We start from the raw sequence: 288,358 nt of genomic DNA, 5'->3' as shown, positions 1-288,358 counted from the left end.
AAAGCATTTAATCGTGTTAGATGAGACATCCTTTTCAACTTTATCCCTTGGTGATTTGAAACTGAGACAAGAAGGTATTCTTTTCGTTTATAATTCCTTGCTTTGTGCAGCTTTAAGTGACAAAGGGAAGGTATGGCTGGGGTGTAACAGGGTCAAAGTCATCAACATGTGTCATAGAACTGTGACATTTGGAATCCACTCAACTGCAACCACAAAGGAAACAGAGAACAGCGTAAAAACACACGGCGGTTTGCCTCTTGGGGGTTTCTGCTTCCTGTGCCATGTCTCCTGCTCACCTTGGACACTGGGTCAGTGTCAGCTGTCAGTGTCAGGTTGAGAGGAGGAATGCTAATGGACCCTTACCACATCGCATTCCTGTCCCTCTCCTCTTCTCCGTCCTTCTCTCTCTTTTCGTCTTCGCCCTGCTATTTGTCTGAGGGAGGCCAAGCTATTAACTTTCCTTTAGTAGTTGAGCTCTGCATCTGACTGTGGTAGCCTGCAGTCTCTGTCTCTACAAAAGATAGGCAGGCTCCCTTTGAGAACCGGAGACTAGCTTCAACTCTGTCTGTCAGAGCCACAGTTACTCCATGTGCAGTCCCTCCCTCCTGCTTCTCCCTCTTCCTTGTGCTTGCATAAATGCTTTCAGATACTGCCGACATCTCCACTTCTAAACCTCAGAAGAGTGCAGCTGTCGGTGAGTTAAAATGTAAAAGAACCTGCGGTCACTGCAGTGCCTCTTTATTGCACCACAAAAAGTGTTCATAAAACAGTTCAGTCTTAAGAACTGGGATTCTGCCAGAGTGGTGAGAAAGTTCTGCGTCTTTCCACTGTAGTTTCACTTACATCGGGAATTAATAGCAACTGCTGTGCCTGAAGGCAAGCATAAAGGATAGCAATTGATAGTTTGGGTCATTAATTCTCATTACAGTAAAATGCAAGCAGTCAGACAGTCAGATTGGATGTAAACAAGACAGATATGGTTTAGAAATCAGTGACGAACGATGTTCTTTTATTAATGTACTGAAAAACAGAAAAAAAGACCAATAATTAAAATACATAGCTCCAGAAATGTGCCGAACTACATCTGTAAAAGTCCTTCTACCATGCCGTCGTAAAAATATTCGTCCCTGAACTAAAAAGATGAGGATGAATCGACGCTGAATTGAGTAGTTTATCTGTAAATGATGACGCATGCTGATCATTGTTTTTATTTCTCGTGAAAATTTGCAAAACTTTGGAAACCTGTGTGATCATCTGACTGCTTTTGGTTTTCTGTCTCCTGGAACTAGTTTTAGATATTGTTTTATCAAGAAAACAGAATCAAACTGATAAAAAAAGAGACCAAAAATACAAATATGGGATTTCTTTCCACTCCATTAGTTCCAAAGAGAAACAAATTTGCCTCAGAAACACATTGATTCATATTCATATTTCAGAACAGTAGTTTTTAAACAGTATTTTTAGGACCAAAGGGGAAAGGAAAAATGTAACCCTTTAAAACCTGAAGCATGAAGTAACTGCCAGAAATCTTAAATTTTTTGATAATGACGTGTTTGTTGAACCTTTAGACAAAATGTATATAAAAATATAGAAAATTTAATCTGCATATATGAGTTTTAATTATTATCACATTTGCTGCACCATATTTTTGCAATTTAGTCATTAAAAATGTGTCATGCAATTTATATATTTTGAAGGTAAATAAAAGTCACGCTGATAATGTAAAAGTCTCAAAAACTCACAACAACACATGTATTAAATACAATACGTTTGGCTTTAAAGGGTTGACACATCATGGCCTCTATCTCATCTAACATGTAGTCAGTGGACTTGACTTTATCTTACACAAAACATACAGATGTAATTTAATATAGGTCATGTGGATCTGCTCAAAAACAAAGTCATAAAATCCAGTTTTTATAAACATGTGAAAATATATGTAAACTCATGGGCTGCTGCATTGTATTCAAAATCAAAACCATTACCTGCTTGGAAAAACCCCCCGAAAAAACAAAAAACAACAACAGAGCAGCACGGTTTAGAAAACACTTTGCTTGTATGTGCACAAAAAGGGTTAAAATCAGCAAAATAATGGGCCTTTTGCTCAACGAACAGTATGACTTACTATAGCAAGAAAAGCGCACGATCTGATATCGTCGTGTTGGTGTTGTTCCCAGATCATCATACTAAATGTTGATCCAGGATCAACATTGCAAGTGACCAATCAGAATGTTGTGACGTCATACTTTTGCGACTTCGGGAAAAACCGCCGTAAAACAAAAAACTGTACTTAAGCTGCGAGAAACCGCCTCTGTCCGCCGATCAACGGACCCTGACCCTAATCCTAACCCTAACCCTTTAATAAACGCTAAGCAGAATTGATATTGTCCTTGCAACACTGGAATTTCATAAATGCACGAATGGCTTGGCGCGCAAAAGAATAACGTCACAACAATGTGATTGGTCACTTGCAATGCTGAACCTGGAACAACATTTTGATAATGATCTGGGAACAACACCAACACCACGATATCAGATCATCCAAGAAAAGCACAGGTGTTACTAATGGCACAAAATGGCTCAGTTTATTGAAATGTCCCACTGAGCCACTACAGTATGGTAGTGAGTCAGCATCAGAATCAGGACCCTGAAACCAAAGCAGCTAAATCACATATCATTGATTTGATGGTGGTGTTGTTCTTTCTGTGGTACCATTTCTTTTTCAGGGCTCTAAATCCTTTACCTCTTTTTATGTAATTATTTTTTGGATCATGAATAACGCATTACTTTCCCAATACACGAAGACATCAGTGCAGTGTGGAATAAGAAAATGCAATAAATCCATGCATGCAGAATTATGCATCACCTATGTAAAGAATAAGTTCAATGTTATGATTACATCTTGCTATAGAAAGTTCTACCTGTGCAACATGTGATGGTTTCCAGAGACCAGCTACCACCAAGCATCTACCATTAATAGTTAGCCCCAAAGAGGAGCTGTAGCTTGGAAATGGCAATAATAATGAATAATACATTTTAAAATAAAGTGAATTTATGAACAGCCATAAAGGAAAAGAGAACTTTTGAGTGTTTCTGTTGGAGGGAAAAGGCAGGTTCAAAAGCCTTGCTACAACATTTTGATGAACCTCAAAGTATAATTATTAAAAATGACATTTCATGAAGATTCCAAGTGCGGTCTTTCATTAAAATCTGAAATGAAGGGATATGTTTACAACCAATCACTCTAAGACATCTCATTGAACTATAATCTGACAACAACAACAGCACGCTCCTTTTTTTTTCCACCATCGCCATTAATCAAAAAGCAATTACATTAGCATGCTCGGGAGATGGATTAAATGATTTTGACAATTTCTGTGGCTGCCTTGGCTTGCTCGGGCCTCATCCTGCTGTCTGTCGAGCGCTAAAATCATGAAGACGAGAACATTGGGATAATTAGTCCAGAAGATGAGCAGGGGCTGTTCATGTCTGTGGCACATATCCAGAACCAGCCCCCACGTACTGCTCCAGCCACCATGTATTAAAGCAAACGTCTGTTTAATCACAGTGCACCACATACCCTCCATGCTTTATTAGACTATAAATGTGCTGAGTGAAGGCCCAGTGCCTAATTAGGAAAGACTTCAGTTCACTTTCTATCGCATACAGTTTTCACCCACCTTCCATCCCCTCTCCCTCTGTCTCTTTCTCTAGTGCTCTCACATCAACTCTCTCCACAGTGGGAGGCAACGCAGAATCCCTCCAGTCTTAAGAAGTCAACTTGCCTCCAACTTAGATGTGGAGGGGTTGTGCTGGAGGCAAATCTCACTACAGCCATTTTCTGTCTGTGCAGTGCAGGTGGCCTTGGTGAGAGTGCCGAAGGGGGGGAAGCTAGTCATGCAGCGAGGACTCTTCAGTCTCAGCAGATGGACTATCGGTGGTGGGAGTGTAGCATCGAAGCTCAAAGAATCGACTTGAGAGGCATCGCTTCTAAAAGAGTTGCAAAAGGGTCAGGAGATATTCGCACACATGAGGCTTTGGAGTAAATGACGGGGAACTGACTGGAGAACTAAGGCTTACTGACCCCAAATTTTAAAAAAAAAAATTAAATACCGCCACCATGCAGCACATGAGTGCACTGGTTAATAGCCTCAGCAGTTGAAAATAATAGGTGTGGCCCGTGAGCCAGAGAACCTGAGATCCAGTCAAGGTCCCAATGGTGGAATTAAGGTGAAGGACAGCGTTAGCGATATGAGGGTGCTGCTGCAAAACTGCCATGCCCAGCTCACCGGTCATTTATTTATATAAGCCTCCTGGTTCACAGAAAAGGTTGGTAATTACCATTAGCAATTACCACTGAGCAAGTGCAGGCACCTCCATAGCTCTGGCTGGAGGTGCCAGATGTGATCTGGAGGTGAGAAAGGGTTCTTTGAAACACACCCAAGGGCACAGTTCCAGATCCCTGATGCAGCATGAGTAGTTCAAAGCACATCTTCCCAAACAGCTCTGATTCAACTGTCGCACCGTGCAACCTAAGCTGCGGCAGACACTTGTCTTCCAGAGCCAGTCTACTCTAAAAAAAAAATATCTCCCTCAGACTGGTCTTATTATCATGTACTAGAGGTAACGACTCCCCTTTACCAAGTCAAAAAAAACAAGTAAAAGGCAAAAGGAGAGAGGGAGAGGCAGAGAAAACAATGCACAGTGAGAGAGAGAGAATTATAGGCAATGGGAATAATAGGGCTGGCCAAGTGAATGCATCACTCTCTGTATCCAAGGTAAAATAGGGCCTTATTTGCAGGTAGGGGCTGCGATTTAGCAGCAAGATAGCAGCAGGTTCTCGGGTACAGTTGTGGCAGGAGCTTAGGAGGGGGTGTACAAGAGACAACTGGACACCTCTGGGTCCGTGTCCTTAACTCAAGGGGCTGGAAGGCAGGAGACATCATGCTGTTCAGTGAAAGCGTGGACACCCAACGACGATGGTAATGAGACAAGACCACCGCCACTGCGACAGAGGCGATAATTACACACAGATATAGCCTCACACAGCCAAACACAAAGGACAGACTCACAGTGAGCCACCTTCCCTATTTCTTTTCAGCTGAACCTGAAAAGAAAATGAAGTGCTACTGTAACTTAGTTAATGTGTAAAGGTGAAGGAGAGGGGTTTTTGTATGTAGTCACAGTTTGTTGGAGTAGATCCTCGCAGTTATGATGCCAGGTAAAGGTTAATTAAATGAAGGTTTCTCAGACAGTTTGGAAAGTGTAGAATTTAAGGACTAACCAAAACAGAATACAATGAAGTGCAAATCATTAAGTTATCAGAGTTTGTATAGAAAGGACATTTAACAAAGTTGATTGAAAAGTAAAAATGCCAAGGGGTCACTCCCATCTTGTGGTGGTAGTTCACTTATTTAAAGAGACAATAGGTAGCATATTTGCTTATAAATGCATATGATGAAACCTGTTGCGTTTGTGTATTCTAATAGTTAAACAGAAATGAAGCCATCAGCATTAATCAATCAATGTTTATTTCTATAGCACATTTAAAAAGGACCAGTATCCATCAAAGTGCTTCACACAAGTGCGGTTACAACAAAAGACAACAAAAAACAGTTATAGTTAAAGTAACTATAACAGTTATGTAGCACAAATGCAGACCGGGTGGAAGTCTGAACTAATTTGCTTCAAAGGTTATATTAAACAAGTGAGTTTTTAAGCGCGATTTAAACGATTGTATAGATTCTTCCAGAGTTTGGGTGCAGCAATTGCAAAAGCTCGGTCCCCTCTATTCTTTCGTCGGGGCCTTGGTTGCACTAAGAGCAGTTGGTTAGAGGATCTAAGTGCTCTCTTGGGCTATACATGTCGATGAGGTTGGTTAGGTAACTCGTAGCCAAGTTATTAAAATTGTATAAGTATACAAAAGGATTTTAAAAACGATACCGTATTTGACGAGGAGCCAGTGTAGATTGGCTAGGACAGGGGTGATGTGATCATGCCTTCTGGTGCCAGTTAAGAGGCTTGCTGCAGCATTTTGAATTGCAAGCACTGGAGGAGAGAGAATTGGAGGCCGAAATATTAACTTGATGCTTCTAATGTTTTCTTATATAGCTTCCACCAGCCTCTCACCATTCATATATATATATATACACACACATCACCAGTCAGTCCCCTGAGTTCTCAAACACTGACATTGTAGTATCAGCTCTAAATTGGCCAATAACATTTCTCATTTTCAACATCTGATGTTTCTTTGAATTATTTCCCCCAAAAATATTGGGTTTCAATTATTTGCAAATGATTGCACTTGTTTTATTTAATAATCAAGCCAATGTTTTTGTAAATAGCGTCATATGCTATCATAAAATGATTCTTGTAATGCTGCTTGGCATGAAATGGCAGCTGTGTGTTGTTTGAAGTTAATTTCTGACAGACCTGAAGTTTAAGATAAATTGCTCTAATTTGTAAGGTCATAGCCAAGGTGAACAAATGCTCTGGAGCCTGTGAGCAGTTGCTCAATGGTCAACAAACTGCACATTCACAACCAGCCAGGTTTTGATTTGAGTAGCCTTAAGCAGCAGGCAGGACTTAATGACGATAAACCCAGTTCAGATTTTAGAAAAAAAGAAATACTGCAGAACTATCCAAAAGAAAACAATGTGCAAAGCATTCCTAGTTATGAGTGGCTCAGTTGAATATAAATTTAGAAACTCATTTGCACCAACTCTGTGGCAAAATCACCAATGTGGACCCAGTAGTAATGCTGAGGTCAGAGCCAGACACTTGTTTCACCCTCTCCTCCCAGAGTTGTTGTCGAGGTGGCCGATAACCGTTAGCGTTCCTCTTTGCAGTGCAGCCACACGCTGTGTAATTATCTTCAGCCAGGATAATCAGTGGTGCTAAAATGTGATGGATGGTGAGGGAATGCGCTGCAATAAACTGAGCAGGCAGTCCACTGATAAGCTAACCCATTCAACGAGGCAGTCTAAATTTGTGATATATCTGATTGATTTCAAATAAAAACACAGTGCAATTAGATCGCTTACAGAGCGCTCTAATTGTAAAACATCTGAGTGTAAAAAAAAACAAAAAACAAGATTTATTTAATTGGAATAGATAATTAAGATCATTCGCTAATTTACTAAATGCTGTTTTCATGGAAATTCGAGTGTTTCAGAGCAGGAAAATAAAATGAATCTGTTCAGGTTCCAAACACAGAAATAATAGGCTCTAAAATATTACTACCACGAGGTACAATTTCATCATTTCTGCTGTATCTGATTTGAGTGAAAAATAGCATGCATTTGCATTTGAGGCATTTAGCTGATGTTCATATTCAGAGTGGCTCGCAGTGAGTGAGCAGGCAGGGGTTCGGAGGCTTATTCAAGGACACTTTGAAGGATACAAGGCTGTTTGCTGAGCATATTGTCTGTTGGAATGATGAAAATCTGTGACCTTTCAGGTTGAGGACAGTTTCTGATACTGACTTTTAAAAGTCACAAAGAGCAACACGGAGAATAAGTTTCTATTTCTTTATCCTTTCGGGTGTCAGCACAGCCACACAGGGCTGCGCCTATTAAAAATTTGCAAGAGCAAAATGTAAAAATCACAAAACCTTTCACAATAATTCAATATTTTTCAGCTGCTGTTTCGCACAGCTGACACTACAGAAGCTTTTTCATTTCTCTGTAAAAAAAAAAATTTAAGTTTGCTGGAAGGGCGGTCTCTATATGACAGCTGAATTTTCATCACTGTGTCTGTTTGAGATACTAGAGCTTTGAAATCTAAATATTTCAGGCATTATTGCATTTTAAATGCTTTTTAATAACCAACACTGGAAACAAATGTTTGGCGTCATATTTCTCCTTTTCTGTTTTATTTATTTTTGCAATTCATTTTGCAAAAAAATCATTGCTTTAATGGAGACAACTTATCCTTAACACTGCGTAATGCTCTATGAAGTCAAATTCTTAAAAATACCATCATTAAATGTTGCTTTGCTGAAAAATAGGCTGCCACAGTGTCAAACTACGGTTATGCTTGTTCTTAATTGCAGTACTGAAATAAAAGCCTTTTGTTGCTGTCCTGTGCTGCCGTGCAGCATGCGTGGAGTCCTCTGGAGCAGTAAATGCACGTGTTTGTGTTCTTTTGTTGCAATTAAAGCTATCAAATAAAAAATGGCCATGTGTTCATTTTTAAAGGTCACTGATGGCAGTGACATCCTAAAGAATGCTGCATATTCATGCAAGGCAAATGTGAAGGCTGTGTGCCAGTAGATACATCTGCTTGTACAGTTGTTTGCGGGGCACTTTTTGTGCAGCCAGTTTTTCTCATTAGAGAAATAAAAGGTTTGTGGATTTTGCAGCATATTGTATTGCAACTTGGGTTAAGGTCCTCTGCAACACATCAGCACTTACACTGGGTGTGCTATTTAGTTTCAACTAACTGTGTGTTTTTTTTAACATTTGAGTTGGAGACAGATGTCAAATCTTTTGCTGTAAAATCTGATTAACTATACAAATTGTTTTTTTTCTGGTACAGTTAAAGGTTATTTATAAAAGCGATTTTCTATTTAACAAGAAAATTGTTCCTTATGCTGTCTTCATTTGCAGATAAAGTGACTCCATTATGGTTCTCCCATGAGATTGGAAGTTGCATGAAGCTGCAGTGTTAACTGCAGGAGTGAGATCCTAAAGTTGCTGAATGTGGAAATAGTTGAGCAAAGCAGAGGTACTTAAATATTTATCTGAGTACAGTGACTTGAGTAAATGTACTTAGTTAAGCTCTACAGCTGCCTCTGCCATGCAGACCCATATGGTCCCTTAAGGTAATGATTTCTGCAACGGTTACTAAAGTTAATTGTTTGTATGTTTCCCTGCAGCGCATGGACAACATGCTACACATTTTTTTTTCCAGGAGCTATTTTTACAGATCGTCAGGAACAGCGTTCACCAGCTTGATGTAAAAGGGAAAAAACTCCCTGCAGGAAGAAAGCAATTCATATATCAACCTGTAATGTCCTCACAGTGTGTCACATTCTTTTATTAACTCTAAAAAAAATAAATAAATTATGTTGTTAGTAATAATTAAATTTTTCACTTTTCCAAATCCTGAAGAGCTTTTTTCTTTGTACCCTCCCTGTGACTCTGTTCTGAAAGTGCAGCGAACAACAAGTCAACATGTTCTATAGAGCTGAGAGACCGGGGACCTCTGGCTGACATGTGGACAGTCAACAAGCTTGTTGGCTGAGAAGAGTTGGCCGTAGCTGAACTTTTCTCACTAAGCAGACGACAACAGCTTGCTAAATTCCTGTGTTTTCTATTTCTGTGCAGAGGCAATTTTGTTTCACGACTACAACTCTCCCTGGCAAGAGCAACAAGGATGAGAAGTTGATAACAGCTTTAAAAGCTTCTCAGGTCTCTTCAACTTTTGTCAAAACAAGCATGCAATCTGTGAAAGCCAACAAAGGATGGCTGGCAAAAATAAGCCATGCATCACTGGTAACATATGGGATAGACAAGACTGACTAATGCAAGCGAAATGGTGGGTTACAGCCATCTAAACAAGAATAGACTTTATGTTTTTGGCCAATAGTACAGGGCTGATGTTTGCAGTATTTGTCAGTTAAAAGAAGCAACAAGAGCACAACAGCAAGGGAAATTACTGTGAAAGTTTGAATGTTGCTAGGAAACCAATCGTTTCTCTTAAAAACAGCCTAGAAGATCTCTTGTCCTTTGGTGAGCAGGTCTTAAAAAGGTTCCTAGTTGTTAGAGAATGTTTAAAATATTTTTCTTTCCCTTAAAAACATCAAAGAGACATACCGATTCCTGCTGGTTTGAAGACATTTTAAAGCCATTTCACATTTCACACAAACTTAGAGTCATGTTGAAGTATTTGGACAATTACTTTTTTTCATAGCTTTACCCTCTATGCACTACCACAACACTGAAATCTTAAAGATGTGCCATTTTTATACATAAATATCAAATGCTAGTTCAACACTTACATTTTTCTGCTTAAATTGTCACAAAATACAAAGGCAACACGCCTCACTATGAAACTGCTTTCAGTTCTCCAATTACTTTTGAGCCTCTGAAAACTGGGTACTGTGCATAAAAGATACTTGTAATTCCTAAATATAATACTTTTGCAAACTCCTTGATTTATAAACTCCTGTCAGAATATTATTAAAACTGCCTTATGTGCCATAAAAAGTGCATCTAAGCAACACATTAGGCTAATGGATTAAAACGTTGTAATTAGAGTTACAACTGCTCTGGCCTTAACGATAAGCCAGTGATACTCAAAGGTCAATTAACTTACAAAATCTCAATTTTTCATTATTCATATAAAGAGCACTTTTCTAGCCACTCAAAAGGCTTTACTCTGCAGCCACTGTGTTTCATAACCTCTTTGCATTTTTGTGACGCGGCTACCTGCCCAATAGACCTGTTTACAGTTGAGACTGGTCATGTATTACCCACTCATAGCTAGACTGGGAAAGCATGGGTTGATTAATCAAGCTGATTAGTGCTTTCTTGGAACCTGATTGCCGATGTTGGAGTAATTGAAGCCAGATAAGGAAAAGCTATCCTTGGTTCAAGTTGTGTTGCAGTATAGGCCCCAGGTGTTCAACAGCCTACAGTTCAGCATTGTCACCCAGTGAAAACATTTGGAAATGAAAAATACGTGAACGGAGGCCTTGAACTGCAGCTGCAGTCGTAGTGTTATTTCGAGCGAGAATGGGAAAACATTTCTCTTTCAAAACTACAGCAGTTCTTATGCTCAGTTCAAACAGTGTAAACAGCCCTCGCCCAACTTACTGGAAATGTGATGTTGGCATTACATTCAAAATGAAAGTAAACTTTCCAAAAATATGGTTGTACCAGTTTGAATGAAATATTGTCTAATTGATTAGAAGATCATTGGTTTTATTGGATTGAAAATTGCACGTTTGATAAGCATTCTCTGACCAACACAATACGCAAAGTGTTACTGAGAAGGCTTTGCATAGTGACATAACAAAATCAAACTTTGTTGTGACAGTTTGGTTGAGAAGGCGTTTGTGTATCTTGTGCCTGAATATGATAATGCAACTGTGTTGAGAAAGAGACTTACTGGCAGTGGTCTACAATACAGGACATGTGTACTGCGGATCTTTTACTGAGCAAAATGTGCACACACCATCCTATCACACACAATTCTGATGAGATGCTGCTTGGATTTGACACTTGCAGCTGCATCAATTCCAAGAAAAATCAAATCGAGGGAAAGCGGCTGGTCTGGCAGCCCAAAACATGACATTACAAACAAAAGCGTCATTTATTCAGAGTTAGCGCCAGAGATAAACTGTATTGGGGTTAAATTAGGATACATTTCAAGGATGTCTTGAAGCAGTATTTTTATTGCTTTGTTTTCTTTATTAGATTTCGAGCTAGCTTGGAAACACTTTGTACTTTTGAATTTGGCCTTAGTTAAGCCTAATGAAGGCTATACAATTACACATAAACTCAAAGTGCTTTAAAGCCAATGTAAAATGAAGCATAATGAAAGAGTATAGGACATAACAATGCTTCAATACAAATCAACCTTTTAGACACTAATGTGGCCCCGCAGTGTTAGAAAAGGGCCTCTTTTAAGACATGTTTCTCCTGGTTTTGTGTCAAGGAGCTTGACTCAACTGCACAAAACCCTGACCTCAACCCCATCCATCACATTAGCGTTAAATGGAGCCCCAAGTGCCACAAAGCCTCATTGTCCAAAATAGTGACTAACCTAACTGATGGTCTTACGAATGAAAGAGAGCAAATACTGCAGGAAGCTTTTTATATCCTGATACAAATCTTTAAAGAAAAGAGTAGCAGCTCTTTGAGTTTCAGATATTTGTCCCACACTGATGTAAGAATGTGAACACATTTAGCTGAAAAATCTAGCAGGAAATATCAGCACTAAAACTCCTCGAGATGCAGAATCCATTTAACCAGCAGTAACTGTACTGTAGAATACATTCACCAAATCTACTAACTGGCGTCTGAAGTAAGGGTGTCGAGCATATGACTTGCAAATGGGACCAATCCAGTCTGTCGGAGGGCTTTGCAGAAGAAAAGGGTATAACTTTGGGGGTTTTCCCATTTTATTTGCACCAGAAATGACTGTGCTGGAACTCATTAAAAAGGCCTGAATCATCATCATCATCAGTTTTACAGCCTACTTACTCACAAACACATTACCCATGGCGATGGTTTGCCACACCACACTAAAGCAACCATGCTGACGTGATTCTTTGATTTACGACAATATCTCCTCTTTGCAGTAGTAGTACATTTACTGAAACTGTGTGTGTCATCAGTCATCCAGACCATGGTAGTCTTAATAAGCATTTGCTGAAGGCAACTGGACTGCTGAAAGGTTTCTTTTGTTCTAATGGGGAGTCCCAGGTATTGCCCCATTAGGTTGAGAATTTCCAGGACCAACCACAAGGTGACAACCCCATGTTGGACTGATCAGTGCAGGCTGACTTCGATTGATTGCAACATTCCTGTCTGTTTATAAATTAAATAGCATTATTTTGTCTGAGAAAGATTGCAGTCAGTCTGAATCAGACCACAATTGTTTGGAGACAGGCTGCCTCCCACCAGTCGACCTGTGCAGTGGTCACCCCGAGGTTGAGGAGGGTGTTGCATGCTCAGTGACCAGTTAGGCTACGTTCACACTGCAGGCGAAAGCGCATCAAATCCGATTTTTTTGACCCTATGCGACCCATATCCGATCATGGTATGACAGTGTGAATGGCACAAATCCGATATTTTCAAATCCGATCTGGGTCACTTTCGTATGTGGTGCAGTGTGAACGTAGCCTAAGTCACTACAACTTCTTGCAGTTGCTAAAAATTCTGTGCAATCACAGAGCAACTGCCAAGTTCTACAAGTCACATGGAGGATCCTATTTTTACTCTTGTGTGATTGAGCAATAAGACTGCACTTACTGTATATTGAAAAACTGCGATATACCATTGAAACTGCATTTATTTTTCATCAATAATGTGCAAATGGATGGTTCAGTAGGTGTGAATATTTGCTTTTTGGTCAATAAAAGACTAAATAATATTTTTTTTGTTGTTTTGCAGTATTTTATGGTCTCATCTACTTGAGATCAAATTGGGCTCTTTATAACCCATGAGCCAAAATGAGTTTGACACCCCTTGTATAGAGGCACCTTCCAGAGTGCTTTCATATCACTCAAACAAACCATAACTCACAGTCACTGTCATCATTTTCAGCGACTAATCTGATAGTAAATCAGCATGTCAACACGTGTTGTGCAGGGGTAGGTGACAGAGCTCTTTATTTTTGCTTCATTCTTTCTGATTCGTGATTTACGTCTGTTTGGCAAAAGTGCAAAACTTGAAACTTGCGTGTTTGCTGGGTTTGTGATGGAGCCACTCGCATTACACAAAAAAAATCCATTAGGACACAGAAACCATTCAACCAAGGTTCTGTCAGCGGTGTGAAAAGCAAACAAAGACTCGCAGAAAAATCTCTAGTTATATGTGCTGAACTAAAAACACAGTGTTTGCGCAATCATACGGGGTGTACTTTTCAGATGGTTAATCGGGTAATATTGCAACAACTTGGGAAGTGGCAAAGAACACGAGGCTTTATGAAAAAAAAATGTGTGCTGCACTACACTTGGCTCTGTTTCTGATGAAACTGTCTATCTTTGTTGTGCTATGCCATGTGTTCAGCATCCCACTCTGTTCTGCACACACGGCCTACAGCAAATTTGTGTTTACGGGTGTTTGTGGGGTGGTTGATACAGCCAAAAAACTGAGCGAGAGAGAGGCACACATTAAAGATGGAGAAAAAGACAGAGCAAGATAGAAAAAGGGACAAAGAGAGACAGAGGAGGGCAGTTACCTCTGATGCAGTTTGCCCACATCTCATTAGTGCCTGCTTTCAGCCCAGCTGATGTTCACCACCTACTGAATTATACATCCACCACTAATTTGGGAAGGATTTAATATTGTATCTGCTTTATCTCTATCAAAAAAACTGCAGGCATTTCATAATTTATTTGTTAGAGCCCTCTAGTTATACCTTCTAAGCTTTAGAGACAGGGGAAAGAATCTCATATTAGCCTAATTTTGAGTGTTATGACCCACATGAATTTTCATGTATCTTGAGTGGTTTATCAAGATCATGCTTTAAAAAATAAAAATATATTTGGACTTTTGGAAGGAATAAAATCTAAAAAACAGAAACTAAAATAAGTTATAATAAAAGAACATAGCAGCTCCATCTTCATTACCAATAGTCTGATATTACATTAAATTACTGTGAGGTAACTGTGGCTGTATGCTGTGTAAACTGGGCGCCCTCGCTAGTACGAGACATGTCTGATTCTTGTGTGCAGTCCATCCCCAATAAGTCATGAATATTTAATACGGTAAATGATCTTTCACCTCCAATTTCATGTATACACTATGAAATATTACATGGTTGTATTTTTAGTTAGGTTAACAGAGCTTACACACCACACAGAGGCCACATGGGCTGATTATGTTGCAGTGATAAAAATAATTCTGGCCATCCATCACGGGGTTCGAGGAAAAGTCTGTCACTCCGAGGCTGCAGGGGTGGATTTTATCTTTGCCGGTGAATTGCAGTAAAGCAATCATGCCAATGATGTATTCAAACTCCAATGAGTCTACTTTCAAATTACAGGAAGGAGCTCAGAAAGGCACCTCGTCCTTAGATTAAGATATGGAGACCAAATCTGTTCCAGTTAAACACCTGCTTTTGCTTGTAACCAGGAAATGTATATAAAATTATATTAGTGTTATTCAGCCTCCAGGTTTCTTTCAATAATTAATCTTACAAACAACAAGCAACGGAAATTAATTATCTTTTGTTCGTGCTGCAGTTCCTTCTTTTTTATTTAATTATTATTTCTGGTAATGCCCCATTATTCCACCATTGTTTTGTTTATACTGAAAAGGTGATGCTCCAGTCAATTTCTTTTCCAATTTCTCTTTTAATTTTCGGGGATCTGAATTGAAATATAAAAAAGCATCTCTCTCTAACTGTTCCCTCAATATCCGTTTGACTTGCAAAAAACATTTTTAAACTATCATACTAATTTATTTTATGGCTGTTGGCACTATTTTCTACCCTCGAGTAAAAGGAATAAAAACAGAAAAACACCAAAGTGAATCAAATGTACTTTCTCGTAAAAAGGATCTATTGTGGATGCAATTATTTCGTCTCATATTCTGTATATATAGTACTGTTACAGTGATAGGTGCTCATACTGGATGCTCTCTGGCTCTCTTCCACACCATGTCTTCATCTTGTCTTCCTCCCCTCACCCCAGTCGGTTTCACCCATCCCTGAGCATGGTTCTGCCGGAGCTTTCTTCCTGTTAAAAGGGAGTTTTTCCTTCCCGCTGTTGCCAAAACGTTAGCTCAGAGGAGGTCCTGTAATTGTCCTCTTTTTTGCATCATTGCAGGGTCTTTACCTTACAATATAAAGCGCTTTGAGCCAACTGTTGTTGTGATTTGGTGCTACATAAATAAAATGGAATTGAACATTAAACACAGCGCCAGTGTCAAATAATAAGGTCAGTGTATTTTCAAGTGATCCTGACGAACCAAAAGTTTAAGCTTCAGACCTAAACACTCAGTTTCTGACCTTTTTTTAACATCTTGCATCTTTATGATTTCACTGAGAGCAGATATGACTTCAAGTTCAAGCCCACTTGAGTTCTGCAGCAACACAATGATCCAAAACGCACAAGCAAGTCCACCTTTGAATGGGTTAAGAAAAACAAGACGAAGACTTTGGAGTGGCCTTTGGAGTGGCCTAGGCAAAGTCCTGACCTCAATCCGATTGAGATGCTGTGTCATAACCTTAAAAAGGTTATGACACAGCAGCCACAGCATTATGAAACACAGTGGCTGCAAAGATGAGTGGGCCAAAATTCCTCCAGAGTGCTGTAAAAGATTAGCCAGTTATTGCAAACACTCAAATGCAGTTGTGGGTGGCACAACCAGTTATTAGGTTTAGGGGGCAATCAATTTTTCACACAGGGCATGTATGTTTGGATTTTTTTTTCACCTTATTAATAAAAGTCTTCATTTAGAAACTGCATTTTGTGTTTGCTTTAAATTTGTTTGACGATCTGAAACATTTAAATGTGACAAAGGTACAGAAAAAAAAAGGAAATCAGGAAGGGGGCAAACACTGTTTCACACCACTATAAATAATATAAACATTTTTAAGTAAATAATAAAATATTAAAAATAAATGCACACAAAAGGAATCTACGTTAACTACCTGCAGGTATACAAATAGAATATAACTGGAAATTAAGAAATATGTAAGATTATCTAAGCCTAAGCAAACTGTCTTTAGTGATACTTTATAGTTTATTTTAAAAACAAAGTGGACTCTGCAGCCTCTAAATGTACTTTTTTTACCCTTTAAAATCAGGAAATGCTGATTTTTTTTTATACATGAACAAAGAAAAATACATATTCAAGAAAACACACACAAAAAAAATTAATTGTGTTCTAAAACATGGGTCAATAGAAAAAGCCATGATGATATATAGGGTTTATTTTAAACTGTGAAGCACGCAAAGTTCCTCCAATAGAGTCTAAGAATAAATAGTATTTTATAGCATAATTGGCTCACTGTAAGATTAATTGACTTGTTGAATGGTGCTATATAAAAAACCTGCCTTGCCTTTCATTGTCTTGCCTACATTATGAGTACCTATAAGTGCTAACACTCCACAATTTGAAGTCATCCCTGAAGAAAAATCATGGCATTGCCAATTCTATTCAATAGATAATTGAGTCTAGAGATTCAAGGCAGCATTTCAATCTCCGTACTTCTGATAGAATATTATACTGATGTGTCCTTGTTTTAGTACAATTGCCGGTGAAACCTCTTATCTCTCCTCAAACTTGTCATTGAAGAACAGAGGACAAATGAGTCTCAAGATTGCATCAGGACAGACAAATAATGTCGAATTGCAAAGTTTTCCAGGAATACTGCAAAAACAATGTCTTCAACAAAACAATCCCACAAAAAAACCCTCACAAATTCTTGTGAGATTACTGATTCTGGTGCTAAACACACACACAAGGAAATGACACTGTAGGAATCAGCAGAGTTAATCTCAGGCAGAATCACCTGGGGAATAACGGTCCCTCAGCTCATCAGAGTCCAAAGCAAAGTTGAGGAAGACACCTCTAGCAAACACCACCACAACACATCCAATATCCCTGACATGTTTAGCTGTCTGCCCATGTGTCCTCTGCCAGAGGAGGAAAACTGGGAGATTAGATCATATTAGATAACGGGTCAGATGACCCGCTAGGTGGGATTTGGTGGCGTGTTTTGAACCTTTTCCATCATGGCCAGCGATTCTTTCGAAAGGCTAAAACTGACAGGGAGGCATAGCTTATCAAAGCTGCTTCCTAGACTAGATAGATCACAAAATTCATGGACACACACACAAAAAACAACAAAAAAATCCTCCTTGCTGACAATAGATTCCCAGGATGCACTGCTGGTTAATTATCATTCCTTTATAACTTTCAAAAACAGCTGAGCCCCCCATTTGAAAGTCCATAGACAATATTCCCGATGACTATACGCACAGCCAAGATAACATGCCGTAAAGCAAGCCAGCAGCAGCCCCACCAGACCTGCCGCTATTTTAAAAACAAATGTGACTGTTTAAATAGGTCCTTTTGATGAACTTCTTGGATTTGTTTTTTGAAAACAAAAGGGGATAATTACATAAACATCATCGAACTACCCGCAGCATATAATTAACAGCATCTTAGGTTCTGTGGACAGATAAGAAGGAGCAGGCATAGAGTTTTGTGTGCGTATGTGTGGGAGGTGTTTAGTTTCAGATAACTGCATGGTACTATTTGGTACACAGCGGCACCAGTGGTTCAGCGAGCATGTCTCAGGAATATGCCGAAAACCTCCACATAACGATAGACCTGTTAGTCTTTGGTATTCCGATAAACTGATCAGCTCCCTCCCACCTCCGCACGGCTGCCTTCTGCAACCCCTCTTCAGAAATAATAAAGGAGCGAGCTGTGTTTGTGAATTCCTACCGTGGAGAGATTCAAGGAGGAGCACTGAATTATGGGCACGCCGGTGCAGAATGAAAGAAATATTTCTAAAATTTCCTGCAGAGCAGCTGAGCTCTCCGCGCCCAGTGAACAGAATTTGATTTATCTTTAATTTCACTATTTTTCTTGTTCTTGCACCTGACTCCTGGACAATGACAAGGGCCTTGTGCTGTCTGCTGCAGCTGCAGGACAAGAACTGCGTCTATATTGGCTAATAAGAATCACTCGTCTGGTATTCATTTGCAAGGCATTCTCTGGATTGGCAACAAATTTTTGCATACTGAAAATCCATCTTCTGCATATTTAGGTTCATTGTATTCATGCAAAACAATGTGTGTGGAGAAAAATATCGAGCTGATGCTTTTTAATAGAATTGTTTGGTGTGATTTAGACTCTATAACCCACATGCACATGGCCTCCATATGGAGAAGTTTCCACCAACGCCTCTCTGTGGTCCACCACTCTGTTCTGCGGATTGCAGAAAGACTTTCATCATCCAAGCTATAATTGACAAGCTTGTTTTAACTGCGTCTGCACGCAGCCACGGGAATGCTATTTGACATCTGTTGCGGAAGCTGCTGGTGTTCCATTACATTTGATGGTGATAATACTTTTTTTTAAGCAGTACAGTAATTCAGCTACACCCTTTTTCTTCATGTTTTATTTCAGTTTTTCTCCTCTCTCCCTCCTTCTCCTCTCTCTCTCTCTCTTTCTCCCTTCCTCTCCCCGCCTACAGTATATTCTGGTACTTTGATAAAACAGTGAAATTAGAGGTCATTTTGGTGAGCTCCAAAAATAGAAGGCAATCCGAGTTTTCCAGCCACCAGGTCTCTGTGGAGTCTGGTAAAATCAGAATTGTTAGAATGTAATACTAAAACAATGTTAAGAGGGGACCCATGGCTCCCTGCCAGTAACACACAAAGAGTGCACCTCAGAGAGACGCATCCCTTTGGAAAACATTGCTTCATTAGATTCGCATGGCTGCACAAACATTAAGTGTTTTGTTCAGAAATCTCCAGTTTAAATGTGCTCTGTGCAACTTTTCCATGTGTTAGATATTTTTTTGCAGTGTGGGAAAGGATTTAATATAAGTGAAAATACGACAGGAGAGACTTTTATGTTACTGTGGGCTAATTTTCCGTGAAAATCCAAAGGATGTGGTGCTGATGTTCACTCCCAAATGGCTTTCTTATACTCCCAGTGTCAACAGTGACGAATACTAGCTATGAAGAATGGAAACGGAGACCACTCATAGACGCTATAAAAGATGGACATAACTTCTGGGTCTGATAGGTCAAGCCAACACTAAAACTAACGAGTGACTTAAACCTGTACTCTGTTATCAAAGGTCGCCGGGGGGCAATTTGCCAAGATGTCTGTAAACACTTTCCTCATGATCTCAATTGGCTGCTTTGCATCACAATGAACAAAATATCAAGTCAATTTTGTAAATTTTGGTTATGCTACGTTCAGGGGTTTATCCAGGTTCCGCCATCACGCACCACATCAGGTTTCTAAACACTGTGTCATTTTTTTATCCTGCCTATGATACCACCAATCTATAAGGTCTATTTTAAACATAAACAACACAAAACTTTGAATTTATGGAAACAAACTACATATATATATATCTATATATATATATATATAGATAGATAGATAGATAGATAGATAGATAGATAGATAGATATGCTAACCGTATGCTAATGTTTGTTTTATTCTGTTGCTCCTGTGACAGACTTTATTGAAAAGTGGTATATAATTGTAATTTATAAGAGTTAATTATTATTTGTATTTACTATCTGGCTTGCTTAAATTATCACAAGACATATCATATCTGAGTGGAAATGCCTGATGGCTACCTTGCCTGATAACTTCACTAGCTAAACATCTAACTAACTAACACATACTGTAGCTGTGTTAGTATCTTGCAGTGACTTATGGAAATGTAAGCAGAGACAATGTTTCTAGTTTGGTAGCTCAGAATAACAAACCTATACTTCCTTTTATAATAATATTTAGAAGAAGAAGTATTTTTTAGAACTCTGAATTGTAAATGTTTGAGCACTCTGTGACATGATCATCTGTGATTATCTACAGGGGTATTAAAAATAACTGTGTGTTGGTAAAGACAGCCAGTTAAACTCAATGAATTTAACTTTTTTGTTACACCAGACATGGTGGGAGTTAACATCCTTTCTTCATCAAAACGACTCTCTTATTAACCGACTGTAAGTTGGTTACTAAGAGAAAACTTAAGTCGTGATGATAAATCAGAGCAGGCTAATTTACTTGCTAATGTTAGCTCTGTTTCAACACAACACACAGATGGTAACTGATCTCAGAGCAGTGAAAGCAAAGCCAGTAACAGATTTTCTAGAATGCCAGTTTCCGGGCAGTTTTAAACACAATGTTCAGGCAACCAGGAAAAGCTGCTGGTCTCACAACTTGACAAGCTCAGGAAATTGGTAACGTGACGCTACAGAGTCCAATCAAGACGAGTCAATGATGCTCTAAGAGACAATAATGTAATGGCACAAATAATTTACATTTTATTTCAGCCACAGAAGTGGCTAACAAAGGCATTGTTAGTCAGCTAGCTACAACTCACTATACAGCCTGCATCCATTATTGCTTACATTCAAATCAATTTTGACATCATACTGACACTCAGGTATGATAAGATACAGGATAAAGCTGAGTGCAACAAGCTGCTGACTACAGCTTACATAAAAAATCATTATTAACAATGTTTATCTGAAAGTTAACTACTGAAGTGACCTCAGATGTAAAATGTAGCTGTATGACTGATAAAAATATGGTCTTTTCTTCCTATTTAATTCAAATCTATCCACAACTATCTATGTGGTGTCTGACAGACAAAGCCTGAAAATGGTAGAGGACAAAGGGTGAAGGGGTCAGCAGTAATTTCCTCCTCTTCAGTGACCCGGTAAGCAGAGACTCTGATGGCAGTGTAATAGAAGTTGACAGTCACAACAATATTGAGGAGACATGAACGCACAGAAATGGGAGCGAAGCACGAGAAAGGCTGTGACCTGATGACTTTGTGAGTTGTTGGGGATACAAGAGGGCAGAATTTGGTGTTTCTCCACTAAGCTTGTGTGTGTGAGAGCCCATACCACAACTGACCAGAGTTAACAGGAAGCCGGAGTTTAGTCCTCATGTTACAGTCAGCTGGAAAACTTGTATTAGCGAGTCAAAGCAAAAAGCCAGCAACGTGACAATTTAGACTCTCATTTATTTACCGTTGCTGCTGGGTAATTTTCTCTTATTATTTTTGGACTACGGTACGTGAGAAGGAAGAGTGGTGGTCTGCACGCTTCTGTTATTTTTATCTTAGGCGCAGAGCACGTTATACTCAATGTTGTGATGTTTCTGTACTGAACTTTGCACAGATCACCTGTCAATCTCACAATGCTACCGTACTGTGGTGCTTTTACTTCAGGTTGTTTTTAAGAGTTAAATTTGGATTTGTGTAAGCAGCAATCTCTGTTAGTGCAGCTATGTTATCCGCACAGTTCTGGTCATTTTTTTAAAATAACTTCTCATCCTGCTTACAAAATTTAAATGAAACAACAGCCAAGTTGTGTGCACTAGAGGTTCTCTTACTGTACTAACGACTGTAAAGCAGCAGCTATACAAACTATGTGGAAGCACAAACTTGTGTGTTAAATTCAACCCACTCAATAAACAGATCATCATGAATAAAAGATGGTTTTGCAAAATCCCAGATTACATCCACTGCAATAGTTATTTACTATAATTATCCGTGAATAAAGTATACAATATACAGCTACAGTGAAACTACATGGTCACAGTCAGACCCCAAACAACAGTATGTGCCTGTTGTCCAACTTTTAAATCTCTGTTCGCACAAAAGTTTGAACATTTCGTCTCTTTGTGTGAATTTAGACGTGTAAATGAAAGTTATGCAAACAACACTGATTAATGGACCATTGTTAATTGCTTGTTAACTGCAAATGAGACACAAGCATCATGGTCCGGTGAGTGTCTGGTGTTTGATGTATTTTTCCACCACGACTCCTGTGTCTTGTTCCCACCCTGGGAAGAGCAGATCAAGGAGGCCAACAAGTGGAAACGCGCAAAGTACCAGGAACTAGTGCAGGGGAAGGGGCTGGAAGACTTTCTATAAGCCCATAGAAGTGGGTTGAAGGGCCTTTGCAGGACGATCACTCTGCAAAGTCCTGGGCTGGCTGGGTGTGGCTGGGGCAGCCAAGAAGAGGGCCATCCAGCGAAGCGGCAGAGAAAGCCACAAGGTGGCTGTGGATTAAGAGGGCTGATCCGTAGGTAGCTACTGATACGCAAGTCGGGGCCTGATCACCCCCGGCTGGGTCGCCTGGGCTAGGGTGTATGATGTTGCGAGACCCGAAACACCTGATGACTCCAGGATACATCCCTGAAGAAGTTTCTTGCATAGGTAAAGAAAATTGTTACTTATGTTAATTACTTTTTAAAAAATTAACTTTACTTTGCAGAATTATGAATTGCTTAAGGGAAATAATTTCACAAGATTCAAAATGTTTTGCTCTATTTTATAATTGAGACATTTTCTGTTGATCCAAGCCCAGTTTCATCAAAATGTTGCTATCTGAAAAATGGCATTTGACATTTGGGTAATATTTGTCAAAATTCAGGGGTCAAAAATGATTGTAGTCATTTCTGAATTTGATTTAGAACATTTGGTCTTAGAACTATCCTGGCAGCATATGAATAAAATTAGAGCCAGATGAGATTTTTTAGCACTATCATCCCCAGTTATTTAATTTTTTTAATTTTTTTTAAAACGTGTTTTGGCTTCATAAAACTGTACACCAACTTTACAAAGCTAAACGCAGTTAGGTGTGACCAAATCATGTCTACATTTGAAAGCCTATTCCAGAGATTTAAAAAGCAAAGGCTTTACTGGTAAACCATGTTTATTAAGTATATGAATGTTAAAATAACCATAATGGAGACACAAGCTGCAATGAGTTAACACACTGAATATTCTGTAGGGCATTTGGCAGCCGTAATTTTGGAAACATTTCCCGTCACTTCTAGAAGTTACAAAAAAAGCTTTTTGGTGTCCAGATGTAATAAAAGTAGTGTATCTTGGCAATGTTATTGTGCCTCAAAAATAATAAAAAGTAAAAAGCGATTACTGTTCCTGAATGGTTCTTACCGTTTTTGGCTTAGAACCCCTGGAAACATAAGGTCACTAGGGGAAAATGCTCATTCCTTAAGTTAATGGCACATAGTTGCTGCCAGTCATTAGGTGCAACTTGTTGCAAAGAGGTACACAGTGACACACTGAAAAAATCATGGCTATTGCTATTGCTTTGGTTGCTAGGAATCAGCTGTGATCACCTTTTGGTTGCATGGTAAACACTGAGTTGTCTGCAAATAGTCTGCAACTGGTTACAAAGCAGTAGTGAAAATGTAAAAATGTGAGGCCTTTTTCTAGCGTTGTCTAGACAGTCCTCTGAGCTATATACAGAAATCTTCCACACATCTCTTTTTACATTAGACCAAGGAAGTCATTTCCCTGTACCACTGCAAAGTAAAATGGCAAAACGTGGTGAGAGCGATGGAGCTGTGTAGCTGCTTTAAAAAAAACATCAACTAAGAAGCAAATATTTTTTCACCCCATTGAGCATGTGGACATTTCAGTCACTTCTGAGTGCTTTGGATGTTATGGCACCATGGGAAGTTAGCAACTAAAAAAATGTTTAAATCCTAAAAAATCTGCAAAATTTTTATATTTTAGAGCCAACGTGGCATGTTCCAGCGCCTAAGAAGGCAGTCTTACCCTGCCGTTTTGGCATGCTGTCTAAAGGTCACTATTGCACTGGCACTTTATGTTGACATTATACTGCATGCCCCCCACATAATCACCCACTGTGATCTCATATTTCTTGGAGGACTATGGTTGTTTGTGTCAGAAAGCAGCAGTAAGGAGAAAATTGCTGCAGATATTATAGAAGAAAACTTTCAAGTGCTATTTGATTAAACGATACTTTACTGTAGTAAAAGACAGGAAGACAAAAGAGGAGGAATGGTTTGACTGTACTGTTCAAGCATGTGCAATTAGACTGAAGATGATGCCTTTTTCCACCCGTATCCTAATGACAGACTGTGGAAAACATAGAATAACTGCAAAGGACCCAGGAAATGGCAAAGAAGAGAAAAAGACAGCACTGGAGAAAATCTGAGAGGCTTGTTGAGAAAAGAGGCTTGAAGACAACATTTTGAGGCACTGACACTGGCACTCTGAAGCAAAGGAGGGAAGGAGTGATATAAACTCGATGTGCTGTGGCAGAGAAGATCGAAAATATCAGGGCAAAGAAATCGAAGGGAGAAATTAGAATAGGTTATTGTGAGATTATGTGTAATCAAGTTAACATTTGGTCTCAATGAAAACAAATAGATAATTGGTGTAGAAATGTTTTCAGCAATATACGCCTGCTTTCAGTGTAGCCTTTATAATGCTGCAAGGACAGGCCAGGCCAGTCAGTTCCAGTGGCATTCATGCAAATGAAAACTGCTGCAGCTTATTAAATTTCAAGGCCTTGTTTTGCCCTACATTCTCAAATGTCGCAGTCAATCTGAAGCCTGAGAGAAATTTTAAACTTGTATCAGAAAACTCTTGGGTAGTCTGTGGTGAAATATATTTCTATATGTAGCAGGAGACTCTCTGGTAAACAGTGTGGGTTTATGCGGGCAGCGCTCTGGGTTTATCATGATCTATTAATCAATATTCTGTGCCGCCATGAACAAAAAACGTCAGATTTTCATTGTACAGAGATGACACACTCAATAGGAATGGTGCTTTATAAATGTAAAGTGGAATATATCTATTTCAGTGCTGTGTTTTAGGCAGGATAATGAATCAAGTGACATAGCATCTCTTACCCGCCACCTGTCAGCGATTTATTGCCAAACCAAACCAATGGTTTCTGTCATCTCTTTTATTATCTTGTCTGCCAGCGAAGTCGCTGCATTGTTAAAATATATTCTAATCTTCCTGCAATGTGGCTTATTGTCGAAGTAAAGTTTCCCCAGCGAGGATGACAGCGACGGCATCAACGCTGAGCGCTGACCCTGCTCCAATTTCCTCTTCATCTAATTTCTACATGGCTGCACTCAACCACCGAAAGGAGGAGGAGAAGAAGAAGAGGGGAGTCATCCTCAGAATGGAAATAGCCACTTTGAAAGAGGCCCTAGAAAATGGGCCGCCCCCCAGTGCAGTTTCACTGGAGACAGGGGCATCAAAAGTGCTACAGCAATGGATGCTAATGATCCCATGACACTTGGAAAGGGGGTGCCAGAGCGTTAACCTCGCTCTAGACGACCCATCCTATGTAGGTCAAAATGAATAGGTTCTGCATCAACACCCCGCTACCTGAAAATGACAGATTCTGTCCTCCTTTTTTTTCTCTCTGCTTTACCTCAAAATGACAAAGAAGGGCCTTTTGTGACACATCTCTGCTGCAGCTGATGCCACATTGCAAAAGCCTTTCCATCTGAAAGCATTATATTTTTTGCTTTGATTTAAAACAGACATCTTCAAATTAGCTAAAGCAATTTGACTTGCTTCAAGATAATTTGGCAATTTTCACTTGCAATTTCAAATCCAGAAACAAAATGAAAATTAGATTTGTTGCCACAACCTGCTGCTGAAGAATTATGTTCATATACAAGTACTTTTGTCCTGAAGCAAGTGAAACACTACTATGGTTAACAGAATTTAAAGGTGGAAAGATAGCAGCAATTCTTCATGCTCATCAACTTGGGAAGGGTTATAAGGCCATTACTCTACAGTGATAAAGATTGTGGGACACATTCAAGACAGCTGCCAACCTTCCTAGGAGTTGATGTCCCAGCAAATTCATCCCAAGGTCAGAGAAACTTCAAAAAGCCCATATCTACATCTCAGACTCTACAGGCCTTAATTAGCATGTTAAAAGACTATTTTGGTATTGATATTTGGGCATAATACACAGCGCCACATTTAATGAAAACCACAGCATATCAGAACAAAGACCTGATGACAGCTGAGATAGGCTTCAGGCCCCCCATCAAGCATGGTGGAAGAGGTGTGATGATTTGGGCTTGTTTTACAGCCCTAGAACGTGGGCACCTTGTAGTCACTGAGTTGACTCTTCTGTATATCAAACAATTCTTGAGTCAAATGTGAGGTCATCTGTCCAACAGCTAAAGCTTGGCCTAACTTGGGTCATACAACAGGACAATGATGTTGGAACCTTATAAGAGCTATGTCTAAATTAATGTTCGCAAACCTCAATTAACTGAAGCAACGTTGTTAAGAAGAATGGTTCTAACCTCTTATATCTGCATTTTCACTCTGGACCACAGTCGTGGAAATGTCAGCCTCTATGTCAAACTGACCTAACCTCGTGTCAAGAATTATCACTGGTGATGACAGCTGGGTCTCACAGCCCCCGGAAACCAAACAGTAGTCCTCAGTGGTAGAACCCACGGTGCCCAAGCATGAGAGCAGCACACATGAGGTCATCAGCGCAACCTTGAACATGCTTTTTCAGTCACAGGGTTTTGCACACTAAATTCATCCCCCAGGATTCAACTTTTAATGAGGAGTTTGACTGTAGCGTTCTAAGGCACAAAAGACCTCAGCTGTGATGCCAGGCAGCATGCTAATATGCTCAAACTCTCCGTTGAAAAGCTTTTTGGCCACCAACACAATCTTTGCTTAATACCTGCAGTGCTCGCATTTTATTTAGCTGCAACTTCCTTAAATGAAATTCAAGTTGAAGGATGGAAGAGACAACGCACACGCATGCACTAGAAGTCGAAGTAGGGCTTTCACTAACAATTGCAGCAGTGCTGAAATTGGTCAAGAGGGGCACAAGACAACAAGGACCTTGAAGGAAAAACTTTATTAGGTATATCTGTTGATGGGGAAAAGCTTGGATCGTCTAACTGTGCTCAAATAGCCTCCACAGTCACCAAATCTCAATCCAAAAGAGCAGCTTTGAAATGTGGTAGAACCGGAGCTTCGTATCATGATGTGCAGTCGATAATTCTGCAGCAACTTTGTGATGTTAAAATGGAGCAAAATGTCTGAGGAATGTTTTCAGCACCTTGTTGAATCTATGCCACAAAAAATGAAGGCAGTTCTGAAGTGAAAATAGGGACTCAAACCAAGGTGTACCTAATAAAGTTGGCAGTGAGGATAAATTTGGTTAGGGTTTTTGAGGAGATGTATTAGTAGTAATTAGCAGTACAAAAAAAACCTGTATTTAATGGTCATCAGTTAAAAAAAACTCACATGAGGAATGCAACTGATGACTGAACCAAAAAAACAAATCATAAGAAATAATTAAAGCTTTAACGCAAGGCAAAATGACTCATTAACATTTCTTGTTAGTGGATCATGTTTTATTCATTTGACATACATTTTAAGGCCTTGTGTGCCACGATGATTTCATGTGAATAGCAACACATAATGCAAGCATGGATGTGCTATTGATTCAGTCACACATGTTCCCTTGCAACAGCAGAATAAAAGACATTTGTGAGAATTAATGAGCTGATTGGATTATGATGCAGTGTAAATTCCCTCATTCAGTTCCCTTATGAGGTAATAATGACAGAATTTATTCATACAGACATGTTGCCAGATTAATTTTCCACCAATTTTGAACAATTATGATTATTGGGGTGGTGGTGGAGAGGGGTGGGAGCGGGGGGGGTATTCAGGATAAATGAGGTGAAGAAAAGTTTTGTTGGCCTCAGTCCTGATGAATACACAGAAAGAGCTTCCATATTAAGCACCACTTCTAATTCAAAAAGCTCTCTCATTCATCATTCATAAACATTTGTTTTGTGATGCTATTCTATTTGAGGTTTTTGTTGTTTTGTTTTGTTTCAGCTTTGCTTTCTCGAGCCCATGGCTTCTTTTCACGCAGAAAGGCTGGAGAGCTGCGTCTCTCCCTTTAAGACTCTTTAAGGGTGTTTAAAATGCATTTGAAACGTACGTGAACGTACGTACTTGTGCTAATGCCCCTGGATGTACTACGCAGTCAGAAGGAATCAGACTCCTCATCTCTCTTTATGCTGTATACGCATTTACATAATGCACACATGACCACACGTTCAGCCCAATGCGACAAGAACACAATTCAATTTGTCAAAGAAGCATCCCGTCCATGCTGATATCTCCCGTTAAGCATGGCTTCTGCTGCTTTATTGGTTACCATGCTAACTCTCGTGTTAACTAGGAAGCTAATTAGCAGTGTGTCTTGTTTCCTACTAGCTGTTATTCTCGTGAGTTTCACATAAATTGGTACACTGCCTGTCAAAGGTTCTTAGTTTTGCCTTGTTTTTCCTTTTTTGCATTCTTATGCGAATGCTTTGTGTTGTTGCTAATTTTGAACATAGAGTATGAATAAGGAGTAATTTGATTATTTTAGCAAACGGGGTAAACACAAGAAGAAATCATATTGGATTCAAAATGATAAATCAGTCCACAATAACTTTCTCCGCCCTTCAGCAGTCCACTGTTTATATATCTTAGCCCAACCGAGGCTCTTAACCCTGTTTTGATGGCTTAATAAAGGTTTCTGAGCTGTGACACGACCCAGCAGCCCTGCTTCTTAAGTCTTCGCAGCCCCGTTGATTTTCTCGCGCTGACTCTCATTGAGCTGTGCCTTGATGTCGGCTGCAGCCGGCTTTGTGTTACGCCAGCTAGAGCAACTTATGAACTTGTTTGATTTTGTTGTCGATCTAGGTCTTCCAGCCCTTTTCATTTATTTATTTATTTATTTTTTATCGCAGTCCTTCATTTCTTGATGCTTTTGAAATCAAAGAAAGACACATCGCTCAGAGATACTTTAAGATTTTTGTGGGGCTATGTCTCTTCAAGACAGTCTTTCATTCCTCAGAGTAATAACAGCTTGCCTTTCCTGCCGTGAGCTGTCATTTTGCTCCCATGATGACTGCTGAGTGCCTCAGAGTGTTCTACCAGAGACGTCAATCGTTGTATTTAAGAACCTACTAATTGGCAACCTCTCAGATCCTAATGGATCTCTAAAAGTCATATTTTTCTATTCACGTTTACTTACTTCGCTTTTGTATTTTATAATTTTAGAGTGTTTACTACACTTCTTGAAATTTAACTAAGAGAGTAAAATATTGGGCTTTTAAAATTAGATGAACAAACTACAACGTGCCGTTCTCTGTGCAGAGGAAAAAGATATAAAATTAGATATAGTGTCCAAGTATCTTGTGTACCCAAAGATTTTTCTGCACAGAACTGTTGTGTATCTTGTGCATCTTGTTCTCTGTTGTGTACAGCCCAATAGCTGTGTCTGTGATTGTATCTCTGTGCTGTATGCAGGAATTCCTATACACTGCACATTGGCTCCAGAAGCAATTCTGTGATGCACCAGGCTATAGAGTGGAGAGATGTCTGCACTCCAACTCCTTTTCTACTGCACTACAAGACATTTCCTATCAGTGCAGATAATTCCCAGCCAGGCCTATAGCTTTCATGTAAATGTCAGTGGCAAAGGCGTGTCAGAGAGATAAAAGCTCAGATAGCAGACCCACGTCAAGACACATTCAACAATGCAGGGGTAAAGGATTGTATATGTGTCAGTGGAAGGTATTGATGGATGCTGTGCAATGAGTGCTCCAGCCTCTCTTTGTGCGATTGCTATGCCTTTTTCACCCCAATCTGAAGTTTATCTGATTTCAGTTGTCTTCAGATTTAAAAGTACGGGGAAGTTTTGATGACTTCCTCGTCATCAATGAATGAAAACCTGCTATCATGATGCACCTTAGTCTCATCCCCTTGAGCATTACAGTATGGCTAATGAAGAAGGAATCGTGGTAACTAGGTAACTGTCCTACACAGTGCAAACAAATACAGATTAAACAAGCTCGCTTTGGGAAGTGAAAAACTCTTATTTGTGTTTTCCTCTGCGGCACGCACCTCCCACTTGATCAAATTAAAGCCACGTGCTGCCTCAGTGCCACGGGCGCCTGAGAGCTCCCCCAAGTATTCCAGTTTCGTTTGACCCAGACAATCCTTTTACCAGTGATGCACATGATGCGGTCCTCAGTGGGGGCGCCACACTGGCAAGATTCCCTTTCACTCTGAACTCTGGGATGGGGTCGTAACCTCGCTCTCCAAGGGGGTCAGGACCACAGATGGGGCCTGGCGTCCACTGCTGTGTTTGATTTCAGCGCTGCAGTCCCAGGGAGGCAGGCGTGCGGCTGAATCGGAATCTTTAAAAACGGCTCTGTGTTTACGTTAACTCACAATGATTGGTTTCACTGAGTGCCAAGGATAATTACCAAGGGTTTTCCTTTATTGAATGGTAATTACAAAAGACAAATAGACTTCAAGCAACTGACTTCCTGAGTAAAACAGCTCTCTCCCAGTGCAGCTGTGGGTGGTGATGCCGCCAAGAGTCAGCGTGTTTGTTGGTGTTGCTAACCACTCAGAACAGTGAAATAAATAGACAAAAGGTGGCTGATTAAAAAATGAATGTATGAGTGAATAATTATACACTTTGCGGTGTTATTTGACTAGCTTTCTTTATTTTTACAGATTGTTCTCAGCTTAAGTGAGGGTAATAAATCAAAAACCTTTAGCACCGAGTGTTCTTGCCTTTTGCTGTGCTCTACAGTCTCATAATGTGACCAGAGAATCCACTCTTGCACACTTGATTTCAAACTTTTCCTTCCGCCTGACCTTCATATTATTATTATAATGACCTTTGACAATCTGCCATTTCAAAACTCAGCCCATTCAAAAGGTATACAGCCAGATATGGAGATAGCACATCATCACTGTAATTGACTTCTGTCCAGGTCTTGACTGAAGGTCACGCAGGCAGCCAGACAGATGAGTAATTAAAATCTCTTCTGCTCTTTAAGACACTCATTGAAGTCCACCCTTCATTTGGAACATCATTAGTCATGCTACAACTGACTCAAGCTTTATATCATGGAACTTCTTGGCACGCATTTGCATTCACACACAATGTATAATCATTAGGAATATCCCAAGTAATTGAAGGTGGCACTTGGGAAATGGTTACCTGACACTGACAAGTGGAGGATGGAGGGTGCTGTCAAGGAGGTGCCAGACTTGTTACCGTTTTTGGTTCATCAGTCAGAATCTGTCAAAGTGTGATGAACTGGAGGTTAAACTGTTCCTTTCAACTTGGACTGGACTCTTGTGTCTTTGCTCCGAAAAAGGATTAGAACAAACTCGTAGCACAAACGTAAATATCTAATCATCCTCAGTTAAACAGAATGGGGCTGTGCAAACTCGGCTCAGCGTGCTTGCTGTAGGTAAGCCCACAGTTAATAAAGTTTAATGCTTTGATTGGTTTGAAAAAAAGAAAAGTTTCTGTCTACCGTTTCTACACGATAAGAGGACAAATATCTCCAGTCGTCCGTTGGAATATAAGCCATGGAAAAGTCAACAGTTTAACAACTAGAAGAGCTGAGATCTGAGCTCTAATAATAATCAGAGTTTACACAGGATCATCACAAACTGCTAAACGAGTAGACGAGAAGAGATATAAATTAGTTGATGTCTGTTTATCCCTAAATATGCCCAGGCACCTCTAGCATTTGAGTTATAGGGGTGCCCAATATGTAATTTTTCTATACATATTTTACCTGACAGTGTCCACTTTTATACAGATTGTATACATGCTTTCTCAGTAAATATGTATCATGTACAAAGCAGATGTCTAACTGGATTTAATATGCCATCCATCCATCCATCCTTTGCCACTTATTCAGGTCCGGATCATGGGGGAAGCAGCACTCTCAGAAGAGATGCCTGGACCGTCCTCTACCTAAACACCTTCTCTGGCTCTTTCAAGAGCACACTCAGGGGTTCTCAATCCAGCTGTGAGATGCGATGTCTCCAGGGTGTCCTGGGTCTGCCCTGGGGCCTCTTTTCAGTTGGACATGCACAAAATACCTCACCTGGAGGCACTTAAGAAGCATCCTGTACAGATGCCTGAATCATCTTAACTGGCTCTTTTCAGTGTAGAGAAGTAGCAACTTAACTCTTAGTCCACCTCCTTAGCTTATCTCTAAGGAAGAGCCTAGACACCTTTAGGAGGAAATTCATTCCACTGTTTGTATTCGTGATCTTATTTTTTCGGTCACTAAGTAGAGCTTGTAATTATAGGCGAGGGTAGGGATGTAGACCGAACAGGAAACTGACAGCTTCACCTTTACACTCTTCTCTATTTTCACCACAGCAAATAGGTGCAGCATTCATATCCCTGCTACTCCCCACCAGTCCATCTGTCTTTCTCCCACTCCGCTCTCCCCAAAAATTGAGATGGTAAAATTCCTCCAGTTGGGGCAGTAACTCATTCCCAACTTGAAGTGTGCAATCCACCCTTTTCCAGGGTGGAAAAGGGTGGATTATGCCTTAGGACCCTTTTCCAGCAAACATGGCTTCCAACTAATTCTCATTCCAGTTGATTCACACTTGGCTGCAAACCACCCTGCGAGGTAGAGGTTACCATCTGATGAAGCCAAAAGAACCACACAATCCAAATAAGTAGAGAGATGATCCTGAGGCACCAAAGTGGAAATCCCCACCACTACTTGGCTACTTACAAATTTTATGCATAAAAGCTGTGAACAGAATTGGTGACAAAGGGAAGGCCTGGTGGAGTCCAATGTCCAATGGCAATGATCATATAAAATAAGGATTCCAACAGCATCAAAACTGCAGTGGATATATTTAGATTCCTCACTGTTTTGGGCAGCCCTGAAAAACTTCAGGCCCAGTGGAGCACACTGGCCTGTCTTGACTGTCTTCTGTTTGTCGCTGTTTGTTTTGCCTCGATGAAAGGCCTCAAGGACAGCCTAGCTGTTAGTGTAGAAGCTTGCTGTGTTCTCTTATCCCCACGAGGGTATAAGAAAACACTCTGAGGAAGAATATACTTCAAAACACATCTGCTCATTTCTCTTTTCCTTAATATCAAGTATTTCCCAGGCGGCAACCTCTGGGGCCAACGCAGAAGTGCCAAAAAATTGCAGTTCCTCGAGTGGTCACTTGAGGCTAGTTCCAAAACCAAGTCAATCCCCACAGACTCCCATAATAAAATACACAACTTTACAGCATTATCATGCATGATATGAAAATTGTTTAATCTTTTTTGTATGTTTTGGGGAAATTATTTTATATATTTTATTTTATTATGTTGATGCTTAAAGAGCTGGAAGCTCTCTGCTGGACATCGCGCTGTTACCTTGAGTCACTGACCCAGACCTCATATCTATATTTGTGGTGCTTTGCTTTTTGGAGCTCTTTAAATTTAATTATGTAACAAATAACATGGCTACTCTAAGGTACAGACCATCACAAAATGTGCCCAAGAGTTGCTGTGTGAAGTTCTAGTATTTTATTAGTCTGTTACTGAGCAGTAATTAAAAGTTTTGTGTGGTTGTGCGCGGCTTCCATACAGCTTATGAATGCAGCTTGCTAGCATTAGCTGAAAGCTTGATGCTCTACCCTCCAATCGATATATGCCTACTCCTGGTTCCAAAACTAGCAGCCAAAACACTTACATTGAGGTTTTAATGCAGACTTCCAGTGAGTGGTTTATATATGGTTATTATATTTGCATAATATATTTTATACTTTATATCCGTGTCTCCTGAAACATTGCTGCTGCATGAAGCTAAACCTGATCTCATCATAAATTCTATAATAAAAACAGTACCAGGTAAATCCATTATCATTCAGCTAATTCCGGGAATAATTCAGTTATTTAAGGTACAGATTCAGTGATTCTCCTTTCTTTAAGCAAACTATTCCACAGTCCAGGAGCTTTTGTTGTGACTAATTGTTAGGCCTTTCTATTATCTTGTTCAAGCCCCGAATGTGAATGTGCAAGCATTTGTAAACAGAAACTGTATGCAGACAGTTGTACACAAATGTGGGCTGAAATAACCCTGAACAGCTACCAACAGAAACACACATGGACACACGCACGCACACGCACGCACACGCACGCACGGTGATGAACACTCACACAACCAGCTGCTGTGTCCCTGTGATCTCGTTTCCAGTGTTAGCTGTCGACGCGGTTCTGCAACAGCAAAGCCAAGACAAACTTCTACCTTTATTGTACTTGGCAAATAAAGTGATTGTGGTTCTGATTTTGAAACAACACACCCATAACTGGGAAAGAGACAACAAAACACAGCCTCCCATACATGCAATCACAGAGACAGCTTTGGTCTAGTCGGCCGTGGTGAGTGATGGGAGAATGGACACATCACAGCAGCCTGCGGTGCTGATGGAGCCTGGCCCATCCGTGGCCTTGCCAATCTGTCATCCACTGTGTGTCCTGCAGGGCACAGACACATGCGCACACACATAGGCGCACATGTCCACACTCAGCCTGCTAGGCAAGGCAACCCATGAATCAGTCATCTCTTGCTCTTCCACGACCGCCACTCACCACCGTTCGTTGCCTGACTGACAAAAGCAGCAGGCCGGCGTGCCACAGCTCGGCTCCCCCTTCCTCTCTGCAGGAACCTGCTTCGAAAAGCCACTCTTTGGATCCTGTGTGACCTACAGGTGCGTTTAAGCCTTCAGGTCTGCTGGCAGAGTCACCGCCAGGTCTAAGTAGTTGCAGGAGGACTTTTTTAGTTGCATTCTCAATCAGTTTACTTGAGCAGGTGTGCACAAGGTTATTTAAACTTGGGTGGCATGAAATAACTGCCCTGGAAAATGCAGGTTGCAGTCTCCTTTTAAAGGAACAGTGGCAGGGCTTTTTGGGAGAAAAATGATATCCAGGCAGCAAAAACAACCTCAAACACAAGGCTGTCACTAAAAAGAGGTAGATATTTGCATGTGTTGGAACACTAAGGGTGAAATTCACATTCAGCTCCTTCTTTATGTGACGTTAGCCGGTATTAACACCCAAACAGGCAACACGCTAAGCAACACGTTCGGTAAAGAATTTAATAATGATCAGCGACAGGGGTTCCACGTGGAGTCAAATCAGAGTTATTTGCCCGACCACCCACCTCTACCCCCCGCTGCACCCACCAAATCTCAAACCTGGCAGAATGACAGGTTACCAAAACTTTGTCCAATTAACCAGCCACATGTGAGTCCATGTGACTTTTGTTTACAAGCCCTGGTAGGCTTATAATTGGGCTTTGCCGACTTAAATGAGCCAAATGCAAAAATGCACCACGGTAAACTACTGCTGCGGTTGACAGAGAAGGAAAACAAACTGCCGCGCACCGTTGCTTAAAATACTGATGGAGCATTCGATTAAATACTGCACGGCAAATCGGCAGCCATTTGTGAAACTTTGATCAACAATGTAATATGAAGAAACAGGAAGGAAGGGGGTGTGATTCAGAAGGGACTGATTACAAACAGAGTATTTTATCCAAAAGTTTCCAAATTGACGGTGATGACTGAGCGAATGTTTGTGCAGAAGCGGTAGCAGTAAATTTAACCATCCTCCTGCCTCTTTTTAAACCTGAAATGACGCCAGTTGCTGTGGTGTAACAGTTGCTACTCACTCTGTATTATGTTGTCTGACAGACTTGTTTTGCCAGCAAATCAGAACCAGAGGTAAGCAGCATCCAAACCCCGTCCGATGAATAAAACATTTCCAAAAGACAATCAAACTCGCTTTGACATATACAGTCAAATCACACGGCTGGCTCTCTGATGGCTGTCGGCTAGAAATCGCCGGCCCTGTCTTTGTTGAGAGTGTCAGGGGGGAAGTGAGGGAGAAGGAGGGAGAGAAGCTCCAAGTCCATTATCTGTTCTCTCTCACTTAAACAACGTGGCTTCCCCTCGTTCTCCCCACCATCACCTATGGACTTTCTCCCATGGTTCAGCAGCAGGGAAGTCTGATAATTGGTTAGACTGCTGCACAGTCAGAGAAACACTGTTCTTTTTTACCTCATTAGAGACACCCATACAGCTGCATTGAAATTTCAATAAGCTGTTTGATTCAAGCCGCTTTGACATTTGCAGATATCTTATTGACTGAATACATTCTATTTTACACTCAGGGACATGGCAGTATTTATATTTGATTTGCATGGCTCCTATGACAATGAGCAAATACACACACGCACACCTGAAAGAAAAGATCAAGCATGTCGAGAATCTTTAGTTGAGATAAATCCACACGCCTGCATGAAAGACATTCCGATAATGTCTGATCTGAACGTTATATATTTTTAATGTTTTCTTTCTTTATTTTCTTTATTTGGAGACTTTGATTGTGTTAACCGTATTGGACTGAGTACTTTTATCAACCTACGCCTTGTTTTCGCCAGCCAGTCTTGATCGAAACTGCTGTTAATAGGTCCGTAAGGCATTATATCCTCCATACTTCCTTTGCACTTTAACAGTTGTTTCTTGCTACAGAAAGTCACAGTGCTTTTCACACAGAGCCTGACAATGCGGCAGCTAAATGTTATGTTTGTTTAAAGGCTGAAGAGATTTGCATCCTACTGTTTTAATGAAAGCGGAGCTCCATTATCTTTGCAGGATTATCACTGGAGAAGAGTGTAGCAAAAATTAAGGCAGTGACAAAATACAAGCTTGATTGTCCAACAGAAAGGTGGAGGAAGTGTTAGTGTCTTTTATGTGAAGCAAAAGAAATCAATGTTTAATGAGAGTGTTTCAAATGATGATGTGAAAACAATACAAGAGGTGTAGCTGGTGGAGATAAATTCGCAGAAAACTTACACTTCAATCTGCAGCTTAACTCAGCTTTACAGGGCTGTATAATTAATTCCAAACCTCTCTTTTATTTTTTATCATTGTTATCTGTGAAGGGAAATTCCAACAGTATATCGGTACCATTTTAATTATAGATTGTTCTCATTGATTCCTGAACAGTTTTCTGTGTAGAGGGAAAAAGTAAGCCTTCCTTGGCTCATCATTTTCCTTCTTGGTGCAACAAGCGTGAAACGGTTTTGCAGGCTGGGAGATGATGAGCTACCTGTAGCAACACGAGGTCTGTCATCTAAAATAGATGGAAGTTAAACAATGTGAGCACGGTGTTCATTTTCATTTAGGTTGTTTTAGTCAAATCAAAACTCGGCTCACCCTTACTCCTGTGTAGCACTATTGTTGTTAGGACGTTGAATATTTACTGTATTTTGTGCACTTTAAGGCGCACTTAAAGTCCTTTAATTTTCACAAAAATCGACAGTGCGCCTTATAATCTGGTGCGCCATATGTATGAATTCTGGTTGTGCTTACTGACCTCGAACCGGTTTTATGTGATACATGGCGCTCAAAAATCTATCAAAAAATGTTTTAGTACGACTTTAAGCCACACCGCTTGATGGATTGTCAGCGATTTACGGCTACCGTAGTCAGGAGCCCAGTGTTGCCAACTTAGCGACTTTTTTTCTAAAAAGCGACTAGCGACAAATCTGGCAACTTTTTCTGGTGTTATTGGAGACTTATTTATGACAACTTTTTGACGTGAAAACGCGTATCTCTCAGCGGTGCTGCCATGGGCACCTCACCCGTGCCAAAGCGCTCACAAGCAGAGGATAGTCTTCCCCCAGCTGCTATCAGGGCAGGAGATGTTCACACCTATGTGTCCAAACTGCAAATGAATAAGCGAAGCCGCTGCTCCCATCCTGACTGTAACGCAGTCACTTCTTCTTTTACTGTTATGCTGTTTTGTGGATCACAAGGTTTAAAACTACTAATAAACACACACACACACACACAAAGTAACTCCACCAGAGTGCCTATTTCGGGTCACTTTTGCCGGTCCAAGCCCGGATAAAGGAGCAGGGTTGGAATTGTGACATTAAAAAACAATAATTGCTAAAAGAAATTTAATGTGTTGTTCTAAATAAATTCTAAATGCATTTAGGACATTTTTTACTCACTTTATGTCTCTTCCACGATGTTATTTCTCTCTCCAACAACGTAGGTTACAATTACATTAGCATGACCTATTATGCAAATTAGGCGATAACATCATTTAGCGACTTCTAGCGACTTTTAGGACAGCCAATAGCGATTTTCCTTACTGAGGAGTTGGCAACACTGCAGGAGCCTCATGTAGTAATCTGGGTCCAAAACTCCGTCAACTTCAGGTCCCAAAGTCAAACAAACACTGCAGCATCACTGAGAGCTGAAAACTGTCTAAATTCTTTCATCTTTAATAAAATGATCAGTGTTGCTGTTTTACCAGGTGTAACAATTAAGTTTAACGTCCAGGCATCCATGAAAACCGAATTTATTAAAATTAACAGAGTTAGAAGTTAGCAGGAAGTTAGCTCGCTAATTCGCATCTAAACATGATATAGCATGTTCTGACTGAGAGACTTCTGAAAAAGTTAAAACGTACAGCTCTGCTATCACTTCAGCATAAATGAAGAGAGAAAACTAAACAGCAGTGACTTTTGTAGGGTTACTGAAGTTCGGCTAGCTGGTATATAATGATGTCCTACGTAATCGCTAGCAACACAGCTATGTTAGCATAACATGAACACAGAGAAGCTGGAGGATGAACGCTAACTGTTTTCCACTCGATAAAAGTTAACGTGAGGGTTCCCGATGGTCATGGACAAATGCAATCACATGGCAGGATGCTGTAAACAGACCAAACTTCAGTCAGGAGAATGACTGAGATAATCCATCCACAACAACACGGGAATAGAGCAGCTGCGAGAGAATTCAACATTAATGAATTAATGGTACAGAGGTGGAGGAAGCAAGAAGAATGAGAAGAGTAAAGTTTGACGTATCTGACTGTTTTGTTTCGCTTAATGCGCCTTATGTATGAAAACAGACCCGTTCATCGACAGTGCGCCTTGTGGTCCAAAAAATACAGTACCTTCTGTAGTGAATGTGTGACAGTTGCACCTGTGCACAGAGTATCAAATCCATGGCATTCATGTTCAGCATATTGCTGGTGTCTCCACCTTTATTTGAAATTGTGTTCTTGCAGTCATTACAACAGCCAATGCCATCATCTTTCTTTGAGCCTTACTGCACCATGACTCCTTGTTGTTGTAAGTTTCCATCAGTGTAGAGGCACGAGTTTGACATCAAACTCCAGACCAAATTTTTTTTTCTCATGGCGCCCACAATTCGTCTGTTTTGGATTCCCCTCGTTGCTCTTAAAGTATTGTTTTTAGTCCCCCTCCCCCCAAAGAAGATAAGAAATTTTAAAACCTCATGTACAAAGCAGGCAACAAACAAGCTGGTAAACACAGTGAAGCAGTTAGCCACTGAAGAGCTAAACATTTCCTCCAGTAGCTGGTAAGAGACCAAAACAGCTTAAAGAGAAGGGAATATTGGTCTTTCATTGCCAGGTTGCCAGAAGCACAGCTCCCAATGAATAATAATGTTGCTCCGCAGCTACTGGATGTGCACTAAATGAGCAATCTGCTAAGAAGTTAGCCATATTGACTTTTAAGGCAAAGATATGTCAGTGCTGTGCTCACCATTTTACAGCTCCCCTCAAATGGCAAAAAATAATCTTATTAGTTAACTGCATTAAATCTTTAATTTTTAGACTTTAAACTTTTTCTTGCTTTGCAGAAAGTGACTGATACTATCCAATCAATGCCAGGATATTCTTTAAAGTAACAAATAGGGATTGCACCCCTTACCATACAGGATCTTACCTGTTAAATAGGATAAAAATCTTTTTTTAAACTCATCCCTACTGCAAAGCTCATTCAAGTGAAATGAACAAGCTACATGTTCCTATGTGTTAACCAGTCATATGGGACAGTCTTCAACAGTTGTGCTGCATGTGCTCTGAATGTTTCTACATGTGATGTCTTCCTGTTTTGCATTGAATTCTCATAGATAGACAGATAGATGTGAAATGGCTCCAATAAACTGCAAAGTGCATTTCCCATAATGAATTCACATACATACTTTTTCAGTCTTATTTCTCTGGAGCTGTAATTTGTGCAAAGGTACATTGGATATAATTAGGAAAGAAGTTGTTACCTCCATCCAAGCAGCACCTGTCCATTTTACACCGAGGACCTGATTCAGCAGCACTTCCCTTCTGTTTTTTCACTAGATCTGCATTATGTTTAGATGCTTCCCGCTGACTAAAGGTACCGTGTTTTAGTAGGTGTATATGTACTTTGTGAAAATTGACCTCAAGGGGAAATGGAATATATATATATATTTATATATATATATAAATATGTGCCAACTAATAGTGGTAAAGAAAAATTATCCCACTTGTTCTGTATCTACATCGTATCATACACAGCTTCTCATTATGATCCAAGCTAATAGACAGATTTTGCCTGTGTGCCGGTGATTATATGGGCAAAATGAGCCCCCAGCATGCCCCTGTTTTTGTCCTGCCATTTGCAAAGCCTTGTGGGATATGACTAATGGAGTGTTGTGCTTAAAGGATTGTGGTGTCTGGTGCGAGTGTTCCCTGGGTCGTGGTGAAGTTAATTACCTGGGATTGAACAGTTACTTTGTCCCTCTCGGGGGAGGCAGTCAGCAGGCAGGAGAGGAAAGCGATGCGTCTTGAACTGGCTGCATATCCAGGTCACCGAGGGAAAAAAACAACACCTTTTTTAATATTTTTCCTCCCCTGCTTTAACCCTCCTGTGTGTCTCTGTGATCTCAGCGTATGGCTCAGGAGCCAGACTCATTCCATCAGAGCCAAAGGACACCAATATCACCCCATGTGGAGATATTGGGAAAGTAATGGCTATTCTTTTCCTCCTCTGTTTACCATGTACAGGAGAGAAAAATAATATGGCAAAGCTATATACCCAAAAATACTTTAGAAAGACAATTTACCACATTCTTCACTATGTGCTGCTTTCAGTCCATTCATAGTGTCCTTATAAAAAAGTTATTAATAACTTTTAGATTTTATTGTACACATTGAGCATATAATAATAAGAGAAGTGTCCTTTGTTTCTATTGAATCAGTGAAGTGTGTACAAAAAAGTAGTCCGCAATGATCTCCAGCCCACTCATGTCTGGGGCATTAGTTAGTACTGATTTTTTAAAGCCACTGGTGAAGCTAGTTCACACACAAAGTGTCCTTTGGCATGTGTGCTAGGATGCCCTGGATTATGGCATTAGTAGGAGTGATTGGTCGCTGATTGTCAGTTAGCAGGGCGTGTTTTATTCCAAACGATTAACCTTCAAGTAGTTTGCATTACCTTAAAATTATCAAGTAAATTGTACAATCGAACGTTAACCAACAAGTGGACAGTAAAGTGACAAAGTAAAATCCAAGGGAAGGGGGTAAGTGCAAAATGTGAAAAGGGTCTTAAGGTTGTTTACCTTGGAAAGTGCACTACTGCGACCCAACCAACCCTGAGGACTTTGTACTTTTGTTAAACAGCGCTGTTACCTCTCACTGGCCAATTTAGCTGTGACCAGAGCTCCATAGCATTGATGCTAATGGGGGACATGCATAAGACATCTAGCACCTTTAGGCGGTGTAGCCTAAAGCTAGGCACCAGCAAACAATGTTTAGCAAGCAGGAGACAGAAACGTCATTAACCCTATTTTTATGCTAATGTTAGCTAGCCAGATTACAGCAGAAGATATTTTCCAGACATTTCAGGTAAAAGTACATATTAGATACACACATTATGGCATTATTCAGTGTTTTTACTTGTTAAACTGGCCTCTTCAGTGTAGAAGAATTTAGCACTAAATATGAGATGCAGATATTATAAGTGCTCACAAACTGTCATAGTTAGCAACAAAGTTGTGGCGAGTGTAAAACCCAACTGTGGAAAAAACAAAGTGTAGAAAGACTGTAAAAATACAAGTACGCACTCTAAAAAATGTACTACTTGAAAATGAAGAAAGTATTGTATTTTGACAATTAAGGTAACCTAGCTACATGAGTTTCTTGCAAAAACTGGTTAGAGTATCTTTTAATACTCCCAACTGACTTTGTAATAATTAGAATATCAAATGATGGATGCCAACCTATCAGCACCTACATGAATAAAACAACAGCATTGTTCTTGAGTTACACCTGTAACAAACATAACCCATTTAGGACACCCTGTTTTCTTTTCCAAACTTGTCTCACATTATCATACAAGACACAACCAAAACTTTACTGAGTTAAAACAACCTATGTTCACATATGTGAACAAGTGCACAGAGAAAATTGCTACATTTTCTGCAGCAGAACTCATCACCCTGGGAACTCAGGTAATGGAGGAAAAGCTTGCTGATTTACCTGATGCCAGCCCATAATTTAAAGACATTATATAGTGTTGCAAAAACAGTCTGCTTATTTCTGTCCACACTTAAGTAACACCTCTGAAAGATACCGCACATTACAGTAGTCTCAGGCTAATTAGTCCACATGCGATTTAACAGGCATACCGACAATTATCTTACCAACAGTTATATCTATGTGTTTGTCCATCCTTTGCTTGTGAAGATTACCACTTAGACTCTGGGTATCAAAACTGGAAGCCACACGTTCTCATTCCAACCCATCAGTATCTAGTGACATGACTTAGCCGAGACAGCTGGAAATGATGCAACAGATGACCAGCAGTGTCTTGATTGTGCTTCATAGCACTTTGCTGGAGCTGCCTATTTTCCCACCATCATTCCTCGATTTGTGTAGTCCACTAGAGTCAAGGTTTTGCATGCACAGAAAAACAAACCCAAGCTCACTGAATGTTTTAGACCCATCAGCTAACCTCCACCTGCTCAAAACAACCTATTACAGCTATTGTCAGGGATGTGGCCACTGCTGCATGCATAAAGCTACAAAAGCCACAAGTTAAAGCAGGGAAGCAGGTGCGGACCAAAGAAAAGAAACTAGTCTGGAGGGTAGAAGAGGTACTACAACCTGTATATATTACAGTTTTTTAAATGTAGGCTTGTTTGCAACCTGTTTCACAATATTCCAAATTCTTTGTTAAGCACAGTGTTTGCAAAAAGATAAGAATAATAGAGATGATGGTTAAAATTCAAGTTGCCAAAACTTAGAATTGCATTGTAATTTCTGCGAACACCTGAGAGGACTTTAACGTGACTGCAGAAAAAAAGAACTTATTAAATTTTCTTCTGGAGTCACCTGGATAAAGCATTAAATGACTTCTGTGCTGCCTCGGATAGCAAAGTAGCATCAGAAAGGTTGAAAAACATCAAAAAAGGAGCCCCTCAGCCTTCCTTCCAAAAATTGCCAGGTCTTCAACACACAACCTTTTCCATTACAAGCCCTGAAAAACAACCCGCACATCCCGTACGCTGCAAAAATATAAAAGCCAGTCTGAAAAAATATTTTTAAAATAGTCGAATGCAGAGGGTGAAGAAATAAAAAATAAAATTAAAAAAAGATGAAGAAATCCCTATGAGCGTTGGAGCGTTTATCAGGGGATATATATCCCCGACTAGTTGGCAAGTGTGCAATGAAGCCTGCCACAGTGTCACGCCGCACTGTGGCTTTTAATAGGAACACGGCTTAAGAGGCCCTTACATCTTTCGTTTCACTTGAAGTTGTCACTCAGTAATCCCTCGGTAAAGTGTAATGCCGCTGGATTAGCGCCGCAACCCCAGATTTCCAAATTATCATCTGAAAAAACCCACTGAATGATGTTGCTAATAGGAACCAAATTATGCAAAAGAAGAAGAAGGCCATTTTTTCGTCTCTCTCTCTACCCTCTTTCAATTTGTCACGTCATTTTTTTCTCTCCTTTTCTCCGTAACTTTTATAACAGGCAGATTAGCATGCCGCTGTGCTCATGTCCACTAGCTACTTGGAATGCCGGGAAGAAAAAAATGTCCAGATGAATATACAGCATCACAGGAGGATTTATTAATAGGGGGCAGTCTAAGTCCATGTGTAGTTGAGCTCAGGACTAATCCTTTCCCCCAACTGAATGAGACTGTACAAATTCCCCATGATGGCCCACGTCAACAGCTGCTGGAGTGGGTGGGGAGAATGAGAAGTGAAAGGAAGAGGAAAGCAAAGCATCCAAGGCCTCCTCCCACTGTCCACACTCCCTGGAGTCATCTTAACCAAAGCCGAAACCCAAGCTGGCCGTGTTTGTTGTGATCACTAAGCCCGGAGACTTCCACTTTCAGGATAAAGATGATTTTGACCAGCCCTTCTCCAAACCCACACACCAAGGCTGACTTAGATTCTTTTTTTGGCAAACTCTCACTGTCTGCCTTTTCTTTCCTCTGCCTCTCTCTCACTCTTACAGCACTTACATGTTCCGTTTCTCTCTAAGTTAAAACACTGGGAAGACTTCCTCCCAGAGTGCATTTCAGTGCATTTCAACCATGCTAAATCACACGCACTCGGGGATCATGTGCTGTTTTTGCTCAGACTTTGTAAATTCTGTATCAAACTGCCGCAGAGTCACAGTGTTGTGACTGCACCGTGACTGTCGCCGCTCACCCCGCCCACTGAGATATCAATGCTGATAGAAAAAGGAGACGGAGAGAGCAGACATGTTTTCGCCGTTCCACTTCTTTCTTCAGACACAGCCAGGGGACTTGGGAGGAGGGATGATGGTAGCTTCAACCTGCCCTCACAGCACAATTGGGCTGCCTGCCATGAGCCCCATGATTTATGATGCCGTCAAAATGTACACAGTTTTTTCTGTTGCTTCACCAAGGGTCACCGTGTTGTCTTAGATGCCTCTATCTCCCGGTGTGCTGCTATGCTCTCACTTCCAAAAAAGAACAACTAATCTCCAGCAGTCAGTGTCCATTTATCTGCTGTCTCTGAATATAATGTTAAAATGCTAATGCTGCATTTTAATATTCTTTTTCATTCCCCGATGCTGTGATAGAATTTATTCTCTGCCGTTGTTGCAGTAAAGGAGGTGTATCTTCGACGCTATATGCCTACATAGTCTTCAGATGTTAGCACCAATTACTGGGGAAACCTGCAGAGCTGCATATATACATAGTAGAGACTATTAAGCTTTGAATATCACCTTAAATTGTGAACTGCAAAATTTATGCCTCTACATATGCATGAAGCTATGCTACTCTGTAGAGAGGAGAAAGGACTTCCACACACCTTGCAAAATTCTGGGAGCAGCCGAATTATCATCATTTGAGGGGAAACTTGTTCCTGCCAATTCTGAAAGAATGATTGTGACACAACAAATGCTGATCCATAACTCCAACCCCCTCTGGAGTCACAGCACCACAAGTTCATCTGCAGCAGCGCTCCAACAGGAAGCAGGATTTCTCTCCGTCAAAGGACATGGCTCAGCTTGGCTGATTAGCTACGCTCGCTGAGCGTGCCCGAACGGCGAGGCCCGCCGTCAAAGTGGTGGAAAGGATTCAGTTCCAGGAGGGAGGGGTGGGGTAAGGGGTGTGCGGGGCGGTGGGCTGGGGGTGGAGGGGTTGCCGATGCAAAAATGCAAAAGCTGAGGTTGCATGCTAATAAACAAGAGCGCCACAGTGTCATGCAAATGTGAACTCCCCTTGGCAATTTCACTGCATGTTTGATACAGTCCCTGTGTGCCACTTTCCCTCACTATTGTTAAGGTGGCCTGAAGTACGGTTTCAAATTCTGCTTTTTAGTTTCCGCGGAGCATGAGGTCCTCAAATCCAGGTCCAAATGCCATTCAAAATCCTTTTCAAATGCTTCACTGTGATTTATTTAACGGCATAACTGAATTGCCTCAAAGTGCCAGCCCCCTTTAAGACTGGCACTCCTGGTGTGCTTTAGTTGCAGAGAGACTGTGAAAACTTCTAAGAAGCAGAGTCAAGCATTTTTGATGCTTTTATATTAGCTTTTCAGTAAACACAACAATTGGGACCAGATGATTTGCCTCAGTGAATGACTCATCTCACAAGAAAAGTCACATCTTTGCAATACTTCTTTGTTAGAATATAAATATATGGCAGTAAAGAGTTCATGATCTGGGATAAATTAGTATTTTGGCCCTCTGAGCTGCAGAGAAGCCTTTAAAATATTCCTATTGACTAATCTGCTGATCAGCATTAGGTGTGGCTGCTTTTCTGTCAGCAAAGAATTATGTTGATTATTGCACAATGTCAGAAAATCTTCACCGAGTTGGAGGGGGTAGTTGCAGAAACAGTTATTGCTCTGCTTTCCTCTGCATAACACCAATCTCTACTCAGTGGAGAGTAATCAGAATATTTTGGTGTGGGAATTGAAAAGAGATGGCTAAAGACAGATCATAATCCCCCGCTTTGTGAGTTTTTCTCTTAGGGAAAAATTGCAACACTAATAATTTCCTGCCAAAGCTGAAAAGGGTATTTTGGAAACTGGAAAAGGTCATCTCATTATTGGGAATTACCAGAGGAAGCTATGTCGTCATGTTCAGTATGTACACATAGAGGCCAAACACCAGAGCAAAGACCTTATCAGTTTTCCAAATTAGTAATATGTGCAAAGAGGAAACAGCACTAAGTCTGTCTCTGTGTTAGCATTCAGGTTCACACTTTAATTGGCTTCAGTGTATGCTTAGGTGCCCATGCCAGTGTCCTATTAAAACATGTTAACCACTTTATATATGGAGGCACTGTACCATACTATAAGTTAAATGAAACACTAACAACTCCTCGGTCATTAGAAAAAGTGGATAATTTGGAAGTTGCTAAACAAAATACCATAATTTAAACTTTGCCTCAGCACTGCTCATCTGTTTGATTTTAGCATGATGTTACACACAACCAGAAACTATGTGCAATGTAAACAATATGAAAGGCGGAGAGGGAGAAATATGTTGTGTTGAAAATATTTTTAATTCTTGTTTATATATTGTAAACAGCAAAGCTTACATTGTCCTTTCATGGTTACTTCTTTGGCTTGTTGAACAACTGAAGGTAATGTAGCATGTTGAATGGGAGGAAGATGGAAGCTGTTGGCCGTATTTGGACAAAAATACAGTCAACAGTTTCATAACTTTACAATATTTTCCCAATAACTTTGGGCTGCTATTCAAATGTATTTTGAATAAAACTGCAGTTCCTCTTGTAGCCACTTCTTGTAGCTACCATATTTTCTGCATTATAAGGCGCACTTAAAATCCTTTAATTTTCTCAAAACTTGACAGTGCGCCTTATAATCTGGTGCACCTTATATATGAATTCTGGTTGTGCTTACTGACCTCGAACCGATTTTATGTGGTACATGGTTCTCAAAAATCTGTCAAAAAATGTTTTTGTACAACTTCGGTAAGCTACGAAGCCGCACCGCTTGATGGATTGTGGGAGCATTACGGCTACCGTAGTCAGGAGCCTCGCAGAGTAATCTGGGTCCAAAACTCCGTCCGCTTCAGGTCCCAAAGTCAAACACTGCAGCATCACTGAGAGTTAAAAACCATCTAAATTCTTTCATCTTTAATAAAATGATCAGTGTTGCTGCTTTACCAGGTGTAACAATTAAGTTTAACATCCAGGCATCCATTAAAACAGAATTTATTAAAATTAACAGAGTTAGAAGTTAGCAGGAAGTTAGCTCGCTAATTCGCATCTAAACATGATATAGCACGTTCTGACTGAAAAATTAAAACGTACAGCTCTGCTATCACTTCCAACATAAATGAAGAGAGAATACTAAACAGCAGTGACGTTTGTAGGGTTACTGAAGTTGGGCTAGCTGGTATATAATGATGTGCTACGTGATCGCTAGCGACACAGCTATGTTAGCATAACATAAACACAGTGAAGCTGGATGAACGCTAACTTTTTTTCACTTGATAAAAGTTAACGTGAGGGTTTCCGATGGTGAAGAGAGAAGAATTCAACAATAATGAATTAATGGTACGGAAGTGGAGGAAGCAAGAAGAATGAGAAGAGTAAAACTTGACCCCTTTTTACTGTTTTGTTTCACTTAATGCACCTCATAATCTGGTGCACCTTATGGTCTGAAAAATACGGTACTTCCAAAATTTAGTACCCACAGACTCCCATGTTAAGAGCTGAATTTAATCTGTTCAAAGTCAGGTACTATTCATCTTTATGGCTAATTTGCCCTTTTAATAGCAACTATATAGGAGTGTTCTATTCATATGTGTATGATCATATCCATATTACTGTAGGATCTTTACCTTGAGGCAACTGTTGTTACGATTTGATGCTATACAAATAAAATTGAATTGAACTGAATATAAAGTTGTTATTAAGGCTTAAAATTGACATTGTTGATGACAATTTTTTTAGATTCGAACAAAAACAACACAACAACATCAACACATCAGGCGATGATGAGCTGGTCTTGATGTTTCTAAACCAGAAAAGGAAAAAACTGTTTTCATACATATTTCAGGATGTCCGTGGGACAGTTTGAGCTCTAATTGGCAGAGTTGGTGCCACATCTGAGGAGGAAGAGAAATCATTTTAGAGAACTGATTGACTTGGAGCAGTGTCTAGCTGTGTGTCTGAGGTAAAATAGTATTATTTTATGAAAAAATTATTGCATCCGGTGTGTAGAAGCCTTTAGGCAATGCAGGTATTGGCCACTTTATCCAACGGCTGTAACTCATTGCTCATATTCAACAAGGTGCGGAAAATGTTCCTCAGACACTTTGGTCCATATTGATATGCTAAAATCACCCAGTTACTGCAGATTTGTCAGCTGCACATTCATGATATGAATCGCCTCTTCCACTGCATACCAAAGGGTGCACTACTGGATTGCAATCTGGTGAAATTTGAGTACAGTGAACTCATCGTCATGTTCAAAAACAGTTTGAGATGATCTGAGCTTTGTGACATGTCACATTATTCTCCTGGAATCAGCTGTCAGATGATGTTACACTGTGGTCCCAAAGACATAGTCAGCAGCAACACTCGGGTACGCTGTGGCATTTAAAAGAGCTTGGCTGGTATTAAAGGGTTCAAATTGTAGACATAGACCCATAATTTCTTATAATACTGACCATCCAAATGCTGCAACAGAATTCGAGACTCATGAAACTGGCAACATCTTTCCAAACTTCTCTTGTCCAGTTCTGGTGAACCAGTGCAAACTGTAGCCAGTGGCCTCAGTATGGAGTGGCATCCAGTGTGGTCTAATGCTGCTGAAGCTCATGTGTGTTCAGAGATAATCATCTGCATATCCTGGCTGCAACGAGTGGTTGCTTGATTGAATGTTCCCCTCCAAGGAGCTTGAAGCTGTCTGGACATTCTCCTCTGACCTCTGACTTCAACAAGACGTTGTCTCCCAGAAAATTCACTGGATATTTTGTCTTTTTCTGACCATTCTCTGTAAACCCTGGAGATGTTTGTGTGGGAAAATCCCAGTAGATTAGGAGATTCTGAAATACTCAGACCAGCGCCAACAAACCCAACAAACAAGTCACATTCACCGGCACTTAAATCACCTTTCTCCACCATTCTGACGCTCAGTTTGATCATCTTGACTATATCTGAACATATGCTGATTCTAACTAGTTAACTAGTCTATAATTCTGACTAACTAATCTACCAAGATCACAGCTTCTGTCGCTCATATCAGCTTTGGTGAAAAAACTCTTTATAACCCTGCATTTAACAGGCATGCACTGGATTGCTCGTGAAATAATTTTTTTTATATGTGAAAGAGTTCTCCTTTCAGAAGTTACATAGTGTTGCTTTAAGCAATATTCAGGGAGTCAAAAGCTTTTAAAAACATCTCTTTATCATTTGGATGTTTTGCTGACCACGGTTTATCTCTGGAAGTTTTTGAAACCTTTAACACTGACTATTTCCCTGCAACCAAATGTTATCAGCAGAGTGTCATTATTGCTATAGTACACTCTGTCCTCTCCCAGATCAGCTCTATTGCAGAATTCGAAATGAAGGGATACACACTATGTATGAGCTCTTAATTGCAGTCTATGGAGAGTTATGCACAGCTCCTCACAGCAGTTCTCCTTATCCTGTCGCATGTACTAAAGATAATGCCCCGTGTTCCACAGTCATTAGAGGAGCAGAGAGACATTCTAAGTGTGAACAGCCCTCTGACATTTAGCTCAGGCCTAATTTTCAGCTCTGCACTGGCTAGAAAAGGTGGGCTGAATGTTTGAAAAAATTCTTTCGGTGGTTTTTGAGAGAGAAAAGAATACTTTGTGACTTCATTTTGAGCCGCTTTGGTTTATCTCGCCTTAATCGACCATTTAGTGCAGCGTTCGCCTTCTCGGTGCTTGCAAAATTAAAGCATTTCCATCTTGCCTGTCCGATTAGCCTACCTCACATTTTTTTCATACTCAGGAGCACTTCCACAGAAAGGCAGCTTGGTCAGCAGTCAAAGTAAATGTGCATCATGAAGGCGTGTCAAACTGATATTAAGGTCAAACCCCTAAGCACTACAGAAAACAATCTGCCATGCAGTGGAAAACTTGTGACCATCAGCTGTTTTAAGTGTGATTCACTCGAAACAATGCACCGATTCAAGAAATGCCCCTAAAGATCATTTTTGCAATGTACTGTATATGAGCTGTAAACAAGCCTGGGACCGAGTTGCTTCCTTGTGTTAAGCGTCTCTTTATCTCAGCTGAAAATGACAGAAGAAATACGGTCGACTTCAGGCCGAGTTCCAGTTTTTTGCAGGAGACGCAGCATTATTTGCGACATAGTGAATATTTATACCACAGAGTCCTTCAAGTTGGAAGATCCAAACATTATGCAGTTTTTTTATTTCTCTCTGGAGTTGGGAAACTGTGTTGATAAAAACTTATCTTAGCCCCACAGAACAACATGGTATCTGATATTCTTTAAAGAAGACTATGATATCTGATACGAGGTGTTTGGGCGCCTGACTCCTCTGTGCTCCCTTGTTCACTTTCCTGTAGCGTATCGATCTTTTTCTGGGATTGTTTATAGGACTGTGTGTCTAAAAGGAGACCTATTGATTTCCTTTTCTAGGGTTCTGCCACAGCAGAGCTCAAAGTCTCACCCTTAAAATAAAAATTAAAAAAGCATAATAAAATTAGTCAGCTTAATCATACATAATGAGTCCCCAAAGTGAATAAAACACATTTATGATAGCAATCTCTAACATGTGTAAAACTCTTCTTTGTTTTCTTGTGAAAGTCATTTGTGGACTGAACTTTTTTCCGCTCTGATAGCCATCACTGTTCATGCTAACTAACTAGGTCCCAGGTCTTCTTTTCTTCTTTTGGTTCAGAGAAACTTTCATTGCTGCTCTGCTAATGTAGATTTCATCACTTAAACACACAAACACAAGGTAGCAAACTCAGTGGGAGGGAAGTGAGAAGCTGAGTCTGTGCTGTAATGTTGGAAATTGTTAATAACTAACCTGTTTTAGCCTCTAAACTACACATCTCTTTAAAAGAGATTACACCAGGATTTGGTTGAATCACATCATATTTTCTAGTTTACTTAACTTACATAAGGTTTGCATCTTTAGTTAAACCTAAAATGTCTTATTCTTGTTTTCACACTGCTTATATTTTTTGAGTCTTAATGTCAGATGAGGAGTTCAAATTTACCTCTTTTGTCGTCATCCTGCCTGGCAGGCGGACTCAGCTCAACAACAAAGCAGCGCAAGAGTTTCAAATGGATATCAAAGGTGTATCGCCTAAAAATCTCAGACATGTCCGAATCACAGTAACCTCAACCTCAAGGTCAAGGTCAGAGGTCAATTTTCCTGAAAAGCTTGTGAATGCGATAACTTGAGAACAAGGCGACATAGGATTTTGAAATTGATACTGTAGGTGTATACTAGGGGGCTGAGGGGTACCACTGCCCGCGCTAGTATTTTCTATCAACATGATAGAAAAATACATTTTGAATTCATTCTGATAAAAACTTGGGATGCAGACTGAGGTCATATTAACAATCCTCCATGGTCAACCTCAAGCTTTATTGGTCACAAACTGACAAAAAAGCCTTATAACTTAGAAACTCCATTTCTTTCATGTGTGGTGGGCACTGTCAGAATATAAAGTACGCTCTAAAGATTTAAAATATCATGTCACATTTGACCTCTGACCTCTTCTTCAAGGTCAATAGACTGATCTGAATGTCAAAGTGATAATAATGCTATATAGAACTATTTAAAACTAGGTTTCTTACTGCTGTTGTTTGTATTGATATCATATAAGCACATAAGGAATGATACTAAATAGCACCTTACTTTTGACCTCTGACCTCTTCTTGAAGGTCAAATAAGGTCAAACTTTCTTAGAATGTCTTGTATCCTTAAAATCCTGCCTTTGTCTGTATTTATAACATTTATTTTGTTATTACTTTGTTATGTACATTACAGTAACAGGTTATAACTGTTTAAATACATAATAGTCTGAATACATTTGTACAATATTCCTGAATGGGGAAAATTTTTCATTTAATTTCTTTTACAAAAATTGAAATAAATAATCTACTATACATCTACTCAAAATGATGTAAAATATATTAAAATGGGTTTGCACTCCAGACATCTTAAAGTGTGTTTACAAAGAACAAAGAAAACACGATAAATACATAGAAATACAATACTATTCTCTTAGAATTAAATAGTGCCCAGAGAGTGAGCTGCCAGTCAGTGCAGTCAGGTTCAAGTAAATTACAAAATTAATAGCTTAATATATTAAGTCCCATTTTTTAACAATTAACAAACAAATGGGTAAGCGGAAGAACATGAATCTATGGATGGATATTTATGATTAACAGGGTCAGTGTTAGTCAATAAACATTTATGTACCAGAGTTAGACACGGGCTAATTTTCAATCGTTGTCCCTGGCCAGAATAAAAACCAACCTAAAAGCAATGTGAGAGTTCTTGCAACATGATTTCTTAGTTGTGTTTACTTGAATGGAAAACCATGCCCTAACCATACAAACCAACTGTCTTAAAAAAACAACACTACATGTTACTCGTATGGTTTGAGTGCTTCAGTGCATAACGATAAATGAAAAACAGGTTTTGTTCTCACACACACGTATAATAAAGGTAAAAACACAGTTCAAAGTAGTTATATGCAGATTTTATTTTCTCCTTTCTAAAATAACTGACGTTGCTCATCTTAAAATGTAATTAACGCTGGTGGAGGCAGAAGAAAGAAGGATAGCAAGTGGGACATCTTTGGCAACATGATTTTTTAGAAGAGACCAACATGGCAGAGAGCAGGTTTAGCCTGCACACGTTGGCACTGTGTCCATGTCAAAAGTCACAAAGCATGATTAATGTTCACGTGTAATAGTTAAAAACCACATGTGCAGATATTTATTTAGTTACATTCAAACTCTAAAAGCTTGCAGGAACTCCCTTGTTTTCTGTCTCAAGCCAAGCATCCATCGTTGATTTGAAGTGTAAAGCATTAACAGTCCAAACAGGAGGCAAAGTACTTGAGGTAACCTCTTGAGACAATCCATGAAAACCTCCCTCAGAAATGACATCACGCTGGATCAAGGTGGAGAGGATGTGGAACGTTAAACGTTAGTGTCAAAAGCCTTTTTAAAAGCAAACAAAACATTATAGCAGATGATCAGTTATTAAACAGCGTCCACAGTAAACATGTTTGTACTTTAAAAAAAACCCAGCTTGAAAGAAACTACAAGAAAGATTTTTAAAAAATGAAAGAGTGATTAAATAATGTTTTTCCTGTTTAGCTGTTATCCATCCACTTGAGTCCAGTAACTGAGGGAGGCTAAATCATTTATTGCTGGAGATGAACAAAGTCAACTGTGATTTGGAGCATTCCCACATCCTCTTCGCGTTGGTAATTGGACAAATCCTCCCTGGTGGCTGCCTCCCGCTCCTCCTGGTGGAAACCCTGAAGTGCTTTACAAAAAATAAAAGATATAAAAGAGGAGTAATTACTATACAGTCGCTGTCTACTTTTGTGTTGAACTCGTGTTTATATTAATCTCTTTGTCTAACTCTTCATAACACACCTGCAAATACAAAGTAAACTTGTATATAACTGAGGCCTTGTAGTACAAGGGTACACATTCCTGTCACATCTGGTTTGTAGAACTGAACAATGAACAAGCAGAGCACAAGTTTATGACACATTCAAAAGCGATGGCAAAAAAAGGCTCGCAAAGACAATAATAACACCACAGTGTGACAGTGACGCTAACAGTTAGTAACTGGAAAATCCCCAGGTTTAATGGTATCAACAACAATTAACCACAACTCCTCAGATTAACAAAAGGAATAAGAAAAAGGAAATATTGTATTTGCCCCATATTTGGAAACTTCAACAGCTGACATGATAATATAAATATCCTAAAGAGTTAGTGCAAATAATAGGAAAGATTTCCTGTATCTGTCCTTGTTCAGTGCTCTGCTGCCTGTCCAGTAAGTACTAAAGAAGAGAGTCCGGACTGGCCAAAGTTTGAGGATAACGTCTCCTCTACCACAGCTTCAAAGATGTCCATTTTGCAGCCAATCACAGAGCCAGCCTTCCTAATCAGTGCATTCTGTCTGTGTCACCGGCTCTGATGTCACTCCCTCAGCAGACCATAGCAAAGTACATTATGTTTGCCACAAGTGAGCAATGGGAAATCTCCATTTTGCTGCAGAATAGGTGAACAGAAATGGAGACAGCACAATGAAAGTCCTGTAGTGCTCATCACCAAATCAGAAAAAGTGCTGAATTTTTTAGATGTTAATCTGCTAAGATGCTTAAATTACACCCACTCTCTCCACTCCCTCCTCCCCAACCAATCGACAAACTGGATACAATATTGAAGCCATATTGGTCCAATGACTGATCCCAGGTTTGATCTTCAGTCCTCAGTCATGCCTACATGAGTGTAATGAAGCAATAGCAAAGTCACAGATACCACAGATAAAATTGCAATTTTGAATAATTATAATAATCAAATTACAAACTAAATTACTTAAGATATAGATTAAAAATACATTAGAGTTATACCTTTTTATTATAGTCTGAAATCCCTTTATCCAGATTTATATTTCTGTTTTTCTATTAAGCAATAGCTAGCTAGATGTGCAATAGCATGTGTAAGGTTTGTTCCAAAAGCCCGGAGGGACTGTTAAACCAAAGCAAGAACAGACGCGGCTATTGGAGACCGCATGGAGAGCTCCAATCTGCCGGCGCAGCTTTGGGCCTCGGTGCCTCAGCTGTCCGTGCTGGACCTGCAGTGGGACTACACTGGCATGCAGTGGTCCAACATGCAGCTGCACTCCACTCAACTGGGACTCCTGGACAGCCAGCGGACTGCAGCAGGGCCTGTTCAGTTCACTACTATTAATACAGTATAATGTGGCAAATGATTTGTACTCATAACAATCCAAACGATATATTTTAAGACAGTTCCACATACGGTATGTCCTCCTTTGGCAATAAATGTCCACCTAATATCTCTGATCTGTCCATAACGAATACGTTTCTCCTACTGTTGTAATAAAAACTACAACTACACTTCTTTACTACAATTCCCAGTTGTTTTTCAAAATCAAACTTCTACTTGCGACTCCTTTTTTAATGATTTGTGTCTGTGTTAGGGGCCACTGGACACACTGTTGATTTCATTCTTTTAATTATCTGGTTTGCCTCTTTATTTTTATAGATCTGAATCCATTGCTAACCCTTCAAGAGCTCAGATGTGTAAATGAATACACAGAAGGCTTAAATCTAACCAACAACCAAACAGCCACAGCCAGCCAAATCGCCAACTGTAATGAGTTTACAAAAACAAGATAAGAACTCATGCTGAAAGGAGGAGGGGGAGCCTGTGCTGGCGTGACGGCCTGGAGGACTGAGGATGGATTGGTTCACTGCTTGTAGATTGGCGGTATAACCATAGCTCACTGTGTCCTCGTTTTTTTCTGTCACTTTCAGACAGACCCTGGCAAAGCCAGACACAGATTAATGAAGTATGGGTGTCTATAAACACAGAAGCAAAGAGTCCTGGCAATTCTTTTTTTTTCTTCTTTTCCTGACCAATCCTAAAGTATCTCTGCTGTCAGGTATAATAGGAGCACAAATTTCTACCGAGGCTGTCCTCCACATGCCTTGTCTAACTCCATGCCCTATAAATGTCATTTTCCTGTAAAATAACACACAAGGATGAATATCTAGGCTTTCTATTCTAATCTATTCTGTCCTTTACAAGGCAGCTGTTGCACACATTTTCACAGCAGTATGTTTCTTATTTTCTCATTTATATTAAATACAAGGAGCACTAACACAAAGCAAATAAGCACATTTCCACATATTAACGTAACAAGTCGAGATTTGTCAGAATTGGTGTTTGCAGACAGCTTCTTGCTGTTGTGATATGTTTATGGAGGCCGGCTGTTAAATAATCTGCACAAAATACAGAGGCAATGGTGCAGTCAAGGGCAGCGGTTATTCATCTCAGGCTGATCTCCTGATAGAACATGATGCCAAATGCAGACATCCCTTTGGCTCACTGCATTTTGCGCTATAGGCAAGAGTTTGATGTTTGGTTGAGAGGACAGGACAGCAGCAAAGTGGATGCTTGGAGCACTTCCAGGGATTAAACTCATGAATCTAGCAGCAGCCAGTGGTCATCGTGACACAAACACTGCATGGGTGGTAACGTGTGCACAGCGTGGGGTCTTTGGCTTGGAAAATAAAAGAGAGAGAGAGAGAGAGGGAGAAATTTGAAACCATAAAACCATAAACGCCTGCAGACTTTTCTCCCATCTCCCACATTTTTATTATAAATGACATATGCTTTGTGGCGCTTGTCTTGCTAAAGCTTCATTAAGTGTTGTGAAAATTATGAGACACAAATGATAAATAAAAGAACAGGCTGTGCATCTCTGGGCTCTCTTCTTGATGTATTTTCACCCCTTGAAGCCTCGTTTGCGAAGTCTTATAAACGTCTTGAATATATCTACTAATTTTTCCTTTACTCCTGTTACCTCATAACTTAATTATCCTGTTATGTCAAAAAATCATACTTTGTTTACTTGTAACTCTGATTTCATTATCTCATCATCACAGCACTGCTTTCATGACTTCGTCGCTTAATTATGGGACTGATTATAGTTGGAGTGTCTGCCTTTGTTGCACCTTTATGACAGTGAAATCTTCCACAAATATTCAAATTCATTATGTTATTTCACTGGAAAGTCTACACTTTAACTGAACTGCATTTATGTTGAAGGTAAATAGCAGCTGAAGGGTTGCACATAGTTACAGCATAATTAGATTGTGATTACATATATTTTATGTTGTTTTTTTTTATTGCAGTCAGTGCACATACCAGCATTTTACATGTACCTCAAAGCCTTTGGAATATAATAACATATTCTTTACAACATCAGCCTTTGCATTGCCGTTTGGTTTGTTCTTATTGATGTATTGCAGACATGTGACCACTAATCACGTGACTTCACCATTTTCAAGGTGTGACAGTCATGCTGTTAATGTAGGATTGCATATATAAACCTTCTTGTGATTGCTTTCATCACTAGCAGAATGCTATAGTTTTAGTTTGAATAGAAGTGATAGACGGACTTGTCAACAAACACTGTCCAGCTACTCTTCAGGTGTAGCAGTTTTACGGCTGGTTGTAGCTCAGGTGGCAGAGCAGGTCAGCCACTAATCAAAAGGTCGGTGGTTCGATCCCAGGCTGCCTCCTGGCTGCATGCCAAATATCCTTGGGCAAGATACTAACCCCGTCTTTGCCTACTGGTGGTGGTCAGAAGGCCCGGTCGCGCCAGTGTCCGGCAGCCTCGCCTCTGTCAGTGCGCCCCAGGCCAGCTGTGGCTACAATGTAGCTTGCCATTGCCAGTGTGTGTGTGAATGGGTGAATGACTGAATGTAGTGTAAAGCACTTTGGGGTCCTTAGGGACTGAGTAAAGCGCTATTTACCAGCTACTCTTCAGGTGCAGTTTTACTACCGGTGGGTAAGTAGTTAGCACATGTTTTGAGGAGAAACATGAAAAACTGCAGCCAACCTTGACACTAGCAACCAAAGCAATCAGCAGCAGCGGCTTCTTTGCAACTGCTTCCATCCAGTGAGAGCCAGAAACCTCCTGGAACCACTGCCAGCCAGTCAGGGAATACAGTTTTTCCATGGCTACCAGTGACTGTAACATGTCCAATATGATAGCGAACTGAGAAGTGTGTGCATGGCGTCACATGAGAAACTTCAGTCGACAGTAAAACAGATGAATGCTTCTGAGTCTGAAAATCTGAGCCTGCAGCGGGCAATATCTGCGGTTACAATAAGGCTTCCAGTCCCATTGAAGTCTATGGGGAAACTGCTCTTTGCTTTTAACTCTGTAAACACCTTCCTGGTGAGTTTTTGGGTTCCATCGCTTGCTTTGGGTCACAGTGTACAAGACAATTATTTTGTTAATTTTAGTGGCTCTAAGGGTCGGAAAGAAGGATTACCTACAGTATGCTTGTGAATTGCTGATGGCCATGTTTTTTTGTTGTTGTGTTTTTTTAGTCAGATGTGCCCCTTGCTCATCACATCCAGTTTCAAAACACTAAGATGGTGAAAATACTACATAGCAGCTTCATAATGGGACTTCCTGTGGGTGACATCATGGTAGCTACATCCATCTTTTACACACTCTATATTAAAAATAAATCACTGAGCGTCTCTGAATCAGCTGATTTAAAATCCTAAATGTAACATTTGGAGAGAGTTAAAAAATTATTGTCTAGAAGTGTTTTTACAAAGAAGAAATTACAGCTAGAAGATGATCCGGGTATTATACAAGGAAATCATTCACTGGCTAGAACAAGGACCTACCTTACACCCATAAAATTTCACCAAAGTGCATTTTTTGAAGTTTTCTCCAATGAAATACTAGAAGCTCATTTCTGCTACTCTATGTCCTAGACACTAAACTGGTGCAATCTTTCCACTGAAGCTTTGATATAGTCCATGACTGTGACTGTTGGAGTGGTTATAAAAAGGATTTGGTTGCATTTTGTAAGAGATCGTTTGTGTTTTTCAACCCTGAAACATTTGCATGCTTGTCTCCTGTATTTAAGAAGTTATGAGAGCTCAAAAACAGTGGATAAATAAAAGCACCCAATTCTTTGATTCACTTTGAGGGTCTGTAACTTGGAAATTTTAAAAGCGTGAAAGTTAAATTTTGCATGGATTCTTCAAGTAGACTAAAGTTATTGTACAAAATAAGCAATAGATTCTGATGGGGTTGCATTGACTGACTTTATATGCCACATATGTTATAACAAGTGTCATTATGTACTATATGTAGTCACAATAGGACAAATAAGTGTACTATAGTCACTAAAAAACAAGGGTCAGCTCATCTGGCTTGTAGATTTGGTTACCCATTTAGATTTTTCATATGTGATTCCCAGATTTGTTGAGAAAATCACTGATAAATGTGTTTTTTGTAGAAACCATTTCTCCACTCACTGGATAGGTACTACAGACAGAACATTTTCTCCTACCTTATAGGAGTTTGTGTTTTTCCTTACTGAGCTGCTTATTGTGTTATATTCAGCTCTGGCGTTCTAATATTTTATTTAGATTTGTATTTATCGAGTTCATTTTAAGCATATTAAATTGTGCCCCTTCTTTGTGTGTCTTTTTAAACCTGTTGAGCCTTTGTGTTTTTTTTTATGGCTCTTCTTTTTTTGCTATTTTGTTATAGGCCGTGCTTAATATTTTGGCTGCTGTCATACAGGATACCCATCACCACCATTACAACCACTTTTTTTGTTTTAGGCATAAAAATATCTCATTTTATCTCTATCGTATCTTACACTAGTCAACCAAAAGAAGTGAAGCTAGCCAATGTTTCAGCTTAGCCAAGCGGGGCGCCATTAATATTTACATCCTGTCACGCTCTCCTGAGCACGAGCCACTCATCACGAGCAGAGGTATGCTCCCTGCTGCGGAGTGATAAAATTGAAGGGTGTTGGTAGAAAGAAAATAGTTCCTAAATGAAACTGCTTACTGCAAGGTTTGTGGATATTTTGGAGTAAAAGGGTCATGATTTTTTAAAATGTATTTTTGTGACGATTTGAGCGCCACAAGGTGAGTGCCATTTACTTCCATTATATTCAAGAGAAGGCCGACATCCCTAGCAGCGGAAATCTTCAAAATTGGGCAACTCACGCCAAAACAGTCTAAATCAATAAATAGCACCGCAGACCAGGGGAAAAATATACACGTGTGATTTGATAAATGTATTTATTTATTTCTGTAATTTATTTTTTGTAGTGAAGTGGCCTTACAAAAAACGCCTTAATGGAAAACTGTACATCCTGCAAAGTTGTTTTGTCAAGCGAAATTTATTTTTTAAAGCATCTATTGAGCTGCAAAAGCTCAGTTTAGCCCATTTTTCTCTTTGCAATAGTGCTCTTATGATTGAGCACTTCCCACTTGATTGTGCTCTTAATTGAGATATATTTAGAAATGCTAAAATCGTGTCTTGGCCTGTGAACACATAAACCTCCCCAAATATAAGTCTGACATGATTAGCAGCAGACAGCGGACCATACAGATCAAGTTTTCTTTTCAAGGTAGGAGAGGCTCTCACAATGTTTGTGCCCACCAGCAAAACAGTTACTCTAAGAAAGTTTAGTTACAGGCTGATATATTTTTTCCCCTCCCAAATATCGCTATAGCTGACATTTTGGGGAGGTCATAGTGTTTTAAACTGGATTACAGACTCTAAAATGACCACTGAGTTGAAGTGTCAAAAAATGAAAATAATAACCTTTATAAAGGTAGGGTTCATAGCAGGGATGCTGTAGGCTATTAGATTGGGGTTTTACTATTAGAAGCCTCGACTAATAATAATAATAATAAGGATAGTCCTGCGGTAGCATTTAATCGTGAGGTATTAGTGGTAGAAACAGCAGGATGTAATAGAAGGAGTAAAGTCAGGCTGCTATTAACAGAAGTGCCTTAATAGTAAGTGCATGGTGATTGTTGCAGCAGCATTATTCAGTTCATAGAGTTGATTCATAGCCATACTTTAAGTACATTTACATTTGCAGCTCTGTTGGACGCACAAAAGAAAATACATGCATATTATTGAATTTATCATAAGCATAGTAGCTGTAGGCTTAATAGGGACATATTAAGACACATGCTAATTTGCCCTGGCATGACACTTGAGTTCACACAGTTACTCACATTTAATTAGCTATTGTAATAAGCCGTGATCTGTGGTTTACACGGTTTTAAAGGAAGCAGCGAGCCTAACTGGATGCTTTCGCAAATATAAAGATTTATTGATTGATTCCCAACCCGCAGTCAACCTATGACTTTGCAGCTGTTAATCACGAGGATTATGCAGATGTACAAATAAAACATCAAGCTTATTAATAAACTTGAACGCGCTCGCCCCACCGGAGCTCCTAATCCCCCCCCCTTTCTGCCATCTTCCTTTTGTTTTGTTTTTTTGTCGGAGTGTGGCACTGTTTTTTTCTTTTTTTCTTTCTTTCGTTCTTTCTTCCTTTCCTCCCCTTCTCCCTTTCTGCTGGGGACTTGTGAATGGCAGCCAATGGGAGGGTTGAGTCCCCTCAGCCTCTCAGCCTCCCTGACATCCACAGCGAGAAGTGATGCAGCGCGACTGAGACGCGCAGTTGAGGTGGAACAACGGGCAACAAAAAAGCTGCAGCGAACGGATACACACTTGGCTCCGACGTGCGCCTTCAACACCCCGGGAACATTTCCTCCCTAGAATAAACTTCATTATCAGGTGAGCTTTGCTTGCAACTTCTCTCCGCCGGTGGGAAAATGTCTCATTTGTGCCCGATTCGTCGCTCGAACAGTTACTTCTTCTCTTTGCGGCGCGCTGTATTGTCCGAGTCAGGGTTAATTTTTTATTCTCGGTTGCTCACCTATTGGAAAATGACCAAAGCGAATTAATCGTGTCGCCTTTATAAGACGGTTTCCTCTTGTATGGATTGCAATGAAATCGCAAGTGGGGCAAAAAAAAGAAAGAAAGAAAGAAAGAAAATCCATATTTGGAGGAGACTAATTAGTGGGGTAACTTCGGGCTTTGAATTGGAAATGAGTTTGAATCGAAGTTATTTGTATGCATGTCCAGAGTCTGCTCATTCAACTTATATCGGGGGTCAATCGGTGGCCAGTGGGTTCTTTAACTTTTCTCTTTCGTGAAAGGGCTCTGTGCGCAATTCTCATTCATTTCTGTGGATGTAGAAAGGAAGCGTGCTCCTCCCGGTACAGAGGTCCTCGGCGACGCATTTTCCCCTTCTTTTTTGCCCTGTGATGCGATCATGCAGGCCTGGGCTCTCAACGCACCTTTGCCTTTTATTCTGTCGCGTATGAAACTTCACCCCCCCACCCCAACCCCCCCCGACGCTCGCGTGAATCTATCTGTGAAGATTCCCTTTTTTTCCGCCCCTCTCCACCGATGATCGCGCTGAAGCCAGTGGCAAATCCACGGGATGCGAATCGATGCAGGTGGGACAGCATGCTCTGATAAAGGCGGATGACTGTCTATCTGTGGCCGCCTGCAGTCGCACTGTGATGCTCTGCTGCCTTTTCTTTTTTTTTTGCTCTGCTGTTAGAGATCAGCTCAAAGGCCTTGCTTTCTTTTCCTCTTTCTGGGGGAGGGCACTCCTGGAGTTGACTCAAGTTTTCTAAAAACAACATGTCCTCCAGCGTTATTGACAACAAGATGATATCAGTGATGTGGCTGTGAATATTTAATGGCTTCGCTGAATAATGCAGGCAGGCTATAAAGGGATTAACTTGGCTGTTTTACTCCAAACTTGCAGGTATCGACAGGGTGATGGGGTAGAGGTGTGGTGAATCCAGCAGCCCCTGCACAATCCTGAAAATTGAATTCTGTGCTTGGAAAAGTTTCGCCGTCCTTTCCTGTTTGCCTGCAGATTGCTCCATGTTAGTTATTGCTCTGGCTTAAAGTAAGCCTGAGGTAATATGCCTGAAGGCAGCCAAGAAGTTGTTTGGGGGAGTTGTCAAACTACCCGGGGAATATTCTGCAATAAGCACGCCTCTTCACACATGCTTTTAAGATTACAAACAAGAGCTCCTCTTATCTGAAGATAAGGGAGAAAAAGAAAGAAAAAAGCTTTACATCTGAAAAGAGTGGGTTAACTTCGCTGCTTGCCTTTTTACAGGAACAACTTCCCACCTGTTTCTATATGGCACAAAGCAGCGTGGTGAAAGGAGATTGTCTTAACCAGAATAGCTTTTGTGGTCCAGGTTTTTCATTCGCTGGTTTGAAGTTTTGAGATGAAAGGGACAGAGTCGAATCTGTGGCTGATCAAAGTCAAACAGAAAACATGGCAGGTACTGAATATTTAAAGGCTCTGCAAACAGAGTCTGTATGTGTGCATGTGTGTGGGGATCATACAGTACAGCATGTATGTGTTTATCGCGCCGGCTGCGCTGGAGCTTCGCATGAAGACATTTTTAAGCGATATTGCTGAACTGGTTTGACAGGCGGAGGGGGGATAGACATATTCCAGCCATCAGCGTTTTCTAAAGCAGAGCTTAGATTACAATAGACAGCCCCTCACATTTCATCTCCCTCTTCTCCCAAATATCTCTCCTCTTTGGGGCATGTGCAGCAGCTCAGGGGCTATTCCAAAAAGCTCCAGTCTCAGTCTGCCGGCCGACTCCTGTCTGTCCCTGTGAGCGCTGACGTCACCGGATGGTGGGTTTACCCGACGGCCAGACGATGATGACCGGTGACCCGAGCTGATTACATTATTTGTGCTCCAGATGGGCAGCATCATTTTGATGTGTCCTGCTCGTAATATTGAACGGTTCTAGCCCTCTCTGCAGTGGCATCTGGAGCTAATAAAATCACATCCCAGCGGTCTGTGCTGAAGCACCCTCCGATCCCCTATGGTGATCTCTGCGGCCCTCTTTTCCTCTCCTGTGAGCGTGTTTGGATACTTGTGGGCATTTGTTGAGCCTGCGCGCACGGCGAGTGGCTCTAATGTGTGTGTGTGTGTCCGTCTGTGTGTGTGTGCCTCGCTTACGAATGTTTGAAGTCAGAGGCAGAGAGCACCCCTGGGCATTGTAGTTCAGTAGATGCACCTTGATTGTTTGAGTGCATTAGTCACGGTCTGTATGATGTGATAATAAATCATGACGTTGTTTGTTCTGCGAGTGCTCCGGGATTCCTCCTAAGATTTTCTTGTGCCAAATATTTATCTGGAGTTGCTTCTTTCAGTGCCAGCCAACTAGGTCTCTCTGTTTTTCTTCTCTTTTTCGCTTCCTTTCAAATCTGAAGTTTCCCCCCCCTTCCACTAAATACGTGACGCTGTCTTTTATTTCTCCAGGCTTCTTGTGACCATTAGAGCAAATTTTCTGCTGCCACAATGGTGACTTCTTAACTTGCTCCTTTACTAATGAGACAGATTCCCTTCAGAGACGCCTATTTATGGAGCCGTCAGATCCGTAATTGCATGGAAACCAAAATAAGGCGAGACGCGTGTTTCTCACCCACAGACTCACAGAGGAGGCAGGAATTTGTGACGTCTACTTCTGGTTATTAGATTACTATTGTCAGGGTCCGCCCTCACCTTGCCTCTGAAGGTCAACCTGAGTCTCAGAGTGAATTTGCTATGACTAAAAAAGACACAAGAATTAGATGGGATACAGTTAAGCCACGGCGAAGGCTGCTTCTCGACAGGTTTCAGCTGAAGGGATTTGCGAGCTGGACGATGGCCAGGAGGGTTGAACATCCCTATAGAGTCTGTATAAATCCCTCCGAAAAAGGCCTATTCTCCACTCTGTGTGCTGAGAAGATAAATCCACACAGATCTGACAATTTATACCTCACTTAACAATGACTAATTATCACTTCCTGCTTCGTGTAGGAGAACACCAATTACACAGAAATATACTCCTAAATCTGTTTTCAAAGTGCTTGGACAGAGATGTGGTATGTGTGTGTGTGTGTGTGTGTAATGTAATGCACATTGCTGGATGAAGCTGATAGTAAAGAGCGCATGAACTGGTGATAAAAGACGAGTGCAGCTTTTTACAGTATGGCACAGGAGGACGGATGTGACTATGAAATCACTTAGATTCGTGTCTTTGGGGTGGGAGACGGAGTAAATCGCTGCCAATGTTGAATAACGCAGTCTGCCAACAGTTTTTTCATTTTTTTTCCTTTTTTTTTGGTCCCTCTTCCCCCTCAAACTGTGGCTTGGCTCCACAGCTTTTCTAATTATGAAGTGGCTGAGAGATAGCTTCACAGCTCCGACACTATGTGGTGGTTGAGCTAACCGAATGGCAATCTAACTGAATTACCAACAAAGCCTGACAGACTTGTGGAGTTTAGCGAACGTATTTGCAAAAGTAACATCCCCACCTTCCTGTTCAGCCACGAAATGTAGACACAGATGCACAGACGCAGGCTCACACACATATGGAAAGAGGTGCACACACACACACACACACAAGCACAAATGCAAGCAAACAAACACAGTACAAAGAGCGAAGGTGTACAGTTCTCCGCACGCTTCTCAGCACAATTTAACAAGATATATTAGTCACCCAGGAGGCAGCAGAAAGCCCGGCATCCACAGTGTGCAGCAGACTGCAGTCTGACAGTGGGAGATAGTGATTTACAACAAAGCCCCGTAGACCATGGCACAATTTCAGAGTTGCGGAAATGACACTGGTAAAGCAGGGGCATGAAAGTCTATCCACCAGCCACGTCTCATTTCTTACACCATTTGCCCTGGGATGGGGAGGGTGGAGAACGACGGGGCAGATGACAAATCCACTATTGTAGGTACCACACAATGAGTCGAGCCCAGGAGTTGAATTCTTTCCTGGATGTTATCGAAAATATGAGCGGAAACTGGATGGAGCCCACCTTCAAGGACACTGAACATTCCTTGGTTCTTAAATTCGAGGTGAAATCGATTTTTTGACCCAGCGAGCATACCGTTAGACTTCGGATTGGATTTGGAATTAAATCTCTATATCCAGTATGTGGGTGGGTGGGGGGTGGAAAACAATAATCATCTAATAGTGGAAATCACAGATCCAGATCACTATCAAAATCTAATCAACCCTTCTCAGGCTTGAGGCTGAGCTCTCTGGCAAATTTCATGGAAATTTGTTCATGGGGGTTTCAGACACCACGCTGACATACAGATTAAGTGACAGAGGTGAAAATGTAGCTTCCTAGAGAGGTGAAAATTCGCCCACACATTTAAACCCCAAAATGAGTGCTATTTTCTCAAAACTATATCTTGAGAGGATCTTGCGTTCTGCAATTAGTAAAAACTATGTCATTTAAGAAAACTTGGTTAAATCGCAAGTAATTGTTCCATCCCTGGATGTATTCTTAGATTCTGTAATCTAGCTCCTTTGCTAGTATTTAATTTAAGAAAAGCCATCGTGGAGGTAACGTCTTGTATGATGTGTGTGTTTCAGCGCTGCCTTTGAGGTACCTGGCTCAGGAGCGAGAGTGCGAGTGAGTGCAGTAGACAGATCGTGTCCGCAGGTCCTGCCTTTCCCTTCTAGTTGGATTCCTGTCTGTGCAAAGCCCAGAGGCTTAACTCTGACTGCAGTAAGAGGACTGAGGAACGCTAAACACTGTCTGGGGGAAGGCTGCTGAACATGACAGCCAGTTAATAAGTGTATGGAAGACGAGCTTGGAGGGGTGGAAGGGGTGGGTGGAGAGGGGCAAAATTGTCTGTCTGACTTTTGAGACTTTTGTGAAAGCAAAGGGAGGAAGAGGGGAGGATTGGTCAGAAGGTGGGTGGGTTTGGGGGGTGGGAGTTGGTAATATTGACTATTGGATGACGAGAGGGTAATAGGAGATCAGAGAGTCCAGCCACAGGACAAGGAGCATTAGTGCCTGACTGGAGTACAATGAAGACAGAGAAGGCAGTGAAGGGAAAGGGTCGAGTGGTGGATGAAATAAGGGAGACTTGTAAAAGAGGGAAGTAGAGAGAGGTATGGTGAGAGAAGGCAATAATGATGCTTACTTTACCCCTGCAAGGCAGCAGCAGCGAGAGCTGTCAGCTTCAGGCAACGCTGGCTGGTGGGACGCTGTTGGGATGCCTTGGTATGTTAACCCCCCAGACACCACTGACAGTACGTGATAGATCGCGGCTGCGTAATTACACGTATGTGTCTGTTTGCGAGAGAGGGCGATGCTGAGGTTGTTTGTGGGCCTTCGTGCGTGCGCGTGCATATTGAGGTGTGTCTTTGTATGACTTTTAGCGTGTCAATTTTTCTTGGCAGCGGCGAAAGCAGAATGATGTGATTTTCCCCTCTAACAGCCTCCAGGAGTAATGATCCAGGTTATTGCAGATGACGTGTAACACCTCAACCCAGCGGGCATTGGCGCAGTAAAACCTGTCCTTATAGGTTAGGCTTCAGGGAGGCTGTTGTCTTGGTGGCAGCACTGAGCGCACAATTCCTCTGTCTCCCAAACCTGTCACCTTCACATGGGCCCCTCCTTCTGTGGATAATGGTCTCCTGTCTATGTTGTGAATGATATCTGGACTCCATTGTGCGCCTGTTTCCTTCGCTGTGCTATTGTCCTGTAGAATGCCTTTGTGAGGTTTGTTTTTTTTCTCTTCTTTTTCTTCCCAGAGAGGTACAATGTGCAGGCTGTATTCTGAGGTGCTGTAAATGAACAGGCAAACACATCAGCAAAGGTCCTATTTACTTTCAGTCTCAGGAGTGAAAAAGAGAGGTTTCTGCCATTGTTCTCCTACCTCTCAAAACATTAGGATGGTTCATTGTGAGCGAGAGAAATAGAAAGACCTCCGCACAAGCTACCTGTCGAATCAAAGTGTGTGCGTCGCCGTGGGACTGTATATTCCTCGGGGAAGGACACAATACGAGCTTTCTGCTGCAACATGGGACACACAGCAATAACAGAACGCTGCTGTTTCAAGCTAAATAATACCCTGGGCGTCCCTCAGACATAAGGGGGAAACCTGTCCCCTTTGAGAAAAGGTCATTGTTTAAGACCCCCAGCAGCTGAACACTGTGCTCTGACATGAATAACTGACAAACGGATGTGTATGGGTCTCACAGGCACCCAATTACTGTTTGACGCTGCTGTCCGTCAAAGACAAATGGGCCAGGACCTGCAGGAGGACTTTCACGTCGCTGGAGCAGGCAGCCTTAGAGTCCAGCCTTGTGCTGGAAGAGCTTTAAGCGCTCTGCAATAATTGAGTTTGATCTAATGAAGGCAATGCCAAACGTGGGTTATTGTTTGCCCGAGGACAATGCAACAGAGTTGAATTCATTGTTGGGAAAGATGCCGGGGGAATTTCTTTGAAATGGAAAAATTGCATTAAACATTCCATTTGTATTAATTATATTGTGCCTCTCATTAACATTGGCGCTGTTAGGAGCAGGAGCAGCAGAACCGCCGGTGGTATTGGGCTTAAAGCGGCACTCCGAGCAATAATATTAGAGGCAACCATCCATGCCTCAGGCGCGCTGAAGCTGGCTGTGATGTCACTGACTGAATGAATATAGCTTTATTCTGAAGCATTGTGTCTGGACCTTTGGTCCTACGAGACATCAGTCACTCAAGTTACTCACCACTAGATTCAATTAATCATAGCCTTAATTCAATCCGATGGTCAGGCCTCCCAGCTGTAAGCCTTTAAGTGGGTTTTAAGAGAGCCAGAGCCTGCTGGTGTACGGTCCTCCGTGCTTGAGTTGATGGGCTGCCTGCCTACCAGGGATATAGTGACACTCCAGAGGTCAGGGGTTAGACTCACAAAGGCAGGTGGAGTGGTTACTTAGGTTTGGCATTCACTAGAGTGAATGTGCAAACAAGAGTACCTAAGCACACATGGTGTGCTTGAGCTAATGTGCAAAAAAGTGGATATGATACCTTGAGGTTCATCAGCCTTTGCACACAAACATGAGGCAGCAGGTGCACACACACACACATACACACACAGAGTACAATGTCAGAACTCGACCTACAGTAGCAGAAGCAGACACTTGTGAAATGCAGTGTGGATCTCCTCAGTCTCATAAATAATGGACGTCGGTGAAGCATCTGTCAACTTTTCTGTCAACTCTGTTCCAGATGGGAGTCAGACAGGCCAGGCCGGAGCAGCGTGTTACATACACAGAACAAACCTCCATCCAGGGTGCCTCCTGCACAGGCGCCCTGTTTACATCAGCGCACTGACACCCGCGCTCACCTACATGCCTCAGCCTATCTGCTGATTATTTAGGTCCCGCACCCGGCTTCCTTCGCCGTCTCTTTCTAGACACACACACACTCACAAATTCAATCACAGCAAGAAAAAGAGCAAGTGTGCTCTGAAGACCTCCCCTTGGTTCAATAAATAAAAGTTTTTTTTAAAAAGCCATACTGCTCTCTATCTAAATACACACATATCCCCCAAAGGCTCTTCGAGTAAACGCATCAGTAGCACCTCCTCACTTGGTGGCGGGGAAGCAGTAAACACACGCCTCCAATGGCCTACATGTTTGTTGACTTAAATATGGCAGCGCTCACGTAACATTAAACACTCGCTGTGAGTTCCTTCCAGACGTAGCCACAGAGCTTTGCGCTCGCTAAGTCACACTTCCTTGGCATCTGGCTCGGAGGTATCGGGGTGTGTTGTCCACGGGCAAGCGGCCAGGAAGGGGACAAGCGAGCAAGCTCGGGATTTGCGCGCTGGAACAAGTTTCGGCAGCGACTCGGGCTCTGCCTCGCTTCCCTTCCCCCTGGCAGCTGGGGCGGGAGGATGAGTGGGTCGGGTGCTGCCGGGTGGCGGTTACTGTACGGTTGCTTTATGGACTAAAGCACTGTCTTCCCGGCCTTGTCGTAATAGAGGATTCAGCTCATAAAGCAGCATCATGATTTGCAATAAGCAGAGTTAGGGGAGAGTAATGAAGGTGTAAATCAACTGAGCCGTGGTTTTTTCTTCTTCTTCTTCTTCTTCTTTTAATCTGACGTCGGCAGTCTCTCTCTCCCTCTCGCTTCATTCCATGCTGCCCGCTCCCTCCTCTGCTTCTTCCTCCTTTTCTCTCTCTCCCGTCGCAGTAATGGAAAGCCTGGCACTCTATAATAAAGCAGAGTGAGCAGCAGTATTAGTAAACAGTCGCCGCACTCATTCAGCCAAGTCCAACTCCTTTATTTTGTGTGTGCGAAGTATTTCATAGCCCCGTATGGTGTTAAGGTTGTGGGCGTGGGGGCTTAATGAATGAGGATGGAATGAAGAGTATTTAATTCCAGTCTGGGAGAAGGAGGGACTATTAAGGCCTTCTCATAAGAAAGCCTTTGTTTTCATTTTTTCACAGAAGTTCTGGCCCAAAAAAAGAAAAGAAAAGCCTTCTTTTTTTTCAGTTGCACTGGGAATGTAGATGCAAATGTGCCGCACAGAAGCTTTGCAAAGAGGAAGAGGACCACACAGCCATCAGCGAGGCACCAGGGCTCGCCTCGCTCGCTGCCCTTTCCCCAAATAAAGACGTCGTCAGAATTTTGAAATGGAAGTCGGATTGGAAGCAATCATCAAAAGAGAGGGTCCAGTACTCCCCAAGTTAAAATGCCTGGCTGGGAATCATGTTAAAATTTCCATTCCTCGCTCCAAATCGATCGTATGGGTCCCTGCTCTCCAATATCCATGGTCACCTTTGCTATAAAGTAGGGTATTACTTCTTTAATGCAGTGGAGTTTTATTCTGTGACCAGTGAGGAGAGGAAGGAAAAGAAATGTATCCACTGACCTCAAACACAAAGAAATGATGGCTGGGGATAATGAAAGAAAGTAGCTTGAGTTTTATATACACCGTACGTGTATATATGTGAGCAATGCTTGAAGTCCACGAGACATTGGCTTGAGTTATTTTCCTCGTCTGCCTGTTTAACGCCGGCTAGCCTCCGCGGACACGTTAATGCAGTATTGATTGTTTATCTGTAATAACACCATGCTGTTGCTGCTTGGGTGACAACAGACGAGGGAAGGGAGGAGGTGCTGCGGGTGGTAAGGTGGTGATAGATAACACACTATACCCTCTTTTGACTGGTGGCTGGTGATTGTGAATCTGGGGTAAAACGAGGTGCCTGAACATATCCTATCTGGCAATAGTCCAGGTGTGAAATGGGAAATAGAAACTGGGGTGAAAACGTCAGTGCAATGTGGCCGCTGCTCGATAAGGCTGTCTCCTGTCTCTGAATAATTCAATCTCCTGCTCCGACCATTCTGGTAACTTCCCGGTGCCAATGCCGGCCGTCCACCCACTCTCTGCCCCTAGGCCCCGGAGCCCATATGGCCAGCTACAGTGTCTCTCTGTGACCTATGGCCGGGCCTGTTGTTGAGCCAACCCCCCCCCCCCCCCCCCCCCCCCCGAGGAGCTCGGTAATTACAAATAAGCTGGAAGTCACACCAGCCACGGAAAAGGTGAGTGTGATTAAAGATGTGTGTACAGCAAAGTTCAAGGGGTGCTCTGCTGGCAGGCCAGCATATTGAAGCGTGGGCCTCGGCGGTGCCGGGGAATCAAACGCTAACTCGGATCAATCGGGCTTCTTTGTTCATTAGAGTCATCCATTCCCGGGAGTGGTAATAAAAACAAAAAACAAAAAAAGCAAGCCATCTCAGCGCTCATTTTAGTGATGAGGCCGCTGTCCCTCAGGGGTAACGAGCAGAGGTAAATAAACATGAGTAACAGTTAAGGTCAGAGGAGATCATGGCCGTCTGTTCTGCATCTGAGACGACGCCTGAATCTTTTCTGACGTGGTCGGATTGAAAGACCCTTATTTACCAGCCGGATCTGTTCAAAAAGGAGAAGGCAGCAAATACCCTCCTTTCATTTCTTAAGGAGCATTGCTACCGAAATATGTATTTATATGCGCCATTTAAATTTAGAAGCCTTCACAAAGTCTGCGGCTTATTCTTGAGTGGTATTCATACAATTTATACTGTTTTCATTTGTGGTGCGTTTTTCTATCCCAAGGCTAGGCTGATATCCTTGCAGGAGTCTTGCCCGTGACAAATGGCTTTCTTGACACTCGGCTGCCTCGCTGGTTTTAGTCGGGTGCGGTTTGAGAGGAATTTTGTCCAATTTACGAAGAGTCAAAAGCCATGCATGTCTCTAGCTTGTGAACATGTGTAAAGCCTCAACTGTTAATAATGTAAAAACAGGTGCTCCTAACTGTCGCTGTGTGATTTTTATGGTGGGCTTCTGTGGGAAGGTCATTACTCTTAGTCAAAGGGGGGAACACATTTTCTCTGTGCAGCCTTTTATTGGGGTCATATTTTAGGTGGGTGATGTCTTTGTTTTAGCTCCATGTATTATTTAGGGTTTTGTGACAATTGTGTTTGTAGCTGCCTTGCTGCTGACCTGCTGTTACAGTCAATATACGCCTGAATGGAAATGTGCTTCCACGTCGCTCCCTTTCGTGTAATTGTCACAACAGGGAGGCTGAGACAAACGTGGGAACACAACTCCTCCACTGATTTTCAGTTCACTGCACCGAGTTTGACCTTTGTGTAGCCCAATCAATGCATCTGCTTCATGAGACGTACCATCATTTAAAAGCAATGGCTCCGTCTTAATCTAATATCCTGGAAGGGTAGTATTATAACGGAGGAAAACAGTGTCATTAATACAGAAATAACAGCCTTTTAATTGCCTGGTTTACTGTGAATATTATCCCGACACCTATGCATGCTCTCTGGCCTTTTGGCCTCCAGACTGTGCAAGGCTAAATGTACAGAAAAGCCAGACTCTTGCGCTTGACTTCACATGAGCCATGCAAACACTTGGGAAGCAAACACTGATTTGCATAGAGACGGAGGCTCCCATAACCACCAGTGTATTACCACAAAGGCCACAGTGGGAAATGCAGGAAGCCGGCAGACCCTCCATTGAGCCTCTTCCCTCCTCCTGTCCCTAACCCCCCTCTGCCATTGTCAGTCCTTCAGAAGAGGGCTGTGTTAGACCACACGGCTGCTGGTGACAAAACATGTGCTCCGGTGAACACATAGGAAAGCAAACAACTCAGGGTGTCTCATCTGCTAACGTGTCACAGGATGAATGCCATTAAGCTATTATTTCTTTGCTCTTTATGCGCGAGGACATCTCGTGCCCATTTGTTCTGCCATCGAGCAGAGGACGACCACATCTGTTTGCCACCAGGGTACTAGACATTATTAATCTTTTCACGAGGACATTTAGCAAAATCAGGCCTCCATTTATTAGCCCCTAGCACAGAACTGAAGAACTGGCGAGGGGAGATAATGATTTTAAGCTCCCATTTAGTCAATTAATTCTCGGATGTGGAATCAGAAGCTGCTTGCTCAAATGTGAGAGTCTCTGTTGTTTATGATGTCATAGTCTGAAATCGTATTTTTTCAGGGCTTAAAGTAATTATTTGGACCTAGATCTGTCACACAGTAATGCAACCTTAATACAGTAATGCTTAACTAGAGTAGTTGTTGGGTCTAAGCAGTAGAGATAAACAAAATAGTCAGGTGTATAGGTAGGTAACAGCCCATAAGTGAAGCTCACTAAAAGTACAGATAAAATCTGAACAGCCAGTAGTATGGAAGTGCTTTGAACTGTTATATAAAAAGGTTATTTATAAAACTATTTCAGAGGTATGCTTGTAATAATAATAATAATAATAATAATAATAATAATGCAAAGAAGAGGAAGCTTTATGACCTTGTTAAAAAAGTGCTATACAAATAAAGTGCTTCACAGAGAGAAATTGCAGAATTATAGAATATAAAAAAAAATCCAAGAACAGTAATTACTATTAAAATACCAAATAAATAAGCCAAAATGTCATTGTCAGCCATTCAACTTTCATGAAAATGTTTCTAAAGTTTCTAAAGTATTAATACACATTGTTTGTGTATTAGCTATGAATCAGTGCAAATATTTTAAAAGTTTGTTAAAAATCTGAATAAAATGTTAAATGATCAAACTAAAAATGTGGATACAAATTAAAACTTTGTAACTGTTAAAAAAATATAAGTAAAGCTGTAAATAAAAAGTTTGAAATGAATAACTAGACATATGGCTTACAGTCAAAAATGGCCATAAACAGCATCGACAGTTAAAAAAGGTTTGCCTTAAACATACATTATTTTTAATGGCCACCAGGGGGCGATAACTGCTGTTATCTTCTATAGAACTGTATGGATTGTTTACCAAACGTCTACATGGTTTTCCAATCATATATAAGTGTTTGGCAAACAAAGTGTTTCTTGATGAGTTTACGAGTTTCAACGACATCAAAGTAGCTACTTTTAGTCTGTTTATCATAAACAGTTGAAGCAAGTGAAATTTCCTAAAAAATAAATTCTTCATCGTTAGCAATAAAAGAACAACTCATGAATAAAATTGCTTGTTAAAAACACACATAATGGGTAAGCGGTTGAAGCTGTTTGCGAACATGTTTGCTAAATGTAAGTAAGCAGTGGACAAATGGCTGAGGTAGTCAGGCAGTATTTATGAGTAAATGTTATGACAGCTTGCTAACTGTAACTGATTAAAGGATAAGCTGAATTTAATCACTCAGCGTAAATACTTAGCTTAGAGTAATCCAGTAAAATGGACTTAAATTAGCTGATTTGAACCTGAGGGGAGTATGAAAAGGTTCATCTGACAGGACTCAGTGGGATAAACGAAAGTTTGGGAATCACTTCATCTCACACTAGGGGAAGTAACTGAGAGGATACTCTTCTGCTGCTCTGTCACTTACCATAAACACTGTTGTAAGTTCAAAGGTGCCCATCTCTGTTTTTGTGAGGACAGGAAGAAGGAATAGGGAGTGAGCTGAAAGACCAAGCAGTGTGTGGAGAGCTGGCAACCCACAATTTAGTCCAGACTGAGGAGACACATAAAATCAAGTGTGCTGGAGGAATGGTTACTTCAGGAGCCCTCTGTGGGTTTTAAACTGGGCCACTCCAGCTTTGGTTGTGAGAGCCTCGGTCTGAGTGATGCGGGCTCTGCTGAATGATGGCACAGTGGAAATAACTAGAAAAACAGGCAAAATAGCTCTCATTGACTTGGCCCAGATTGTATGATTTATATGGGTTATTTGGTATGCATTTGGGCAGCGAGGCAAGGTAATGTGTTTGCAGTGAGCTCTGGAGCGGTGCACTGGGATGAATGTTGTGGTCTCCCCCTGTCTGTGTGTGCATGTGTGTGTGTGTGTGTGTGTGACAGGGATAGTATGAGCTAATTTGTTTGGATTACTGTCGTCCATTCAAAGGCGCAGCCTCACATCCCCGACACGTATGATCTGGAAATTGGTTAATCACATAGTCTACAATTTGTCGGATTCACACGCAGAGCATCCTGTTTCTTTCTAAATATTTCCTCAGATATGTTATTAGTCTGTGGATAAACATCTAATAACATCCTTTCCCTGAGAATATATCGGTAGGGGTAATTGTTGGTAACACATCTTTGCTGAAAACTTAATGTGCTATTTAGAAGCAGATAGGGGACTTAGAGCAACTTTAACTAAATCTTGGTGCTATTCCAGTGTTGCAGGTTGAATCCTAATTTCGACTAGAGGACTCTGGTGTTTTGCAGGCGTTCAGCGAGGAATTTCACTTCAGCTTTGCATTCCAATTTGACTGGGGATTTTCAGCTGTTTATTCTGCAGCGTTTTATGATGATGAATTTGGCCTCCTCAATCTGTGGAGATTTTTTTTAATATATATTTTCTTTTGTGGTAATAACCCCCATCTGTCTGAAATCTCCTTTTAGTGATCAATTTCCTTGCCTTAATCTGTGATGCAGTGGGCACGTCTGTACATCAGATTGGAGTGGGGTGAAGTTATTTTCAAGACAATGTGACAGTGTGTCTAGACAGAGTTTCTCAGCTAAACAAAAGATCAATATATATTGACAGGGTTGTGAAGACATTGCTTTTTTTTCCTCCCTTGGTTTCCATTTTGCTGCAAAAACAGGACAGAAAAGGGAGCAAAAGTTCACCCAGATGCTCAGTTTTTTTTCCATAATTGGCTTCAGGGAAGTCGGTTGTGAACCACTAACCCACATGGGCAATAAGACAAATGGAGACTCCCACATTTGGGTCGAGTGTTTCCCTATTCACGCTTGGAATTTAGGCTGTAGATTTCTCCAGCGAGCGGCATAACATGGATTGTGACATCCAGTCTGAGTTGGACTTAACAAACCGAGTCTGAGATGAAGCAAGGACGAGGAAACGGGGAGGCCAAAGAGAACAACCTGCTGCTGACACCTCCTCACATTAGCAGCCTTATAAGGGCCTCCTCTGTGGATTGTAACATGACCAGGTTACCTGTGGCACCAGTTCCCAACCCTCCTCCTCCTCCTTCCCGTCTCCCTTGCTCAGCCACTCGGCTGACATTCTCCTCTCTCACTTTTAATTGCACCCCCGGGGTTTTTTCTGGGTTGCTGTGCAAGTCTTCGGCTCAACGGGCGCGATAGGGTGCTTTGCCGTGTCGCTCATATCCCTCGTTAGGGAAAAATAAAAAAAACAAGAAGAGAAGGTGGGAGAAGTAGAGGAGGAGTAATCTACTCTAGATTAGGCTAAAATGCCACCCAGGCCCACTGTTTGTAACAGCCCATGTTCACAGAAAAGGCCATTAGCTGGCCAGATCCAATATGTATTGATGAATGCATTTGTGCAGCTCACGTTGTCCCTGTCTCTATCCTCACGGTCCTGTGTTCGATAAACCCGATAGATGCATTTAATAACTAATTGCTCTGATTCAAAATGTTATCCCAGGCAATTCTTTGAGCGTAGAATCATGGGGCATTCTAAAATTGGCAGCAGACACATTAATCTTGCTTACCCAGCACCCACCACAAAGCACAAGTCTTATTGCTCTATGGTGACTCCACACAATCTGTGACAGGCAATTTAAAGCAATTTACTTTTTTCATTTTTTCATCAAGCATTTTTTTTAATGCAATTAAATGGCACATGATATGAAGTGAAGACGGGGCAGGCGAGGCAGCCAGTGTGTGTGTGTGTGTGCAAGGAGGGAGAAAATAAAGGCAGCCTTGTGCTTGTTGTAAACACTGCCTCTTAACTGGGAGAATATAATTATGGTGTCATGTTCTATTACACACCTTCATTATGACGATGGTGCTCCCTGAGAAAGCAAACAGGGAAAGACGAGACCTGTGGCTCTGTTTCAAAATTCACCTACAGCAATGGGCGTTCGAGGAAGATGGCTCGAACAAGAGCAGACTCATTTTTATTCTTCGGTTACACGTTTTTGCTCCGGTTCCTCTTTCTTTAACAGAAAATTAGGGTTAATTACGGCTTGTGTTTAGCCTGTAGTCCCCCACCATAATTTCTCCGTTTTCTCAGTTTTAATTACACTGTACTCACCGTAAGTGTGATCTAGAAACACAGAGGAAGTAGCAGAACCTTTAGATGAACTTTATTTGGAGTTAAAATCCTAAACTGCATAATAATGGTGCAGCATCGCTAATTGGTTTTGTTTATAGCATTCTGGCCACTGCCATGTTGTTTTTCTGTACACATAAGTGACCAAAGTCTATGCATATTGTCTATGTATGCCTTTTATCTGGATGAATGAGTGCATGGTACAAACATAAATACCTGCTATTTAGTTCTAAGTAAAACACAAATAGGATACTTCAATGTGGATTTCTTGAACGTATAGTTATTACTGGTACAAAAAGCTGTATTATTTATCTAATAATTGCATCAAGTATGCTTATTGGAATAGCAGAGGAGCCTGTCCATCAAAGTGGCCACACCACAATAATCCATGAGTTGGTCTCAGTGCAATTAAAAGAGGAAGATTAACCAAAAAGTATTGTCGTTACAAATCGGGAACTTAGCTATAGATACCAAAATCACTTTTGTACCAGAGTTTCAAAGTCTTTCTCTGAGTCAGTGGAGACAGCCTCAAGTGGATATTAGAGGAACTGCAGTTTGTAGCGCTTCATTTGAAAGATCAGCTTTCGAAAATCTGTAAGGGATGACATGACTATTTATGGGACACAACTTAATTACAGGCTGATTTAATCACAACACTCCAGATGTTCAGAGGAGGGATGCAACAAAATTATTATAGCATCAGACTATATTAGCTTGAGAAAGACAAAGAGCTAACCATGCTTGTTGCTTTTATATTTAGCTCTTTGATATTTGATATTTAAGTATATTGACCTGCAACACAAAATATAAAATTTCTGCCCTCCTTTTCGTACTGCTTACAATAATATAAAACAGTTTGTTGTTGTTCATTTTTGGCACCAGTGACCTCAGTTTTCAGCATCAGAGGCTGCTGCTTAAGTCACAAAGGCCTGTGCCCCTCGGCAACCACCGGCTGCTACTGACCTAACTGGCTGGCAAGCCATCGCTGCTAGTTGAAATTGGTTGCAAAGACGTATGCAGCACTGCACCAAAACCCTCCTTGCAATTGCTTTGATCACCAGCAGATTCCCACTGGTGCCCATAGTTTGCACAGAACATGCTGCTCCAAACACTCACCATCTACTCATGCAGTAATAAAAGTGTGAAAAGTGAGTAAAAGTTGCACTCTTTGAAACATGTTGGTTGCAGCGGTGAGAAACAAATTTTACTTTGAAGATGAACGTTCTTCATTTTACATTCGGATCATCCTTTTTTATGTTTCGTTACCACTTGACGAGTAGTTGGCGAGCGGTTGCACGCAAGACACCAACTTGTCTGCAAACTGTCTGTAACCATAACAATCATAAGGCGGTTTTTGATGCAGCACCCAGCAGCGCACAGGAATCACTTTCCAGCCAGTCATGGAATGCACGTTTTTCCATAATCCCGTGGTTCCCATGGGGTCTCCGACTGCTCTCTTGGCCTGTTTGACAGAGGCGTTAGGTAAACAAAACTTGGAGTGCACCCAAGTTTTGTTATCCATAGTATAATACAGTCTGCACACTGTGATGGATGCCTACAGTAGACACTTGAAGTGATATCTTTTTCTCTTTTTCTTTGTTTTTTCTGCCAAATAATTTGACCTCAGTTGGGTTTGGTGTATCCAGTTTAAGTTTTGCGTTCTTTTGATCGCTCACACTTCTCTAAGGAAGGCAAATACAAATGATGTATTTTAGTACTGAAAATAAGATCCAAGTTGAAAGAAACCAGAAATTCCCTTAAATCTCCCTCCTTTCTTTCTTTCAACGTCAGCCTCATAGAGTATAAATGTAAAGAGGCAAGCATTTTTGTCGTAGCCACTGGGCTCCACGTGGCACCACAGCATTCTTAACCAGCCATGACATTTTTTGACGTAGCAAAAATCAAGCTTTAGCTGACTTACTCCTGGTCGTGGTCCCTTGTCAAGAGAATTATCAGGGCAGGGGACTGTACAATATGGCTTCTAGGGTATGACAAATGTGGTCAAGGGGCGAGCGCTCCTTAGGGACAGCGGAGCCCTCTATGTAGTGAAAGCATTAGCTTTCCACAGTGACATTATGAAGAAATCCATTGAAAAGGCCGGCTTCCCAGTGCTGAGGGACTGGAGGTAGAAAGCTTCATGAGTCCACCCCAGAGACTGGCTGGTATTTCCAACCACGCTGAAGCCTACAGCAAATCAATAGCACAAAGTCCCACATGCTCCTCTCCAGCGTCAATTAAGTAAATTCATAAAGTCGAGAGTGCAGGGAGTTGGGGGAGGGAAATGAAAAAGGGAAAAAACTAGAGAGAGAGCAGGGGAAAAATCATCCAGTCATCTTACAAATTTGGATAGGAAACAGAGCGTCTGGCCTGTGAGGTGCAGTTTATAGAAAGCGGAGGGTGGTGGTCTGAGAGACTATTTCTCTACGGGCATTATTAAGAAACCTGACAGTCCATCTCACTTTCACCTGCCTCCATCAGCGCACGCACTGTTGACCTGGAAGTCTCCCCCCACCCACCCTCCCCATCCCGTGCTGAGCCAGGCAGAGGACACATGCAAAGTGACTGGCTTTCAGCGAAAAGCCCAGCGATAATGCATATCAGCTTAGGCCTATGCAAGCAAAGCAGGCATACGCCGGGGGATGGGGATGGAGATGTGAGAGGGGGGAGGAGGGGGGGACTGCTATAAACTGCAACGCATGAGGGAAAAGAGAAAGAGGGGACCTAACCCCCAGTTTCAATTTGCCTCATAAGGGGAAAACAGGGCATGCCTTGGCTGCCTCTAGAAGACAGGTAGCGTAATGGATGGGCCAGTCTCCTAGCCTGACTGCTGACGCTGCTCTGACAGGACGTTTCTACCTCTCCTTCACTCACTCCCCCCCCACCCCTTTTGCCCCTTAGTGTTGTCACAGTAAGTACCTGATATCTAACTTTAGGCATGTGTGTCCTGTATGCAGAAGTTCAGCGTCTCATCTAGGCGACATAAACAAACACTCGGTTTGACATTTGTTTAACAGATCACAGAATCTGGTTTTCTCTGAAGTCGTGCCACAATGCAGTGCACAAGACACGCCATCATTCACTCTTATGAATACAAAGAAAAAAATAAACAGCAGCAGCTCTACTGATATTTTTCTTTTGTCATAAACAACTTAACGCTTGTGAAACTGAAGAGATGGTTAGTTTTTAAGACCAGTCTGATCAGTCCTCTTTTGAAATGTGTACAAAAGGTAACTTATTCCTTAAAAGGACAATGGAAACTCATCAGCATGTCTTTTTAATAGTCATTTATCTGCTTAAGGTTCTAGTATATATCAAGTTAAATATGGGTACTGTTTCTCACATATGGATTCTCATATCCAAGAAACTTGGATACAGGTTTAAACTAAATAACTCCAAGTTTTGGCCTTTAAATTAAATATAATAGTGTGCAAAAGTCCTGAGTCACCCAAATGTCTTTGCAATTTGCCTCGTTTATTAAAGTTGTGTTGACCAGTAGTTCTCTAGGCTTTCTGAAGACATTCACCTCTTCCTTGCAAATCACCATTTACAGTGGTTTTTGTGTTTGTTAAGCGAATGTTGTGTCGACACATAACAGGCAACTTACCAAAGAACCAATTTGAAATTGTATTTTTGTTATTAGCAGCCTGTGGCGAGAACACATAATTTGTTCCTTTTTCTTTAGTTCAATCTATGAAAAATGCCAAAGAAAACACAGTTTGACTGGCATAAAATAGTATTTTTATACCAGCAAGGTGATTTGCAGAACACCAATTAGCTAAAAACTTGGTATATCTCAGCATGGTGTGCAGTGTGTCCTTAAAACTCAGAGGAAACTAAACAAGTGGCGAACAAAAGAAGAAGCGGCGTAAAAAAAAAACTTGAACAATATGAGGAATGCCAAATTACACCAGAGCTAGACTGAAAATCAGCAGCAATAGAACAGTAAGAGTCTGCAGTAAAACATGTTGGAGGCTTTGTTATAGTTTGGGCTTCATTTTGTAAAACTGATGGAACAATGGAGACAAAAAAGTACCAACAGATGTTGATCCACCATGTAATACCATCTGGAAAGCATCTGATTGGCAACAGCTTTATTTTTTAACATGACAGAAATACCAAACAGACCAATCAGTCATGGATTGGCCTCCTCAGAACCCAGACTTCAACATTATTGAAGCAGTGTTGCATCATCTTGATGGAGAATGGAACAAAAGCCAGGCAACATTCAAAGAAGAGCTTTGAAGAAGCCCGTGGAACTATTGTATTATTGTGTATATACCGAATATTCAAGAATTGTACAAATTCTTTTTTCCTTGTATGTTGTTGTTGTTCTATGTTGCCTTATATGTTTCAATAAATTACTACTAATACATCTATTTCCCATTTTCCTAGCAAGATATAATAATGAGGGGTGATTCAAGCCTTTTGCACAATATTGTACTTGTGTAAAAATATTGCACACCTACACATATGTCTGGAAATCCTTACCATATGGTCCTCTGGTTTAAGAAGTGCTACATGTAATATAAAGGTTTGGGCATAACAAAGTTTTAAAGCATTTAAACTATGTATTTCATTAAAAACAACATTTAACTAATTAGCAACAACAGTAAAATAATTGGGTGTAAAATAGTAAAATCACATCTATTTCAGAAGTAAACGGGCTCACCACTGTGAAAGACTTATTAGCATTAATCTGGGGAAATTATCAACTATGCTGCATAACATTAGTGAGAGATTCACAGAATTTCAAAAATCTGAGTTTTGGATGCTTACAACACCAGTCCTAACCCTAACCTAACTGTGACCCATGGTAATCCGAACACATGGTTTTTGTTTTCATTGAAGTCTTCTTCCAAGACACACATCAAAAAAAGTCTGTTTTGCTTTTCAGTAAAACACTGGGTTTGGGTAGTGCTAGGGTCTTAAACCTCTGAAGCTCGAAATGCAGTTGTGCAAAGTAAAAAGAAAAAGATGTATACACACATTTCTATCTGTGATATACAATGAAGTGTATGGTTTAAATCACTTGCCAGTCAGTATCCTGGTTTACATTTTGCACGGCATCTCAACTTTTGTCAAAACAAGGTTGGAGATAAACTTTGTGATGAGCTCCAGCTCACCAGGAGACGCTTTTCTTTTCATTGGGTATGTAAGGAAGGCAAACAAAAGCATGCTGCAGCATTGTTAATAAAAACAGTTCAGTCGACAAGCATCTTTACATGACGTTGGAGTCTGTGCCCTGGCTGATCTCTGGGATCGGCTTGTAGGGGTGAAAGTAAATAAGACATTCAAACTGTCTTCGTGAACCTCTGCCAATGCAGCAGACATTGCCAAATAAGCTGAAAACACACAATTGCATCAAGCTCGCCATTATGTTTTGAACCGAATCTTTTTTCGCCACAAACAGCTTGACAGACGGGCACAGTGGAGAAATATGCAGCCGCTACAAAGACACCCAACCAACATCAAAATCCCTGTACAAAAGTTGCTGCAAAGCTGTCCCAGTCGATGTAGTGCGGCATCTGTTTTGTATGAATCTCAGCGGTTGTTTGATGTGTGTTTTTTCTCTTTATTTCTGCAGCATCAGATTTTAAACTAAACTTAGGCTGTTGTATCTACAACAAAAACTCTGGTATTGTAACAGCACAACACTACCGGCTCTGCTCCCATCAGCCGACACCTTTCCTCTCCCCGCTCTTCTCTCGCTCCATTTCTCTCAGTCCCTTCAGTCTGTCTGGCTGCACTTCTGCATGCAGGTCAGGGTACTTAATTCATGTCCAGAGACATCGTTTCTTTCATTCTCTGATATAGTCGGCGCGGAGAAGCTGACCAAACCTGCCTTACACTGGGGCTACACTGCAATCTCCCCTCTCCCCAGGCCCCTCATCCCTCTGCTCCCACCTTCTGAGAGCACGCGATATGGAGGAACGTTGCAGACGCTCCCCAGCGGACCCTCTGATAACCCTCCTACCAAACCTCAGCTGAGGAACATTGGCGGCCTGGATATCGGCCAGCCGCTGAGGAATAATGAGAACAAAAGCATAATACATGGCCTTCTTTCTCTTTTTACCTTCTGCTCCTCCTCCACCTCCGTCCTGTTGCTGTTCTTCTTGTTCCGTTTCCCTCTTACATTTGCCAGTGTTCACTGGCCTTTGGAGGACAGCGGACAGAAAAAGAGAATGGGTGGGAGAAATGACTGAGCGCAGATATTCTGCCACCCACGTAAGGGCCATTCTGTATGGTTTGCAAACAGTCATTTTGTTCAGTATCTTTACCCTGATCTTTAGGTAATAAACGGGCCTCGACATTGCCCAGGGTCTCCATTGGCATTCTGCTGGGTCAGATAAAGTGTGCAGAAGCAGATTGCTTAAAAAGATAGAACGGGCCGCTCCACATACAGCCGTGTACTCTATTAGATGTTGATTCAGAGGCTTAATTCAGATAAAGCTCTACAAATGCTGTACAAGATGTAAGCCTATACATTGATGTGCAAACATACTAATCTTAAATTTATCATGTTAGGCAGCACTCAGCCTGCCCATCAATCAGATGACTGACATTCAGCATACAGTACGCGTGTCCACATGAATGTACATCAAAGCTCGTGCAGAGGAAATGTGAGCGTGTCTGCCCTTCGCATTCCTGTTATCATTTTGGTCTTGTGCCCAGCTTTTCCTGTATTTGATTTTCACGAAATCTTTTGACTTGAGCATTTTGATTTCAGCGTGTAAGGTTTGATATGGGAATAAAAAAAAGGGTGATGTAGCTTTTTCTGGGTCACCTAGTTGGTTTTTAAATAATCCCAAGGTGATGCATTTTAATTGTTTCACTTCTATTATTCACCGAATATAAAAAAAATGTTGAAATTATAATGATATACAACGTTTCCAGTGCCCGGGGCATTTATTTATCTAAGCTGCACAAGCCAGCGTTGCTATATTTGCAACAGCCTTGTATTAGAGGCCAGCTTTTATTTGCAAGTCCCTCTGTTTGATTAGAATAAGTGATCATGTTAACTCAACAAAGCCTTGCCCTGATATGTTTACATTTGCTCTTAATGGGTCACTGCCTTTAGCAAGCAATGACAAATAGATGATGATTTTCATTATTATTATTATTATTATTATTATTATGTTTTTTATGTAAATTCTTTTCTGCTAAAATGGAGATGCAAACCAGCTACCCACTGCACTCATGTTGTCACAGCTTCACTAATGCAACATGAAAATCAAACACTGCATGGCCAAATTAACTGTGAATATAATGCTGCAGTCACACTAGGGAAAACACTAGTTGGAGACTGCAGCACAACCCAAATGACTGCAGCTCTGTGCAATGAACTTGAAATATCTTTCCTTTGCAGTAGTTGTTTAGTAGGTAGGTTTGCAGCTGCACACGGTCAGTTGCCATCTTCAAAGCTTCAAGACAGAAAGAAAATGGCAGTACAATGGAATCAGTCTGTGACGAGAAAGGGGTCAAGTTGGTAATTACATAGAAACTGTCATAATGCAGCAATTAATTGTGATAGAATTCAGAAAAATGCAAACCAGTTGCTGTCTGCATGCTTGAAGTTATTTATTGTCATGGGTTTGAGCTCTTGATAGCAGTTCTCTTGGAGCTTTGGAGATGCACCTGACTCGGAAAACTTTGTGCAGCCGTTTTAATTATCAAAAAGTCCAAGCATTGGACTGCCTCTAAAAACAAAAACTAATCTTCATCTTTTGGTTTGTCTCTGTGAAACTTTTTCAGCTATTTATTTATTTATTTCTGTCTTGTATTTGTAGTAAAGCTCGTGTTTGTTCATTTCAACCTCGCCCATGCCCATTAACTGTCGAGACTACCAATGTTTATTTTAGGAAATGTGGTAAAGCACAGAGAAACTGCCAATCTTCACATTTGAGAAGCTGAACCTTGCTGAAGGTTTGGCTCATTACAAAATCTACAACTAATTAATTTCAGTTCACCTGCGAAAGCAAGCGAAAGCTTCCAGCAGCAGTAAACCACCTGTAGCACGCAGGTTTTTTCCTGCTGATCAGTTCCATCTGGAGGGAAAGTGAAAGATCACTGAAGCGATTCAGCGGTGAGAAGTGAAGGGAAATGTAAAGGCGAGGATTTGGATGGAAATGTCTTTGTGAAATGATTTTTTTTTTACATTTATAATAGAAATTCTTTTTTTTCCTTATATTTAAGATTGAGGTCTTGTGGCTATAAAATGACTTCATAGATCTTCATATCAGTAGATTCTTAAGAAGTGTTTAAAGATATATGTTTGTTATTGTGCACTGAAGACTAAGCTGGTGTTAACAACAGGTTATGAAACAAAACAAGAGCTTGTGCAGTAACAAATTGCTGCCTCCCCTCCCAGTATTGACACTCTGCTTTGTCTTTCTAAATGTTCTAGATGCTGGTTGCCGCCCAATGTGAGTCTGAGGAGCCTTTCCTGCTTCAGTAGATTACAGCATGAGAACTGATCTGATACTCTGACCGAAAAAAAACAAAAAAAACACTGGACACAGACCACTGAGGAGTGGACAGAAAACAGAAGGCTGTGGTGGCGTGGCCATGGATAGAAGGAAAGTTTGCATATTTATGGTGCTGTGGGCCATGGTCCACCTCAGCTCTCCAGGTCAAGGGCTCAGGGCCTTGAGAAGGACTACAGGGGGGCGGAGGGGGTCAGGACTGACAGGACAGGATGCCAACGGAGTGCCACTGAGACGCTCTAAGCGAGGTTGGATGTGGAACCAGTTCTTTTTGTTGGAGGAGTACACCGGGTCCGATCTGCAGTACGTCGGAAAGGTAGTACAAGGCTCGACTTTCTTTTCTTTTCCTTCATCAGATGCAGCAGATACACTACACTACAAGCAGATGCAAACTACAGCTGCTCTGTTATACCGAAACCTGCTGCTGATGAAACACACCAGCTTCATGTCATGACTAAAGATGAGCCCACATCCAACCATCCACTCACGCACAAGCATTACACACAGGCTAAACAAAACAACATGTGATAAAAAAACAAAACAATGATTAGGTTTTTTTCCTGCTTTGTCTAGGCACCAGTTTTAAGTGCATGCACAGACACCTCAATAAGCCCTGCAGATGAGTTTTCAGAGCTTTTTCAGTGAGTGCACATAAATCAGACACATCAATGGAAATAAAACAAAATGGCCATAATATAGTATGCTAATTAAGGCAGGAAATTGAACCTTAAAACTCTTTTGTGGACACTAAAGCGTATCCATTGCATACAGAAAGCATATCAGGCATAAAAAGCACTAAGTGACAAAAGTAGGTACTGAATGCCTCCTCAGATTTACTATCTCGACTTATAGATAGTTGCTAATTCAAATTCAGATAGTGCTGGTGTTCATCTATTAAAGTAAATCCCTGTAGAAGTGCTGTCGGTACTTAATATTTATGAAGTTAGGATGCTTTAAGTAAAAATCTGAAGGAAAGATTTACAAGAAAAATACCAGAGTGCACTACTCTCGGGGTGCTTTTACTTGGATAAAATAGATGGCAGAGGTCAGGCTAGTGAGAGCTGGGGCTGATTTTCTCACATTTGAAAGATTTAACATGATGCAAAATATAGTATGTTTATAGTGAAACCTGTATAAAAACAGTCAGAATTTTCATTTTATGTAGTATAATTATTTTTATTACTAACAACGAGCAAGTCGTGTTTTCCTAGTTTTATACACATGCACGTATTGCTCTCAATTTGGGCCCAAGTGTCGTTTGGTGCGGCTTAAACTGCACCCATGTCCTCAAAAATACTTTTTTTTTTTTCAATTTCCATCTTCAATTTGTTCACGGGGAATGAAAGGAAGTAGTTGGTGAGAGCAGCCATAACAGCATTATAGTTTGGAAAAGAAAATAGCAGCACATACAGAATCTCCAACATCATTACGAAAACTGTCTGGACTGTAAAATTGATAAGTGACCACCAGAAAGTGCCAACAGCAATGACTGCTGTAGTAATGAAGATGTTTGCAGCAAAGTAGATTCTGGAGATTGGTTGTATATGTCTGCTATCAGGGCGTCTTTGAGAATTCAGATTTGTAAACAGGTTGTCTGCAGGTAAATGAGTTACATTTAAGACCTTTCAGGACCTTTTGCATACTACTTTAAGTCAAATTTAAGATCAAACTTTTACAGCAGAAGTTAAAGTTTACTCTTCCCAGTTGGTGTCAGTTTAAAATGAAGAGAAAGGTTAAATAGAAAGTATTGATGAATGTTCTCCAAATCTTGAACTGAAACCATGGGCGTAATGACACAGATCTGAATGTGTAAAGCAGTGAAATTGTCACAGTGACTGGTCTTGAACTTGTGGCTCCACACCAACATTTGGCTCTTTTTTACCCATCTCCAGTGGTTAAGTGTGACTTTGACAAACAACTAGATGAATGTAATTATGTAAATGATTAATGCCAAGGCTGTCAGTCTCCTCCATCTGCAGCTGGATTTTGTCAAAATTAAACTGAAACTTTTTCTTTTGCTTTGTGTTTTTACTGTTTCCAAAGTAGGCTATTTTTAATTTGATTCAGTTGCACAAACACTGTAGAGCACAGGTACTGTACGACTGCTGTTTTATGTAGGCCTACATATGGTAATGGATACTTTTGGACTGTTCCTTAATTTTGTTCCATAAGCAAAAGCAAATCAAAATATCAGATAAGTACTAGAGTAGTAGTAGATTTTATATTTTCTAAGAAACACTCCAACACTGTTGGCCTAGGACCCAAACAACCTAAATTTGAAATAGTTTTCTACTTTTAATTGTACATTTGTATTCAAGACTAAGTTATCGTTCCAAACTCCAAAACTGACTCTAAACCTGACGCTAAGATATCCAAATAGGCCATTTTTGGTTTTAGTTCATGGGCTTCATGCTGTGATAAGACGTTGCCCCTTTGTCTGTCCACAATTTGCAAAAATCGTTATTCCGCAATTTGATCCAAATTGCACAGAATACTCACCTATTGGATCTTTACCCATATTATGCAGGGTCACACTTGCATCAAGGTCAAGGGCGCATTTGTCATTTTACGTGGAATAACCTGAGACTTACGTTGATGACATACATGAAAAATATTTTATAGTTTTTTTTGGAAAAAGTTCTTTTGCCTTTTTCCAGAATATAGAAAATATATTAATCCTCTGAAATCGTTATCGGGAACGACCCTAACCCCAATCCTATGTTTTTTAAGAAAAGCAGAAAAGACTTGAAGAAAAAATAATCCCTAAAAGGTTATTTTATATTCATTTTCTATACATTGTTTCAACAAGCCTTTCCATAATGGTGTTTGCTGTAAGTAAAATAATGGGACTGCGGCTTTCCCCACGTCGTCAATCATCGTTCCTTCAACGGAAACTGGCCAGATGGGAAACTCAAACGTATCACCCACCAGTGCAAAAGAAGAGAAAGTAATGAACTGCTTCTTGCAAATTAGAACTTGCAGTCCTCAGATTCTCTCCCATGTTTAGTTTCTTTTTTCTTAATGCTTATTAGTTGTTTACCTTTTTTTTCAGTTTGCATGAAGACGCCATCTACGCAGCACAACATGAACTTTCAGTACAGAGGCAGTGCTATTTTTGTTCATCTAAAAATGCCTCATTATGTGCTGTCTTGTCAATACATATTCATGAACATAGCGATCTGTTATTTATCAGTCCAAATTAATGCACATTTCACCAAATATTGCTTCATTTACATGCTACAGTCACACACATAGAAAATTTTGAATTTGTGAAACAGCAATTTTGTTATTCATTTCCTATAATAGCACTTATAGGCAGAACCTAACTACCTGTGGTGCCTAGCCTCGGTAACATAATACATTTCTATATAATTGTCCTCTGCAAACTACACTCAGTGGCAACGATCACCTCTTAATGACATCCTTCACAACAAATAAAGTCCTGTATATGAATGTATCATTCTGTCCCCGTGAATACGAGAATCAACCCGTCATCTATTAGTCGACGTGACGTGATACTCCGATCGGGTAATGCTCACATATCGGACTTCCATCCATCTATCCCCGGGCTTTGTTTGCTGTCGGCTGTCCAATATATTTTGTGCTCACTGTCAGCTCTGTGGCTGCTTGCACAATGTCCATTCCACTCACATCAAACCATCCTAAAGCGGCTGTCTTGCCCTACAGTGAAATATGACTTCCTCCGAAGGTATTATTTGTTCAACAAAATGAAAACACAGTGTCGACCCAGATAACATTGGGAGGGGGTGTACAAGAAGATGGGCCAAATAATGCTTGCTTTACATGCAGCGAAGCGGAAGTCAAGATATCAGTCTCCTCTTCCAACCTACTGTAATTGAGGAGATTGTGAAGCGTTGTGGCAAGGTCAGGATGTCTGAGTCGGAAGAAAGGCTGTTTTGTGCGAGGGGCTGAATGGGGCTAGTGCTTTGCATTCCTATCGTGCGTCCACGGAGGATGGAGTCATCCAACCAAATGAGATTCTGCAACATACGTCCTCCCCGAGTGAGGGTTGACTTTCAGTTCTGGCCTAAAAGGATTACAACATTTGCGGGCGAGCAAATACAAGAAAGAACAGAAAAAAGGTTGAAAAGAAAACCCCAGAATGAATGAAGATCAAAAGTAAATACAGAGCTTGATCAAACCACTTTGTCTTTGGGGAGTGGTGATTGATGTCCCACTTGTCCTTTTAGCTTGTAAAGGGACTAATAGCATAAGAAGAATGGATTATCTGAGTGAGGTATACACTTAGAGAGTAGGAGGCCGCGACCTGAGAGCCCATATCCCGAAGACACCATTAAAGCATCAACCTTCGAGCAGCGCACTTAATCATGACTGTGAGCACTTGTTGTTTCCCCTCCTAAGTACGTGCAGCTGGGTGCTTTTCCTCATTGTCAGCTCACTAGCCAGTTGTCACATAGGATTGCAGTATGTAGATCTTATCTGATTGCAATTACTGTTTGGTAATTGCCAGATAAAGTACAAGTGATGAATGAAGCCCTAAAGGGAATGAATAGCTTTTGAGTTGAACACATGGCTCAACATAGAGCACAAGCATCTGCATCTGTATCCTCAGGTGGAGGCCGTATTTTTTGCCATGTAGAGGCTCCGAATGGGTGAAAAACTACAAGAAACACAAAAGAGAAGGCTTTTGTCACTGCGAATGACATCGTGGCAGCCGGCGAACACAGCGTGGAACAAAACCGCTTTTGTTTGTGATGGAAAAAAAACAACTGGAAATAACACAATGACAGGTTATTATAAACAAGGGAGCAGCGCTTGACACACAGTAAAAGATAGAATGATGAAACTGCACTTGAATTACAACATCCCGTCTGCAGTTATTTGGTAAACTCAATCTCCCTCAGCTTAGTTTTTTTAATTTATTTATTTTTGCTCTTTACAACAGCTTTATCGAGCTGTGAAGTACTAACAAATGAAATTGCAATTTTTCCAGAGCAAGCGTAACAAAAGCAGCTGGAACAGGAAGAAATTAAGAGAAGCGATCGAGATGTGATGGAAAAGACTCTGGCAGTGGCTTGTTGGGGAGCTGGTTGGCTGCTAATCTCGCTGTATTGGCCAATGATTTTCTTTTTCCTGCAGAAAGGGAAGCCTTGCACTGCCTCTCATTAGCAGGCGAGCTGCATACAGGCCTCAGAGGGCCTGGGCTGTCACTGGGGGAAGAGAATGTTTGTTTATTTCATTATTTCTTACTTTACCAAAGGGCACATATCCACTGAAAATGGTTAATGGCCTGTGGTTGAGGAGTGTTTGTGCTGCACTATCATATCTCATAAAGTATTTACAGCCCCTGATAGGCCCCAGTGGTTCTGGGCCTGGTGGGTAGAGTCTTCAACGTAGTGAACAAACACCCCAGCGTACATGCAAACACACACGCACGCACCTGCAAATACTAGCCTCCAGTAATAGGCTAGAACTCACAGAAAAGACAAAAAAGGCTGATGAATACAGACATAATACGCTCCACAGCCCTGTATGACTCAGCGGTTGAGGCATCCTGGGGAAAGGACTCACGAGTCTTATGGCAGTGGAAAGGTGCAGGGATTTGTGTGTTTTGTTTTTGTGTGTGGGGGGGCTGGGGGTGGTGGTGGTGGTTTTTGGTCTCTGTTCATACTCCCCCCCCCATTACCAGCTGCTCACCTTGGCACAGAGGCAAGGAGTTTGCAATATGGCGCAGGCCTGGCTGTACTCTAGACATGGCAGCCCCTGCAGGTCTCCAGTGGCGACCTGGAGCATGCATTGGCAGTGTTTATTGATTGGGCGATAAGTTCCCTGTTGTGTTCTGGGAAGTGTGGGCACGAGGGGGAGGGCGACTTTCAGGCACGCTCTTTTCTTTTGTGCGTGAGCTTCGGAGGAAACGGGCGCAATGAGGTCTTGCGGTGATGACACCCGGTAAACATCTGTCTGACAACGTTGCAGGGGCGAAGTGATGTCTGAGAGAGATACGCCAACATGTCTAGGGCACCTGCAATTATCTCCATGCTATCACCTGCCTACCAGTGTTTAAAACACCCACTGGTTTTGTCAGATTAATTAATCTTCTCTCATCAACATCACAAGTATTTCGTTGGCCCGGCATTATTCGGCTGAGTGAAAGCAGCCCCACCTGCTCGAGAAAATTCGACACAAAGGAAACAAAAATGTCAACTTATTAAAAAATTTAACTGAGCCAAGTGATGGTCTCAATGAGGAATCAAAGCCTTTAGTTTCATTTTAATGTCATTTAATTTTTTTATACTGTAAAAAAGAAAGTCAACGTTGCCAAGTATGTTGATGCCAAAACGGATCCCCTTTTTCCTCAAGATAAACCAAAAATCTTACAGTTTAGAAATATAAAATATGGAATATTGCATCAGTTTATTATTGATTCAGTACACACACACACACACACACACACAGATATTTAAGCTTTTAAACAATGTTGTTTACTGAAGTAGAGCAACAGTTAGACTTAACAGTAGAGCCGCCAACATATTAAAACCTTTGACACATCTGCAGTCAAAAAAGATATAATTTCTTGAAGCAGTTAAAATGTAAATGTTCGTCTATTCAAGTCAACAGACTTGACAAAATGACCATTTAACATTTATTGTATTACACTTCTTAATTATACAGTTGCTTCAGGCTTTTTCTTTACAGATTAAAAGGTAAAGTATGTTTTGGATTCAATTTACTGAGAACGCCACAAACAACGGATTAAAGGGAATTTAAATATTTTTTGTAGAAGAATTGCGTTGTTTTTGCATGGTTGTAACAACTGCAACAAGAGGTTATTAATTTTACACTTCCAGATAGAATAGGTCAAGTAGTGTATCTTTTTAGAATTCAACACTTGACTATAACAAGCCTCTTAATTATTGTAGAGGAACAACAGTAAAAACGTTCTGACTGCTTTTGAACCAGCTGGAGCTGCTACCATTGCTAATCCCAATCTGAGGTTTCCAGTTTAGTTCAGTTTTATTTGTTTGGCAACAATCACAACAGCTGCATCAAGGTAACCTTACAGCATTAAAGAGAAAACTCCCATTAATCACATGAGCCTCTGTAGGCAGGAACTTGGTGAGAGTGGGGAGGAAGAACTCCCTTTTAATAGGAAGTGACCCACAGAGGAACCGGACTCAGGGGCAGACAGAAGAAACACAAACTAGATGCGATAAAAGGTAATCAAAGGCATGGGAGTGCATCATAGGAAGTCTCCCAGCAGCCTGATCCTATGACTAAAGTTTGGTTCATGGTCACCTGATCCAGCCCAGACTGTAAGCTTTATGAAAAAGGAACCTTTGAAGAATAATCTTTAATAGCCTGCAGTCTAAGAGCAAAATACTGCATTTAGGATAACATGGAGCAGTGAAGTCTTTAAGACGTGATGGGCACTGATCATTCGGAACTTTGTAAAGATTTAAATTCTGGGTATAGCTGAGAACCAATGAATAGAAGCTAATATAGGAGCAATGCAGTCTCTCTTTTCAGTCTCTTTCTTTGCTTTCTTTGCCTCGCCTGACAACAGAACTCTTCCCTTAGCTGGTTAGAGTTTCCTGCTCAAATTCTTCCACCATTCCACCCACCTGAGGATGGACCTTTTACCTACTGCTTTGTTTTGGTTGCACTGTAGATTTTGTACCTGGAGGCAGAGACAATTGGATGGTGAAAGCAGGGTTTATAGGCAGCCAAATGCAGATGGTATCAATACTCATTCATTTAATTTCATAAGAATTTTTTTCCTATTTAAATATAACTTAAATTATTTTTATTTTCTTGCAAAGAGGTTGCATTATTCTTTCTGCTCAGGCAACACTTAATTAAAGACAAAAGCAACACTTCTTACTAATGTCATGCAGTGTAAACGTATCTAAATTTGAACCTACTGTGATACCGAGAGCAAAACTGATCCTTTAAAAAAAGCACTAAATGCGTATTTATGACTGTTTAGTAGCTGAAGTGATACAAAAAAGTTAAACTGTTGACAACGGCCTGTAATTAGAATACAACATGCTGGAAATTATGCACAAAACAAGAGATGTCAGATGTCCACAAGTGAGGATTGTAAGTTAAGTGACATTTCACCTTCAAGTCTCAGCCGCTCTCACTGCATATCTCAAGTTTACACATCAACAGACATTTGATAGGCTATTTTTGTACACAGTCTGAGGCTACCATCTGGCTACATAGAAGGCAGCCAGTTCTCGACAGGCCAGGACACAAGGCCTTAAAGGCTAACTGGCTAATTGCCCTAAGCAGCCTGTTTCCAGTGCCATCTTTCTGGCCTAACTCGAGTGAAGCACAAATGGCGACCAGATCGAGTCAGCGCTAACATTTGCTGCTCTTGAAGCTGATTAATTTCACAAACAAAGACAGCTCGCTTATAAGTTATCACGCACAGATGTCTGATGAGTGCCACTTCACCTCTCAGCCCACTTCAAACTGCAAGATGAAGCATGTAGGAGCAGAAATATGTTTGTTTTTCAGTGTTGGGGAAAAATTACAAGCTTTTAGAAATATTATTGTGTCACTTAACAAAGTGGGATAATTGAATGAAGGGTTTTTGAAATATATAGGCCATTATTGATGATATAAGGCTTGAAGCAAAGGCTTTATAGTTTGTTTCACAGACAATTCACAAGGAATTCTTCCTCACGAGTCATTTTTCTCTGTGATTGAGTCCTTGAACTCCAATTTTGTTGAAAAGTGAGAACATTTCAGCCTGTTTCCCATGCAAATCGACTCATTTCAAGTATTCTCTGAAATCAAGTTTCATTTTTTTCTTGATGAGAGTGTGACTACTCTCCACATTCTTTCCATATTCTTTTATCCCTCCAGACACAGACACTAATTTTAGAAACATTATTACAAACTGTTTTGACACAGTTAAATGTGTTAAAGGAGAATTTCGACCAAATCCTGGCCAGTTAATGAGATTTTAATCTCATTTGCAAAGTTCTGTAACTGCATAATGTTTAATGTTTAAGTAAATGTATAATCCAAAATTGACCAAAAGAATCATAACTGTTAGTTTTACATTTCTGATCATTTACTTACTTTCAATTCAAATCTGTATGATGAATAATATGCTTAATTAGCTGGTTAGCACAACATTAAGGTAATATTTCTAAAGGTTACAAAATCTGCACCTCAGTAACTTGACCAAGGCTCTCAAAGTCGCGACCACTTGTGGCCTACGTCATCCTTATTTGCAACCCATATATTGACGTGAATACATATAAAGCAGTTTGGCCCCTTGAAATTACTTTTTTTGTTAGGGAGGATTTGTTTGTTGTTGAGTGCAATGTTAAAATAAGTTATTTGAAAAGCAAAAAATGGTTTAATATGAAGGCAGTATGAGCAGAGAGTACAAACATGCTGAGGGATTGGCTTTGTAAGTTTAGTGAGAGAGTCAAAAACTAATGTGTACACTTACGTCTGCATTTTTATTTTGTTAAATACGAACAAAATTATAGCAGAAGTGCTGCCACAATCTGTTTATTTGGTAGTTCAAAGGAAACTGTGAAAGGATTCAGTTTGTTAAAAGTGAGAAAAAAAATTCACATTTGCAATTTTGTCTTGTATACAATATTTGAAGTTTTTTAAAAACAAACAAAACACTGTATTTTCAGAAATATTTATGTGTGTTTTCTTGTTTGTTTGGTTTTTTTGTACTAGTTAAGTTTGAGACTGAACTAGACTTTTGTGTGTCATTTATTCAAATGAATAGCAACTTCATGCTGTGCTAAGCTAGCCAAGTATGCTACGCTGATAGTTTACTCATAATAGCTAAAAGTTTAAATCTGGAAACCATAAAAGGTTGCCATCTATTCCACCAACAGTATAAACAGTATAAAATTTTGAATAATTAATCAAGTAACTCAGTAAAATAAATGAAAAATATACAGCAAAGTTTTTAGTTTTAGTTTAGTTTCAGTTGTTTTGCCAGTTTTGTCATCACAATCAGGAGACTACATGATAAGTCCTCCTGGCATCTGTGTGTTTAGTGACAGTGTGATGTGTACAATTTAATGAAGCTAATAAAACCTACAATCCAATCAGTTTTATTTATAAATTCAATACAATTTAAATGGACAAAGGGCTTCACAGGCATGAAAGCATTTAAATCAAACTAAAAAAAAACTGATGCTAAATTGAAACCCAGGCAAATCCTCTATAAACCAATTAAAAATATAAAACTACAGTAACTCTATGAGAACAATGTCACACAAGGCAATGCTAGCTCCCTAGCTAAAAGTGGTAGATTGTACCAGGCACATAGACAGTATAAAAGATGGACTTAATGGAGAAAACCTTCAGTTTTAGAATAAAAGTGTAATACTGCTGCAACCAACACGTTTACAAAGACATAGCCTTCAGTTTAAGGGCAAACATTTAAACACAGTTCAGTCAGCATCTTCCATTCAAACTACAGGCAACATATCAACCTGCTAGGTACCAAATTAATGGCAAAGAGATTTTCAGCGCAACTCCGTACTGCTTTGCAACCAATTTCACCTCGTGATAGCCAGCAACCACTCGTCAACTGGCCATGGAGTATAAATTGTTCCCTACCAAATGCTAGTTGCCAAGAAGTTCTGCCAGAGGTTTCTTCCTGTTAAAAGGGAGTTTTTCCTTCCCACTGTCTCCAAAGTGCTTGCTCATAGGGGGTCATATGATTGTTGGGTTATTGTAGGGTCTATCTTACAATGTAAAGCAACTTGAGGCGACTGTTGTTGTGATTTGGCGTTGTATAAATAAAATAAAATTGAATTGAATTGAAGTCTTTCACCAGTCTCTAGAACTTTGTAAAAGTCAGTATTTGCGGTAGTACTTCACCCAAACCATCCAACCCTGCCACACATTTAAAATAGGCAGCGTGGTCGTATGCTAACAGAAAGGAGACAGTGTGATGTGACTGTAGCATTAGTCTTCTAACCCTTCCCTAAATGTTGAACTCTTCCTTTAGGAAAGCAGTGGCTCTGCTGAAGCTTTTTTTTGCAGAGCTTTTTTTCTGTTTTTTTAAAAGACCAGAAGTCCAAGTGTTAATGGATATAGCATCATGCTCCCTGCCTTTTTTTATGATTTGGTGCCATAGGAGGGCAGAGGAGAAAAGGCAAGCTATTGATGTGCCAGGGCTTCTTGGTGACCAAACTGAATGCACATGTGGCTTTCTTTTCTCCCCCTGTGACAGTTTAATTGTATTTTCGATATAAATTGATCAAAGGGCTATTGTGAATGCACGTTGGGCTGCCACATTGATTTCTGAGAGAGTCTTTTTTTTTCTTACCACCCCCCTCCTTAATTTGAGTAGAAGGGCAGCAGTAAATTTTCCTCACCGGCAAGGTGGGCAACTGGGAGGGACGGGGTCGCTGCAGCAAGTGCTGGAGTTCGATACTCCGAGCTTCCTTGTAATATCCTTCAGTGTAGCAAGGAGGAACTCTTCAAAACCACGAGAGCTCTCTGTTTCCATAGAAATGACAGTCGACACAGCATATGTCACACTGTCTATCTCACATCTCAGCCGAAAGAGAGGACTCAACAGTTATTAACTGAATTGTCGTGCCGGCAGAGATAGGCAGCTTGATAGACAATCATAGAGAAGGACATTGCAGCTATAACAGCGGGGGAAAGATAATAATGTTGAAGTGGATTGTTTTCAGCCAACTGAGTCTCTGTTTGGGAGCACGTACTGTAAAGCAGAACAGAAAACAAATACAATTCTGCAGAATATTCTCCTGGCTTGGTTAGGCAGAGCGGAAAACCCCCCAAAACAAAACAGGAAAGTTGTTTTGACCAGAATTCAAAGTGGGTGAATGAAACAGTGCTCCACTCGAGATCCTAATCCGAGGATAGTCAAAATTTTGCAACACACTTGACTGGCTTGGTTAGAGAGACAGAGAAAGGAATGAAAACAGTCATTTTTTTTTACCAGCATTCAAGCAGTCGAACAAAACAGTGTTAAAGATGCTAATCCACAAAGCTGTTCATCTCACATGTGCCAGCTTTGCCCTGATAAAACAGCATGAATTAGTAAAGCTTCCGAGCACCTGCGATGAAAAGCTTTTTAATATATGATGAGAAGGGAGACTTTGCAATGTGTTCCCACGTGACCCAGCTGCGACGCACAATATCCCCCCCTCAGTCTGTCCACCGGCTGAGCCAAGAACCTTTATAGACACAACAGAAACTACCGGCGCAAAAGGGAGAAAAAAAATAAGCATTCAAGCCGGCAAAATCAAACGTGCCGGCTCACTTGAGTTAATGAGGTGTCAATAACGGACCTCGGAATTACATCCCGGCATCCACTTACGCGGGTAAACATTCGGATGGCGTTTGCCTCGGTTTATGCTTGACATGTTTGCCCGTGTCTGCAAACATGTGCCCTCCTTTTTTGCCCTCTACCTCCCCCGCCACCCCACCCTGCAATTATTACCGTGTCCTTGGTTATTAAAAAAGGGGAAAGGGAAGTAGGAAGGGAAGTAGTGGGAGGGGAGAGAAGACTGGACAAGCTTTTGATGAGTTCTCGGAGATAAATATGTTGTGTGTGTGTGTGTGTGTGTGTGTGTGTGTGTGTGGTTGGGGTGGGGGAGATTTGGCTGTGGAATTAAAATGTCAGAGCATGCTAAGCTGCTGTTCATGCAGAAAAAAATTAAACAGGAGATAGGGAGGAACAGAGCAAATAATAATAACGAGGAGCTCCACACACAAGTGGGCTCTCGTGGTCTTCTGGCATGTCGGTCCCGCTGCTGATCCATCAGGGACTGGCAGGCTGCGGGGCGTGTGCTCACTCATGCTGGTAACCCCACAGACGCGCACGCGCGTGTGTGTGTGTGTGTGTGTGTGTGTCCTCCCTCACCCACCCCTTTGGCGAAAAGTAAAAAAGTAACAGTAGCAGTGAATGCAACATTTTACACACTCCGGCTGCTGGCTTTCTTCTTGGCAGGACGCGAGCTTCACAGAGGCGAGGTGAATGTGTATCGTCACAACACGATGACAGTTTACCAAAGATGATATGAATCTGTTAAATAACACCAAACACACTTATCAGAAGCTGTCAGCGTTTATTTGCCAGGGCCCAGATTGGTCAGATCACCGATGTGCGCGCAGTCGATCAGAAATGCCGCCATTCGGCTTTGAAATGTGATTTTTGCTGACATCTTTGCTGCAAAGCGCTCATCGCCGGGATGTGTTTTTGCAGCCGTCAATCAAGCGGTGCAGCTTGGACTGCAGCAGATGAAGATTTTTGTTCACTGTCGCCATTTCTGCTCAGGCTAACAAGGAGATCTTTTTTTCCTTTTTTTTTAAATGTGGAAAAGGGTAGCTGACACTCGCTGTTCATAAGAGGAAATTAAGCAAATGTGAAAGCTTTCATAAAGCCGAGTTTGAATCTCTGTTGTGCTATAACAATTAGCAGTAGAAAGCAGCAAAATGGAAATTCATTAAAGTGAAAATGCCACAAACTGTTGGCTGAAATGGGTGTTTTGTGGTGTAGCAGAGGATCCAAATCATATTTTCTCCTTTTTTTCCCCTTCTTTCTTTCCACGCAGCTTCACTCGGATTCTGACAGAGGAGATGGCAGCGTGAAGTATGTCCTGACAGGGGAAGGAGCCGGGACCCTCTTCAAGATAGATGAAAAGTCAGGGGACATCCATGCCACCAAGAGGCTGGACAGGGAGGAGAAGGCCTTCTACATCCTCCACGCCAAAGCTGTCAACCGCTTCACCAACGAAGCGCTCGAGGGCGAGTCCGAGTTCATCATCAAGATCCACGACATCAATGACAACGAGCCGCGCTTCACCAAGGACCCGTACATGGCCAGAGTCCCTGAAATGTCTGACATTGGTACGTTCCAGCCGTAAACATTAGACTCTTAAAAACAGCTATTTATCAGACAACTCAGACAATTAAATGTTTACACAAATGAAGGTTTGCGCCTGTGCGCGCAAGAGGAGCGAATTAAAAGGATTATGATTCAAACAGGATAGAGATGTTATAAAATGCCAGCCTTACTGGATCAATGGGACTTTATCAATCATAATAATGATGCCGACGCAACAAAGAAGGCCCAACTAATTAAACGAGAAAGACTAGGAGCTGTTTTATGACCGGAGAATAAACAAGGTAAAAGCGTCTCGACAGCGCCGGTGCAGATAATCTTTTAAATACAGTATTGTATCTTGTTAAAACGACATTTAATTTAATTACCGACATTGTCAGCTGTGTCATCGCAGTGAATAATTGTGGATTCTGCACTGCCACTTCCTTAGACGGCGCACGACACCATTCGCTGCTTTTGCGGCGTCCTTTCTGCTTGTTATTCAAACAGCAAATGAAATAATTCACGGTGCACTTTGGCTCCAGCCCAAAAGCACACAGCAGCCTCATGAATATAGATAAACAATAGGGAAAAAAAGTCATCAATACTTGCACGCAAACACGGGGTGAACTATATGTTGTGTTGCTGCTGTCGTGCTTCTGGGACTGAGGGACGTTGGTCTTGCAGCCCAGACATGTGACAGAGTTGTCACTTGGTTCAGCAACCCCAAGAGAGAGGCCGGCACTTATCTAAGGGCAGCACGGGTGCCCATGGCAACAACCGAGGTGTGATGTCACCGCTTGGCAGAGCATGTGTTCACGAGTGACTGCCTTGAGACACTGCCCCTTTAAATGTGACACTTTGAGTTTTATTATAGTCTCACGGCTCTGACATCCTTCGCTCGGACTCTCAAGATTTTGACGCGCTCCTCCCTTTGACAAGTGAATGATTGCAGTTGGGGGTAATTTACTCCCCCTGCACAAAGAACCGTGATTATTCCTGACTTGTTTGTCAGAAAATTCTTGTCTCGAAAGCTTAAAGTTGCCGATGAGATGGCTGATGTGGATCAGTGATATTTTCTAAAAGCCGCCATGTCAGAAAAGCCTCTTTGAGTCTAATTCCCTAGTTAAAGGTATTAGCGATCAAGGTTCGGTGAACTTGCTCAAGAATCCTCCCGAACTGTCACTTACAGCAAATCAGACAGCCGTGGTCTTTCTCTGTCTGCCTTTTTTTATTTTTATTTCTACAACATCCTTCATCCATACAAATCACATGGGTTTTAAAGGAGGGAAACTCTGGTCTCACCCCACACTGATCTCTGCTGACATCAAATTACAGAAGTTTCATAAGGTCGTTATCCCATTGTATTGCACAATTCTATATTTATACCACTTTGCCATTAAATATTTCTACTCAATTAATTTTCTTCTGCATTTAATGAGGCAACACTTGGCCCCGCAAGGCGCCATTTGGGAGGTAGCACTTGGCTAACCGTTTCCCTTTGTTCTACTGAAATAGGGCCTCAGCCTTTCTGGAAGAGAAAATGGATCACAGTCGTTCGCCTGCTATCAGATATTTGGCTTCTCAGACACTCCAGATCTGTGGATACGCTAATAGGCTTCTCAGGGCTTGCAGAGAGCCAGTATAGGTGCTGCTGGCATGCTTAGAGAGATATACTTAGAAAAATACATTAGGAGTTATTGATTACCTGCAAAAATCAATCATGTATAAGGGTATAAGTGGCCGAGGAATAAAGATTGGTTTGGGTAACGCAAAGGGACAGAAATGATCCGTCACATTCTGCATGGGCGTGATTAGAAGAGGATACGACACCTCATCAGAAGGTGCATCAGCTTAACCAATTATCCAGCAGGCAATTTTCAGCAGTATTGAAGAGTTGATCTAAATCATTGTCATGAATCTTCCTACCCGCAGGCACCTCGGTAATTCAGGTGACAGCCATAGACGCCGATGACGCCACGTATGGGAACAGCGCCAAAGTGGTCTACAGCATCCTGGAGGGCCAGCCGTACTTCTCCGTGGATCCAGAAACAGGTCAGTGTTCAGTAAAATGCAAAAAAAAAAGAAACCTCACCTGAAAATAATCCCAGTGCCTCCAGTAGATAGATCTTTGTATCTCTATCTCTCTATCTCTATCTCTTTTAGACAAAGACATTATTACACCCAGTTCACAGCACACAACTCAGGTCATGAGTTGTGTGCTGTGAACTGGGTGTAATAATGCCTAATCAGTCTAAATATTTTCATAGAAGAGAAACATTCTGATATTTTTATCCATTTTCCGCCTACTTATTTTGTTATATTTAGTGACCAGTAGGGGGCGACTCTTAAGGATTCAGAACATCATTCTCACATCATCTCAGTACAGACGCCTGGACACAAATGTTTGATGGGTCTTAGTTGACATGTTATCGGAGAGCCCCGTAAATTTACCATCATGGCACTTTGCTAAAAGCCTTTTATTAAAAAAGTAGGCGGAGCTTTTCCTTATTATGTCTTTCATAAACTTAAATATGTAAAATTTTAGGGGGGGGGAAGTGTTGTGATACCCACTACTACCTCTCTTTGTGACGGTTTATGCCCACAAATCAAGCACCACCATGCACGTATGTTTTCAAACAGCAAACATTTCAATGGCAGAAATGCTCAGCATAAGGTTTAAGGGGCTAAAACTAACTAAAAGTTTACTATATCTGTTTTATATAGAGCTTTTGGACAGAATGAGTCTTTCCTGTGCATTCAAACTGGTTTTTTTTAGATTTATTTTAGACCTCTTTTTAGCCTTTATTTTTCACTGGGCTGTAGAGTAGACAGGAAAGCAGGATGTGGTCCGGGTCAGACTCTAACCCAGGCCCCTCTGCACTAGCCTTTCGGCATGTGGGTCACCTGCTCAATCTAGTAAGCTCTACTGGTGCCACAGCCAGTTATTTTTATCCCAGCTGATGTCAGATAGTTGGTAAATCGACTAGCAACACCACTGTGCTTGTTCATTGCATATTGGATCTTATTTAAACACACTCCTCTAACTACGTCATGGAATGAAAAAGTGGCCAAATTGTAGCAATCTCCTTCTTCCTGTGACTCTGCTTCTTGGTGCTGAGTTCTTTTAAATAACTTTGGAAATAAGTTTTTAATTAGGTTTATGTCATATAACCTTTTCAAAATGTTACTGCCTTGTCACAGCTGACCTAGAAAGCTGACCACGGTGACCCTGAAACTATAGACTGATGGATCAAAATTAGGTAGCTACCAAATATTAGCTAATTAACTCTCACCTTTGCTTTGACAGGGAAGAATTTCTTGTCCTTCATCTCTGAAAATCTAGCCTTTTTATACTTTTACCTGAAATATAAGATTCAACACTGACACTTTCTCACACACAGCAGGGACTGAATTCAAGGATTTTTAACAAATGTGTGGAGTGCTGAGATTTGGGATGTTGCATTATCCTGCAGCAGCTGCAACGGCAGGGATGTAATATTGATTTTAATGCTTCTTGTGATACCAGCCAATTTAATTCAGTTAAATTCAGTTCAGGTTTATTTATGTAGCACCAAATTCACAACAACGAGTCGGAAGAATTTTTTATACTGTAAAACTTACATTATCGTCATATATTATGATATCCACTGCCACAATGTCGTCATTCATTCATTTGATTGTGATCACTGTGTAGTGAAAATCTGATGTTGACAGCCATGTGTTGATGGGAGTCTGGTTAAGATATAGTTTGGTGCCAAAAAAACCCCCAAAAGCAAACAACTAAACAGATAAATACACAAATAAAAACAACAAAAAACAGATTTGTGGCTGTGAAAATGATCCCACTGAGGGCTTCGTGTTCTGACCCTGCAGACTGTCTGTGACTGTCTGTGAAACCAGACTGATGTCACTGTTTGCTTTGACAAGATCTTGAGATTTCGGCCAATGCCATGTTGTTTTTTGTAATCGGATGGTTTTTTTTAACCTTATGCGAAAAGGGCTTCTTCCTGTTCATTCCTTTCACAATAGAAGTCCTGACATATACACTGTTGGTACATACAATGTTTCTTTTAAAAAAGAATATATTCATTGCATAAAGTAACTATTTAAAAATCATAATAATTCTTTTCTTTTTTTCTAAAAAGTTTCATAAACATATAGATTTTTTGTCAGTGTGTATGTACACTTTGCTAGTTCCAAGTTTGCCTTCTACTCCAAATCTTTGTGGCACAGACTCAACAAGTTGCTGGAAACATTCCTCAGAGATTTTGCTCCATATTGACGCGATAGCATCACACAGTTGCTGCAGATTTGTTGAAGCTCTCATTGTATTGAGAGCCGGTTACTGTGGAGGTTATTTGAGTACAGGGAACTCATTGTCATGTTCAAGAAACCAGTTTGAGATGAACTTTGTGACATGGCGTGCACCACAAATCAAGACTCATCTGACCAGGCAGCGTTTTTCTGATCTCCTATTGTCCAGCTTTGGTGAACCCGTGGGAATTGTAGCCTCAATTTCCTGTTTGTAACCGATGGGAGTGGCACAGCGGTGTGGTCTTCTGCAGCTGTAGCCCATCTGCTTCACAGTTCAGTGCGCTATGGATTCTGGTTATTTGAGCTACTTCCTGTCAGCCCAAAGCAGTCTGGTCACTCTCCTTTGACCTCCAGCATCACTCTCACCCCGAGCTGCTCACTGGATATTTTTCTCTTTTTCAGACCTTTCCCTGTAAATCCAAGGGATAGTTGTGCGGGAAAATACCAGTAGAGCTTAAATTAAAGTTTGGCTTTAATTCAAGCTTTCCTTTATAAATTTAAGCGTTAATAAAAAAAAAAAATGCACACAAAGAGAGAAGAGAGTGTAACTTTAATAAAAGAGATCAACTTTAAAAGTTAGATGAAAGAAAACCTTTTCATAGAAATAAGCAAAAAGTATAGTGTAGTCTCTTTTTTTGTTTTAAACAAAAATTTTGTAGAGTTTGAAGGAGAAATCCATCACACAAAAAGCAAATTTCTCCTCAGTGAGAGCAGCTTTAGTAGAGCGGCATGCACAGCAGCCCCGAAGGACGTTGCTTTTTGACTGATGTGCACAGCTCCTCGCTCTTTCTTGAGCAGAAAGCCTCTCATCCTGCTGCTCTAACAATGCTGCAGCCACTGCACTCTCCACCTACGTGTGTAACCCACGGCTCAGCGCAACAAGTTCACACCTTTCTTTCTGGGGGTGGCCATTGTGGGAAAGATAACGAATGGCTAACGAAACAGAAACGGCGCAGGCATGCTGAGGGAACGCTGCTTCAGCGGGAAGGTGAATTAAAAACAATTTATCACAGGATAAATCCTGAAATAAATGCAGTGAATTTCCCTTTAACCAGCAGCCTTCTCCTCGCAGGCTGACGTGTGGCGAGGGATTTGTAGACAGAGAGAATGGCAAATAACCAACCCCTAAAATGTAACCGCTTGCTACTTTTAATCATTAATGTGTGCTTTGGAACTCATCCCGCTCGTGTCCTTTTTTTCCCGCTTAAACAAAAGGAGAATGACAAAAAAAGCCATTTGCAGATTAGCAGAGGGATTAACAGTAATATGGTTTATCCCACATGTGGTATGTAAGCTGACATCCCCTCTTACACAAAGACATGCCTGGACATCACATTATAAGCAGGATTTGTTTCTCCTCTCCTCCTCTTCTGTGTGCATTGTAGTCATTAAACAATAACAAAGGTAGACAGAGGTGCAGAGCGAGCGAGATGCTGCTTTTCTAAAGATGCTATACCTTTGCTTGCTTCCCCGCAACACCGTCTGAACGATCGCTGTTTCCTTGCCTCTGAGATAAATTGTACATTGTTAGAAGTTGGGGAGGGGGGGGAGTTATTGTATGGGAGGAACAAAAGGAGCAAGTTGGAGGGCCTTCTGAACAGCGTAGGCCACTCTGATCTGAGCGTGAGCGATGCGCCACATCAGCTGCTCCTTCTTCCTTATTGTTTGATATGCAGTGAATCATCAGTTCTGCCGAAAAGTGCTGAAGTTTGTCAGAACAGTTTATTTAGGGTGAAATTTATGTTTTCATCTTCATTCTCCCGTTTCGCTATGTCTGTCTGCGTCTCCCCTCGCCGCCTCCCCCCTCCACCTGCTCCTCTTTTATGATGCTTCAAATTCAAACGTGTAATAGCAGACAGGATTTAAGACCGACTCTGATGGGAGATGGAGCACACCTTTTGAATATGCTGCCAATTACCGCTTCACTCGCTCTCTGTCCTGACTCCAAACTAGAGATCTGAGGTGTCAGAGCCGAGAAGTAAGCAACTGCACGGCACTTGAAAGGCTGAACATTAACAGAGTGTTAATTCAGAAAAAAAGAGCAGATAAATGGTGCCGAATGCATTTGGAGGCAAATGCTACACTTAGGAAATTAAAGGAATACGCCGTGGTTTTGGTATGTTGGCTCTTTGGTCCACTTACCAGTTAAATCATGAGAACACAGACACTAAAATGTGCTCCTGGGTGGCCGCTGAGCTCCATGCTGCTGAGCAAGAGCACTGACCTTTGAGTAATAAAATGTTCTTAGTGGTTTAATTATCTGGCCTGTAGATGCATGAATCTAAGAGATGAAATATCATTAATTCAATACAGCTGATTCAGGGTGATATTTTTAGATATGTTTCAGGTGAGAACTGCACTTTTTTTAAAGATATATATTTATAGATATACCCAATTCACCCGTGGAAGCATTATTTTCTGTCATGTGACAGCAAATGTACTCCTTAGAAAGTATTTATTGCTCATGTTCATACTGTATCTATTACTGATGTTGTACATTAACCACATTTAAATCACACTGAGTTATTTGAAAGGCCAAAGGCAGTCAGAAAAAATTAGTTTTTAAGTCTGTTCATCCGGCTTTTTTCAGGATGTGTCTCAAGTGGCCACTTGAGACTGGCTGCAAAAGTGAGCCATTCTCCATAGACTTTTATGTTAAAATTCCCAACTCTGTTAAAAGCATCTTCGTAGAAGCCTGATTTTGGCTTCTGTAGGAAATGTGCACCTTCATAACAGCTGTACAGGGGGGATTTCCTTTATAAGTCACTGGCTGGAACTTTATTGAAGCATAATGTTTGCATATTTCGAGTTGTGGGTGCTTTGACTGCAGTTAGATCTGTAGCTGCTAGCTGTAAGCTAGCATCAATTATTTCAAGTCATAGAACAAGATCTGTAGATCTGTTTTGGAAGTTTATGCTTTCGGTGTATTTTGAACGCAACTGTCTTCACTTCTTGTTATTTTCTTCTTTTGGCTGCTAATTATCATTCACTGTTGATTAAAAAAAAACAAAAAAACAATGTCATAGCTGCTAAAATGCTAACACTCAGGCATTGAGACATTGCCATGTGTTCATTAGTTTGTAAATCCTCACTTTAGCCACTGCTATGTTGTTTTTCAGCCAGAAGTGACCACATCCGAGTTCCAAGTTATCAGCCCACAGTGGCAAGCTTGATTAACAAGGTTAATCAAGACTTAATGGGTTCATTGCACAGACAGAGATATCTTGTAATTTGTGATAGTAGCATACAGCTAAAATACTACAGTTTTACTCATTTACAGACTTCTTGCCATGTGATTTGGCAGATAATTACTCCAATAGGCACCTACACCTCAATTAAAATGAAGAGGTCCAGTTCTGAGACTTGACGGAAAGCTCAAAGCTACGTGAAACATTCCTAACTTAAAGCATTAATCAAATGTAAATGGGAGAAATATTAAAGAAAATCTCACAGTGCACCTGTCACAAAGGGAGGTATTATCTATTGGGATATAAAAACGATTTTGTAGCAGGGTATAGACATAAAGTTGGGCATTTTAACATGGGAGTCTATGGTGATTGACTCAATTTAGAAAGCATCCTCAAGTGGCCTCTAGAGGAACTGCAGTTTTGGGCAATTCAGCATTCTTTAACGATATTTTGTTTAGAGTAGGAAAACTGAACTTTGCAATCACAACTAAGTAACTGCAGCTGGTGGTTTGGGGCTATTTAAACTTTTACCAAATGTAGCTATTGATCAGTTTTGTGACTGATTAATCAATTTACTAACTGCTTATTATTTTGCTTCAGTGTTCATATTCTACACTTTAGAGTCCAGGCATGCTTTTATCTTTTCATACTTGTTTTCTTTTCTCTCTGTGCCAGCGTGTACGATTACCTGGAATACTGCATGAATAGAGCACGTCAATTTATGTATTTTTGCAGATTTTCGCACACAAAAAAACCCTGTTATTAAAAAGAAGCAGGTTTAAATTGCTTTTCGCTCTGATTTTATGTTCCCACTCTGTCAAAAGTTTGCTGTAAAAGCTGTAAAAGTGAGTAGTGACCGGAGTTGAAGGGTGAACGAGGTCACCGGGTCCTCTTGTACCGAGCGCACCTCAGAAAATGCTTTCAGTTATAGACGGTGAAGAGGAAAATGGGCAAACGAGCTGCTGATTATGCAGCAGCGACTCGTTTCTCTCTAAGCAAATAAACATAAGTGGGTAAACTTTTCAGAGTTTGGAGCATTTTTAAAACTCTGATTTTCATCCAGATTTTTGCGTTGTTATTGTCTTCCTGATTCCCCCTAGTTGTTTTAAATCAAAGCTGGACTGATTTTAATGTCATAAAATAACAGATAATCAGAGGAAAACAGAAAATAATGAGTTGGATGAAGCTACAGATTGCCTGCTCTGATCAAATGCACGCTATTCTCTTTGTAAATCTACATTTTTCATTTTTTGGTTGGTTTTTTTTTTGCTCTCCTCAGGCCTGATCAAGACAGCCCTGCCTGGCATGGACAGGGAAGTCAAAGAAAACTACCAGGTTGTGATCCAGGCTAAAGACATGGCCGGACAGATGGGCGGGCTCTCGGGAACCACAACGGTCAGCATCACCCTCTCAGACGTGAACGACAACCCACCACGCTTCACCAAGAGTGAGTACAGCCCTTCTGGTGGACTTGTGCATGCACACACACACACACAGTGACCAATCCTCAGCTCATGAGAACCACTTGTCAGTGTGAGCTGATGCCAGGCAGGCAGCCCCCATCTGGTGTCAGTTTCAAAATGAATTTGGATTATTGCAGGGAGCTCTGGGTTTTGTGCGACTAAGGCGGGCCTCTTAAAGGCAGCGAATAATTAAATATAGAGCCATATGACAGAGCGAAGGGTCCTGCAAAGTGCATCAGATCAGCGCTGTAATCCCTATTAAATGAAGAGAGTACATTCACTGGGTTTTATCTCCCCTGCTCTTCCTCTCTCTTTGTCTATCTCTTGCTATTAAGTCTTTCTTCTGCTGCCTTTTTACTCCATAAAACCACTGTTCTCAATTTAGTGCTCAAACTGTCCTTGGTGCATTTTTCTCCTCTTTTTTGTTACACTCGCGCTCATCAATCACTCACTCCTTTTTACTCCTTACCTACTCTCTTTTCACATACTCTCTCCCGTTCTTCCTCTCCCTCCCCCACTTCCCTCTTTGCTCTCGTTGCATCTGGCAAATAAATGGCGAAGGGAGCCAGATCAGATTGACAGATTACCGATGTTGTCGTGTCCCTCGCTCCCCCCACCCCCCACGCGTTTCACTGTACGGTGGGTGACGCGTGCGCACAGGCGCGAAACGCAAGGCAAACACGCGCCTGCGGAACTCCCACCAGCTCCGGGGGTGGTGGCAGTGGTGGGGTGGCAGATGCTGTCATTTCAAACCCCTCTACCAATGAATGAAGAGCGAGAGGAGGGAGGGAGGGAGACGGATACGACGGGGATGGCGAAGGTGACAGGAGGGGGAAGAAAGGGGAAGAAAGAGGAAGAGTGAAGCGGACGGCAGAAAGACAGCCTGTGATAGAGGCGAGGGGGGTGGAGGGGTGGGGGTCGCGGGTAGATTGAAAGAGGAAGAAAGAGGAAGAGATATTGTAATGGGACACCCAGAGGAGGTAGAGTGTCAGGAAGCGATATCATTGTTGTCTGCCGGAGTGATGCCTCTTCTTTTCCACCCAATGCTAAATACCTGTTAGCCCAGGGAAACCTTCTAGTGGTGCAGTGTGTGTGTGTGAGCGTGCGCGTGTGTGTGTGTGTGTGTGTGTGTGTGTGTGTGTTTGGAGGCAAGTGTCAGCGTCACAGAGACCTGCCGACTCAGGCGTTGCCAAAACACTGTCAGCATGTTTTATTAGTGTGTCACTGCTGTTTGTCTCCGCAGGCTGTGTGTATATCACCCTCGCTCCCCTCCCGCAGTCCAGCTATTTATTTAAGCATACGAGATGCAACCGAGGCCGCCGCGGCCGACAGGCAGCCATCAATTTATCCCCCCTCAAACCCAGAAATCATCTCGGAAAATAAGTGTGGGTGGGGGGAGGGAGAGGAAGAAGAAGCAATTAATTTATGTTGAGCAAATTGGCCCAGAATTTATGTTACATCCTAAACTTGAAGTGGTGAGTCAATAGGGCTTGTAGCAACCTACGTGAAAGGCCAAACGTCTGTTTTGGAGCTGAAATATGTTTCGGCGCATATGAGCAGCTAATCTACAAATGTAGCAGCACTAAATCCAACACTCCTTCTGACACGCTCTCCCTCCTCGGCTGGCTCTTACACTGCCGCTCTCTGATTGGCTCTGACTCACTTTCTCCCTGACCTGCTCTCTTGTATTCCTGCTCTCTGACTCACCCACTTACACTCTTTCTTTTTTCACTAACAAGGCCGTAAAAAATACTCACGTTATGACGCTCGTCGGGCTGTCAGGGGTGGCGCTTGCTTCTTTTGTGTCCGGCGCGTCGTGTGCGACTGTGTGTGTGTGTGTGCGGTTTGCTTTAAATCGATCCCGGGGTGCGTTTTAGGGGTGTTGTAATTGCTTTTCGATTAGACTTGAGGAGATCTTAAAAAAGAGGCGCTAATTCACCACTTATATGAATTGCATCTTTGTGTGGGAAAAAAATTGAAATCTGGCATGAAAAGAAACACCAAGGGCATGGCCTTGGTTTTTGCGGTCCTACTGCCACACACACACACTTTCAAGCTTTTTTTTTTTCTGAACAGCTTCAGTGTTGCCCCGATTAACCAAATCTTCTCCTCTCATAAACTCTCTGCAGCCCTCTATGAGTTCAGGGTACCCGAGTCCATCGAGCTTGGGTCTGCGGTGGGAGTGATCCGAGCCATGGACGTGGATATCGGCCAGAATGCGGAGATGGACTACCGGATTATTGGGAGCGATGGGCCTGGGATGTTTGAGATCACCACCAACAGGAGCACACAGGAGGGTGTCATTTTGCTGAGGAAGGTCAGGCACTCTCTGAGGGAGGTTTTATGGGATCACATGAGCAGTTTTAACACTTTCACTTTGATTTATTCGCCAAAAAAATCCAAATTGTGTCTTCAAAATTATGAAAGCAGCTTGATAGAAATACTCACATGGTTATTACGTTGCAGCTTTTACAGCAGCAAGAATCATAAGCAACAGGCGCTGCTTTGTTATCTTTTTGCCCTGGGTTTCGCCTGTCAGGCTGCAATAACTCTGTGATTGGTGGAGAACTATATGAGCCTCAGGCTTCCTCAGAGGCAGCCCCGCAGACACAAACCAGGAAAAAATTCAGGGAAACATTTCTGTCTTCTGCATATTTTCCACTAGAGAAATGCTTTAAAATACATGTTTATTTACAGTAAAATCTTGTTGACACAAGAGACGTGGAGGCACAGGCTGCACAACGACTTCACTCATGCTATATGCATTACTTCATGTGTGCACAAGACTAGCTATATCTCTGCCAACGTGCAGCTGTGGCTGCATGCGCTGTGCAAACATTGTGTAAATGTTCTCCTAAAAGTGCCCTAAAACTAATAAAAGATGAGATATTAATACAGTTAAACTTATAACCTTTACTTTTTTATCTTTTGTAATACATTACACAAGCACAACAGGCAAATCGAAGATAATATAACAAATAAAACACATTCATAAAATTCAGTTTACGTACTCGACAGCATTATGATTTCTTATGATTGCGAGCTTTCACTGTTATTGTCATCACCTAATTAAAAGCCTTAAGGTGCATGTTGTGGTGAAGCGGTGCTATAGAAGTAAACTGATGTAAAACTGAATTATAATGAATAGAATTATCACCTTAAAATCATAAATTACATTTTTTTTTACACAATTTATAACCTTGACATCTCTAATATAATTTGTTCTTGTTGGAGACTTTTTAAGGAATTTTTTTCTTCTTTTTTTTTTTGCACTGTAGTCAAACAAACTTAGGGTTAATCTTAGGGTATTTTATTCATTTTGTTTAGCAGGAACTTTTTAAAAAAATCTTTGGTTGAAAACTTTTAAAGAATTGGCTAAAAACTTTTCAAATTCAAGAATTTACTTAGAAGTGTTTTGTAGTTTTTCTTTAAAGAACAAAAACGTTGAATTCTAAAGAGAAAAAAATTAGAAAACACTTTGCAAACGTATCTAGCATTCTCTTCGTGCAACATGGTTCACTTTTTTGAGTATTTTTTATAGTTTTCTGAGTGTGGCTAACATTAGAGCCCAACAACAGACTCGTGACCCCTCTATGTCTTGCCTTATGACAGCTGGCATAGGCTCTAGCTCTGAATTGAATAAAGGTTAAGAATAAGCATGGACTAATGCTAGCAGTGCTTGCACCAGTAACCTTCTTTCTTTCAAAGCTAGCATTCTTGCACCTGTACAGAAGGTGATTAGATCTCAATGTCCTCTAACACAGCAAACATGTTGCGTTTCACCTTGTTTATTTATGATTTCCCGTCACAGACGGAGGGATGCTGCTGGCTGGTGACGAGTCGCTACGTAGAACCAGCTGAATAATTAATGTTTCTGACTGGACTCGACTTGACTAGCGAGGACGGCAACATCTGGTTGACTAATCGGACACAGGTTCACAATAAAAGCCAATTAAATGCTTTTACTGTGAAACAGGGAAGAGTTAGGCTGATTGCCATTGAAGCAGGGTTGATGCCTTGTGTGGAATTGCAGGACTCTGCTGAAAAGTGCAATATACTGAATGCAAATAAAGTGGACCTATAACAGTTGTAATATGCTGTTACAATCATGGATGTAGAAGACATATAAGACATTAGTCTCAAGTAATGAGGTCAGTGAATGGCAAGTAACCCTTGTGAAGCTGCTCTAAAGACTCAGTTTCATAGTTTTTAACCTTAGCCATTAAAAGCCGATGGGGTATTGTCATGACTCCATCGGGTCTGCGTGCAGGAGTTGGGCAGCATGAACATCTAACTTTGTGAAAATAATAACTCGAAAAATTAGGTGAAAATTGACACCATCACTGAGTTTGAATCTTGGTGACGTTGACCTCCTTCCTGTGAGTACAGGGTACAGGAAATTCAACTGTCTGGCAGCCAATCAGAAGAAAGTCCAGCTACTGTAACAAGGGAAGGAGTTAAAACAGCTTGTTGCAGACTGAGGATGAATTTAGAGTCTGTGTGTAAGATACTGTTTTGAACTGTGAATGCAAAGCTCCTCTAGTAGTGACCAAGGACAAACTGACGGAGCTAGAAATGATCGAAATAGGTAAGAAACACAGACTTTCAGTTCTTTCACCGCATGCAGGACTCACTCCCTCAGTGTAACCGAAAGGATAGACAGCACAATAAGCAGCGCTCGATAAAGGAAAAAAAACAACTTTATTTCCATACGCAGCTAGGAGACGGACAGCAGAGTTATTAGATATCCACTTCCACTTCCCCACACTTCCACTACATATGTTTTCAGTGAGATTCATTCTTCCCCTCAGCTGAGACCAAAGCAGAAATATTGATGCTGAGTATGGATTGCAGCATTCAGCTTGTGGTGTGTTTGATGTATTCAACAGTATCTGGCAGTTGCCTTATCAAGCACCCTCTCTGCAGCCTTCGATCGATCGCTTCCATCATGCCATCATTAAGTGCTGGATGACATAATTGCCCTTTGTAGTGGATGTGGTGTGCAGGCACACTGTGTGTGGGGACTAAGCATGCCCTAATTTTGAACATACTAATTAAATGGGCTTGTCATCCCATCTCTGATTGTACCGGCCCTTCAAAGGAACATATTCCTCCAGTGGACATGCGGTCCCCCTCCCCGGCTTGGCACCAAACAGTGAAAATCAATGACTCATAATATGTTACTATTCACAGTTTCAGAAAACAGCTCGTTCCATCTGGATTCTTTTTTTCAAGCTTTCACTGGCTGTTTCCAACAATCGCGGACCCGGCGTCCTTTTATATGTACAGTAGGCAGCCGGCGAGGGAGCTCACTCTGATCCAGCTGCTCCAGCTCAGCACTGGGCGCACACTCATTAAAATGCACCGCTCCCCAATTATTTCCATCAATGAGGGGATACCTTTGCTGGCTACAACTTCAAAAATAAAAAGTTCAGACAGGGAACCTAAAAGAGAAAAGCTAACAGCGGAAAAAAAAAAACATTAGAACCGCAAAGGAATCAGGCTCCTAATCATCATGCACAGTCCATAAATTATAGGCTGCAACAGCAGTGTACAGTAGATGCAAGAAGATCAGGGTTCGTGCGTAAAAGCAACTAAGCTGTGTTCTTTTATGTGTACAAATAGATAGAAATGAAAGTATGGCAACAGGAAAAACAGATGTAGTGTGAGTATAGTATATGGAAAAAGTGCAATGGCAAACTGAAGCTCATCATCTGTGTTCTTCAATAGAGTGGCGATCGTGAAAGGACTTTTTGGCCCTGTTTTAGTTGATTTTAATCTTTTTATAATCGTCCCTATTAACCTTTTAACCTTAACACTCCCTCATAAAGTCTGGGATTAAAGCTGGGAGGAGGGGCGTGCTTGAAATTGGAGATAATTTTGACAAACGAGCGATTTTTTGCATCACTTTCTGCTTTTTTCCCTTCATTTTTTGGCCACATATTCCAGCAGTGGTTATTTCCCATTTTGAGATTATCTGCAGTAATGATGCCTTCAGCTGTGTCCCAGAAGCTTTTTTTACCTTAACTTACCTTATTACCTTAACATCACCAAGTGGCTGACAGCTTTCTTGTTGAGACTTTCCAGTAAGTCCTCCTCCTCATCGTCCTTTGTTTCTCTTCTGTTATCAACCTGCCTGCTTGCTCAAGGCTCCAGATAAGAGTAGGAGATGCTACTGCACTAACATTAAGTGAATGGATTGCTTGCGATCCATATTCACATATGGGAGTTGATTAAACAAAAAGACCAGAGGCATTTTTAAAAGGTTATAGCGAGTTTTCAAAATGCATTTTACCTGGGGGAGAAATGCTTGTGTTGTAACTACTGAGACAGGTGCACTTTGCAGGTATACAAGGCTGAAAACATCAAAACATTTAAAGTTTGATCCAAATACACTGAATCTGTCTTCCAAGTGACTCTGTTGGCATCACGATGGTGATAAAATGGCAATAAGACAGTCAGCCTGCGATTGAATGGGGTCAGGTTGCCAATTATGTGCCTACATCTTTTTCTGGTAATACAGCAATTAACTGCGATAAATCACAAATCTGTTGTTGTCTACACACAAAAAATGTACATTAGAAACATTAACTACTTACTGTTCGAGCCACAGATTTGAAACAGAAATTCCTCCACAAAGAACAATGTAGTTTCTGCAGGATGGTGATTTAAGGGTAAAATAACATAGGCGCTTAGCAACTTGCTTTAAGTTTGTAATATAACCAGAATATTACAAATTCAGTATGACTCGACTATGAGTTGCACTCATCAGTGTAGACTGACTTACTATAGATGGATCGCCAGGTGTTGTCAATCTGTCTGCATTTGTCAATTAAACAGCAACCATTTGCAAAGCTTCACCAATCAACAAGACGGACCACAGTTGTTTGGAGACAGGTCTCAAAATCAAAAGTGGTTGCACAGAAGTTTAGCATGCAACACCCTCAGCTAGTCGCAATAAGTACTCCAACAGCAAAAAAAGTTCAGGGTAATAACAGCCATTGATTTTTCTCCTACTTGTAAGGAGGTTGCTGTCTGATTTTTACTCTAGTGTGACTGAGCCGTTATATAGACAGCTAAGTCACTGATAACCAGCTCACCCTGGTTTCACATTGCGTGAAGGCTCGGCTGAAGCAGCCTGGTCAGCTGGCAGGAGCCAGTTTCTCCAGGAAGTCTCTTTGCTTGTGGTTGATCAAACTCCATCCCTGCTGTCTGGGACTTAAGATTGTGACATTAGTTCTTACTGTGCACTGGAGATCAACTCGAAGTTGGAAGATCACATAAATCAGGTGGAAAACTGGTTCATGTGTCACAACAGGATAAAGGATAAAAGTTGCCCGCTGCTTTTGGACTCTACGTTTTGAAGCCTTAACATTGGTCTTTTGGCTGGTATGACTTTTGGAGTTGGAAGTTACCTTATATGGATGATAATGAGAATGCTACATTACAGGCTAATTCTAGCTAGCTTGGTTACCAAACAGCATTCACTTTCATAAACTGTACAGGTGCAATGCCCGGGCACATATATTGCTAGGTATTGTGATTTCACTCGGCAAACTTGAAGCACAGATTCCTGGGATGTGTGGAACCATAGGACAACACATCTGTTAGTCTGTGTAGCCATGCTATGGCCATGGATGAGTTAAAGAAAAAATCAACCCACTTAGGCTCGTTATGAAGGAGTAAATCTTTCGTAACAGGGAAAGAACATCATTTTAAGATGGTTGTGACTGAGCTAACCAACAAGGACAAGGATGTGCATTCAGGAAGGTGAAATTGGACTATCTGTCCTCCCACTGGAGACCCAGTCGTTTATTCGTCTGTTATTTATAGTCACCAAGTATGTCGTATTTAATTTAAGAATGTAGGGGTGATGTACGACCACTACGACCATAAATAAAATCTAATTGTTAGGGAAACTTTGGTTGTCAAGTCTAAGCACGAGTCTCTCAAGAATATCCAGCATGCCTGTCTTTGAAACTTGTAAAACGGCTTTTAAAAGGTTTACACAGCATAATAACATTAACAGTGCCACATTAGTCCAGAAGATCATACTGTATGATACTTCAGAACTGAAGAAGCTTCTCGGATGAGAGGTGAAACGTCTTCAAGCAACTTAAAGAAGTCCAGACAATTTTCTTTCCAAGCTCCTTAGACTATACGACACTATATTAAAACTAACCCTAACCCAATCTTAAACCTATACATTAGAAACTTAGATGTTTCTCTGCATTTTAATTTTTTTTTCACCAAATTCCTACCATTCACTATCACTGTAATAATCTGGTGTGTTGATCTGAGAAACAGCATCAAAATGAACAGATGTCACCCAGCAAAGATCTGTGCACAGCTGTGATTGATTGTTTCATAGAGCCGCGCTGTGCCGAGCATCAGGAAATCAAACTGAAAAGCAAAGCACAAACATGTAAGAAGTTGATAATAAAAAATTAAAAAAAAAAACTTTGTTCTTGTTTGTGTTTAAGGCAGACTGTAATCAGATTTCCAGTCTTAAAACATGAATCCTGTCATTAGCCAGACCGTGTTGTTGTCATGTTTGTTTTCCACCGAAATGCCACATCAGTCATATTATTCAGCAGCGCTTAGGCAGACGTCCACGAGAGCACGGCTGTGATGTGTGCAGCAGCGCGTGTTTGTCCATCAACAATCTTGTTAGTGTCCTTGGATGTGACACTAAGACCCTTTACATGCCCTCATTAGATACTCTGGAAAAGCATGTCTTTTATTCATTAAGCTGGCAGTCTCACCTAAAATAAAATGTGACAAATCACAGAACCTGTTCATGCACACAAATGTAAAGTAAATATTAGCACTTTAAGATGTAATTAGTGGAATTGGTGCTTCTTCTTCTTCTTCATGCCTCTTCTGTCTCTGTTTTGCAGCCTTTGGACTATGAAAGGAAGCGGCAGTACAGTCTCCGTGTCCAGGTGGAAAACGTCCACATCAACCCCCGCTTCTACTCGAAGGGCCCCTTCAGGGACGAGGCCACCATCAAGATCATCGTCGAGGACGTGGATGAGCCGCCCGTGTTTGAGCGCGCCAGCTACGTGATGGAGGTGAAAGAAGACGCGCCCAAGAACACCGCCATCGGCTCCGTCAGTGCTTCCGATCCAGATGACAAAAACAGCCTCGTCAGGTAAATGAACCAAGCTGCATCTCCAGTTTTTTTTTTCTTATTTCACAGCTTAGCTCTTTTTCAAAATTTGCTGCTGTTTGATCTTTCCGAACGCACTTCAAGGCAGCTATTGATTTCTATTCAAAAGCCAATAAAAAGGCTGAGCATGATAGCTCATTCAAGCACCACTTAATTGCTTTTGCTGGAGGTTTCAGTAACATCTGAGCAAGTTGAGGACCACTCATCAGTACAACTACTGGGAGTTGGAGAACTGACAAAATTAGCTTTTAAGATTCGGTTTTGGGGATTGTATTGGCTTTACAAGTCATTTAGATGATTTAATTACAGATTGTAAAGGCAAAACATATTTTAAAATATACAACTAAACAAAGGGTACAAAAACTAACCCATCTAAATAATTTCATTAATAAACAAGAAGAGCATTAGGGAAAAGTTAAAAACAATTTTTGGATAACCAGCAAGCCATCCAGCTCTCCCTAGCTCTCGACAGAGCAGATGTCATATGGAAATGTGCTAATATTTTATATGGATTTGTATGTCATTTTAGGAGATGTGATCAAAGTCTTTTATTTTAAGAGTGCTAAATGATTGAAAAGGTATCAAAAAGCCCTCCCTGAGCCAAGTTTCTTCCTGTTACAAGGGAGTTTTTCCTCGCCGCTCACAGGGGGTCGTTTAACTGATTCTTGGGGTTTTCACCAGAAGGGTCTTTACCTTACAGTGTAAAGCACCTTGAGGAGAACAGAGACTTATATAAATAAACCTGAAGTGAACTGAATAAGTTAATAAATGAAGTGCATAAAATGTCATTTCTGTTTGTGCAAACATGAATGAAAGTTAATGCATCCAGAAAACTGAAACTACGGGATGCGTGGGCTCTAAATGAGCATAATTGCTGCTGAAAGAAGTAAAAATTTGAAGGGTCATTGAAGATGTCATTGAAGTTATTACCTCCTTATCCAGTCTACTCTGCAAAGGATTCTGTTTTATCTCATATACAATGACTAAATGTTAGCAAAACAAGAAAAAAGAAGTCTTATGTCCTTAGATTGGATTTTCAGGTCCCAATTATCTTTAAGACTGTTTGAAAAATCAATAAACACAACTCATTTAACAAAGTTGTATACCCCAGTGGTTAGATCACAGCTTCAATTTGTGGTTTGAATAAACATACATTTACTGTGATATTGACCTGTTCTCGCCCACTTACATCATAAACCATCAGTCACTGTCAACATGCAGTTTAAAATCCACTATAAAAATCTGACTACAGAGGCTCACATGCTAACATAGTCTAAACTCAAGGCTGAGCTTTTAGCTGTTTAAGCAGCTTCACACAATAAGAAAACAAGACAAAACTCAAGTAAAAACCACCATGTGAACCTTGAGTTAAGCATATAATATCTCACTAACCGATTTCTATACCGAGTCAATATTTGTAGCTCCCATTAAGTGAATTATTCATCTTTAATGCGAGATGTTGTTTAATGTTCTGAAGGTTGTAAATGGATCTTTGTGCTCTTGTTTTCTTCACCATTAACATAAACAGCGTTAAAATAATGAGGCCTGCGCAGGAAGACACTTTGTTCTGCTACACATACAAAATGCAGCGAAATAATGAAAAGTGCCAAAAGTTCGCTTACACAACTTAGCTCATGGAGATACAAAATTATGCCAGCGTTGTATTAAATGGGAATAATGGCAGTGGGGTGTGAGGCTGCGCCTCGACTCCGCTTCAGACTTTTTCATTTTTATGATGCACTAAGGGAGTTGGCTCTCAAGGTTGAAGTTCCACCACTTTATTGCAGGTGTCAAATATGATATCATTCTCTTTTATCGCCCATCATCAAGGAGGTAGCTACCCTGTGGCATTTAAAGCCGTGCAGAGGAGGAGGAGGAGGAGGAGGGAGGAGGGTTGGGAAGCCCGGGGGCTGCCTGGCATGAGGAAGTCACTGAGACGGTTATCTTTATTAGCTCGCTGCGACTTGCGGACACGTGCACGTGTGTGGCAGGGATGCATATGCAAATCCTTAAGTAATCCATAAGTGCAGTATATAGACTCATGCAGACACACGGCATGTTTCATCCTACATTTTTCCTTCTGATTGAAGATTTCAGGTCAGCTCTTTACATGAGATTTGATTTACTGCAGTCTGCAGCTTACATGCTTTTAAACAGAACACTTTGGCCTGAACAAATATGAATAAGATGTGATGAACATGTCATGCATTTCCCTCACTGAATGGCTCTTTGGCAAGCGTGTCACTGGCTCTGTGAATGTGGAGAGCTATCGTGTTTTCAGTGCTGTACTGTCCGTGTTAAGAGCTTATATTAAAAACCAGATTCTCTACAGAGTTCTGCTTGGACGTGACATTTCTGGAGCACTGTACTTACATACACACTTATCAGCCATGTTTTTTAGGTATACTTGTTTGACTACTCATCTGGAAGAAACTCATTTAGGCATATAGACATGGTCAAGATGACCTGCTGAAGTTAAAGCTGAGCACCAGAATGGAGAAGAAAGGTGACTAAAGTGACTTTGAATGTGGCATGGTTGTTGGTGCCAGACAGGCTGGTCTGAATGTGTCAGAAAATGCTGATCTACTGAGATTTTCCCACTCGAGCATCTCTAGGGTTTAGAGAATGGTCCAAAAAAGAGAATATATCCAGTGAGCAGCAGTCCACTGGGAGAAAATGCATTGTTGATACCAGAAGTCAGAGGATCAGGTCAAAGTGCTTCAAGTTTATAGGAAAGTAAAAATAATCACCATTATAACCAAAGATAGCAGAACATTTCTGATGCAAAACACACTGAACCTGGAGGCAGGTGTGCTTCAGCAGCAGAAGACAACACTGGGTGCCACGACTGTCAGCTAAGAACAGGAAACTGAGGCTACACTCACTAAAATTGGGCCATAGGAAATCTGACCAGTATTGATTTTTTTGATTCTTGATTTCTACTGCGACATTTCTATAGGGTCAGAATTTCGCGTAAACAACATGATTGCGTGGATCCATGCTTGTGGGAGATATTTTCTTGCACACAGGATCTAATGGAATGGATGCAAAACATGGATGAAATCTGCAGCATGATATGAGGCTGTCATGCCAATATGACCAAAATTCCTAAGGAATATTTTCAGACTTAAGGCAGCTCTGAAGGCAAAATGTGATCCAAGTTAGTACTAACAAGGTGTATAATAGTAAAGTGGCCAGTGAGTGTATGTTAAGATAGAGGACGTGCAATGAACATAATACAGATGGGCTCATGAAAATGTTTATTTCACTCCTCTGAAGCCAGCGTGTTTAATCTGATGTGGGTGTTTATATGGAGCATTTCTATTCTGCTTTATTATTGAAGAACTGCTAGAGAGCCAGTATGTATGTAGCTGGTGGCTGCCCATCCCACTGTGATGGGATCTCTTTAGTGATGTTCAGACCTTTTAAGCATGAACAATATTCAAGGTTATTAGAGAACATTTCATTTAACCGGGGTTCAGATTTGCCATTGTGGAGCTTTCGAACACTTTTTTATTAGCAGTCTATATTGGCCAGCTTGGATGAGAAGCCCTCAAAGACCATCGAGTGCTGTGAAAAGTGGCTATTTGAACATCTAAATGTGAATGTGAACCCTGATGTTCATCTGGGCTAAATATGGTTAAAGAGTGAGTCATTTTTTTAGTCTTTTAGGTGCCATATAACAGCATTTCAGTTACTATTTTTCATAGTGTCGTTAGCACTGCTTTGCATGGACATGTAGCCGAGCTGGTGCTTGATACTAAGGATAGCTAACCTCTCCAATTGAAATGATTTTGAAACAAAGATCATTTTGATACAGATTTTTGACCTAATAAGACCTTGTGTTGAAGAAAACATTCTCAAAATACTGTGTCAAGTCGGTTGGTCACTTCAGAAGGGAGGAAAGAAGCAATAATGTACGTCCCAACCCCCTGATCACTAACATTTCTGTAACCCTCCTCGTCCTTGTGCCTGGCCTTCCAACCAGCCAGCTGCGTGCCTGCTGAAAGCAGCACTTTGGTTGTCCGGTCAGGACGAGGAGCGCCGTTATCTCTGCACCATTAATCAAGGGAAGGGTTAGACCCAGGCAGCTGAATTATTGGGAATATTAGAAAAGCAATTAGTAAAGCCCACGGCTGACGCACATCTAACAAGGTTAGAGTTACTGTCGCGCCGGCGAGGTGGTAGAAAAATAGGTGGGAGTGTTTAGATAAAGACACCAAAATGTTTGTGCGGGGGAAGCAGGAGCAGCAGCAGCAGCAGCAGGGAGGGGCTGAGGAGGTAGGGGTGACACCCGTGGGGAGGGGGAAGATCGGTGGAGGGAGGAGAGGGATGCGGCGATGCATTGAGAGCCGCGGTTCATAGTCTCCCCTCGGGGGTCTCCTTCCTCTTACGCTGGCCCTCCTGATGCCTGCTACTCCATTAATCACACTGATGCATCACAGAGTAGTCTGGGAGGCAGAGAAAAACAACACAACTGGATAACCTGTTGGCTCTAATGTGTGTATCAACACAGGGCAGACTATTCAAGACTGCTAGTGCCAGACAAGACAGTTTATTATTATATGTCACAGGTTCAGTTCCCCCCAAATAACCAAAAATAGATCATTTTATTAAACTCCTGCTGGATGTATCTGGTCCAGCAGATGGGTTTACTTTTACAGTATGTGCTCAGGTTTTTCTCAGGTTCCACGTCTCCCACTGATTTCTCTGTGAATACAGCTCAATTACACCCGCTGCTTGCTCCTCTGTGGTGTTTTAGTTGCAGCAGATGTGTCAAGGTGTAGTCAGACAGCTCTAGGCCTATTAACAATAAAAACCATAGCCGGTGTAAACGTGGGCCACCTTCCCTTCAAGTTTGCTTTTTTGTGCACGTCTGGGCTGCGCCTAGTGCGACTACTATTTGTAGGTCACTCCCTTTGTGACTTCTTGCACGTGCATATTTGCGATACCAGAGACAGCAAACATGTGTGCCAAACTGATCCAACAAAGATGGTTCTTCTCATCAGGAGAATGACCGGCAGCTTTTTGTTGTCTCTGACATTTACAGGCTTGTAATAGTGATTAACATTTTGTGCAGAAATACTATTGGATACTCACTGAGAACTAGACTCATTCATTGTCTGAAGATCACCTGCCAGTGCAAAACGCTTGTTGTAGTTTATTTTTCAAAGAGTTTTAGGATGCTCTTCTTGGATGGCTGCTTGCTACTCCTTTACTTTATCGGGCCCGTTACCTGATAATTGGCTACTGCCATTTTCTGCTGGAAGTACCGTATTTTTCAGACCATAAGGATTACAAGGCGCACTGTCAATGAACGGGTCTGTTTTCATGCATAAGGCGCACCGGATTATAAGGAGCAGTGACGATTTTTGAGAAAATTAAAGGATTTTAAGTGCGCTTTATAGTGTGGAAAATATGGTAGCTTATTTAATATATGTACATAGACACACTACACAACATCCCCCACTCCCCTTAAAAAAGTAAAAACTAAAAATACACTCTAATATTTTGTTGGACCGCCTCTAGCTTTGATGATGGCACCGTTCACCGTGGCGTTGTTTCAATAAGCTTATGCAGTGTCACAACATTTATTTCCAGTCAGATTTCTGATCATTTTTGGCCAAGATCTCCTCGCGTACTGTGGCACATTCCAAAGATTGTGCTGGAAATGACTGCGCTGCTCTTTCACAACTTGAACCCAGTGATTCCTGGCATTGTCATCTCGGAATGTCCCGGTTGCCATTGGGAAAGAAAAAAAAACATCTATTGATGGCAAAACATGGTCATTCAGTATATTCGGCTGACCTCAATGGAAAGCTCTTACTTACACCGTCACCAACTGGTGAATCTTTTTTAGCCGGGCGGTGTATATTTTATGGCAAAAACAGACATGCAGTATTTTTTTTCTTTTTAATGACTTAAGTGCTATTAAAATATTCAAGAGTCATGACCGTCCCTCGTTTTTATGCCACGGATTTGTTCTCCAGGGTCAGACTAACTATGCTACTCTGGCCCTGGCGTGTCTGTAGAAGAAGAATCTAAATGTAGCTTATGCTGTGCTACTGTGTGCGCCCATTTTCCTTGGCCTCACCAACACAGTCTTCACTTGGCATTTCCCAGATTTGGATCACTGCAACTTTAATTTTCTTTTTGTGGAAGAGGATAAAGTAAAAGACTCACTGTCCTGATACAGTGGAGGACATTTAGCCTAATTTGCAGATGGTCAAGTCTTTCAGGAAGTGATTTTAAAAGTAGATGCAGTCCTGGAAGTGATCCAGGGAGCAGCCAAAATTCAATCAGTATGAGTCTGGCTTTTTGATGCTTTTTTTTTCAGATACCATACAAATGAATAGAGAAAAGCTTTGTAAATTCAAATTAACTCATATTTTTTCTTATTTGTGCATATAAAAAATATATATAAAGATAATTGTGTTCCTTTCAGCAAAGTTGGCCTTTTCTTCTTCACTGTCTCCACCACAAAGAATGTCAATTCGACCAAGACACACCTGAGACGCTCTGTGAATGTGACTGTACCCTGTGTCTGTCGCCCTGGGAAAACAACACATTTCCACTCAGCATGAGTGCACAAGTTTACACGCCAATCGTTGTCTGTGTGTTTTGTGCAGGTACACTATTGATCGGCGCACAGACATGGACAGAGTGTTCAACATCCATGCAGGCAACGGGTCAGTGTTCATCCTCAGGGAGCTGGACAGAGAGGAAAACGCTTGGCACAACATCACCGTCATCGCCACCGAGTTCAGTAAGTGCAGCAGCCGGACCAGAAAGAGACATTTCGGTTCACGTACTTCCTCCAATTCTGTCAGCCAAATTGGATTTTTGGGACCCAAGTATTGGCTGGTAGCTGCTGTTTGTTTCCCCAGCCCATAGTTTACATTCTCTAAAAATAGCATGGGTGCCCATTTATCCGTTTTCCCACTAATTTTAAATATAAAAATCAGCGTCTTTGTTTTCTAATCTGCTGCTGTTAGTTCAATGCTGCCGCAAACTGCAATTTCCCTTCATCTTTGCCAGTTGCCTTAAAAAAAAGATCCTAATAATTTCCACATCCAAAGACCTTATTTTACCTTATTATTACTTTCATTTATTTTGTCAGTGAAAACCAGAACTTTGTGCAGACTCTGCGCATAAATATAACTGTGGAAACAAAGAAATCAGCAAAACTCGGAGCATCTGATTTGTTGTTTTTCAGATAAGTGTTTTTAACCAGCTTTTATTTATTTATATGCACAATACTGTAATGAGTTTGCTTGGAAACTAAAGCAGAGCTGCTATTAATGAAATTTAATAATTACTCATGTAAATTCACTGTGTCCACCTTTGTGTTTCCCAGCCAACCCGCGACAGATCAGCCGGGTGCCTGTATACGTCAGAGTCCTGGACGTCAACGACAACCCTCCAACATTCGCCAACAATTATGAGACGTTTGTGTGTGAGAACGCTAAGGCTAATCAGGTTGGTTATTACCCAACACAAAGCCGTAGTCATGGTTTCATCTCGACTTCCCCGTTTAGGATTATGCACCCGCTCCCAGCCCAGCATGTAATTAGTGGGCCTCAGAGAGAATTTATAAATCTGTCACGTGTGTTTTAAGCTACTAGATAGTGGGACCGCTTCTGGGGACCAGACTTTCACATCTCAGGTTGATAAAGAGCAGTTTTCTTCCTCAAAATAGATTAAAGAAGTCGAGAACAGATCCACAGTGAAAAGAGATGTCTAGAGGTTCTGAAAAGACAGAGCTGCATTGTAGACCTTTTAATGTAAGACTCCCACAGCTGGGTTCGGATTTGCAGCTCTTCTAGGGTTGAAAATCCCAAGTCTGTGATACCTCAGAGATAAATGTGGACAGTGAGTCTTCAGTTTTAGGATCACTAGTAAAGTCCGAATAATGCTGTTTTACTAACAAAATGTGGTCCAAGCTGCAGTTTGCAAGACTTCTTTGTAGCTTCACAGATAAAAAGTCTATTCACAGAGTCAGCCTTTGATAATGTAGATTTTTTTCCTCTGGCCCTGTAGTATTGTGCGATTTGTCCTTCTACATCAGGGCTCCTCAATGTTTTTTAGGCTGACTGTCAAATTAGAGCCAGCATATGAAAAAATAACTGATTTTGTAATGTGCCTAATCAGAGGATGTCAGGTGTTTGGTGTGCTTCATAGTTTCTTTTAAGCATGTGGCTGTTACATTTCTTGTCGCAGCACGTCTCCTAGCGCCAGTCCCAAACCCAGATAAACGGGGAGAGTTGCATCAGGAGGGGAATCTGGTGTAAAATCTTTGCCAAATCAAATGTGGATCATCAAAAAGTTTCCACATGATTGGCCGACACCTGGCTTAACGACGACTGCCACCGGTGCTGTTCACCAGCAGGGTGCCTGGGGAAACTGTGCTGCTGTGTATGCTAAGGACAGGGTGAGATGGAGGTAGATGAGCCGCCTTGACAACCCCTAAAGGGAGCAGCCGAAAGACTATGAAAAAGCCTAGGAGCTTCTGTCGGGCTACAGCTGACTGTGTCGAGACACCTGCCAATCAAAGGAGCCGTCACCCCCCCGTACAGTTGTTTTGAAGGCAGAAACTATGATTGTCTCTCATGTTAATGTGGAGGAATTTTAGCCCAAACTTCTTCAAAATGTTGTCCGGCCACAGCATTGCAATCAGGGTTTTGGGTCATTGCAGCAACTTGATTCTTGTTTTTACTTTGTTTTATTTTTTCCGTTCGTTCTGTTGTGGATTTCCTGTGAACATGATCCTGTTGCATGAGCCAAGTTCACATTTGACTCTAAAATACTTATATATATATATATATATATATATATATATATATATATATATATTTATTTCCCCACTTTGGTCTCACCTGTCCAAAGAAGGTTGTTCCAGTCATCGCGCACCTGAATGCTCCAGACCAGCAAGACCAGTCAGAGCTTAATCGGCACTTAGCTGCTGCTAACCCCCTTAATTCTCTGTACTTAGCTTTTTAAAAAAATATCTTCATGAGTGTAGAGCCACTCTTCCTTGTGCATAGTAATTATATTTTCAGGTGTCGTTCACTAGAAAGAACACAGTTATTACTTAGGATAGGACAAGGCAGGCAAGGCAGAGATCCTCACAATTCATCTCTCCAAAACTAAACAATTTACAGTAAAATGATCTACTTGAATACAAACCACTCTAAGCCAGAGGATAAACACCTATTTTTGAATTTGAGGTGAACTGTCCCATTAAGTAAATACAGCATCACTATATTAAACTCATGCTCTGTTTCAAGGGGAACAAAATAATCATTTATGCAGAATCAGCCTGGTGCCTTCATGTTGCATCAGATACAGATGAGGCTGCTTTAAACTAATTTGTATCCTGCTAGGTAGCTTAATTCAATGTGACACTTTGCTGATGATATCCTTGCACACGTTTACCATCAGAAAACCTCTGGAGGTTTACTCCTTGTTTGCGCGCCCTTAACTATTTGTCTTTACGAATTCCCCGAAGAACAAACCATCCCTTTAATCTTAATAAACAGCGAGGTTATTGATCACAGCAGCTGATGTTAACATGCAACTACCAGATGCTAACGAGCATGCAGTGGAGTTATCTTTAATTAGACGCATTACAGCTAGAGAGACAGCATCACAAAAGCATGTATGAATTAGATTTGTTGGTTGTTTTATTCTTTGTTTGAAATTTAACAGCTGTGTTCTTGCTAGAAACTGTTGCTCAGCTTCCTCTTCATAGCTCTACCAACCCATTAGCTAGCTCAAACACTAGCACCCGCACAAACAGCAGTTTACGTGTGGTTAAATGTTCACGGCTGGGGTTGGGTTGCCATGTCACTCACCTGTGTGCTTCTCACTTCAGGTGATACGAACCGTGGGCGCCACAGATCCCGATGCCCCGCTCGGAGGACACCGGTTCTTCTTCAGTCTTGCTCAGGAAGCTGCTGGAAAGGCAAACTTCTCTGTCCGCGACAACAAAAGTAAGACACCCTGTGTGTCCTACATTCATTAACTGTTGTTAATGTGCTGTATGTGTGATTGATTGGTTGACGTTTTACAGTAAATAACCAGATTTTCTCTCATCAGACAACACAGCGTCAATCCTCACAAGGAGAAACAGCTACAGCACCCTGCAAAAGAGCGTCTACCATGTGCCGGTGGTCATTTCTGACGGGGAGTTCCCAATGCAAAGCAGCACCAGCACGCTGACCATCAGAGTCTGCACCTGCGACCGCGAGGGCAACATGAAGGCGTGCAACGCAGAGGCGCTCACAGCGAGGGCGGGGCTCAGCACCGGCGCCCTGGTGGCCATTTTGCTTTGTGTCATCATCCTGCTCAGTGAGTACAGCCTTCCGTTCTTTCTTGCATAAATCTTTTTGTGGCTTTTCACTACAGAGCTTCTCCAGCAAAGCAATCCATAGGAGGTGTTAAACAGTCGGTTTCGTATTTCACTGCTTAATTTGATTCATCACTTCCTGTGGGCGGATAATTCTGGCAGTGACCACAGCTGTCACCTTAATTTGATTTTAACCGCAAAGCAGGAAAGATCTACAGCATCTCGACTGACTTGAACAGGATGTTTTTCTTCATTGCATTAGGATGGTGAGATAGTTGCATTTTTATTTAAAACTACAGCCTGGTGAAGGTTTCAAAAGCCAAGTAATTATTGCTGCTGCCATACCTTGAAGCACCTTTACTTCTCAGTCTTAACTCAGTCTTAACTCAGTAAGTATAAAAACTTCAGCTATAGTATTAATGCCTCTCATACAATATCGCGGGTTTACTGGAAATTCATTTTTACTGGGCATTAATATTGAGTTTCATAAAATAACATGACTTAAAGTAAAAAAGGAGAAAAAAAAGAAAAACTAGAATCCTTTCTTAGGGGTTTCGGCGTGCTTTGAAAAACATAAGAAAACATACATTTAAGAAAAAATACATTTCAGTTTTCTCAGTGAACAGAGTTAGTGTTAACATCTGAGTCCGGAGACATCAGGATAAAAAGTGTGTGGATGCTGTCATTAGATTTGTAAGAATAATACAATGTAGCTGTTCGTGTACTACTACCAAACTGTCCACCGTCACAGGCCTGTGGTCTAAGAAAGAGCTGATGATGTAGCAGCAGCTGACCTTGGGGGCATAGTGTTTCAGACAACAGGACATTTGTACTTACCCCATAGCCCAAACAGGTCATGGTACAGTAGATGGCAATGGCCTCTGTGAACTTGGTTCTGGAACCTGGTCACTTCCTGTTAAAGGGAGTTTATCTTCCCCACCATTGCCAAAAGCTGCTCATTGTCTGACTCTTGGGGTTTTCTTTCTAATATTGTAATGTTTACCTGGAGGCTATTTTTGTGAATTGGAACCTGGAGTATCTTTCATCTTGCAACATCTAGCAGATCGCCTCTATGTCTTTATTTGCAAAGGCAAAGAATTCCTGTTAATTTTAATTCAAAGAACTGAAGTTCCAACACATAAAGGACAGTTTTATTACTGGACCAACATGTTTCGACCTGTTTTTAACTTTCTGGATGACCTGGATGAAAGCCTGCAGATAGTGAAATCAAGATGAAAAAGATATTATTGAATATTGAAGGTCTGGCTGTTCTTGGCTGCATTGCTTTGCTGTTTTTGTGCATAGCTAGAACTTTATTGTAGTCTGATGTAGCTATAGACAGTATAAAAGATGGATGTAGCTTCCAGGTCCAAAAAGCGAAGCAGTCATGCTTTAACACTTAAACAACCCTGAGTTGTTTAACACCAATTGAATACTTAAGGATTAAAAGTCACCCTCACACCATCCCTTGAATGTCATAATGCTTCTTAATGGTACAGAGGTTGCATTTTTTTAGCACGTAATGTATTCTGCTATGTTCTTAAAGGGGGTTCCTTTATGTTCTTAAGCAGCAGCGGCCCTGAGGAACGAGAGATGCATAATGCATCCTTGTGGTAGCAGAGCCTGCTCTACAAAGTCAGACAAAGTCCCTGAACATCAGTGCACACTCACGCAACATCAACAATTCCCCCAGGACAGTCACTGGCCTTCAGAACAAGGAGAGAGAGCACAGAAACAACAGCAAAAGTCACCAAACTCTCATATTTGTTCTCTTTGTTTTTGTTCTCCCCTCAGTGATCGTGGTGCTGTTTGCTGCCCTGAGGAGGCAGAGGAAGAAGGAGCCTCTGATCATCTCCAAAGAGGATGTCAGGGACAACGTCGTCAGCTACAATGACGAAGGGGGCGGAGAGGAGGACACCCAGGCCTTTGATATCGGCACACTGCGCAACCCGGAGGCCATCGAGGACAGCAAACAGAGGAGAGACATCGTCCCCGAGGCCTTCTACCCTCCGATCCGACGGCCTGTGCTGCCCCCAACTCGGGACAATAACGGGGACGTGAGAGACTTCATCAACCAGAGGCTCCAGGACAACGACAGCGACCCGACGGCGCCGCCTTACGATTCCCTGGCCACCTACGCCTACGAGGGGAACGGCTCTGTAGCGGAGTCCCTCAGCTCGCTCGAGTCAGTGACCACTGAGAGTGACCAGGACTACAACTACCTGAGCGAGTGGGGACCCCGGTTTAAGAAACTAGCGGACCTGTATGGGGGCGACGACAGCGACAGGGATTCCTAACGAGAACCTGGCACACAGACAAGGAGAAAAAACAAAAATCCCAAACACATGTTGAAAACATCCGGAGGGTTCTGGTGCACGTGTGGCGAGTGAAAAGTCGAAAGGACGGAGAAACGAGCGCCGTCTGTCCGAGTGCTCTTTCACTGCCTTCGATCACCGTTCAGTTGTCCCCTCCGGTGACCAGACGTAGGCTTTGTGTGTCCAGTCAGTGTTAGTTGCGTTTTTGCGAGGGCACAGTTAAAACAGACTTTGTGTCAAGACTTTTTGGTTTTTTTGTGTGTATATGGGGTGTACATGAGGCCCAAATATATCTATACCGATATTTTTTTGTTTCTTTGTTTCTTATTTTCTCCAAAGCTGCCTGTGACGGACACTTCAACAAGCAGTTTTGTAAACCAACAGATATGCCTATGTATTTTTCAGTGTTTCTGGGACAAAAACATGCTGCATATTGTGAGTTCTATCTTAGCTTGTGTATGTACGGTAATATGATACAATACGCTGTACAGTTGTTTTGTTTTTCTAGGGATTTCTATCTTCCAAACAATCCCCTCTTTCAGCAATGGCTGCCTCACTTTAAACACTTAGCCACAGTTTGAGTTTGAGCCACAAGAAAATGAAAAATATGGTTCCACACAAGGTGGGGGAGATATACAACATCAAATTTTGAGTTAGTTGTGGCAGGTGTTGAAAAGTGGTGGTTGTTCTTTAATGCTTATATAAAGCGGTGGTAAAGGACTGCTACTACAAACACCTGCAAACACACTGGTTTATCATTTTTACAGTATTTGATTTTCATCACCACACGGCTTAAAGCATTTGCTGTGAGGTGGGCTGAAATACCAAATATTTCCTTATTGAGCTGAATGTTGTCAGCAGTCTTTTTTTTTCTCTGTGCAGGGTGAAATATGAAGTGCACAGAATAGTGTTATTTTCTATGCTGCAATGAAAATCCACAAGTCTAACATGTGTCGGGCTCAGTTAAGGGGAAAATACTGGTCTTGTTGGACCTTTTTGCTCACTTCACTTCAGAAACACAGAGTTGGAAGATGCTGAGAGGATGCCACCGAGCCTGAAATTACAGCATTAAATTAGATTAGGTTAAACATCTTGTGGACAGTTACCATTAAAATTCATTATGCAATTTTATTTTCGTCCCTTAAATGGCTCGTTTTATCTGTTCAAGAGATAGGGTGAAAGGAAAGGTAGCACCTGAATCAATGTAAGCAGCAAAAACAATAGGGACATATTGACTGGAACCTAAAGAAATAAGTCTGCATTAATGTGAAGCTTTACATCTTCATGCAAAGAGTCATAGCTCATGAAATGAATCCAGAAAGTTGCCTTAAATTTAAAAAAAAAAAAAGAGCAAAAAACCCCACAAAATAAACACAGACACACAAAAAAACAACAAAATGCTTCCACAGACTTCATTCTCTTCTCACTAAGAAAAAATAAAAGGCTAAATCGGTGGTTTCCATCCTTTTTCATTTGACATATCCTCAGTCTTCTGTCTTTTAGCTAACTGTTGTTAGCTAATAATTTAACTGTTAACTGTACTTAAGCGAAACTGCATTATATTAATACCTAATTTCAGCCAACTATCCTTTAAGCTAACAACTTTCTTTGTACTGTTAGCTAACACTTGATGGTTTTCCAGTCTTTCACGTTGCTATTATGTTAATTCATAGTGCTAGCTGACAACATAACTACTAACTACACTTCAACCAAAAAGAGCCCACTGTGCTTTGTTCATAGTTTCAACTAGCTACTGTTTTCTGTATTTCTGTTATGTTGTGCTGTCAGCTGTTTTGTACTGTTAACAGACAATACAAAAAAAAAATAAAAAATCAGCACTGCTGTATTCATAATTTTAGCTAGCTATTCATCCATTCTGTTTAGCTAATAGCATTTTTTGCTCTATGAACAAACAGTTGCTAGCTCTACTCTTTACTGAGACTTTTAGTAACTATTTAAATGTCACTTTTGATTTTAGCCAGACAATTAATAACTTTTTTCCCGTTAAGTGTTGCTAACAATTGTAAAGAGGTGATTGCAGTCAGGATGAAAAACTTTATCGATAACTAGGCTATACTTCACTACACACACAAAACACAAGCAACAAATATATTCAAAAATGTTATTATACAACACTGTATTAACAAAAACGATTAAATTTGATAATTTTTGTAGTGGTCTTTCCCCCATTTTTATTTATTATAATTCTTTTTTTCTCCAAATCAAATGTTTTTATGTTCATGGTACACTTTACTGGCTGATTGGCTAGGTTCAAGGCTTAAAACTTTTTATCGTGTATTAATTTTATGAAAGATCATTGAAGAAGATGAATGGGAAATATACATCCAGAACCCTTAAAAAAATGGGGCGGTCACTCTTTTGCAGAAGGAAAACTTGTTTGGGAACCACTGATCCAAATGTGTCACACTACCTACCTTAAACACTATTTAGCTAAGATTTTGTGTCCTGAGAAGGGCTCCGTCCTGCACTGTAGAATGTATAATAATGTAACATAGCAGTACAGTAATAGAAATGTGCCAAAAAGCAAAGAACACCAGTATTTTCCTTAAAAAACCCTTCCATTATTTTAGTCTCTTCCTTTGCCCTTCATTACGTGTACTGTATGTAGTGCTGAACATGAAGCTGGTTCAAATGTTCAGGCTTTACCCAACTGATTTCCTGTGGGACTAACAGCCCTTTCCATAAACATGCTTATCAAGGGGCACCTGACCTTTGAGTGGTGTGGAATTAGGTTCTTAAGCCCAGAGGTGTGTCCTCGGCTCAGAGAGAAGGTCAAAACATTATCCTGCAGCAAGATCGCAAAGGTTTAATTTTTCACAAGTAGGAGGAAACTTGTGAAAATGATCTGTACCACAGCAAAATTGGGAAATTACTTTAAGAGCTGCCTAACTACAAACACACAGCTGTGAAACAGAGAAAAATGTCTAAACCATGAGGGCACAATGATATCAACAGGAAAAAAAAAAAAAAGGCCAGCTAAAACAAGCTCTGCCCTCACTTTAGCAAAAGGCCAACCAGTGAAGAGGCTGACATTTATCAGACATTTGAAACAGTAATAACAAAACACAATGGCATAATTGCCATAGTGCTACTTTTTTCCCCTCTATCATGAGCCAGCTGATTGGACAGTGGTTGGAAAATTCTTTATATCATATACACGAGTTCTCTTTTCTATTTCTTGGCCCCCTTGTTTTGTTTATTAGCTTGTTGCTGGAGCTCCTATTGTGTAAGTGGCCATTTCAGACTGTGGTAATGTTGCTATGATAAGCATTTAATGGGTTTAAACACCCTTCACTATAAGAAAACTGCTTTTCCGCCTCAAGGTGCAATGCAAGGTCTCAAATGAAAGTCAACATGACAGCAGCACTCACCAAAACCATTTTTTCCCCTTCAGTCGTCACAATTCTCTGTCTTCATACAGGATGTCAGCATATCGCCATCACGAAGCCGTACTTGTGTTTTCCTACGGCGAGTGTAATTGCCTCCAAGCGTTGGCGCCAGGCTCAGTTAAAGTCGTCGAAGACGTTACACGTCCAAACAAACCATGCTGCCACATAATTTTTTTTCCTTAAAGCTGAGGCAACTAGATGGTGACACTGATGTCCTCTTTCTCCAGATAAAATAGATCCGTGGTTGTTGATGTGTAGACATGGTCGCTCTCGGGGCTCAACTCTACTACGCTATATTATGTTGGTGACAATGTGATTGAGCAGTTCTGTCAATGTAGAAACAATTTGAGAGGTCGTGGTACTTGTAAGGGGCCCTGCATCACTGGCCATTCATCAATCTGCTTTGTAAACCGTGATATTTTGTACTGAATATTTATATGACACAATTAAATATCTTTAAAATCAACCACTTGTTTCTCTTTATGAGGTTTTCTTCGAGAATATTTCACAGATTTGTGTGCCTCAAGGTGCAACGTGAGGCATTTATTTAACCCGAGGCAGCTACTGTAGATGGTGACGCTGATGTCCTCTTTCTCCCGATAGCGAAGACAGGAACAACTGTAATACACTCAAGTAAGAAAAAAGCTACAGTAGGTAGTGGTTGGGGACTGTGGCACAACCGAAGTGTGCAATTAATGCGATCTTTAACAAGGTCACTTCAAAGACGGGGCGAGGTCTGCGACCACTTGTCAGTAAGCTGTTTTCCTCAAAGCAACTTTGGTATATGGAGAAATCGATAAAACACCAATGAGACAAAGTCAATCTGCTATCAGTTTGCGATTAAATGGGTTCAAGTCGTTAATTACATGCAATCTGCTTGTGATAATACAGAGATTAACTCAGACAAATCAGTAAAAATCACAAATCTTTTCCTATTTGTTGCAAATCTGTTGTTGTCTACATACAAACTGACATTAATTGCTTTCAGAGTCTAACCAGAAGACTCACGAGTCTGAGAAAAGAAATTCCTCCACAAATAGTGCTGGAGTTACTACAGGATGGTGATTTAACTGCAAAATGAGAGAGACTTGGGAAACTTTGAAAACTTGCCCACTTGTGAGATTTGAAGATTCACCTATGGCAGGGGTCCCCAACTGCAGGCCTCGAGGGCCGGTGTCCTGCAGGTTTTAGATGTGTCCGTGATCCAACACAGCTGATTCAAATGGCTAAATGACCTCCTCAACATGTCTTGCAGTTCTCCAGAGGCCTGGTAATGAACTAATCATTTGATTCAGGTGTGTTGACCCAGGGTGAGATCTAAAACCTGCAGGACACCGGCCCTCGAGGCCTGGAGTTGGGGACCCCTGACCTATGGTATCAATTTAAAATTGCGCAACATCTCGTCTTCACAGCGTTGGGTGTCAACGCTGACTGCCCGGCAGGGTGACTACAATACCCCATTAATCTTTTACCATTGAGGGGTAAAAAATTAACATTCATGTTAATGTGGCTGTAGGCAGCATAGTGATGTATAATATGTACTGTGTAATCATCAGATCATCATCAACACCCAAGACACCTGACATCTAAACACATTTTAAAGTATGCTCGATAAACATTTTTTAAAATTACATTACTCGACGCTATTACAGAAATTTGATTTCTTTCATTTAAAACACATTGGGTTCATTTTTTTCAGTATTAAAATTTATAGTAACTAACAATCTAGCCTTGTGTCTTAGATACAGCAGACTTTATTAATCCCACACTGGGGAAATTCACCTGTTACAGCAGAACAAGGGTCAGAAAGAAAAAGTGAATTGGAGATTTTTAATAAACAAAAATATTATTTGTATTATTTGTACCTATGTGTTCCTTTTATCAAAAAAACCTCCGTTGTCTGCGAGTTGTGAAGCTCCCGGTCTAACTTAAAATAGATTTGTAGTTGTTGGTCGTTAATGTGTAGCCATGACAACCGACCTCATTCACAAATTTTGCGTATGAACAAATTTAGAACAGCCTTAACCTTTAAGAATGAAAAAAGGATGGTCCCGCTGTCCTGGAAAATGGGTTTAAACATTTTTATACTAAATACTTCTTTTACTACTACTAACTGTAATAATATAGTCATTATTATGATTAGTTGTTTTATGAAATTTTAGTTATTATGTTTTCCATGAACCAAATATGCTCAGTAAGATAATAAATTATTGACAGAAGTTCTTACTGACTATTTACATAAAACATTCAAATCTCTCTAAAAATCAGCTGCTGTGAGGTTTTCTCCTTCAGAATAACATTGTTTGACAGACAGCTGTGTGGCAGCTCTAGTGGACCACTTTCACTTTTTTTCCTCTAGTTATGAAGAAAAATGTAACTTTTATCTGAAATGTGACAGCAGCCACAGGCTAGTAAGCTAGACAGCTACCATCCTCACAGGTATGTATTTATTATCTACAATAAATCTCAGTATAAAAGACCCGATTCTAGACGTCAGATAGTTATTAATATGACGGCTTTTGCTAAATAGCTGGATCCAGAGGCTACTGAGCTGAGGAAATTGTTAATTAGACAATCTATAATTAAGATCTGTTAGACAGCCAATCGGATTTAGAGAGAGGTTAAAAAGAGAGTGAGAGGAGGGGGGGGGAAATCACATTTTGATTATTAGAGGATGAGTGGCAGATGTGAGACAGATGGTGACACTGTAGTGAGGGAGTATAACGGACTCATCCTGTTTTAGAGGTTTAGGCCTCTTAGCAGAGATCTGAGTGGGAGGGGATTACAATTAATACAAAAAATAAATAAGAAAATCTCACTTTTTGGACCAGAATCAGAAACTTTATTTACAATAGATCCTCTGATGGTTTATTTAACAGTTCTTACTCCATTTAAAAAATGAATTTTTTTGCCATGTGCCAGTAATACGGTGAGGTCCTGCTGTGGCTTTGTTTTTAAAAAGGTTCCACTTTATATTTAACATACACATAAGACAACATAAAGCCACCTTTGACAGAGCCGGAGTGATAAACAGCATAAAACATGAACGCACGAGGCGTCATTTCTAATTCTCTTTGCCCTTTGTCCAACTTTTACTTTGAAAATCCCGGCCACAAAGCTAGTTTCCCTCCAAATATTTGTGCTAACGGTCACTTCAGCCCAGTTGATCCCAACCTAAAACCCATCTATCTTCCTTACTACATCTTCACGATCAACTAGTGGCACCTCCGTTTTGCTAACTCTTGCCTGAACAGCTGCAACATCTGCAGAGAAGACTCCCTAATGTGGACCCGGGTCCTGATTGGCTGTCCCAAAGAAGGTGCTGTCACTTCCTGTACTCTTCCGAGTCTTCGGTTTCCTTCTCCTGCCGCTCCCGCTCTCGTCTCATCTCCTTCAGCTCCTGCCTGTATTTCCGCTCGATGAAGCGCTTCTGATGAGCCATCTGTGGGAAGTTATCTGGTACAGGGAGAGGCAGAGCGGGAAACACAGGAGTCGACCAAGGAGAACAGATAAAGAGAGAAAGAGAGAGAAACACAGAAGCAGAGGTGTGAGGAGACAAGGTCAGTTTCCAACTGGGCGAGGACAGCAATTTAGTTCCCAAATTGCACTGACTATGGTTTTCATAGCATGTGTCATGCTGTCACTTAGGTCAAATGAGCGAAAATGTTGCAGGCAGTATTGAAATTAAATTGCCCTCATGTTGTTATTTCATTAATAATGATGAAGTAACAAGGAATTAGACAGGCCTTGTTTGGTTTCAGCACAATGACTGTGAGATCTGATAACATAATTACAAGCGAACATTTCGAAAACGAGATCTGTAATAAGATGGCGTAGTGTGACAGCAGGAAGAAAAATATGAAACAAAAACAGATACAAGCTTAAAGGTATATAAGCACCAGACAAAAGAAACTGTTAAAGTTTTGAAATTGTGTCTATTTGAAAACTTTCATATTAAACTGCTCGCTTAGAAACCTCTTTTAAAGCTGCTACTACTTGGCGTTCAACCAGCAAACTGCAGCTTTGGCTACATCAGCCATTAGTTTCTAAAGAGAAGTTCTGAGGCCTCGATTTGAGTTTTCTGCTCGCTGCCAACTTGGCTCGAGTCGTCTCCAAATGTGGTGAAACACACAGGGAGCCCAGGCTCAGGAAGTGGGAACCACAACAACTGAACTGCTCAGGACTCGTGTCAATCAGAGAGACACACTCTGAACCGCTTTCTGTGAAAGTCTCCACCAAGACGCAAATTGGTTTCTGTTTCAAGATTTCCACATTTCTGTGTCACATATTTTCATTAAGAGCTGTGAAATGTGGGGGCGGCGTACTCAAGAGAATGTGCTTAAAAGGCTAACGGCAGCAAATACAGGAGCACGGATAGATCTGGCCCGAGTGACGGATACACAAAGGAATATTTTATTAAGTATTCTGCTGCATCAATTTTGCAATGACTAAGTGTTTACACCTTTTTTAATTTAAACTTTTTAACCTTTAAGGGAAAGAAAAACCTTTGAGATTAAAAATATCATTTGCAAGAGGTTCCACTTAGATTCAGGTTCGGAAGTTTTTAGACAAAGACACTTTTTTTTTTGCAATTTTGCCTTTATGCACCACCACAGTGGATTATAAATGAAACAACTGAGCTGTCATTCAAGCGCAGACTCTCAGCTTTAACTCAAGGGCTTTAACAAAAACACTGCTTTAACTGTTTAGGTATTACAGCCGTTGTACATAGTCCTCTGTTTTCAAAGGCTCTAAAGTAACTGAGAAGCACTTTTGTGGCCAGGTGAGGCCTGTTCCCTTGTGATTTCATGACAAACAAAGTAGATTAGAGATCTGGAGTTAATTCTAAGTGATGAACTTCGATGAATTCTCAATATGAGGTCCAAAGAGCTGTCAATGCAACTCAATGAAGCAACTCAAGGTGGCTGCAGTAAAGGCCCCAACCCCCGGGCCACGGACTGGAGTCCTTTGGTACTGGACCGCGAGAGTTGAGCCTCGGGTGTGAAATTTATGGTTTTCAGGGTTTTTATCAGTTTTTATTGTTATTTTTGAATTGTTTTTATCATTAACTCTGGTTCCCTGGGTCTTTTCCCATGTGTTATGAATAAATCTTCTTTTTTGGTACCGGTACTGGTTTTATTTTGTTGTATTTATCTGCGACACCTTAAAGGCCGGGCCGTGAAGATATTGTCGGACATAACCGGTCCGTGACGCAAAAAAGGTTGGGGACCGCTGTCATAGAGCATTTCAAGAATGGACCTTCTGTCTAAACATGGCAGCATGGCTTAGTTTTGCAAACTTGCAACTGAACAAACCACAAGACTTCTGCAACAATCTTCTTTGGACAGATGAGACCAAAGTTGAGGTATTTGGCTGTACTTTGGAGAAACCTGTCAGCGCAAACACGTAATACCAACTGTCAAGCACGGTGGTGGAGGGGTGAAGATTTGGGCTTGTTTTGCAGATCACGCAACCCAAGAATACAGCAGGCAATGGTGGATAGGAGCTTTGTAGCAAAGGTTGTGTAAGTATTACGAAGATAACTGTATAAATAATGTTACAGAAATCACATAAGTAGAAGCAACTAGTTTTGCTTGCCTCAGATACCCAGTTTATTTTTTTTTTTCCACGCAGTGCTGAAAATGACACGAAAGACAGTCAAAATTGATTAAAATTCCTTTGTATTTGCAATATTGGAGCTTTGGATGGTTGTGAAACATGAAAAAGTTGTGAGATAAACAACTGAAACATCAGTTACTTTAAAAAACAATGAAAAAACATTTCTTTGTGTTGGTTGGAATTTCATAAGAGCTGGACCTATAGCAGTAGTAACAATTCAAAATAAGAATCAAAGAATCAAGATGACAATGAAGTAATTTAAAGGAGGAGAGGCCAATGTCAAGCTAGTGATGACAATGTTGTGTGAGCGTCTAGCATCAAAATGTCAACTTCTAATGAACAAAAGTGATGCATTCCTTTTTTAAAGCTACTTACGTGAGCTTTTTCTCTTCATGTTTCAGATATTTGAGTAGATTTTTCAAAGGTGACAGAAAAAATGCCTGTTAAAATTTCAGAAAGTGGCAGCTGACAGTTTATTTTGTCTACTCAAGAAAGGTAATTAACTTCTTTTCAGAGTACTAACAAAAACTCACATCGGACAAATTGGAATGAGATCATATTGGCATACTTAGGAGAGATTATTTTACTTATTGTTAATACATTTTCCCTTCAGTTAAAATGATTCAAGCACATAACAGAGCAGTGACTCGTTTAAAAATATTGAAAACACCAGATTTGGTGGACCAGTGTCGTCTTGAAAGAAGCAACTTCCCTCAGTTTTCATGCCAAGCAGCACCGTTTGTAATTTTAATATTCACTGCTCAGGTAATTTTCCATTAAGTGTTTACATTACTGTGCCTGCCCACTGCAAACTTCAATTTAAAACAGCATGCATGACAGCTGCCCGGTGGTTTGTGTCTACTCGCTGAGACACACATTTGACTGTGCAGTTTTTCCAGTCACTGATCATGACCATGCAAACTCAGGCAAATTAGGCTTCCAATACCTTTTTCCTCAAACGTTTTAAAGATAGCCTGTGAGGGAAAACAGAGGAGCCACAATGGTGTGTACTTACAGGACATTAAAATAAGGTCCTCTGTGTGTTTTGTACAATTCTGCGAACTTTGCAAGTATCAGGTTATCATTTTTCATAAATTTGGATTCATACAAATGGATGGCAAATTGCAGAGAGTACTTTTTTCTTTAATCTACCACTGATTTTCCAAATCGTGAAGCTAGGCTAGGTTTGGGGTTGTCACCAATCACAGCTTAGCACCCTCCCTCCAACCTCCTAATGTGGAATTTGCAGGTCTTGGAAATGGAGCCATTACCACTTGATGCCAGAGGACACCTTGTGCATAACAGGAAGACTTTGGTAGAATCTGTCATAACTAGGTATATTATGCCTCGGAATGAAAAGAAACAATGGTCCAAACTCATCCATAAGTGTTAAACTGGACAGAATGGATGTGTGACTTATGAAGGTCACAGCATTTGATTTAGATCACTTTCACAATCCTCAAACCATTCAGTGAACCTTTATTCCCAACCACCAATCTCTAGGACTGAAGCCAACATGAAGTAACAAAAACTGGCACTGAAGCACTCAGACTGGGTACAAAACCAAGTTAGTTTAACAGGCAGAATAAATGAACATAACTACCAGTAACCAGTAACCTCAGGCTCTGCATTTTTAAGCTTTAATTAAGGATTTTGGCAGCCAAAACCATTTTACTGGCTCCAAAAACCCCCCCAAAAATATGCTGGCCAGAAGCGAGAACTTACCTGTAATGAACGAACAAGCTAGCCCCAAAACCCCAAAACAACATGCTGTTTCAGAATGCAAAGTCTATAAGCAGTGGGCGATATTATGGAAGCTGTGTCCAACTTTTATTTATTTTTTTCTGCCTGTACCTCATGAATAAAAGGCATCCCATCCCAGGATATACGTGCTTTGCCATCTGGAGAGCACTCAGGATAACTTAGTATTGAGCTGTATTGATCTTCTCTCTAAAGGGGACAAGTGGACCCAAACCACGACCTTCCACAGCAACTAGATCCCCTCAATGTAAGAGTCAAGGGTTATGGTTTTCCTTTCATGTAAGGCCATGCTTTCTTTTTCCATTTTTCAATCTACAAGTGAAAGACTTTGTACATTTCAAGGCCCAGGTGTATGAAGTTTTAATAAACTGCTTTTTTGCTAGTGTGTTGAGTTTAATCATACCTGGTCTACCAGGTCATCTAGGCCAGATTATGCCAATTGTTAGGACAAGCACTGCGCCAAGTAAAATAACATCTGAACAAACAAAACAGAAAGAGGTCACAGGTTCATTTTAAGGCCAAACTGAATTGCCTGCTTAATAACTAACGGCCTCTCCAATGTAAAACCTGAATTGTTGATAGAAGCATTAGATTACTAATGCAATGAGCAGGCGAAGAGTTTGAAGAATGAAATATGTTTAAGGGGAAAAAGGGAAGCAAAAACCCATTAATTTAATGCAAACACTTTCATTTTCACTCTTTCCATTTCCAGAGACCACATTGCATAACATCATTTCTAAATGCTTTCTATAGTCTTTTCAGAACTCGTGAATAGGACTTGGTATTTACGCTGAGACACATTTAAGTCATGATAAACTTGAGCTGAAGGTTAAAGTAGATACAGTAAAAGGTTTAGATTATCCTTTTATTCATCAGCCATTTGTACATCTGCATGTTGGAAATAAGAGTTAATATAGAAACACTTAGCTATAAATATGAGACTGGAAAGAACTGCAGGTAACAAAACACTTAAATAGAGGATATAAGCAGCTTTCTAGTGAAAATCTACTGTAGTTCTTAAGGTCTTTCTTGATGTCTGACTAGTCTTATGGTGCATCAGAACAAATGTGAAGTGAAGTTTCATCTCATGGGTTTCTGGACCATTTTGAAATCCGCTACTATTAGCCCTTAACAGCCAATGGAAGAATTACTTCCTTCCAAAGTACGATCAATACTTGGAATCAGTTCACAGGAGGATATTTCCAGAACTTCTAAGGAAATCCTACAGTTTCCCTTACTTTCCTTCAAGTCCTCTATTTTGGTTTTCTCAAAGTTGAATATACACCTTCAGCTTCCTTTAAAGGGCGACAATACGTTTGCTGATAGTGGGTGGTCTCAGTAAAATCCACAATCTGCAGGAGAATCTCATCTGATATGCTATCACAACACTAAAGGTGAAATATATTGAACTTGCACAGATGCATATTCGGCTCCTTTTGCCCCAAGTCGATTTGTGCCTTTGAATAGAAAACTTTACTCTGCTGCAGGTCTAAACACACCATTAACGAAATGACAGCTTTTCAAATTCTCACTGCTGGGTCTTCAAAGAACAAGAACTTTATATCAAATAATATTCTCCTAGCCTGTTTGCCCAAGATGGACACAAAGAATCATCAACATCAAGCTATCATTCAGCACTTTTACATTGTTCCTACTGCTTAAGATAAGACAGAAGACCGTTTAAAATTATGATAGTATGAAATCTCAAGACCAGCTTTAGAATAACAAACATGGAAGCGGAAACACATCAATTTCTTGATGGTTTATTTGACAGCTTGATAGGTCTTCATCGCCTTGTGACAAGCTTGCTGATAAGGTTTACTTTGGTGGAACTACATGCAAACAAAATACCTTGTACATTTTAATAGCTATTGGTTTCTGCCAGTGATGCAAAATCTGGATTTAATAGCTAATTTTCATTGAATTTGCATGCTTGCTAGCAGAGACTGCATTTGCTCTGAAGGTCCTGACCACAAAACAAAATGAGTGTTTTGATTCTGCTGTTGGAATTTGCGTAATAAAGATGGAAGAGGTATTCATTGATTGACTCATGCTTTTTTAACTTAAGCAATTCAGCAATGTAATATCTTTGAAGGCTTTCTAAGCATCTGTAGGATTCTTGTTTTACCTCAGACCATGTTATTTAAAAATCCAGTGTGCTTCAATACAGAGCCAAACAACAGAAAATACGGCACTGTCTTAAATACTTAGGAGCTGTATCATGAGTAGATAATGTACATTATCCCCCAATAAATGTGAAAATTTAATTATTTCTATTGTCCAGACTGTGAACTCACAGCTGATAACATGGCGCCTTAGGGTTTTAGACAACTACTCGACTATCTGGTGTGGATTTGTGTTTTCTGCAAAAAGCTGCTGTCCTCCTGCTGCAGACCCATGACCACGGCTGCAAAGATAAGCCACAGTAGCACAAGTGAAAATGTTTCTCACATGTTGCAGGGACACATTAACCATCTGTGTTGCGTTTAACCTCCACTTTGGCGCTGATAATCAGTCATTCGAAAACCATGAAAGGGTTTCACGTTAAAGAATGTCCCCTCTAATGTTGAAAAAAGAGAAGAGAAAAGGTGTTGTGCATTCAGATGTTTTGAAAGGATTTCCAGCCTCCTACATGTGAGGCTTAGGTTGCCTTTCAATTTAATTTAAATTCTTTGGAGAGTTGTTTAGGCATATGAAATATTTTAAAGATGTCACCTTGAGCTCTCTAGAGAGCTGTGAGGTAGTTTTCTTTTTTCCTGTCAGTTTATGGAATAAAGCATAATTGGCTTTAGCCAGGGCTTCAGAACAGCAAATTCTACAACTGATTGCCAGGAGGAATTGGCCATGAGCGAGTAAAGGCCATGTAGTGCTTTGGTTGTCCTCAACCAGTTCTTGTAATCAAAATTCAAGAACCTACTATGGCAAATGAACCACCGCCAACCCCCCCCTGCAATTTCCATATAATATGTGTCCAGCTTGTGAATGGAAAAGGATAATGTATTCTTCCCCTTGCAACACTATAATTTGTCATTATGGCAACAGAGAGGAAAAGCGCATGATAACAGCAATATCCTATTAAAAAAAAGAGAAGGATCAAATGAAAAAAAAAATCCTGAAGAAAGAACACTGAGCAAAAAAAAAAGCATGCTGAAAGAAACACACACATGCATGAACACACAGAAACACACAGTCTATTTCAATATGCTTTCGGTGAGTAAGCAACACTTGGTGAGCCTCGGAGAGGAAACTACATATTGCAGTTAAAATATGGAAATCAGCAGCATTTTTCCCTAGGAGATGACTTGAGAATAACCCACTCGAGAGGAAAAAAATAAATAAAAATTTGGCCATTTACATTGTTTAACATGCAGCACAAGAGCAATCGTCAAAGAATATGGTTGCTAAGGATACACAAGCCTTTTCATTTCGGCCTGTGTTGGGCATCACAAAAGCATATTGTGAATTCTCAGCCGTCCGGCGTTCTGCAGAAAAGCACCTTTGAGAAACGGTGCACTTTGCATGCTGATTAGCTTTGGTTAAAGTGTTATTACACTTCGCTCCGCACAGGTTTTTTGTTAATTGACAACATAGTAATTTCTCTCAAGGATGGAGGTTTGCAGTCTTGAGATTCAGGTGCAGAACTGGCAGTCGGGGGGCCTGCGCAACAACGCGCTCTGTTGTGCCCACCAGCAGCAGTGCCGAGACGAGCAGCTGGATGTGGAATCTGTGATGAGAGATCAGCTCCCTCTTTTGTCCTTTCACTTCAGCATTCACTATTCAGCCAAAGTTTAAGGCTGTGACACGACTTCACAATTGACAGAGCCGACTGAGCCCATCACCTGTACCGTTAACCTTGGCTTTAACTTTTACAATTGAACACCATTAGACACCCAATCTACATACACAAAAATAATGATTCCATTCATGTTCATTGCATTGAAGGTGATTGACAGCTAACTCATAGCAGGTACTTTGGTAACCTCAGACAACACATTCTCACTCCCAAAGCGTAAAATTTTATGCAAGGTGACATATTGTCAATATGTTACTTTAGGCACTTTGTTACTTCTGGGCACCCAACACATCCCTAGATTACGAGATCAGAAAAATGAGGAAACATGATACCTGTTTGAAATGAATCTACATATCTATGTTCGTTTTACTTAAATCGTGTTGGAAAACACTATGTAATGTCATTAAAATGCTGGTTAAGGTTAGCAACAAGGATAGGGTTAGGGCTGGAATACATGGCTGGAACGTGTATTACCGCGGGACCATCATTCTACTGGATTTCATCCATACCCCGGCGCATAGCATAAGAACGCGGACGGTCACCTTTCGCGTTCCTCAGGAATACCGCGGGACTTGACAAATTGTCATTATATTACGCCTCGGGAGTGGGAACGGGCTGCCTCAGAAAGCATCTGATGTGGTTCCGTTGGATTCATCAACCTTCAGCCTGAACTGGTTTGCAGCAGAGTGCAAACCTGTCAAGATAACAGTCAGCACCTGCAAATCTGAGGCCATGGTTCTCTCTGTGCCTCCTCTGGACTGGTGAAGATAAACTCTCTCGCATGGGGAATCCTAAGGATCTTGGGATCTTTTAATGAGTGATGGGAAGGTAAAACAGTGAACTGCTCATGGTAAAAAGAGTTGGTCAAAAGGTGGAGCTTTCATATTAGTCATCTATCTATATTCCAACTTCACCCAGATCTCATGACCATAGGAGAATGACTGAAAGAGAAAGGTCATGAATATAAGCTGCCAAATGAGTTTGCTCTCAAGAGGCTGGGCTCATCCTTAGAGAACAGGTGAGGATGTTGGAGTAGAGCTGCTGCTCAAGGTGGCATCTGATTAGGAAGCCAACTGGGCGCCTCCCTTCGGAGGATTTCTGGTGTATAAGGACACCCTCGGGGTAGCCCCAGAACCTGATTGGGAGATAATACATCTTGTCTACCCCCGGAACATCTTGGAATCCCTCAGGAGGAACTGGAGTGTGTTGCTGGGTAGAACGATGTCTGGAGGACGCTGTCATGGAATGATGGACAGATGGCTGTTTGCACAAGCACTTATCTATCTAGGATTTCTAAGGGAAATGTTGCAGAAAGAACTCAACCGAGCTTCCTTTTGGGAAATTAACACAGGCGGTGTTACTTCCTTTCTAGTAAAATGCGATTTCACTGGCCGAATATCGAAGTTGAGAAAATTGAAACACAACTGTGCTGATGCCCTATGATTCAATAAAACACAAAACTACTGACTGAGATCATGTTTATTGACATCACAGACCAAAGGTGCCGAAGGCAGTTTCTCCATAGATTTCCACAGAGCTAGAGTTAACTAGAGGAGTCACCCTCTGCTGGTCATTAGAGAAAAATGCAGCTTTAAAGCACTTCTGCACTGGCTTCCTTTTTTAAATATAAAGTTTGCTCATTTCAGCGCTGCTGCTGAAACGAGCAGCTGGAGGTGGAACCTGTGATGAGAGATCAGCTCCCCGTTTAAGAGCTCAAGAACATACACTGGTCTTTCACCATTCAGCCAAAGCTCAGGCACAATAGATCGAGTCCATCACCTACAGCTCACACGCACAGCATCAGTCAACAAGCCAATAGTGTGCCTGTATAGCGGTGCTGATGAAGGGATTTTCCTACCGTGCCAAAGGCCAAACAAAAGATTCAAGCCAGTGAATGGAGATTCTGCATACTGTACTTTACTTTGCCTCTTTCCATCCAGTGCTTTTATCCAGAGATTAAGGGTTTTAGAGAGAGCTAAAGAAAGAATGCAGCTCCCCTTCCAGCTACTAGGCAGATTGAGGCTCCTTCTCTTATTTAACAGATACCGTATTGTTTGAGAAACAAGCAGCTGTGAGGAAGCTGGAAAAAAGCGGCATGGGGAGGGGACTGAGTCATAGAGAGATGGGAGACTTTAAACAGGCACTGTACTATCTGTAAGGATGAATGATAAATGCTTAAGCCGTTTCCATGTATATTTGATGTCGCCTTAGACCTAACGGTGCATGGTGCATGGAGCCCCAGGGCCTCAGAAACACTGCACCACCGACTCCTTCTTCCTCTCCTTCCTCACGTCGATTTCGTTCGCCTACCTGGCTGCTCTCAGCTCGATTTGTTTGCACTCATGTTTCTCCCAGTCTGGGCCTTGGTTAACATTTAATTCTACCTTGACAGACACAGGCAGGAGACTGTCAAAACGCGGGCCATCAAATAATGAAATGTGAATCAGCTGAGCCACCAGCGGATCAGCTACAGACAGCACACACACCAAATATTGGGGCCCGGTCTCTTTAATGAGCTCTGAGCTGTCTGACTGAACACAGCCATGTCTCTCACCTCTCTGACACCGCTGGAGCCGCGGATTCTGTCAGGCAGGAAAAGCTCTGCAGCAGAAACAAAAAGTTCAATCCTGCTCAAAGTGCTGCTGATACTCGAGGAGGCTTTAAATAAAACATGGAAATGAATCCTGACACGTTGCGTCGAGTTGTTTTCGATCCGAGAGTAACACAAGGTACGGCTGTTGTACACGAGGAGTAATGGTGTAAGCCAGTACTGCACTGAGGGCCAATAAGACAATCAATGACGAATTACATGACACCGGGGCTAATGTCCTTGATTAGTCTTGCTATGCGAACAAATGAAGCGAGGCTCTTGACAATCACATGAGAGACAATGCGGCTCCAATAGGAGTTGATGCGTCAGGCGGTTCTGCAGCAGATGAGCTCCAGTCTCATTATACAAGCTCATGGTCAGGAGACACACAAATCCTTCAAAGTGTGTTTGAACCCTGCTGACTGACCTTGCATATTTAGCTTAACAAAAAGATGTTCAACAATGGAATTAATGAATTTTCACTATGATTTCCAGTACCAAAGTGATTCATTTAAGCCTGAACACTAAGTTATGAATAATAAGGAATGATCAGCAAACTAGATTTCATTTAAAATAAATATGACCTTTAAATAATGAGGCTTATCTGTGAAAGATGGAAGCGACTGGACTAAAAACAAGCAACAGTTCACTGAAGATTTTACAGGCAGGTTTAACTGCAAGGATTTTCGTTATTCATGGTCTTTTAAAACCATTTCATCGGCATTAGTTCTCACAACTCGTGTCTTAAACGACTACAATTAATTAGGAATACCTGCCTGTAACGCAGCTTTTATCTACATACTGTGCAAAAGTCTCGAGCCCGAGCTCCTTTTGCTTTGAGCAACAGTTCTTCAGGGTTTCTTTAGACATTGGCAGCTTTTTCACTTATTTTCAGTCCAGGCCTTGTACCTGACCACTTTCACAGGAATGTTTTTTGTTTACACATAACAGCGAACTTAGCAAAGAACCCGTTTTAAATTGTATCTTTAGGCACTTTGTTACTACCAGCCTGTCACAAAAACACACAATTTGTTCCCATTTCTTTAGCTGAATCTCTGAAAAATACCAAAGATAACACAGTTTGACAGGCATAAAATAGTATTTTTGTACCAACAAGGTGATTCCTGAAGAGCTATTAGCCAAAAACTTGGCATATCTCAGCATCGTGTGCAGAGCGTCCCCCAAAAAATTTGTAGAAACTTGACAAGTGGAGGACAAAAGAAGAAGCGGCAGGCATAAAAAACCCATCTACGGCAGATGAGCAGTAGCTCAAAGTCATGTCCTTAAGAAATGAGAAAAGATTCAGAATGGCTGTCACAAAGTCATTCTTAAGGAAAGAAGCAGAGAGAAAAGACTGAGGTATGCCAATTTACACAAGAACTGGACTGAAAATCAGTGGAAACAGGTCTGATGGAGTGATGAATCGAAATTAGAAATTGATGGTTCAAATCATGATCAACATGTATGGAGGAGCTCAGGAGAGAGGACAACCTCTGGTGCAAAAAGCGGTCCCCAACCTTTTTTGCGCCACGGAGCGGTTTAATGTCCGACAATACTTTCACGGACGGGCCTTTAAGGTGTTGCGGATAAATACAACAAAATGATACGACCAAGACAAAAACTGTGGTATTTTGTAAATATAATAATAAACGCAAATTCACTGTGTAATAACTTTATTAGCAGCGTCCTCCTGTAATGTGCCAACAACATTGAGAGTAACATCCTCCTCTCTGCCCCTTAATGCTCTCTGGTCGCTATGGTAACGCGTAAATATTTCTTTCAAAATAAGACGCGTAACTACAACACGGGAAAAGACCCAGGGAAACCGAGTTAACGATAAAAACCCTGAAGCCTCAACTCTCGCAGACGGTATCAAATGACTCGCATACCAGTACCGGACCGTGGCCCGGGGGTTGGGGACCGCTGGTTTACAGTAATGTGTAAAACACAGTGGAGGATCTGTCATGGTTTGGGCCTGCGTTTCAGCCAGTGGTGTTGGGGGGTTTTGTCAAAACTAATGAAATTATGAACACGAAAAAGAGCCATCAGATTTTGTTCCACCGTTCAATAGCATATGGAAAGCATCTGATTGGCAACAGCTTTGTATTTAAGCATGAAAAAGATCCCAAACACACTGATGATGCTGTAAAATCAAAATACACAATGGAGCATTATCTATTGGCCACCCCAGAGCCCAGACCTCAACATTACTGAAGCAGCGTGGGGTCATCTCGACAGAAAACAGAACAAAAGGCCATCATCCAAAGAAGAGCGTTGAATGTCCTTCAACAATCCCAGAGAACTATTCCTGAAGACTACTTGAAGAACTCTAAGAGAGTTTGAGCTACGGTGAAGAATAAGGGCAGTGATACCAAATATTCCATGCCATTTTGCAAACAAAATATAAAATGAGAGGTGGCTTAAGATCTCTGCAGAGTTCTGTAAATGTTCTTAAAAACTGCTCAGAGTAACACCACAGACAGGTCGGTGTGAGCAGAGAGTACATCAAGCTGACAGCTGACTTGTAAATTAGTGGGTTTAAATGAAGTGATGGTGCAAAGTCAAACAAAGCTCTAGAACTGGAAGCTTTTTTTTTGCGCCAAAGGAAGGAAGACTTGAAGAGATGATTTTAAATTACCTGACCTTTTAAAAGGCATTGCTAATCTAGTCACATGAAACAGCAATTTATGAGGGGGGAAATGTTCATTTACTAGGAATGAGCATCTATCAATCATGGTGACAGAGCTGTACACTGGGGAGAGGAAACGGGTGGAATTAAGGGAGGGAGGATGACACAGGAGAGAGACTGTGTGCTCTGAACTACGCCCCCTGATAAGGAGGGAGGGAGGCGAGGGAAAAAGGGAGCCAAAAACGGAGGGAGAGCGGGAGGCTGAGAGAGCGGCTTTAAATAATAACACACTAATGCTAATGTTTCATAAAAAGCTAAAGCCTGGGTGCGCAAACAGTATCAATCACAAGTGGCTGGAGGCCTCATTTAGAAGCCAAATGAAATCAAAGTTTGACCTTTCTGCCCTCTGCAAGTTCCACAGGCCTGTTCCAACAAAGCCATTTGTGTTCACCTCCAGCTAATTAGTTGAGTAAAGAACAAATTGTACATTTGATTAATGTGGTCACACAGATAGCAAGTGAACCTGGTCCAGAAATTACAACCAAACTCTTTCCACTCTCAGTTTAATGGAGGTTATTATGCCCACGTACGTATGCAGAGTATAGGAAGCAAATTGGAGGTGCTGGAAGAGGCTCGTGGATGTGTTTCTGAGAGCCGCGTAATTGTATTTTTTACTTAGCAGCGAATGAGACGTTACCTATTTTCCTTAAGTGGCGTTTGATGAAAACACAATGACAAGATGGAAAACAGCCAAGGAGTGAAGCAGCACGTAGGGGGACGCGTCAGCTGCACTCCTTCAAATCTGAAGAGGAGCTCTGAGCATAAGAGAGCGGAGCAGAGTGTGCAGCCTCGCTCTCGTGGTCTCTAAAAAGCGCTTGAAAACAACATTTTAAAAAAATACAAACTTTGTGTGGCTCTCGAAACAAACTTGCCGCCGTCCCCCGGGGATGATCGACGTGGTCGAGGATGCTTAGCTTCCCCCGTCCTTGTTTTATTGCTTCTCCATCTCTGGCTAGGCCCCATGCCTGTGCTCTGGGCTAGCACTTCAAACAACCTAATGTCCTATATGTTGCAGCCAACCGGCTGGTCAGGCCACAGCTCTCTGCCAGCCATCTTGCATACTGTACAGCCAAAGCTAATATTCAACACTGAAGCAAAGCATGTGAAGGGCTTAAAGTGTGAAAACGTGTATGTGTGTGTGGCGAGGAGAGGTCTTTGTTGCCGAACAACTCACATTTTTCGAGCGCATCCATCGCAGCTCCCATTTCTGCCTGTTGGATGCTAGATTAGAAAATTTTTTTTTAAAGAAAAGGAGACAGAGAAAGAGAGAGAAAAAGGTCTTTAGCATATTTAAAATGTCCTTTTTTTGAATTCCTGTCAAAAAAGAAGAAGAAGAGAAAAATACCGCACAACCAATATTGAGAGGATTATCAAAAGTGCATTATATTTGTTTTCCAAAGAGCCCTTCTTCGCTAACAATCTCAGGTAACACGGTGCACGCATTTCCAAAAGGTAAGCCTATCGGCGGCTCTACGCTGGGCACCGTTTACTCCTGCAATTCATCGTCCCCTCCGTATATATTATGTGGTGTGTGATCATAGCCCAGCAGTGGAGGTGGCTGGGAGCTTAAGTCATGTAAATACAAAAACAGTAAGCTGCCAAAGATTCTGTGGAAGGGACAAACTTATCGCCAGCTTAGTGCAAGAGAGAGCGGTTTCAAGTAGGGGGTCGTGGAGGGGATTTTCACATGTGTGTGTGTGGGGGGGGGCGAAAGATGTTTGATGGATTTAGGTTTCATTTCTCGCAGGCTCAGCTGCAGCTTTATCGTCAACCCCTCCAACCCTGAAAAGGCCTCGGCGCAGAGATTCACTTTCTTTACTTTACAAAAGCATGAATATGCGAACACACACAAAAGGTGTGCAACTCAACACTGAAGGGGGGTTATAATAAAAAATAAATAGATATATTGTGTGAACACGATAGCTCAGGTAGACCTAAACACAGCCCCAGCAGCAGCGCCGCCTCGTCAAACTCTCCTCGGCACAAAGTGATATTTCCATAACAGAATTTACATCGGATCGATAACAGATCGATTCATTTTCATGATGCATAATGTCTCTCCCAATAAAATAGGCCAGCCAGAGCTTAATTGCTATAATAAACACCATCAATAAAGTGCAGCCATTATTCTGGAGCCCATTAGCGGTGCATTGAGAAGGAGAACGCCTTGTCTTGTTTGTGTCTTATTATATTGTACCATCTTACTCACCTTGGGCCTTTGCCACAGCCGATTCGCTCTCCTTTGAAATACACGGCGACGGTGTAAATGCGCGCGTGCGACGGCCCCACCGTCTGCAAGGTCCTGCAAAATTCAACAGAGGAAGGAGGACAGAGTTTAGGAACAATGAGAAAAAGAGAAGCACAAGGACACTCGGGGACACCGTCCTTCAGAGAAATACAAAAAAATAAAAAAAGTTTTAAATTGGAACAAATGTAATTCGACTAAAGAGCGCTCTTTGAGAAGACGCGCAATCCATCTGAGGGACACATAAACAATTTTTAAAGCCTCCCAAAGTCCCCGCACTCATCTTCTGACACCTAGATCTGAAGATGAGTGTGGGGAAATAAATAAATAAGTGACACGTTGAGAGAGGAACTGAAATAAAAGAGTGACAACAGTCTTTGAGAGACCTGCGAGTCTTTGGCGCGCTAGAAGGGTAAACATTGAAAACGCTAAAGAGGGAGCGATGACAAGAGACTATCACTGAAGTAATTTACAGATGTACCTCATTTAAAAAAGAAGAAGAAGAAGCCAGATGTTGACTTTGTTTTATTTCTGCAGGGACATGTGTACAAGACAGTTGTTTGAAATGTTAACATTAGCATAAACATCTCAGACCCAAGCTGTGAGTCACCTAAATTATTCACAGACAATTTACTTATTTCAGGAGAGCAAATCCATTTTTAATGCAATGTGGTCACTTATGACACTTTATCAATAATTCAGCCCCCTTTCTCGCTTACAAATGAAGAAGCACATAGCATGTGCCGAGCAAATAAGACTCCTGCGTGCGCTGTTTTAGCCAAATCTCGACGGGGAGAGCGTGTCACTTGGAATTATCGCGGCGCTAAAATAACACAAAAGGAGACGGAATAAAAGGGAAATCCACGGGGCCGTCGGGAAGTCGTCGGCGCTGCGTTCATCCTAAAAGCTACTTCCAGACTGGGGCCACTTTCTGTACAGTGCGAGATGGGTGTATATGTGCGCTCCCTGGTGTGTCGAGATGTACAGGAAAGTGATAGAGCGCGGGGTTGAGGTGTCGATCTGTCATCAGCCAGGCACAGTCACCAGGGAACCTTTAGCAGGGGGCTCGGTACATTAACTCCTTTCCTTCTCCTTTTTTTTCCTGTCCTTTCCTGCCTCTTTTGGTAATTTAGTCTCTTTCTTTCCAACTCACACCCTAGTCTCACTCTGTGTTTCTCTACCCTTGACGCTTGTAAACAAATCCCACAGACTTCGAAGACATACAACTTTCATAGCATGGAGCAGTTGTTCGGCGTCGAATCTGTCTTGCTGTCTGAGTCTGGCTTATCGACCAACAGGGGTCAGGTCATCTCACGAGGTGGTCAAAGGAGTGCTCAATATTACCGGCTGCTACTGTGTATACATCAAACAAGGGGAAAGAAAGACGTAATTACGCTCAAGGATAGGAGGAAAGCCTTCCATTCATCAGAGGCTGGGTTTTATCTAAGCTTGTGTCTCCTGTACATGTGGGGCTGTGTGAATTGTTGAAATTCAGGTCACCCAGGAGCTCTATTTGTTTCTCCTTCCTGTTCTTGTGGGCAGTGGAGTTGGGGAGGGAAGTGTTGATTGCGGTGTCAGAGCTGTGCTGTGTCAAAAAAAAAAAAATCACCATCCGCTGGGCAGATAGACGGAATAATAAACACGGGGGACTGAAAAGACGATCAAATAAATACAAGGGAAGAGAGACGGGGAGGAAAAGGGGACAGATTAGATGCTGAATTGTGGAGTTCATTGTACGCCCAACCGCTCCATCTCCAACCACCCGTGAGCCTCGAGACGACCCCCCTCTTTTTTTTTTTGTTCTGAGAAAACTGTGTTTGCCAGCTTCCAGTGGTGACACAAACACTGCATCATGGCAGCTCTCAAAAGCTTTCTGTCAAATGACACTTGCTCCTTGGCTTTTTTGTCAAATAAGAGATCGTTTTGGTTATGTTTTCTTTTCTTTTTTCATCACAACAACAAAGACCTTTACACAGTTGTTCAAAATGTTCAGAGTCTGATGTCGAGTAGTCTTGTAAATTATGTTTGTGCCATTTCATTTCCCTGAATTTGTACTGCAGCCCACGTGATGCCTGACCCTTCTGGACTGCAGAGTTTGGCTCACACTAAAGAGACTGATCAAGTGTACGGTGCGCCCATGTGTACACACACTTAGATTAGATCTTCAATCTCAAAAATTGAATTTCTTACCATTGCTAATTAGATGTCATGTTCAAATTCAAACACTTTAAGCATAAAATACATATTAAGTAAGTGTCAGCACTTGAATGTATCTTAAGACTGCTTAAAAAAAACTTGCAAAAATATAAATGGCTACTACATTATTTGAAATATGCAGCTATAAAAAAAAGGTAAAAGGATTCATCACTGTATATAAGCCATAAAAGATTTGAAACTGTTCTGAAAAATGAATGGCAAAATAGATTAAATAGCGTGAAGTAGTGTTTAATCAGTTAGAGCGGAGTTAAAGATGAAGATAAAAATCCTTGACCATGTGTGCTTACAATTCTAAACATAAAGAAGCAATAACCAAAACAGTATTTACTAAAAAAAAAGCACAAAATAGGGAGAAAGTGCTGCACTGCTTTCTGCTAGTTCTGCAGAAAGCTATGTTTAGACATATATGTTAATTCGGCAAGCTAGCCATCCAATCCGCTCAGTATTCTGCAAGCAATTAAATTAGTTAGCAGGCAAGCTACGGTTAGCAGGCTGTGTGACTCTGTTGTCTTTTATAACATTTGCTGATAAAGACATTTTACAATGAATGGCTATTTAATGAGCACTTTGGTTGAATTAGCAGATATTATGTACTTTGCTAAGTTAGGTAGCTGCCTTTTTTCAGTACCCTGGTAGGTAATGTTAGCTTGCCTGTGACCCAGGCTGGATGCTAACAACCTAGCTTAACCAGATGTTATGTTGAATGAATTCAAAGCTATTTTCAGCTGCTCCCTTATTCACAAGGAGTCCTCCACAGCAGGTAGCTCGGCACTGTTTGATTTGTGTCTCCCGGAATCACAATGAGGGACTTTCACTTGTGGGATAAATGTGCAAACCATGTTGAGTAGCTAGTTGAGCTAACTCCCGGGGGTTGGTTAGGTAGTAAATCACTATTGGTTAATTACTTCATTAGCTAAAGTTACAAAATAGCCAATATGAAATTCAAAACCATGTTTTAGGTATTTTAGTTAACTTTAGCTTGTTTTCTCATTATAGTTTTTACAATTAAAATACTATCTAAGTCGTGAGAGTTTGTTTGTTTTTGTGCCCATGTGAAGTTTTTGATAAAGTTTTTGAAGTTCTAAGAGCCGTTTGATTCTTGACATTAGTAGAATTCTTAACTTTATTGATTCCGTACTGAACTGCCACTATGATGAAGCCATGGGTTGACATTGGTTTATGTCAATGAAGAGTGTGGCTTTCAGGTAAGAAACTTGCCTGATGGGGCCAAGAAATTATTACTGTTTAGTTTGTATTTAAATATAAACTAAGCACAAAAGACTAACCTCTAATCACACACTGGCACTTCTAGATAATGCTGAAACAAATTTATGCAAGCCTCGGTAATATGGTGGCCTTACTTGTAGAGTGGGATATCAGGCTCCTTGCCCTCCGTTCTCAGGGTCAAACAACACTGCTGCAGCTGAGACTTGGGGTCGTTCCAGTCCTGGTTCAGAATGAACTCCTGCAACACACAAACCACACACACTTGTGACCAAACTATCTCTCTTCACCCACTCATTTCAAAGAATCAGAAACACAAGAAAGAAAAAAAAATCAACTGCAGTTACAACTGTTCTCCTTCACTCCTTCATGCTTTTATTTCATTCCTGCCATCTCCAAGCTTTTACCCCCTTTTGGACTTATTTGCGCTCTCTGACTGGCTCTCCATCTATGTCTTGGCGGTGAGCACAAATCACAGGCTACTTAAGACAAAAGCCAATCCCCGGCCAGAAATAAAGAGCGTCTGGGAGTCTCCCAGGTGTGCAGCTCTGATACATTTCTCTTATCCAAGGGGGACTTCTAAAAGCCCTTCCATTAACAGGGAAGCAGCCTTGTCATAAAAAGGCAGACTTTGAATCCAGAACTGTCTGCTCCTATTAATTTTCTACAAAGAGTGCTTCTGCTTCTGCTACTCTCTCGCAGCCCCTCCATCTCTACTGTTCTTGCTTCCGTGCTTTGCTTCCCCTTCTTCCTCCTTCCCGGTTTTCCTCTCTCCGGGGGGCGTCCACACTCCTTTCGCTGAAGGCTGAGAAATTTGGCTGTAGCTTATAGCCTACCTCTTGTACATTTCGAGTGCGGTGATGCATTCACTCTCATGCAAACACCTTAACATGCATAATGGAGGGAAGCAAAAAAAAACTGCGAACATAAGGAAAGGAGCATTTATGTTCCCGGTTTTGCTTCTCTATTTCCATCTAAATTGGATGAAGCAGCACAGTTTGCAACACTGTGGTTTCCAGAGGGCTATGTAAGGAGACGTGCTGGCTGTTTCACAACTTTTCTCTTGGAAGTGGAAATGAGGTGCTCTCTTGCAGCGACCATGACGCAAAGCACAGCTCCTCTAGAGCTGGGGATTCTCCCTGGAGAGGCACACCAAGACAGCAATTAGCATGGCATATCAGACCGCTGCAGCAGCTTCACACGGAGAGGTCCGCGCTGTGTGGGAAACTCGTACACGAGCACGCGTGTGTGTACCTATGCCCGGTTCCAGTTTGTGTCTTTTCACTGCAGCAGCGGTAATAAAGGGAAAAACGGGGCTCTTCTATCTAAACTTAGACTTGAGCACTTAAGGATATAATGCCCGTCCTTCCTAACGCGCATCTTGCCATTGAAGTTTTGACTGAAGCCTACTTATTCAGCTCTCGCAACACTCCAGAAGTGGATACCGTCAGCAACTTCAAGCACTTCTCGGATCAATAGAAAAACACAGACGACTAACATTAACAAGCCAATGCATGCATCCCAACGCCGTTGAGATTCCCATTAAAGATGACTAAAATAGCCACCCAAGCCACCATTGTGAGAGGCATTCAAAAGCCAAGCACCACTTCAGGCCTCACGTCAATGCTAGTGCCATTAGGGCCCTGCCATTAGCTCCCCTCCTCATCATCTCCCCCCCGGTTCGCTCGTTCTCCGTCTCTCTCTTAGGTGCTTGGCTCAGCAGCTCATTGATCAGGTGCGAGCGGTGAACGGCTATCAATAGGGACTCACCTTCAGTCGAGGGAAAAAGCAGACGTTCATGAAGGTGTGCACGTACTCCAGGTCTTTATCAATGTAGAGAGCTGCGATGAAAGCTGCGAAAACAAAAAAGAAAGAACGCCTTTTTAAACGAGAAAAAAAAGGAGGTGGGTGCTTTGCTTTGTTTAACAATCAGCTCCATTTCTGCTTCTGTAGTAAATAAAACATTAACAAAGACCAGAAGAGAGACCCGAGCAGCGGCCTCCCTCACGAGGGACGTGATGTTAATGTTAACAATTGGAAAAGATGGCTCTGTAGCCGCCTGTCCTTTTCTATCACACAGGAAATTGGAACTACAAGGGCCACACAGAGTTCAGAGAAACATGTCATATATAAGATAAAATTGTATGTCAAGCTGAATAAATAACTGGCGGCCTAACTGCTCTGAGAAAAAAAACAAAGATACGAAATGTAAGCAGAAGGTGCTGGGTGTCATCTTCATCTCATGGCTGTCCCTTTGTTTTCCCCTTCCATTAGATGCCACTGCATTCACTCATCCCTGTGACTAAGACAGTGGGACATGAGAGAGAGATAATAGGTAATATATTTCAGGAGGCCAGTGAGGGCCCGCTGTAGCTGCAGGGCACAACTGTTCATATACAGAGCTGCACTCATCTCCAGCGCTGCCCCTCGTCCTCTTCCCGTGTCATCAACTCTGCTCCGCTGCAAACTTTTGAGGGATGATTTGAAAGGCAAATGATATGAAGCCCTGTGTTGGTTTGTGATTCGTGCACTATGGTCTGTCTACTGAATGCTGGCCTGAAAAACATTAGTGCTTTTTAGTCTTTTTTTCCTCATTTAATCTACCAAACTGGAACGGTTCATTTTCTATTCCCTTTGTATCACAGTTCCTGTCCCTGCCTGCTCCCCCTGTTGGCCTAATGTGGACCGCAAAAGGTCTCCTCCAATTCTGTTTCCGTTCTCCCTCTGCATGCAAATTCCTGCGCTCATGTTCAGCGTATACCTTCCTATAGTCCACCATGAACTTCCTTTAATTGCAGGATTGAAATCAAGCTTAATTTATTTGATTCGATGTACACCTAGGTGCTTGAGGGTTGAGGGACATTTATATGTGATAGGTAGGCGATGAAAAAAAACTCCAGATCTGTCAGAAGAATCTGTTACAGCCCAATCAATACTGGAATTTATTAAGGGCCAAACCCTCGCAGATAAGCTGATCTGAACACCAGCTCACGTCAGCTTATAAAGTGTTTTATTTAAGCTCCTCAGGCCTGTCTGTGCAAGCCGCTCAGCAACCCCCCTTGCCTAGGGCTATATCGGGTATCCACCATAATCAAAGTTATCGATTAATTTAATTAAAAATACAGTGAATCTACCTCACTGTCGTTTCATTTGCCATCTTCACTTATAACTTGTAAGACAGACATGTATATTTCTGACTACTGGCTTGATTTTTAAACGAGAGCTTAATGTTAGTGCACTTGCAGAGGCCTTTGTTTATTTCATCTTCTTAACCCCCCCCCCCACAGGGCGCTATTGTGGGTGGAAAATTCTGCTGTGTGTGCGGAGATCATGACGCAAAGCGGAGCAGAGACGGGAACGAACTATTTTAAACATAGAAAACAGACTGGATGAGTTAGGAGAACTATAGGTCCAAAGTAAAGAAGTAAAGAGCCGTGCAGATGTTATATATCTGTTTGGGCTGACATCCGTCCACTTATGTTAATTAATTACAATAAAGGCAAATCATTTATCGTAGAGTATGTCAACATGTAAGTGTCTCTTCATGCTGGAAGTGAGAAATAAACTCTTTTCCCTGCGTGCTGTCGAGTTTTTCTGTGTTTGGGTCACACATTGTACATTACGGAGGGTGGATAATGGGTACATGTTAACCTCCTCTGCCTCCCACACAGGTGGTGCTATCGGTCATCAGCGATCGTCCAGAGGGACAATAGGATGATCGGACTGTGGAGCACAATGCCCAACCCACCCTCCGCCCCAGGTTCTCTATTTAAAGAACCACATCTACTGTCATTAATGCTCTGCTGCTGTTTTTATGGATGTCTGTGGAGGTCCGGTCCCCCAAAACAGCGCCGCACCACCGAATTTAAGTTGCTGCGGGTAGAATAACAATCCTTTTACTGTTTAATGACATGCACTTGTGCTACTATATTATGCGAGTTTAGTATGTTTATGTAGAAAATTACATTTTACATGTGAAAAAATAAATCTGTCAGTGTAATGCAGCGGACGAAAATATCGAGCACCACGGAGAGACAGCTTCTTAATGGCCTCCAGCATATTTTTCCCATACAGTAATGGCATGTTTCCAATAAGTTACTACGGGCTGATTTATTTGCCTAGTTGCTTGTTGGCTGTTTCCTGGTTGTGATGGAGAGCGGCCTAGAAAAGGGCCATGGATTTCTAATTCGCTTGTCAGAAAAGAGTCTCAAAAGCACCGGTGACACGGGCTGATCCCTGACAGGCTTCCCACCCACAAACTCTACCTGATGAGTTTGACAGAACAACAGAAGTGCCACACTGATGGACTGAACTCTCCTCACTGTGGCAGCACCCCTGTTTACACCTTAAATAGCAGGTAAAATTAACATAGGTCCTCATCACCTGAGCCACAGTAACACGACTAAATTGCACAAATATGACCAAAATCATGAAAAACAGGTGGTCCAACAGTAATTATATTGTACTCGTAGTTATTATAATTTATACATACTAAAATAGATTTGAATGACAGTGGCAGGTGCTGCCTACTCACTGCCAGCGCCCTGGGGCACATTATTTTTCACTTCTTTGTTATTTCTATTTTTCTGTTTAGCTAATCATTAAAAACAAACTCACTCTCTTTGCGTAAACAGCAGAGAGACAAAAGCACAAACCCACCACTTTTGAATCACATATATTGGCTGTATTTTCAGCGCTTTAATCTTTAGCTATGAGACACACTGTCATGTGTGGTGTCAGTATCCCATTCCTGGTCATTTCCACACAGAATCCAGTTGCAAATCGTAGGGATTAACTGCCCACTGCCACTGATAATAACCAGAAATACCAAAATGTCTATTAAAGCAGGAGCAGAAAAATCCAACTAGACAATTCACCGATTGTTTTATGCTTAGCTGTGGCCCCATAAACATTGCAGAGAACACAAAAATAGCTGCCATGGTAAGAAAACTCTATTATCTATAATACTGCAAGTAATATGGCTCGTTGTGGATATGTATGAATGAAGTCGTGAGCCATATCTAAGAGACAGGAAGCCATCTCTCTAACAGACTGAAGAGCACAGTGATATTACAAACTCCATGTCTGGAAAAGGTTTTATATTGTTGGTGCTATTTAAGCTGCTTTGCATCCCACCTATACCCCAGCAGCAGGCCAAGTGGGGTAATCCAGACATTCAGCGACAGTTTCCAGACTTTCCCAAGCCAGATGAAATATATAATATTTCCAGGGTCCATCCAGAAATCCTCCAAAGCAGCGGTCCCCAACCTTTTTTGCGCCAAGGACTGGTTTATGTCTGACAATATTTTCACGGACCGGCCTTTAAGGTGTCGCGGATAAATACAACAAAATAAAATCGGTACCCAAAAAAAGAGAAGATTTATTCCTAACACATGGGAAAAGACCCAGGGAAACTGAGTTAATGATAAAAACAATAAAAACCATAACGATAAAAACCCTGAAAACCATAAATTTCACACCCGAGCCTCAACAATCATGGCCCGGTACCGGTCCATGGCCCGGGAGTTGGGGACCGCTGCTCCAAAGGGAAGTGCACAGGAGGCATCCTAAGCAGAAGCTTGAGTCACCTCAACTTTTTCAACAGGAAAAAAAGAGGTGTGTCTACTGTGACCTGCTATGGCAGTGGTGTCCAATCCCAGGCCTCGAGGGCCGGTGTCCTGCAGGTTTTAGATGTGTCCGTGATCCAACACAGCTGATTCAAATGGCTAAATGACCTCCTCAACATGTCTTGAAGTTCTCCAGAGGCCTGGTAATGAACTAATCATTTGATTCAGGTGTGTAGACCCAGGGTGAGATCTAAAACCTGCAGGACACCGGCCCTCGAGGCCTGGAGTTGGCCAAGCCTGCTCTATGGGATGTCCAAGCTTATTCCACCATTTTTCAGCAGAGAGTCATGCCCTCAGATTTGCAGGTATACTGACTCTCATCCTGGCTGCAAAAGATTCCAGTGCAGGTTGAAGGCCAAGCTCAGATGAAGATAATGGAAAAAAAAAAAAAATCAGGATTGCTTTTTTTGAGGTTCTCGAAATAGAAACCCTCCTACCCAGGGCTGATCCTGTCCATGAATATCACAAACAGGATAGGAAATAAGGGGGAGTCCTAGAGGAGCCTGACACTCACTGAAAACATGCTTGATTTTATGCCAGAAAGAGCTCTAACTTTAGTTATACAAGGACCTGGTGGGCTATAAAAACTTAATCCCAGAGGACACCACACATGTGTCCCTGGGGAGCGTGGTCATAAGCCTCGTCATGTAGACCTGGTGGTCAAACTCCCATGACCCATCCAGACTGCAATTCTGATGAATCCAGCGATATTGCATACATTTATTATACTGGAAGTCACATACTGGTAAAAACAAGTCTTATTAAGCTGGCAGAACCACAAGCCAATTAATAGCTCATTAATTATGAGAAAATCTAGCAGCTGTAGCAGGAAGATTAAAAAAGCCCAAAATAAAAACTACAGCGGCACACAGGGAGCATTTTCCAGCCTCTTAAGCAGAGAAGTGACTTTGTTTGACATCCACCACAGAGGGAACAAAGAAATCAATAATGTTACACCATGCTTCCATCTTAAACTGCACATTCTGGAGAGACATACAAGAAAAGGAGTCGGGGTCTATAAAAGTCTATAAAGACGGTCTTTCTAGTCATTTTAGATTTGCAGAGATGAATCAAAGAGCTGGGAACATACACTCCAACAAGTCGGCCAGAGTCTTGGTCCGCAGCGCGACTGGACGTTTGGTTTTGTCGTTGGTGATGGCGAACTCCTGCATTCCCAGCTCCTCGGCCACTTTGGCCTGCGTGCGGTTGTTTACCAGGGAGCTGCGGAGGAGCTGCGGGCGAACAAACAGAGGATCGCATTTTAAAGTCCGCCTGTCAGAACACTGGAAACACCAGAGAAAGATCCACACTGCAGAAGTACACAGAAACATCAAAATGGAAGGGAAACATGAAATAATTCATCAAAGACAGACATGGTTACGCTGAATAAATGTTTCAGGGTGATTGCACGTTAGTCTGTTAAATATTGCATTGTGACTTGGAGCTGAGCGCCTTTACAACATGTTAGATTGGTTGAAGTACATTTAAATCCCTAAAAGGAAAAACAAAAATACTTTAAATATAGCTACAAGATGTGGAAAAGAGCAAATGGAATGCAATATGACTGAATGTGTCTTGCTGTGATATGCCCTCCTTAACAGTACACATGCAATCACAATTGGAGCCACAGAAACACGCACTAGTTGAATGGGCACTTTTTCTTCCTCCCGATTTGAAATCCATTTCAGATGTACCCCATCTTGACTCTTGGGCATTGCTGGAGCTTTCAGTCTCTAAACCAAAGCTCGCTGGATGCTTTTACAAAAATTACGTCATGAAATATCCATAAAAAATAAAATAAAAAAATAACTGCAGAGGTTCTTATTCAGTTTTTAGACCAGCACAATCCTTGCAGCCTCCAGCAGTGGGGTCCTCTGAAGAGAAGTGCTGATGCTCGACTAAAAAGACGGCGCCGCAATGCTGTTTGACGCCGTCGGAAAATGGACTTGCGTGTTCAAAGTGTGATCATTTGCTTTGTACCTGTGGTACAAGCCGTGCAGGTTCGCGCACACGCGACTTTATTTTTCAGACACTTGACAGCTTCTGCAAAAATGTGCCAACAAAGATGTGTTGCTGAAAACCACTGAACAGTTCCGTCTCATGACAATACCCATCACAAGGAGTACAGTAAACATACAGGCACAGCATGAGGGGGGTGAGTGGAAGAGAGGTGTGGAAGCAAAAAGGCAAAAAAAAAAAGAGGAAGATCACAGATTTATGAGAGGGGAGAAGGTGGGGAAAGAAATCTCACCCCTCAAATGATGTAAAAGGCAGGAGACGGTGGAATAAAGACCAAACACAGGTGTAAAAGAGGAAGATGTGAGAGGTACATGGCTGCAGGTGGAAAAAAGCCTTAGGGGAGTGTTTTAAGTGATTTGATCTTACTGTTAAATGTCCTTCATGGTGGTCAGGAAAGTGGATGAAGAGATATTCTGTGGCTACCAGCTGCATGATAGAGTCTCCCAGGAACTCCATCCTCTGGTTGTGGCCCCTGGATAAGAAAAATAAAGGAACAGCGAGTGGGGTAAACAGAGGCAAGACATGGAGAGAAAACACAAGGTTACCGAAGGATAATGTGGGGAATGAAACGATATGTGGGATGGGAGGAGGGTTAAAAAAGGGGGAACAGGGAGCGTTTCACACGAGGTCATTCATGTACACATCAATGGGGCATGAAAGGCATCGCGCTCTCTCGACAAATCTACCGAGCTTTTAGTCTTTTAACAGAAACGGCAAAGTCGGCTGATGTACATTTCATGGGTGGCCTCTGGGAACAGCTGCACTGACAGGGTGTGTGACAAGTCGGAAGCAGCCTGAAGTAGCAGGCCCTTATGAAGAAATCCTTCAGCTTTGATTGCAATTCAAATTTAAAGGTAAGAAGAAAAAAAAAGAAAGAAAGAAAAAATTCTGGTGCACCTGCAGGAGAGCCTGTCAAAATCCTAAGCCTACAAAGGCAGCAACTGTGCGCACAGCTTTAGAGAACATCTTTTAACCCTCCAACAATTCCTAGAAAAAGCTCATGGCAGCACTGTGATACTGTACATCAGCTTCCTGCCTTTCTCCACTACCAGTGAAAGGCAGGGAGGATACTGTAACTCCCCGCACAGTGTTAGACAGGGCAGGACGAGAGGGGTGTGAGGGGGGGTACGCAACTGCTGTTGCTGCTGTAATGGTCATTAATTAAACAGAATTATAGATTAGCATTGCAGATGTGGGCTGGTGCCATGCCAGGCAGCCAGGAAGCGTCGGGTAGGGTGGGCGTGAGCGAGCGCCATGCAAGCAGGGAGGTATATTCAGCAGCAGAGCACATATCCATCTATAGCTAAGAGCTCCATGCAGGAGGGGAAGTCTGAAGATGAGAGAGGAAGATACAGAGGGAGAAGATGAGGAGGTGGTTGACATCAAAGAGAGAAAAAGGCCAAAGTTTATTGTCCAATTTTTAGCGCTTCTGCCTTTTATGAGCTGCCGCCAAAGAGATCTGAGGTTAAAACAGAGCGAAACTGCAGTTAAAGCATATTAAGCAGAAATGTGTCCGTCTAGATTTTTGATTAAAGTCTTCATTTGTTTTTTCTTTGTTCTTTTGACCAATTGTTTATCTCGGGGCGGCTGTGGTTCAGCAGGCAGAGCTGGCCGCCTGCCAATCGGAAGGTCGGTGGCTCAATCCTCGGCTCCTCCAGAACATATATCAAAGTGTTCCTGGGCAAGATACCGAGTCTGTGTGTCTTTGTGTGTGCGCAAGATAGTTAGAAAGCACTCAAAGGCAAGGAATAAAGTGCTGCACGAACGTGTGTGAATGGATGAAATCGGCTTTGAGTGCTCAGGTAGAGTAAAAGTGCACTATATAAGTACCGGCCCATTTACCATTTACAATGAAAAACATACACTAGAACTGTTGAACTGGACCGACGGTTCTAAAACTCAATGCGTCACCATGTAAAGGAGAGAAAAGCAGCAAGTTGTCACGATTGAAAGAGTTTATTTAGAAAAGTATTATCAAGTGTCATCCTTTTAAAAAAACGATCGTACAGTGTTGAAGTTTTCGCTAAGCCTTTACGCCTGTGTACTTGGCTTCTGGGTGTAATTATAAAGTTATGTCCACAAAATAAGTGACGACCACACGTGATTTCAATTTCTCCCCTTCCAGCATGGCTGTTAATTTCTAATCACACTCTGGAAGTCGTTTTGTCACCACATCCACTTGTGACTCTGCAATATGTCTGGGATCGTCTCCAGTGTGCCCAAACCATTTTAATTTCACTTTGTGGATGTAAAAAACATTACAAACACACTTTCAGTGCACTTGGTGCCAACAGTTCAGGTGGTTTGTGGTTTTCTGGATGTTTATCCTATTGTATATTTTATTCTATCTATTCTACTGTATATAGTATTTTACTTTATTCTATTCTGTACAGTTGTGTACAGTATTTTATTCTTATTGTATTCTAATTTTGCTATATAACTTTTGCACTGTCCACTTCCTGCTGTGACAAAACAAATTTCCCACGTGTGGGACTAATAAAGGTTATCTTATCTTATCTTAAAGTAGATTTTTGGAATGATTCGGTCACGACTTCACGGTGCAGAACCCCGTTTATGTCAAACAAAATGGTGAGCATGCTCTTGCTTGCACTCCAGACTTAATGCATTTCCTTTGAGCTTGAACACTGAAGGCTGCTGTTTGGTTATTGAGTTGTAGCCAGAAAGCCAGATCTCAGCATCGCTGATGATCCTTGACATGAAAGTTTGGTCAGTTTAACAGAAAAGGCTCTCGGAGGCCTGTGGTGAAATTCAAGTAGTAAACAAACTACTTTCAGGAAGAGAGTTAATATTAGCAGCCATGCTGGAAGCACTCTACAGGTGCACAAGGAGAGAAACTCATCCTAACTTAAATCTGATATCATTTCTGATTTTTCTAGAACAGCAGATCTCTTAACTCCGTATTTTGCCTCCACGCCACTGAGGTCATCCAGCCAAGAGGGTCTCTCCTAATGACCCATTTAAAAATGAAAGGTGACCAGGCCTGGACCTGCTCGTGGAAACCCGTCTGAGAAATGACAATTTCAAATCAGTTCTAAAAACTGATTTTAGTCATATTTGAGTTATATGAGTTTAGAGTTTTGTCTACTGCTACTTATTTTTTTATTTGACTTCATGATGGTAGAAATGAAACACCAGCAAAAGTCCTGGTGTAATGTTGCCGTTTTCAGGTTTAATCAATTTTTCCTGTAACTCTTTATTTTAATTTTACTTGTCACTCAAATTCCTCTTAAATATGTAAATTTTTAATACAAGAAAGAAGAAACTGACTTTAATTGTTGCACACTCAAAGATCACAGAACAGTTGACACACCAAGAACTTTTTTATATGACTGTGTATTCGAGGCCCAGGACAGAGCTTCATTAGGAGTGAAGGGACACTGTCTGATGCAGACTCCACATTAAAAATAATCACAGAGCTTCTTAATGAAAAGGCTCTGCTGCAGCTCATGAGAGCGTGGAGAACTGAGGTGGGAAAAGCAGGGGGATAAGGGGAGGGGAACAAAGACCAGAGATCAGTCAGTTTTCATCCTGCACCTCAGCACTGTACATGTGCACACGTGTGGTAAAAGGCTCAAAATCTATCACGTATACCGTTTGAGAGCCGAGTAAAACCCGGGATGCCAGAAAGAATGTGGTGGATAGGAGACGATTGAAAAGGTGTAGTGTGAGCTAATTTCACATCCAATAGGAGGCAGAGCGGGAAGGCAAAGAGGGGAGTGACAGTGAGAGATGAAACGAAAAAAAAGGCAAGAGATGGGGGGAAAAAGAAGAGATAGAGTAGGTCAAAGAGGAATACGTCGCCGTGTGAAGCGGCACAAAGAGCCATCCCTTATTCACTTCAACAGCAGAGGCACAATGCTCCAGTAAGGTGGGGGGAAATTGAAGTAAAGTGTGGAGCCGAGGTCTTTATTCGCCTTTGACTTTGATCTAAAATACCTTTAACAGGCCCTCTGAAGAGGCGGCGACAGGCTGCCCGCTCCAAAAAGGGCCAAGCGCACCATTTTTAAAGCCCATTTTTCTCTTTTTAGGGAAATAATGTTCTTGTTTCATATGTGCATGCTTGTGTAAGCTTCAGATGTGTAATCGCCAACTACTTGTGACAAAGTTTTGCTTTAGTTGGGGGAAACTGAAGTGGCCACTTTGGACTCTGAACATAAGGAAACTGAGTGATTTTAGGCAACCGGGGAAAAAAGGGGGGAAACCATTTGCACTACATGAAAAGAGCAGTTTTAATTTAAAATGACTCTGACAGAAAGAAATCTCAGGGTCTCTTCTAGCAAAGCTGCACTGAACAGAAAATGAAGCTGGAATTAGATTTATATAAAAGCTTAATTTAGAAACTATTTAATAAACTATGTAATGTAACAGGCTGAAAGCTGTGTAGTTTGCATTATTTGAGCTTTCTTATTCAATCTCACGGTCAGGAAATTCTTTATAGGAGATCATGCAAGTGGAATTTATTTGCTTAAAGAGTGGTCACTGCTCAATGTTATTTTCTAATTTCTATTTTCGAACTAAAGTAAACTGCAAATTCCTATTACGCGTTGGCTTACATCCATCACATACATACACAGTGAATGCTTACATTAAACATGTAGGCCAACACTTCTTAACGCATCTAAAGCTGAGAGGTTTTGTAAAAACCACATCAGCATACACTTAGGTCCATATTTTTTGGGTAAAGGCACAATTTGGGTGAAGTTGCCTCGGTGCACACCACCATTCTAACCCAGGCAATCAAGATGTGATTGAAGTGCAGCTTTAATGCGAGGAGCTTAAGGAAAGTATTGGAGAAATTACAGCCAATTTTAGACACACTTCCCAATTTTTTAAGGCTGAAAAGCAACTGGACACTTCACTGACGACCACTTTTATGGTCATGCAAGGCCTGTTCAACTTTTTCCATTAAAAATTAAGCAGATTAAAGATCTGGTAGTTTTTAACTGGAACTGTAAATATGAGGTCCAAAGAGATGAGGCCTCAATTAGACTGAAAAAAGTAAACTTATGAGAGAGGCGGCAAAAACAACAGGAGCGGTCAAATCAGCAATCTGATGAAGGGTTGAAGAGAATGAAGGTACTGGCCGGCTCAGCAACATCAGTGCCTTTGACTAAAGCTGGCACTGGTCGAAGACAAAAGTAGAAAATTTTAAGTATGAGTGACATGAGGACTTATTTCAATCATTTTTTTTTAAATGGCAAAGAGCTTGTAGCATTGTTTTGGAAGGGGAAGACCCCTCATAGACGTATTGTTAGCCACCAGATAAGACAAATGATGTCCAACGTTACACTACAAAGTCCTGAAAGAATATTTGACAAAGTTCGGAGAACCTTTTAGAGCTCTGTAGTCCTTTTGTGTAACTGACTCATGGATAACAGTGTTTGGCTGGTTATTCTGAGAGTTTCTTCTCTATTTTCTTTTTGTTTTTGTGTTTTCTTTCTGGTTTACTGTCGATATTAATGCTTTTAAGATGATAACAAAGCTTTCGTTGAACAAGGTGTTCTGGATTCAGAAGGCTCTAAACAGTCAGCTTTGTTTACTCCTGGGTCCGTACGTCGTCGATGAGATCCCTGAAATGGTCATCTTTGGCGCACAGCTCCGGCTGTGAGCACAGCAACCCGAATCTTTTGTTTATGAAGGGCAGCCAATCAGAACTAAGCTAGTCTAATGGGAGGGCAGACAGGAGCTGCACCAGCTTGCTTCAGAGAGTTGATGAATCGACTTCTTGAATCACGGCCCAGCATAAGATGAAGGATTATTTTTAATAAAATATTGTAAATTGCATTTGTGAATCATGCAAAGCTGTCCAAGTCCAACAATAAAACTGTGAATCTGGAAATGAGCATAACAGGCCCCCTTTATTAGATAATCTGCAGTGATTAGAGGTCTGAGAATAAAGCGGCAAAGAAGCTTCTCAGTACTTTATACATTACTCTGCTTTTCACAGCAGCCTAAATCACAAATATTTCATTCACTAATTTCCTTTAACTTTCAATTTTAACCTAAAACTACTGTATAAAATATAAATGCACATATAAATGTTTCAAATGCCTTCCTTTCAAAGCTGTACAGTGAAATGTGCTTTCATTGAACAAACACTGAACATGAAGAAAAAGCCGGACCCCGTTTCATCCTTTTTCCCTAACAGTGAGATTCTTGCAACACACCCAGCTCTTCCGCTGTGAGAGGAGACAGGAAGCTCATCGCCTGGGGGCCGCAGCTCTCCATTACTGCTGTCTGATGCTAGCCTCCAGTCTCCGCCGCTTCAAGACACCATCAGCTCCCACCCCTGCATCCTGCACTGTCTTCTCCTTCTAGGTCAGTTTGTCCTGGGTCACTCCTGTCTCCTCATCTTCGGCCTACCTTTTCGCGTGACCCTCCTTTCCATTTTCTGACCTTATTCTTGTCTCTATCACGACAGCCTGACCCACTTTGGTGTAACCTTTGGTCCTTATGGGCAGCCATTGCTCAGTTCCAGCTTTCAAGTCAGTCGGCTCTATTTAGGTCAACATGCCTTTGGCTACTAATGAGCTACTGAACATAAATTACCCTGAAAATATATTAATTTGTTCGTTTTTGCTCCAGGAAAAGCAACAATACAATTCAGTGAAATAAAAAATACATTAGTTTAAATTGCCAGCTCTGCATTTTTTATTTATTTATTTATTTATTTGTTTTTAAACGTAATGGCACCAAATTGGAAAATATAATCAGGATCAACCTTGAGTTGGAAAGCCCTTAAAGTGAAGCTCAGTAGGAGACAAACCTCTGGACCTCTAATCAACTTTACTGACCCTGACTGGAGAGATATTTGACATTTAAGTGATGGATTAGAACATGCACAGCAGTGTGTGTGTGTGTGTGGATGTAATACACACATGCACACGCACACAGAGCAATGTCCTAGTCCAAATCTAAGCAAGCAATTACAGAGTGCAGCCTGCCAATAAGATATCAGAGGTGTGCTGCCAAGGCTAATTTGCTTTAGCTGTCAAACTCACTATTGTGTTGTTTGGTGGAGCTCAGAAGTGAGTTAAGCTTCAGTTGCAAATAACCCTCTCATAGTCTGAATCAGAAACACCTCAAATTGGAGTGAACGGTCTCATTAGTGGAAACATTTTGCTATGAAAATTGCAATCTTTTCAGGCTTTCATGTGACGAGTAAACGAGCGGTGGGTACACCGCAGCTACACAATTACCACGTTTTTTGTTTCGGGCAGACCCGGCCGCTCTCTTCCTGATCAATTTTTAAGTCGTCCTTGTAGAAGTTTGTAACTTTACTGACTATTGAACAAATGTCAAAACAGAGGCGGGAAAAAAATTCCAGTGTTCCAATGTCAGTGATAAATCACAGCAGCGCTGCAGTGAAACACTGTAATTAAAAGAAAAAGGGAAAAAAGCAAACATACACCTTAGAATTACTCTAAACTACATACAATAAAACATATAAAGCTCGTGTTTAGCTCTATATGTTGTGTCTGAACCCTGCAACATTCATAGAGTTAAATAATTTTAACCGTTTAAGCCATTTTAACCTCTTTTCTTTAACTTTCTTTTCCTTTCTTCTGATTGGCTGCCACTAAGCTTGAATGGCAGGTAGGTGGGACAGTTGTGTTTAAAGTCAAGTCTGTGTGCCTGAAACATGGAGCACAGGCAAATAGTTAAAAAATGACACCCTATCTCCTTTTCTTAACTGCTCACATATCTCAAAGGAAACTGTCACGAGGTTACGGGAAGGTAGGAAGGAGAATTTTGAGAACTCAGGAAAAAAGAAACTCGGTTATCAGAGAATCCAACTGTTCTCACATTAATCCCCTTACCAGTGTGTCCAGCAGACAGCCTACAAAGTAATGTGTTCTTATTCTTTCTAGCTCAAGAGATGATCCAATGTAACTCCTTTCCTTTAAGATTCCCATGACCAAAGTCAAATTCCCTCCATCCATAACTTATCCAGGGGAATTCACCCAGCTTTTACGACTGCCACGCAGACACTTCCGGATCACTTCACCCAGTTAGGAACCTTCCAAAGCGAAATTGACTATTAGACTGCAAAGCCAATTCAGAAGTGTGCCTTAAGCCTGCATTCTCTGAACCTGATCTCCACCTGCAGCAGATTCTGTTAACTAGTCCACAGTGGAGAGCAGAGCAGGGGGAGGACGACTGACGCCAGCTGCAGTGCTGGAGCTGAAGTGCATCCAACCATGGGACGAGATCCTCTCTAAGGAAGCAGATGAATGATCTAGAAGACTGCTACAGTAACAACCTGGTAAAAGACCCAGGCGACGGGGCACTGGTTCTCAAACTGTGGGGCGGTGCAGCCACTCTTAAAAAAACATCATGATTATTTTGGTTAAATGTCCCTTTATACAACTTTTTTTCCCAACTAAATACTTCAATTTAAAAAAATCTAATTAAATGAAATAAAAAAAGGTAGAGGTGGTGGAGCGTAGAAAGATAGGGTTTAATCAGGGAGTGTGTTTGACTATAAAGCCTCATATAAAGTCTCATAAAAGCAACCTCAAGTCCCAACCGGCCTGCCTCCATCACGAGATGTCGGTCTAATGTAAACGGGCGGCAACAGCAGCCTCAGTTTAAGCGACATAAAACCCAGGCTGAGAGCCCACTGTCACATGTTACTGAAAGCCTGAGAGACGCTGAGCGATCCAGAGACACAAACAGCTTCGCTCAGTTTTTTCAATTTTTTCACAGAATCAGGAAATCCAGAGTCTGAGGAAAAACACATCGCTGTAAAAAACCCCAACTTTTTCCAAATTATTTTGTCTTCATTCATACTGGAAGCGAAAATTTAAATTTGAATCAATTTGCCCAGCTGGAGAAGGAGCAAAGGACAAGGTGTCCCTTAGTTTCTCAGATTCAGCCCTCAATTGCATTTCAGTTTCAAAAACCTGAAATGGTTGAGTAAACAAATTGCCTTCTGAAAAAGGGTCTTTTGTGTAACAGTGTTATACATATATAAATATGACAAAGTAAATAAGGACAAGCAAAAAGCTTTAAATGAGAATTTAGGAGTTCACAGGGTGGACAGTGAAATAAGACATGAATCAAACCTCCTTTTTCCCATGTGACAGCAGGGTCATGGCCTCACAGGTACCACAGACTACAAACACGAGGACTTCACAGTCCCCTGGGTCTCACTCTTGGCTGTGAAACCCTCGGATTAGGCTTTGTGCCAACAAACAAACCCCCAAAAAAAGCCATCTTTCACTAAGGTACTTTGAACATGACATTCAAGACATCATTTGTTACAGAAGCAGCTTTACTGACGGCGAGAACATGTATAAGCTGCAGGGGGTAAACATAATGATGATGTGGGAGGAGGCGGCTGCCGCATTCACAACAGATACAACAATTTAAAATGCTCAACATATAAAACTCCCAGCATTTCAGATTATATTATACATTATAATGCATCATGCCTCATCACCTCTGAAGGGAGCGGCAGATAAAAGTCTGGCTATTTCTGCAGCATCCCTGCAAATTGCATCTGGCCTGCTAGCGCCACACTTTGCATTTTAATTGGCCGTAACTCTATTATCCACAAACAAACAGCGAAGGTACTTACAGGGTGAGGTGGTTAAAGCCCACGGTCCTTAAGGTGAAGGCTCTGGCCAGCAGACGCACATGTGTGAACAAAACTCCGATGGACTCCTCGAATTGGGTCAGTTTTTGGAGGACCGGCGACGTCTCAATCAGCTGCCTGTCTGTCTGCGGCTCCTGTACCTGGAAAAGGACAAAGATAGCAACAAAGGAGGTTTGCTGACGAGATATGGGGCACTGAAAGAGCTCTGGTCATTATAGATATAACGAAAACAGACAGAATGCCAGCACTCGCTGAAATCTGTTGTTCCTGTTTAAGATGATGGCTGTGGCAACAATAAACAAGACGTCTATTTATCAGTGAGTTCCAGCACTTGGTCTGTTTTGACCCTTCCAAGGCTACGTACGTATGCCGGATCACTGTTCAATATTTGTACCCAAACACACTCCCATTCATCTTTTATAGATTTGAGAGTAGCCAGAGTCAACATTTAGTGAGTAGCAATTTTTCAGTGTTTACTTTTTGGCAAGTCCTTAGTCCAGGTAAAGAGAGAGCTTAGCGCTAGAGCACACGGTGATTATGCTAAATTACAGACTGCTTCCACTGTGCTAACAGTTTGGGAAAGACCCTCCTTTGCTTCTACATAATAACATATCCTCAAACACAAAACCACAGTCCGTGTGTTTTTGTTGTTTTTCTTTCATTGTTTTGTTCGAAGAGGAAGAACCTGAATCCCCTGCACACACCCCTGACCTAAACTCTGTCCAGCACATCAGTGCTGCACCTCACTGTTGCTCTAGCAGATGGATGCATTGTGTTAATTTTCTATGATACCTTTTTTTCCTGGACTACTAGCAACTACTATAGTAGCTTAGCATGATCCACAGTTTAAAATAAGCCTAATTTATTATAAACCAGAGCCTTAAGGTCTGATTTAACCTTCTGATCTTCATCCCATTAAAAATATAAGGTTAGAACACGTGGGCACAGCTTTGAGCCAGAGATGCCCAAATAGGGAAATTGTCTCACACTGACATCACACAGAGTTAGGGTGACTGTGTTTAATGTGAACATCCACCACTGTAACAGGATATACACTCAGCAGCCAACCAGGTTCAACTGTCTTCTAACGCTGCTAACGTGGTCTGATATGATTATCGCAGTTGAGAGGGTAGGGTTAGAAGCAACTTCTGAAAGTTGCTTCCAGCAGGATAAGATCACGAAACTGAAATCATCTCAGACTGGTTTCTTGAACACAACGATTTATTCAAATGCCCTCCACAGTCACCGGATCTTAATCCAGGAGTGCACCACCTGTGGGATGTGGTGGAGCAGGAGTATGACATCATGGGTGGAAATGATTCTAGCCCCTGGTTAAATCTGATATTAGGAAGGTGTCCCAAACAAAGTGGCCAGTGAGTGTATTTGACAGAAAATGCAAGCAGTATAGCTCCATTGGCAGGTTTGCATTCAACTTGTTTTTAAGTATAAATAATGTTCAGTATTTTTAGTGTTACTGAATTTCTTGAGTAATATATATTAAATCTTTTACAGTGTTTTGTTGTATTTATATTTTTGCTTATTTTTATCCAGCACTTTCTTACCTTTTGAGTTACTTATGTATTATATTTATTTTTTTTACAAGGTATTTTATTAGCATTGTTGACCTGTTTTATTTTTTGATACTTCATTTATTCCATTTAAATCATAATTTTGAAGCACTGTATTCATTTTATTGAGCTGTTCTTTATTTAACTCACTTCATTATGGGTTATTTTTAACATTTTGGCTAATGCACTGCAGGAATTTCCCAACTTCTGGGCATAAATACATAAATAAATAAATAAATATGAAATTTTCTGAATAAAATTTGATACGTAGTTATGAATAATGTGCTCGCGTTTGATGCGCCTAATTGCTTTCGCTGTTAAATCTACTCTTTTGCCCTTGCATATACGTTTTGTAATTAATTTTAAAAATGTGCTCTTTGCTTTGGGATATCTCACAGCCCTGAATATGTATCTAGTAACAGCCAGCAAGACCACTTCAAGGATGCTTGAATAACACACCAAAGAGAAACTTGCTCAATGAAGTCGTTCTACATAAGAGTGTCAGATAAATTCAGTAAATGAGATGAACCTCTGCAGTATGTGCTGCTTTAGGGCCTGTTTAGAGTGTGTGTTTTTCCTCCGCCTCAAAACAAACTCAGATGATCTGGAGCAGATGGAATCTCTTAGTCATTAAGTTTTAAGTCAAACAGCTCCCTTTCCCCCCCCACTCTCTGTAAATCTGACGATTCCCACAGTCAATTAATATCTCTGGTGACTCAGTGGTACTGTAAATGCGCTGGCTTGTTATATGAGCCTACTTGTGACTGTGATGAGACTTTAAAGAGCAGTTTTCAGTTGTGTAAATCGCTATAGATTATGCTTTTAACATTAGCTCCAGGGCTTGGTGAGTTCAGAGGTAGATGGGTCCAGCAAATTCATGTGGCTCTCTTTAGCTACAGTATTTCTTCCTGTCTGTGCTCATTACAAAGAATATATGAAGAAAGAAGAAGAAGAAATGATATGCAAAGATAATGTGTGCACGCATGTTTGTTAAATCAACAGATATCCTTATGGGTGCATTAATTAGGCTGCTAGAATCAACTAATTGGTCTCTGCGTGGTGCAACTGTTAGCTTGACCAAGACATCTTTTCCACAGAAAACAGAAACATTGAGATGTGGACATTCAAAGGGAACGCATGCACATTCAATTGACCTTGTTAGTTTGCTCTATTTTACACTACGAAGTACCCTGAAAATAAGAATACAGAATACACGCAAGCCTCTCAGAGGCAAGATAGCCACTTTCTTCATTTTCCAGCACTTTCTTTTGTCTGCGTTTTCGTGATGGAATGACAAGTAAACAGCGCTCTCAAAGTCTCCCATGTCGAGCCGCTGCACAGAGCTGAGATGTATTTTTAAACTCAGTATTTTAATTGGAGTGCTGCCGGTAATGTCATGGTTCCATCTTCCAGTGTGTCCTAAGAAACATTTCACTCCTGCCTTTTTTGCTCCTTCTGTTAATTAACGAAAGGCGTGTAAATGTCATGCATCGCAACTAACGACATCTGACGAGTTCAGCACTCATAGGCGCGAGCTTATCCTTCAGGGGAAATGGCCAGCAGCAAGGCTTCAAACGAAGTGAAGAGGAGAGAGAAAAAAAAGAAGAATCAACAGCATTTTGAAAAAAGATGGGGAAAAAAAAACATGTTTGAAATGGCTTCAAAGCATCACTTTCAGCTCAGTCCAGACAGAAAGCAGAATCAGAGCCCAGGTCTTCTGAGGCCAAAAAAAATAAAATAAAATAAAATAAAAAATCCAGACTCTCATGTATCTCCTCAATAAACTAAAGGAGAAATTTGGCAATCCAAACTCAGTGTAAATGATGTTCTGGTAAATTATTCTGGAGAGCTGGGGGTGATGATGTGCTGGTGTGAACCAGGCAAAAAGGAAGGAGCGCAGAGCGATCCGCAGCATTCTGTAGGGTGAGGCTGCTGCAGGGTAGTGTATGCGTCTATGACAAAGATCTGTGTACGCGCAATTACACACACCACCTCCAGCTGCCATCACCGTCGCCTCAAACCTCATTAAGGTAGCTTCTCTCATCTCTGCCCTGTCATCCCCCTCTTGGTCGGGGGTGGGGGGGGGGGGGGGGGGGGGGGGGAGGTTGACACACCTTGTTACCTTTCAACAGCAGATTTAGGCAACAGAGCCTCATTTAGAAACAGAGAGCACGGACATGTCTGTGTAGGTACTCAGTCACTCAGGTCATGACGGTCGTGTGCTTCGGTCAAAGGCAACTGGACTTCTGTTAGGTTCTTGAAGACACTTTAACTTTCATCCAAGAGGCTTCATCAGAGTTGATGAGAAGGTAATTTAACCCCTAGTGGGGCTGTCACCTCAGAGGTGGTACCAACACGTCTGGACTGGCCTACGACACCAAAATAGATTTAAATCTCAAGGGACGTCCTGGTTAATAAGAGTTTAATTAAACCTTTATTTAAAGACCAAAAAAATATATAAAAAATCCAGAAAAGTCATTAAACTCGTATTTCTTGGCAGCATTTTTTAAGCAATGGCTGTGAATTTCTCATCCATGCTTCCTTCTTTTTCTTATGGCCTGCTTTCAAATATTCGTCTTCTGTTAGGCTCAAAATTTGCTTGTTTTCTCGCCTTCTTCTTTAGCTCGACCCATAGTCCATGTCTCAGGGTAAACAACATTTATCAACTCCATTATCTCAACCCAAGCATTTATTTATTTAAATCAATGTTTTTTCCAAAGAAAATGCTTTGGAAATGAGGCCTCACAGCAGGAGCGTCCTGCATTAAATTTGTGGTTAGAGCTTTTCTGCGTGGAGTTTGCATGTTCTCCAGATAGGTTAATGCTATCTATGTCAGCACAGGTCACTCTTGCAAAGATGTGCCTTTTCTTGGCCTTCTGTTTCTGACACTTCTTTTCCAGTTTCTTCTGATGGAAATTCTCCTACTTTCTGCCTTTAGGAGTGCATACCTCTCTCTTAGAATATCACTCGTTTCTCCATGATTCACTTCAAGGTCTACAGACCAATCGGCAACCTCCAGGCAACCTCAAATCGCTAGGGAACAATGAGTATTCCCCAACAGCTTGGCTGGAGGTTCCTGGCCATGTCCAGGTCAGATTGCTGTGGTCACCTGTTGTTTGTATTGAACTGCGTAACTGGAGCTTGAGCGGCTGCTTCACAGTTACTGCCAGCAACCTGCAACAACCGCTCGTCAACATTTGTCCCTGGGGACCACTCGTTGATGGGGTTGCCAACAGGTCTCTTGGCATGTAGCTTTAAATGCACGCAGTGATATAAACTTTTTCCTCAGGGTGAGAACTTTCTGCACATATTTGAGAATGAGGCCTAATGTTCCAACTCCAAGATTATATACTTAAATACATAAACAATTAAAGGGTAAATAAAGCTTAGATCACATCACATCACGGTTCAGGGTGCTTTCAAGCTACCGAGAGGCTAACATAATTTAGTAGGTCTTATCCCACTGGCAGAGGACCACCCAGAGAAAACCTCTGCAATGCACAGTGTGTGGTATTGAGGCTGTATGACTACTCATGCACACTGTGGAGGAACCAGCCGAACCGCAGAGCCATAGCAGGACTGACCCAAGAGCTCCACCCCGCCCACAGTAACTGCTGCCACCGCCTGTGCAGCTCACCAGGAAAACAGGCTGCTGGGTACACAGTGGGTTTAGTCTGAGCACTGAACAAGCTCAACAAAAAACATCCAGGCTCTCTGTGGATCGTGGGGATAACAAATACAGGGTTGAGGAGGCTAAGATATAAAAAAAACCCCAAACATATGTTGTAGGTAAACAAAAAAGCACAATGTTATTTTTTGGGGGGGCAAAAGCAGGATGTGTAAAAATGTACATACGCAGCGAGATGAAGAGAATAAAGCGCTTAAAGACGACTCGGCATACACACAAAGAAAAACTTTCTCCTCGCAAACACATCAGAGAGAAGGATGCCTGACGGTCCCTGGAGGCCCCATGTGATTCGGGACTGTAATCCTGTTATGGCATCTTTGATCTCTTCTTCCAAATCCTAATTTCAAACAAACACTGTTGACATGTTCAATGTTTCTGGGCAGATCATGCAAAGCGAAGAGCAGCAGAACGGAGAGAGACTGAAGAGACGGATGATGGAGAAAGGATGAGGAGGGGGGATGATGTGGCAAAGAGAAAAGGCAAGAGAGACTGAGTAAGTGAAAAAGCGGATTAGGGTCTCGACCAAAATGGAGAGCATCGAGACAAGGGAACAGAACAATAGAAACTAGTGGAAGGCTACTGGGAGCCTTGTGACAGCCATAAAGAGCTCAGTCAGCCTCAGGCAAAATACCTAACAGCTTGCCCACCTCTGTTACCGACACACACGAGAAGAAGAAGAAAAATAACACGCACATTTAGACGGGAAAACTTCAAAGATTCGCGAACGCTTTTGTGTCTTGGGGGTGAGGTGAGTTTTAATGAGAGGTACCCAGACAAAATAAACATCAATAATAAAATATCTCTCTCCTAACCTGCAGGGGGTGTGGTGGGTAGTTGAGCCAGACCTCCCGCAGATCCTGTGAAGACAGAAACAGAGAAGGGAACAGAGATGAAGAGTCAGGGGGGAAGAAATTAGTGCATTTCCCCTTGGCATGAGGGTCATCCTGTTAATGAATATAATTCATTAACACTACAAATAAACACAGTGAATCACTAAAAGTAGCAAAAGAACCCAAAATGAATATTCAAAAATAGCGCATTCTTTATAGATGAAGGGTTATTTCAGCTTCAGATTGGTTGGTTTTGAACATTACAAAAGCTTCTCGGGCATAAAATACTACCTCTCACACTGCTTTCCTTCACTGTGAATAGCAACCCAACCTTCAAACGATTTTTCTGCAACTACTTCTTTTGTTGAATTTTACCTTGCATTTTCTGTGATGTAGCACTTGAACTTGAATATTTTTAAGCCTATGTGCGCACGTGTATGTGGGGACTCTGTTTGTTAAGAGAAACAGAGTGTTGTAAACCACCTGATTTGGACAGATGTACAGAAAATGAGTCAGAGAGTGTGCCGTCTATAAAAGCCACTTGGTCTCCAAAGCACTGAGTGTGCCTAACGAGGATGAGACTCCCTCTGAAACGTGATGCTGACAAAGCGCTATTAGCATTATTAAGAGTAACCTCCAATGAAGTCAATGCAAAGTGGCAAAAACTGCCACAGTTCCTCTAGTGGCCACTAGAGGCTCTCTCCAAATGTGAGTCAACATACACATTAAAAAGACAGTTTACAACCTGGTAGAAAATACAGTTTAAAGGTTCAATAATCCACCTTGTAAGAGCTCTGGGGATAATTATTTTTATTACTCATTTTTAGTCATTAAACTGGAGTGCTTCACTGTGTGTGTTTTGTGTGTGTGCGTTATTGGAGCCTTTTGGAGTGTTTTAATGGACTACGTGACTAATATTATCGCCTTCTATCTGGTGCAGATCAACCTAGAAGTTCTTGCTTCAGTTTTGGTGAATTTCTAGAGCTTTATTAGCATTTTACTTCAGCGGTCCCCAACCTTTTTTGCGCCACGGACCGGTTTAATGTCAGACAATATTTTCACGGACCAGCCTTTAAGGTGTCATGGATAAATACAACAAAATGAAGTGATACGACCAAGACAAAAACTGTGGCGAATTCACTTTGTAATTCTGTAACTTTATTAGCAGCGTCTCCCTGAAATGCGCCAAAAAGAATTGAGAGTAACATCCTCCGCTCTGCCCCTTAATGCTCTCTGGTCGCTATGGTAACGTGTAAACATTTCTTTCAAAATAAGACACACAACTATAACACGGGAAAACACCCAGGGAAATCGAGTTAAGGATAAAAACCCTGAAAACCATAAATTTCACAGCTGAGCTTCAACTCTCGCGGCCCGGTACCGGTCCGTGGCCCAGGGGTTGGGGACTGCTGTTCTACTTAATTAGTAATTAGCCCATATGTGTGACTGTGTGATGCACCCTTGTAATTTATGAAAGTCAGCTAGTGTCCACTGATAAATTAGCACTTTAGTCTTTCATCCATATAAAGCAACATCTGACTCCAAAAACATTAAAAGTCACCAAAATGCTAACACTGAAGCTTCAAAATGTGCAGTCCAAAACCAATGGATGTTGTCACAGAGGCTAATGGCACTAAAAAGATATTTATATGCGTTACTGGAACATAATTATTGATGTGTCATTGTCACAGATTATTAATTATGTATGTCACTTTAATGATGCAACAGGAGACGAGTTTAATTACCTAAACACTGCTGGGCAGTTTTATCTCCAATAACACAGCATAGCAGACTATAAGAGTTTAATTTTAAACTTTACTTGCTTATTATTTTACAGTTAAGCTTAAAAATAATGCATCGAGCAGCTTACGTCTTAACTTTTGTGCATATTTTGAGTTGACAAGATAATGTGTACAAAGCATAGAAATGACAGGTCCAGTGAAAATGTACCATGTGACCTTCTCTTTTAGCCTTGACAGCTCACTCCACTGATAACAAAAGACTGTGTTGTAGTTCCTCAACATTAAAATTAAATGTAACGCTCGACAATGATGCGTTGATAAGGCGGTGACTCTAGTAACGCACCACACAAGGCTCTATGTAGAAAACTCCTTGTCCAAGTGCTTTCAGGTGCCATCAGTGAGCGATGGTGAAAGAAAATAGATAATTTTCAGGCCCAGAAGTCTGCATATCGACCTTACACAGTCAAGTAAGGTGGTGCTTGTAAAAGGGTGGGTTGTGATGTGGATTTGAGCCGAAGGTGAGGGGTGTTTGCGGGTGGAGTATTGGTAGGATTTAGCTTTTAGAGGAGCGTTTCCTCTGGAGACGCACACTAGCGGCGCTGGACTTTTGCCCGCCCTGCCTGTGGAGAGAAATATGTGCAAGATCAACATGTTTCCTCAACCCTACTCTGAGGTAACCACACAAGATCGAATAGTAGAGAGACCAAGGCTGAAATATACACAGTACAAAGAGAGAGAGAGAGAGAGAGAGAATAAGTCGTGGCTCTCAAGTTGTTGCCAAGGACAACGCCAGCCGGAGGCAGTTTTAGGCCTAGAGTCTAATGTTGGGTGAGTCATAGTGGTGATAGAGATGTGGAGAGGGCCTCTAAAGTACAGTATCACTCAGGTGTTTAAAAGGTTCAAGGAGATAAACCTTTAAAATGCGGTGCTAGCCCACGGGGGGTGGGGGGTGGGGTTGTGTGTGGTCAGCAGCATCGAATGGGCGCCTCATCTTCTCAACATACCCAGCTGGCAACCCATCGCCTTGAGCAGCCGATGAAAAATTCATGAAAAGTGGTCAATATGTTTGAGTAAATGCTTCCTTTTGGTTGCTTGTCCTTTTTTTCTTAGCCTGCGAGCTGGGTGGAGGAGCACTAAGTACACAGCGCCTATCAAGTCGACACTGAGCTTGCTCCCGAATGCATGTGTCGTCGGTTGTTAAAAGAGCGTCGATAGCGCCGGCTAATGGATTGATTGCTTTCACACTTCTTTTGCAGATGCACAATTTGCTTTAAAACACATAAAAGTGATTCACCTAGGCCGACGCATGCAAAGCGGCATAGGGGAAATGAGAATGAAAAGGACAAGAAGGGAGAACATGACACTTGAATTAAATAAATAAATACATAAAAACAAAGGGAGAAGTGAAGTACACGAGTCGGTTCGGCTTGAGATCGAGGCTTATGATTAAAATCCATCCACAAGGCGCTCGCGATCCGCCCACATGCTGTATATAGACCCGAACAGCTAATGTTTCAATTACAGCCATTCCAAAGACAAGTCAGACAATGATTAAGCCAGCATCGAGTGGGGATTTAAGAATAACAACAGCATTCCCCCCCCCACACACACTCTCTCTCTCCCAGTGTAAGGAAGGTATAATTACTAGGGGCACAAATCATCATGTACAGCAGCTGAATCACAACCATTTGGAGGATATAACTGCTGCTACAAACAGGAGGGGGAAAACACATGCAAACATGTTTATTGGAATGTCACTGACCTACCTATAATGACATTTGAAAATAGATGCAAAATAAAGGGCAATTTGGAAAAAATGCCTCTGATCTTCCTTTTGTTGGACTCAGCTTTAACCCAGTTATCCCCAACCATGGTAACCCGCCTCTGCATCACCACCTGGATTCAACTAAGCAAACAGGCAAGATCCATCATACAGTGATGATGGTTTAGCTGGTAGCAGGTTATTTATCACAACAGGTCTCCTGGTGGGAGGCAACTTTGAATTTAAGTACTTACATTTCTCTTTGATGTTAATTTCTGTATATGTAGACGGCAACAGACAGCAAACAGACAATATATCATTAACCAGCTTGACCCCAAAATCTATTGAAGGGAGCAACTGATTAGCAGTTGCAAACCCGGTCCCTGCCTTCGAAGCACCGATTTCCTGGGCTATAAAACTGCAACTTCATTACACATAGTTGAAGTAATTTTGGCTGTGCCACGGTCTCCAACCACTATTTTCCCCAATGTGACTGTAGCATAACTGATAAATGGCATGCCGAATGTAATTGCTATAGAGTAAACGGAAAGCTGGCAGTAGTTCAGATCCTGTCTAAAATGAGTTCAAGTGAACGCCATGAGTGGCGGTCTGATGAAGCCGCTTTTGAAACCATCTCTCAGGGCTTTGGGGGTATGTCAAATGAAATTGGGAACCAATGCTTTAACCCAGAGGGGAGTCGAGGCACAACCTCATTCTTGCACATACTCCAGCCTCACAAGCCAACCGTGAAGACTCAGCGTCACATCCCCCTTTACCCACACACACTCAAGCACACACAACCCCTGGGATTGTTGGCTGTCCATGATTGGGACATAATGGTGCTCTTCTCTGACAAGGTCCAATGCTCGCTGACAAATTGGTCTCTAGCTACAGGCTGCCAATCAATCCATCAAAAGTAGTAGTGCAGCAGAGAGATCAATAAGAGATAGCGCTGTTGATCAATACTGATATAAAAGCAGCCCAAAGTCCAGAACAAAGGCTTCTGTCAGTGAGTGGTCAAGGTGATCTTCTAAATATGTGAAAACTAACGTCGATTCTTTTGGTGAAGTGTACCGCACAATTTATATTTGAGGTTAAGAGCACACCTTTTACAGTTCCTCTGAGTGTAGGCAGAACAGTGTATATGAATAGAAAATGGCCTGTGAATGAGCGAATGCATTCATTCTCCAGGCTATTAGCAAAGCAAGGACACAGTGGAGAGAGCATACACATTCTCATTCAAACACTGGCAATATTATGCTTAACTGGACAAACGGTTCAAATTGCACAACGAATGGAGAGGGACACTAGGCTGTCAAACAGGTAAAGGGTGCCAGAGTGAAAAGATAAATGAAGCGCATGCTTGTGGTTCATATAACCTTTGTCTTTCTTCTTTCACAAAGAAACAAACAACAAAATAGCTTGAATTTAAATTATAGGTACAAAGGAACTGTTGCTCTAAGACACTGAGGTGGCCTAAACATGGAGGGAGTTGGTCACCTGTATGATCATATAAACCCAGCACACTCTACTGGTACACAAAGAGATCCAAAAACACCCACAGAAAAAAAAACCCCTCAGAATGAGTCACATTTAAAAATCCACTAATAAACCTGATTTACTTTTTGCAAAAACTCATTTTGGAATACATGCCAACAAAGCGGGGGAAAGGCTTGAAAAACTCAAACTGTTTTCCATCACCGCTTGAGTGTGTTGAAGTTGAGCTGCCCTAAAACCCTTTTTGGCACTGCACCCAGAAATGAGTAAAGTAAGAAGACTGTGGCAATGCCATGTCACCACAAGTTATTAATCTCTGCGCCACAGCAGCTGTCTTTGTTGTCACAGCAACCTTTTCTCAAATTTGGCTTTTGAGTGTGTGGTGGCCTCTGTGGTGGTGTTAGTGAAACCCAACAGATTAGCTGATGGGCCACTAGTGAGAAAATTTTGGTGATTTTTGTTCCTTAAAAATGGTTTGTTGAAGCAGCTAGTTAAACATCTAAATAAAAGTTTGACATTTTCAGGTTGGCTAACAGATCAACTAAAATTACAGGCAAACAAAATTGTCTGCCAACACCAATGCATAGATAAAACAGCAAAAATGAACAATAAAAGAAAGAAGTTTTAGGTTTATGATGGCAACTTGTAGAAAATGGCAAATACACTCTCTGGCCATTTCATTAGTTAGTACCAGACTGGACCTCTTTTGCATTCAGAACTGCCCTAGTTCATGATGGCACAGATTCAGCAGGGTCCTAGAAACATTCCTCAGAGATTTAGCTCCATTAGCCTGACTGCATCAAAAAATGTATCGGCTGTCAATCCATAATGACATCACGTTCCATTTGAGTAACTTATTGTTCAAGAAACCAGCTTGGAATGATCGGAGCTTTGTGACGTGGTGAGTCATCCAACAGAAGATGGGTACACTCGGGTTATAAAGGGATGGTTATACTCAGCAGCAATACAGAGGAAGGCTGTGGTTGTTTAAATTACATTCAGATGGTACTAAGGCAGCGGTCCCAAACCCCCGGCCCGTGAGTCGATTGGTACCGGGCCGCAATAGTCCATGCTTGGGTGTGAAATCATGGTTTTCATCGTTATTTCTTTTAATCGTTTTTATTGTTAACTCGGTTTCCCTGGGTCTTTTCCCGTGTGTTATGAATAAATCTTTTTTTTTTTTTGGTACCGGTAATGGTTTTATTTTGTTGTATTTATCCGCAACACCTTAAAGGCCGGTCCCTGAAAATGTTGTCGGACATAAACCGGTCCGTGGCACAAAAAAGGTTGGGGACCGCTGTACTAAGGCATCTAAGGTGTGCCAGGACAATAAACACCATACCATTACACTGCCACCAACAGCTTAAACCAAAGCAGGATGGATCCATGCTTTCATGTTATTTATACCAAATTCCCACCTTACCAGCTGAATGTTGCACAGAAATCGAGAGTCTTTAGACCAGGCAAAGTTTTCCCAATCTTCAGTTGCTCTGACTAAGGTGACCCAGTGTGAACTGTGGCCTCAGTTTCCTGCTCTTAGCTGACAGGTGTGGCCCTTTACTGCTGTGGCTCATCTGCTCAAAATTCGATGTGTTCAAAGATGCTCTTCTGCATTACTTGGATGCAACCAGTGGTCACTTGAGTCACTAAACCCTTTCCATCAGGTTGACAAAGTTTGCTAATCAAAACTGATGACTGATGTTCTGAATGTCATTGCTAAACAGTTAATGCAGTAGTCCAGATCCAGTCTAACAGGAGTTTAAATGAACACTTTGAACATGGCTGTTGGTAGTGATGATGGGCATTCTGAGCCCATCTCAAAGGTTTAGGGATAATGTCAGAATAGGCAACATTTTGGGGAAAAAAAACAGTAATAAACCTGATTCTGTGTTATTTTTCCTCTATTGATATCAAAGTGTGGGAAGGAGTTGAAAAATTCAAACGGTTTTCATTCTCTGCCTGAGCGTGTTGAAATCAAGCTGCTCTAAAACCCTTTTTGGCACTGCACCCAGAAATGAGAAAAGAAAGGTGGTGGCAAAGCCATATCACCAAAAGTTATTATCTCTGCGCCACAGTGGCTGTCTTTGTTGTCACAGCAACCTTTTCTTAAATTTGGCCTTTGAGTGTATGTGTGCATGCTTGTGTGGTGGTGTTAATAAAATCCAACAGATTAGCCGATGGGCAACTAGTGAGATCATTATGGTGATTGCTCCTCAAAAGAGGTACTTCCCTCAGGACAGCAGAGTGGCATCAACATCTTTTCCCAGCAATATTGCACTGCTGTTGAGTCCAGGTTGGGAGCAATCGAGCAGCTCCCCCTGAAGAAGATGCTTCCTGCCTCTCTGCTGATGCTTTAATAACCTCCACAGTAATGTCATTAGCAAATTAGCATCTATTGTTTCCTCCGGGCTTCTGTGTGCAATGAAGCTAGATTCCATCCTCGGCAAGAGCCCCGTTGTTTGGGAACCAGAGCCAGCAAAGGTGACGTGTTGAGAGAAAAACAAGGAGACGGAAATAACTGTTGCGCTCCAGCCATGAATGCCATACCAATTAGGGAATAACAGAGAGGGGGGAAAAAACTGAGGATACTGTTTGTCTGACTAGGTCTTGAGGTGGAAATTACATGCATGCTTTGTTTTAGGTAGTCGGCTCTGAATTTTACCTCCGGAGTTGTGGAGCTTTTGTTTTGACTTGTCATAAGAGCACGGGGAAACATCTGTGGGGGTAATGACATCCTGGGGTGTGAGTGGGGGGAAAGAATGGAAAGGAAAGAGAGAAAATAAGAGGGAGCGAAAGAGAGTCACCAGGCAGCATCCTTTTGTTACACAAGGAGTGCATGTGACTGATCACCCATGTGTGAATGGAATACAACACCAGCAAAAAGGGTGTAGAGTCCTTCCGTTTTGCACTGCATCCCTTAGTTTAGTAATATAATGTGTGAAGACCCATTTTGACGTGTTAAGCTAGAAATACAGAAGGATTCGAGTGGTTCTGCAGACTCTCCTGCCTGTCCATCTCGCCGGTCTGCCCCTCCAATTCCCCGCCCGCATACCCATCATACCACCCGGCTGGTGTTTGGCTTTCTGGTCTGTGTCCATCTGTCTCCTCTCGGCTTTGTATAACAGAGCTGCCATCAGGAGGATTCATTCAGCAGGGGGTGGGGATGGGAGTGGGGGTTGTCAAGCCATACTATTTCAATCCTCAGTCTGCATGTCTGAAAACTTTCAAACCAAAGTTGAACTTCACTCAACTTCTACTGGGAATTTTAGTTGCGTGCAACCTAATCAATACGTTTATGTTGTTGTTGTTCATGGATACAAATTCTTACACTTTTTTTGCACCATAAACTTTTAAGTATAGTATTTCCACAGGAAGTATGTTTTGTGCCTGCACCATGTATTTTGTCCAGATAAAGAGAGAACATGTCACCATAGAAACCAAGAAAACAGAGCATTAAAAGAAGTGGCGGTAACGGTTGTATTTTAACCCAAAAGCATCTTGTTTTCATTTTTTTCCTCTAACCGTGAGTTGGCAGATTAGAGGTTGTAGCTTTTTCAACTGGCATGACAGAAAAATGGGTTTCATCTTACTGTAGAGATGAACTTATTGATCGTATTTAATTGAATATACATTACTAGCTACAATATCATGTAAAGCATTTCACAAACCATGATCACATCTAACACTAAACCCCATGGGGAATATGTTTATCAACAGAAGCCTGGTACTTTTACCTGCCAGTATAGCACAAATTGTAGGGTTGTCTTCCACTTGATGAGTCTGTATGTGTGTGCTCTACTCTATCTTCTATTGGCAACAAAGCTAATTTTTGCTCTTTCAAAGACCAGGATTATACTCACTTGTTGACCTACATGTGGATAGCTGCAGACACTGGTAGATACAAGTAGTCCTTCAGATTTTACATTTTTCAAATATGGTTGAAGGATATATAAATAGTTAGTTCATTGCAATGAAATGTCTTGCAGATGAGTCTGAAGCAGCTGCAGTAAGTCGGCAGGAAGATGCCCATTTACATGTATCTAAGCAGGGTTTCCCAAATCTCCTGGTGGATACTGATGTGGTACCAGGCCTATGTCTACCCTATAGTCTCCTCAAAGATGACCATCTCAGCTGGTTACATTCAATGTGAAGGAGAAGCAACCTTACTCCAGATGTCTAGGCTCCTGGCCCCATTGCTTTGGCTGAGCTCAGCCACCAAACAAAGGTGTATCTGCAACTTACTCTTTCGATCACTGGCCACAGCTCGTGTCCTGAGGTGAGGACTGGAATGCACAGTTGGTAAATCAAAAGTTTAGGCTCTTCACACAATGGTCTGGTACAAAACCCACATTACTGATGCACCAAAGATCCTGAAATACTGCTCCTTCACTTAGGGTAATAACCTCTCCCCAATCCAAAGAGAACGGGCCACATTTTTTCTGGCAGAAAACCACATGTTTGGACCTGAAGGTGGTGGATTCAGACTCTGATAACAACATGTAGGAGACCCTTGCATACTCAAGATGCTCAAAATGATAACACTGGAGAGAGTTTAGTGGTCTCAGTGCAATGACATAAGAATTCAACTTGGTAACTACTTTTTAGAAGTTGTAAAGTTCACTTGCTAAAAAGAGCCACAATATGGTGCTTTCTTCCTTGTACTGACTGTGTACAACTCTCCAGACAGTAATGGAGCTTATTATGATGTATGACCAGCGGAAAGACCTGACAGTGTAAAGCGGTTCAGTGCTGTAAAGGCACCAATGTGGAAGAGTCGATTCCTCTGTCTGAGAAATTTCAGAACCAACAAACTATCCACAGAGCCCATGCTAGGTAAGCTAGCTGCATGATGGTAGTACTTCTGCTCTATTCTACTGACATTATCATATACCACTCATTACTGGTTGAGAACCCATTTGTTCATTTAGAGGCTCCTTCATATTAATGCTTCATTTATGTATCTAAGCTTGCTTATTATCCAGTCTAAAGCAAAATAATCCTAGCTTGCTGATCTTGTCAACAACCATACTAAAACCCAGTCACAAAACTTCACAGATGTGTAATGATCCAAAAGAAACATGAGTACAAAGATGTACGTGGTCCAAGCAGCTGGTAAGACCATACGGAAAGATAATGTGTAATTTACATTGTACCTGATCATCATTTAAGGGTCATAGTGTTTATATGTTTAGTTTAGTTTGTCTACTGTGCAGCTGTGTCCAGATGTCATCAAATGTTCATATTTAAAGTTTATCTGAAAATGATAGATTTTTTTATATTCCCACTGAACTTTCAAGGTTATGCACACAGCGTAGGAAAATCATCTTTGTGCATTTTAGACGAGAAGAAAGTGACTTATAACTCTATTATTCTTATACTGACCACGTTAACTCCCTTTTTGCTCATCTCCAGGAGAATCAAACATCTGAAGGGAAACTTTTAAAAAGAACAAAGAATATAGATCACACATCCCAATTTGGCCACCCTTATAGCCTCCTGTTAGAGTTTAGAATGGATTTTAAGATCTTGCTCATTAGTGAAGTGTTGAATGGTTTAGCTTCTGTGTAGTCCTTTCAGCCTCTCTGAGCTTGAATGTCCTTATTCCTCCATTAATCTTAGATCCTCTGATACAGTTCTTTGTAGTTCTTATCTTTATTAGCAAGATCAAATAGAGAAAATAGATAGAGCACAATTTAAGCTATAACTATTCTGCACCTCACGTTATAATCACTGTCCACTTTGTTTGCCTTTGTTGCATAAATAGAAGGATGATCACACTGATAATTCTTTTACAAGCACAGTCAATTTTCCTCTCCCTGTGTGATACAACAAATACCAAACATAGTGTCCAAGGCCATCACTATATATGGACCAGCAGTTTTCCTCTGTAGCCCTATTTATACATCTGCATTTGGCCTCAGTCAGAAAACCTTGTGTGATTGCTTGGGTCGCTAACAGATTGTTCTACTTACTTGTAGTTGGCATGGGAGAAACCAAATTGTTTGCAACCCTACGTCAATTACTGCCAAGAAGCAATGAAACTCTAAAAAGTACAATGCAAACCAGAAATGGACGATGCTCACCTTCAAAATAAAAGTAGCAACTTAACATCATAACTAACATGTTTCAAAACGTGCAACTTTTCCTTTGAAGGACGACAGTCTCAGTTTCACGTTTGTGCTGCACTTTACACTATCACTCGGCAAGCAGTTGGCAAGTGTTTGCCAACATGTTTCCATCTCCCATGCAAAGTACATGTGATGGCAGCAACGTGTTGGGGCCAAGGTATTCACAGGAGGTTTTCAGTAAAGTTTATAGATCTTTATTGACTGATTAGAAACTTCCAACATTTGCCATCTGGTTGGGGATTACACATTTTTCCTAATCGACAGATGGGTGCCAGGGGGTTGCTGTCTGGTCTCTAGGCCTATGCGATCGGGGCTTTTGTACACATGTTTGTGTTTTCAAATCAGCTTTTATATCTAATGTACCCTATCCTCAGTCTGTTCCAACAAACATTCGACTGCTATTCATACAAAGGATGTAAGAATACTTGCATTTTAGTGTTTTTTTATCCACATCCACAGACTCAAAAATAAGTTTTTAAAGGGGAATGTCTTGTTCTTACGAATAAAAACCTCTGCATGAAGACAGATGAAAAGCTTGATAACGCCTGTTGATTTTCATGGCCGCAGGATGACAGCAAAACAGAACCAAGGACATTTTCAGCTTTGCAGGCAGACACAAATACTCAATAGGCAGCCTTACAGTGGAAGAAACTCACTGTAAAATTCGGCCAACTGAAGGGGGGAAGAAAAAAAATCAAGGCCAGGTGTTCAATCAATTAAAGTGAAAAAAAAAAAAACTTAGTAAAAAGATAGAGTTTGGCACAGAACACTGAATCATTGATCTCGAACCCTTAAGACAATTATGATATGTATTCACTTGATGATCATCTTCTCTGGTAACTTTTGTGGTGTGAGGTTTTAAAAGATTCAGCCCTGAAGTCTCTGATCTGGTTTCTCAAAGACTACAGGACTTGTTTGATAGAGTTCTTTGTGTCATACAGTGTGTGGGAGTCACCGACTGATTCTCAGCAAACAACCTCAATAGCCAATTAGAAGCAAGCCTGCTGCTACTTACTAGACTAGCTGCAAGTTATTTGATTGATTCAGAACATTTCTAGCCAAGATAAATGCAAAATACTGATTCATTCATTAATTATGCATGCCTGCTGATCTCATCCACACATACACACTTACAAACAATAGCAGGTGTCCTGTTCAGGAGTGGAGATCTGCAATATTCAACATCCTCAAGTTAATTTTTCAAACTACATGAGCTGCTTTTCCTGCTATGGATTAATCCACATCTCAGTTTTTCTCAGTTATATTGTTTCATCTTTGTGCATATCAGCGTACACACAAAAAGCAGCTAGTCAAAAGTACAGCAGGATAAAGCAAGATTTTGTGAGATCTCAGGTTCTGGTGCTGGCAAGGCCTCAATAATATGCAATGTGTGGTATGTTGCCAAAACATGCTGTGTGTGGGTTTGAGAGAATAAAAGAGACGTCTTACACAGATCGAAATAAGAAAATCTCGTCCGCCGCTCAGCTCTGTGACTCAAAGAGAGATGCGCATACCCTTGCAAATACGCTTCCTGTGCAGAAAACCACAGTGTGGCAAAGGGCAGACACCAAATCAGAGTCAGTTACCTCAGAGTTGAAAAGCAGTCTCCCAAAGAGCTGCCGTGCCTCTTCCAAGCCTCCTTCCAAATACACAGCCCCTGCAATGAAAAACAGGAAATAAGAAACTTACTTTATTTAGAGGTGTGTGCAAACAATGTATCTGTGCTGCAAATTGTGAATCTTACTTTGTACAGCATGTGAAATGTTAAGGCAATTGCCCAACACAGATTTAACATTAGTGTGAAAAAGCACGTCATTCCACCAGTGCAGTGTAAAAAACTTCCACCAAATCTGAGGCAATATCAGAGTTCTCTGCTAATGGAAAACTTAAAATTAATTGAACTCAGCAATGAGTTATAATTGCTTTATTAAAAGTAGGAGTGCATTTTTATTGCTTTTTGATGGTGAAATGACCTCAGGGTTCCAGTGCAGATCCACCTCCCCCTTGTCAGAGAGCAGGATGAGGAGGACGAGGAGGAGGGAGGCAGAGATGGTTGCATCACCACTCTGAGATGTAACCAGCTAAGGTCAAAGAAACCTTGGATTTCTGTCATGCTGTGCCTGTCTCACATGCTTAGGCATGAACACGGACAGCATTTATAAAATGGTCTTAGCCAAGGTGACTAATTTGTTTGTGGACCCGAGATGAAAATTCTGGCTCTTGTTTTTGTGAAACAGGAAATGACAAGCAAGAAATCTACCAAACTGTCAAACATGAGGACACGGCTTACACTAAACCCTGATCAACTGCCTATTGCACTCTACATGTGATCATAACTGACCAAATGAATATCGTACTGTATTAAATAGGACTTCCAACTAGTAATTGAAAACATGAACCGAGAGACTGGTCAGTGGCAGTCTCTGGCAACTACTGGTGGGTAGGGAAAATGTACATTTCCCAACTGGTTGGCGAGTGATTGCTGGAACTTTAGGTAAAACTGGTTGTAAAGAGATATATGGTCTCGCACCAGAAACCTCCAGATTTCAACTGCTGCAGTTGCAGTTTCTATGGAAGATGTTGACTTGTCAGCAAATATTCGGCAACTGCTCGTCAAGTTGGAGTGAAAATGAAAAATGTGGCACAAACCAGAAACAGAGATTGTCCGCCTTCAAAAGAAAACATACCTTTTGAAATATGCTGGTTGCACCAGTAAGGGACTACCTTTATTCTGAAAATGAATTGTCACTATTTCGAGATTGCATTGCACTACCATTCAGCGACCAGTTGGAAAGGTGCAAACTTTGTCAACTACAGGCGACTATTTTAGCAACAGCCAGCAACCTCTGCAACCACTCACCAACCAATTAGAGGATGCACATTTTTCCCCAACAACTGGTGTTTGTCAGGCGGTTACCAAGTCCACTTTTTCCCATGAACTTGCAGCAACCAGAGGTCTCACCCCCTGCTGGCCATTGTGAAGAATGCAGCTTTAAAAGAGACCGGTCACCCCAAACTAAAATGAACATTTTTTCCTTCTGGTCTGTGTTTAGATTGTTTCGTGAGTTGCCACTTTTTAGACACACTGGCTTTCAAATGATTTACCTTCTCTTCAATATAGTGGAGTAGCATAGCACTTGTCTTTTGTTATTCGAAGAGCTTTGAAAACCTAGCAAGAATGTCTCATTTCAGAAATAATGACTTCGTCAACACTCACAAACCTTGTTTGAGCAATTTCAAGTAATCACAGTGCAGAAGAAAGTATGCATCGGTTTGTGACTGAAGGCCCACAGTTGTGACACAAGAAAAAAATTAATGACCCAACGTAATGGCTAAATGCTTAATCTGGTTGGCAGCTGTCATCTACTAATAGTAATGTTGGCAGATTGATCCCCAACAAAGTGTCCTTGGGCAAGAAAAAAAAGTTGTATAAAAATATCAGTCTATTTGCCTCTTACTTCAGTAAACTTCAGAAAGTAACATAAAATTGCTCAATGAAGTTTTTGTGTGTTTTTTTTTCTTTTCTCAGAATGACTGAGTCATTATTCCTGAAAGGAGACATTCCTGCTGAGTTTTTCAAATGTATTTTTGGTCTTTTAAGCACCCCAAGGTGGGTGCCATTTAGTTCCATTATATGTAATATAAGGCAGACAGACGATATCTTCAAAACTGGGCAACTCACACCAAAACAATCCTGATGAATAAACAGCACTACATGCCGCAAGAGAAATATGTTCATTTGATTTTGGAGTGAGCACTCTTTTTAAAGCAGTGCTGTGTACTTCTTGGGCTGTGAATAGACCCGACAAACACATACAGACATATGTACTTCATCTTCGAACCCCCCCACGGACAACGTGGACAAAAGTATAATATCTTTTTTGTCGCTCGCCTACAATCTTGGACATGAGTGTTGGTGCAGATGTCCACTGAATCAAACCTGAATTGCGAGGGGGGGATAAAAAAATAATAAAATTCTGCACAACATGTGCATACGCCAACACACAAAAGGAACAGGACAAAGGAAGAAATTTGGTTGAAGATTGGTCCCAAAATGAGGAGATCTGCTATCACAGCAAGCAAAGAACAAGACAAGTATTCCAAATTTCTCCCTCTATGGGAATGATACGCCGCTTCTTCGGCTCATTCTGCTGCAGCAGTCAGCTTCTTTTCACAAGTCAACTCCCCTTTGTTGTTTTGCTCCTCTACTGTTTCTACTAAAATCAGTGGAACTATCATGGTGCCTTTAAGCTGCATACAACTTCAAACCATCACACTTAGGGTGGCTCATTCAATTTAGAAAGCAATAACCACCTGGCAAATTGGGTATACAATCGTGCAGCGGTTTTTATTATGTGCATAAATGAGCCAGTGGAAATGGGGCGCGGTGCGGTCGCAAGACTAAATGCGCAAACTGCTTTCATGGACGACATCAAAAACATATGAGGGATTCATCATCTGGGGAGGGAAACTGCTTTCAGATGGCTAACAGGCCATTTACACACATACACACACAAACAGTGAAGATGCTGCCTACATAACCAAACCATAAAGAAATACAAACAAACCACCTAGCACACAAACAATCACAAATGCACTCCCACTCTATGTGCTTTTCATGCCCTTTACTTCTAAACAGAATGGGAAATTACTACCAGCCATTGCCCAAATGTTCGTAAAATTTGATTAAGCCTGCCAACTTTGTCTTACCCAGCAGCCACTTTGGCAAGTAAAACACTCAATCATCTAGACACCCTTTACTAATACAAAAATCTAGTTGAGTGCTAAACTAATGAAAGGAGCTTGTGAATTCTGGAAGACAGCAGCCACAGTGGCTATTAGACAAAAAGTCGTTTCTCGCCATGCTTTGGACCATCCTAGATGTGAAACAGAATATGCCTATAAATCAGTATCTGTAAATCCATAGCCTGTTTAAAGTCAGCACAGCAAGACATTAAAGCCCTTGCAGATGTGTATCACTGGGAAAGCCCTCTGTAATCTTGGCACGACGAAGGCGAGCGTCTCACTGAGGCCGACCGCGACAGGCTCTAGAGACAGGAGTGGTTCGCCTACAGGATGTTTTCCACTAAGCAGCAGCGCTGAGATTTGTGGTTTTACCATAATGCGGACCTCAGTTCTAGATGCTGCTACAAAGCAGATGTTACCTCTGGAGACCAGCTGTGAGAGTGCAAGAACTCCCTCTCAAGTCCAACTTCTCACTGTCTTTCAACTACCACTCATAAAGCATTCATGTGTGCGAGCACCGAGGCTACGGGGAGAGTGGGTGTGGCCGGGAGGCAGCTTTCTTCATGTTCTGATGACACTGCAGATTTGGAAAGTTCCCCAAATGGAGGCTTTAAAGTTGTTGAAATTCAAAGTTTTTGCTTCTTATTAGATTTTCAAAACTTTTTCCAAGTGGAAGGAGAATGTAGGGGTAAGCGGTTAGAAACCAGGAGAGCCTCAAGGGATTTAAAAAGGTATTAAAAATCTCAAAGCAACACCTTTGGTGTCAATCAAAGGGCCCAGTGGATGAAGAAACCAAGATATGCAGTTAAGTCTAGTGAGAACATACTTGACAAGGAGCCTGTCCGTGCAAAAAGTGTGCCCCAAAGCAATCCAATCAAACGCGCAACTTGCCGCAATCATTAAACGGAGATATGTGCTTCTCAGGCCACCCCATCAGCCTGCAAACTTGCAGCTGACGCCCTGAATACACACGGCCCACAAAAACACCCGAACAGCTCGACTGGCAATTAAATGCTAGCGTCTCTCCAAAGCTCATCTTGCAGTAACATCATGCCCTGCCCAAATCACTCTGCAGTCTCCGGGCTCCAGTACATTCAACACTCAGTTGTCAATTCTGCCTGGGAAGCCAGTACGAAATGCACGAGGTCTACAACTATAAAACATCTCACAATAGCCACGAAAATCACAGCGAGCGTGCCCAAAGGACATTATGATTCACTTAGTTTCACAATAATAATAACAGAGACGTAAGACCGAAGTTCAGCAGCATTTTACATGAATCTGAATAGAATATGAAAGTGTTATTTTCCTCCAAATCCCTTGTTAAATGTATCGAGTTTAAGCCTTCAATTTCAGATAACCAACCTGAGAAATGACTCACCATTTAAGACCTCAAAGTTCAGCACACTAAAACGGTTTTTTTCCCCAAGCTGGATCACCTATTTGCTATGTTGACAAACGACTACATAACTTATTCATTGCTCTTTATAGCCGTTGTCTTGATTTGTTAGCCTGGTTTAATTAATGTTGGCAGTGCCCAAACATGAACCAGACCCAAAAATGGAACTCCCTGTATTGCATTTTATGATGCAATCTGCACAACACTACCCACAGAAGTTAAAAAAAATAAATAAATATATAAATAAATTGAAAAAATCTGAACAAAATGTATATTTTAAGAAGTGTGCTTTCAAAATAAAAGTGAGCAAAAGATGTAATAAAAAGATGTAACAAAAGTTGAATAGTATATAAAAAAAGACAAACACATTCAAATCTATTCTTCTTCTATGAGACTCCAACCGCAAGCTCAACCAGGAGAACAAGGCATTTACAAGCCAGCCAACATGCATTATCTCTCCAGTCCTGGATATGCCCCAGAGTGTTTTCCTGGTTGAACATGCCTGAAACCCCTCACCTTCAAGGAGTCCAGGAAGCATCCAAGTCATGCGCCATCTAAACTCACTCTTTTCCAGAGGAGTGGCATCTCTACTCAGAGGCCCTCATGAATGACCAACCTCTTTATCCTATCTGAGGAAAAGCTACAGACACCTTTGGGAGGAAGCTCATTTCCGCCGCTTGAATCTGTGATCTCATTCTTTCGGTTACTAGCCACAGCTTATGGCCATAGGTGAGGCTAGGAAAGTAGATCGACCAGTAAATCAACAGTTTCACCTTCACGCTCAGCTCTCTTCTTAACACTACAGACCGCTACGGCGTCTGCAGCACCAATCCCCCTGGCATTCTCCCACTCCACTCTTTCCCCACTCATGAACCTTGATACGGGATACTTGAACTCCTCCACTTGGACCAGTAACTCCTCCCCAGCCCAGAGAAGGCAATCAAATCTTTTCTGGGTGAGAACCATGACCTCACCCAGTGTGAATTCTCATCCCAGTAGCTTTGCACTCAGCTGTAAATTGCCTCAGTGCGAGCTGGAGGTCGCCTCTCAATGCAGCAATAACGACTACATCATCAGTGAAAAGCACAGGCATGATCCCAAGACCACCAAACAGGAAACCTTTCACCCCTTGGCTCTGCCAAGAAATACTGTCCATAAAAGTCAAGTCAAGTCAACTCAAAGTCTCCTGTAGCACATTTTAAACAACCTCAGTTGGCCAAAGTCCTGTATAGGATATACAAAATATAAATAAAATAAGTGTTGTCACTAAATCAATATTAAATATACACTAAATAAACAAAGTAAATAAAAACAGAATTGGTGGCAAAGGCCAAAATCCTATTCCCATCAGGAACAAGCCCCCATAGCACTGAGAGACTACTAAAGACTGAAAGGCCAAACTCCTACGCACCCCAAAGTATATCTGAGAGAATAAAAACACTCCAGTCTTCAACAACCAGGATGAAGACGACTCTGAGCCTCCTGAATTTGAGGCATTCCCCTCACCAGCATCCTGGCATAGAGTATAATCCCTCTGAAATTGAAGCACACCTTCCAGTCTTGCATCTGAAAATGGGGGGATCAACACCCATTTTGCCAGTCCAGAGGCACCATCCCCAACCTCCATGCAGAGGAATACCAAACAGGACGGTCCCACGACATGCAGAGCCACGATGAACTTAGGCCAAGTCTGCTGGAGGTTCACTAAAGTGGTTTTATAACTATCTTTGTCCTGATACCTGATGTATCGACTATGATACTTTAAATTAAAAAAATCATATTTTATAATGATTGTCTTTTTTTTTTATTAAAAAGGACCAAAAATGTTTTTTTCTTGCCCTTTATTTCATGTACCAAGTTTTAATCCAGTGCTGTGCAGAGGATATCAGTCATGGCCAGAGAAGGCCAGCGTCTAATGAATCTCCACATTGTCACAAGTCTAATTCAGACAGCCGTGCTGACTGTACAGCGTTATGTTTAGGAATGGAATTCCAATGTCTGTGGGCTTTCAGTGACCAATAAAAACCCAGAGTCAGGGGCATATGAAACACCAGCGGCTGACAGACACATTAATAACCTAGAATGAATTATTCAAAAACGCTCAGGCTCTAATCCATCAAATAATATATTAAGCTCCCTCTCAGCTCAATGGGGGATGAAGCAGCAGACGGACAGGGAAAGCAACACATTAAAGGCAAAAAAATAAACAAAAGCAAAACATAAAAATAGAATTTTTCAGCGCGGCGGTGACAAAGGCAGTCGAAGTGCATTATAACATCAGTTTCAAAAATGAGGCTCGGAGCGAGGGGTGAGATGGAGAGACAAAAGAGGGCGCGCATGAAACCAACTCCACCGCTGCTACCATCGCGGCAATTAACAAAAGGAGCAGTTCTCACTCAATGAATACACCGGGCGCATTGTGTATGAATCTGATATTCAGCAAGTGAGAGATAATCCTTTCTCTGCGTTCTTTTAATAGGAAGAGCTTAGAGAGGGGGCCTCACAAAGGTTCACCATCTGTATCCCCCATGGCTGCTGGCAGCGTATAATCCACAGATCAACTGTACAAGGAAATTAGGGCCATAAAACAGAGTGGGGCCTCTTTTCTTCTTCTCGCAATTCTTTTCAAACAGTTTGGTAGGAAGGAAGCGGCGAGGCTTATCAGCGAAGAGGACCTGAGAGGGAAACGGGAGGGCAACAGGCGTGCAGAGTTTCTATGAATAAGCAGTGGGAGAAAGTGGTTTCTAAAGACGAAGAGGTAAAGTGGGCAAGAGCAAAAGTACTGAAGGAGAGGGTGAGAGCGAGCGATTGGGGGGGGTGGTGGGGGGGCGTTGTACAGAATGGGAGGTGCGCAGGCCAAAAGAGCCCAAATGAGAATGGCCCACTCCGGCAGAAGTTAATGACGGGGGATCAGAAAAGCAAGATTTCCATTCAACACTTTGAATTATTCAGGGTTGCAGGGCACCTATTTGCATTGCAGATGCCTTTGCTTTCCATTCCTCCACTGCTCTCCCTCCATTCGTCCTCTCTCCAGCTCTCTCCCTTCCCTTTCTCTCTCTGTCTCGAGCAAGAGAATGGCCCTGCCTCAGGGTTAGGAGATAGACACATTCTCAGCTCCGCGGAGAGAAAGCTTTGCCCATGCAAAGCAGGAGATTATCTGCCATTTCCAACACAGCCCAGGTTCAATGGTCACTGTGGCAGAGAAACAAATAAAACAAAGGTCAGAAAACATGCATAGTAAGCCGTTAAAGCTATCTGCCAGGGCCCTGGAAATATTATGAGCATGTCATATTCCATCAGAGCTTTCAAAAGGAGCGTGCGTGGAAAGAGGCCCATTTGAATTCGACGCATGAGCGCGCCGAAGGGGAAAGAAAAAAATGTTAAAAAGAGGGAGGGAAAAAAGAAAAATCAAAAAAAAAATTATGGCAACTTCAGACAACAAGGCAGCGACACATCTGCAAGTGCACGTCTGTTGATGTGGCGCCTGCTGCTTTTGCGAAAGTGGTGGTTTGACGTCTCTGTCAGAGGGAGCGGCGTGCGCAAGGATGAAATGACAGTGTTCGCGTGCCCCTCGTACCATCCTACGGCACGTGCGAGCGATCCGAGTTTGTCTTGTAAGGAGAAAGAAGTGCTCTGTTCAGTGAGGGAGAGAGAGTGCTGTGGGGCTGCAGGGTGAGGATGGAAGAGGAGGAGGAAGAGGAGGAGAGGGGGAGATGACAGAGTGACAGCATGACTCATCATCTTCGTGGCACATCTTTCACCTAATAACACCCAAACTCTAGATCACAGAGGGGGGGGCAGAGAAAGATGGAGAAACGCAAAAGGATATAAAGACTAAGTCAGAGACGGGGAGGGTGGAGACAGATTGACGGCTCAACAACAAGGTCTTAAAGGAGGCGTTTGAGTTAAAAAAAAAAAAAAAAACCTGAAACGAAGATGACAAAAGCCTCGGCGAAAGAAGAGGAGCAACATCAGACGGCATTCTCGATGCAAGCGACTTTGAAAGCCTCGTTTTTTGTGGTTTTTTTGCGTACGTGTGCATGTTGCGCCCCTCAGCGAGTGTGTCTGCGGTGAGCGGGAAGACGAGAGAGGGGTGGGCGATATTTTTGAGTTAGCAACCCAAAAACCCATCACCACAGGGCGCTCTCTGACAGCAAGTTTTCTCACCGGTTCCTTTATAGCACGAACCCTGTTTATTCATCACTTTTCTAAAGATGAAACTGGAGGACAGAAGGCGGGGGGAGAGGCTGAGAGAGAAGAGAGGCATCCAGTGTCGCGGCCCTGCTGCCTTGCTCGGATGTGCGCGGCGATGAGGCGGCGACAGCCACGGGACAGAATAGATTATGACTTTGTCTCTGCCGATAATGAAGCCGTTACAAGCACGGGCCGCGGGGCCAGCAAAGAGGCCGCGGCGCTAGTCAGCACTTTCCCCGCCGCTCTCCTGCTTTCCGTGAGAGGGAGGGAGGGAGGCGAAGAAGATCTCTTTAAAGTCACCCACTTTCTGTATCTATCATCAGGGGAGCGCAGAGATGGCTGAACTGGTTCAATCAAGATGGTGATAAGATGGGGAAAGCTGCCGACTCTGCAGCTCTCCAGGAGTGAGGCTTAGCTTAGCGCTGCCCATGGGGTAGGATGAAGAGAGAGAGGGAGACGGGTCCCCACCAAGAGATTTCTTATTATATGTGTGTGGTTTCCAGCGCAGGGTCCTAATCACTGCACAAACCCTATAAGAGGAGCAGCTGGAGAGACGAATAACGAGCTTGTGTATGTGTTTGGTGCGGGCGAAGGAGAGCAGCTCTCTGGGGATAGCATGTCCAGCCAGAGGTCAAACCGCATCTCCAGAGATCAATAAAAGCTGCGTAATGTTTCCAGAGCCTAATGGGAGATCCACTGCAGCTATTTATACCGTTTAACACGCACAAAAAACAAAAAAGGAGATACATTATTATGAAAAGGTTCAGTTTCATTCAAAGCATTTGAATTAAACACATTTATGCATTAAAGCGTTTTCAGTATGCGCTGATGCAAAGTCCACTAAAACTCGACTATTAAATCCCCTACTAATGCGTGTGTTGTGTTTACACAAGCGGAGAGAAAGTATGTTTTCAGTATATGGAAATCTACCCTTTTAGGAATAGATTTACATATTTAGTTGACTCGAAATGCATTCCTCTGTTTTGTTCTCCTGCCCGACCATCATCCCCGCTTCTCTCTTGATCTCAGGGGAATCTCACCCATCAGAGCCTCAAAGCAGTTGGCCATGGCGTGCCGCAAGTCCGACTCCCGGCACAGATCCGGTCCGTGAGCGTAGAGCATGAAGCGATCCAGCTCCAGTTTCTGCAAATGAACAAATGCATTCACGTTAGCTCTCTGTCAACAGCACCTCACTAATAACCACGTAAAAAATGATGACCTGTTTTTGTTTCTTTTTTTTGTACTCCGCACTTTCACAGGCTTTTATGTAAGAGTCCAAAAACTCATGGGAAATGAAAAAGATTGCATGCCCTTGCTGGAAAAGGTTCTACTTCATGGCACTGACAGATGTGCTCATGTGCTGTCCAGCTGTGGCATGAAGCACTAAGCCGGCACAGGAGGAGAATGTTCACACGTGTGCATACAGGCAGACGCACGCTCACACGCACACTAGATAATCCCAAGATAAAACGTGAAATCGCACTGTGGTGACCTTCATTCACTCTGAAAAGTAGTTCTTTCACTATGCGCTACTTTCTTTACAAAAGCATACATCAGTACAGCAAAATTGTACCACAGAGAAATGGCCTTTGAGCAGCAGCTTCCATTCATAAAGAATCGATGCTCAGAATCACCGTACTGACTTTAAACATGTCACTGGGATTTATAAAACTCTCCCTGGAACATATGCCCATGTCCTAATTTTTAATAGGATATTAGTGCATGCAAGGTAAATACAGTCAAGTTTTACAGTCAGTTAAAACCCTACGGTGTAACCTGACGTGCACCTCCCAAGAAATGTAAATACACGTTGAGTTAATGTACCCCGCAACAACTTGAATGGTGTGGAAGGGTGAGGTGTAATGTTAACAGGCGTTTCTGAGTTAGCACGTACATTCACTGCAGAAGTCTAAATCAAGTCAATCAGGTTACAGTGTGAATGGAGTTTTTATTACCAAACTTCAGCTATCACAGTAGCGATTTCTGGGAGTCATGGATGGACAGAAAGATGGCATAAGTGGTTCTTTGGCCAGATCATCTTAAAGCTACACTTATCAAAAGACATCAGCATGGCTACACTTAAGCCAATGTGGAATTGCCAAAATCCTTACTTTGCAGCCATTTGCGGCTCCACAAATTCCACAGACCCCCAAAACGTTCAAGATATGAGCTTCTCAAGCCAATTAATGCCTCGTTTTTACCCACAATTAACAGGAAGAAACAGTAACATGTCAAGTTTTTTAGTGTTGTATAATAGCACTAATTAACAAATATTCAAAACAATTTAAAAATGTATATTTTCATCAAATGTGGAAGTGCAAAACACTACAGCTCCTCTAATGTCCACTTGAGGCTTCAAAAGCGATCAATCCCCATAGACACCATGTTAAAAGGTCTGACTTTATAGCATTACAAAGCATGCTTACATCCTAGTATACCTGGTAGTTTTGGTCTCAAATGGGTTTTTTAAACAAGTGGACGCAGGATGAATTTTCTTTTATAACTCATCCATTTGGATGAGTTATAAAGGTTTAAAATTATAGCGGTGGTCACTTTCCTTGACATGCAGATGCTACCACAGGTGGGGCTTAACCTTAGTTAATTTAAGTCACTGGTCTGAGCCACCGGATCATCGTTTGGTGTTAATGGCCTTTAAAGCGGTTATCAAACAGAGAGCGATGGTTGAAGTGCTGTTAATTATCTTCCAGGAATTCTGTGCTCCAATTTTAGTTGGCGATTTATCGGTATTTCACCTGGTACTAATTAGCAGATATCTCTGCGTATGTGACAGACCCGGTACAGTCTGTTTGCAGCTTGATAACCAAGTTTGCTAGCATTTAGCTGATAATGCCAGCACTCTGTTGTGTTTTCTTAAATGATCACATCTGTTTTTTTTGGTTGGTAATAAAAACGCTAAAAGCAAAAACTCAGAGCTTCACTAACGGGTGACTGTGTGCAGTAATTTCTAACTAAATGCAGTTACTGTTAAAATCGTAGTTAAGGGTTTGGTTGATTAAAGCGATCCATGCTTGCATCACTGATGCAGGCCCGTAAAGTTGCAAAATTTCAAACAATACTAATAAACATCAAAAGTGAGTTTTTCGGTCTAACAACAAAGCACATCGCAGATAATAATCTGCATAGGTTGCAAATCAGTGCTGTGATGTGTGAGACTGTGGGTCAGGCAAACTTTCTGCAAACTATTTCTATGAGCCAAGTCGAAAGTAGCCCAACTTGACTCTACTGGCAGCGCACTACAGACAACAAAAAACAGTCAGGGTGCTATTTAATTATGGCTGATAACTGTTGGTGGTATCCCACCCCCGGTGATTGCACACACAAATTAAATCACAATTCATAAATACTCCAACTCAGAGGGAACCCGTTCTGACTTTTAAGCCTTCCAAGTGAAGTGGCGGATTGTGCGTTGCTCGCTCAAGATATTTTTTGAAAGATGATTGCGAGTGTTCTTGAGCAGACGGCTTTAGAGGAGCCTGGTAAACAACTTGGCAACGTCGAACACTGTATCACACTCACTTTACCGCGAGCGGCAAATTGAAACAAGCCAAACTGCTACACAGCACTAATGCAGATTCGGGCGGCTGCATCTTTGTATTCAGCAGGGAGCAACATGAAAGATTGAAGTTTTTAATTGCTTTCTCCACATCACGGGACGATTATTGTTGTGTTCTTTACAAACGTGCCAGTGAGTACAGCTTGGCTCTACGACGCTGCCAGCAAGAGAGAGAAGGAGGGAAGCAAGGGGGCCTAGCGATAACAGGAACTGGAGAGTGTTTCAGGAAGACCTCTAGGGGCCCATAGGGACCCCAGCCGCACTCGTCTAGTCCTCCAAAACAACAACCTTTTAACTCCAATTACAAACCTGAGGGGGCAAAAACGGGGTAGTAATGGCAGCGAGACAAAATTACTCTTTTCCCCAGTGCCTGCTTAGAAAGGAGCAAAGTCATAACAGCAAGACAGAAAACAATAAGACTGTCTCCAACATGTTCTCCTGCCAGATCTGACACCTTACACCACTTTGACCTGCAGAGGAAGGTAATGAGTTGGAGGAGGTGGGGGAGGTTTACCTTGGCTAGCATGGCCAAATGCTGGTTCTGTACGATGGCCGTTCTGTAGGTGGCCAGGCCACCCTCCTCTAAACTGGGAAAAAGGTAGTACAGGTGAACACTGTGGAGAGAGAAATCAAACACAAAACAGCTCAAGTTAGCCTTTTTATGACATTTCAAATCAGAATTATTCATCCGAACATGTTGAAGGATAGAAAAATATGACCAGTATAATTGACTGAAAGTTATTGCTCAGCCCAACAGACACGAGAATCTGCGATGAAGAAAAATAAGCCAATAACTGTCCAAAATAAGGATGACAAACATACAATCTACATGCCAAAAGCAGCCCACCAAAGATGGCTTTGCAAATGTGAAAACTGGGCATCGTTTTGGACTCTAGTTTGAGTTGCGTGTCGCTAAAAATACCAGAAAACCGCGTTAACGTAGTGTGTTTTAAGGATTCACTGCTACATGGGCCAAATACCGGTGTTCGCTGGCTCTATTATTCAGTCTAGTCTCATAGAAAATGTGAAATAGTCACAAAAGAGCAATCTATTTTTTTCCCACTGACACCAATTGCCAATTTTTTCTGTCAGCGAGAGCACAAATTTATAATATTTGTGATATGCTTCAGCAGGAATTATTTTTTATTTCTTTTATTTATAACGATAAAGAAAAGAAAAAACTTTAAAGGACATGGAAAGACTAAACTGTGATCTTTTCCTCAACCTAACTCAGAGGTTTCTAACTCCTAAACCTCACCAAGTCATTGTTAATGCCTGAGCTCAACCGAGCACCATATGTTGAATGAATATTTAAAAATGAGACAAATGATGTGTGAAAATCTGCGTATGACTCGAACTGGTGTGAGCAGTGAAATGACTCCACCATCAACCCCTCCTATCTCAAAGTGGAAAATATTCATTTCGTGAACATGGAAAGGTACATATAAGGGTGGACACAGAAATAACTGCCTGTTGGCAAATGACATGACATTTACAGCTTGTAGTGGGCTAGTGTTTGTTAGTTATTTCATTAGGTCTACATTAGAATGATGGTTTGGTGAGGAAAAGTGGAATAAACGATAATATAATGACAAAATACAACAACCTATATTTTCTACTGGCCAAACTGGTATAGTCTGGTATGTCTAATTCCCTTTAAATGTCACGTTTTTGGATTTTCTTCCTTTTCTTTCTTGCCGATTCTTTTCTGAGCCAGACGTCTGAATCATCACCAGTTTTGCATATTTGTTACTGACAAAGAAATATGCATGGCTTGACACACCACCCCAAAGTGAAGTGGTTAAGTGAAGGAGCTGTGCCAACACATTTCTTTGACTGATGACAGCAGGCTGACTGAATTGCCTTTTTTCCCTCCATAAAATATCTCAGGAAGTTCATCCATTATTTTGTAAACGAAGGGTTTGATAAATGTGACATTTTCGGGATGTACTTATACTTTTTCAGACTAAAGTAGTGGATTTTTTTAGCTTGTTATATAGGACTTGAGATCAAATTGGCCTGTTCTTGGCCCACGAACTAAAGAGATTCTGACAGCCCTGGTCTGTCCAAAAAGTTTAATGTCATTTCACGCTGCCTCATCCTGCATTTTCAAAAACTCTTCAAGACCAACTAATTAATTTTCCCGAGATATCCAGCCTTTCCAGGTCTGCGCTGGAACCCAGAAAATGGCGGCGGACGCTTGAGTGGTTCCACAGCTGGGTTCCGCGCTAGCAGGTTCCATTTTCATTACAGTCCGGCGTCTCCCTAACTGCGGCGTGTCATTTGATTTCATTTGAATTAAAACAGGCAATTTAATTCAGTCATTTCTAATCAATGCAAAGAGAGGAAAGCAGGTGGCGTTCTGTTTTTCCAAATTCACGAGAGGTCCATTTGTCAGGGTATTGTGATCTTAGTGTGGAAACAAAACACTTGGAATTAATAAAACCCACTTAGTGTAATGGAAAATAATGAGACCAGAGACTCTTGGTTTGCTAGCCAAAGTGTCAGTCACACAACCCGACTGAGTGGACTCCACAGCAATTTTCAGGTAGCAAAACACGCTGTATTTATATCTCTGCTTATTAATAGCCTCCACCAACTGTGGCACTTTCCAGACACCAACTGTGAAGCTCATCTGCAGTCTGTTCCTCGTGTGCTTTTCTTTACGTGTTCTGCTGTACTTTCTGGGCCAAAAATAAAGAAACCAAATCAATGCGTCCACCCGTGCCTCGGTTTTTCTTAACACAACTCCAAACATGACTTTCCAAGCATTTATCTTTAATAATTCTTACTAATTTAAACACCTGGACTTAAAAAAGTCCTTCTGATGAAATATTTACTTACAAATATTGCACGTGGCCTTATTTTCTTTACATCATCTGCTGACCCTTGTAAAAAAATAATCTCGATGCTCCCCTCTACTCAACACTAACTCCCACCCAGCGTTTGGAGCTATTCAAATGTGCAAAATATTCTGTTGGCTGGACAGCAGAGACGCAGATAGCCTCCAAGGGCAGTGCATGCTGGAGGTGCACGAGGCAGTTGGCCGGATCTGCTGTACCCATTTAACTGGACAAGAGGCTGATAAATAATTCAGAGGGCCAGAGCGTAGGCCAAGCATGTCTCGTCAGACGCTAACAATCAAAGAAGGAAGGCAGAAGAAGAGGAGGGGGGTGAGAAGGAGAGAAAGTGGCAAAACATGCCCGGAGATACCAAGAGAAACAGAGGCTAACCACCTTCTTTGTAACACAGTTCCTGGTGCATAAGGAGCTGAAGCGGTATCCTTTGTAACCCAGTGTCAGCTCCTATTAAGGTTTAATCCTGTTCCTGGATGTTATGGAAGTGTTAGCATTGAGGCTTACAAATGAAATTCTGGTAGGAGAAGTTATGCTGGTGGGCAAATGGAAATCTGATAAAAATCTATTCTCCCTTTTCCATGTGCATGTATGCGTGTGAAGGCTACACCTCGCAGAAAGAGAAAAGCCCTTTTCTTATATGTTACAGCATTTACGCTCAGAGGCGGAGGAGGATGTGGTGGAACAGTGGGAAAGTACAGTTAGTGGCACAGGTATCCGGACTTCACTGCGATGGATTTTAAATCAAATGATTGAAATGTGATTGAAGTAAAGACTTTCGGCCTGTCATTTAAGGGATTTTACAAAAGTACCTCATTAACTGTTTATGAATTACCGTATTTTCCGCACTATAAGGCGCACTTAAAATCCTTCAATTTTCTCAAAAATCGACAGTGCGCCTTATAATCTGGTGCACCTTATGTATGAATTCTGGTTGTGCTTACTGACCTCAAACTGATTTTATGTTGTACATGGTTCTCAAAAATCTGTCAAAAATGTTTTAGTACGATTTTAGTAAGCTACGAAGCCGCACCCCTTAATGGATTGTCGGAGCATTACGGCTACCGTAGTCAGGAGCCTCGCGGAGTAATCTGGGTCCAAAACTCCGTCCGCTTCAGGTCCCAAAGTCAAACGAACACTGAGGCATCACTGAGAGATAAAAACTGTCTAAATTCTTTCATCTTTAATAAAATGATCAGCGTTGCTGCTTTACCAGGTGTAACAATTAAGTTTAACGTCCAGGCATCCATGACAACAGAATTTATTAGATTTAACAGAGTTAGAAGATAGCAGGAAGTTAGCCCGCTAGTTTCGCTAGTTACCTAAATATGGTATAGCACGTTCTGACTGAGAGATTTCTGAAAAAAATAAAACGTACAGCTCTGCTGTCACTTCCAACATAAATGAAGACAGAAAACTAAACAGCAGTGACGTTTGTAGAGTTACTGAAGTTGGGCTAGCTGGTATATAATGATGTGCTACGTGATCACTAGCGACACAGCTATGTTAGCATAACATAAACACAGTAAAGCTGGAGGATGAACGCTAACTTTTTTCCACTCGATAAAAGTTAACATGAGGGTTCCCGATGGTCATGGACAAATGCAATCGCATGGCAGGATGCTGTAAACGGACTAAACTTCAGTCGGGAGAACAACTGAGATAATCCATCCACAATACCAGGTTAGTCATTAATATACTGCAACAACATGGGAATAGAGCAGCTGCGAGAGAATTCAACATTAATGAATTAATGGTACGGAAGTGGATGAACCAAGAAGAATGAGTTGAGTAAAGTTTGACTTATCTGATTGTTTTGTTTCACTTAATGTGCCTTATGGTCCGAAAAATACGGTATAGCCTTTTTTTTTTTATACATAGTTCCCAATTTTCAGAGATTCAATAGTAATTAGGTAAGTTGACATAATTTATACTATTAGTAATATAATGATAAGTGCACTCTGGGTCATCATTTATCCCACTAGCCCTAGTTCCACTCGCACCCCTGCATGCCCATGCCATAAAACTGTGATAGGCCTCAGATCATCCTCCTCACTCCGGTACAAGTTAATTTTAGTCTCCTCTGTCCAAACAGCTTTTTCAGAACAGTACAGGCTCTTGTTTCTTGAGTGTAGCCAGTGGTTCATGCCATGCTGTAAACCCTTTGTATTTCTATGCATGAAGGCATCTCTTGATTGTAGACCTTGACACAAATACGCCTGCCTCCTTGAGAATTTTCTCAAAGCTGTGTTTCATTCCACATTTCAGACCGCATTGTTGATTTGGTCGCTCCTCAAGTTTTTATTACCTCTCCGACAGCCCGCCCACCCACCATAATGATGTCCTCCCTTCCTCGCTCTGCTCTGACGCCCAATCTGGACCACACCTGGAATCAACCCCAGAACTTTAATCTGTTTAATCTGTCTTGAAATAACAAAGGAATGTTTTTTTAGTCATGTCCAATAACTGAAAGCAGAGAACTATATATAAAGATGGGTTTACTTCCTAAACTGTTAATGAACCCCTTGAATCAAAGCTTAAAGTCTGCACTTCAATCACATCTTGATTGTTTGATTTCAAACACTGTGGCGGTGTGGAGAGGCAAATTGCCAAAACACACACACAAAAAAGTGCCAGTGTCCAAAAACTACAGCTACTGATAATCTCTGCACTTTTCTCACATGTTTCTGCCCAGAGGAGGAGGAAGTGGTGGAACAGTGAGGAGGTAGGTGGGCTATCTCGCTAAGTAATGTATGAGATTAGTAGTAGCTATATATATAATGAGCAGTGTGTGCTGTGCTTAGGTAAGTGCCGGACAGCAGCGCCCGCACTCACCTGGCAGTCAATAACACAGTCAGCATTCCAGACAGCAATTCCAGACAGCTAATTGCAAGTTGTCATGGAGAATTTCAGCCTGTTAAAATAGGTTGAGGGCGGCGTGAGAGGTAAAGAGGAGGAGGAGGTGGTGGGAGGGGTGGGGTTTACATCCCAGTTCCAATTACCAGTAAATCACTGTCTTGAATGAGTTGAAAGTATGGAGAAGAGCGTGGCTGTGACAGACGAGGATAGATGTAGACAACGAGAAAGAGGGAGAAATGGAGTGAGAAGGTGAGAAAGGAAAAAAGAGACAAAGGCCGATAGTGTTCTCGTCGGCTTCAATTAGCGCGGGTGTCTATCAGAGGCTCGCGAGCGCTTTCTCACCTGGTGAGGAACTCGACAACAGCATCACCGAGGAACTCCAGTCTCTCGTTGTGATTGATCCTAGACATGGGGAGGAGACGGAAGGAAAGGCGGAGATGTTAGGACATTAGAAGAGGTAGCAGGAGAGATGGGCTTCTCACACATGCACGCACACTCTCTCTCTCACACACACACACACACCCACACGCGCACACACACACCTGCTCACCTGCTAAATCCCTTGCTTTCACAGTTAAAGTTAATTTTCTTGTCAGCAGGCCTGCCGGGTATATTAATCACAAGAATCGTCCCTTTGATTGCTCCTGTGGTCAGTGATAGCATGAACAGATATGTGCCCGCAGGCAGCCTACCTGGAAGGGGAGGGGTCATCCTGTCCCAGACGAGACATGATGTTAATCAATGTGTTGATTCCTGGGAAAAAAAAATTAAAAAACCCCGGAATGGTAGGGTTAGAGTCGCCTGATAAAAACGACTGGTCATTTTTAGGAAAACATTTGAGATAAAGACCTTTTTTCCTCATGTACATGTGGTGGACCTTCCTGTCGCCATATTTGGGCTGGCGGATGCCGCAGTTGGACAGCGAGTTGCGGGCGTGGTCGGGATTCATGCCAAAGTTGAGGTGATGGCTGGGGTGAGTTAAGGCCAGCTGAAAGAGAGGAAACGTTTGTTGATTAACAAACGGGGATATTTTGAACACTTTTTATACCACAGGAAGTTGCTGTCACACTTTGAAAATCTGACTGGAATGTTCTCTGAAATCCTTCTATGTAGTTTGTGTCAGAAGATCCTCAGTTTTGAATAAAAATACCTGTAGTGCGTCTCAAATTGGAAAATTATGCATATTATTAGTTCCTTGTGCAGTTCTGCAGAGTTCCAGGGTGTTTATTATTTGTCCGTCTCCCACCGTCTCCAACTGGTCCCAACACATGAATGCCCCTCCCTGAGAAATGTCTGCCAGAGGTTTCTGTCTGTAAAAGGGGAGTTTTTCTTTCCCACTAATACCAAGTGCTTAGTTGGCGACATGGTGTCATGTGATTGTCTGTTGAATTGAACTGATTTGAAAAAGTTCTCAACATGTTTCGTTAACATTTTGAGAATACTTGCAGCAGGATGACCAGACCTATTTCAATGGTCTCATAGGGTGATGATCATTGTTTAATACACATACAAGTGTTGAGCAGTCTCTCCATTTCAGAGCTAAAATTGCAACCAGTGAAGTCGAGAAACGTGCAGTTTTCCACACTCTGCATTTTGACCGTCACAAGTAATCCATGCAGTACTTGTAAAAGCACCTCATGAAGTTGTACCCGACAGCGTGAATGCTCTTAGAAGCATGTTACAGTTTCTGTGAGTGTGCTTGGGTGCAAGTGACATGAATTTCATCACCAGACAACGATCGCAAGGCTCTGAGCGGGCATCGACAAGCCTGCTGGTTTTTAATGATCACACAGATTTATCTGCAGAGGTGCCAGCCTACAACGCAGGACCTACGCAGGCACCTTTTAGTCTGACTTATCAAAGACTTTAACAAAGAGTAACATGACTGACTACTCATCCGTGGTGTCTCCAGCTGTCTGTGTCCACAACTAGAATATAATAGCCGCTTTACAATTCCCTCGTCTCTGAGTCTGCTAGGGTCCAAGTGACATAAATTTCATCATCAGACAGCAAGCGTGAGGCTCTGCCGTTTTTTTGTGACTGGCAGACTCGTCCACAGAGACTTTACATTACAATACACCAACTATGCTGCGCCCATCAGGCAGACTTCAAAGGAGAATAACAGGAATGACTGCTGACCGGGGGTCTACAGCTGTCTGTGTTAAAATAGCAAGTCTAAGTACGGTAGTAGCAATTTGAAACATATTTGTTTGATGTAAGCAGTGGTTCTGACTGTATAGAGCAGGCAGACAGAACATGTGATGTCCATTCACTGGCTGTGATATGTCACCAGACTGTTACCTAAGCAATCCTCACATGCACGCTATCAGGCATCACTGACTTTGCACGAGGGAGCTGCTCGTTAAAGGCCATTTAATGTCTGATCTTTTGAGTTCTGTTTGGTCTAGAACAGTTTAAGCTGCAGTGCATGCGTAAAAACAGCTTTCTTTGCAACCAGGAAGGTCACCTATATATATGAGATGGAGTCTGCATTCCTGCCGACTAAGGTAGTAATTTCTGAAAGGCCAAACGCTACAGTGGAAAGCGTTGAAGCACTGACCCATGCTGGCTGTTTAAACACAAGCCCTTGTGTGGCTACAACTTATATGCAGTAATCATTCAAGTACATATAGTTTCAATCAATCAAATAATAGAGAACGAGGTGTTGTTTGTTTTTTCTGCTCAAAATGAGATCCCGGCCAGCAGACACCAGCAGGTCATAAAAACACATCAAGGCCAAAATCAAGATCAAACTTCCAAATAAACAGCTCTAACTAGGAAGGCCGCGCTCAATACGCAATCGCATGGAAAAACAGTTTAAATGAGGGAGCCACACTCCATGAAGAGGATCTCAGACAAGCTGCCAGAGGCAAGCACCAGCAAATAAAGGAGAGAGTCCCCTATTCGAGCACCTCACATCAATGCCCACACTGCGAGAACGTTAACGGTTCCAGAATTGGCCTCTTCAGCCAATTAAAGACCTAAAATAAGAACTACCCAAGAGGCGCACCATACTCGAGTTGTGAGTGTGCACCGATTACAGTATTCATCTGCATCCAGTGGCAAACATCCACTTCTTGCTAATAGCATCAATGAAGTTGGAGGGATTTGGTTTTTAATTAAATATTTTGACAGATAGCTTATCAACTATTGGTAAAAAAAAATAGAAGATAAGGACTGAAAGAATTAAGGAAATATACTCTAAAAGACTCAAAAACTGCAACGCAAAAAACTCCATAGTTGGACCATTGCTTTTATTCAGTATTGTGATTATAATGGTTGATGCAACAGGTCAGAGCCATTCACTTAATCCTCATCCTCCGCTGCAGGCTATTATCCTGTCCTTTAACAAAATGGAGGAAACCATGAGCTCCAAACAACTCCATCTGAAAGCATCTTTGATTCAGTGTCCCAGATGGCAAAATGGTGAATAAAGCTAAGGCCATTTGCCAAATACAGCAAATGGATCACAGTAATATTACCAAGACAACAAGCGTGAGGTCACCTTTTGGCTCGTCACCAAAGTGAGACAGAGAAAAACAGCAATTCTGCAAAGTAGTTTTGGATCAGAATACTTGGGCGGCTTTCAAATGAATATGAGCAAATTGCACGTTTCTTCTCATTTCATTCCAACTTGATTATTTAAGAAAGTTAAAATCTCTTTAAAAAAACAAAACAAAACACGCACAAACGGTACATCAAATGTTTTTTGATGACTCTTCTTCACATCGCCAAACACTAAAATAAAAGTCACAAATTCTCCAAGCGGTCTAATTCACCTAAATTTTCTAAAATATTCCAGTTGTAGTCATATGCAGGACAACACCAACGAGGCTTTAAGTTCCTGATATATGCATTGCTCGAGTATTTGGGCTGCTTAGGTCATGAGACTTTTTTTCAGTGATGCTATTTGCATTGTTAATGCATTTGTTCCTATTTTGCATTAGTGACTATATATGTTGACATCTGAGCTGTCACTTGGGAGCAGAATAAAGGAATACGGGAAAAACAATTGGCAACCTCCAGGTGAGTGTAGAACCGCCAAGAGCTGCAGTTCCTCTAGTGCCCTCTTGTGTCCTCCAAATGTCAGTCAATCCCAAAAGACTCCCAAGTTAATGTGTCCAACTTAAAAGGATCTCTGTTAATCATATTGTCTGGCATAACAGCTGCATGGTTTATGACAGAGGTCGGCAACCCTGAACACACGTGCCACAGCTGGCACGCAAAGGGTTAACTGATGGCACGACACGCAGTGAATTAATCTGAGAAGGTGCATTAAAAAAAAGATAAATGGCCGGGCCAGCGGTGCACATCGCAAATTAGCTCACATAGACACATTAGCTGTGCTGCTTCTTAATGACGGTGTCTTAGCTAACAACCCCAACTAACAGATTCAACTTGTAATTGGTTAAAAATAACTTAGCCTACTGGTCAGAGGGACGTTGGTAGCTGGAAGTTTTAAAATGCAAACAATGTTGAAATTTCCACATTCCAACACTTCAAATGCTTCAGGAGCTGTCCGCTCAGCGCAGCATCAGCACCGCGGAAATACATGGATACATCAGACTTGAGACAGAACTCACAATGCGTTTTCTGGACTTTCAGGTGTATGGACCAATGTTTTCTTTTCTGATCAAACCAGAAAGCGTTAATGAGCAGCTGGATTTGCCTCGCATTAACTGGCTGGACACAGAGGACATCGAAATGCAGCTGACTGAACTGAAAAGCTCGACTCTGTGGGGGTCAAAGTTTGCAGAACTACGAAAGCAGCTGGAATCCACAGCTGTCCGTGTTCATGGAGCTTGCATTTTCACCTGCTGGACATCACTACCTCACAAGTTTAACTGTCTTCAGAACACTCATCAGAAAGGTTGCCGACCCCTGGTTTATGAAGTAGGTGAGAAGTCGTTAACAAAGCTTAAAGAAGTCCAGTCAGTTTCACAAACTTCACAAATGGGTCAAGTTTTGTTTTTTGTTGTTTTTTTAACTCATCCATTTGGATTTTAGGAGGACTTAAAGGTTAGGGAAATGGCCAATTTGACTCCCAGATGGACTGACCTTGGCAGATGCAGCCAGCAACTGTCTGCTAGGCCTCACCTCAGTTATCTCAAGTTAATGAACTATACCGTCTGTATGCAGTTTGGAGCATTATATTTGAGCTGGTAAATAATATGGCTTGCGTTGTGGAACAGTCCATGTAAGAAGTTCTCCAAAGTTGTCAAATTTCTACTGTTAAGAACTGTTGTAAAAATGTTTTTACATACAGTCTGCCTGCTCAGGAGAAAGAAAGACGTAGTAGTATTCAAGAGCTACAATGTACAAACACTAACAAAAGCTGTCCTTTGGCATTCGTAAGTGCTTCTTGTGTCCTTCTTTGCTTTTTACTGTCTTATGTGTCTTTTCCACTTTGTGAACTCTTCTTTGGTTGTTCCTGCTTAAGCAAAGTTTTCAACAATTTAGCATTCAACCTGGACATGGCGCACTGACAACACACTGTTTGGTTTGTCCAAGCCTCTGCTTTTGTTCGGTTAGCCTCTTACAATCCATCTATCTATGTAACCACAGATTTAAACAGAGAGACACCAAAGTCATAGATGAGATCATTTGCCATTCCTGTTTTAGGCTGCTACTAAAGTAGAATGATGTTTCCAGTTCATTGAAATAATGGATAAAATTCTACTGTATCTTAAAGGGCTCCCATTTATCTAGAAGACAATGAATTAAGTTAGTTCTAAATAAAATAAATAAATAATTGTTGTTTTCCCCCCCCAAAAAAATTCATTTATATACAACATGAAATGAACAATTTCAATAAAGCTACTTTTGGTTTCTTCCTTATTCACAAGGTGCCGCCACAGCTCCACATGCTTGATTTGGCAGATTTTTTATGACAGCTAAAATCCAGAGGAATTTGTCTCTGGTTTTGGCCATCTATCGCCTCTACTGGATGGCTACAAATGCATGAAATCCAAACGGTGCACACCATAAAGTGGCCGGGGTGCTGTAAAAAGTATTGTACTGCAATCAAGAGTTCTTAAAATAATAAAACATTGAACTACATCTTTTGTCTGGACCGTTTCTATTAAAAAACATAATGAAAATTGAGGAAGATGGTTCAACATTTCTGGGTTAGAGCTCCACAGGACTCCATTTATTCTGGAGTCTCTCTTTAGTATTTATAAGTTCTTTGCAGACAACAACGCAATACCACAAATACGCTTTTACAAAGGCCAAGTGGAGTGCACAGTGAGCAACAAAAGCCAAACTGACAGCATTTAGACATCAACAACATGACCAAAACCTCCCGAGGCCTGGTGTAAAATCTCCACAGAGTCTGATTTCCATTTACCATCCTGGACTTAGACTGACTAATTGACTAATTACCAACTGTAACACCAGAAAAGCAGCCTAATAATGCTGGATGAAGGAAAAAGAGGGTAGCTCTACTTAGGTGAGCTGCTAAGAGGGAAAAAGGATTCTTCTTCTTTCTCACAGAGAAAGTTGTTTGCATGAAAATTAATGACTTAAACTTTCAAACCTGTAAAGAGAGCCAAAAGTGGGAATTTAAAGTAAAGCAACCCTGAAGGAAACGCATTAGTCGACATTCAGCTTTGTTTGAAAAAAGGACAAAAACCGCTGTGCCTAGAAAGACTGCCGCAGCTGAACATCTCAAACTCGCTGAGGGAAGAAAAAGGAAAAAGATAGGGCTCAGTAGGATATGTCAAGCCTTTATCAATCTTACATTAGGAGAATGTTAATCTCAGCCCAGAAAAAAAATACAAGAAGAGAGAGAAAAAATAAAAAGACTCCAACTACTCTTTCCCCTGGGCTTGCTTTTCAAAATGCTTGTCTCCTTTCAGCCAACTTCAAATCAATTTCAAGCTCCAATGAGATATATATGTAAAACGTTAACAGAGAGGTTTCAATATTTATAGTTGCTCAAGAGGCCTTCAGCTTTGTAGCCCTGAACACAGAAACGACAAATTCAACAGCATCTGTTATTTTTTTCTTCTCTGGTTAAGAGTAACAGCATTTTGAGGGAGGTGGGTAAAAAAAAAAAAAAAAAGTCGGTTATTTGACATGACACAAACAGAAATCAAGCGATTCTCAGCACCGCGTTGACACTTTGATAAAAAAATAAAAATATAAGTTAAAAACAACCCACCACGTCTACATCCAATCTCACCTCCCCCATTGTGAGATGTCAAACACAAGTCAATGACTGCCTACTACACAGCCTGAACTACGGTGCTGGGCCCGCTAAAGAAAAAAAGTATGAAACAAAATACACGAGTAACTCTGTAAACACTGCAGATCCCTCACTGCTAAGAACAACAACCAACAGCAGTGACTCTGTGGACAGGATTGACGTCTGCAACTGTTCCTGTCAAGATAATGACTGCGTTAAGTATTGGAGTGATTCGGATTTAGCGATCGCTGCCTCGGCTGCTGCTCGACCGCCTTTGGCTAAACGGAAATAAACATCATCGCTCAGCTGAGAGCCGAGGACCTGACTGGAAAGGGTGCTGCTCGTGCACCCGCGTGCGGGGAAAACCGATGGGCCGATCTGCCTGCTTGGCAAACACAATGATGTAATTACTCTGTACAGCTTTATTTAAAATAGTGCATGGATAAAAATCGGGCTTTAAAGGTTAAAGAAAAAACAGCGAATAAAAGGGGTTGAGGCTATAAAACAGAGTTACTATTACCTTGATGGATCTTCACGACACAAGTCAAAGCTTGAGCAAAGAGATTCTGTCCATCAGAAATACTTAATACATAATCCAGTTTGTGGCGTTTTAAAGATTTGACAGCCATAAAGAGGCAACAGCTTTGGTTGTATGCTTTGGATATTTGTGAAGAACAAAAGAAGAGAATACCGGAGATCTGTTCTGAATGATGGCCGTTTAGCCACATGATGACAGCTTGGATTTCACTTCTTTGAGAATATAACTGCTCTCGTTATCACGTCCTTCACATAATGAAACACTTAGTGAATCGCCTTTCATTCATTTCTTATGGAAATATTGGTGAGAACAGGTTAACTCTTGTGTGGAAATAATCTTTTAGGAGGCACAGATGAATATTATAAAATAGGCATATTTGTTATGGAAATATCAAGAAGCGAGAGGAACACACGTTTCATAGTTTTCCCTCCTCCTACACACAATCACAACAAACCATTCTCCATCCAGTGTTTCCCATCAGCGGCTGCTGAATGCTTCTTGGAAAAGGTGTGCCTTCAATAACATTTAAAAACAGTCACACTTGATCCACGTCTGAGATCGCCTGGAAGGTTATTTCGGAGTTATGGTGCAATGGCGGCAAAAAGCAAAGCCGCCCTTTTTTGTACAAGCTTCGGTTGTGGTGGGAGAGAAAGAGATGCAGACCTTAAGGATCATGAAGGAGAATTTGGATGCAGCATATCTATCACTTATGGAGGTGCAAAGCCACTTGAGGCCTTAAACAAAAACAGTGCCACCGTATACTGGGTTCTGTGATGCCCAGTCATGTGATTTTTGTCCCACTCAACAATTTGACTGAAGCATTTTGGACTCATTGTAAATTAGACTTGACTAACTGCACTGCATCACAATACTGATACAGTCTTTTACCAACATGCCACGAGGGTTTAATGTGTAAAGATGTTGTCTCTGAACAAGTTCGCTCACTAAGTAGAAGCTCATTAATTTCTAAAAAAGTAGGATCAGGCCTGAACAAACAGTTATGTTTGATTCATTATTTTTGCACGTGATTACAAAGACATAGATGCATGTTGAAACAGCTTAGGTTTTATTGATTTCTTTGATTTGGAAGCTCCCACAGACCCCGTGGCTCTTAGAGGACTTAGCCTTCAATTGGTGTTGTATTTAAAACTGTTTGTTAAGTAACTAATAAGTTTGATTCAATTAATTCCAATCTGGTAATTGGTGTTACCCCCGTTTTCATCCTGCTGAGTGAGAACTCCAACGCTGGCATCTTCCTCGCCTCCATACAGCTGGCCAATCACAGAATGGAGTGGGAGTGAATATCGGATAGATTGTTAGAAAGGTACAGAAATGGTTCGATACAACCCTTCTCCAATTTAACCCCGGGCATGTGTGGGAGGAGGAGGTTTCCAGAGCGAGCCTTCCAACAAGCAGCTCTGATGAACCACAGCGGGGCACACCACATGGAGACTGCAAGAACTGTAAGAGATCCACTTGGGCTCCTTGTATTTTCTCAGACAACTTTATGAGAGGAGAGTGGACAATATTAGGCAAGTTTAAGATTTAACAGTTCTTTCAGTCTCTTCACTAATACATAATGCAAACTATCCATTGCAAACCACCTTTGCACTACAAGCCGTGCTCTCCATCACAGTGAATCGAAGAATGTAAACATCAGGCAGGCGCAGTAGTCTTCAAGATGAACCATTCGTACGATGTATCTGTCTCGTGTTGTGGTAGTTGTATCAATCAGTCAAATCAGACAATAAACTAGAAATATAAAACTAGAGCTTTAGGTACTGGTTCAGATTAAGCGGCTGAAAAATGAAGCCAACTGGCTACAGTTTTTCCCTCAAAGTGAGTCAATCGCAATCGACTCACGGTGTCCCAACGTACCCAGCTTCACAGAAATAAACATGTTTACAGCCAGTTTTTTAAAACCCAGGACAAAACAAAAGAGATACTTTCTTACATAACAAGTCTGAGTGGGATGTATTTTAAATAACCCATTGACCTAGATAACTGAGTTAAGGGTGTGGTCACGTTGATTGACAGGTGTCTTGACAAATGGAGCTGAAAGATTTATCTCTTAGGCCTCGTCCACTACTCTGAGTAATTAAACTGGACCTCTTCCATGTGTGGGTGATTTTGATCCATTTCCAAGCATTTTTAAAGTTATTTGACTAATTTTATGGTTTGCTATTTGATACAAAGCATTTCAGTAGTATCTGCTTTGGTTCTGCTGAGTGAAAATCTAGTATTTTACTAGCCTGTTGGTTAAATATTTATATATGTATACATATAGATTGTTTTTTTGTTTTTAAATGTCATTTATTCACTTTTTAATAGCTCCTACGTTTGGCTCGTGTCAAACCTTTGAGTTAGTGGCATGGCCACTAAGACGTGCTTAAATGATATGCAAAAAAAGAAGACAGTCAGTTCTGGTGCCTTTTGGAACATATACATATATATATATGGATTGTCTGAGTAAAAGTTTAGTTTGCCAAACTTTGGTATAGTCTGTCTAAAAAGTTTCTTTAAATTAATTCTGTAAAACAAAATAAAAATAAAATAAACCCAAAAATGGATTTGTTAAGGTTTCTGAAAAACCTAAAAATGTTTATGCAGTCTTGAGATTCTTTTTCGGGAAACCCACAATCATGTGACCTGAATAGCTCTCACAGCGATGGGTTGGCGCAATATCTTACAGAGGTTTCACACTTTCCCATTCCTTTATTTCACACCTTGACTTTTGACTGTGATGACTCGCGTGATTAATTGTGGGTCAATGACCGTCAGGATTACCTTCAAATGGGCCAGCCCCCAGTAGGGATTAAATACCTGTACCTTTTCACGAATTTGAAATGAAGACGTCTTGGATGAGAGGTGAAACATGTTTACAAACTGATAGAAGTCCAGCTGCTTTTTTTTAAGCACTCAAGACTACAATGTCTTGGATGACTGAAAACCTAAGCGTGAGTGAAATTCTAGTATGTATTTTATAACTGTGATTGCACTGAGCTAACCAAATCTGCTAGCTAGTTAGCTGAAAACGTAAGCACTCTGGACTTTCTAAAATGATCACACATTGGGCTCCAAAAAATAAAAATAAAAATAACTTGTGGCAGCAAAAATGCTAAATTTTTACCTTCAAAACAGTTCTTCACAAACAAATAGGTGATCTCAAACTGACTACACCTATTCTCAAGCCTTAGCCGATAACAGCAATCAACCCTTTTAATTCCAATATTAAAAAACATCTGGTTCCAAACACCCAACATATATTGGGTTGTCAGAATTCGGAAAGGTCTTGGATACATGGGTCCAATTCACGCTACATTTTAGCTGCTGTTAACAGTTAGTTCCATATTGTAGTTCACGTGTACCGCAACCACAAAAGTCCTGACAATAAATAAATAGTGTATCATTCTAATATCCAGCATACAGTACATAGCACTAGCAATATTTTATTTTATAAAATGAAAAACTCAGGTATTCAACCTGAAACAAAAGAAAACATTCAAAGCATGTGAAACGGTATTCCCCAACTGAATCAAATGGACACCTCAATCACATGGATGGAAATGCGTCGCCATGAATAACAAAACAAATAAAATACCCCAGTACACAGAGTCACGGTCGTATTCACAGGGGCACACAAACAAAAGCATGCAATATCAGAGCCAGGGCTGTGGACTTGTACAGTTAAATTATTGAGATGCTCTGTGATGCCTCTCATTCTGTCAGCATGGGTCAAAAGCGAGGAACGAGGATGAAGCAACAGGGGGGTGGGGTGGGATTACGAGGGTCTGTTGGATGTGGGGATGCGGGAGCATGTGGCGACCATGAACACATGTCTCTCCAACCCTGCCCGCCCTCCTAACTTTTAAATGTTAAATGTTTAACGGGGAGGCTCTCAGAAGAGGAGCTTCAAAGGGCCCAGGCTCCACTGCAGTCGGGCGGGGGGAAGTGCAGAGTGCAGAGGCTCCCGCTCTGAGGCTGGGTTTTTGTCAGTTGCCTCATGCCAGGATCACATTGCCTTTCTCTACTGCATAAGTAGGTATGTTGCTGCACAGAGAATCAAAAGATGTTTCATGGCTTCGCCGACCGAGTTTACTATGGTGAATGTACATCAGCAACATTTATTCTCCTTACGATTTGGATTTACAGATAAGCGTTCATTAAACATTATAGAGAATGAGCTGAAATCAAGCATCGATTGCACCCAGCTCTTCTCAGATGATAAGCCGCTTTCATCTCTTATGAAAAAAGGGAAATAAATTCCCATTCCTTTAACAGGAGTACAGCTCATTACTCTACATAGATAGAACAAGAAAAGCCATTCAGAAATACAGATTCAACTGCTCCAAACCCAGACAGACCACTGAAGTCTGGCTCCTCACTGGAGAAATACTCACTATAGCCTTCAACGTGAGTCCATTTGTGTGCGTGTGAAACGTGAGGATTTAAAAAGTGTAGGCAAGTATATATGATGACCTGTGAGTCAGTCTAGTCTATATTTTCATGAAGCACTTCTGTTTTTGTTTGGGATTTGAAGTGTTTAATTTAATTAATATTTATAGTATTATTCCAGGGTTTTCTTCCCATGCTGGTGCTATGCATAGAAATGAGCCTAATGAAGTGTGTTAAGTTGGTATAATTCTACATGTCAGGCTGACTCAAGGACTGAAGTAGTATGTAAAATTAATGAGATGAAATGCACATCAAACAAAAATAACTAAATTAATAATAATAATCAGCCACTATCAGCCCAAAAACTAGGAAGTGGCGATACATTTGTTGATCCATATACAGTGCGCAAAAAGAATACAAAATCCCCAGTTTGAGATTATTTTTGTTTAATGCCACAAACCAAGCTGATAGACCAGAATGAAGCAGTCAGGTGAAGGACACCTTGCACCTCTACGTGAACAAACAGGTGAGGATGAACAGATGCTTTTAAATTATCACCTCCAATGTGTGGTAGCGTCGGTTAACATTAGAACTGCTCAGGGGGTCAGTTTGATCCCTTGGCTTTTTTAAAAATCATGTAACCGCATCATCTCGTATTTCACAACTTTCTCTAAAGTAAGTTGTTTAATTTAAGTTTAAAAAAAAATAATATGTGATGTGGGGGATAAAAAATAAAGAATTCATGACTACTTATACCTAGAACCAGTGAGGACGTCATCCTGACGCCACAGAAACTGTTGTAAAACAACAGATGTAGCATTGAGTAGCAACACAGATTTTAATATGACGCCTGCTGTAACATGAGACACAGCTAGATAGCTGTGATTGATAAATAAATATATAGGGCACTGTAGGTAGGTAAAAGATAAATAATAACTGCAGGGCTGATGGCATGTTGGCCTGGATCAGAGGAGGGAAAAGTGTGGCGAACTGGGCGGGTTGCTGGCTGTGCAGAGCAGTGGAGGAACCGTGGCTGAACTGAACAGAGTGCTTAGAGTGTGGAGAACCAATCCGAGCAAATACAGAGTGAAATCCTGAGCAAAGCAGCCAAATCTGAGGGTTTTAATGCCTGAGAAGCAGAGCTGAGGGGCTAAAGTGCAGGCAGATTAGGATGGTTTGATAAACTTTAACATTAATAAATCTATTAAAACGTGTTTCTTATTCTGTTTTAGTTGTGTGAGGTCATTTTTAAAATGTAGACAATGAGCTGCTCAATATGTTTCCAGGCAACATGTTTTTTCAGTATCTTTTTTAGGGCATCTAACTATGGAGCCCCGCAGGGGACATTGGAGAAAAAAAAATAAAGGGTCGCATTTGAAGGCTGAGTTGGGGTATCCTTCGTGGCCCAACCTATCCCAGAATTCATAGCGCGGCCCAGCCAATTCTAGTTTCCAACAATGGCGGCAGCTGCTTAGTTTTAATATTACTCTCTCTGGGTCACAAAATAAACTTTTAACATATTTTCAGGCCTGAATGTAGCTGTGTAGAGTTCAAATATCTGCTCGGTTTATCAAGACATCACATATTTGCAAAAGTGCTCAAACGTTTTCGGAGACGACCGGGAGGTCGAGGCCCACTAGAACCGCACTCCCGGCACATCGTGCCTCGACCTCCCGGTCAGCTTCGAGCTGGCGGCCTCCGAAGGATGCGGCCTATTTTGCAAGATCTTGCAAAAGTTATTCTTCTACAATAATTAAATCGTTTCTTTGTTTGTTTATTAGTGAATGCTACTATATATTTTAAGATCTGTAATACAATCATCTAAATCACTTGTAAAAGTACTTACTTTGTAAAATATTTCATATATATATTTATAAATGAACAACTCAGCTTCTGTAAGTAATTACTTATTTGTCATTGCTCTTGTTGTAATTCAGGGTCAAATCAAGCAACAAGCAAAACTGGTGCTTTGGCGTGCATTACGCAAGACTGACCAAACAATCCACAACATTTTGTTAGTCGTACTGAGGAGAAGCTCTGGCAGTCTGTGTACACCCTCCACTGCAGCTGAATCACAGACAGTGTTAAACATGGATGGACTGTGGCTTCTGGGTCTGAAAAGTGAAGCCAATGCAGAAGAAACGCCTTAAACCTGCTTTTTTTTTTTCATGGCCCCCAGGGGATGAAAATTTTTCAGGTTGTACAGAAGTTTATGAGAAAACGGCACTCGGCTCCTTTGCTCTGTGACCTCAGTAAAAACTTACCTGATGGTTTTTTGATCCCAGTGACTAGTCTCTGGTTATATTGATGATAATATTAAAACCACAGAGTAAATTATGGTCATTATTATAGTCATAAAGGAGGATTATCCAGAGTATGCTGACTGAGTGCAGTTTCATAGCCAGATCTACTCTTTTGCTCATCACGTGGTTTAAAAAAAAACAAAAAAACAAGACGACAACGGCAAAAAATGCTCAACTCAAGGCTTCATGCTCACACAGTGCCCCGGCTGTGTCCATCTGTTATACCGTCTATAAGCTTAACATGGCAGAAAAGGAGGAGGTCGCTCTACTGTGCAAGGTAATGATTTAATGAGATATTGTCAAATTAGCTAAACCTAATGACAAAAAATATGTCAAATAAAAAGCTGTCCCTCAAAAAAAAACAACAACTTGCAATGGATTTGACCAATTCACTTCCTTGTGTGTCAGTGTTTGTTCCATTCTCCTTGAAACAAACAATATGGTAGCCACTGTGCCAAAACTTTTATACCTATGCGTTCACACAACTAAAGATAAATTATATTCAAAGCACACAAACCTTCTATCAAAGTACAATTCATTTGTAATGCAATCAAAGGGTGGGAGCTGATTCTGCTCATGTTAAATGAGCGGACTGTCACAGGAAAACATTTATCTCATTAAATGTGATCATCCCATCCGAGTGGAGGCAAATGAGAAGTGACGGCGGATCTGAAACCCGCTCTGACTCGGAGCGGGGCTGTTTGAGCAGGCACCGCTGCACTCCTGCAGCCGTTCTGTCTGAATCTATCTGGGCGCAGAGTGTGTGTGAGTGCTGTGGGACATTAGGCGCTGCTGTGTGTGTGCTGTAGATGAGGAAAGTGTTGTAAGCCCAGCAATGATGGCTCCCTACTTGGGTCATTTCAGTCCCAGTAGTGGTGAACTACTGACAGCCCTGGCTTTGTCCACACACAGATACACAGCAATGCCACGGTATTACCACCTCAATGGCAAGAATTGCAATGCAGACAGGCAACAGGCGCTGCAGAAGCCTGTAGTGTGCGCTGCCTGTGAGCTGTTATGTATAAATGATTGTTTTTCTTTCTATCTGTGCGTCTTCTACGGGAGATGAAGGAGTTGAAGGAGAAAGGGGGAGGGACAGATCAATTAACATCTCCCCTGAGAGACTAACCATTGAAGCTCAAATGGACATCTTCACGATGAAAGAGGCCGCAGCTTGTCAGCTACCGGCTGGCCTTGCGAGCCAGTGTTTCCTTTTTAGCGCTCGTAATGACAGGTCGTCATTATGCAAACGACAAAAAGGCCAATCATTGATCGATATGTGCAAAAACCACACACAAATGCTCTCAGACCACTGAGCAGTCTGGCACACAGACGCACAGAGCCCTGAGCGAATCTTAATGCATCCTTCCCCTTTTTAACTATGTATAGGCTACAACACATTGATTTCTAATGTATCAGGTTATGACAGCTCTTCAATATTGCTGGAGGCAGCCGTGGAGCTCACTCTGAGAGCACACAGCTTGAGGCTGTGGACCTGACAGGGGAGAGCTGGCATTACGGAGGAGGCTGTCGTTGTCCTGACTACTGTCACTGCAACTCACAGCAGACCTGGGCTGCTCACTGCAGAGATATGACTCAGGCCAGTGTGTGTGTTACCTTAGCTGACTCCTGAGCCCCTGTTTCCACCTGAACTATCCCTGCAGAGGTGGATTGGGCACAGTAATGAGGGGAAACGCTGCCTCCCTGGATCTCTGTGCATAACAAGCTCCTGCACAGAATGTTTACTTTTTTATCGGCCTATCTAACCTGTACACTGTGCACTGCCTGAAAGCACTGCACGGATTCGCCTAATGTTATCTATCTTGTTAGTTATCATCTATGCCAGCCTTTAAGTAAGCTTGGGACAGGCCTTCACAGTCACATCAAACCGTCATGACAGATTCTTACCTGAAGGAGGCAGCGCTCCTTGAAGACATAGGCGATGAGCTTATCCAGATGCATGAGACACTGGTGGTAGCGGATATGATGGGTGAGAACGGGGAGCATCATGGCGTGCTGTGGAGGACAGAGAGAATTGACAAGCAGGGTAAGAAAGGAAGACAGGAGAGGAAGAAAAAAATAGAAAATCTCAAGTAACAGGAAGAGGCAGAGAACAAGGATCATGGCGTATATGAAAGAAGAGTGAAGGCGTGTTTTGAGAGCAAGTGTGATGAAGAGATTGGGCAAAAGAATGGGAGAGGGTTGATGGAGGGAACAGGGAGGGAGAAATCAATCAGCCAGTCATTATTTATTAAGTGGTGCTCTGCAACAGAGAGATGAAATAATCAAAAACCCAATTGCTGCAGAGCGAGAGGGAATGACAGAGATGGGGGAAATTCACATTTGGACAGGACAGTCAAAATCGAAGCCCATTCTGACATGTTGACACACTTACATTGGAACAAACACTGACAGCCCCCGCTGACCCTCACATATGAAAAGAAAAAAGTTTGAGTGCAACAAAGTAAAAGAAAAGTCAAGGGCAGGGCGGGGTTGGAGGATGAGCTGCGAGTGAGGGGAATGTGACAAGAAAAGTGGGAGTTAAAGCGAAACAGTCGGTGGTCGGATACTGAGCTCGGCAGTCTGCAGAGCCAATCTGCGGAATCATTAGCCGAGGTTTATCAAGTCTTCCCCTTGGAGTGACTGAGAAACTGTAACAAAGGCTGGTGTACACACATTAACCCCGTGCCACCACATGAGAGAGGAAGGAGCCGTGCATGTTTTAATTAGTGCTACTGGGGAGGGTGAGCCCGAGGCCCGGCGGCTACAAGCGGTGCTGCCACGTAGCCCTGGGGCCATCACAGGGGCCGTGGTGACACAGTCCCCGGGCCTTGTTAAGCAGCCAATTAAACAAAGCCGGGGCCCGGTCATGTCTGCTGCTCCTGACCTGTTCTTACGACTGCCTGAGTGACTGAGTATGTCTCTGTGTTCACAAAGGCAGGGTGGGGGCTTGTTAGAGAGTTGATACGCCACTAATTAAAAGGTGAGAAATTCCTAATTTACTGTCACGGGTGACGTTTGGGTATTTTGGACACCTTCCAACCAGCCCAGCAGCCTGAATTCACTTTTACTTTGATTTAAGTATTACAAGCACGACTCCACACCAAGGCTTTACTCTGGGAAGCCAGTCAGGTTTATTAACTGCCACCCAAGCATATTTGGCACCTCATTTTAGCGATAAAAAAATTATATAATTATGCGTTGGAGAGATTTATACCACCCATTATCGATTTACTAAAGGATAACTCCATGCTAGACATGCTCTTTTCCAGCTTGTGTGTTCTTGCTTTGGTGATCTGCTGTTTGCTCAATCCAACCAGAACCTACAGCAGGTGGAGAACTGCAGATCTGAAAGACTACCATCAGAAGCTACAGTGCAAGATGGCAGAGCTGGAGCTGGTTGGGTGGAGACTAACCCAGCTTTCACAGGGCACGAGCCTAGGTAGACCCTGGAAGAGTCGCCATCACGGGATTAACACAGAGATAGAGTCAACAACCCCATCATGAATGCATTTGGACTGTGTGAGGAAGCCAGAGCGCCCACTTAAGGGCTAAATTCAAACCCAGTACATTTTGGCTTTTCTCTGGTGGATGCATCACAAGCAATTTGAGTTTACTGTCTTGCCCAAGGACGCTTCAACATGTGGTCTTGAGGAGCTGAGTAACCAACCAGCCTTCTGATTAGCAGATGACCCCCTCTACCTCCTGAACCACAGCCGGTAGAGCTACTTAATTAATCATTAAATAACTATTTTGTTAAATTAACAGCAACTTGGCCAGTGAGGCAGAAAGCAGAGAGAATACAGTGAGAATCATCAACTGATCTGAACAGCGTGTCTTGGCATGTACAGCGAGAACACTGCAGCCGGCATTTGAACCAGGACTGCTGTGAGGCGACAGCGCTAACCGCTGTCTAACCACCTATGCTTCCTGTTTCTTTTCGTTGATAGGCTCATTTATTTTGATGCACATTGAGCCATGTGTGATGTGAGTGTAAGGCCTCTGGTTTACAGTGCTTCCACAGATTTTATTAGGCTGTATATATTGTGCAATGTAAACTACTGCAGAAATTCACCTTTGCAGGCGAGCTTTATTACCTACCCCTAACACAGCTGATACAGTTGTATTTCTCCATGCTTGGCCTTAGTTATATAATTTATAAGTAGGTGGATTAATATATATATACTAAGTAATTGCTGCAGAAAACAAAGACCCGCCCACACTTATTTTCTCCACTGTAGAAAAAGAAAAACAGACTTCCCTTTGAAATGTTTTTGACTGTCTGACGGCCTGAACATAAATGTGATCAGGGAGCCAAAAAGAAAAGAAAACAAGAGAGAGAGAAAGAAAAGGCAGTGAATAAAAAAAATATGAACATAAAATAAAATTGTGATGAATAAATAAGTCCCATCTCTGCCCCCGATGTGCAGCCCGGTCCTTGACAGAGCCTTTCAAGTGAAACAACCTTGGTGTTGCCGAACGATGTTTGTAACAAGGGGGTTGATTTTGCTCCGGAAAAAAAAAAACGAAACTGCTTTTAAAATCGAGAAACTATGGGTCAGTTTTGCAGCTATCTATTGTCTGTGTCACATGTTGTGTAGACTGTACCGCTGCAGTTCGGACTGAAATTATTCATGAAGCAATTAGTCGTAGCGGTACGGCTTGAAGCAAATATAATTGGACAGCAATTATGGATCGGATTCTTCTTTGCTAGACCTTGCTGTAAGAGAGGTCTGGCTTGCACGGCTAGAACATTCTGTCATTCCTCTCCAAATGTGAGCAGCAGCATCAGCTGTAGGATACCTTCACTGCACTACATTGATAGTGGGTGTGCCGAGAGAATAATTCGTGCTACGCTGATGCCAATTATCTTTTCAGTAAGAAGTTTAAGACAAAAAAGATCCTAGAATAGACGATAAATAAAAAATGTACTAAAACAGACTTAGCTATATCATTACACTGACTATCAATGTAGTGCATGAGCACACGAAGCGCTCTGTTTCAGTGGGCACAGTGCGCTGCTTACACATTCAGGGTTATGGTTCAAGTCTCATTAGTCCTGCCCGTTCGAAATCGCGTGCACACATCGAAGTGCAAGTTGAACACGCTGCTCCACTTCCTAGAAAATGAGCTACTGTTAAGATAAAATAAGAATCCATCCTAAATATATTTTTTTGCTGCTAAAAGTGCATGAAATGCTGAGTGACAGTCAAGTGGCATATAAATAAGCTGTCCAGTCGGAGTTGTTACTTAATGAAAGGTATGGCTACCGCTGCGGCTCTGTGGGAGTACGCTTTGCCTACACAGATTTTGACACTTGAATGGAGAAGTGACGCAATGTGTGGAAAGAAGAGAAGCCGAGTGTCGGGCTGTGGCTGTGCAGTGGACGTGTCCGTCTGAGTGGAGCCACTGCAATATGTGCATGTCTCCACCTTCTAGCAACTATATATATATATTTTTTGGTTTTAAATACAAATTCAGTTTTATTTAAATACAGGCAATTCACAACAGCAGCTGCTTTAAGTGGCTTCACGTTGCAGGGTAAATAACAAGGAGTTGGTGACAGTGAGAAGGAAGAACTCCCTTTTAACAGGAAGAGACCTCGTGTTCAACTAAACTCAGGGAGGGGCAGCCACCTGCTACAAGCATACAAAGCAAGCATTTCACTTTGTACCCTGAAACTATTGTACTTACATTGTTAACAGATATAACGTAGACAAGATTTAGACAAACTTCATAGAGCTCAATCTGTAGCTAAAGGTGGCACTAAAAACCATCTAATTACAGAGGAAAACAGTACATAGAGACGAAAACAATGCAAAGTAGACTCCCACCTTAAAATACTCCGCCTTTACAGCAGGCATAAAACAAGTGTCTGCTACAAAAAATGATTTGGGTCCACTCTAACCTGTACCATTTAGCGTCACAGACCTATTTGCCATTTCTGATCATGTTAATCCGATTATTTGACAGATCATATGACTTAGTGTTTGGTTAGTTGCACTAAGAAACCATCCAAGAAAGATGCACACCAGTTTTGATGGATAAATGTTGAGTATTTCCTTTGCATATTAACTGGAGCTAGTGCCAGTAGCTGTATCCGTACAGTCTGTGAATGCACCTTGCTAACCAACAGTATTAACTGATAACTTCGCAGTTCTCCTTCTCTTCTAGCTCTAAGTGTGGTCATTAATAGGTTTTTGCCTATAAACCCGTCCTCCCTGCTGTTAAAGCTGTCTATAGTACAGTCAAAACTCCAAGAATACTAAAGCATTATTGTCTATTTAATTTGACAATAATGGGTAGGATTTAGCTGCCTTGCTTTTCCGTGTCAGTCAGCAACACATGTTATAAGTAGCTGTGGTTTGATTCCTGGTTCCACCAGTCTGCAGATCCTTGGGCAACAAACCAAATCTCAAATGGACCCCAATGCATCCATCAGTGTGTGAGTGTGCATTTATATTTGATAGGTACAAAGTGTTTAAAGGCACAGAATAAAGCACTGTATGGGTGATTGTGGCTTCGAGTAAAAGGGATTTCAATGCTTGAGAAAAGCACTGTATAAATACCAGTTGATTCTTTCATTCTTGAACAAAAACGCTCCTCAATCTGTGCTTTCAGCTTCCTGAAAGTGAGGATTTTTTGCTTTTGGAATTTAAGGAAAATGTTTTTTTTTCTCTTTACTATAGAATTTTAAAAAAATAAATAGTCTGTAATTGAAATAATCTTTATTTAGTATTTTATTATGTCTTGTTAAAAAAAAAAATACATATAAGAGTTTGTTTTAAAAGATGGTTCATACTTGTTTCTCTCCCTGGAGTGCATTAAAGGATGTTTTGAATCGCTTTACTTTTAAAACCACCAGGGCGTTATGCTTCATTGTTATGTAACTGTGAAACAATGTGTACATTCATGTGTTTGATCCATGGAATCGGTGCTGTATGTGCATGCATACAGTTGAGTGGCGTTACCTGACAGACGTCGGAGCGGATGCCAGTCTTCCAGAAGCCCTGACTGCTGAGCTCCACTGTCACCTCTCGGCGCATCGTGTTCTTCTGACGGATCTTCTGAAGAGCTTCCTGCCAAACAACCAGCCAGTCAATTATTGATCCACTGGAGCACAGCCTACGGGGACAGCTCCTATCCTCAAAACCTCACCCCACCCTCGCTCCCTCCTTTCTTTGACTCTTGCTTTTCCAACAGATAGGCTAGCACATGCAATAATCTGAAACCTCCATGGCAGGATACACATATAGTATAGCAGCAGACAGCAGCAAGAGGAGAAGTGACAGCTTTGCTGGTTGTAGCTAATTGAGGCGCTGCCATAGGTCAGCATGGCTGTGGGGAGTGGTGGTTGTGGTGCTCCTGGGTGTAAGAAAGCTGATGATGAGGCTTCAGTCGCTGCAACCAAGAGCTGAGGCACCTGCCTGCCCATTAGGCCCACCACACCAGAGCCTAGAGGTACCTCCATCAGCAACACCAGGAATCATTACAGACACACAAACAGACAAACACGTCAGCCCTACAGCAGATTCAGCAGAGGAAAAGGCGAGTTTGAGTCTGAGATAAGAGGGTCCTACAAATAACAACCAAGATGGAAGATGTATTGACAGACAGCACCTCCTAAATGTGCGTGCGCATGCATGTGTTTCATTCAGCGGAGACGCTATCGACTCTGTCTGAGTTAGCCGTGATCTGCCTAAAATGGAACGCCAGGAATTTTCGACTCGCAGAGGAAATAAGAACAACAAAGGCATGAATAAATAATGCCATCCTACTTTGAACTGTGCATCAAAGTGAACACCGTCGCCCACGCGCACGCGTGCATGTGCAACCACACACACACACACACACAAACAGACACACACACTTTCCATGGACAGCCAACCACTGTATATGGAAAGCAGTAATCACAGAGAAGTGCGAATGATATGTAAATACTTCATTTTTGCAGGGCTCTACCAGGTCAGGGAATGAACGAGAAGCACAAAAAGTAAATAATTAACCAGTGTGGGAAGGAGATGAGACATAACTTTCTGCTGGTCAAAGAGACGAGTCATGGCACATTTGACTTTTATCATCATACTCTTCTGCTGTGAAGAGTGTTTGTGTTTTTGGAGCAGGCTGAGGTCAAACACCAAAGACACTGTCTGAAATTCAATGACTGTGGAAGGCAAGTGCACATCCGTGGCATGTGTGCACCATTTACTTCAGCTTTTGCTGGTTCATTTAGGGCCCTGTTGCTTATTCCTACCATATTGTTTCCAGAACAAAGCAGGAAGATTAAAGCCTTTGCAATTTTAGGTCATCCAGCATATGATTTGCTAGAGCTGATGCCCTAATTTCCATAAGATGTGGAGGAAATGCAGATATGAATACCAGTGATTCTTTATTAAACTTTGCTGTGCTACCTTCTTCAGCCAAAGTCCAGACCACTACAGTAATTACTACATGTTTATGTTCTTGTTGTGTTCCACATGTGGGTATGTGGAGCAAGAAGCCAGATGAGGGGAGGGAAGCAGCAAGACTTCCCAATACAGAACAGAGCACAACAGATACTACTGAGTCAAAAATAACACGACCAGCAGTAGCAAAGGCCAAGGGTGGGTTGCAAGCTGGCTTGCAGAGACGACATAATGCTACGGCAATGAGATCAGCTGATGTGCCACCATCACAGGCTGAATTTTGCGGTCTAACCTAATATTACGTTCGATGATTGGTGCCTGTTCTTCTGGGTAAAATCTCTGTTTCTACAGAGGTTCAGTGTACTTAACCCATAATCCAAATAATCCAAACAAGATATAATCTAAAGGGTGATTTACTATCTGAAACTGTGTGTTTAGAGCAGTCTGATGCTTGAGCTTCTGGCTCACAGGGATTACTTTGACATACACTGACCTCTTTATTTGAAACCTTAGTCATGTTTAATTTTAGCATCCACCAATGTAGCTATATATATATATATATATATATATATATATATATATATATATATATATATATATATATATATATATATATACACACACACACACATATATAGGACAGAAAATAAGGCAAAAACATAGCAGGTCCATTTAGAGAACCAAAACAATAAAGTAAAGAGAGCCGCAGTCTGAAAACTGGGTAGAGAGATCCTTAAGAGCACATCCCTGTCGGTGCTGGAACGTACTGAGGAAAGAGAGCGTTAAGTTCTTGTGTGGCCGAGCTGAAGCTCAGACTCGAAACCAACAGAAAAATCTGTGGAATGAGTTTAAGATAGCTTTGCGAAGATGCTGCAAAAGAAGAATCGGAGCAAATCCCCAAATCCACATACGCCGAGCTGATAGAGAAGACTCGAAGCTGAATCCACTGTCAAAGCACTGACTCGGGGCTGAATACTTATTCAAATTAGAGATATGAGATAATAAAGTAGCACAGTTCTGTATTTCATTTTCTTTCATTTCTAATACAGAGACAAATAACATCTTATAACACACTTCACCTACTCGCTCTATGTTGGGAAGAATTTTAACCAAAAACTTTATTTATATTGCAAATAATCACTGCAAAAAATATGACAGCATTGTTGTGTGAATGGTTTTGAGGACCAGTCAGTGGTTTGGCTAAGGGGATGCCACAAAGTCCATCTGGGCAACACAGTCAGCCTGCATGTCTGTCAATGCCAAATCATCTACACACACACACACGCACACACACCCCTCTCTGTGCTCTCAGCATGAGATGCAGAGGGGGCGCAGAGGCGTAAGCCTGGGTGTGAAGGCCAGTTTTTGCCACACCTCTGCTCTCCCCGGAGCTCTGCGGACTTCAGAGGGAGTGCGGAAGTATCAAAGGGCCCGTCTGAGGCGCACAACACTGCTGCGAACACCTCTGACAGTGTGCTTCTTAAAATGCCTATCAGATGAGCAGACATTTAGTCTGTCAGTGAAAGACCATTTACAGAGGAAGCTTCAGTGTTCCCTCGGGCATTAAGTAAATAGCGGTGCCACACTGCCACTGCAGTGAGGAGACACTGACATGGCTAATGCTGCTGGAGGAGCATGATGGATCCAGTGTTTGGGTTCACTAATTGCTCCAGTGCAGGTTGACAGTGGGACTGTCAGGGCCTGTTAGCCGGGGAGCTTTGCCGAGCTACCTGGGAAACGAGCTAATTGAGCTCCGAGTTCTCGCTCATTATTGGTCCAGAGTGTATCAAACAGTCCAAAGGAGGAGGCTGGATCCGCAGCACACTCAAAGAATTAGAGAGAGGAGAAGCTGTGTCTGCTGTAGAGAAGTTGTGGGAAGGATGCAGTGCGGCAAGGTGCTTGTTCTTGGCTTGCCCAGGCCACACACACACCTACACAAACACACATACAGCACTGCCACCCCGTGAATCCCCGTGGCTACACGGTTATTACTTCACTAAACCTAAACCTTTTCCACTCCTGCTCCCAGGTGGAGGTTTGACCTTCACAGTCAACTCGAGAGCGCAGTTACAGGCGTTTTATTTTGAGCAGTAAAAATCAACTAAATTATGCATTAAAGGGTGGCGTCGCATTTTTCACATCTGTCATAAAACAATATTCAGGTGCACCGATAATACCTCGACTCGTGAGACTCAGACTGCAGAAAAGTTGAATTTTAGCCCAGAACACAGGAAGTGCATTAGGATGGGACGCTTTAATGGTCTGTATGCACAGAAGGCATGCTAGAGCCCAGGTGATCTGGTCACCTGACTGAATTAAATAAAACAAATGTGAGTCGTCAAAATAAAGAGAACGGAGTTAAAACAGATAAAGTGGAAGAGAAGGTGCGAAGAGTGAGAAAAGTAGTAATACGCCAAAAATCTTTTAATGTTTTAATGTCGCTCCGTTCTTCAGTGCACCATCGTTCAACAGTGCAAAACTTTAGCAACATAAGAGAAACTGTCAGTAAAAAAGAAAAAGGTTGTTATTGGCCGAAATAATAGTTTAACAAGAAAAAAATGACTAAATATCCTCGCGTTGGCTGGACAATTGGACTGTTTAATCAGCGGTAAAGTTACGCTTTAAGTAAAACCAACCACTTTAAGTCTGATATTCACACACAAAAAAATAACATGATTTGAAAAACTCCAGGTATTAATGTGTAGAAAATTACCTCTGCTGCGAAAAAGCATTAAATGCAACAAAGTGTGGCTACGTTTTCTTAACAACAACAAAAAAAAAACGAACAAAAGAATCAAATATTGCTGCCTTTGTAAGTTTTGAACATGTCACTTTTGTTGAGTGAAATAGCATCCTTGTTACCGCAATAACGCCGAGTACTGGTGGGGAGTTTCCGATAAGCAGCTTTTGAATCAGTGCGCACAGCAGGAATAATAGCAATGGTAATAGTTTTGTTGTTGTAATTAATATCTGCGAATCTCTTACTTCTGCAGAGAGAGTAAGAGCTCCAGTGTTGCAGCAGCACCTTTCATATCTCCAGGACATGCGCTTCCACTGAAAGCGCGTTCTCCTGATAAATTATGAGTGTGAGAAAGGAAACAAAGAAATACATATCAAAGGCGGTTTTGTTTTCTTTCACCCACCTCTCTCTGTGTCATCTTCTGCTTGTCGATCTGCCTGACCTTGGGGCTGTTGGCCAGCAGGTGGCGTAGTTTCACGTAGCTCTTCCACAGCTTCTGATACCTGCGGACGGTAAATAAGGAGGTGACATGCTGACAAGTCCAGCCTCTCTCTTTCTCTCTCTGTTTCCACCCTTTGCAACAACACATCAATATTTCATTTGCAGCTTGCCTGATATTAAACATAATTTAACAGCAGCCTGCAGCCACTGTTGCATCAGCTGCTTGTGTGTGAGGGGCAGTGGACACAGAAGAGTCAGTGTTTCAGATGTCCACTGTTTGAGCTGTGGGCAGAAGTACACACACACACACACACACACACACACACACACAGACTCACGATTTTCAGTTCACGTCGTAAAAAAGAACGAAAGAAAAAAAGGGAACAGACGTGACACTGACTCGAGTTATCTCGCAACCTCATTCTCATTTTCTATAAAACTCTATTGTCTTTGCTCTCATTTGCATCTGAAAAGAGGCACGGAGTTATCGGCAAGGTGACATGTAGCCATGATACTAGCCACCTCCCCCCCCTCTCTCTCGCCTTCTCTCTCCCTCTCTTTTCAATCAGACCCCCTGATTGATGCACCAAGGGCCGAGTGTGACCGTTCTGCTCCCATTCAGGAGACTTTCTCCTCATTTACCCAGACTTATTCAATTATGATTGGTGGGATGGAGGGGCTTGGGGGACAGGATGGCGCGCTGACAGGGAGAGTGGCATAAAATGACAGAAGGAGTGAGGGAGAGAGAGGAGGAAGGAAGTAAGGGTGGAGGATGAGCAGGGAGGTGGTGGTGATGGGGTGGGGGGTATACTGTGGAACAGAAGAATTATAGAGCTTTAATAGCGGGGACTTCATTAGAGACTGAGACGAGGGAATGAGACGGCTTTACCGCCCCGATTATCAGCTCACCAGCACCTCCGCACAGAAGCGGCCCCGCTCGGACGAGAGACGGAGAGGAAGAAAGGGAGAGCGAGACGGAGAGAGAGAGTCTATCCAGCCTGGGAGGCCCCCTCGTCCCCAATCCGCTCCAATGACCTTTCCACAGATCTGCTGTGTGCTCTCAGGGTAGCGCTGCCGCAGCTCTCGCCATTCCCTGCACATGCTTTCATTAGCATATGCTGCCTCTTTCTTTCTCTTCAACCGCCCCCTCCCCTTCCTCCCCCATCTCCAGCCCTTTTCAAATGTAGACCACTGCTGGCTTCATCTATCTGTTACAGTAATGGCGCTTTGGCATTCAAACACAGCTTTCTGGCTTCAAAATCCAGTGTGGAAAAATCTGGGAAGTGCAGTGCAAAAGGTGTTCCAAAGCAGCAGTGAAAAGTGACTTTTATGTTTACATTGCTCTTTCATATACCCACTACAATGATGGAATACAATACTTGTAATATTGGTCTAATACCACTGTCTCTTTATCTGGGTGCTGCGTGGTGGAGCAGCTGTCCACACCCCTTTTACAGAGGCTCAGAGAGGGACGACTGTCTCTTCTGGATTGTGAAAACGCTCCAGAGCGCTTTAAGGTGCAGATAAGACAACGATAGGGACGCATTGATCAGATATTAGTCTGATCCTTACTCAATAAACCATCAACACAAACTGATCCATTTAACTGTGTTTGCCTCTCTGTTTGCAGGACTGCAGCAGCCAGTAGGAGCGCTATCGTAGGAGGAAGTTAGCAGCAAAGCAGCAGCAGTTTGGAGGGATTTTACACCTGATACACCAACAGTTTTTATTCATACGTTTGTTTGTTTTTTTTTAACTGTTTTCAAGAAGTTTGACATGACAGAAAGGCTGAGATGAGACAAAGCTTTATTCAGTGAGGAGGACTTTGAATAGGGTAGAAGTTAGAGGGACACTTGGCTAGGGGTGCACAGATGATAACTAAACAGTTGTCAAGTTTATTATATTACTTCACATGCTGACGTTCGTGTGTGTGGTGATGGAGAAAATGGAGAAACTAGCATGACTACAGCTTACAGCTGGATGCAGCAGCTTTATGATTCTCACACTGATGCTTTGGATGGAGCTCGATCTTGTCGAACATATAGAGAATGACACTCTGTCTCTTACTGTGAGGATTATAGCATATTATTATTTACACAGGTATCCAGGCTGGTCTGCAGGTTTTTATTTATGTTATCTGTTTGGTCATAATTTCTTATATTTCGGGAGTTCCACATCAGGTTATGGCGTAGAGTCAAGAACAGTTTCCGATTACGTTGTAACGTAGATTTCCTGCTGAAGTATAATTCAGGCATTAGTGACTTTTCCTTCTTTAGCCAAAGAACCTGCTATAAATGACTGCGCTAAACCAAAATAATCCAAATTCATAGAAAAATTAACAAAAATATTTGCAGAAACATGAAAACAATTTAACAATTAATTATTTTAGCCTGGTTTTCACATGCTGCATCACATTTCAACTTTTTCTTATCTTTTAAACCGATTGTCTTTTCGTGCTGTTCTGCCCGCACTTAACTCAGTCCGATTTTTATCCTCCATGCATCAGTAAGTCTACAAACTAACCCTGTCGCTGAAGAGCTTCTTTGAAAAGCAAGAAAGAGCCAAAGATGAGACACCAGAAGAGTCTCAGAGTGCCAACAAAAAGAAAGCTGCATTTAAAAGAAAAGATCAAGAATCTTACTGAAATCAATGGTTCATCGCAACAGGTGATTCAAATGCTCCACTCTGTAAAATAAGTGGCGACCAGCTAGTTAATGAAGCCATGAAACAAACTCAAGGCTCTCAATGCACGAAGCTCCTCTATGATTAAAAAATAATAAAAGTAGACAATTTGAATCCATTAAACATTGTAAATATGAAGACTTTTGATGGGGGAAAATGTAAGTTTTATATATTTGTGTTTAAAAAAGGTCATTTATTGTAAAGAAAGTGTACAAATTCCTTTATTTCTTCAAGTTTCTCTTGCTTTACTCTTTACATTGCACTCTTTGCCTTTTCAGACCAAAGACTTGACTCCGAGTCATCTGAGAAAAATGAGAAACCTTCAGCATTACAGGACCTGACAGCATCAAATCAACTTCATTTTGCTTTCCTCATCAAACACTGTGCACCATTTTATTTCCATTCTCCTTAAACGTTCGAAAAACCCATTTAAAAATAAAGACAGCCGCTTTTGCGTTCTGTGTAATGTAACTGCAGTGAGCTACACAGGCACGGAAAAGAAAAATGATGCATGGAAACACTGTGTCAGTAGAGTGTCACTGTCAGTGTCAGGAGAAAATGGCCCAATCACAGCTCGGTATGTAAATTATGCGCTCAGCTTCAGGCTCATGAGTGACAAGAGACTCTGCCACTCTGAAGCCATACATCAGCGAGGCATGAACGTGACGGCGTTCGGTTCAAACTCGAGCCACGCTGGCGGCGTTGTAGTTATTCAGCGAGACCGACATGAAAACCCGACAGCACGTTTGAGGGCTTTTCTGAAAGAGGGGTTTCGCCTCCTCTGCGCTTCCATCCTTCTGCATATTTTTTACCCCTTCTCCCCCTGTGTGTGTAGCTCCTGCTTTTCTATACATCTCCTGACCTCTGTCACGCCATCACTCCTGCCTCATTGGTCGAGCTGGGGGAAGCTCGAGTGGCAGCCCCCGAGCGCACGTGTGTCCAGCGGTCGGCGACGAGGGAAGACGACAACACAGCATCTTCAGTCTCCCGAGTTAATATATGCTGCTGCTGTGTCCAAGACTCCCTCTCTGTGGCATTGCTGCAGCCGCAATCAACACCGACTCCTGCCCTCGCTACACGCATCATTAGCAGTGGTAGGAAATCCTTTCCGCTGGTCTCTTACTACTCGTTTCTGCATCGGCTAATGATGTCCCAATCCATCCATAAATTTGTCGTTGTCTGCCGCTTTGAGAAGTTTGACATGGCAGCAGGGTGCACGGGGATGAAAGTGCTCAGTGGACAGACTGCTAAAACGTGGCAGCAGGGGAGAGGGGACATTAGTCAGAGGGAAGAAGCAAACTAGTTCTGCCTAAATGGATTCCCTAATGATCATCCTCTTGTTTGCATCTTCATCACCACCATTTTCCTCCCGCACCTCCCCCTGACTGTTAAGCTTTAAACCAGACATTTGAGTTAAAAAAGAAAGCCACAGGTTTAAATTTAGCATCAGAGTGCAGGAGTTGTGTGCCGACTTTTGATTAGCGATGTTGTCGCATCTCTTTGAATACCTCAGAGACTGCCGCTCACATGATCTAATACACTGCTTTTGTTAATTATGCAGCGGCACAGCACAGTATTCCCTACTGCAAGCCCTCCGGTGCGTGTATGTTGCATTACTATTCACGAGACATAAACCGCGCCAGCTCCTGCCGCGGAGGCACCCGGCGGAAACCTGGGACCCGTGACGACGCATGTAAAAATGTCACGCCGCTCGTTTTCTCTTCCTCTTCCTCCCCTTCAGCTAGCGCCCCTCCTCTTCGACATACGCCGCTCTCGTCTTTCCTTGACGTTCAACGCCGCCGGTTCTTCTCTCGGCACTGAACGAACGAGGAGCGGTGGGAACGAGGGGGCCGGTGAGCAGCGGGGGAAGATATTTATCTGTGCATGTCGGCGGTCTTACTGGGGGTCTCCAGCGTAGCTTAACTGCGCGGGCCGTATCCCAAAATGAACGATGATGGGGAAAGTGATGACGTCTGGGTTGAACTGCTCCCTGTCCAGTTGGTCGATGCGCACCGAGCTCGGTTTCTGCAGGGGGGGGAGAAAAAACAAAGAAGTCAGCACAGCGAGGAGAAACATATTTACATAGCTACCGGGCAACCATCAATCAGTCACCTGCTGCCAGCATATGAAATAAAAAATAATCCACCCAACAAGGGTCATCTGTCACAGGAGCATAATGAGATGAAGCCCAGATTGTGCTCGTAGCGTGAGCGCAACAATGATAAAGCGATGCTGGGGATGGCGAGCTAACTTCTGACGCTCTTATCGGGGAGGAGATTGACAGGCAACATGTCCTCGGCCGACTCCCAAATCACAGTTAGCCTGTCAGGCGTGGGGTGGGATCAGAGGAAGGGGCCGCGGCATAAGGCACGCTGATCTGCATGGCAGATGGCTGGAGGCCTGCGCTCACCTTGACATTAGCCGCGTCCGCCCGTCGCCGCCTGCATGCAAACTTTGATTAGAGAGCGAGAGGTCGGCAGGCAACTTTGATTGTGCCGTTAAAGCGACATAATCAGGTTTGATTGGCGTCGTGATTGCCCTGTTTACAATCCCAACAAATACACTGTAAATGCTAATTCACGGATCTTAGGCCATTTAGTGTCCTCAGCTCCTCCACCTATGCTTTAATGCACCGTAACAGATTGAAAGGTGATGGCGTCAGGGGAGCCTCGCGTGATTGGCATCGGATGCTTTCACTCGGAGCAGTATGTGACCTTGGTGTAACGCAGCAGGTGAGGGCTTTTCACAGAGCCAGAGTACGTACGGGCCGACCTACACCACTTCGCCCTGAAAGGACATTTTTATTGATTACGGAGCGCAGTATGGTTTACACTTAAATACCTGCAAGAAAACACTTGTGTTTGCTATCAATTATGTGACTGACGGAAATGAGAATGCCGCTGGATTGGTTTAATTAATCTATTGATAAAAATGCCTGGTTGCAGTGTATTTTTCCAACTTAATTGCAATGTTTGCTGCAGTTTAAACTGTGTGTATAATGAGCCACTTTATTGCCATCTGCTATTTGCTGTGCTTGTTCTCCACTGCATTTAGTAAACTTTCCTACTTCTACGTTTTTTATAATTGATTGAGCCATTTTGTTCTATTTAAGCATTTTTTAAGCTGCTTTTATTTCACTGAACACTTTGCTTTTATCATACTCCATTTTACTGCGCTGTTACTTTATTTTGGATTTAATAGAAACTTCCCACCTCAGATTTATCTGAAAGAAGTCCAGGGGAAAGATACACTTCCTTAAAGTAATTATGCATGACGACTTAAGCTAGATCGTTTCGGTTTTTCAGGATAAATATCTGATTATATGGCTCTGTGAATGTGGTCTTACAGCTCATTGGCTGCTACACTCATATAAGAGTATTTCAAAAATTCATACTGGGGAAAGCGAGAGAGAAACATCACAAATTTTGAGCATAACATTAACACAATCTTGCTCTTTCTAAAAAAGTTCAGGTGCCGCTGGCACACGGTGTCATTCCTGGGGAATATCACAGTGAAGTTTCTTTTTTCCTCCCATATTATACACTTAATATCTGCAAAATCATTCAGCAGATTTGGACTGTTTTAAAAGAAAAAAAAATGTTAGGTCCTTGTTTATGAGAAGCTGTAAATCAAATATCAGTCCCCTGCCTGCAAAAATGTGGTTTCTGCAGGCCTTTAAATTTGCTGTCAGAGATCAAATTTAAAGCATCCATCATTCTCTGTTAACCTGACACTGCTGAGAGTCCGTATTCATAGAGCCACAGTACCAGGTATTTACCCTAAAACATTCGAATGACCGAGTGCAAGTAGTTTTCGAGATAATGAAATTTAAAATGGCTCCTAAAAAGATGCGACCGCCATGCCTTGAAAAGCATTTTGGAGAAAACTAATAACAGCAGGGGCCTGAAATTGTGCGTATCAGGGAATTTTTTTAAAGATAAATCTGAGATGGGCAGGTGGGAGGCATTTCATAAACCGACATAATGTGTGTTTTGGCTGCTGTTACAAAACATCTGGGATAATAAGGCCTTCATTTTTTCTTTCCTCCCTCTCCTCCTTGGAACGAAGTCGCAGGCCTAAATTGACCCTTGCCAGGCCTCACAGTGGGAGATTATAAAGAAATAAATCCAGAAGGAACAGCCTGAAGAAAGCCCAAGTTTAAAAAACAGAGAGTATTATGAGTTCATATGTTTTGCCTGCTCAGCTGATCGGCCACATATGTTAACTAAACCAGAGTGCCAAGTTATCCATGGCTAAAGGTTAAACGTGATTGGATGTACCGCTGCTGGTAGAGCCGTCGTTATGTTATCTTTAACCTGGAAGTGGGAAATAAACACCCTGAGGTGAGTTCACGCCCGTCACCCACCGAGCACGTGCACAGCTGCTAGCGCTACACTGATTGAACTCGCATTCCCGACCAGTCGCAGCCGCCGGGCATGACAACTTTCCTGTTGGAAACCCTGCCCTGGACTCGGGGAACTTGTGATTGGCATGTTTAAAATATTAATTTTCTGGCATGTTTTACAGACAACACACAGGAGCGACAGTGATTTAATCAAAGCTTAAGGCGCTAGGCTTAGAGCTGTAAATATTTTAAAACCATGCTTGGTCAGAGAGAATGAAATGGCCGTAAACAGCCATCCAAACAATAACCAATATTGGAAAAAGCTTCCTGGGAGCGTCGTGATCCATTGCTTTGACCCTTGCCTCTGATAACTCTGTTTTCTTCAAAGAGGGTAAAGCTCCAGACACGACCTCTTTAATACACTTTGTTTGACTGGCGGTCTAATCTTTTAAGTTGAGCGCAGCAATGGAAGACCATTATACACCCACTGTATGGAAAGCCTGACAGCAACAATTCAGTTCTGCCAGGAACAGCAGTTGACTCAATAACTCACCCACACCAAAGGTTACACAATCATATTCACTGCTCATATGCAACATCCTTGCTAGCAAGGACATCTTCACCTTTACCCAGACACAATTTCTGTACCTCCTTCATAATGTGGGCCACACGAGAAGGTTAACCAACTTTGACTGTGACATAAAAACCTTCCTGCCGTAATAGTGCCGATGACAACAAATGCCCTGGGCATAAAAGGTGAGGCTGCTCGTGTCACAGGCTAACAGGAGCAGCCTCATTCCTGCAGTGTCTGCGGGGACACGCAAACGTCCTTGAAACGTCAGACAAAGCCACCTCGGTGTCGTAACAAAGAAGCCGAAGGCCTCACCATGCCCGGGTTGGTGACGATCATGCCCTTGCACTCCTCGGCGTACTTCTGCCACGCCAGCTCCTCCCACTGCAGCATATCTGCAATCTCCTCCTCGGGGACCAGGGGCTTGCTGCTGCGTAGTAGGTAGAGCAGCACCTGATGCATTGACAGGACCTCCTTCCCGCCATCTGAGACATTTCATAAACATAAAGAAGAAATAAATTAATAAAGCCACTTATGCATAGAAGCTGAAGACAGAGTTCACCAGATATTTATAGTTAATGGGAAAAAAAGAAAAATGTAAAAGCCTCACTGCAGTTATAGGAGGTTAACTATTTCTCCGAGCATCCATGTGTTATTGTATAAAAATCATGAATGCTGTTGGAGAATATTCTTTGTTTTATACAGGCATCTAACCCACCTCACCTCTGCCAACTCTAAGTTTCTCAGCCAATATTCAGCGAAAATATACTGTGAAAATGTCCCCGTGCATTACAATGGCACTGTTCAGGAAGTGCACAGGTGAGCAGGGGAGCTGATGCAAGGTCGGACAGCGCGTGATACGTGAAGGCACATAATGACACGCTTATTACAAGATCAGAAATAAGCTGAGAGGCACCGCACACACATATGCATGTGCAGAGAAATACAGCTGAACACAAGCGGGCAATCAAGCAGGTCAAATAGAGGCAGTTTAATAGACACTCATGCAAAATTGATTGACCTCCATTTCAGATGGACACAAACCGAAAAAAATCCACTGCCCTCTCAGTCCGGGATGCATTAGGACTAATGCACACCCTGTGACTCTAACTTCCAAACACGCCGTCATCGTGCTCTCACTGCAACTCCCCTGTTGGCTCTCTGCCTCTTTCCCCTTTACAGATCACATCAGAAACACTGGATTGGGTCTTCTGGCGCTTTTGTAAAAGAGACAGATAAGTGTTTGTAGCCGACTAAATTGGGAGAGCTGGGAGAGAAATTGTTTTTTGATGGAGAGAAAGTAGCTGGGCACGGCTGTCATGACAAACGCCACGGTAATATCATAGTGCACCAGCACCATCATGTGTATCAAAGATGAATACCAGGCAGACGCACAGAGGCTCAGGCACTAACTCCATCTGCCATTTTACCAAGAACGAACCACAACTATCACCATGAGTGTAAAAGCTTCGAGCGGATATTGCTGGAGGCAAGCTTTTTTTGGTTTTAGGCAACGTGAGACAGCTTAAGAATTACGGACCACCAGAGGGAGACAAATGGCAAAAAAAGAAGGTTCTGTGACGAGTCCTACCGGGCAGAAATCTGACAAAACGTGGCATGAAATGGAAACGCGGGCATCCAGAGACCTCACCATCAGACTCGGGATCTGGAAAAAAGACATTTATTAATGACACAGCCTTACGTGCTTTTCACTCATTATTAAGAGTCTAACTTTATGAAATTGAAATGAAGACCCCAATTATTTAAAATAAGAGTTATTAATAAGAATTCAAGCTTTTCCTGGTACTTCATATCATGGATGTGACTCTAAATGTGAAATACAATGTTTAATATTTAAAATGTTCTCTGTATGTGTAATGACCGCAAAGGTTAAACTCATATAGGATCACGTGTTGGTCGCCAATGCTCTCTGCCCCCATCTTATCTCCTCATTATCACTCTGACAGGTATAATATAAATGCATGATCTGTGCACGTTGTTATCAAAAATGCAGCACTGTTGTAATAATGGGAAAAATGACATTGTTTTAAACACATTTCTCAACAGATTTTAACCAAGGAGAAAAAAAAGCATAACTTTATTACTAAGCAACAAAAAAATCCATTATTTAGTTTTATGAGCCTCGTTATCCAACTATATATGCATCCAAGAAAACATTACAGCAAGTTTATAACAGAATGCAGTTCCACAAATGGCCACTGGGGGCTGACACTACAAGTGAGTCCCACGGTAAAATATATTTCACAGTATAAACTTTTTTTTTTTAAACTTACCTGTCAAAAATTATTACTTTTAAAATTTCAAAATGAGAAATTTGGCCATAGCGATTGACAGGTGTCTCAGCAACGTAATAATAGTGGATTAAAACTAACCTTAAAACTAGACGACTCATCGTAAAACTTTGTAGTTTACTGAAAAAAAGTCTAACAAATGAGTTTGTACGTACAAAACTAACTAAAATCACATTAAAAAGACAGTTGATGTTTAGTTTTAGGCAGTTTTGACAAATATGCCATAACCTGCCTGATGAGGCTTTGGTGCTTCCATTTACTGAGATTAAGGTTGTCCTGAAGAATTTTAGTATATATATATACACATATATCTATATCATTGTTGCCTCATTTGTAACAAGAAAAAACTTAATTCGAAAAACTGGAGTTCCAGTTTCCCTTTGGATCATTTTTAACGCAACTACCGACCAAAGTGCTTGAAGCACTCATCCGAGAAAGGTGTGCTCCACTTTCGGTGAGTGAAACACTGAGAGGCAGTCTCTGTTGCAGCAGCTCATGATGTTGTTTTTAATGACTTCAACTTAAGGTTGATTTTCCTTGCTCACTGTGTTTTAGGCAAGATCGAAACAGCCACCTTTTGTCTTGCAGTGAAGTTTTAAAAGCCTACCGGTGTTTTTAAATTGGATTACACTCTTGGGAATAGCGAATCTCTATCAGCTGATCGCACTGACAGTTCTACCACCAGGAGCGAGGCCTGTAATCCCAGAGAAGCTATGAAGGAAATGACCGTCTTTCACAGCTGTTCCACGAGGCGCGGGAGGTATCGGGACAATAATACGGAACGAGCTCGTTGGGCTGATTAAGTGTAGGCGTGCAGATGAAAGACTCACACTTCCCGGGACCACAGTGTACCTGGCTTCACATGTAACGTTATTCTGAGCAGTAAGAAGAAATATGGACGGATTGCAGTGGTTGTGGTTTAAGCGTCGATGTAATCGCAGACATGTTGCTGTGAACAAATGCTTCTGCGAACTAACTATCGAACTGCTAACTGTTGGAATGCATCCATTATAGTGGCTGAGGGAATTGCTCTGTTTCCATCCAGTTTACATCAACACGGTTTGGAATTCTCCATCAGTGGATACAAGCATCACCCAAATGGTAATAGATCCTTACCAGCCTCTGCACCACTTACTGCAGATGCTCAACATTTTCTATTACATCTACTGGGCGCAAGCATTGTGGTATCTATAACAGACACCACAATACTTCTATTAATTTTAAATTTAAGCTCATACTAGATCTGATTTATTGAGCTCTTCGCTTTCTTGTATTTTCTATTTAGCCGAACAAGTTCTTTAGTGTACGATTTCAACTTTTCAGGGCTGTTTTGTTCAGTGAGTCAGAATTTATTTTATTGAGCCAAGCTGGCTGCTTTAACAAAGCGCATTCCCACCTTTTAACTCTTAATGCAGGTTTGTGTGTGTGAGTTTGTGTGAATGCAGTTTGCTAACAAACCTTGCAAGCATTAACACCCCCTCATCTAAATATGGTCACTTGTGTCAAAGAAAAAAACCCAAAAAACAAGACAAAGTGAGGCTTTAAAAAAAACAAAACTATTATACACAAAAAATATTTCCATAAAAATAAAGGATGGCATTCAATAAGATGCCCATTTTGGTATTTCTGTAGCATCCAAGCTGCAATTTGAGATAATTTCCTCTCATTTTGTGACCCATGCGTGAGACACTCTGGTAGAACACGCTGCAATTTACAAGCGACAATCACCGATAAAGCTGGGAGTTTCTGTGATCTGTGTGTAAGCGCGAGCCCTCGCTTTGGGAATCATACCTGTCAGGTTCCAGTCATAAAGCTCAAGAATATCCCGGAACAGGTAGGAGGCAAACAGCTCCAGGCCTCGGACGCAGTAGTTCTGTACACGAGAGACAGCAGAGGTTTGTTATCAGCGCCACGTGAATATACAGTAGCAGCATGCAGCCACAAAGACTACCCCATAATGTAGATATGATTGATAACTAAATCCAGTTCTGAGACTTTATCACATAAGCCACCTTATTGATACAATCACCCTCAGCGGGTCAAAAGGAAGCTCTTTTTCCTCTTCTAAAAGGATTAGCACCTTCACTCATCCGAGCACTGAGGTGCGAGAGTTACACGCGGCTCAGCGGCGCTCAGTCTCAGCCGTTTGAGATAAAAACAAAAGGGGTGAGAAAGGGGAGAAAAAGAGCTGGCAGATAAAGTGGGGTTTTACTGACCTCCGGTGCCATCTCCTCTATGAAGTGAATGGTGTAATCTATGTTGAAGCGGATCACACGGCACAATGGAATCTGTGATGATGAAAGGAGCAGAGGACGAGGAGAAGAAAGGACAGACCGACTCATTACCATGGCGTTAGGCAGAGGTCACAGCTTTGCAAGGAAACTCATTAAAACCTTGTTTTTGGGGTGTTTTTTGTCTTCAGTGGAGCTAGCTCACATCTGTTGGAATATTTGGAAACCACATTGAAAAAAAGCAACTCAAACACATGTACAAGTGCTCTCCCCCTACTCACTCACACAGGCGTGAGCACCTGACTCTTGAAAATTAACTAACTGAAATCATGCTAAATAGATAAGCCTGCTCTTCTGTGTTTAATCTCCCTAGTTACACGGTCTTTGTTGTTAGAGCGCAGGGGTCCATTTTAAGAGATTAACCTGGGAGCTACTTTCATTCTTGCCCATCCCAGCAGCCAACTAGCAGGGGGCTAATATCACCAGACTCTGCGGTTCCTAATCCCCGCACCGCCATGAAGAGTTTACCCCAGCTTTTAACAAGGGCCGCGTAAATTATCCAGTTCAAATCATGCCTAATCCTCGGGGTTCTTTTCAAGCTAGAGGGGATATTGACCGAGTGCTCTAGTATTCAAACGTGCAGGAAAAACACACACATACATAGAGAGGGCAGGGAAATATTCCAGAAATGGCGTTTGGTGATCCCCTCGGTTGATTTCTTGCTCCTTTAAAACTTCCACTTTGGGGACGGAGAGAAAGAGAGGCTCCTTTCAAATCACAGCTACTCTAGTGTTTGACAGTCACTGATGGGCCTTCAAAAGTGAGTGAGAGGACTCTGTGACAAGGTCAGCCCTGGGAGAGAGGAGCACTTTGTCCACGCGACAAAGAAGTCGACCCGAAGCCAAGAGTCGATTTGAAGTTATTTCTGACAAGAGTGGAGCTAAAAGGAGGAGGGATGGTCCACTTAAACGCTGAAAATACGAAAAAATGATGTGTTGCCTCAACAGACATGAAGAAGGTTGAGAGTGTCCCATCACAGCCAATCTAGATCTGACTGAGCTGCACAACTGATCGTAGGCCTGGGCTATTTAAACTGCAGGCTTTCGAGCAGGCAGGCTCACACATAAGAGGGAAAAAGGGAATAAGAAAACTAAGAAAAAATGTATTAAGGATATTATATGATATAATAAAATATTGCTTTGCTATTGCAAACTTCTGCAACTCCACCCATATAAATCAAAACTAATGCCTGATTTTAATTTGGCTGATGTCCCCTTGAACAAAGTCTCCTTGTGTGGCGCTGACATGCTTCCAGGGTTTTCTGCTATTTTTAGATCGCTTTCTGGAAGCTCCATTGTGACTGCTTGCACGATGATGTGCGCTGGATCTCTTCAAATGTATTAAAGCAGTGACCTTTCAACTGCTTTAATACATCATTTCATTTTGTGAAAGAAGGCAAAACACCACATGCAGCCACATCAGGTGTGCAAGGTGGGGAAATGAGGGACGATTGAGATGGTGTGGGCAAAAAAACTTTGTATTCTCATGTACCATTACACGATGGCACAAACTCAGGTGCTATTTTTCCCCAAATACTCAGATGCCTCAAGTTGGAGTTGGTATTGACAGTCTGACCTTAGGGGACCATGACTTGGATGCTCTTGGACAAACTTCTTTCCAGATCTACTGCCTTAGGAAATGTGGAAATCTGCGTTTTATGGAAGAACAATTTATCCAGTTTTTCTCTTGTGAAATTGCAGATGGGAGCAGTCAGATTGCAACGTCACGATCTTAAAGTAAAAGCAACAACAGAAGTGGTCCAGAGATGCGCACGGAGATGATGTTAAAAGGAATAATCAATTACATTTAAATCACTTGCGTGTTTTTTTTTTTGTTTTCTAACTGCATGGACTTCAGTGACTGGACTTTATATACAGAGATTACACATGTGGTTCCTTTTCCTCTTGTTGTTTTCGACCTCGTGTAGCTGCAAGATAACTGATGTGCAAGATTTATGTATATGTGAATACCTCTTGCAACCCTAAGGTTAATGAGCAGGATTCCTAGTAATGAGTTTCCAAAAAGGCCCTAAAATATCACCAATAAAAGAAACAATCCACAAAAAACACTTAAGCATTTAGGTTTGTGTATCCTGTTTCTACCAGACAACCTTTTGGCCTTTAAGTCATTAGTGAAGCTGCACATAGTACTTTCTATGAATAACACACTATATCAAGCATTTGTGCAGAAAAAGACTCCCCCGAGGTGAAATGTCAATGAAGAAGTCATAACCAACCCAGTACACTTATACTTCACCTTTGCGAGGCTTAACATGACACTTACAAACAAAATAGAGTAAACTCAGTGTGACACTCGCCTCCGAAAAGCTCAACGCAAAAGGAACTGCCAACTCCGAACAAGTAAATAAATAAAAATAGAAACTATAAAACACAACAGCATAACTGAGAAAAATGACTATACACTGACACCCACTGTTACTGTCAAAAACCTGAGAGTGCTGTGGTGGAAAATTCATGGCTTACCGCCCGAGCTGCTAACAATTCAAAGCAGGCTTACGTTAGTGAGAGGAGTGTGGGAGAAGAGAGAGAAGCCTTCAAACAGGTACTCGTGGTCATCGTACTCAATCACTGTCGGCCTGTCGGTCTGGAGCAGAGAAGAACAAGAACAGTCTCACAAGCACGCAAACACAGCGCTGTAGTTTAGGTAGAGTGCCGTGAATATAAACAAACTGGCTACTATCAGAACAATGTGTTAGCATGTATTCAATCTAGTTGTTTATTTTAAGTTATACCAGGAAGTTGGTGGGAGGTGACACAGTGATCCTGTAGTGGAACAGTTTGCCAGCGTTGTTGTTCATTGGACGGCACCGTTTCACAGGCTGGAAAAGATTAAAAAAGTCAATATTTGACACCGAGGTGTTCCTCTGTGCTCAACATTTATAGGCGGATTTAAGCAAATGTAAGAGGTGCAAATCATGAATGAACTGAAACTCCCTTTTTTCCTTCATAGACCCACAGGACAGCAACTTTAACGATGATGCGAACATCAAAGTGTCAAAAATTGCAGTTCCTCACAAGGCCACTTGAGGCTGGCTAACAATAACACTAATAATAATACTAATAATACTAATAATAATAATGATAATAATAATAACAATAATAATAATAATTCTTTATCGCAGTAGTCCCCAACCCCCGGGCCACGGAGTTATCGTTAACTCAGTTTCCCTGGGTCTTTTCCTGTGTTGTAGTTGTGCGTCTTATTTTGAAAGAAATATTTACACGTTACCATAGCGACCAGAAAGCATTAAGGGGCAGAGAGGAGGATGTTACTCTCAATGTTGTTGGAGCATTTCAGGAGGACGCTGCTAATAAAGTTACACAATTACACAATGAATTCGCGTTTATTATTATATTTACAAAATACCACAGTTTTTGTCTTGGTCGTATCATTTTACTTTGTTGTATTTACACCTTAAAGGCCGGACCATGAAAATATTGTCCGACAAACTGGTCCGTGGCGCAAAAAAGGTTGGGGACCGCTGCTTTAATGAATACAACTCTGACCAAGATAGCGATTAGCCACAGTGGCTAATTCCATATTTTCTTTTCAGTCTACTTTTAAAGAATTTTAATTCCAATCTGTCATTCACCTTCTTGGTCCTTTCTAATCAAGCCAAAAACATTCAATTTATACCGATTTGGAGCGAAAAAGGCATCAAAATGTTCTAATTATGAAGGTTAAACTACAACATATTTTTCAGTTTTCTTGAGAAATTACTTAAGCATATACAGTGGATTTTTCTGCTAACGGACTCTTTATAGGATTTCACTCATTAGCTGGTCGAGCCGACTGAAAAAAGAAAAAAAAAGGGGGGGGGGCATTGCCGTTCCCTTCTGCAGATGAATGCAGTCACGCAGAGGCATCTTGTTAAGTGCAGAAGTAAGTGAAGAGCAAAGCATGTTTGCAGAGGTTATTATGAAGACAAACTGCTGGTATGAGTGATGAGTAAAAGCTTAATTGGCATCCTATAATGAGCATAATTATAAAGTCAATACACATTAGAAACTTATTAAAACAAATAATTGACTAACAACTTCCAGGTCAACAAAGAGCAACAAGAAATTAACGCACTAATTAACTCGAGACAGATTTTTAAGACAGAAAATATTACTAAAAAAAAAAAAAATCAATCAATCAAATATACATCCCCAAACAAGTGAGTATGGAGCAGACATTTACCCGCCTTTGTCTGGAGGATGATGCACATTTACCACTATTCAACGTACCTATCATTGGTTAATAAAGTCATTAAGGATTCATTAAACAATCCCAGAGTTTGATCATTTCCTACTGGGCATAAAGGCAAAAGAAACAACTGAACGACGGAGCTTTTTGTAGATAAAATGCATTTTACTTGTTAGATGAGCATGCGGCTGGTGGGAGTTATAGTTCCAAAACACAGCAAAGTAAGAAAGTGAGTCATAAAAGAAAATATATCTCAGTGTGTGGAAAAATACCCGATGAATCACTTGGACGCAACTCCCCAGTCAAATTTCCTCAAATGTAATATCTTTTTGTTCTTTAAGATGCTTCTGTCTCACTTATCCTGCCTTTAACACAATAGACGATGGCCTCTGTATAGAAAATGCATTTAGCCTGACTAAAATAATGCCCTTGCCCCCGCGTGGCACAACTTCAAGGTTATGAAAGGGTGATTTATTCATGGCGTGTCATACCTCTTCCCCCGGGTAGATGCTGTGGCGGATCCCTGTACGTCTGGCCTTGGCACTGCACTTACACAGGGGACCATCATTCATCTGGACAGAAAGAAAATACGTAAATCAGACAGAACTGCTTCACTTGCCATGTATAACACAGGGGCTGCTCAACATTTTACATCTCTAAACTGCAGACTCCTGACCTTTATTTCTTTGCTGCAGTTTGAAGTTTTGACTTTTTAAACTTCACTTTGTGACATTGTCTCCGCAATACATATCCTCACAATAAAACTGCTGGCCTACAACTTTATTGCAGACTGTCTTTCCATCAAGTGGAAATGACATTTATTCAAAGCAAAGAGGAAGAGTGCAACTGACATAGAGACGAGACAACAATACAAGGAATACTTAAAATGTGAAAGACTGCTGTCCTGTCACCGCAACCAAAAAGCCAATAAAGACCCGAACCAGGAAACCTGTGAGCCAACCACTCGCATTGACACGAGGGTCACGGCAGTTTCAAGTGGTTGGTGGCAGACTTATTCACACATCAGTAATTTCCCTTGCAGTAAAGATGTAGCTAGGTGTATTCAAAACATGAATTAGCGTGGCAGTGTTCAGTGCTCTGGTGCCTGGATCGAGCCACTAATGAAGCCGTAGGACTTTGTTACTTTTTCTGTGGATACTAGAAGTCCAACCTGCAGGTGGAAAAGCAGATTGTAAGATCTGGCTGGTGAGTCTATATATGTGTTTTTTTACATCCCACTGAAATAAAAGTTATGGCTCTTTTCCAATTTATGTAGACAGCAGCTTCAAAATAAATGCCCAGAGGCTCTGCTGGCTGCTGAGTTTGAAGACTTCTTTATAGGAGGACTTTGGTTATATGTGCTGTTAGTGGTTTCATATATTTACAAGAAAGACTTTAGAAGCCAATGGGGAAGAAACAGAGTCCTTACTGTATCAAAATAAAAGCTACACTAGATATTTATGGCCACAACAATCAACTCTTACATTCTGCTTTTTTCAAATGTTTTTTGCAGTCTTATCGAGTTGAAGTCTGTTTTGGAGTTAAGTAATGTGCAGATTATCCAACAGCATAGCTGGTACGGTTTCTTTCTTCTTTATTGGATTATCCAAAGTCAGTATTTATTTTACCTATGTGGAGCTAACACAGATGAATACTGGACAAAGGTGCAATGATCATATGGATGCCCTACAGCCTTTTTGACAAGCTTTCTTCTACTCTTTCTTCTTCTACTCTTTTATTACAGAGCCATGCTGCTGTAATACACGTGGAGTGTGGTTTTCTTGCTGAAATAAGTCAGGCTTTACTGGACAGCAGTTTATCTACTGTCTTAAAACTAGTATATACTCTCACAGGTAACTTTATATGGTTTATAAAGTTACAAGCAGTAGAGCATAACTGCTCTGCTGCTTGTTATGCAAACACCTAATGAGCCAGTGAGATGGCAGCAACTCAGTGTGCTTAGGCACTTAGGCATGGTCAAGTTTGAAGTTCAAACCAGCCACCAGAATGTGGAAGAAAAGGCAGGCTGGTCCAAGTATTTCAGAAACTGCTGATCTACTGGGATTTACCTACACGACCACCTACAGTGTTTACAGAGAATGGTCTCAACAGACAAACTATCCACTGAGCAACAGCTCAGTGAGTTGATAAGAATACATCAGCAACTTAAATAACGCCTCCTTTTAACCAACGTTTTCAGAAGAGCACATGTCGAACCGTGAAGCAGATGGGCTACAGCAGCAGAAGCCCACACCAGATGCCCCGCTCCTGTCAGCTAAGAACAGGAAACTAAGGCTACAATTCATACAGACTCATCAAAGTTAGACAACAGATGATTGTAAAAACGCTGTCTAGCCCGATGAATCTCGATTTCTGCTGCGACATTTGGACGGTTCTGAACTGAATGAAACAGGAAAGCATGGATCCATCCTCCCTTGTTTCAGTTCAGGGCGGTGGTGGTGGTGTACTAGTGTGTGGGATATTTTCTAGGTATACTCTGGGCCCCTTAGTGACATTGTTAATGAGCATCGTTTAAACACAACAGAGTATCATTACTGACCACGTCCATCCCATGATGACCACTGTACCCACCTTCTTATGGCTGCTTCCAGCAACATAATGTGTCATGTCACAAAGCTGAGATGCTCTTAAACTGGTTTCTTGAAAACGAGTCTACTCAAATGCCCTCCCCAGTCACCAGATCTCCCACTCATAGAGTTGTGGTGGAATGGGTGTTTCACATCATGGATGTGCAACCAGAAAATCTGCAGCAACTGTGTGATGCCATCATGTAAATATAGACCAAAATCTCTGAGGAATGTTTTGAGCACCTTGTTGAGTTTATGCCACAAAGAATTTAAAGAGTTCTAAAAGCAAAACGGGGTCCAGCCTGTGTGAACCTGCATGTGTCAGGAAAATGGGTTCCTGGAGACACCTAGTGTTACAGCACCACAAAAACAGCTCTAAGTGGTTTGGCAGGTGTTTAACATGCTTCGATGTCTGTGCACGGATTATGACAACCGCTCAAAACACACATAAAAGTGTGTAACTGAGATCAATGAAGGCCAAGATCAAAACCAGGTGGAGTCTGACCCATGAGTATTGTGATGATGGCTCATGGATTGGATATTCAATCTTTTTATATAAATAAATATCAGTTAAATGGAGGAAAAACACAAATGATAACTTAGCAATTCATAAATTTATTAACTAAAATATGGGAATGTGATGTTAAAACTAAGGTACTGTTATTTCCTAAAAAGTATAATATATTATTCATGTTGTCCAATGAATTTATTCATTACTTTTTGTCCTGCAAGGACACTTATTAAAGGTCAAGTGAGACATAAATAAACGTGTATAGACTCAGTTAAATCTGACAGATTAAAAAAACTAATTACTAAGATTGCAAAATCATTTTTTTAAGTCATACTTTGCTGATGCAAAATTCTGCCTGAGGTTTTAATTCAGGATTACTTGAGTCCTTTTCTTATAATGCCTCTGGCCTAATGCAAAGTGAGGTCTCTGCAGTTTTCCTGCTTTTATTCACAATGCAGGGCCAGTATCAAGTCATTTTCACATTGCACAGCAGGAGCCAGCACATTAGATTACATCTAAGTGCTGGAAATACTCTGGTTTTGGAGAGGGTGCTTCCTGGGTAGAGGGTACAGGGGGGCAGGAGAGTTAACATCATCAGTTATCACATAGGCACAAATCACAAGGACTCTGATCTAGAGAGCTGGCAGGTTAAGGACCATTTAATGTCTGATCTGGCTGCAGGGGACATCTGCATTCTCACTTGTTTCTCTGCGGGGTGATGTCTTTGAAAGTTCAGGGCTGTAGTCCATGTGTAAAAAAAAATTATTTGATTGATTTACCTTAACTTTTAAAATCATTGTTTCAAAAATGAATGTAAAGTCAGCTGTTGTCGAGAGACCAAATGTTTTGGTTAAAGGTTTCAGCCTGCCTGTGTAGCTGCCTTATCGTTCTCACATCGACAGTATGTCTTCCTGTATTTCAGGAATGCTTTCAGATTGAGATATTCTGTATGATTTAATACTTTGTCGGACATGAATTCAAGAGGTATACACAGAAGATAGAACAATCTATCCTCGGCATCCTTTTGTTAAGACACACTAACCTCCCCGGGGTCATTGTACCACAGCTCCTCGTGCAGCCGGTCGGGGTGAGCTTTCTTCCTTTTGATCTCAGCGATGACATCAAAAACCTCTGAGTCAGAGCTGCTGGAGCAGGTGCTTCCTTCGCCTTCTGACTCACAGTCTGAGTCGCTGCTGCTGTCATCTGAAACCACAGTGCAAGAAGGTCTTTAATCATGCGAATGCTACGCGGCTAACGATTAAAACTAACTCGGCGAGCCGGAGCTGGTCGAGTGGTTAAGCTCCTCTGCTCGGCTGTGCCCACGCAAAGTATTACACTCACAAGGCAGAGTCAAAGTAAAGTAATCTGTCAAAATGCTTTAAAACTGTGCGCGCTTGGGCTCTGCCAACTCTTGAAGAGGAATAATCACCCTGGCTGTGTAGATGACACAGCAAACCTTAAGATCTGTTACCTAATTTGCACTTGCTTAATCTTTCTTTATGCAAACAAATAGTTTAGCATGACTAACAGCTAACTGTGGTGGTTTCGTTGTCTAAACACTGTTGTTCATAACAATTTCCAATTTTCATGCCAGTTGCAGACTTTAATGCATTCGTGAGATTAAAAGAGGGGTGCAGTTGCCAAAGTTGACATCTGGCACTCGTGTTTTCTCTCCTTCTCCCTCACTTGTCATTCTCCCTCACCGAAAACAAAGCTCAAACCAAAATGAGGATTATAATTACCATTCTGCTGAATGGTTTGTGGCCCTTAGCTAAGCAGAGTCTTTAATTCTTATCAGCGCTTTAACTCGAGTGTTTGATTGTGAAGTCGGCGCCCAGAGCAGCATATTTAGCAAATTGGATCTCCCTGAGTGAGATTTATATTATTGCGGTGGTGAAATAGACAATCGGGCTGACAGCCCTGCAGATAAAATCAGAAACATAACTTAATCTCTGCCTCGCCCCAATGCACTGCTGAGAAGATAGCAAGCTTTTTTTCCCCCATATCAATAAGAAAGGTTGTCAACAGATGTTTTAGCTGATGGCTTTTATTTGGTAACACAACAAGTATGTGCAGGCCAAGGTTTTATTTAAAGACGATCATACATACATACAGTCACAACAGCAGATATTAAACATGGCCAGTTATAAATGATGAGGGCAATAATACTCTGTCTTAGATGGCTCTAAACACTCGGTTTCAGCAAGTTTTTTATACTCTTGGCCCTATATGATGTCATTCAGACAGGAAATCCCTTATATGGTCATCTCAGGTAAAGAAGCCCCACCTACTTGTTGTTCAAATCTTCCTTTTACAAAGGGCAGCCAATCAGAAGAAAGTCAGCTTAAAGAACGGTTCAAAGAAAGGATCTAAAATGGCTTGTTTCAGTCTCAGAGGGTGCTCCAAGGCCCCTTAGCATAAGTCAAAGATGGATTATTTTGAACTGTGAATCAGGAAAAGCTACACTAATAGCGTCCCAGAATAAAAATGTGGAGCTTGAAATAAGCAGGGTCTCCTTTACAGAATTAAGCTTAAAGACTGTGAGGTTAAAGCTAAAATATAAAAATAGCACAACTAACCTGGGTCCTCGTCCAGTTTGGTCTTGGGCGGCTCCCACTTGGGTCGAGCAGCCTTGGCTCGCTCCTGTCTGTTTCCCAGCTCTTCCTCAAAGCGCTCATACAGATCACGCAGTTTACTCGTTCCCACCACTGTAGAGTCTCCCTGAAATACAGAAGTTCAAATGCAACAAGCCAAGTTTGTTCAACTGCTGAATGTTAAATGGAAAAGTTGTAGACTGAGAAAGGATTCCAGGATCTTTTAGTCAAACTAACATTTTAATATTTAATGGATATTTCAGTCAGAGCCACTTTAGTCAAAAGAAGATTATCATTTCCTCCTGTACTCATTGATTATTATTATTTATAGGGCAGTATGCCTCATGTAGCTCCCACTCCAAAGTGAAGCCTAAGATAATGCATCTCTAATTAACCCTCAAGCAACCTAATCTAAAAGAACTGATATCTTATTGTATACTGATATACTGACTGTGTTTATCACAACTATACTGTATGCTTTATATTGAAAACTGTGGAGCTGCTGTCCCAAGTTGGGATATTGGCTTGTTGTATTGAAAAGAGAGCAGGCCGTGAAAGCTATTGGTTAAAATTCTACATTTCACTCTGGCCTATAGCCAAGAGCTTTAGATGGAGACCAAAAGAATGAGATTATGGGAATAAGTGGTGGACACGAGCTTCCTCCATACGTCTGCTCCTGCCATAGAGACAGGCTGAAGGGCTTGAAGTAGAACTGCTGCTACTCCACATTGAAAGGAGCCAGTTTGGCCATTTGATGTGAATGCCCACTAAGGACCTCCCAGTGTAGGTGTTTTGGGGTGGGCCCAGAACATGCTGGAGAATTTACATCTCTATGCTGGCTTAGAAATGCCTCAATATTGCCCAGAAAAAATGGAGGAGGTGGCTGGGAAGATGAAGGCCTGGGCATCTTACTCAGACTCCTGCCCCCACAACCCAAACCCTCAGAAACAGCAGAAAATGGATGGATGTGCAGATGGATGCATGGATGTAAAGTTGTAGGAGAACAATGATGCAACTGATGGAAGGAAACCTTTTTATTATTAAAAAATATAATAAAATCACATAGAAATATCAGAATATTCTGTCAGTTGAATTTTAGACCGTGCACTCTATACAAGACGTGCTGACAGGATGCACCAGCTGATGAAGGTTGGCATTGAGATGAGATGAGCTGATCTGGTGGGATTGTAGCTGAGCTTGATTTTGTGGACTGCCGGAACTAAAACTATGTTTACTTTTGTGTGTGTTTTTTATGCTTTCACTGGAGACGGTTCTGAGCAAAGAGGAAATGAGGACTGAGCCAGAGGGGATGACATGCAACAAAGAACCCCAGCTGGACTCTAATCAGGAGGATTCTGGGATTTCACGGTCAAAGTCTCAAACCCACAGGCCTCCAGGATGCGCACTGACTTTTTAAAACTTATGCACAACTATATTTGAGTTTCTTTAATATACTCACACTAACAGTCTATTGATCATGACAAAATGTGATGTTAGGTGGTATAACAATGTCACAAACAAAACTGCAAAACCTACTTATGCCTTTAAAAGAGAAAATGATCTGCTTTCCAGGAGAAATGTATCTTAAATTATTACAAAGCTTGGACCACTGTGAAGTGTAATCTAAGTGTAAGTCAGTTCTACACACATCTGGCAGAGTAGCAGTAATTGACACCCAAAGGTAACATCCTCTCTGTCATAACAGAGACACAGGAGAGCTAAATCTGTTTGTGAAGGAGGCTTACGAGTAAAGTTGGGTTCCCTCTTGACATTTAACATCACTTCAGTTTTCCTTTAAGGACAGGTCAAGTGTCTGCCAGAATGTGTAATGTGTGGGGAGAGAAAGGAGCTGAGGACACCGAGCATTTGAGACTACGGATAAAGGTCAGCGAGGAAAGAGGAGAAAAAGTAGTTGTCAGTATCCACAAGATCCAAAGACTTCAGAAAAGCATTTGAGAAGGATTTGCTAAAAGAAAAAAAAGTGGGAATAAGATGTTATTTGAGTGCCGGCTTAACTGACTGACTGAAAAAGATACTGCTACAAAGCCATCAATCCAAAAGGTATCACAAGTAAATATTCGGGATTTGTTCTTGACGAATTTATCAACTGTGAAATTGGAACTTTGGTAGATTCAGCTGTTGTGAAGTAAAAATACTTAAAGATCTATGATACTTTATTTACTCACAACACATGTATGTGCATAAATACAGATATGCACGCTTTTTTTTAGGTGTTCATAAATGTTCTGCTATGGTGGCTCTTCAAGAGGATGTGGAATGTATCGATATATAATAAAATTTGGTGGGGCAATCGTAACAGGGTTACTAGGGTACCGCCGGGGATAGGACCTCTGGTGGTCTGGCTATAAGCCAGTGGGGGCCCAGCCAGCCTTAGCCTGAAAAAGCTACAGAAGTCCACTCTCCTGTGGCCCACCACAAGCTTCGAATACAGGCTTGTTGTCCATGGAATGTCACGTCTCTGATCAGGAAAGAGCCCGAGGTAGTGCGTGAGGTTTAGAGATACTGGCTAGATATAGGCTGACTCACTTCAATGGACAGCTTGAGCTTTGGAACAGGTCCTCTGGAAAGGGGCTGGACTCTGTTCCAGTCTGTAGTTGTCCCCAGTGAGAGGCAGTGGGTTTTCCCTTGTGGATGCTGCGAACAAACGTCCAGGGAACCCGGCCTTCTTAAAGACACTGGGTGGGGTGCTGGAAAGTGTTGCAACTGGTGACTACCTTCTTATACCGGGAACAGTATGAACCGGAGGGGAGTGACTGGGAGGAACGCTATGATCCCTATGATCATACCCTATGATCCAACCAACAGAAAATGGATTGATAGATGGATGGATGGTATGGCAATGATCACTGAATAAAATGGGTATTTAATCATTTTGGTGTTTTGGTGATAAGCTGATTGCACTTTTTTCTAAAGCTTAGAAAAGACAGTAGGTTGATTTATTTCTTTAGTATTTATAATTTATGCTACTCCTTTGGCTCTGGTTTCTTGTTATTAGTGTGCTGTAAGTCTACTTGGGGTGGGCACATCTTTCAAAAGCTACTCTTTAACACCACTGCAAGCAAACTTAGTGTAATGGCAGAAAGAAGACTAGCAAAGTTTCCTTTTAAGAATGTATTATAACCACAGACAAATATACTGTTAGAGCTATGGACACTTTGTAAAAGAGTTATTTAGGAATTTAGCAAATGTTAGCTTTATGAAAAAAGAAAGATGTCAACAGTACCACTTGGTCCATGGGGTCATTGGAATAGTAGTTCTCGGCGTGGGTGCACCGAATCCAGGCGGGTTTCAGCAGGTCTTCCTCTTCTTTCTCGTCATCGCCCTTCTCCTTCACTTTTTCTCGCTCCCTGTCCCGTTCCCTCTCTCTCTCCCTCTCCCGCTCTCGGTCTCTGTCGCTGAAGGCTTCATCAGAGTCTCTGCTCCTTATGGCGGAGAAGCTGCGCTCTCTGCTCAGCCCCGAGGAGCTCTCTGACCTCCTGTCTCTCTCCTCCTCCCAGCGACCACGTTTCCTGTCTCTGCTCGTTGACCGGCTACATATGAAAAGGAAAAGTCAACATGAGACAGGAGGTTAAATCTGAATTAAAGCCTCATGTTTACACTAGCTCATTATATCAAAGAAAATATATTAATACTAAAATACTAGAAAACGGCAAGAAATTAATAAGTTAAACTGTTTATATGACACTACTTTTCTTTGCTTGAAAAATGACCTCTGTCTAAATAGAGCCACTGCTCAAGAAACCAGTTTTTTCTGCCACAGAGGTTTTTGACATGATTCATTACCAGTATGGGGCCTTCAGGTTTTGGTCTTAGATATCATTACTTTCATTTAAAGTGAATATCCATGAATCTTTACTGAGGTCTGTCTCTTTTCCACCTGCTTGACAGCTCTATCTTCAACATCCTTTGTCCAGTATATCCACTTTCCCTCCTCTGCACAAGTCCAAACGCTGTGAGCCTCCAAACCGCTCAACCCAAGCGGTCCCTCTGATACACTCATTTCTAATCCTGTCTATTCTGGTCACTCCCAATGAAAATCTGAGCATCTTCAGCTCTGCTCTCTGTCTTTTTGTCATCTTGTAAAACTCCCCTTTACTTTTGCTGCCATCCTTCTGTTGCAAATCACCTCTATCCACTCAGCCCTTCCTTCACCTCTCTTGTGCACAGTCTCTTGCTTTGAATGCTAGACCTAGGTATTTAAACTCTTTTTAAATAGTTTAAATAAAAACTCTTTATTTCTTGCTTAGTCACTGCTGCACCTGCCTCTCCCCAGAACACAACCCCCCAAAAAAGCAAACCAACTCTTGTTCTAAAGATTTCAGAAGCCAACATTATTAATCCCCGAGGAAATTATGTATTTCATACAAGGATGTGCACTTCGAACTTCTCAGTTGGGCACAATCCAGCTTTAACTACTGTGGAAAGAGAACTTAGGAGGCTACAGTGCAAAACTGAACAATGCCAGTAGACCAAAGTCTCTTGTCTGAGAAACAGAAGGCTCAGAAATCCTGAACTCAACCACCATAACTAAAATGTGCCGATTATAAAGAGAGTAGACAACATATTTGCATCACAACTACTTTCTTTTGGTAATTTTCTAAATTGTCCCAGTTGCCATTTAGAGACTATAATGGAGCCACAAAGGTTGATGCTTGAGACAACAGACTAAACTACAGCTTGGTTTAACGTCACTGCCCTGGTTGCAGAGTAGGAGCAAAAGTCGTCAAAACAGGAAGTAAAGCAATGGTAGAGATTTTTTTTCCTTTGATTAAGGGAAAGAAAAAGTATAATTTCTTCGGGTGTTCTCTCTATATAATCTGAAAACATCTTCTGTACTGATGCGTGAAATGGTGGTTAAAAAACAACTATGAATGCCAAATGTGCTTTTCTTTCAAAACCAAGGATTTTTCTTTGTGACCTTAAACTTTATCGATGAGTACTATTTCACAACAGCTGCAGGAAGCCAAACAAAGCAACACGTGTACCTTCGAGGCCTCTTTCTGTGCCTGTCGGGTGACTGGGATCTCCGACTGTCTCTGTGCCGATACCGCTCTCTGTGAACAGACGGAGTAGTTAAAAGGAAATCATTTCACTGATTGATTTCATTTGGCAGAGCGTCGTCTGTGTACCTGCTGCGATCCCTGCTCCTGTGTCTGGGGGGAGTCCGGCCTCTGTCGTATTCAGACCTATACCGCCCACCCTCTTGCCTGCTGCGCCTGTCTGGACTTCTCCCGCGGTCCTTCCTCTCTCCAGGAAATTCCATTTTGTGCCTGTCGCCGTGGCCTCCATAGCCAAAGCACTTCTGCCTGTGATCATCGTGCCGATACCCTCTTTCTGGGGACCTCCTGCTGTCCATGGGCTTCTCGTACTTGTACTGCCCCCCGTGCCTGATGCTGTGGTCTGCTTGAAACTGGGTGTTGCTTTGGGTGTAGCTGGAGCTGAAGGTAGGAGGAGGGAATGGAGGGTGAGGAGGATGGGGGTAGTTCATGGAGTACGGAGCGTGGTAGTTCATTGATTGAGAGGCCATGGGGGAGGCATTGGGGGTGTGGTAGCGGCGGTGGGGGCACAGGAGGCATCATGTAAGGGTGGTAGGCATTTTGAGCAGATACCTGTGCCCTTGGAGAGGGACCACCTGCGGAGCCGGGTAAGGGAGGAGGTGGAAAGTTAGGTGGTGGTTCAGGGAAGCCTTGTCGGGTGGGGGGCTTCGAGAAAGGTGGGCGCACTGGGCACTGGTTAAGAGAATTGGAAGTTTGGGATTGAACTGGAGGAGGATACTGCATGAAGTCAGGGTGTGGAGGCATGTAGGGGGCAGTCTGCGAATCGTAACGGTAGGAAGGAACTGGAGGCTGGGGAGGGGGCGGCCTTATGTTGGTGGGTCTGTAGTTCTGGTTGGTACCATGCTGGCCAGGAGGCACTCCTCCCCGGGGACCCCCACGATCCTGATGGAAAGACATGGCTGTGGACAAGAGAAGACAATCGGGTCAACACAACTGACATCCACGTGCGAATGAGACACATCTGAAAATCAATTGACTGACATGAAAGCTTTAGTTTCCACTCACGGGTTTAAGCCTCTAAAGCCTAACCTGTCGCTGGCGTCAGACAGGTGGTTTCAAACATCGGCAACTCCTGAACTATTTGCTCAATTGAAATAATTCCATTGGTTCTTGAAAGCAGCGACTCTGCACTTTTATTAGTACTAGTATCATTATAGTAATCCCAGGCATGGTGTCACAGCAGCCCTGCAAAGACGATGGTCGGTTGAGAGAACTGAGATTTAGATGTGGAGCCCTGCCTGGGATTAGTGTAATGACCCTAAGATCACTGAAAAAGCACAGAATGGATGCTTTCAGGAACTGTTGGACTTTTTCGAATTTTTTGACAGTATTCAAAAAAATATTTGTTCCCCCAAAATAAACATCAGACCAGAAAATCAGACTTTTATTGGCCACTAGTATTGGCTCACAAAGTGCAGTGATGGCCAGAAGTTTTGGCAGAACATTTGTGTTTCATGCATTTTGACAAGTCAGTTTTTTATTTTGATTATTTAGATTTTTTTTTTTTTTTTACATCTCTTTGATAAAGTGAAAAACAGTCATTAGTATTGTCATTAGTTTTAAATACTTTGATTGGCAAATAAATCAGATTAGTTTAAAGAACAGGACTAACCACAGATTCTCGATCAGATTACAGTATGGAGAGTTTCATGGTCATGGACCCAAAATGGTAAATTCATGATCTCCAAGCTCTCATCAATTTAGCCTAGTGACATGGAGCAGCATCGAGTACACAAATGATCACCAAACAGCTTCTGGATCATTGGAAGAAGATGTTTTTTTAAAGACATTTTTAGTCAGTCCTTACCCACCATGGGTGGAAAAGCAGAAGCCCAAAAAACCTTTCAAGTTCAAGCACTGATAAGGCAGGAAATGCCATCAATCAGGATTTGGCTCATAAGCCGATATCCAACATGCCACAGAGAATTGCAGAAGTTATGAAGAAGGTGGTTCAACAGTTTAATTTTTTTTTTTTGCATCAATTTGATTTTGTTGCCAATAAAAGTCACTGAAACGTATGAAACGCTTGTTTTTCTTTCCCAAATCGCAGAAACATGCAAAAAGAAAGCGAGAGGGTAGCTGATGTCAGGCTGCAGATGGACGTTAAAAAGAAAAAAACCTTAGCTTTACATTTAAAGTTCCCAAACAGCTCGATTGCTGTAAGTATTTTATTAGTATTAATTATTATTTTTATTAATGTGATGCAGACTGTAAGAGCAAACTACTCATTGGGGAGGGTCCCTTTTGGCCAGTTTGCTTCACAGGAAAGATGGTAGTGGTAAAAACAAATAAGATAAATTACCTCGCTATTTTTTCATGGTATCGTGATCCTCGTGTTACGTATTATTTCATTAATAAATATCGTTTCCGTTCATTTATATTCTTGGAAGTTTTTTTTCCTGCTTATTCGAGAGAGTTAGGAAAGATTTCGAGTCCAGCCTAATGCTGCCTAGAAATAAGGACTGGATCCCAGTTTCTTTAATATTGTGATGATTAATTTAACACTAGTATTGGATCAGCAATCAGAAAAGCTTAGTAAAGGTTGGATCGGTGCATCAAATACACTGTCACACAATGGTTTTTTAGATAGCCCTTTCTCTACATGAACAATCTCGCTCAAGCTCTCGGGATGGACAAATGAAAGTCGTACATTTGTGACTAGCACGTTTATTCCCCTAATTTTTGTACATATACGGAACTCTGAGCCTGATATAATGATTTTGAAACTTAAAATAGCGTTAGCGTCTTATAAAAAGCCAAATAAAGGCTAAACGATAGTAAAGGTTTTCACAGCTGAGCACCGTTAAACGAGCTGCTTGCAATTATGAACTCCACCTAACCAATACAAACATAAAACGCAGAAAATAACCAGCAGCAGCCGGCGTAATGTAAAGGTTAAAAGAGAAGCGAATACTCTAATTTAATAGCATTATTATCCTATCCTAAGGTTGGATAGCCGGCAATGTTAGCTAGTTAGCAGCAACAGCATAATGTCAGGATGTATGACGTTACCTTCAAATCGAGGAGGGCTAACAACAAAAGAGTGTCATTCCTGTTGGTCAAAAAAATCCAGAAATCCTAAATGTTGATATTATATTGTTATTATTATATTTAAAATATTTGTTATTGGAAACTATGCAATACGGCTAGCTACCTGGTCACGCTTTCGAGGTGCCCGTGTTTCAGGTCGGGATGTTTAAGGAGACGGACACAGATGGACCAATCGAATTCATGGATTTGAGGTTGTCCAATAGAACTTTACAGTTTTGGTGGGTTCCTAACGGCGTCGTGGTAGCACACAAATAAATAAACAAATAATTGAACAAATAAATAAATTGATAAATTAAACTTGGTCTATCTGTGGCTTATAAAATTAACATTTATGCTTTCGACACAAAATGAGATGACTTTCAGGAAACGTGTGTGGTGTGTAATTTAAACCCTGAACTATGTCTGCTAGACCCAGTCTTGCCTTTAAATGGGCATAAAGTCTAGGCCATCATTTTTAGCTCATGGCCCACATACAGCCTACTAAATATATATACTAGGGCTACTTAAACATTGATAATGAACAGAAAATACACCCACCTCAGTAAGTACACATTGCTACTAACTAATAAGAACTGATTTAATTCTTCATGGCATGGATTCAACAAAGTTCTGAAAACATTTCTCAGAGATTTTGGTCCATAGCATCACACAGTTGCTTCAGATTTACCAGCTACACATCTGTGATCTATTCACATCAAATCCCAAAAGTGCTCTATTGGATTGAGACCATTTGGGTACAGTAAACTCATTGTCCTGTTCAAGAAACCAGTTTGATATTATTTGAGTTTTGTGACACGATAAGTTATCCTACAGGAAGTAGCCATCACAAAATGGCTACACTGCGGTCATATAGAGATGGACATGGTCAGCAACATTACTCAGACAATGCTCAGCTAAGGGGCTCACAGTGTTATATGTTATTCCCATATTACAATACCAGCATGAACTGTGATACAAGGCAGGAATGATCGCTGTTTCATGATGTTTATGTCAAAGTCAGATCTGAATCACAAGACAAGGTTTTTTTTTCCCATCTCCTGCTGTTCAGTTTTGGTAAGCCTGATGTTGTGCATTCAGAGATGCTCTTCCGCCTAGCTTCGTTGTAAGAAGTGGTTTTTTGAGTTACTGTTGCCTACCTATCATCTAGAAGCTGGTCACAATGACATCTGGCATCAACAAGGCATTTTCAATCAGAGAACACCCACTCACTGGATATTTTCTCTTTCTTGGACCATTTTCTTTGATGATCATTTGGGAAAATCCCAGATCAGCCGTTTCTGAAATACTCAGACCAGCCTGCCTGATTATTATAAAAGATTTGAATGTTTCCCGAGATAAGTCAAAAACTAATTTATAATATACTTTCGAATGGTATCTCAATTTACACGTAATATTTAGTTTGGCATCTTGAGCTGATCAGCTGAAGCTCATGTTGCTTTGATAGGTGCCTTCAGCTCATCTCTATTTTGATGTTTCTCATCTTCGTCTTGACTATGCGTCTCATATTACATTTGGGGATCAGGTCAGGAGAGTTGGCTGACCCCTAAACCACAGTAAAACCATAATCAGCAAAATATTTGGTAGTAGGTTTGGGTCAGTGGGAGGGTGCTAAGTCCTGCTGGAAAAATGAAATCTCCATGCAGCCTGCCAGCAATGTGAAGTGCTCTAAAATCCTCTAGTAGACAAGTTGACTTTGGACATGATTTAAAAGGGTGAACCAACTGCCACCAACACCAGCTGATAATGAGGAACCCCAGACCATCACCTTCAAACACTTTGGATTCATTCTATGGCTTCCAACTCTTCCTCCAGATTCATGGACCTTGATTTTAAGTCTTTAGAGATGCACCAGTGAATGTAAACAGGGACAGGTTGATGTATTTTGTCATTTTTATGGGGGCTTTAACTTGTGAACATGATTACTGGTAAATGCAGGCTGATGCTCTCTTTATAGATGTTTCTTTAATGTGCTCCATGTTTCATGCTTCATCTTGTTGTACATCAGGCAAGGATGTATGTGTCTTTGCTTTCTTTGGCTACTAAATGTGACCCTGATTCTAATCCTGTTTATCACAGCTTCTTTTTTGTGAGATAAAGAAAGCAGGGCCATCTTTACAACTATTCCTATGTACTTTTGCTAAAACTCCCCTAGAGGGCAGCAGAGGGTTTCCTTTTCCACCCCTGAAATTTCATTGCAATAACTTTGGGAAACATTACCATGGAAACCTGTTTTCTTTCCAGAATGAATGACTGAGTCTGCAGTGTATCATCGTACATTTATTTCTTACGGTCAGCCTGTTCTTCTACACTTAAAGAACCTGAGGGACAATCTGGCCTCAGCCCGTTGAACTTCTCTTGTATTATTCTGAGAGAAGCCTCTTACACAGAGATCAATACAGAGCACCAGTTTGTCTCTGGAGATGTTGGGCTGAATACAAGGGTCACAGCCCACTTGTTAACCTCTGTGCGCAATAACATTGCTGTGACCTCCGCTGTGATTTTATGGACAGCCTGTTGCTATGTGAATTAATGTGAAAGAACAAGGTTAAGGTGTACAAACCCACACAGCTTGTTAAGAGGAAACACGCACATTCTGCTCTGACCACTAATCACCTAGCATGGGAGATCCAATGTAAAAAAACCCAAAACTCAAGAATGCTGGTTGGACAGACAGGTAAATATTTTCTTTACTTTTGGCTCACTCAAACTACGAAATACCAGAAAAAATGTGAAAAACAATCCTCAAAACTTCCACAAGTCCACGGGCCAAAGCCAGGATTATTACTTTGTATTTTTAAAATGATTATAATATAACAGCACTGAATCAGTCATGGAAATAGTAGCATCTCAGTTTACTGCTGATCGTATTTAATCAGTTCAGCTTCAGCTCTGAGCCAGAGAGACCTCATCTCTCAAAATCCAGTGATGATGTCCACCTCGCCAGTGCTCTCGTGGCAAAAAGGGAGCAAATATCTGCAGCCAAGTTACTCAAATCTGCTGAAATCTGAAACTGAAACAAGTTTTAAAGATGTATTAAAAATTCCCCTCATTTTGGATTGCATGTTTGCACATGTGTGCACATGCTTTTAGAAATTTAGCAGTAGCTGCTACTAGTATGCAAATACACTTGCAGATTGTCAGTGTCTAAACTAGTTCATGTTTGCACAACACAAATACCTATAAAGTTACAGGAATACACAGTATAAAAGATGGACGTAGCCGCCACGATGTCACCCGATGGCTTCAGACAGAGCATTTCAAAATATTAGCATTTTCGCCAACATTTTCTTTTTCTAGACAGAACTTTATGAATGAAAGCTTCATTATTAAACTATTTGATGGTATAAGTGGATATGAGCGACAGATGGGTTCAAGGTGGTGGTGGGATTACATCAGGGAGCGACTCTGAGCCCCTTCTTGTTTGCAGTGATGATGGATAGGTTGGCAGATGAGGTCAAGCAGGAGTCTCTGTGGACTATGATGTTTCCAGACAACACTGTGATTTGTAGTGAGAGTAGGGAGCAGGTGGAAGAATGGAAGTCAGTAAGACAGAATACATGTATGTGAATGAGAGAAAGGCAGTAAAGAGGAGGAAGCAAGAGGTAGAGAAAGTGGAAGAGTTTAAATACCAGAGGTCAACCACTCAAAACAATCGACTGTGCAGAAGTAACATGAAGAAGAGAGTGCAGGGAGGGTGGAGACGAGTGTCAGAAGTAGTTTTTCAACAGAAGTGAAAGGGATAAGAAATATTTGTCAGATGGTAGTGAGGCCTGCTGTGATGGATGGTTTGGAGACAGTGGCAATGACAAAAAGACAGGAGGCTGAGCTGGAGATGCTAGTGCTAAGAAAGGAACAAATAAAATAGAATTTCACTCGCCAAACCTGAAGCCTAGACTTGATGGTCTGACTGTGATAATCACTAAAAAAATGGCCCAAAAAGCTAAAAAAAAACATAAATCTAAGCTAAAAATCATCATAAATTTGTATTGTGGAGTAGATTGTCCTTCGAGTGACCTCACGTAACCTCACCATACGTGGCAGAGATGAAAGAGACAGAGACATTAAAGGGAGAGGAGTACATTTTCACCAGCCTTCTTGGTTTTCCTCTGAGGCGTCTGATGGTCAGCAGAACTCCATTCAGATTCACTTCAGGCTGCCTCAGGCAGCATTAATATTCTCTGCCTTTCTCCAGCTTCACTCTCCTTTCTTTAAAATACAAAAGCGGAGTTTCTCCATCTGCAGGAAGCTGCAACATAACCAACCTGTCTAACATGTTTTGATACATATTTTTCATTCATAAAATCACAGACAAAGGGGATTTCGCATTTGCTGCTAGACTGTGGGATGCCTTCTCCTCAGGTAAACTTTGTTTTTAATAATTTACACGGTTTTACTGCACACACACAGGCACATATGTATTTCGAAATGCTGAAAACCTCTGGATCCCAGGTCAGTGAAGAGTATTAGGTTTATGAAACAAAGTATCACATAAAATATGAGGAAAAGATCATGCTGCCATGGTTGTGGTTTTACCCCGAGTGGGACCACAATCCAAGCACCTCCAAGTCTGAGGCCAGCTGGCATTTAAGAACTTCAAGGTCTTGTGCACAAGTGTGGAAAGAGTGGAGCGAACAGACCCTGAAAGCAAAGCTGTAGATTTACCGCTTCATCTACGTTCATACCTGTGGTTATGAGCTGTGGGTAGTGATTGAAATGAGCTTCATTCAACAGGCAGCTGAACTCTCCCTTAGAGATTACACGGAGAGCTCACACAATCGGGAGAGCTTCAGAGTACAGCTGCTGCTCTACCACATTGAGAGGAGCCAGTTTGGGCAATTGCTTTAAATGCCTCCTAAGTTCCTCCTAACTGAGGTGTTGTGTGCATGTCTAAGTGGGAGGAGACCCAGACCCAGGAGATGGGGAATTAAACACTCCTTGGATGATTAGAGAAGAAGCTCTGGGCATCTATCCTTTGACTGCTGGTCCCACAAACCCTAAAGCCACAGGCACAGGTAATGGGCTCTAATAGAAGAGAGAGTTTGCCCATCATTTGACTTTTTCAAAGACTGCACAAAATTTACCAATAGCATTCCCTACTTCTGTCAAGAGGAACAGGAAATGGGGAGAAACTGTGAATATAAATGGTTATTTTGACAAAAGCAACACTGCTACTAAAAATAAGACAGAGTTAAGTACAGGCAGAAAGAACTAAAAGTTTAAATCCATGTTAACATATTTATTCACATGTATCATTAACCAGAGGGCCTTGGATGTTTTGTGAGTAGCCTGGGACCTTAAAACAAACAAAAAAAAAGCCAGAATAAATGTGAATATGAATGTTTTTTTCAAACAGAAAAGCAACAATGAATCTAGACAAGGCCGAGAAGTGCCACTCAGGGCCATCACTGATTTTTCTAAATTCCAGTATAGATTTGATTAAGTGAAAAAGCAGCACTGCCTGTTGTTGTCTGTCTCCAGAAGCACAGAAGTCAAAACTTTCCAATAGTTTTGTTGTTGTTGTGGCAGGGGGGATTAATGGAGCACTGTGCACCTGCAATATTGAATACAAAAGTCAGAACAGCTGTTAGTTGATGAACCTCTTGCTGCTGTGGACTTTGGAGACACTTTGCAGGTGCAAAGAAAGGAAAGAACAGTGTGTGGTTTAATTTGCTGTTATCATTGAGCATATGTTTATGCATAGGCGAACATCTGAGAGTAAACAGTGTTAAGTCTCAGCATTTGCCCTTACTTAGACTAGTGAAATATGGACAAAAATATTAATGTGGTATTAGGCTGAGTTAGAAATCAGGTTGTTGTGTGGTGGCTAGCAGTGCCTCCTAAAATCAACAAATACAACATTTGTGGTTGAAACAATACACGGAAAGTGAGATGAAGTTTACTTGGCAGTTGCTGATTGACTCCTTTGATGAGTGGGACATGAGAGAGAGGAGGAGAGAGCCGAGGAAATGAGTGTGCCGGATGATACTTCAAAAGAGCTGCTGGAGAAGTGAAGAAGAGGACTGGACATCCTTTCAGCTTAAAAGGAGCTCTTATAACATAATAGAAGCAGAGACTTCGAGACTAGGGTTGGTAATTTTTTTTAATTAAAGAATGGGCAACATGCAATCAACATGCAGACTCTTATTTCTTCTAAGGGGTTCAACTCCTGCTGCAGAAAATAGAAATTATGGCAGTCAAATTATAGCTCATTTGGTTTCTACTCACAGAAATGCTTCACACAGCAAAGAGACTTTCATATTAACTTGAACATGTAATTGTACTGTGTAATATTAAAAGAATAGGAAGGAGACTAAAAACACCACCTGGGGAATTGCACGACAGAAAAGGAAAGCTTAATTACTCTACAAATTGATAGGAAGGTGCACAGACTCATTACGGTTGAGAGGTGAAATTAAATTAACTCTACTTTTAAATTGACTTTTTATTTTCTAAAATTTGCTAAATCCAATCAAATGACAGGGCTGGAGCTGCTAAGGAGAACAAAAAAAACTTAGTGAATAGTCATAAAAATCACAATAGTTCAAACAAGAAGCCCAACAAAAGTATGAAACTTGGTGGAGAGCACTTATGAAGGGCCAAGAGTCTGGTCAGCAGCCCCCTGGCAACCTCCATGTATTTTTCTTGACTAGTATGCAAGTAGTTCCTGATGCTTGCTGGCTGCAAAGAGAGCGATGTGGTCACTTGTAGTTTAGATGGAAGATACGACTTGTCTACAAACACTCACTCACCTACCGCTTAAATTGGCTGAAACATGAACAAGTGCAATGCAACTCTGGATAACATCTTTCGTACAAACCACAGGTGATGATGGGAGGCTGCTAATGGCCAGTTGCAAGGATGTTTTTGGTGCAGTATCTTTGACCAATGTCACCCAGCAACAGTAAACAACCTTTTCAACCAGTCGGGGAATATACATTTTTCGTCTACCAACCGGTGCTTAAGAGAGGTCATTGTCTAGTCGCTAGCCCTGTGTGAACGGGGCTGATTTCATAGCATCTGCAAGCAACCTCCAGCAACCACTTGGTTAAGGATTTTTTCCTAGCTACCAGTGGATACCAGTGGTTAGTAACCAGTCTCTCCATCTTTGTGACTGGTGCCTTAGCTGAAGAGTGTGCTTCAGTGCAATCCTCCCTGCAGACAAGAGGATGTTTTCTGTGCTGACATCCCAACGCCTTCAGCAGCATGAATAGGTGTGCTACATTTTCTGCATACTTGAGTCTGCTAGGGTCCACTTGGATGCTAGTGATGTAAATTTTATCATCACATGATGAATGTGAGTATCTGAGTGGATATCACACAACGTGTGTACGTGTGCCCTTTAGGTGGATTGCAAAGAAGTCTTAACAGAAATACCAGTTTTCCACATCTGCAGTGGAGTATGTTGACTATGGAATGCAGGATTTATGCACCCAGTGTTTCCTCCTACACTTTCGGGCTATATCTTCTTGAACAGTGATTTCATGAATCAGCTAGAAGACAAAAGGATCAACTCAAATAAAGAAACCCGTCTAACAGCTAATGTTTTGGGAGTGAAGTAGCAGAGCAATCCACGAACACCAGTATCACTTGCATAGGCTAAGTTATAGATTCTGTGTGAATTTAATACAAATAAAAAGAGAACAATTACAGTTGTAATGGCATGGCTCTGTTTGGTTTGATTTCTAAAATAGCTAAAAAGGTTTGGCCTTTATGGTTCCTAAGATGAAAATTTATATCAGTCTGGACCATCTGTGAAAATATATTTGACTTTAATCTTAAATGGCTCTAGAGAAGATTTTGCAGTGTTGGCGCAGTGCTGTTGCTTTACAGCAAGAAGGTCCTGGGTCAAAATCTATTGGCTTGCTTGGGCCCTTCTGTGTTGGGTTTGCATGTTGCATGTACTTCAGCTTACTCCCATAATGCGAACACTGTGGGTTAGGTTAATTGACAATTCTAAATTGTCCGTGAACGCGAGTGGTTGTCTGTCTCTCTGTGTTATCCCTGCAATAAACTGGCAACCTATCTAGGGTCTTCCCCTGCCTCTCTACCCATGATAGCTGGGATAGACTCGAGCCCACCTGTGACCCTGAATTTAATAAGCGGAAGAAAATGGATGGCTGGATCGCTCCAGAGCAGGTCATGTGTGTGGCATAGTGATCTAACCAGGTTAAGCCCCCAAAATTGAAAATCTGTCTTTTGGCGTGTGCTCCATATTAATAAAACTTAGTTTTTGTAAACCTTCTCACCCAGTTTTGAATCCTGAATCTGGTTGTTTTTCTGTAGTGAAGCGTAACACCCACAAGATTGCGCCGAATTAAAGTGCCAAACAAAAGATGAACCAGTGCAATTAAGCAGAGACTGACGACCTTGGTTTGAAGTATTAAAACACCATCTTTGCAGAGCGAGATTGTGCTTTACCTCTTTCAAAAAAAGGGAAAAAAAAAGACTCATTTCAGCTGAAAAGGCCAAAGAGAAAATAATGTTGTTTGGGTGACACACTGGAGAGTAATGCATCTGTGGGAAGACTGAAGTATTGAAATAAGCGCATCATCAGGAGGGTTTAATGGATAGGTTCAAATATTAAAAACTCACCTGATTAAAAGCTAGTTCATCTATGTCACCTGTAGGGTTTCAGTGTACTTAACTCCAAGAGGGTGGAAAAACTGAACGTCGTATCTGCAGTTTTATGTTAGTTATTCCATTTACAGCAGCTGCTGGAATCGTCTCTCCTATTAATGAAGAGTGCTATATGAGTCAAAATGCTGTATGGGCTGAGCCACATGGTCTTTGTGGGTAAAAACTAGAAACATATTTTAATAAATCACCTTTCAATCCACAGTAATCGTGAACTAAACACTCATTACAGATATTTCAGTTGTGCACACTTTAATATTGTGTTGACCGCGTTGATTCCAAAGCCTTTTGTTGATTCAAGGTTCAAATATGAAAGAATGAAAGTCTGAAGAATTTTTATGAAGTGCTTAGTCATCGGCTTTGACATGACTGCAATCACTGGAATGAGGATAGACAAGGCTGAGTCCTTGCTTCTTCACGATGAACATAAAGAGTAACTTCTCTAGTTTCTCTCATTTGCCGTTCCAGCATGCAGCATTGTGTCTGTATAAATGTTTTCTGCACACATCACAGCTTGTTGTACACAGAGAAAACACACTTTCTCATGGAATCACACAAAGAAATGCAAATATATATAAATGCACAGTTTTTTTAAAGTACATTCTGTTGATTTAGGGCTGAGAACTAGACAGACAATATACAACTATAATCCCTTTCTAGCAGATAAACAAAGCTATTAAGACCATGGAAGCCAGCAGAAGCTTAGCATAAAGCCTTCAAACAACAAGAACCTTGGCTAAGTTCTTCATGCTAATGTAAGCTAGCTTCATGTTTAATAATGCACAGGCTTAAGTAATATGCTTTCCATCTTATTCTGAGCAACTTTCCAACATTTCCAGCCATAAAAAGTCACAATAATTCCAGTTTGGTTTTGCACTGTACCTCTGCCAACATGGGAGACACTGACATTAATTAATGGTGGAAATCCGACTCCATCCCAGCCCACTTAGGTCAACCCTGTGTGTCATCTAGGACTGGCGTCATATCTCTGTGTGATTAGAGAAACTCAGTTTAACTATATTTGATTACATATTTGAAATAAATACAATAAAATAAACAATATTGCTATTGTTGAGATGTGTGTGTTTGTCTCTTGTTGGCAAATGAATTATGTACTGAGGATGAAGACAGTCTGTATCTATAGGAATAGCACCTGCTAGTACATGACGCAAGGCATATCTGGGTCTGAGCACATGTGTATGTGTGCATGTGTGTCTATCCTGTGTCCAACTCGAGAGAGAGCGCCCTTTCACCTTATGTGATGAAAAGCAGGTAGACAGAGAGAAAGAGAGAAGCAGCTAGACTTTATTAGGTAAACCATGCTAATAGACAGACCCCCTTTGCCTTCAGTGTTCTCTTATTACTTGTGGCACAGATTGTGCAAGGTGCTGGAAACACCTTTGGTCTATATTGACATGATAACATCACAAATTTGGTGCAAATTTGTCAGCTGCACATGATGGGTTATCCTGTTGGAAACAGCTGTCAGTAGATGGGTAGACTGTGGTTATGAGGGTATGGTTAGCAAAAATAATGCTGTTTAAATGATGCTCAGTTGGTACTAAAGCGTGCAAGAAAATAACCCAATTAAACCATCACCACCAACCAATGATACCTGGGAGGATGGACACATGCACTTCTGTTCCGACAATCTAAATGTTGCAGCAGAATCATCAGAGCTATGTTTTTCCAATCTTCTATTATCTGATTTTGGAGAGCCTGAAACTATGAGTACAATTAATTTTCTTGTTCTTTGCTGACAGGAGTGGCATTTGCAATTCATCTGCTTCAAGGTTTGATGCATTGTGCATCCAGAAAGGCTTTCCTGCATACCTTAGTTGTAACAAGTGTTTATTTGAGTTACTGATGCCTTCCTGTCAGCTGTCTAACCATTCTCCTCTGACCTCAACAAGGCATTTTCATCCAGAGAATTTATTTCTGGTGCTGCCATTAGCCAGTCTAAATCAATGGCCATAAAATACATTATATATTTATATATATATACACACTTTTAAAAATTATCCAGTTAAAAAATTTCTATATGTACAAAAACCTTTACAGCTAAAAGCGTAAGTTGGAGTAATGACACTGCAAGATTAAAAACATATTAGCAAAGCTAGAAGACATTGATGTTTTAGCTTATATAAAATAATGCAATCAGAGAGATACCTCCTGATGATATTCAGTATGGGTACTTGCCCTCTGGTTTCATAATCGTGGTGATTTGCAGCAGAACTCATGGCCAGATGTTATTACTTGAATTTTTATTGTAGCCAATAGATTATAGAACCAACCAGGCCTACAAGCAGAATGACTCAGATTCGTCACTTACTTAACTCAACCTGAGAGAGAGGAGCTTGAGCTGTCTGTTTTGCTTTGTATTGCTCTGAAGGCTTCAGGGCAACAAATCAAAGTGTGCCTAAAAGAGGCTTGAGCAGTGTGCTGGAAAACAGTGAATTATCTAAAATGTAGACAAGTGGAAACTGAGCTTCTGACAATGACTGCTGCTCTGCCAAAGTGGCTAGTGGGGTAAATACAGACTGAGCAAAGCTAAGGATTTTTCAGCATCTGGGTCGTTGAGGATTTGGAACAAAATAAGGCAGACCTAATTTTCTGCTGATTGCACAGGGTATTGATTTGTTGTTCAAATAGCAAGACACTTTATTTAATTCCACGTAGAGGAATTTCAGTACTGCTATTCAGTATGACATGGCAGTCTATGATATGATGTTGTGGAGAGGAAAATGGGGTATAAACTTGTGTATATTTCAAGCTGAGAGGGAAGCTGTGGATCTAAACTGCTGCAGTCCTCACCCGTGCAAAAATACATTTAAAAAAGTACCCATCAGTGTTATCCATCTTACTTCAGCAGTAATTTTGCAGGACTGAAAAATAAGATCAGAAAACACCTGCAGTACCTGGAATGGCCACTTGAGGCTGAGTCTGAAAATGGCTCAGCCCCATATGCTCCCAAATTAAAAAGCTAAATTTTACAGCAGAAATAAACCTATTTACCGCCTGCAATACAAAAAGTTTTGGAACTCTGTAGCCAATTTTCTCCAGATAACTCAAAGAAGGGTAAACTTTTAACGCACCAATTTACATTTTATTTATACTCTGCTGTTAAGGGGAGCAGCATATTGCCATTTATAGGCTTGATTCAATTCTTTTAAAACCAAAGTATGCCTCATAATTGAATACTTGAAAAATGACCTTTAGCATGAATAACTATAACTGTAACTAAGAGTAACGGTTTTCTGTATGACTTTATCAGTGTCTCACATTGTTGTGGAGAAAATTTGGCGCACTTTTATTTACAGTGTCTTTTGGATTCATTGAGTTTTGTGGGCTTTGATTGAACATAGCTCTCTTAAAGTCTCACCACAGTATTTCAGTCAGGCTGAGGTCTGGACTTTTGACTGGATTCTTTTGTTTTTCAGAGATAAGACGTATAAAGCACTTAGAAAAGCACCCTATTCAACATGCTAACTACGTCTGACATGAGGCTCTTGGGACTTTTGCAGTTTCTCTGAGCACTGCACTGTCTGATCTTGGGGTAAATTTGCTGGGATGCCCACTTCTGACATTGTGTTAACACATATCTGAATACTTCAGACCACCAACTGCAAAACATCTGCATTTATAGAAGTACTCACACTGATGATCAGGTAATCAAGTGCATTTAATTAGCAGCATCTTACCAGTGAAAGCAGTAAAGGTGTAGTTAATGTAGTTATCCTGGTTACTGAAGTAACTGAAGCTACTAATGTGCAGCCTAATCACTATGGCACAGTGACAAATCCCAACCCCAAATCCCAAACCAAACCATTTACAAATTTAAAATTCAGGCATCATTCAGCAGTCCCATTATACTTTTCTTTCCTGTGCAAAAACACTTTTAAAGCAGTCAGAAACATTACTCATCGCCACATGATTTTAGCTCAGCTGCATCTGAGGTGTGACTAAAAGGCTTAGTTTTTTTTTCCCTTTTTAGCATTTGAACACACAGTGCCTGGAACACAAAAAAGAAGATTGCAGAAAAACATTCCTCTTGTACAAATATGGACCGCATACTGTGCACGAAGTCGTGTTCTGTTTCCCTTTATCAGGCTAGATTCAACTATGTGTTCCACTTGTAAAGTGCAAAATATAAAACTGGATTCACAATGAAATTTGGTTTCTGGAGAGACAGTCTTTTAAATTCTTAACAAGCTATCGCACTCTTGTTATTTCACATTCTTTGAATATATGGTAAAAATAGTTCCCTGTTTTTGTTGCATCTTCAACAAATTTGCAGATCCTGTTCAAAAAAAGTTATATCCTCTAGTTATAAACAAGTCAAATAACATGATAAAAGTTTTTGTGCATTATACTTAAAGTAAACAAAACAAAGATGCATTTTCTAATTTGATTTATTTATTTATCTATTTTTAAGATGAAAAAACTCATCTGTTAATTCATCTGATTACATTAACAAATGAAATTAACAAAAATAAATTAAATATTTCTTTGCATATATTTGTTTCCATTTTTGTCATATTTGCTACATCTTGGAATTTTTTTTTGTATTTTGCTCCTTAAAAATGTGCAATTTATTTTGCGTTTTCCTCCCACAGTCCAAAGACATGCAGTTAGTGGGATCAGGTGATTTTAAACTGCTCATATGTGGGAATGGTTGTCGGTCTCGCTGTGCTAGACCTGAGGGCGAAGCACCCCAATGAGGTAACATGGTACTATAAGGTCATTAAGATAAGCTGGGGCCTGGTTATTCAAGACCTTGTATGTGAGGAGCAGGATTTTAAATTCTATGGTGGATTTAACAGGAAGCCAATGAAGAGAAGCCAGTATAGCAGAAATATGCTCGCTCTTTCTAGTTTTTGTCAGTACTCTTCCTGCAGCATTTTGGATCAACTGATGGCTTAACTCTACTTAAGTCTTTCTCAGGACTGCATAGAGTAGTGTAAAAATGTTGTTTTCCAAAAGAATGCATTGAATTCAAAATCCTGCTCCTCACATACAAGGTCTTAAATAATCAGGCCCCATCTTATCTTAATGACCTTGTGGTACCATATCACCCCATTAGAGCACTTCGCTCTCGCACTGCAGGTTTACTTGCTGTTCCTAGAGTATTTAAAAGTAGAATGGGAGGCAGAGCCTTCAGTTTTCAGGCCCCTCTTCTGTGGAACCAGCTTCTAGTTTGGATTCGGGAGACAGACACTATCTCTACTTTTAAGATTAGGCTTAAAACTTTCCTTTTTGCTAAAGCATATAGTTAGGGTTGGATCAGGTGACCCTGAATCCTCCCTTAGTTATGCTGCAATAGACGTAGGCTGCCGGGGATTCCCATGATGCATCGAGTTTTTCCTTTCCAGTCACCTTTCTCACTCACTTTGTGTTAATAGACCTCTCTGCATCGAATCATACCTGTTATTAATCTGTCTCTCTTCCACTGTTATGAAACGCTGTGTGGCAGGCAGGAGATGAGGACTCAAGGTGCAGGACTCACAGACTCAAGGGATGAACTTAAACCACAGCTTTATTTGCTGGTAACAGAAAACAAGCATACAAAGTAAACTAAACTTACAGGGAGACACCGGGAGATCCACACAGCATGAGGGACGACGTGACACTGACTCAGAGAAACACAGGGTTGCGTTACTTGCTCTTCGAGTGAATCAACAAATGGATAAATAAAAAGCCGAACGACAATGCTGATTTTTTTTAGAGAGTCTTAACTTACATTTCATGTTTTCAGTTGTTACCCTCCACGGCTAAACAAACTCTCTAAATCGGTTTCAATTGTGTACTGATGAACACAACAATGGACATAAGGAGCTTCTTTTAAAGAAAAAACTCAGGTAGATGTTATTTTATATATTATGCTTTGTATGTTGTTCAGTATATTTCTATGCAAAACAAGAGGAATTTCAATACAACCAAACCAGATGTTTACATACACTTTAGGGAGAAAACATAAAAACTTTTTTTTACTGTTAAACATCAATTTAGAGTAAACTTTTGTTTTAGATAAATAAATGTTGAAATCTCTCTCTCTCTCTCTCTCTCTCTCTCTCTCTCATATATATATATATATATATGAAGTCATTCTTTTTTGAACAAAACTCAAAACAGAGCCTTATAATCTTTCAGTCATTTCTACCCTCACTTAATTTCCTTTCGCTGCTCAGCTCTCACACAGTGGCTCAGTTATGCTCCAATCCCTCCATATTGTGGCCAATCACATGCAAGGATATAGGATAATATCATTATGTGAAATACAGAGAGGGTGAGAGATGCGACAGTCAAGTGGAGCGTGCGTCTGTCCTCTCAGTAAGTGAGTGAGACAGTAGAGACAGCGGTGAGGAGGGCTGTGCGAAAGCAAAAACACATAAATATGCCTGAGACCCGTAAACGAAGCAGCATCTGGCTGCAGTTTAAAGACTTTTTTGTCTCGGTCTTGGTCTTGGTCTTGTCTCGACTCGGTCTTGGTCTTGGTCTTGTCTCAACTTCGTTTTGGTCTTGGTCTTGTCTTGGTCTCGGATTAGGTGGTCTTGACTACAAGTCTACCTTGAGGTGACTGTTGTTGTGATTTGGCGCTATATAAAGAAAATTGAATTGAATTGAATTGAATTTACAGGCACTTATCCACATGCTTGCTATAGCTTCATAACTGTAGTTATAATAAGAGCTTACTAGGGTTTTCTGGAGGAGCAAAGTCTCATTGAGTCTTCCACTAGTTCCTTTCCTTTGACTTTATGCAAATTAGTGCTGCTTGTTTATCTAAAGCACATCTTTATCTTAAATAATGGCTCAAGCAAAGGAGCTAGTGAAAAAGCAAAGAGCTGTAATGTGATGCCTGAGTCATTAAAATCTAGTCCACCAATTTAGTATGACCCAGACTTTTTAAGTGTGGTGATTTCTATCACACTGCAGCTCTTTGCTTTTTAACTCACTTTCAGATTTTAATGGATCCACAACATCTGAGTAAGAGGCTATAAAGTCTGACCTAACGGCTCAGCTTACAAGTTATCTCTGGCCTGTTTACGATGTGAAACAGGGCACTGGGATCATTTTAAATGGCAGTGAGGAACTAATTATAGACATGGGGATTAAATGAATAATTCCCATTAGTATTCTTGTTATTTACGGTTAAAACTAGGTAAATAATTATGTCCACAGGAGAATTCTAGAAAAAAGTAATTGATATTCTTTCTGCTGACAGAGTAGCTTATTATGTTTAAAGTCACCGGTCTGTAAAATACAAAGTGATTATCCGGCTATGACGAAAACCAACAAAAGTTCCTTCCTTGATGGAAAAAAAACTGATAATGCCGCTTTCTTCAGAAGCATGTTCCTCATTAGTTTGCATTTACCATCTCAGCCACTGTGGAGGACAGAGACTGCACATACATAGAAACAGATAATTATTAAAGGCAGCCTGCAGAGATTGAAGCACATTTTTCATTTGGTAAAATATGATACATTTCACTGTAGTGCTGGGAAGAGGAAATAAAGTTCATTGAAAAATAGGGATCGAGGAGTTTATTTTGATGTACTCAGCTTAAGTACTGAGGCGTAGGTTGTTGCTGTGATTATGTGTGATTAGAAGTATTCAGAAAAATTCATCCCTGTCCATTTTACTAGAAAAACAAAATATGCAGGATTCAATTATCTTATTGGGGTTACTGAGGCAGCAGCAGGTACAAAGGCACTGCAGGGGCTGCTGTGGTTTGTTACTCTCTCATCCAGTCCATAGGTCAAATCATAGGACAAGATACTGAACCCCCCAGATTTAACCTTTGTGTATCATTGGGGGTGTGATAGTGAACTACACAATGAAAAATATGTTTGAACCACCAGGGGAAGGAAGCTTGTACTGGAAAAAACAAAACAAACAATAAAAATAAACAAAATCTGAAAACATATAGATGTTAAAAAAAAAAGAAAAGAATGTTCTAAGGAAAAAATGTAAAAGGTTGCAGTCAAAATGAAGAGAAAATACCCAAAACTAGCTCTGAAGTCCAAATAGATATGTTATTACCTTTAAAGAAATTAAGAAGTAACCAGTTTTTGTGATGAGACCACAAAGATTTTGATTGATATCATGATTTGGGCTAAAATACATTCTTTTAATTTTAAAAGACCCATATTTCTAAAGGAAACAGTGCTGAAACAAACAGCAATCTCTATTGCTCTCAAATTTGGTCTCATATGGGACACTTTCACCTTCTAAAAGGCCAAAATGGATTAAATAATGCATTAATCATTCATAAGTAAGCAAATAAGCCAGCAGATTACCACCTACCTGCAACAATAACCTTTCCACCATTTTGGATATGTGACCATGTTGGATTAAGTGAATAATGCCCCAGTCACACAGGCCTGGAAACCAGTCAGCAACCACCAGTTATATGGTGGAAAATAAATGATCTGATGGGTTGTGAGTGGAGCTGGAGCTGTGAAAAGTCCATGTCACACAGGCCACTAGACTGTCCAAGGGACCTCTTTGTAACCACCTGTTGCCAGGGAAAAACGTACATTTCCCAACTAGTTGCCAAAAACCTCACTGTGATTACTTTGTTCACTTGCATATTGGTTGTAGTTTGAATGGAATCAATGGAATTGTGTCTCCAAGCTGTAGTTTATTGGGAAAGCCTGATACAAACTGGAACAGTTGCACCTTTTTAAACATTGGCAGTAGAGCTTTTACTTTGAAGGGGAACTTTGAATCACACTTTTTGAAGTTTTAATACCACTTGCCTAGCAGTTAGCAAGTATTTGCAGATAACTGTGAAAGAATAAAGCAATATACTAGCAACAAACGCAAAGCAGCTTCTTTGCAACTGATTCTACTCGACAAACCTAAAGGATGGACACACATTCTCCTCTAGCAACTTGTGGTTGAACCATGTCCAAAGAACTCATGGCAAACAATTCTGAGCATTGTGCTCATGATGACACATGAGAAGCATCGATATTGGATGTAGAGCAGGAAAAGCATTTAAGCAGCATTCCCTCGTTTAGCATCATCATCATCACAGAAACAAGCATGTGCAAACACAGTATGCAACAGCAAGACCAAACCAAACTTTGGTCAACACACAATCAAAAACTCTGATCTCCACCTCCCTGGCTTCAGTGTCATGATGGATGTTTATCAGGTGTTCACTCCGCCATAGTTATCACATCACAAACAGCTGAATAAGCGTTCAGCACTGGTAGTAGAGATAGGGTGTTGTCACTGTACATAGCGTTATGGATGTGATAGATTAGATTATTCCTGCCACTGTGACCTGGACACAGATGAAACAGCATTTTCAACAAGTCTAAGGAAATGTATGCACAGTGCTTAAAGAATTATGGCTGTCAGTGCCAATAATAAGTTATAATTACCTACTGGCTGTATCTGTCGAAGCAATAACAGACAAAGGTCATTAAATGGGTTGAAAACATTTGAACCGGAAAGCCTTTTGTTTAAAAGGTAAAACAGGCTCACAATTATCCCTTAAGAGATTACATTCATTGAAAATGCACATTATGTTCAGTTACTGATTTCCTTTCCATTTCATGTGAAATTTGAAGGGTACTTGACTGTATTCATTTTAAAAATGAGTGCATTTCCCAGCTGAATGTAGGGAACAGATGAGATTCTCTTCTAGGAAACAGCATGTGCCACAAAAACCAGCATAATTACATATCCTTCATTCACCATTTTTAGAAATTGAATCTGACTTGTAAATAAATGTCTGCACTTTGTATCAGGAATTTCATATTTCATATTATTTATTCATCCATAAATCGACAGTTTTTAACCCTGTCTATCTCAGTAGCTGATATCTTTGACCAGATTTCCTTAAAAGAGTCAAATTCGAAAAGATTCCTTGATTTGCCGTTGCCTGAGATTTGTTTGCTGATGTTCGCCCCTTACTGTAACAGATCACTGATTGCAAAACCAATTGCATGAAGCCGCATCTGAACAAAGCAGGCAGATAAGTAATTTCAAGGAGCTTTGATGCAGTCTTGGTCGCCTGGGAGAGAAACTAAGAAGGTGTCAGCCTTAATTGTGACACCTCCACAAATATGCCCGATTTCTGGGCAACTGACAGATGTATTACACTTCGCTTTTGTCTGAACACATGAGCATTAGTTTTGTGTACAAGAACCCATACTGCGTCACTCCCTTAAACTCCCATTCATCTGCAGAAACCACACTGTAGGTGACTGATGCTATATCAAAAGCAGAAGCTTTGATAGGTTAATTAAGAGAAACCACTTAGCTCTAAATGCGAGCTAAGAGGGAGCTGAGATAAATCGTAACGAACAGGCTCGACCGATGGGCAAAGAAAGGACCGCGTGATGTCTTTAATCACCACTTCAGGTTGTTTCTCTATATTCTGACATGAGAAGAGTCATCTGAGCTTTTTCCATCATTTCTTGGTCAAATTTAGACAGAAAACAACTAGATGGACATTATGTTTTTGTGTAACTCAGCACCAACTAGTAGATATCTGTATCTTCACCCACACAAATCGTTCAGGCTGCATAAAATTTATGGCTAAAACAAGATTATTTTTATACTGCATCCTCACTAATAACTACACAACACATTTAACGGTTCATGTTTTGTGTCTGAAAGAAAAAATATATCAATCCCAATATTATGGGCTTTTTTTAATCACCACATATAAAAATCCTATATTGCTGGAGCTCCATAAAAATGCAATTAAAGGTATGGAACGGTCATTTTACAGGGAAATGCTGATCATCAATTAAAAAAAAAATCCAAATATATTGTTTTGAGTATTTATGCACAAATATTTGTGTCTGTAAAAACGATAACAGATGAAAAGCTGAAATTATGACATCCATGCGGCGTGTGAAGACACTGCAACTGTCCTTAAAACTATAAATGCCATATTTCACCTTACGTTTCCAACCCACAGCATTTTTGAACTTCACTGATCTGACAAACACTATAGTGCCTTTCATGCATAGACCTTGAGGCTCAGAGACTGCATTTACAGTAAGAACTATCAATGCATTTGAATAGTATATGCAGTGCCTTTGATACAAGTGTTGTAATGCATAGTTACAACTCATCATTCCGGACTTGCACAATTAAATCAAATATATTTAAAATAAAAATAATTGTTAAAATTTGTGATTTCATTTAAAATAATTTGCACTGCATGTATATTACGCCCTGTTTTCTTCTTAAATTGTATATTTGAATTTTCTTTTATCACATCTTTTCATTGGAAAACAAGTTTTATTTTATTATTTTAACATATGGAGATATTACTAACTGAATCTTGTTGGAGTACAATGACAATACAGGAATTTTAATTCAATTAGCGACATTAGTACACTACATTGTACAGTGTTGATATACCCACCTCTCCATGAGTTATTCTTCTAGTACCAAACAGTAGCAACACCACAAATCATGTAACTAAATAAACTGAGCTCTCAGAGTTGATGGCAGAGAAGTCATGAAATTGAAACTTGGAGATATGTTTTATCTGCGTCATATAAGTTGTTGAGACTCGTCACCCTGGCAACAAAGAATCAGATCTTTAAAAAGGTGGCAACACCAACAAGTTTTAACCTAAACCTTACTGCATAGTTTCTGGAGTTTAAATCTCACCAAACAATGAATGAAAATAAACTGTAGTGTAAAACTGGGTAATACCAAAGAAAGTGTTACAGGGATCTGTTCTATGTGGGGCTTTGAAGACCTGTGTTCTTTATTGTTATTGGCAAAAGGATTCCACCACCAAGGCCTCATGCATTATACAAGGACTTCTAAACTTCATTTCACATCTAAGGACACAAATCGATAGGTACAAGACCAGAATCCCCAAACGAGCTAAACAGATAAATTAATTTGTTCCTGTGTGAAAAACGCCAACTTACATTTATTGATTTGTGTTTCTGGACACCAATACTCTCATTTTTTAATGTTAAACTGAGAACCATCACGGAAATGGTGGTTTTATGCATTAGCTTCCATCTGTAGCGAGCTGTTCTTGCATTCAAGTCTCTTACTAAGGCGCAAGCTTCACTTTTGACTTGCACGCATTAAGAATATATAACATTGCGTAATTTATTTGCAACTTTCAATAAACTTTTTAACTTCTTAATGTCCTGCAAATCATTAAATTCTGCAGTCCAAGGATCATGTGAAAAATACCGAGTCAGCGTTTGCTATAAAGTAAAAAATAATCTTACTTTAAGATTAGGAGTCCTCCATTACAAGCTGCTTATCTGTACCTCAGGCTTGAAGCATTAAAGCTTATTAAGGTAACACACCTTAACTGAATTATATTGTGTGTAATGCAGTCGCAAAGAGAAATAACTGAAATAATGACATCTCTTTGGTTTTGTTACACAGAATTTTAATAATTTTTTTGTTTTAAACTGTTATCATAACTCTGATCGAGTCTACTATGAAGTAAATGACACGGCAGTAAAAATGAGCAGCTCTTTCTGTGTAGTAAAACAGTAGGTTATCATCCTCTTATGTCTATTTTTCATTTTAATCTTGAGAGTAATATGGTGCTATTGTGACTTAATGGCTATATTTGTCCCTACTTTAACTGTTCCATCTGTTTGTGCCACAAATATTACATTTAATAATGTAATATTAAATATTCAAGCCCCCAAGTTTATTTGATGGCAGGAACAGATGTCATTAAATAAAATGAGTTAAATATTTCACACATTGATGTGAGACTGTGCTGGATTTAACCAGGAAACAATCTCTGACCAACAACAACAGCAACACAAGTCATGCGTTTAAAATTCAAACACATTTTCACAGCACTCCATTAATCCTGCGCCCTCTTCACAAATCTGAGCACTCAAAACATAAAATTAATGAATTAATGTTAAAATCAAGTGAATAACAGGCAGGAGGATGAAGAGCATTAAAAGGTCATCAAAAAACGGCTGATCATTTTGTCCGTATGCTCAGTCCTGTTTTGTTCTCCCTCACTATTTCGATGACCAAATCTTTACTTGCAAATCAAATTCAGTGCCTGCTGAATGGAGAAAAATAGTGTCAGAAATAAACCACAAAAACCAAACAATGTTTTTGACTTTTATGTTATTTTTCTTATTTGGGCATAACATTTTAAACTCAGGGAGCAGAAAATAACACTCAAAGGTCCTGCTTGTTTCTTAAGTGTCATGGGGAAGAAAGCTACATCAGGTAGCACCTCTGTCACAGGAACCCGAAAATGCAATTACAACAGAATTATCCAAGTTAAAGAGGTAGTTG

The 288,358-nt window shown here is 41.4% G+C and overlaps 2 protein-coding genes across 2 annotated transcripts; one reads left to right on the top strand and one right to left on the bottom strand.

The window, feature by feature from the left end:
• The first annotated feature begins 61,559 nt into the window (after positions 1-61,559).
• Positions 61,560-134,417, top strand: LOC100695456 (cadherin-6). Its single transcript, XM_003439181.4, has 12 exons — positions 61,560-61,801; positions 85,823-86,217; positions 99,470-99,764; positions 101,674-101,793; positions 108,523-108,690; positions 110,836-111,023; positions 117,607-117,860; positions 124,508-124,644; positions 125,236-125,357; positions 127,753-127,870; positions 127,977-128,228; positions 130,021-134,417. Exons 2-12 carry the CDS (start codon positions 85,984-85,986, stop codon positions 130,521-130,523), a joined length of 2,391 nt encoding a protein of 796 aa, XP_003439229.2. The 5' UTR covers positions 61,560-61,801; positions 85,823-85,983; the 3' UTR covers positions 130,524-134,417.
• A 2,353-nt stretch (positions 134,418-136,770) lies between these two features.
• On the bottom strand, positions 136,771-266,539 carry drosha (drosha ribonuclease III). Its single transcript, XM_019362997.2, is given in 33 exon segments — positions 136,771-137,407; positions 151,578-151,624; positions 152,613-152,705; positions 156,227-156,330; positions 157,860-157,942; positions 162,807-162,948; positions 164,102-164,207; positions 173,340-173,497; positions 179,426-179,470; positions 192,159-192,229; positions 201,952-202,054; positions 205,000-205,099; positions 210,542-210,601; positions 210,892-210,952; positions 211,049-211,187; positions 226,533-226,640; positions 231,596-231,703; positions 236,173-236,272; positions 240,793-240,917; positions 244,124-244,293; positions 245,400-245,474; positions 247,912-247,993; positions 248,337-248,408; positions 250,929-251,015; positions 251,164-251,250; positions 253,112-253,192; positions 256,762-256,922; positions 258,299-258,440; positions 261,558-261,864; positions 263,320-263,388; positions 263,464-263,871; positions 263,873-264,290; positions 266,404-266,539. Coding segments are annotated over 32 exon segments (4,041 nt in total). The 5' UTR covers positions 264,289-264,290; positions 266,404-266,539; the 3' UTR covers positions 136,771-137,276.
• Positions 266,540-288,358: the final 21,819 nt, after the last annotated feature.

The sequence above is a fragment of the Oreochromis niloticus genome, linkage group LG9, assembly GCF_001858045.2.
Source record: "Oreochromis niloticus isolate F11D_XX linkage group LG9, O_niloticus_UMD_NMBU, whole genome shotgun sequence".
NCBI lineage: Eukaryota > Metazoa > Chordata > Actinopteri > Cichliformes > Cichlidae > Oreochromis > Oreochromis niloticus.
This window is presented reverse-complemented; position numbering and strand designations above follow the sequence as displayed.

Coding starts and splice junctions, on each gene's coding strand:
- LOC100695456 (XM_003439181.4), top strand. CDS start 85,984: ATGGATAGAAGGAAAGTTTGCATATTTATGGTGCTGTGGGCCATGGTC. Junction 101,794..108,522: donor CTCCGTGGATCCAGAAACAG/GTCAGTGTTCAG, acceptor TGCTCTCCTCAG/GCCTGATCAAGACAGCCCTG. Junction 124,645..125,235: donor CGTCATCGCCACCGAGTTCA/GTAAGTGCAGCA, acceptor TGTGTTTCCCAG/CCAACCCGCGACAGATCAGC.